The following is a 288,358-nucleotide window of genomic DNA, read 5'->3' as shown; positions in this document are numbered from 1 at the left end:
GGAGTTCACTGTGATTGTTGGATTGCTTGAGGGAAAGAAATCTTAGGAAGGGAGGACTATAATGTCCCCATTTGTTACCAGCATCAAAATTTCAAGGATTAGCCTAACATTGGATCCTTATACGTTAATGAGGATGGTTAGAGGTTCTTCTGAGGATTGATTCATCTCCAATATTCAAGGATTTATGGATTTGGCATTTATTTGATATCATTTGGACTCCATTTTCCATACTTACTATGTATAGTAAGTTAGGAGTAATAGGTATGGACCCTTTCTATTTTTAGAAAGTGTATTTGGTCACATGGGGAATTATGAGGACAAATTCCTATTTTAGACAGCATGACAATGAGACAAATATTTCAAGAGATATTATAGTTCAAGTGACTTAAGTGATTTATTTAAATATTTTAATGTTATTATAAATTTATAAAGTAACTTATAATAATAAAGTCACTTTAATATTATAAAGTGAAAATATAAAATTACTTTATGGTTTAAAGTCACTTTAGGACAAAAGTAACTTAAGTGACTAAAAGATGAAATTGGCTTTTTATCCCACATTGTCTAGTTGTTTGTGTCTTTCCTTATATAGAGGTAATAAAAGTGTGGAGCTACATTGGGATTGAGACCATGAAATATATCAATGATTAAAGATAATTTTTTTTGCTTAAATGTGACTATGCTTACTTAAGGATGAAACCCCTTAAGATAAGTTGGGAAACTAGACGTATCCCCAATGTCTTGTAGGTGGTTGTATAAAATTTAAGAATGGAGGATGCAGATCAGTATACAAGGCAACAGATCCACATTTTGAGCAGGAAGGTAGATGCTTTGATACTTATGTACAAATTCCTTGGAATGTATTAGCTAGAGAAAGCATGTGATAGAATTCCACTAAAATTTGAAGAGTTTTGAACCCGTATGACAGTTTGGGCATAGGCTACATATTTGCAAAACTAGTTCAATCATTCCTTAAAGTAAGATAGTAGAGTTATGGTAAGAGACTAGGAGAAGTTGTGGTAAGAATCCATGGGAAGTGTGAGGGAGTCTTAGCTAAGACACAAGATGATGTTACCCCATAAGGGACTTTCACAAACCATCTAGTAATCATGCCCAGATTAAAAGGTTGAATGTAGAGGTAGCAAGAGTGAATATGAGCCACAAGACTAGTTGTAGGCCATAAGTTACATCAAGAGGTACATAGTATTGGTTATTAAAGAGTTTGGGGTGGTCAACAACTAAGAATTCTCATCACCAAGGTCAGACCAAGGATATAGTGGCAGGGCTTGAGCATTTTGGAAACCATAATCAGAAAGAGAAAGTCCCAGCCAAAGATATATTAGCAACTACACATCATCATTCAAGTTCTTCTTTTTTTTGTATCTTTTCTTATAATAAATGCTTACATACAAACCTGTAGTATCGATGTATGAATTTTCTAATTGATGCATTAAATTAGGTAGTGGAAAACTATGGTTCTTTCATTTGGTTAAAAGTATACGACTAGCCAAGATTAAGAGGAGGGATCTTACAATTTGAATAACTGGTTAAATTAGGTGATTTAATATATTTATTACTTTAGCTGAGTTATTATATGAAATTGCACTTGATCATGTATTTTAGTGTGCATAATTTATACCCCTAGCAGTGGCATATGGAGTTAGTGATTCAGTTGTTCATATTTTACCATTATTGTCCCTGTATGGTTAATGTATCTTATTTAAATGTTTTAATTCAACTTTTTGATGATTTGATAAATCTAAATTCATTTTCCTTATGTGATTAGACCAATAAGCATGTTTGTACATTTAGAGTTTTGCATTATCGCAAAAGTTGTTAAGGAATTTTTTGTGATTTTGGGTTTTCAAGCTTTAAATTTTATTGAATTTAATTTCTGGTAGCTTTTCCATAAATAAATTCCTATTACTAGGAATAGCCTATTTTTGTTTTGGTTGATTTGGGGTCTAACTAGGTTGCTAGTTATTTGCTCTAATTGATTATTCACTCAAAAATGGAATAAGTATTGACTAAGGAAATTAATTGCTCACTTCTCACTTTTGAATTTAAAAGTTTGAGAGTAAAACCCAAAATCCTCTTCATGAGAATTTACTATTTTTTTTTTTGTGAGAGGTACAAAAGAGGGATTTTTTTGAGATTGGTCTTGTTGGATCCAGCTTAGGGAGACCTAGGATTGCCTTGATTTTTGGCTACTTCTATGAGATTTTTATTTTATGGTTTAGATTCTTATTTTCCCCTTTTGGCTGTGAGGTAGGGCTCTCCTGTTTTATTGTTTTTGCTTTATTTTAGCTTCTATTTTTGGTATCCATTTGTTACGAGGCTGAGAACTAGTGTACCTCTTTGTTTATCTATGCTAGCTCTACTCGGTTTGGCAGGTATGAGCATTTCTCTATTTTTCAAGATAAGGGTTTGGGATTTTGTACTGTTATGATGGCTATTTTTGCATACAAACTCCAAACCTAGATTTTATTGGATTTTTTTGGCTTTTGTGCCCTAAGACCAAATGGGTTTTAATTTCAAAGTTTTGAGGTTTTGAGGTTTTTTGCCTCAATTTGCGTGTTGCCTAGTTCTCTCGAGTTTTCTTGGCATGATATTGGTCATGGATTTGGGTTATCCATATGATGTCAATCAAACTATTGATGCACTTTTATGTTTGCATTGGGATGCATGTCACATTTGTACTCCTAACATTGTGTTCAGTTGAGTGATTTTATGCCTGGAGTTTTTTTTTTTTCTTTTGGATGTTTGTGTTTATTTCATTAACACTAGGATTTGTGTAGAATCCATACTCTGAGATTGAGGCCAATTGAGTGAGTTCATGATGTTTGTTCATGTTGCATCATTTGAATTTGTGTAGAAACCATACTCCTGAATTGAGGCTGGTTGAGTGAGTCCATGATGTATAGTTTTATTGTTCATTGGAATTCATGTAGAATCTATCCTCTTGAGCTTGTTTTTAGTTGAGTGATATCTTGCATTATGTTCTCATCTAGTCCTTGTGTTATGATCTTCGTGATGGTGGTGTACCACATATGAGTATATGTGTGTACATTGTCAGGTGACTTGTGAGTCCAGATCTTCTATTGTATTTCTAGGAGTTATGATCATTTAGGGTTGGGTTGGGAATATGCATGCCTATAGGAAATCATTGTTCGATGAGCATGGGTAGGGTAGGGTAGCACATGGAGGGGTTTCTTTCTTGCAACTTGGTGACTATTTCCTATTGGTTGGTAGAGGAATTTTAATACAAGTGATAACTAAATAAAAATGTGTGTGTTGTAATAAAACTATAAGATATTAAAAAGTGGATTGTGCACCTTCCATTGGGAGAGTCACTACTTAGGTTATGTGCCTCCCATTGGGGAGAGTAGTTGCTAATAATAGCTTGGGCTTTTCAATGCCAAGTGACTTTCCATGATGTCATCCCCTACTTAGTAGCCCATTAAGTGTTTGACCAAGACCTATAGTACTTGTATTATCTCATGATCTTGGTTTCAGTGAGTGTTAGTCATGGATGTTGTGCTTTATGTGTGTTTTTGGTTGGACCATTATCTCCTTTATCATGGTGGGAGTGGACCTATTGGTTCCATGTGGTGGGGAGGCATAGTTACCTTCACCACTACTAGGGACTAGTGTACAAAGATGGTCTATTATCCTAGTGTGACTTTTGAAGGATGTTTTCACTTGGTACTTTAGGTTCTTGAATACTTTGAAATTGGATTTGAATTTAGAATGTTTAATATTCATAATTATTTTCATTCTTTCATGGTTTTCTATTTTTTGTTTGGTAGTGGCATTTGGAGATTCATTGGTTGTTGGGATTATTGGTGAAGTCTTGTATGGTGATCTTTGTGATCCCTGTATAATATTGTCATGTGCATTCATACTTATAAGTTTTTTTTTTAATCTTGACTTTTATTGAATCCTTATTCAAAGGATCTCTATGTGGGGCATTACATGAGTGGAGAAAGTCATTATATGCTTTCTATTGGAGCAATGCACGAATGTAGCTTCCACAACTTGCTATACTCCTAGAAGATTTATTCATGGTTACTAGTGATTTGGTTTCAAACTTTATAAGGTTGTAATTGATCCTCATTAATGGAGTGATCATAGAGTTAGGAAGTAGTTGTAGTTTCCTTTAAATAATGTATGCTGTAGCTTCAAGAGTAGTATTTGAAAAAGAAGATGTTGGGTTTATTTTCATAGTAGACAAGTGTGATTCAGTTTTTAGTCAAGTGTAATTCCTTTACAATGAATGAATATAATGAGCAGTTCAAGTCTATTTCCCTTTTCTTGATTGTCTTTCCTATTCACTCATCCAAGGGGGCCCACTTGGTGAGTAAACTATTCTGTTAGAATATATTTCATTTCCTTGTTCATTTTCTTTCAAGATGGAATTGTGTTGCTTTTGCAAGCATTGATAACAAAATCAATGAATTATTCCTACAACACAAGTGAATAGATAGGTTTATTGTTTCAACATCTAGGTTTATTATTGCAACATCACTTTCAAGCTTTAAGTTAAGTTTTTTTTAGTTGCTAGCATATATTTCCTTTAGCATTTCCTTTGTATTAGTTATAATGACTTGAAGGAAAACTAGAGCATACACTTCACAACCATTCTCAAGTTTATGATCCTAGGTTAAAAAATTAAATGAAGTTAGCATACTATTCCAAGTAAATACATGATTTTTTCTAACCATGAAATCACTCTAAAAGGATGTCTAATCTAATCCTTTTTTATTAAATTAATAAGCTGACCGAACAGCGTGTACCTCAAATTCATTCATATGGTACCAATATTAAAACATACACTTAAATTTAACAAATAAAATAATTATCTTAATCTTCTAATATGTATACAAACAACATAGACATGGAAAAGCTAATAACATGAGCTATGAACTAGATACGTTAAGTGAGGGAAATAATTTTTAGCTCTTCAATATGAAAGGGAAAAGACATTTGCTTAATGATGTTGATTATCAGCATAACCCAAGTATGTAACAATAAGAACATGCAATCTCCAAGTTGATCAGTCCTATATCTATTGGGCATAAACTAAGTTAGAAGATACTTATGGATACCCAAAACATACACATATACTTAGATATCTGATCTACCCACTCACCTTGCAAACATACATCTATTTTCAAAATGAAATTCATACTTATCATATCATCCCATAATCCCTACAATTTTGTCAATGCATATCAAGAAATTTACTCGAGCCGTTGACCCAATAGTGAAACATGCAATGGCATACAACTTCAAAGCCAAGCTGTAATTGGAAAATATACACCTTATGCATATATCAATAGAAAATTACAAACCTGTGAAGATGGAGACAAATTTCAAACCAAAACTTTCAATAATGCTTTTTATTAATTTCCTTGAAATCAATACATCAAATGTATGCAAAACTTAGAGAAAACACAATGGATGACTATATAATCTATTTTCTTATAATAAATTACAACTAATTTTTATAACAGAGAAAATATGTTGAGAATGGTGGTATTACAACAATAAAATTGGAGTCATCCTTGTGATCACAGTAGTAAACATTGGAACCTTATTGATATCACAATAGTTGAAAGGATTTTCCAATAGAAATTGGAACCTTTACAAAAGAGAGAAAAAGAGAATAAATAGATAGGAAAAAATTTTTGGTTAGATTTGATACTACCATATGTCTACTTCAAAAACTTTATCATTTTGTTGTAGAAACTATCTCTTCTCTCTGTAACCAAAAATCAAATCTCATCACTATCAAATAACAAACTTGCAAAATATCTTCATAAAATGATGAGAAAACCCCTTTTGCTAGAAAATATTAGATAAGTATGAGGCTTCAAGTTAATTCCTTTTTGTCTTCTACTACCCATCTCCAACTTCTTCCTAGCAGCAAAACCTTGATATTTTTAACTGCCTTCTCAAATAGTTAATTCTTTTTTGATGGTCGTTCAGAAGAACTAATTTCATATAAAGATCTCACCAGTTTACTTTTCCCTGAAATTTGATTACCATCAAAATTGTGCATCTTGAAAAACTCATTCCTCAACTACATTTCTTTCATGTCTAGCTTTGCTAATCTGCATATTAAAATTAATATTTCTACCACCTCAAGTCAAAATCTAGCTAACTACCCAGTGAGAGCTACATTTCAACATCTAATTGGCTAGACCTACTATCTCTTTACCTTATCACAACCTCATGGCCAAGAAATCAAACTATTATGTTGTGCTTGTGATGATGTGATTCTTCTTTGTCATTGATTCACAATAGTTTACTAATCAATCTCATCTCTAGCTATGACCACGCAATGAGGGCATTCTTAACTATTTTCTTAACTGCTAGAAGGTTTTTCAACTTTTCAACCACAAAATTAACTTCCAACATAACCATGTGATGATGTAATGAAGGCCTTAAACTCTATGATTACATTTTCCTTTGTTTTGTAGTGTCATATCCTCAAAACTTAACCATAGATTTAACCTTGTGAGGATGTGACTGAGCCTTTTGGCACTTTGTAATACTAACCAAAGTTAAGTACTAAGCCAAGGCAACATTGTGATAGACAAAAAAACTTGACTACATGGTAACTTTATTGCACCTTCGCAACTTAACCTTAACTGCTTCTTCAATTTTGAGATATCAAATGAATTTATATATGCTTTATTGATCATATCATATAACTCCTTAGAAATGTGACCCCACTATTTATGTTGACTTTTCATATTTCCTAGAGCATGCCACATAGACGATTGTCACATCCTCACAACTTTATCCCATGATTACTCATTAATTATTGCGAACATGTGATTGTCTCCTTGTTTTCTTTGTTCGTTGCTTTGCAACATAAACTATGTAGTTTTCTATAATTATTGCGAAGCTGCACAAACTTGAAGATGAAAGTTTCACTCCTTTGCACCCATTAATTTAGTTAGTGGCCAAAAGTAAATGATGTGCTTGGAATAGGTTCACAAGGTCATAACTTTAAAAAGTAGTTAGAAGCGTGAAAAATAAAAGATAATAGGCTCAAAATTTAGGGATATAAACTATAAGCATTATTTTTTATGTATCCCCATACATGTCAACTTATGACTATTTCTACAAAATACATAACATGACCAGTGCTAGGGTTTTGTTCACAAGATAGACAAAAAAATTAGAAACCCTAAGCAATCTTTAACAAAATTAATCTTGATTTTTACAAGATTTCACAAGTTTTTGATGGGTAAAAAAATAGGCCAATAGGTGCATCATTCAAGAACATCCTAAATTACATGGATATTCATTTAGTATATCCAATGACCTTGATTTTGGGGGTTTTGATTTTAAAATCTAGGTGTGATTTTGATGAGTGTGATTTTATGGATTGATAAAAAATAGGTGGGATTTGATAAGAAATGTGCCAACTAGTTTTCCCATTCATTCATCCATTTAGGATTTGGGAGTGAATATATATTTTGTATCTTATTGTTCCCTTGTCATCAATGTCTCTATAGTGATCTTTTTTTAGTGGAGAAGGAAGAATAAGAAAAGGGAAAATAAGGGTATATAGCAAGCAATTCAAATAATCCTTAATTGATCTTAGCTACACCTGATCGTGTCCCTGTGAGTAACAAGTTTTGTATTCACTTAATTTCTACCATTACTACCTACACACATTTATTATTCATTGTCATTGAGCATGATTAGCAGCCAAATTAAACTTACCAGTGGTCATCTGATGCACGCAACTCAATCCCTTCCTCTTGTCTGCAATCTTTCCTAAAACAAAATGAACTAAGTTACACCTTTTTATTTTATTTTTTATGTCCCAATTTTATCAAAATTTTGATGCTAAACTTATTTGACATCAAAATTTGGACAACAAACTTAAGTGGCATCAAAATTTTCAACATTTTAGGACATAATAAAAAAGAGTGAAATTCACAAGTCAATATGGCCTAACATAAAAAATGGACATTTAAAATGAATGGCAATTATATTAGTGTAGAATATGCATCTACATGGAAAAAATGAATGTATTCATAACTAGCTATGAAGGAAACTCAATTGGACATAGGGAAAATGTAATGAATAAAATCAAAAGGAGAAAAGGTAGTGGAGAAAAGAAAATCCACGAGACAAATAGAATGATTGAAGTGAAGATGGGAAAAATATGTAAGGTATTCTTAATGTAAATTAAGGTAAGCATTAAGAATCAAATGGAAATCCTTATAGCCTTTGATAATGAGGAAATGTGAAATATAACAATCATAAATCTATGAGAGAGTAATTTTTGTATCTTTTCAGTTCAGAACTCTCTAGTAAACATCTAATAACAATTAAAATAAATAAATTATAGCAAAAATATTTTGTGCCATAAGATATTGATATCTAAACTTGATTTCAATAATGTTGTTTATAAGTTCATGATTTTGGTGTAGAAATCATAGAATGACCTCTAAATCAATTTGATGGATGTGGAATCTACTCTTGAAATAAGATCAACATTTGAAATCTTCTCTTGAAAGAGAAAAATAACATAAACCAAATTAGTTTTAAGCCAAATTTGGGGCTTTAGTAGAACATGAACCCTTAAGATACTATTTAAAAGTCTCAAGGATTAGGAGTAGGTATTTTATACACTTTGTTTGAAAAAGTGGGCTATTTGAGGCCTAAAAACTATCATTTATTCCATTTTAAGGGTTATGATCCAAAATACCATGGGGTAACCATTTGATATGTTAGAATAGAGGCAAACAGATATCTAAAAGTGAACATTTTTTAAGAATTTATTTTCAAATTTTTTGAGAAAGGAATTTAATTTAGTTGTTGGAGGCCTAATTGGGCTACTAGGCCTAATAGGTAGGGTCAATGGTGTTTTCTTAACAATTGAGTGTGTGGGAATTTGAAACCTGGTTGTTTGGATTGAATTGACTTATTTGAAACCTTAGAAATCATTGGGGGTCATATAGAAATGTAAATCCAAGTTTGGGTCATTTGGGCCTATTGAATATACTAAGGACCATTGGGGATAAGCCATATTTATCTCAAACATGTCTCAAAATTAGTGTACTGATAAGAAATTTTGATCTAGATGTGATCATAGTTTGAGAAGGTGATTGAATTTTACAAAATAGTCATGAATCTAGGAATTAGTTGACCATTAACAGGTTTAAGAATAAGAATGGTTGGATCTAATATATTATCAAGCTTTACTTCTTTTCAAGAATAGCTCGCTATTCTCTACTTAACAGGGCTAACCATGTGAAGGTGGAAGATCAACTCCACCCAACCCCCAACATAGCTCTAAATTCCTTGTTAACATCTAACATTCATTCATTCTTTCATCTATTAATAAAACATAACATTCATTCATTATCACATGAAGTAAACATCTAACATCCAAAGATAGCATCTAATATTCATTCATTCATTCATCATTAGTAAAATATAACATTCATTTATTAACACATCATGATCATTAACACATAGCACTCAATAATAATCATTAATATTAGCACAAAATATTATATTTGTTGGAATTACAATAGGAAAGGTAAACTTTTGAGGGGGGGGTGGGGGGATGAATCAGTGCTTTAAAATTTGACCCATAAAAAATTCACCACACATCCATCTCATACTTTCAATAAGTAAACTAAAATACCATATAAAGCATGTACATCTAAATCACATAAACAAGTAAGCATAAAACCCTCCAATGAGAAGGTAAAACTGGGATGGGGATGACACTCACAAATCTTTACTACTACAATAATAAAATGTATCCAATAAAGGTTACAATGTTTGATCATGAGACATGATCTAACCTATGAAAGGTCTACCATGTTAAAGGCTTATAAAGACTATTAAGTCTTACCCTGTTAAAGGATTTCAACAACTTGTTAAAAGTGTGCCTTGTTAAAGGAATTCAACTCACAATAAAGTAAGCACCTTGTTAGAGGATGTCAATACAGCTTGTTAGAACTACTTTGTTAAGATATTTAACTGCTTTACCTATTAGCATATCTCAGCATTGATCCTTTGGTTAGCACTTTGTTTCTTGATGATAAATCATCTCTAAACTGATGTATTCTTGATCCTTCTTGATTAGATGTATTCCTAGCTAGATTAGTGGGAACAAAAAAGATTTTTATATTAATTTTGAATGGCATTTGGTGATCTCCAATCTTACAATATATAGTTTATCGTAAGATCTTAGGGTAATGAATCATGTGCTTCAATGTTTCAAGTAAGCCGTGAACATAAGATCGCAAATGAAAAAGGAAAATCCCACGATGCTATAGTAGAAAAAGTCAAATGTTTCTCCTAGTATCATAGAAATTTAAAAGGTAGCTAGAGATGTCATGAAGTAACAAAAGTGACCATAATCGTGAGATCATAGGATGAAATAGGTTAAAGTAAGATTGTACACAATCTTTAGATAAGTTCTTTTCCATAAGATTATAAAGAAATAAAAAGTCAATGTTGACACCATGACAACTAAGGAGTCATAAGATCATGAAAGGGTTTTGCCATGGTTTCTAACTATTTGACAAGGGTTTTTTAAAGGGTTTCATAACATTGGAAAACTGTTTCTTTAGTTGTAAAATAATATGAGAAGTCTTTTCATTAGTCATGATCGTAGGATCATAGACCCTATTTTGACATAAAATGTGTTAAGCCACTTTTCTGAGCTGGAAACAAAAATGAGCTTCTTGACCAATAAGATTTGAGCATAGTATAAAAAGTGCATTGGTAGATAGTAATGGTGATGCTCCCCTAAGTTGATAGAATAAGTTGATATTATGTTTCAAGCATGCTAAAAATCAATGCAAAGTGAACATTGATTTGCATATATTGAGTTGTAAAGGCTTTCCTACTTCACAATTATAGTTTTCCATTTGCAAAGAAAGAGAATTTGAGTAGTTTCAGAGTTTTTAGTGTATACAGATTATTATTTCAAAGCTTTGAGAGTGGTTTCCATACCTTGTTTGCTAGCATATTTTTAGGATGTCTGATAAAGAGGTCAAAGAAATTCAAGCATCTGATATGGGAGTTGTAGAGACTTCAACTTCTAAAGCTAGGAAAACAAGACAGAAGAAACCAAATATCTTTGTAGAAGAATGGATAAAACTTTTCCCTAGTTCTTCTAATTCCAATGTTGTAGATGATCACACCTTTATCAATCCATATGCTCTTTTCAGAGATGTTGTGTGCCCTAGTGTTATTGGTTTTGAACTTTTTATGTACTTCTATTATTATAATATGGAGAAGAAAATTCTTGTGTGTAACCCATGGAAGAAGAATTTAGCCAAGTTGATATTTGTAGAAGTTTTTGTAGATGTAGACTTGATGAAGTCCCTATTTCGTTACTACAATCTAGCCACTAAATCCTTTCATAGGAAAGATGGAACCACCATTTGCATGCTTGACCATGAATCATTCATTGGGGCTTTTGGACTAGATGCAGCTATGGGTTATCATGTAGATTTAATGGATTTGCAGAGAAAATTTAAGGTGAATACCAAGGCCTATACTAGGAAATCTATGCTACAAAACATTCCCATGGATTTGAAAAATGTGGGTGATTACCCTAAAAAGGTAGGAAAAATAATGCAAGTGGACAAATTTAAAAATTATTTTGTAAAGATAGTATATGGTGTCCATAAGGTGGTTGGCAAGGATGGCACTGATGTGGTATATGGAGCTAAATTCATAATTTCTAGACATGTATAAGACTCCTAACATGGTGAGGAGTATGATTATGTTAACTACATTTTGGAGGTGATGAGAGAAAATATTGCCAGGGCTCAAAGTGGAGAACTAAAGGATTTCAAGTTCCATCATTATTCACTATTGATGCAACTGATCCTTACAAGAATGTAGGGTATATAAGTTTTGACTTCATTGACCATACTTATGATGCAAATGGAGACTTACTAGTTTAGTTGTGGACATGGGTATGGGATAGCAATCATCATTTTTCTAATTTTGTTTCATTCTTCAATAATTTTAGTACTATAATAATGAGAATGTTAGATCTAGGTTACTTTAGGGCACCTAAGATATTAAAAGGCCTTTTGAGACCAACCTTACTTCTTGAGGGGAAAATATTAGACCATAACTAGGGGGACATTTTCTCATTCCCAACCTTTTCTTTGATGAGAGTTTATGGTTGTCCTCAACCACCCCATATACTACCAAAGATTATCCCTCCTAGATTGGGTATAATTGAATTCATATGGCAATTATTTATGGTTAATAGGGAGTATCTGGGACCCAAAGTGCATAAGGGAACTTTCTTGTGTAGGTGTTTTAGGGTTTGGGATTTTACAATTGGAAAAGAAGCCCTAGATTAGATACATTCTTATCTCCATCATTACAATTTGTCAACTAGCCCCTATAGAATGTATGATGTTGACAACTGGATAAAGATCAATCTTAAGGAGATGAGAAATTATGTATTGCCTAGCACCAAGGAGTTACCCAATGAGGATGTTATTCCAAACATAATTGTAGAGGTTGAGGTAGCTAATAGGCTAAAAAAGCTAGATGATGTCTTGAGGGTGGGGAGAGAAATGAAGAGAGTAGATCCCCAATTTTTGGGATTTTACATGGATATTCCCTAACCTTAGAGGATCATGAAGATGGTCACTGACCATGTTGAGATCGTGGCTAAGATGCTAGAAAGACCAATGGGAGAGGAAGATAGAGTTTTCCTTGATAGCTATGAACCTGATGTGACCTTGGAAATAGAAGAAGATGATGTCCCTAAAGTATCATGGGTCACAAAGGGAAATAAGAGATAGAAGATTGTCCATATCCTACTGAGGTGAAACAAAGGAAACTATAGATATTACTTGGGAATAGTCAGTATTTTACTAACTTATGACAAAATTACCTCCAAGACAGGATAAATGCAACTAAGAACACACTCACTGACATGGAATTAGCAGTAGCAAGGTTGTATGATAGGATCATCCAAGCCTAACAATTTCTAGAAGATGATGAATTCATCAAATCTACTGAATTCAAGAGATTTTTATATAATATAAAATAGAGTGATCTAGTACTAAAGATAAAACTAGGGGAATTAGATGAGAAAAAGCTAGAACTAGTGGAAAAGTTGTAGGCCTATGATCCTGAGAGTGAAGTTATGACTCTAGAGGAGGCCAAAGATCTTAGTGGCATGTTTTTGGTGCCTGGATGGGACTTGAAACAAGCATTTATGCTTAGTAAAATAAGAAGGCAAGAAAATTCCATTTCATATGAGGCATTTGGTGCAAATGGATTGTAGAGAGGAACTCATTTTAACATTGATACCAAATATTTAGTAATTTGGAGTATGGCTCCTTCATCTAACAAGCCAAAATTAATGGATGTACAGAGCACTGGGAAAAGTAACATGATTGTGTGGACTCTATAGAGCACCTCTAGCATAGAGATTTCTAAAGCCATGAAGCACTTTTCATTTATGAATGAAGCCAAGGTAGAGGAGATGGAGACAAGACTTTCAAAATCCATACATTATTACATAGATGTGAGAAAGCTTTATGAAGATGAACTCAAAAAGAGCCATGTGTCCAAGGGAAGGATTGTGGACCTTGAGGCCAAGGTCCAAGAATTTGAAAATAAAGTTGCATCACTCAGGGAGTGACATGTACAGGCAGAACAGGTGGTTGTTGCAGAATAGGGAGAAGAACATGAAGACCAACAATAGCCAGCTAAGAACACAGTGAGACCCTAACACAAATAAAATTCTTGGGAGAAGAGGAAGCATTAGAACCTAAGAGGATAAGCATTGGTGCTCAATCTACTTAGTAGGGAGGTGAGATAAGGATAGTTGTCCTTAGTAGTACGATGAGCCATAGAATTGAAATTTTGAAAGTATGTCACAGTAGGCTCATAGTTTTTACATTGCTTTACAAAGTACTAAGCAATTATACAATGAGGAACTTTCATGGATATCGCCCACATTTAGTCTTTGGGGGCCATATACTCAATTCTTAGAGAGGCTTATTGTATTAATGGCTAAAAAGCCAAACTTGCCTAACAAAATAATCATAGTGAAGGAAGGCTTGGAGATAGTAAAAGAATTGATTGGTTTCTTCACTAAGAAGTTACAAATTATACAAGAAAAGTTAAAGGTTTTATCTCAAGGATTATAACCCTGTATACCATTAATTATAGATGTTGTTATCATAGTGATAGATTGGCAAGAATGGTGTAATTCTTTTAATAACATTTTAACTCAAGAGGCTATATTATCAATTTTTGAAGATATTTTCTAATATCCCATACAATAAGTTAATTGATTCCCTATTTAAGGAAGAAATAGATTTGAATAAATTTATTGTTGAATCAAAAGAAGTTATGGATGCCAGGTGGACCAAAGCTTCTTAGGATTTGCAAGAGGTCAAAACTATAGAATGGCCCACAAAAATGGAAATTTATGTTTGGGAGGTGGTAGGAGAGATTAAGGCTATACCGACAAGAGGTAGTTGAGATATTTCTCATGAAGAATAGTGAAGGATAGAGAGGAGAAAAATTAGAGGTATGATATAAATGTTCATTTACTATCTCAACTACTTTTCTTTTTCTAATCTATCTTTTGGAAGAATGTTCTACATACCTTTTTGTTCCCATCTTCCAAGTTTTTATATCCATTCTTGTTTTGACATGTGTCATCCTCTCATCTATAGCTTGTTTCAATCCTATATATAGATTTCCAAGATGAAGAGTAGAGGTCGATTGTCTATAGAATTTTCTCATGTCATGTATTATTTTGCAGTTTGTCCATTTGTTCTATAATTATATGAATGAGTTCAGTTATTGCATACTTGAATATAAAAAGTGAACATTTGGTACCCATGGCTAGTTTGTGAGTTATATTATGAGTTTCTATTAGCATTATAAAGATATTAATAAGATGGAATTTCCCTCAATTATAATCATCTTTGAGTGTTGTCTCCTTTCTCATATATCCATAATCTCATGGCTGAATGAACAAGTTTCATTTAGTTTAATGCAATTTACACAAATTGTATATCTCTTATTGATTGTTGCTAATTTAAAGAATTATGTAATTTCTTTTTGTAATAGATAAAGTTTAGAGTTTGTGAAAAGGATATGATAAGAATAAAACTTAGAGTTTAATGTTGATAATTTTAATCACAAGTTGATTGAAAAGGTCCAAATCTACTTATCTTTGACTCTATATCCCATTGGATAAAACACTGGTCCATTTAAAGGTTCAAGGATATATTAACGATTTACTTAATTAAAGAATATTCATAACAAAAAATTAATCAACCATTACATATATCAAGAACTAAAAGTGTTGGTCATTACTTATTTGCATGTAGTTAGATATTGTATTTAGAAAGTTTATCAACAAATCATAGAATAATGTTGACCATTTCTACTATAGGGAACAATATTTGAAGAAAAGAGTATCAAGTTACTATTAGGTTTACCCACCTTGGCCTTGTAGAGCCTAAAGTGAAGTGAGTCCTAATGACTCTATTAATGTTGGCCAAGAACTAAGATTTAGCCCTGCTAAATATAGGATTTAACTCATCCTTAGGCTTATCCCTATCTTATGCTTCCTGGTATTAGGTTTAAACCCACCTAATATGTTCCTTACTAGTAAAAAACTCCAACGCTATTGTTTACTATTTCCTTCCTCTGTTCTCCTTTAACTAATCTTGAAATGCAATTTCAAATCATAATACCTTGGTCAACATGAATGTCCCAGTTTGTGCATGCAAAACTCTCCTTGATCATTCATTCATTCCCTTTTATGCTCATAAGAAGTTTAGGGTTTGTCTTTCTTAAGAAGACCTAGGTGGCTTAGGTTTAGGTATGAATCAACGGTTGTGATTCATCCATTTTTCCACTTAAAAATTCCTTTTACCTAATTGGATGCATCAAATTCATAGGGATTCCAACTTAAGATTCATTCTTATCACCAAAATATCATAATTCATTCTGTAAGTTGGCTCAAAAATGGTTTACATAGTAGCTTGTGCCAATACAAAAAACTATGAGAAAACTGTGTTACTCAACATTTGAAGTCTTTGATGCTAGGCATATACTGATTTCAATATTGTGACTCAGCATCTAAATGGCTTGAAATACACTACTTGATCAACTCTTGAATCACTCAACATATATTGTCTACTTGGCACTTGAGTGACTCAACACTCACTATGGACTCGGCATGCTCTATGTTATACATGTCATGCTCAGCATATACTACTTGTTTGGCATGAACTAAGTAAATGACTTAAGTGCATAGATACTCACTTGTCAAAACCAATCTAAGATCAACAATCTCCCCTTATGACATGAGTTTCAAAAACACTTGGTCATGCATTAATACTTTTAATCTTATGAGCATAACATAACTCGTATTTGTCTTCTATACAAAATTTAAAATTATCAAAATTTTGTAACAACATATACCTTAAAATCTTATAACTCCCCCTAAGTTGTTAGATCTAGTTCTATACTCAAAATGTTACTCCTACTGAGTAGATGTGCCTCAACTGATACTCTTTTACTTGCTTGTTGTGCTTGTGATTCTTTGCTTGCTCCCCCATGCTTGCTCCCCCTTGGCCTCTTTCTATCTCTCCCCCTTTTTTGACACTGATATCAATGGGTTATACATTTATAGTGTTTTTGTCCAAGAAATATTTATAGACCTCAAGAATAATTTTAATAGTGACATCCCAATTGTCACAAGCTACCTCCAAAGACTTAATTTGGATGGCCAGCTTGGCAGCAAGGTGTACTATGCCATCTGATCTAGAAAGATTTAGGTCTTTCTTCATAAGAGTTTTTTCATAGCCTAACTCCTTGTGTGAAATCTCCATGTGAGGAGTCAACATAATCTAGATGCTTTTCAGTTTAGCCCTTATGTTGGCTTTATCTACAAATAGTGTTGCTAACTGACTATGGGTTTGCAGTAGGGTCTTGAAATGCTTCTCATTTTGAGCTAGAGTCATGGGAAGTTTTGCACCTGATGAATTCATTTGACTTTCCAAGCTTATGATGTGATTCCTTGTCTCTTGTGTGAAAAGTGTAGGATTAAATAGTTTGGTGTATAAAGAGAAAATGTTCTCAAGTACCTTCTTCACACCTTCTATCTTAGTTGCTAATGCAACTTCTGTAAGTGCTATATTACTAGATATTTTATCATTCACTTCACTTTGAAATTTCTTTTCAAACTATTCTAATAATTTTGCATTAGTATCAATTTCTGCATCACTTACCTTTTCCACTATGTTTGTTAATTATTCAGTAAGTTGCTTTGTTTCATCTAGAATAGGTAGACTGAATGCATCCAAGAAGATTTCATTAATATCAATAAAAGCTTGCTTCTACCTATGCTCCCTTCTAAGCAATTCTTGATGTTTCTTTCTAGCCAAGGCTTCTTGAAGTATAACCATATGCTTTATTGTCATTGTGGCATAATCATTTTTTGGAAAAACAATTTCTTCATCTAGGCTTACAAATCCATATGTTATTACCTCTTCTACCTTTGATGAACTTAGACTCAACAAAGAATTGCAAAATTGTTGTATCTGTGCTCGGCCTCTGAAGAGTGTGATTGGAAGGAGTGCTTGATTCTAGTGAAGTTACTAGGGCTTGAATTGTTGCTAGCTCCTTCAGCTTAGGTGTTAACTCGATCTCTTTAGGTTTTTCCTTTTCTACCACATTGCTTTGGATTGCACCTTGAACTGGTGCTAAAGGTGCAAATGAATCTATCTAACCTGTTTGACTCTATGTTTTAGTATGGCTTGAGTTTCCACTTTATCCTCTCCAATTGTATCAATCTTTTCTAGTGTACCTTCTAGTACTTTCTCTAAAGATTGTAAATTAGTGACATGAGGGGTAATTGTAGGTGGTTCTTGTGTTTTCACCTCCTCCCTTATAGTGTTAGTCACTGACTTCTGAAAGTTCATCTACAATCACCAATATAGGGTTGTCACATAATTTAGCCTATAGTGTAGATTGATCAAGTGTCTTTTTCAAGTCTTCCTCTATTAGGGGATCGATGTTTTGATTAGTGAGATCAAAAACATCATTTATTGTGATAGTTTTAGTACTTACACTTGTTATTTGTGGAGGGATGACATTTGGCATTTGTGTATCTTGTATATTTTGTTCTTGTTGTTGCTCTTTCTCAGCTATTGCCTAATCATCTACATTCATTTCAGTACCTCCCTCAAATGTTCCTTCATTATTGTCATCATCTTCATCATCTTTAACCTCAATATGGTATTGTTCTCCTACTTTGACTGTAGCTAGCCCATATGTAACTTTCCACATCTATTTAGTCTTCCTTAGAACATCTTCTATATTATTCTGTAATATACTAAAGGCTCTATATTTAGGAACAAATCTAACCACATATTTATTTATGGCTTTAGAAATTTGTGCCTTGCTAAGTTTAGGCATAACTGGAGTGAGGGTAGTTTCTCTAATTCTCCTTTCAGTCTCTAAACAATTGCTCAACTCTTTCATATGGGATTTTAGGTATGGATTTGGCAATCTCTAGAGGAGCTTTCTTGAAAGTAGCCATCATGTCATATATTGCCTCCCCCACTTGATTCTTTTTAACTTTTCCAAGATTTTCAAAATCAATGTGAGACAATCTTGATAAGCATAGGTTGTGTAGATCTAAAGATGGATTATGGCTCACCACTTATAATTGGCTATTGTCATCAAATTTAGTTCTTTCTTCATTAGACTTAGCCTGAGCAATATATTTTGTCCTTGGTCTTTTCTATGCTCCACCTTCTTACTCTGTAGGTTTGGTTTTCTCTTTAACCTTTTGTGCAGTGACATGCACACTATCCCTTGTGGTAGGTGTTGTAGGTTTGGGTTGTCTTGGTTTAGCAACCTTCTTAGGTCTTATCACTACTTATGCCTTAGCCTTTTTTTTCTTCTGATCAGTAGGAATAGGTGCTTCCTTGGCACCTTCCACAGTTTTTGTTTCTTCCACTTGCTAGTCTAAATCCTTTCCTTGTGTCAATGCAAGTGGTGTATGAATCTAAGTGTCTTCTTCCTCTTAATCCTCTTCCTCTTCATCTTCCTAATCAAAACCTTCACAAAAAATTTATTTTAGTTTCTTTACCAATTTATCCTTCCGTTTGATGATAGAGGTAGTCTTCAACTCCATAGTAATCTTAGATTTATCCATCTCATAATTACCAAATGCTTTGGTATCTTTGTCTATTTCTTCTACAATAAATTTTGTTATTGTTGTAGAGGCCTCATCTACATTAATTTCATTGCCTAATAGCCTCAGCCATATTACTTTTGGATTTGCTGCTTGAACAAATTTGTAATCAGCATCAAATAGGAAAGAAACATCATCATAATGTTTTTCCACTAATGACACTAGAATCCTTAATCTCTTCTTCATGGATTGCTTGAAGTCCTCAAAGTAACTGGTAATTACTAACTCAAAATTTTCACCTAATTGTTTGATGAACTCTCCTATTTGAAGTGTAATAGACCTATTTGTCTTCTATGCCATAGTACCAAATGTAGCAAATGTGTTTTGAACATAAAAGAAGATACATATCAAAATAGATCTAAATTTACAGTGAGCACTTTTTTTTTTCCTTATTGCTCCTAGGGTTTTAATCAATTGTTGTAGCCATAGCTCAGAAAGATCGTATGTATTATCCTTCTTCACAATCTTGTAACCCATATCCACTGCAATACATTGTTCACTACTCAATCTGCTTGATTGATAAAATTTATGTGCAATTACCCTTACTTCAAAATCTGTTAGAGGATTTGTAACGGTGTCTATGGTCATTCTCGTCTTATTCCACATAGCTCTTGTGTTCTTTTCAATAACTTCTTTGGACTCACTTATGATAGTCGTTAGCCAATCTAGGGTTGGATATCCTATTACCCTATGGATTATTATCTTTGATATTTTGATTGGCCCATTGTCTAACCACACTAAATTATCATGAATTCAACTCAAAAAAATCCTGATCCATTCAATTTTGAAAACATTAGGGAAATCTAAGGCATGAGTTAACCCTTTCTTTTCTACAATCTTAAATTCTTCCCTTAACACATAGTTTTCACATAGTTTATCATATGCTTCTCTAATTTCCATGTCACCAATACTACCAATCTTAAAATTATAACATTTTTTGATATCCTAAATCATTGAAACTTGTGTTGGTATCATAGATAACACACTGGAGGGATCTTTTTTGTATGCTATGTCTGGTATGGCTTTGAAAATAGGTTGTTTTACCTTGTTTCTAACCAATTGAATATTCAAAATCTTTTTTCCCTCTACACCTTTTTCCTTCGAAGAACTAGACACCATTTTACAAAACTAGGGTTTACAAAATTAGAAACATCGTAGCTTAGTACGTGATAAATACCTTAAAAATCTGATGAAATGATGTCCAATAGCTATTCAAATCTCCTACAAATGCTTCAGATGAAATTTCCAGATTGCTTTTAGCTCTTCTTTCTTTCTCTTGATTTTGAATGATGTTAAATGAGAAGAAATCGATCAAATACCACTTTGAAATATTGTAATTAATGCTAATTGCATACACAACTGTAAGCTTGGCATCAACTAGCATTTTTATCCATTTGGAAACCATTATGAGCCTAGCTATAACTAACTAGTCAGTTAGCTCAGCATCCTCTAGGACTTCACTCGATAATCATAGGAAAAATTTCATAGTTGGCAGTAACATGAAAAACTTAAATATTTTTCATTGATTCCTAATAACACCTTACATCTTTATTCATGCTTATGTAATCTTTCTAGAACTAAATCCTTTTGAACTAATGTATGATATAACTTTTGAATATCAATCCCAAATACCTCTTTATTTCTTTGTTTGATGAGGTGTGATCACCTAACCCATTGGGTGAAGTGATCCCTTCTTCACTTGATGTGCTGCAATCCTCCTTTTTCTTTCATGTCTTGTTCATTTCATTTCTGACATTTTCAATATCTGTCTTGCTTTTATCGTTACTGAACTCACAACTTGGTGCCTTTGACCTTATGGGATAATATCAACTGATGTGACCAATCTTCAAACAACTAAAACATGTGGTTTGTCTCAACCACTTTTTTTAGTCACTTATGAAGTGTGTTCTTATAAAATTCTCAAGAATATGTCCATACTCTTAATAGTAGTGACAACTACACCTTGTATTATAATCCCAATTATAAAAGTTTCCTTTATTCTTTACATTTGTTTTCTTGTTTGATGACCACATGGGTTTGGATTTGCACTCAAAAGCTCTATGTTCATACTTTTGACAATTATAATAATATCTTTCAAATCTTTGAGTGTGCATGGTCTTAGTTCTACATCCATGTGCTTGATGACCTTGTTTGTTGCACTTATGATAGTGGCCCATGCTCTTTTGCTTAACATTCTGATTTACTATCTTGATCCTACATACATTTGTAGTGTGTCCCTTCTTACCATAATTATGACTAGTGGGTTTGGAATTCTTACTTTGTTACTCCTTTCTTCAGCACTTTTAGATGATTCTCCTTCTTTAGTACTTGTGTATCCTAGTCTAGATGTATCATTGTTGGATCTAGTGGATCTCATCAATTTCTCAAATTATTTTATGGCTTCAATGTTGTTATCTCAATGTCCTTGGAATTCAATTCATAATTGGCATTCATAATTTGACCCAACGTTTCCAATTGCATGTTAGAAATCCTAGTTACTTTTTATGATTTTTTTTCTAGTCTACTGGTCAAAACTCTTTTGTCATCTTCAATCATGGCTTTGTCTTCTATAGCTTTCTTTCTCTATCCAATCACCTCACATAGTAGTATGGCTTGTGATTCTTACTCTAACTTAAGATTTCTAATATCTTTAGCTAGGGTTCTATTTTTCTCCATTAGACCTACAATTGTTGCATCAAATTCATTAGAGTCTCTATTTGCAAATACCTCAGTAGTGTCTATCTCTTTGTATTGTGTGTCATTCTCCTCAATAGCAATTTCCTTCCTTCTCTTTAAAGATATCTTTAGAATTTCTCTTGCTTCATTCAATTGATGTAGAATGGGATGTATTTCAATCTCCTGGTTCTCAATAATATTTCTCAACTTGTAGACTTCCATTTCCAAGATCTTTCCTCAAAGTTGCAAAGCTTCACTTTTTTTAGAGAGCTAGGCTCTAATACTAATTGTTGGAATTATAGTAGGAAAGGTAAACTTCTAGGGGTGTAGGGTGGGGATGACACCCATAAATATTCACTACTATAGTAATAAAGTGTATCTAATGAAGGTAATAATGTTTGATCATGAGACATGATCTACCTTGTGAAAGGTTTGCCCTGTTAAAGGCTTACAAATATTGTTAGGTCTTACCTTGTTAAAAGATTTCAACACCCTATTAAAAGTGTGCCTTATTAAAGGACTTCAACTCACAATAAAGTAAGCACCTTATTAAAGGATTTCAATACAACCTATTAGGACTATTTTGTTAAGAGATTTAACTGATTCACTTGTTAGAATGTCTTAACATTGATCATGTAGTTAGCACTTTCTTTCTTGATGATAGATCACCTCTAAACTAATGTATTCTTGATCCTTCTTGATCAAATGTCTCTCTACTATTTACAATTTCCTTCCTCTATTCTCCTTTAACTGATTCTACAATGCAATTTTAGATCATAATACCTTGGTCACCATGAATTTCTTAGTTTTTGCATGCAAAATTCTCCTTGATCATTCATTCATTCCCTTTCATGCTCATAAGAAGTTTAGGGTTTTTCTTCCTTAAGAAGACCTAGGTGACTTAGGGTTAGGTATGAATCAACGGCTATGATTCATCCATTTTTCCACTTAAACCTTCCCTTTACCTAATTGGATGCATGTAATTCATAGGGGTTCCAACTTATGATTCATCCTTATCACCACAATATTTTAATTCATTCTATAAGTCAACTCAAAAATGGTTTACATAGTAGGTTGTACCAATACAAACAACTATATAAAAAATAGTGTTACTAGGCATTTAAAGTGTCTGATGCTTGGCATATACTAATTCCAATACTATAAATCAACATTTGAATGACTCAGCATACACTACTTGCTCAACTCCTAAATCACTCGACATATACTATCTCCCTAACATTTGAGTGACTCAGCTCTTATTGTGGACTCGACATGCTCTATCTTATACATGTTGTGCTCAACATATACTACTTTTTTTGCATGAACTAAGTAAATAACTTAAGTTTATAGAAAAACCAATTTGAGATCAACAATATTGTCCAACATCATCTTCCATGTCATTTTGTCTATCCTCCACCTCATCTTGTTGAGCACCCCTTGGATTTGAAATGCAAAAGGTTATGTTAAAAAAAAAAACCAATTGTAATTTTTTTTTATAAATAGATTAAGTATTGATTACATACCTCTACAACTTATTTATGGCATGATCTTCTTCTTCATCTAACTCATCAAAGTGATCATCATTGTGATCATTGTTGCCATCCTCCTCATTGTTGTCATCATCACCATCACCATCACCATCACCACCACAATAATCACCATTTTCATCACCACCACCATTTTCATTATCATCATCATCATCTTCTTCTTCTCCATCAAGATCATCATTTACATCATCTTTTTCTTCTTCTTCAATGTCTTCTTCTTCTATTACATTATACTTTATCAACCTTCCTCTTGGATCATGTCTAACAAAAAAAGACAAACCTACATTATGTGGAACCTATGAGTAAAATACCTATTCACATTAGAATATAATAACATAGGTATTATCCCCAACTAGCTCAAATTACCTTGTATTAACCAATGTAATTCTATTTTCATGTTCAATAACATTTGTATCAGGATCATTTTCATTGAGTCATAGCTAGTCCATTTGACAAAAAAAAGAACCATTTTGAAGGAATTTAAGTCACACTCAAGTATATCATCCAAAATGTCATAGTATTGATTTTGAGACTCTTGCAAATGTATGTCATTTCTGGATAAAATATTAGTCACCTCAAAGACTGTAGTTATCCTAGAATCACAGGTTTTATTCATGCATCCAATTTTTTGATGAAAAAATTATAACCATTGCACCATATAGACTTTTTGTGTTTGATATGCAATAATATGTCAAATATTTAAATAAAATGCATCATGACTTGATAAACATACATGTCATCAATAAATTTATACGTAACTCATGACCTCTTAAGCCATATGCTAAATCAATTTCCTTTTGTGTAACATTAGAATATCCATTAAAATAAGTGTCTTTAACCAATTAAGACACATCTTCCCATGTTACTATGTGACCATATTTTCAACATTATTCAATCTATACCATCATCCAATTAAATATTATTAGCAAGATACAAATGCAATCCATCCCACTCTCAACCAACTATACATAAATTAAATTGACAACTTAGAAATGATTTATTTTGAAAAGTAAGAATTAATTAACTACAATAACATTTTATATTTACCATTTTCTTTCCTCAATATTCATTTCCCCATCAAGAAATCCCATTCAAATTGGTTAATGGCATCGGATCCCAAATGTGATCTATGTGGAACTTTCTTGCAAGATTAGGAAGAAATTCAATAATGTACATCATAGTCTAGTATACTATATATCCCTCCACCATAGAACCATTTGTATGATCTCTTTTTCTAAAAAAATCCTTCAAAAAATTTAAGTGCCTCTCAACCATCCACATTGACCTAGTGCATACAGGTCCACTGTCATGTCCAAAATTTACAAGGCAAAACACAACTATTTTTTTTTTGAAATAAATTTAGGATACTTACACTTCAATATTAACATGTTTCAACTTGGTTTTCGAGTAGTGATGTGATCAAGACACATCTACTCAAGGTTCTTGAGTAAACATTGTGAACATATGGTATGGTGTGCATTAATACTTACTACTATCTATACTTGAAGGTACTCTCTTTAATAAGTTAAATTAGTATTGGGTAATATACTTAACAATAGGATGATCTAATAACATTTTCCAACTAGGCCTTAGATGTCTAAGGGCCATATACTTATGATTTCATGTACATATAAGATGTGGTTAGGTTACGTGTATAATTCCAATTGGGTGATAGGTTCAAATGAATCATTCCATTTGATACCCTAGTATCACAACATAAATGATGATGATGGGGAATACTTTTTCATTTATTTAGGTTTCAGGTAATTGCTAGCTTCCAATACCATAGGTTTCTCCATGGAGTCTTTTTGTGTAAGTGATGGTATACGATATCACTTTTAATTCCAAATAGATGTTTTATTGAATGCTTCCATTTCTAAATATGCGATTCATACATCTTGGCTTGTATAGTATTTGTATGTAATGTCATTATCACAATGTAGGTGCAAGGTTTGATTACTTCTTCATTAACATTAGATATATAACCCTAAGTCACTACAAGAACATCGAATCTTGATTACGTACTACAAGGTCTATTTTATTAAATGCATCTTATCTTTTAATTGATCTCTACCCATTTAAATAACTTACTAACACATTAACTCTCCTATACTTATCAACATTAACACTAACTATCTTACTTACTAATTCATTTAACTAATACTAATTACCAAATATCTTTCTTTTTTATTGACTAACTTAATATCAATAACTACTAGCTAAATTATCAAAATTATCTACTAACTAAATTGTGAGGCCTCACCTGAGCTGCCCTAGCATAGATGACAAATCTGCATTATGATACTTCTAATTATATATTTTGATACACTTTTGATGCTATAGGGTTATTTCATTTTAATATTTTCATTTTGATGATCCACACTTATGTCTACATATTAGGACTAATTGATGTATTTAATGATTTCATTTCATGTTCTAAACTATTTTAATTCCTTTAATAGAAACTGAAATGTAGAAATATTTGAAATATCAAATTGTAATGTTCAAGTGAAAATTAGTGCCAAAGTATAGATTTAGATGTGCAACTGAACCCAACTAACATGCCTAGTATAGATTTAGCCATGAATTAAATATTTCATCACTATGGTAGAAAATAGATTATGAGGTTGTTTAGAATGTTAATATGATCATGTTACATAAGAATCAATGTTGATATGTAGGGATTGGTATTTTAATGTTTTGAATGTTTTATAAGAAAATGATTAGAAAAGGGAAAGTTAATTGGAAATGATGAAATATGCAAGTCTAATGTTGAATGTGAAAGTGACTTATTGTACTTATTTATATATTGCTTATATGATTTCTTGGACCACTGATGCTCAAGTTTAGTGTGTAGGAATTTGACTATGGGATTTAATGTGGGTCAAGGCTCAAACCCATGTGAAACATGACATGGCCGAGGTTGGATCTATGAAAGGATTTAGACCTCTTTGAAATGTGTTTTATTTTGTAATGTGAATGGTATGTGGGTGATAGTTGAACACATGTATTACTGGAGACAAGTCATTTTAAATGTAATATGTTGTGTTTGTGTCACTTGACACCTTTTTTGTCCATATGGAAATGACTTGGCATTTAGGGTTTTGGGAAAGTAACCTAACCTAAACATAATCCTAGCATAGTATCCAAGTCAACCCCACATTAGAAAGTGTTAGGATAAGTCCCTATCCATTGAATTTCTAATTCCAACTTCCTTTTAACTTTTGGGAATCAAAAAGTGGTCCTAGGGGGTTACCATGGTGAAAAATAAGTGCCCACATGATAATAGTATGGGTTGGGGGTTCAAATCTAACCTTTAGTAGGCCTAGATGACCTTGGGAACCCTCCAAACAAGTCACTTTCAAAGCAATTCGAAAATTGGAGTGTCACATGATTTCTTCCACTCTATTAGTTGGTCAAGGCTACATTTTTTTAGGAGACAAGGGTGTAAGAAAATGTAGCTCATGTTATGACCATTTTTAGATAGTGATGGTTTTGGGATCCTTTTTAGAGGATTAGGGATGAAATTAGTAGGTTGTCTACCCACTCTCTAACTTTAGAGACTCTTAGGGTTTGGAAGCTTGGAGGGAGATCTTCTACAACTTTTCATTCCATTTTTCAAAAAGGATTCAAGGTTGATGTTCTTGCCATGTAGTTAGTTTTCTTCCATTTTGAAGTTGAATCTTGGTATTGCATTCATGAGAATGTAGGTAGTGAGTATGACATTGTAAGGGAAATGTGTGACCATCTTGTATCTTGTTGTGTTGTGTTGTATGGTATTGAGCATGAAGTTTGGATTTCCCTTATTTTCTTGCTTTTGATCTTCCATGATTTTATGCATGAGTGTTGTTATAGGTGTGAGGGCTTTACTCACCCTTTGAGAAGGGAAGAGAAGTCTAGGGTGATGGGGTTAGTTGGGCTTGAAAATGTATTGAGAACCTTGAAGTATGGGCTCCATTGTATGCCATAATCATTCATCTCTTGCTGGGAGTGATAAAGGAAGTATGATGTACAAATAGAGTTTATGGAGTATGGGCTCCAAGAGAATTACAACTGATGATAGTTTGTTTAGAGTATGATTGTGAAGGCCCCGAAAGGGCATGAAATTTTTATATGGTGGAAACCCTGAAAGGGCATGAAAAGTTTGTTGTAGGTATTGTTTGATATGGCAAATCTCCATTTTTGAAGCACACCTTCTCCCTATGTTTATGGTTCCATTGGTGAACCATTGTGATTTATCCTTGGGATGAGATTGTTTAAGCTTTTAAATGTAATGTATATGTTCTTGCAAGATTATACATGAGTCCTAGTTTGAGTCTTGTTCCCCTAGCATGGGGGTAGTCTCTTTGGAGGCCTATGGTTGGGTGGAATGCACCTGTGGTCCTTGTTATATTGTGATGTATTTTTAGATTTTGAGCTCATGGGAGCAATGGAAACAAGCTTGGAATGGTCATCTTGTAGACATGCTTGAAGGAGGAAACTTGTCTTTGTTCATTGTGCATATTATGGAGAACCTCTCTCCATATTTTTCATATTGATGCAAGGAATAGATTACATTTTACCAAGGAAGGGATGTGTTAGATTATAATGCATTTGAAAGGATTGATTCTTTATCTATGTTGTAGACTATTACATTGTATAGATGAAACATTCAATTTTGGCATTTGTGTATTATATTGTAAAAGAGGAGTCTTCATTTTAGGTCCAGTTTTGTGAGAGATGTATCCATGAAAGAAATAAATAGATTTGGACAGTGTCCTATGTAATTGTATTGGAAAATTTAGTGTCCATATAAATAAATCTCATGATGCCTTAGAAATATCATTTCAAGTTTCATTACTGATAGAATAGATTTACCTATGAGTCCATATTTGATCTAGATTACAAAGAAAATTCATGTGCTAAGTCATTTTTCTTGTGTTTTCTAATAGATCCATTGCATTTGGTTTTACATCTAAGCATCAAAATAACATCAAACTAATGTCAATCCAAGACTCAAAACAACTTGGTTGCATAGAGAAAATAATTCAAATAATACTAGGACAAAAACAATCGAAGGGAAAATACTATGTCAATTAGTTTATAGGCTGAGGGAGAGAATTTCACTCTCTGGAATTTGTATGGGAGGTGAGAAAATATCTCACTCCCAATTACAGAACATTAAAATAATCATCTAGAATACCCCTTGATATTTCCACCAAACAATAAACAAACATATCATATAGTCTCCCCTCTATAGCTTTAGACTATCATGAATTGTGCCAACTCAGGATGGGTCAAATCCATGTTACATTAAAAATCTCCTTATAATCCTAGTACCAAATGACAAAAAAAATAACAAGATAATTAAATAATAATAAGAAAAATAATAATGAATATAAATTCACACTCACCAAGTGCTTACATTGGCTTAGGAAGTCTTAGGTGCATGTGATAATAATTCTGACATGAAGTCAGACCCCAATCCCCAAGTACCTCCAAATTGGCCAAGGAAATGCACAAAGCTAGGCTCCTAAGCACAACTTTTGAAGGGGGACTAAAAGGTCAATGTTAAACCAAGCAAGGGAAAAGGTTTTTAAAAAAATCTTGAAATGAAATCATTGTTTAGCTTGCAACTAAGGAAGTGGTCCCACCCTAGGCATCCAAGACCATGAAAAAGCCTTACTTAGCACATAAAAAAAAGTACTTATGTTGTCACAAATCTTTAAATAAATAAAAAATGTTTGAAAAGAGATCGGACAAAAGTCTTGTCTTGCTAATGATTCATTTCCAACCCCAAGTACCTAGGGGAAAATGTAGGAAGTTAGTTCCCTCAGCCTCCCCATGTCACGTGTACCAAGAAGAGAGGTGGGCCACATATGGGGATGGGAAGGTAAGTAGGGAGTCTTGGGAAAGGGAAGACTAGGCATTGATTTTTGGGTAGTGTAAGTTTTGGGATTTATTAATGTAATTGCTATGGTTTTTGGGTTAGTAAGAAAGCAATGTTTTTAAGTATACTATTAGAATGTTGGTAGTGAAAATTATGAAGGGTAATGTGAAGGGGGAGGTATGTTAGGTTGGTGGTTACATGAGGTAATTAGTAAGTATGTTAGGAGAAACAACTTGATTAAAATAAATATAGGGATTGCACATAGAGGTAGGATGACAATTTACTAATATGATTTTTTTTGGACATATGTACTTTATATGTAAACAAGTAAAGTGTTAGAAATAAGGGAGTGAGTAAGAGGGATATAGGTGATAAGTTATGATTAAGTTCTTAACGCAATTGAATATGGTGTTAAAAAGATTAAATGATAGGAAGTGGTCTATTAATTATTTTTTATTCTATTTGATTATTAGATTATAATTCATGGAGGTGGTGTTTTAAGATAAAGATCATATGAAGATTATTATAGTTAGAAATTCAATTTTTTTAGCAATTAAATGCAAATGAATTCAAAATGACCTTTGGTTAGTACATAGACATTCTATAATAATATGAAATTAGAATATATTAAAACATAAAATTAACACAAATTCCTCTAGATGTTATTTAAAATAATAAATTTGTGCCTTAACATGATTCCTCTTCTATATACTTCGAGGTATCCTTCCAATGGTAGCTACATGGGAAATCGATGGTGAGTCATATGTCGAGTAACATACCTAATTTGAGCTAAGTGAAAATATTGAAGACCTATTGTCAGCAAGCAAAGGATAATAGGCACATGTACGCCTAGTTAGCTTCAATGTTAAGAATTATAAAAATCAAAATTGTAATTATGATAGAAGGGTTATTTGATAGCATTACTTTATAGCATTTTGAAAACAACAAATAATTGGCAATTTGATTTAGAAATTTAGATAGCAGGTTCCCATTAAATTAGTTATACTCATATCATAATAGAATTGAACATATAATGTTCATAACAAGAATAGACCTTTACATATTATCGTTAGTTCACCTTTCAAAATTTAAAAATAATAATAATAATAATAAATTTAAAAAAAATTTAAAAAATTGTGGTTGTGTTTTTCCTTGTTAGAATTAGGGCATGACATAAATGATACTCCTTACTTACCAAATTTCATATTTCTAAATACTAACTAATAAATAAATACTTCTAATGACCCACTAATATCTATTAACAAAAAAATTCTATTAAACATGCAATTGCACAATCTTAATTTTTAACCACTAAACACTTTACTAACACTAGTCACTAACTACTTAACCCATACTAATTATTAATGATAAGCTTACTTTATTACAATACTATGTACTAACATTCACCATCAACAAAGATATTTTTACTAATCTTACTACAATTAACCTGTCTACCCCTATTGATTACTAACTACATTTAACTTAAATACTAACCAATCTTATCAAATGCCTTATTTCCTAACTAACTTCTAACTCCCTACCATTTATTTCTTATTAATAACCTTGACATAACTTCCCTCTCTATTTATTTCCTTTACTCCTATCCCCACTCCACATGGCCTATCCTAGACATTTTAGAGCTAAAGACCATGTACTATTCCTAGTGCTATGCCCCACATCATTCATGTGCCCCATTTCTTCCTTCCAATGGTTCACTATGTGGTGGCCTCATGTCATAGGCTACAAGGAGCAAGTAGAGTCTAGATGAGGAATGAGGATAGGTCTCACTGCTGCCCATGTCTAAGCATTTTTTTTTTAAATCCTAAACTCTTTTCTCCAATTACCAAGCGCTCCACCAAAGGGTCATGTACCTAATCACTTTTCCATATGTGCCCAACCTATCCAAGTTGATTTTGGGCTAACACCCCTATTCTGCTTCTAACTCCATCTAATGAGGCCAATTTCCATGTGAGGGGGGGGGGGGCATTGATTGCCTCTACCATGTGTCTGAATTTGGCAATGCTCCTAAGTGCATGAGGAGTAAGGAGTTGTTTGGGAGGTGAGAACCACTTCCTCCTCTCCCATGCACTAAATATATATACAGTTATATAAAAAAAAAAAACTTTAAGCATGTTTATTTTGTAATATGAGAACAGTCGAGATAGAGCAACACTTTGTCAAGGAGTGCGTGGCTTACAATGACATCAGATTTTTTTATACAAAAATACTGCAAAACAAGGATTTCAACTATTTATTCGAGGAAGATCAAGTGAAGAGAGCAGCAGATTTGATTACCAAACTTCAAAGAAGGAGAGAAAAGTTAACCAAAACTTTACAACTGACTAGTTCCACTCCTGACTCGAGAGGGTGATTGCATGGGTCCCATAGACTACTTTAGTCTCATGGACGTCATTAAAATCTATCATATCATATCATTGTACCATTGATGGGTGGCTAAATATAGAATTAACTCATGGGATTTTATGGCATATGTTTATTTATTTTTATTTTATTATCTTCTACAAAGAAATGTCACCTCAACTCATGTGTTGTAGGTCATCTTCATATTCTGCCCCCTTATTACATAGTAGTAATATTATATTAAAGGAAGTTAATTTATTGTTTTTCTATATAAGGGATCCCAAATTATATTCTTTCTTAATATTTTAATAGCATGTATTATACCTTGTGACAATGGAATTAATTGGGGTCCTCATACATTTTCTAGAGAGTTAAATTTGCACTTACAAGCTTATTTTCTTATGGAAGTTTATGCTATGTTATCTATTTTTATTTGTCTTCTCTATTCAACTATGATGTTAATAATCTCAGTTTGGTAGTAATATGATGTTTCTTTAATATTCAAATGTAAGTATCTAGATTGAAAATCCTTAAACAATAATCTTAATACATGAACCCTAGTTGAAACATGATCAAGCATGAGACTTCTAGATTAATCCTTTACATCAATAATGGAACTTTAATTGGCATTTCCCATTAAAGTGATGCATTATGAAATTTTCTTTTCATGAACAATCCTTTGAAATGCATTCACTTATATTTATCAATGATTCAAATGAATATGATTCTACATATGCATGCTCATTCATTGAGTGTCAAAAACAATATATTATCATTGGAGATGACTCAATTTTTACATCCAACTATGACTATTACAATGCAATAATCTTCCCATTTTAAAACATCTAAATGAATGTCATTGAAACTACAATGAAAATGCATATGATCATCTCCCAAATTCTTCATCTCTTTCATGTATTCACTCTTTACAATAATATACATAAAATGGAGATTTCCAACCTTACAAATGTAATACACAATAACATAGGTGGAGATTTCAACTTTAAAAATAAAAACACAAAGGTTTCCCTTCCCCATTACATAAATGCAATCATCGATTGCAACAACATGAATTAGATGAAGAGGGATTCTTCAATGCATATACAATGCATAATGACAATTTTCTCCTTCAAACAACATCTACAAGATGATCTTTCCAAAAAAATTCCACTACTCCCTTGAGCACAAAATATGCAAATACATCACAACAAAACAAAAAAGACCATGGGTATTCTCCTCCCAACCATAGGCCTCCATAGAGACCACCACCAAGCTAGGGGAACAAGGCTCAAACTAGGTTTCATTCCAATCTTACAAATGCAACATTACAACATTTTAAAATTCCATCCCAAGGATATTTCACAATGGTTCACCTATGGAACCATGAACATACGATGAAGGTGTTCTTTTCAAATGGAGACTTACCATATCAAATCATATCTACAATAAAAAAATTCCATGCCCTTTCAAGGCTTTCACAAATCAAAATATTTCATGCCCTTTTGGGGCTTTCACAAGTATCCTCCAAACACACTACCATCAGTTGTAGCATCCTTCGAGCCCATACTCCATAAACTTCCTTTCTACACCATAATTCCCTTATCACCCCCAACAAGATATGAATGATTATGACATACAATGGAGTCCATATTTCAAGGTTATCAAATACATTTTCAAGCCCAACTAACCCCTTCACCCTAAACTTCTCTTCCCTTCCCAAAGGGTGAGTGAAGTCCTCACACCCATAAACAACATACATAAAAAAAATGGAGAAACAAGAGAAAATCAAATGCAACAACACATTTCATCTCAATACAACAATAAATGAATCACAATTTAAAAAATTTATATGAATATTACATCATGATACAACACCTTTCAATCTACATACAATATGAATCTCACACTCCTTCATTCTCATGAATGGAACACCATTATGAAAGTTTGAAGAAAAATACTACATGGGCAAGAAGAAACAAACCTTGAATCCTTTTGCAAAATGGTAATAAATGGTTGTAGAAGAGCTCCCTCCCAAGCTTCCAAACCCTAAGAGTCTTCAAAGTTAGAGAGTGGGTAGAAAACCCACTAATTTTCCCCAAGCCCTCTAAAAATCCTCCAACTTCTCACTTAGCTAAAAATGGCCCAAACACGAAGCCTCCCTTTTCTTACATTCTTGCCTCTTTCTAAAATTGTAATCTTGACCAAGAGGGAGAAACATGTGAGCTCTTCAATTTCGAAATTATAATAAATTAACTTGTTTGGGGGGTTCCCAAGGTCATCTAGGCCTACTAAAGGTTAAATTTAGACCCCCAACCCATATTACTATCATGAGAGCACTTATTTTTCACCAAAATAACCCCCTAGGACAACTTTTTATCCTTAAAAGTTATTAGGAAGTTAGAATTTGAATTTTCCTTGATGGAGACTTCTGTTAACACTCTACCATAAGGGGTTAACTTGGGTATTGCATTGGGTTAGGTTTATGTTAGGTGACTTTTTCCCAAAACCCTAAGTGACAAGTCATCAACACATGGACAACACAAGTGTCAAGTGACACACAAAAATGACAAATTGCATTAAAAGTGACTTGTCTCCAATAATACATGAGTTAAACTATTACACAAAAATACAATTCATGTTTATGAAGAAAAACACATTATAATGAGGTTTGAATATTTTCCACTAATTCAACTTTGGCTATATCATGTTCATGTGGGCTTGAGCCTTGGTTCCCTATTAAACCCCATGGTTAAACTCTTGCACATTAAACTCAAGAATTAGTAGTCCAAGAAAATCATGTAAGCAATATGTAAATATGTGCAATGATTAATTATCACATACAACATTAGGCTTGCATATTTCGTCATTTCCAATTAAGTTTTCCTTTTCTAATCATTTTCATGTAAAATATTTGAAACATTAAAATATCAATCCTTGTATATCAATATTGATCTTTACTTAACATGATTTGAGTAACATCCTGAATAATCTTATAATCTATTTTCTATCATAGTGATGAAATATTGAATCTATGACTATTAAGTCACCCGACATGTGAATTAGGTCCTATTGCATATCACAATCTATCATTTAACACTAATTTCCATTTAAACATTATGATTTGAGATTTCAAGCATTTCTACAATTTAGTTTCTATTAAGGAAATTGAAATAATTTAGAACATGAAATGGATTCATTAAATATATCAATTAGGTCCTAATGTGCAAACATAAGTGTGGATAATCAAAATGCAAATATTAAAATGACATAACCCTATAGTCTCAAAAGTGTATCAAAACATTGAACTAGAAGTTTCATAATGCAAATATGCCATCTATGCTAGGGCAGACTAGGTGAGGCCTCACATCCACACATTTCAATCTCCTCCACTTGGTGTATGAGGTAGTGTTCTTAGGCATTGAAAAAAATTGGAGGTAGCCACTTTTGCATTTCTTGCATCAGACAAGGAATTTTTCTCTTCCAATATTTTATATCATCTTTATGGATTTATTTATAAGATAACCCTAATACTTTACAAAATAATGTACAAATATTACATAAAAATAAAAATAAATCATGAACATAATATATCAATACAAAAAATTGGTAAATATCACTACTTACCTCATGTATTTTCTAAGATGAAGTAGTCTGGGAGACATAGAGGTAGAGCATACTACAAGAAGTATAAATTGATTATTTCATTGTTTCTAACATAATAGAATTAAAAATACATGCATTTTACATGTGTGTGTGTGTGTGTGTGTGTGTCTGTAGTAAATACATAACAACATGAATTACCCTACTAGAGGTATTCCAATCATGGATTTTCAACCCTAGGCCAAATTCATTTTTATTTGATATGAAATTGCTTATGTTTGCAACAAATCTTGTGGAAAATCACATATTTTGTATGACTTCCTTTATAGAATTGCTTCTCTACTCTGTTAATAACCAAGGAAGGGAAATTATATTGATATGGTCTCCATGGGTATTTGATTGAATGAGATATTTCATTTCATGAGAAGATTCATGAATTTTAGTAAAACAATTGACAAGTTTTTCTTTGTCACACCTTCCATTCAATATTTTCCTTAATTTCTCTATGAGATTCTTTCCAATATTCATTGTATCAAACAAATGCACAACTTTTAGACCTTTGTAATAAGGAAACCTATGAAATTATCTAGAATAAATTTGTAGTCCCTTTGAAGATGATCATTGGTGTCTTGACTACCTTCACTATCATCAATTATGTCATCAGTAAACAAAAACCAATAGAAAAATAAAAATTCGAAACACAAACTATTAGGTGGAATGACATTACCTTACTGATTAATTCTATTATATTCCAACTTCCATAAGAAAGGTATCATTCTTCATGGATTTGATGTAATTTTTTCTTTCCCATTGAAAATATATGTTTTGACACATTGATACTTATGAGTCCTATGGAGGAAGAGCTTAGACTCATCAGACACCTTCTTTCCTAAAAAAATTGAATGATGAGACTTCAGCTTTGGACCACTAATTGGTCATGAAAATTTTCCCTTTGTTTGAAGTCATACAAGGTAAAGATATAACTAGATTAAATTTGTTAATTGTGATAATTATAATTACCATGCACAACTAGAATACTTTAACATACCACTCAAATGTGTTATCCCTAGGGCATTATGTATCATCCATACAAGCATCACATGAAATTATTGTCTTTGTCCTAGGGCATTATGTATCATCCATAAAAGCATCACATGAAATTATTGTCTTTGTCTTATTGGTTTGAAGATTTCATACATAGTGACACCCTTCCATAACTCTAGAAACTTTTCAACAAGAGGCTCAATATATACATTCATATCTTTAACTTGATACTTGTCTAGTTGAACAAACAACAACATTACATTATTATTGTGGTCATTTTATTGTAAAATTTATAATAACATATACATAACTATTAAATGAAAAAAATACCTAGAATAATCATTGCCAACATGATGTGATCCCACTTTATTGACATCCATGGAGGAATGTTATTGTTGATAATAAAAAAATAGGCCACATCGAGTAAATAGATCTCATCTCTCCAAATGGATTCACAATATCTGTTGCCAATGAAAGCCTAAGATTATGAGGTTTTTCTTCAAAGTGTTTCCACTTTTCCTCTATTTCCCTAAATGTCAAACCATCCACATGAATTTGATTAAAGTCATCTCAATTTATATTGTGTTCATGGTAATCCATAAATTAAACCAAGCTACTATACCTGAATAACCATTGCATATATGGAATATGAGAATATAATGAAGAACCTTGCGATGCACATTTTTTGTTATTTGATCTATATGATATCTACTCATCTCACATTTAGGGAATTACAATAAAATTAATGCTCCTTATGACATATAATATGATCATTGGGATAGACATATATTTCTTAATACTCCATTTTAATATCTTTCATAATGATAGATAATTCTCAAAATGAGCGAGGTAGAATATTTGATGGTGGCAACAAAAAATCACCTATCAATATACATCAAAAAATATAATATTCTCATATAAACAATATTAATAGACCATGATTCACTCTTTATTAACTATAATGATAAATATGGCATACCTTAACATAAATGACATTGTTATGTTGGATAAATCATTCATAACCTTCCCTTTTACCAACAACAATACAATAGCAAGAAGAGGTTTTTGGGACCCTTCCTAAAGGGCCTCCTCTACCTTCTCAACTATCAACATATCATTAACATTAATTTTTTCATCATGATCATCATCACCTGTGTTGATACCAAATGTGTTATGAATCAATGCATTTTTACTGTCATCTTCAAATGTGTTCTCTATTGCATGATTATCATATTCCATGGGAACATTATCTTCAGCTTTGATATTCACACCTCCATGTTCCTCCTCTTCCACATCCATATTCTTTGTGTCATGGTGGTCCATATTGTATGCCCTAGGGAGGTTGACCTATATAAAAAATTTCAACATCAATAAACCATGATCATGATTGCATCATCAAAAAAATTATTATCTCTATAAATTATTTAAATGATATAATGAACAACTAACTAGCATATGATAACCAAACCCCCCTTTAGCATGACCATGGAGGCTACAATATCTCTTAGTTTTTTTTATGTTAACTATTATAATCTTTAGGCCCTTGCAACTTTTTAGGGACAAAGCTACTAGTTTGTTGTCAAACTATGTGTGATTGATGTGCCCTGTTTAATCCACTCTAATGACTTTTGAATATTCAAAATTTTTCCCATTGACAAGCTTGAACTTGTAAAATCCTAAGACTAATAAATTTCTCATAGACAAGAAAACCTAATTCTATCCTTTCAACCTTCCTTGGTTATTCTGGTTTGTAATTTAAGGGAAACAAGGTGCAATAATGAAATATTAGGACTATCTAGCAAGGTTCTGATAGCACTTTGTTTGATATTGAATAGGAGAAAAATACATGTCAATTAAAGGTATGCTATTTTAAGGTGTGCTAAAATGAATCATGGATGTGAAGCATAAAGCAATGATACTAGTTTTCCTTTTGTATTCAGTTAGTATTGGCAAAAGAGAATTCCAAACAAGTCCTTCTGAAGTAAATGGAAGAAAAATAGTAGTGTGGAATTCAAATTTTTCTTTGTAAGTGACTATTTCTGCAACTATAATTTTTACACTCTTATCTCTACTAATGATCTCAATTTGGCGCAGCCATGTACTAAATCTTGAAGACAATCTAATGGTGTCACTTCTTGATAGCAAGGGTGACACCATTTTTCAAATAGGTTTATTTTTTAAGAACTTTGTGAGTTCTATCTTATGTTCAAAATATTTGGCCCATCAAGTTAAAATATGAACTCATCTGCAGAGATTGTAACCCTAGTTATTGTTGAGAAAGGCTCCTTGGAAGAACTATTTCCTCTTACAGGTGGTGGGTCTGTTCATCTAAGGTTGAGCTCCAAGAAGATGTTCAATACTTTCTCACTTTCTGTGTAAGCAAGGGACTCTTCAATAGAACCTTACATAGTTGCTTACAAAATACTTTTATCCCATTCTACTGTTGTCAATATGTATAGGCAACATTTCAAGGTCTCAACGTACTTTTTCAAATTTCTATTTTCAATAAATAGAGGTCTTGTGGATGAAGGCTAACTCAATGGAGGAAGGTACTTCCTTTGTGAGCTTTTCATGGATCAGCTAGGACTTAAATCTAAGTATAAACTTTTAGATGATCTTACAAGTTAAATTATGTTTCTTGCATGTAGGAGAAACAAAGAGGGTGCATTGGTATAACTCTCAATGCCAAGTGGTTTGAACCAATGTCATATTCAATTGAAGATCAAGATACTACTCAAAGATCATGAGATTTCAAACTTGGATGGTAAATACATTCAAAGAAAGATGACTAATGATTTATTTTTAAATGATTCTTCATATAAGTTTTTCACAATCCATAAACTACAATATGATTATTTTTACTTTTAAACATTTGCATTTTTCAATCAAACACATTTAATGATCCTTTATCAAAATGAAAAAAAGAATAATTCCAATATCAATTGAAAAACTTTGACATAAATTCCAACCCTTGAAAAAAATATGGATAATAATTTTACATAAGAAATTTTAAACATTTTCTTCTTAAGGTATCATCCATAACTCCTACAATCAAGACCATAGGATTACCAAACCTTAACATTGTATCCACCAACCAACAACATGCATGAGAACATTATTCTCACTTGTTTGAAGGATTTTGTGTTCATACATATTCCCTATCACAAGATTACTTCTCAATCTTCACTTGTATACACATAAAACATCATTAATGTATCATTTGAGAACTCTTTCATAGTTCATTATCTCTCTCCCTATTTAATTCTTTGCATTCATCATGATTGTATTTGTCTGACCTACCACAACACTATCCTATTTCAGGCCAATCATCCTTTACAACAAAACATGACAAATTTAATCAAGGTTTTCATGACTTAAGGAGGATACTAAGCCCTTCCACAAGTTCATTATGATGAAAAGCTACACTTTTGGAATACTTTACAAGGAATCATGATGTGATCAACATTTACATTGCCCATAACCCAAACTTGACAAGTTTGCACTTTCCTATTAGCATACAAATTAATGCAACCATCCAGTAACCTTAACATATAGTATCTTCCTTACTCCTACCATTAAAGACACTTTTATCATGATGTGATCAACATTTACATTGCCCATAACCCAAACTTGACAAGTTTGCACTTTCCTGTTAGCATATAGCTTAGCGCAACCATCTAGTAACCTTGACATATAATATCTTCCTTACCTCTACCATTAAAGACACTTTCAAACATCTCTATTGATTTTCCAAACTCCAACCATCTTGACACACTAAATATCTTTAATCAAATGAAATAAAAATAAGTTTTATTCCTTGCTATCGTGTCATGATAGTCTACTCCAAATCTACAATTTCTTGTATCCAATCCAAAAATCTTATTTTCTGACTTAATATAGATCTTTCACACATCAATATACTCTTATTATACTATTTCACAATATTATATCCATATTTTAACCACCCATATAATGGTAAAAACCATGTTGCAACTTCACACACTCAAAAACCTTACCCTATGAAAGTTTACAAGTCACATTCTAGTAATCAAATGCACATGCATTCCTTGTATGGGTTCCTAAAAATTACTTGGAAATTTTTTATCTACACCTCTCCACATTCAATTGAAATCATGCAAAATATTAGATTGGAATGCTCTTGGGTTACCCTAGAATAAAGATTTGCTAGTCAATTTTCAAAGAAATGCTCTCTGGTTACCCTAGTTGTTGCATTTGAGAAGAACAATTTTGTGGGGATTCTACTTTGTGAGGGTAATGCATTCTTTCTCAATATGTGTCTAAGTCTTTCTTTAGGGGATACCCCACCAAAAAATACACTTGTGGCCCTGTAAAAAAATTAGAGGGTTTTGCGCAAGGAGAAAATATATTCTATGTGTATAAAATAAGCATAATTTAGAAAATAAATCACGTAAATTAGTCAGCTATGGGGTTTCTCTATAGGGATTTTAGAGAATTCATGATTGTAAGTATATAAAAAATGGGTCTCTCAACATTTTCATGCATTGCAATGCAGAACCTCAAAAAAATTTACTACCTTTGTATGCAAACCCGCCTCTATATGCAAACCTACCTCCTCTCGCAAACAATGAATCCCATGAACAATGAAAAATGTGTTTCAAATTTCATTTTTTTCAAATATAATCCCATGTCTGTGGCTATTTTAGCATCCCATGTTCATAGCTATTTAGATGAACATAGGAGCATAAACAAAACAAAAGTAGTTCACAAGCCAATTTGGCCTCTCATCCAAAACTTTCATTGAAAATAGAGGCCAAATGTACTAGTAGACCTTCATGAGCATTAGTTACATCATTTCTAAATTAAAGACACTATCAACATATGAATTTCAAACTTTAGACCACAAACTAGACATTACCTCGGTGATTTAGTTGATTGTATTCCAACTTCCAAAGATGAGGCATCATTCTTCGTGGCCTTGATGTTATCTCTTTTTGTCCATTGAAAAGATGTTTTTCAGTAATTCAATACTTATGATTATTGTGAAGAAAGTGTCTAAACTCATCAAACACCTTCTTTCCTAAACTTCTCGAATGATGATATTTCATCTTCAGACCACAAACTGGATATGCAAATTTTTTCCTTGTCTAAAGACCTAAAAGATCATGTACAATTAGATCATGAAAAATTATCATGTGCAGCTTAAACATACAAAAATAATGTGTAAGCACTATAACAAACCAAAAATATGTGACCTTAACAATATAACATACAACAAAAATGAGTTAGCCTTGGGGCATTATGTATTATCCATACAAGCATTGCATGGAATTGAAATTATCTTTGTCCTATTAGTCTAGAGATGTCATACATAGTGACATTCCATAACCTCAACAACTCATCAATAAGGGGCGCAATATACATGTTTATATCTTTAACTTGGTACTTACCTAGTAATTGAATGAATAGAAACCTTACATAATTATTATGACAATTTTGATACATTGTTCATTAATTAATTTAGATAACTATTAAATAAAAAAATACTTGATACAACTATTGACAACATTATGTGCTCCCTCTTTATGGACATCCAAGGAGGAATGTTATTGTTAATAAAAAAAACATGCCACACTAAGTAAATAGATCTCATATCTCTAAATGGATTGACATTGTCTGTTGCCAATGAAAACTTGAGATTAGGAGGTTCTTTAAAGTGTGGCCATATTTTCTCTATATCTTTAAATTTAGAACCATCCACAAGCATTTTTATAATGTCATCTTGACTTCTATTCCATGCATCATAATCCATAAATTTTGCCAAGCTAGTGCACCTAAATAATCATTCAAGATGTGGAATAATGGGAATGTGTCGAAGAGCCTTCTTAGGCACCTTTTTTGTTATTTGATCTTATCAATATCTACTAATATGATAATCATGTAATTTTATTGTAAATTCATATTGTTTATGATATAGAATGTGATCATTGGGACATGCATGTATTTTTTTCCAATTTAATTCATAATGGTAGATAATTCTTGGTATGAATAAGGTAGAATATTTGATGGTGGTAACAAAAACTCACCTATCAAGCTACAACAACAAATATAAATTGTTAATATAAAGAATAGTAATCATATGCTAACATTGAAGATGACAAAAATGACATACCTTAGTATATGTGACATTGCTATATTGGATAAACCATTCATAACATTCAAGTTCAAAACAACACTATAGCAAAGAGAAGAGTTATTTGGGAGCCTTGGTATAGGGGCTCATAGGCCTTCTCAAGTATAGGTATATCAAGACCATCTTCATCATCATTAACAGATGCACTAGTGCCATCATCATGATCATCTTCATCAGTTGCACCAATACCTTCTTCTTCAATCATGTCTTTTGGCACACTATCATCTTCTTCCATGGGAGCATTATCCTTAGCATGGATATTTACATCTTCGTGTTCCTCCAGTTGGAAATCCACATTCACCAATCAACGAGAATTGTGTCCCCCTTCAAAGTGACCATGTTTCCTACAATGACTCTAGGCTATTGTGATTAAATTTTTTTGATTCTTTAAGCCCTTACACTTTTTTCAAGGACAATTACATTTATCAACTTTTCTTCATAACTGAGACCACAATCTAGCAATTATCTCATTATTTTGTTTTGGATTCATATTGCCAAGTCTATTCTTTCTTCACAGGAAAATATATCTGCAAAATTATTGTACATGTTGTAGTTAATGTTTATATCTACAGATATGGTTTTGAAACAAAAATTTGGTGTAATTAATGTGTATATCTGCAAAAATATTGGGCATGTTGTACTTAATGTTTATATTTGCACATATGATTTTGAAAGAAAAATTTGGTCTAATTAATATGTATATCTACAAAATTATTTGACATATTTTACTTAATGTTTATATTTGCACATGTGGTTTTGAAAGGAAAATTTGGTCACCTCACTCAAATTCACCCATATTATAATCAATGAAAAGTTGTCTACTTACAATGCTCTTTGTTAATTGTATAATATATAATTCTTATTATACAATATTTAATCACCAAGCTCATCACCTTGGTATTTAATTTTTCATCTATAGTAAGTTTACAATCAGTATGGTACACAAGATATCTCATTACAACATAGTAGTCTACTACAAATAATTTTTCCCACAAGGAGTAATTGAGGTCACTCGAGGAGAACATGTTAGCCCAACTTTATAATCAAAGTTTTTTATCTCATACCCCATCAATTACTACTGCACAATCTAAAAAAATTATTCTTACTCTAGTTCACATCTATGATAAATTCTCATGGATAGTTATTGGAACTATACCTCTCCATGTTGAAATCCAATTTCAAAGATTTGTGAATGTTGCTTCTCACTAAATCCTACATTCATATCACTCTAAGCTTTCCTTTTTGGAAAAAATTAAGAAAACAAATATATAGTAATAAATGAAACCCTATACCTTGAACTAATTAAGAATTTTAGATGAATTTATTATAAAAGTTTAAGATATAACTAAAGCTGACCCTAGAGTGCCCCTAGATTTTATGAGAAAGTTGGCTCTGCAATAGTTTTTAGTTATATTTACTTTTAGGATGATATAGTGATGAAAGCTAACCAATTATTGGTAATTTTAAAACATAAAATTTCATTATTTGTGGTTAAAGATTTTTTGTCAAGGAATTTGGTAAGGAAGCAAGGATAAAAGTACACTTCTAGTTTTAAATTTCTATTGTGAGTTGTTCAACTGAATAAGTAACAGAAGAGAGAGAATAGCAATATGCAAAAACTAGAAAGTCCTAAGTCCAAATGTTAGAAGAAGCCAGAGATTTGATTACAAGTACAACTTCCCAAAATCCAATCACAAAAACAAAAGGAAAGAATTTTTAGAAATGCAAGCTGGAAAAGTAGAAGAGTTGGACAAGGTTCCAATAAACTCAAAATTGTTAAATCTTCCAAAAGATTGGAATTCTTATATGTTGGATTTACAAAAAGCCAAAGTGGGGCAGCATATACTTGTAGACATGGGAGGTGTGGACCCAAATGAAGAAGGGAAAAAATGCTATATGTTGAAGGCAATATTCAAGGGGATAAAATAAAACTTGGCAAAAATATCTATGATGTAAAACAACATAATAGATGCTATAGTTAGAAAAGTAGCAAGGATAAAATATGGCACAAATCATATCTAAGACACATGTAGGAACCAAACTAGTGTATCAACATTTCTTGTAAACTTAGATGAAGAACAATATAATCCCTTGATAATTTTGGGTAAAAGATGCCTAGAGAATAAATGTAATCTAAGAAGAAATTTCATGAGAGATTTTAATGACCCCGTTGGTTTGATGCTAGGATGATGATTATGAGGAGGGTGAACATAAATAATCTTAAGAGGCCTATTTGTCCATATCCTCAATGTTTGGTATCAAATCTAAATTGGGTAGTATTTATCTAGTTTTAGTAGGGATTATACACCTATTTCATACTCCTTTGAGATTTGCATCCCAAAATGGCAAGAGATGTATATAAACAAGGGTGTATCCATCATTTTGGTAAGTGTCCAATTCACTTCAAGGTAATGAGCTTTAATCTAAGATCTCTCAACTATATTTTTACATCAATACTTGTGATCAAATGAAAAGAACATCACATCATCAAGGTATAAGGCATTATTTCTCTAATACAACCTTTGTTACATATTAACAGAACCTTTTTCCTATTTTTCTATGCATAGGAATAGGTAGTAGATGTGGAAGAAGAGATACAAATACATGTAGAAAAGAACTACATTTTACAACTAATTTCAACAATCGTAAACAAAAATAAATTGACTACCATCAAATCAGAATCTAGAAAATTAATATATATAAATTATAGAGTTAAAAATTTGGCATGTACTTTTAAAGAAACATAACATTTATAGAAAATTATTAAATAAAATGAATTTCAATTGGTAGAGAAGAGCTCATTTAATATCAAGTGAATACAAATAATCTAAAAAATGTCACAACAATACTTAGCCTACCAAATGAATGTCTTCCATTAAAAATTGGACTTGTTTCCTTAACATTACATAGTTTTACTATGATCGAAAGTCATCTATCTCCTTTTCAATCCAAATACATCTTGGAAGCTTTTTAATTTATCAAATTTCAAACTCTTTAACATTGGATCACATGATCTTCCCACTTTTGCAAAGATGTTTAAAAGAAGAAGATTGGTCACATAATTCTTAAGATCCAAATTTTAAAAAGATTGTTGATGAAACACTCCAAAGCCTATTTTCTTATGTAATTTATAGGTGGCAAGAAAGAAAATGCATAGACCCACTCCAGGTTTTAACTCACATCTTGGTAATAAAAATTTATGGATGTCCTCAAGATAGCTAGCATGAGAAATTATTTTAAGCCCACAAATAAAGATCAATTGTAGATGTAATGCAATGATCAATATATAAAATTCTAATTTCACAACATAATAATGTCTACATATGGTTGTCAATATCATAGCTTTCATTGGCAACTGGCTACTTGATTTGTTTGTATGATACAATATCATCATGAAAATAGCTTTTGTTTGTGGTTTATATTCCATCCGCATATTTTTTTTGTTGGCTATCATGCATATTCAGTGATCTCTTTAGAATTGGGAATTGGGGGATAGAAAATTAAATTGAAGTAAACAAAAAACTCAAAGTGTTGGGTTTCATTAAGAAAAATCTTCTCATTTAAGATCATGGAATGGGTTTTCTAGGTTGTTTCTCTAGCTTCAATTGGTTTAGGATTACTTTTCTTAAAGGTTGCAAGAGATATATGGTGGACACCACTACAATTAAAAATTACTTTGAAGCCCAAGGGATTGTAGGTCCTTCCTATAAGATACTCTATGGAAATTCCCCTAGTATTGTTAGAATGGTTGCAGAGGAGAGTTCTAAGTCATTAATGTCAGGACAAAATATAACTCCTTGACTTATTCCTGTGTATCATCAATGGGGGAAAATTCATGGTTGATATATTGTAAACTTTTTTAAAAATTGGATTTTTCAATTCTAAAGCTTCATAATCACCATTGATTTTAGTTTTTATGAATTTTGCCATCAGGTAGTGTCTCGAGTTGCAATCATAGTAGAAGGGGAAAAATACGAAAGGGTCCTGAATTTAAAATAATATTTGAAGGAAGTTTTGTTGATCATTTTTTGGGAATATTTTGCTTGAACCTATTCCAATTATGACTATAATACTGCTTGAACACATTTCAATTAGCTTTTTGAATGGCTTGTATTTCATTTTTTTAAATTACTATAATTATGATTGGAGTATTATATAAGAAGAGGAGGATGTAGTAGGAGATGATAATTTTTTGAACAATTTGAAAGTCGAGAATAATGTTTCCAAAAACTAATCAAACATAGAAACATAACTGATGAACTATGATTTATTTATGGATGGATAGAGACCACATTTAACATAGATGAAAAATATCAAACTGATAAAATAGATGCACATTTAAGTTAAATCAATGATACCAATTCTTACAGAGTTTTTCTTTTGCTAAACAACTCTTTTGTTGGGCAATCAACCAGGTGCTCCTAGACTAATGAATTTCAACTAGAAGAAATCCCTAATGAATTTCAACTGGAAGAAATCCCTAGCCAAGCCTATTATTCAGTAGGAGATCCTTTCTTGTGGCTTGATTTAGGGGGATTACATGTTGTTAATGGGGAGATATCTTTTCTTCATTAGGGGTTTATGATCCTTAATGGAGATCCCAATAAGAATAGCTTACTTCTAGAACCCTTTGTTTGGTACTTTCATGGGTGTATTCTTGTATGTACAACTTGGCCCTTTCCCTAGCATACTACCATCGAATTCACAATTGCCATAAAAGTTGTGTTTGGAAGAAAGATGTAGTTTTGATGTCAAGTGCACTACATAGGCAAGTCAAAAAATAATAAACCAAGATGTTGCATATATGGTATTTGTTAGAAGCATGGAGAAAAATTTTTAAACTAGATTCTATCCAATCGACCACTTACCTCCCCCAAGATATGCCAAAAATCCTCAACTCCAATAGCTCCGCAATCCTAAAATCTTTAGCTCCAATAGCTCCTACAATCCTTAGCTCTAATAGCTCCCATAGTGCCATGGAGATGTAATAATAAGCAAACAACCTTTTCATTATTTTGTTATTTGAACCTGAGTTGGCTAAAAATTTGACCAAATTGGAAAACCCTAATTTGATCAAAATTTTGACCAACTCGAGCATAAAAACAAAACAAAATTATTGAACAAGACAATTAAGAGCTTGGTCCAAAATTTAGGTCAAAATTTGACCTATAATGTACTAGTGTTCCAAGTTCTTTAGGGAAATTGATATTTTGATGAAATTATCAACATGATGCAAGGATTATAGTTTTCTTGGATATTCTCTAAACTTTATTGTAAATTCGGGTGAATGGTTGTAATTAGTTATTAGTTATTTTCTTTTGTAAAGATCTAAAGATTTTTGCACCCTTTCATTTTCTATAAGAAACGGTACCGAGACCTTAGAATAGATATAGGAATTTGTAGCAAAAAATCAAACATAGAAAAGAAAATATGGATAAATTATATATGTAACATAGGATAGATATTTCAACCAATCACAACCCAATTGTACTTATTTTTGGAATCAATAAAAATACCCAACTTTTTCTCCAAAGACTGGGAATTGATCATCAATTTTGTTCTCTGTGAAGTATTTTTTTGGATTCATATTGTTGTTGATAGATTGAAATTGGGGCAAGCCCTAAAAAGGTGAAACACATATGCATGTATGTGTTTTGTATAATTGGTTTTCATCCTTTGAAGTTAATTCAATTAGTTAGGGTTTCATGACTTCAAGTTCTTCATCCAACAATTAATGGTAGCACACCTATCTCAAAATAGTTTGACATTTACAATAAATATTGTAATTGACTCTATTCTCCCAATGAAAAAGGATTTTTTTTTTTGTTCCTTCTAAGGAAAAGTACATTTTTGTGGAAGTTGATATTCCTTATCTTACCCATCTGCATACATACCTTACTTCACCCCATTATTTATATTCAAAATATTCAAATTTATTTTATTCTTGAGAAGATGCTTGCCAACTTAAAGAGTATCAATTATAAAGTTTGCATTATTAATCTTTTAAGCTTTCCTTAAGGAACATTGATATAGGTACAACCACCTAGGTTTTGTAGAGCATAAAGTGTAGAGATTGAATAAGTTGTAATTTAGTCTTCTTCATTGGCCAAGACTATGTTGATATTCCTAGCATCAAGAAGGCAAGCCTCATAGGAATCCAACCAACAATTTTGAGAACAAACAAATTAGCGACTGAAGAGTTTACAAAGCTCATAATTGAAGTATGAAATCAATGAGAAATAAGTATATGCTTTAGTAAAGGTAGTTAAGGCTTTCATACCATATTTGGTGGGCATTGACATCATGGTATATGTTCATAATGTTACAGTTAAAGATATCTTTAGAAAGAAAGAGACTATAGGAAGTAGATGTTGATGGATTAATCAAATTCAGGAATTTAATATTAATATTCAAATAACTAAGCTAGTAAGAGGTCTAAGATTAGACAAAATCATGGTTGCTTCTAACTTAGAAGAAACACAAGTTAATCAAGTGGAAGAAGAAAAACATCAAGTATAGAAAGGTTCCCTTGGTATTCAGATATTGTATATTAATTAAGATGTATGAAATATCATGAGGGTTTGAATGAAAATTAGAAAAGTGCCATAAAGTTATAGGCAACAAAGTATATTCTTATTTAAGGTGATCTTTATTGGAAAAATAGAGATAGATTTTTGCATTTTTTCCTAGATATGGGTTAGGCATCTATCATTCTAAAAGAGATGCATGAGGGGGTATGTGGAGGAAATTTTTTTGCAAAGATAATTGCTCATAGAATTTACAAGAAGGATACTTTTGGTCTCATCATTTTAAGGATTGTTGTTCTTATATTAGAAAGTATGAAGCATGTTAGAAATATTTAGGAAAATTGAAATATAATGGAGCTTTTCCACTTAGGAATTTAAAAATAGAAGAGCCATTTCAAATGTGGGGAATTGATTTTATAGGTGAGATCAATAACAAATCAAGTATTGGGTGTAGTTGGATTCAAGTGACTACATATTACTTCACTAAATGGGTAGAAGTTATACCAACTACATGCTCTACAAGCATGTTTGTTACAAATTTTCTAATGAACAACATAATAACCATATTTAGAGTCCCTCAAGATATTGTTGTTAATAATGGCATATGTTTTAGATAAGAAGAATTTTTAAATTTTTTTGGCAAATATGGTATTTTTGTCTCTTATTCTTCTCCTCATCATCCACAATGAAATAGCTAGGCTGAATCTAGTAATAAATGTATACCTAATATAATCAAAAGAATGTTTGGTAACAATATAAAAGCTTGAGATTCCAAACTGCATCTTGCAGTATGAGAAGATAGGATTAGAAGGAAAAATGCCATAGGGTTTTCACCATTTGAACTTGTGTATAGGAAAGAAGCTAGTCTTCCTAAAAATAATTTATTACCAGTTTACAAGTTCATCAAGAAAGGAAAAATAGAGAAAATAGACTTTATGGATGAAAGGATGAACTCATTAGCAAAATTAAATGAGATCCAAAGAGCAGCATTAGAGGATAAAAAAGGTTAAGTATCTTCATGATAAAAAAAATCAATGGATAAAATATTTAATATTGATGATTGGGTGCTAAAATGGAAGGTTAAGGATCAAGACAAAGGAAAGCATGGTAAATTTGATGCTCTATGGCTAGGACCTTTTATAATACTTGAAAAGGCAAGGGAGCATTCATTCTTTTTACAAGATACTAATGGGAACACATAAGAGTTTCTTGTTCATGGCCAATACCTTAAACCTTTTCTCTTTTAGTATGGCATGCTATTTCTTGTATACTATTATAATAGGGTTGATTTTATTTTCCATGTTTCTTGTTTGTTGTCCCAGAGAAAACTTGATTCTCATCATATTCTAATGAAATATGCATTCCCAAAAAGAGTCACTAATGGAGCTTCAAAAAATTGTTCTTCAAAATAAGTCATTCCTATTTTCAAGGTTTTGTAGTAGGAAGAGTTAAGGATCACCAATTTTTTTCTATTTTAGATTAGAGGAATTTGCATGATATCGAAGATTCAAAATTCAAAGTATTGGATAGGTGATAAAATGAAGGTGTTGATTTCATTATTTCAAAAGTGAAGTAATCATGCTTGTCTAATTTTGTGATTTTTCTAAGCATCAAATATCTCCTTTTTGATTTCACATCGAACATAATTTTACTTGTCCAATTTTTTGACCCATGATTTTCTGACGACCCAATCTCGTGACATCTTTAATAGTGAAGCAATATTATCTCAATTCTATGAATTTGAACTAAAAAAGGATTCTTCAAAGCTGTGAATGCAAAAAAGTCAATGTTAAGAGGAAATACAAAATTATTTCTTAATCCTTATAATAGGATAAGCATATGAGATAGCTAAGTATATTTCATTTGTCTTATATTCGCACTAAATCAGATGTGATAATTTATTTATATTGGCACATGTGGATAGTTGGTCAAAATTAATGCATCTCCTAACCATTGTTAAAAGGATATTATGAGATAATTCACTAGCAACATTCTTGTAGTGCAGCTTTTGTGTTTCTTGTGTGCAAGTTTCAAAGCTACTTCACCATGGGATTATCAATTCAAGCTTACGAGGATGACCCAAAGCCAATCATGCACCTAGATTTAACTCTAGCTCAAGAAGAATAGTTGGATGTTCTTAATGGCATGTGTGCGGCTGCCCTGGGAATCATGACCTAGTTATGCAAGCTTTTCCAATGACACCCATGAGTTGGAGCTTGAGGAAGACATGGCTGAAGTCCACACCATTGTTGCAAAGTTTCAAATTCTTCAAGTCAATCAACATTTTGATGAAATTATTGACATGATGTGACAATTATAATTTTCTTAGATATTCTTTTAAACTTTATTGTAAATTTTGGTGAATGGTTGCAATCAGTTATTAGTTAGTTTATTTTGTAAAGGTCTAAATATTTTTGCACCCTTTTGTTTTCTATAAGAAAGGGTACTAGAACCTTAGAATAGATATAGGAATTTTTAGTAAAAATCCAAACATAGAAAAGAAATTATAGATAAAATTTATATGTAGCATAGGATAGATATTGCAACCAGCCACAACACAAATGTGCTTATTTTTGGAATCAATAAAAATATCTTGTTTATTCTTGTAAGACTAGGAATTGTTCATGAATATTGTTATCTATGAAGTGCCATTTTGGATTCATATTGTTGATGATAGATTGAAATTGGAGCAAGCCCTAAAAAAGTGAAACTCATATGCATGTGTGTGTTTTACATAATTGGTCTTGTAAGAATTTGGCTTAGGCCAAAATTTTGCCAAGACCAAGGAACTCAAATTCAAGCACAATTGTAGACTAATAGAGACAGTATGATCAGAATGATGATATATTCATTCAATATGCCATACAACCATATCAAGAGTACACTAGGAGTGCCTATATATAAAGGCCTCTGGAGAGCTTCTAGAATGCATAGAAGTCAACACCATGATAAGCCATACAACCAAGCACATGTCCATCAGATATGGGTTATCCTCCATTAAGCATGGAATTAAGTGCGATGATGTGAGGATAAGCCTACAATGGTGTAGCATGCAAATTAGTGGTGTAGACAACATGTGCTAAATTAGGAGTGTGGATAACTGTGTTGTCAACATGACAACTCGATGAATGATGCAAACTCTTATGTTGTAGACACCATGTGCATAATTAGAGTTGTGTACTTCTGTGAGAGTACATAAACTCCTAAGTGTCTCACCTAAATAAACAATAAAATAATGCATTAACCTAAGTAAACTTAAGTGTAATAAGTAAATACTTATTTACACCAATAGGTCTTCATCCTTTGAAGTTAAACTCAATTAGTTAGAGTTTCATGACACCAATTTATTCATCCAGCAATTAATGGTAGTGCATCCATCTCCAAATAGTTTGACATTTATAGTAAATATTATAATTGACTATTCTTCCAATGGAAAAGGATTGGCCTTTTGTTCCTTCTAAGGAAAAGTATAGTTTTTTGGAAGGTAATATTCCTTATATTACCCATCTGCATGCATACCCTACTTCACCCCATTATTTATATTCAAAACATTCAAATTTGATTTATTCTTGAAAAGATACTTGCCAACTCAAGAGTATCAGTTGTAAATGCTGTATTATTAATTTTTTAAGCTTTCCTTGAGGAACTCTGATATAGGTACAACCACCTAGGTTTTGAAGAGCTTAAAGTGTGGAGATTGACTAAGTTATAATTTTGTCTTTTATGTTGGCCAAGATTGTGCTAGTATTCCTAGCATCGAGCATGCAAGGCTCATAGGAATCTAACCAAAAAATTTGAGAAACAATAGATTGGTCACTATATTGGGGAGAGTTGCACACAATTTAGATTGTGAAGTTACACATGAATTCCAGTTTCACGGACCAGAAGAGAAGCTGGCACACTCTACAAGAGGGAGGAGCCTCAAATATCTAGTGATTGATCCTCTGAGAAGAGGTGGTGACACTATTTCTAATTTATGAATATATGTGTTCATGAATCATCATCTATTAGTGGTTGAAAAGAAGAGAACTAAAAGACATCCATCCCTAAAATTTATGTGGGGAAGATGATCAATTCATTTTAGAATATAATATCTTGAATACACTCCCAAGAAGAGGAATAGAAAAGGAAAACAAACTAATGATATGTTGTTCACAGGGCATAATAAGTTTACTGATAGAGAAAGAGAGTTCTATGATGATGATAAAAAAAATGAACAAGGGGAAGAAAATCCATTTCACAATATTGGTTCATTCCTTAATTAAGAACAACCTAAAACTCATCAAGTAGATAATGAAATTGATGAGGAAAGAGATGATAAAGATGAGAATAATGAAAACTCACAAAAATAAGGCACTCTGAATTTAGTTATGTCTAAGAAAAGTACCAAAATCTTCGAGGAATGTTTCTAATGAACTATTGGAAAGTGCGGGTCTCAAAAATGATGAAATCATTAATCCAAAATGAATGGGAGAGAAAGAAGTGAAAGAAGAAGGTGAGTCCTCTGAATATACTCCTCCTCATAAAAATAGATATTCTTCATTTACTATTATACATAATAATCCTTTGTATAATAAGCATGGAGAGACATGTCATGTTCCTAATCAAAACAAGAATCAAAGGGATAAGACTGATAGTGATTGGAGAAAAGACCATACTAATAATCAAAACAATATGATGAATAATCAAAGAAGACAAAACCACCACCACATAAATCAAGGAGATAGGACTCCAATAGTAACTAAAAAATATAAACAATTAGATTTTACTAGGATAGTATGTTATCCAAATACTATATCAAATGATTTGAGAATTGCTATATGTAAATTTTTTGGAGAAGAAAATCAATCTGCTGAAACACATGTGATTAATTTAAAGAACATTGTCGAAGAATTTGAATAACATAATGAATATTTTTTATGAAATTATTTTTCCAATAATTAATGAATGATGTTGTTGAGTGGTACAGTGGGATCCCTAATAAATCTATATTGAGTTGGTAACAATTTGTTGATTTATTTCTTGAGCAATTTGGGAATCATACTAATACTTCTTTTGACTTACATGAATTATCTAGTATCAAGAAAAATGCCAATGAATCAATATTTGAGTTTAATAAAATGTTTAATAAAGTTATAAATAGAATACCACAAGTGATTAGACATGTTGATTCATTCCTAATAAATTTTTACCTAAGTGCTTTTGAAAGTAAGACTCGCTATGAGATACGGTCACATAGACCAAGCACATTACAAGAAGATTTTAAGGTTTCAATTACAATTGAGAATGAAAGAAAGGTTGTTGGTAAATTTGGTAAAAGAGATGACCTAATATTATTTGATCCTAAAAATCTTAAGCAGAACAAAGATGAAGATAAGATTGACAAACTTTCGGGTATGATCAAGGATCTTCATGTCAAGTATATTAAGAATGAGGGAACAAGGTCTAATATGAATAAAAAATCATATTACAAATCAAATAGATATAGACTATGAGACATGCCTTATAGCACATCTTGGGAGGATGGCATACTAGTAAAGAACAATGAAACTCCTAATTCTTTGATGAAAAATAATAATCATGTTGAAACTTGCCCTTGGTGTGAAGCGTGTAAACTACCTCATATGTCATAACAATGTTTAGTAGCAAGAATCATATTAGAAGGAGAAATTCACCTAGGAAATGATCAAAAAATAGTGAATTCATTATCATATAAACTATTTTCAAGAGAAGAGGACTCATCTAAAGAAGAATACATTCCTAATGTTCACACAAATAGAATAAAGAAAAAATATATTCAACAAGTTTTTTTCGATAATGATAAAAAGCCTGTAATAAGGACAAAAAATGGAGAAGAAAGAAGGGCTCGTAGAGTTGCAATTGTGGAGCAAGTGAGGAGTAATTATAGATTAAGAAATAGAACTATGAACCTAGATATAAGCAAGAATATTGAAATGTCCATTTTACATAAGAAGGATAAAGATAAAGTGATGCCTTGGGATCAACAAGTAGTTGAACCCCACATAACTCATTCTTTGGTTGGTAAGAAATTTGTAATTAATAATTCATTCATTCCAATGCTTTATCACAATTGAAGGTTTTAGTACCATTTTAGAAATAGTTAAAATTCTTGAATATGGAAAGAAGTTTTGAATACTTTTTATGAAACTAACAAAGAGGGGTAAGCTATTGTTGGTGAGACACTGGTTGTTTATCTTGGGACAAATATCAATGAAAATTCCCCACAAGTAGACCCTTTCTACCTAACTTTATTAGTTAACAATAAATTAGTAAGAAACTCCATGGTGGATTCAGAAGCAACTATGAATATAATGCCTATTGAAGTTGTGAAGGAGTTAGGATTGATAGTAGATATTTCTTATGGAAAGTGTTATGTAATAAAAAATAGATCAATACCTATATTTGGTGTGATAAAAATATTGATTTCAGATTCCCTGCTTTCCCTCATATCTCCTATAAAACTAATATTGTTGTGGTTGAAGTTCCCGCCTATTATGGCATGCTACTTTCAAAACAATGGTAAAATTTAGTTGGAGGACATATCAAGTTGGAATTTTCCTATGCAACTATTCCTATAAATATTCAAAACATTAGAATTGATAAAGAGCCAACATTTAAATATCTTCTTGAAAACTTCCACCTTGTTAATAGAATCATTTTTTTCCAAATAGATATTGATAATTTCTAGGTAAGTGTAAGTAAAACTATTCAAGTTGTAGAATATGTGAATAAAGTTCTAGTACATGGAGATGATAATAAGATATGGAAGATGCATTTTGATGGAGCATGTAGTAAAGAAGGTAATTGAGCTAGGGTAATCCTTACATCACCATTAGGTAAAATATTCAGGTATTCCTTTAAATTGAACTTTGAATGCACAAATAATATTGTTGAATATGAAGCCCTGATTCAGGATTAAATGTAGCCAAATTTCATAAAACAAAGTTACTTTTAGTATTTGGTGACTCAATTAATATTATATCAAATTAGAGATAAATTCATGACAAACAAACTCAAGGTTAAAAAGGTACAAAACTTAGGTGTGGGATTTACTAGAGTTTTTTTAATGTATTTTCAATTAATTGGATTAATAGAACAAATAATTTTTTGGCTGATATAATGACTAATTTAGCCATTAAAATTGGCATTCCATTGCAAGAAGTGATTTAGATTGAGATGAAAAATAGACCATATGTCACTGATAATATGCATAACTAGCAAGTCTTTAGAGGTAATAAATATCTATTACAATTTTTGACATGGGAAGGAGGTTATCAAGATATTGGTATTGATTGGAATGGTCTTGTTCAGAGTCAAGATGGCAAGGAGATTATTTTTGGAGAAGAAATTGTGCAACTTAAGTCCAGTAAGATACCAAGAGGATTAGTAGCTATGGAATGCATCTTTGATGATCATGATAATCTCAAGAATCATACACATGTTGCCATGTAGGAATAGATTAAGAAAAATAATCTTGAGAATACATGTTGTCACAAAAGTTTGTACCTTGGTCCAAAGTTTTTACCTAAGGACAGCCTTTTGAAACATGGAAACAACCTCTAAGTTGTGGGACTTGAACAATGAGGCTGAGTCTCTAGAGAAGGTTGGCTTCCTTTACTATTAGGATGAACCTAGACTATACTTGGAGAGGAAAAGGGAGGAGGAATGCATAAAAGAAAACTACCTAATCTATTCTAAGTAGGTGATGCACCAAAATAGAGTATTCAGACCAATCCCTGCCCATATATGCAAAGTACAATTATCATAACAATCCAAAGATATACAGATTTAGACTTTTTTTAATCCAATAGCCACATGCAAATCAGACAACCAAACAAGTGACACAAGGAAGAACATATTCACTTTTTATCATTCATAAGCCAAAAGAGATATAGACATGTAGGTTATAGATATCCACAGTACATCCAAGAGAGGCAAATAAAGCTTGCACAATACATCAGTGGCTAAAAGAGATAAGACATGGTGTCATATAATTTAGAGGCAAAAAAGGGAATTTATATTAGTATGCTAGAGCATTGCCAGAGAAATAGAGAAGATCCAACCTTAAGAAAGATTACCAAATCTTCTTTTATAGTGTAAGCATAACTTAGATAGCTTCCACTCTAAGATAAAACTCAACAAATGCATTCAAATTTGTAGAGAATAATTACTAAAAAACTAGAAAAGATTTGATCACAATGTAAATCCAAATGCTAGAAGATCACTTATGCACCAAACAAAACTCTAAGAGGTCAAGAATAGTAGTCATTAACTTCTAACTGATTAGATGGATCAACAAGCGGCGATGGAGTGTTCTTTTGTATTTCTCAGACCTGGAGAATGATGAAAGTGGTTGTAGGAGATCCAAAAAGTTCAAATCTATCATCAAAGAGTTTCTTCCTCTGTCATAAGTATGCCAAATTAGTTGTGTAATTGGTTAACTAGAGTCAAACCATTAGGTCATGCTATGTGGACAAATCATCTTATACCATTTTGTTGCTCTGCCAATATTCAACCCTATGTCTTATGTTTGATAGTCTATGATGGAAACTTTTCCACCACCTTTCTTCATTAAAAAATATTGCTTGTGAAACTATGACCAACTGGCTGTCACTACTTTGTAGCTTACCCTTGACACTTTTTATTAATCGTCACAACCTTGCAAAGACTAAGATCTTGACTGTATTCACATCATCGCTGCTGTGACCCAAGGTTTATCCCCTAACCTTGTGACCAAGAGAAATAAAGAAGTCACTTGATCACAACTCTAACTATAGCTCCCTTCTTAAGATGCTTCAATAGTGCACTAGCCATAGATCTAAAAGATCGAATGGTGTGAAATGCATCCTTGAAACACTAAATATTTTTCCCTTACCAAATTGTTGCAACCTAAACCTCAGTCTATAAAACTAACCTTATGACCAAGCAAGCACAGTGCAATTGTGTCATTCAGACCTGAACCTTAGTTAAACTTTAACTCACTATGACCAAGAAAAAATAGTGCAATCACCTCATTTCCACTCGAACTCTGGCTAGCTCTTACCCTGCCGCGACTATGCAAACCAAAGGGTGATTCATACGGTCACAACTTAAAACATTCTAAGGCATAACATAAAAGAGTTGCATAAACTTAGGACAAAGGATATATCCAATGTTAAATTATTTCATGAGTCTTTTAAATATTTGAATTTTCAAAACCCTAGGTGACTATTGAGTGACCTATCATTTCATTTTGATTTTCTAGCGGGAGGGCATTTTTGGTTAACAATATGCATTCTCCTAGAGAGGGTGTAAGAATTTGCCTAAGGGAAAAATGAACCCAGGAACTAAGAACTTAAACACAAGCACAACTATAGACCAAAAATAGATATGATCTATTAATTAGAGTATGTCCTAATACATTGCTCTGTTCAATATGTGATCTATGTACAAAAGCACCTAGAATGTCTCTAGAAAGAACCAGGAGATAAGATAAGCATCATGACAACTAAGCACACACCTTATCCAACATTCTAGATGAGTGGATAAGAATAAGAAGGTTTTAGACACCATGTGCATAAAAGAGGTGCGAACTCTTGTGTTGTCAACATGACAACTCACAAGAGTACGCATACTTCTAGGTGGCTAATAAATAAATAATAAAAATATGCATTAACCTAAGTAAACTTAAGTAAGTGTAAATAGTAAATACTTATTTACACTAACACCCCCACTTAAGTGCAACTTAGGGGAATGCCCTTAAGCTTACAAAAACTAGGATGAAATGCATAATGGGTCCCAGCTACTAGGCCATGTTAGGTACCCATCTACATAATGATATGCAAATCTCTCATAAAGCGGGGAAAGAGGGAAAACCTCATGGGAAAAAACCTCCCCCAAAAAGAGATATGAAAAGGGATGCATGGATGGATGGAGTAATCAAGACCCCCACATTACGACATGCATCAAGTATATACAAGAGAAAAATGGAGAAGGACAAAACCCCCTAAGAGGAAAAAGTCCCCCCCAAAAAGGAGAAGAAGGAGACAAGGTAGTCCCCCTCCCCTAAAAGTAGTGTGTCGATCAGTGAGAAATTCTTTGATGTAGAAGTTGATCCATGACCTTTGAATGATGTTCCTCCGCTTTGGAAGAAACAAATGTAAGGGTAAAAAGGATATGCATCCCCTGTATGGAGAAGGAATCTCTAAGATGAACAATATCTCTAAAACTTGATCAAGTATCCCTGTGTCAATGTTGATGATGGCTTCCTCCAAAATTGCTAAAGAGAAGTAAAGATCGAATAAGTGTTGTAGAACTTACTTTAGGAAACCAACAATCTTCTCAACTGATGAAGAGATCTCCTGCAGATGCTGTAAAGAAGAATCCACAATCACACCAACCTGGAAGGATTGATCATGTAGAGCATGGACTTGAGGGTTAGAGTGGGCCCTCACAACAACTGTAGAAGAATCCTCCTCAACAAAGAGAAGCAATAAATCATCATGAAAGTCTTCAATATCCACTATGTGTGACTCCAAGAATAGTGTTGAAATGTTTGGCAAGAAGTCATTACTTAGAAGACCATGAGTACCCTATAGTGTTGAAGTACATGAATCTATCACCACAGAAAAAGATGGAATATCCACCTCAAAAATAAGATGAATGTCATCAATAATATCTCCCACATCTTCAATGTGAGACTCCATGAATAGGCCTAAAAGGGCGAGAAGGAAGTCATCGCATGAAGGTAGGGTAGGAAGACATAATGGGTCCAACTGTATTGAATCTAAAACATATGTGGTTGTAATAGGATCAGTAGGAGCAACAGGAGCTAGACATGTGATCTCATCTAGAGTTGAAGAAACTATAGCTGGAGTGACTAGATGTAGAATGTTCTCTAGAGATGGAGGAACAAAAGGATCTCCACATGCTTCCCAAATGGACATCCAAATATCATAAGGAAAATGTGCCAATCTAAGAGGAGCAAAATATTCCTTATTCATACTATTAGATGGAAAGCGAAGAAGGTTGACAACATATGTCCAATTAAAATGTGGTGGCAATGTAAAGAGATAAGGAAGCAAATCTAGATGTTCTCTTAGATGAGCAACTATCAAAGTACTCTATTTGTGATAGTTCCTTATTGTCAGCGATGGTCTAATACTAGACTGACAAATCTAACAAGACTCTATGAGATCAATCAATGAACCCCCAAAGAATCAAAGAACCCCCTGTAATGAATGATTTAGGCACTTGGTAGCCACTTGTCAATTTAGGGCCTACTTCTAAAAGTAGTATTTTTATCTATAGGACCTATAATAGAATTATAGATCTGGAAAGTAGACAAAAAAAATGCACTTTCAAAAAAAATAGAACCTAATTTGGAGTTCAGATGAGCCCGTATGGAGCATTTTAAGTGGCAGAATTTGAGATTTTTGAGTTACAAACAAATTCAGAAATAGAGATCTCAAACCACCTACACCAATGTGTAGATCACGAAATTCTACCCCAAAATAAATAAATAAAATTTCTCACAAAAAGGAGTTCGTATGAGGGAGATATCATTGTTTGAAAATCATTGCTACTGTTATTTTTCTGAATCGCCACCGCACCTCCAAAAATCAAATGGCTCTAGATTTTGCCTCAGATGTCTAATTTGGATGAAACAAAATCTAATCTGGGGGTTTTTGGACCTTCTGAATGTGATGCAAGTATCTGATTTGCACCAGCAAGCTTCAATCTTCACCTGCAAAAAATCTCTCCTATGGCCCTATGGCCAAAAAAATTATGGAAAATAATGTAGATCTAAAAAAAAATAGTAGAGATGCAAATGAAAAAAATGCAGATTTAAAAATTAAATGTACAGATCTGAAATGATCATACCAATTCTGCAAATCAATCCTTCAAGTGCTAGTTTACAAAAAAAATTGTCTCAATTTTGACTATGCCTAGGGTAGGCAAAATTATAGTCAATCTTCACCAAATCAGCATTCTGGATGCAATGGTGAGGTTAGATCTAGCTCTAGATGCTCTCAGTTTCTGTAGTACTCTAGATTCAAGCTGAGGTGCTGAAGCAATAGTGGTCTCGAACGGCTATGTGATGATAAAATCTCCAAGAGCTCTAATACCATGTTAGAATTTTCCTAAGAGCAAAATTCACCTAGGAACTAAGAACTCAAACGCAAGCACAACTGTAGACCAAAAATGGATATGATATATTAATCAAAATATGTCCTAATACATTACTCTATTCAGTATGTGATTTATGTACAAACACACTAGGAGTGCTTGTATATAAAGGCCTCTCAGGAAGCACCTAGAATGTCTCTAGAAAGAAGCAAGAAATAAGATAAGCATCATGACAACTAAGCACATACCTTATCCAACATTCTAGATGAGTGGATAAGAATAAGAAGGTTGTAGACACCATGTGCTTAATTAGTGTGCTAACTCCTATGTTGTAGACACCATGTGCATAAAAGAGGTGCAAACTCTTTTGTTTTCAACATGACAACTCACAAGAGTACGCATACTCCTAGGTGGCTAATAAATAAATAATAAAAATATGCATTAACCTAAGTAAACTTAAGTGTAAATAGTAAATATGTATTTACACCAACAAAGGGTTTTATTAGAAAGAATTTATCAAACAAAATAAGATCATATTTGGTTTCTTTATTGAAAAAATATAGACATGAATTTGTGTGATCGTATGATGACTTAAAATCATATAGAGAAGACTTTTTCCTACATGAGATACTTTTGAAACCATATCCCTAGCCTTTCAGACAAACGAAAATACCAATAAACCCCATGCTAGCTCCCAAAATGAAAGATGAATTGATTAAAATGAGAGATGTTGGTATAATCAAAGACATTAGATATTCCACACGAGTTTCTAGTTTGGTGCTTGTCATAAAGAAGAATGGAGACATAAGATTGTGTGTTGATTTTAGAAATTTGAATATATCATCATTAAAGGATAATTATGCTTTTCCAAATATGGAGGTTTTATTGCAAAAGGTTACATGAAATGTACTCTTGTCTATAAATGATGGTTTTTCTGGTTACAACCAAGTGAAATTCAAAGAGACAAAGCAATATAAAACAACATTTACAACCCCATGGAGAACATTTGTCTATGCTAGAATGTCATTTGGGTTGACAAGTGTCAAAGCACTTTTCAAAGAGCAATGAATGTTGCATTTTAGGGAGTTATTGATTGTATCTTGGTGGTCTATCACGATGACTTTATTTCATATTCAAAGAAAGTTGAGAACCACTGTAACTATTTGGAGAAAATCTTTAAGAATGCTCTTGAATATGGGATATCACTGAGCCCAAAAAAGTGTCAATTTGGAATCAAAGAAGGAAAATTATTGGGACACATTTTATCTAAAGAAGATGTAAGAACAGACCTTGAAAGATTGGTTGTCATTAATAATATAACGGTCCCTAAAACTGTTAAAGCTATTAAATCATTTTTCGGAAAAATTATTTTTGTAAGAAGATTTGTATCTTATTTTGGAGAAATTGTTAAACCCATGTCCAAAATGTTAAAAAGGGGGCAAAATTTTGATTTGAGATAATGAAGCTATGCAAACATTTGAAAATCTAAAGAAAGCAATAAAAGAGGCTCCATTCATTAAAGCACCAGATTTCAAGAAACCTTTTCAAATATTCTCTTTTGCATCATATCATATAATTTTTGTAGTCATGCTCCAGAAGAATGAAGAAGGGTATGAAAAACCAATTTCTTTCTTTAGCAAGAGTTTACAAATCTTAGAATTGAATTATGACATCAATGAGAAATAAGCATATTCTTTGGTAAAGGTAGTCAAGGCTTTCAAACCATATTTGGTAGGTGATGATATCATAGCATATGGTCCTAATATTTCAATTAAAGATATCTTTAGATAGAAAGAGACTGTGAAAAAGATGTTGATGGATTAATCAAATTCAAGAATTTAATATTAATATTTAGATAACTAAGCTAGTAAGAGGTCTAGGATTAGCCAAACTCATGGTCAATTCTAACGTAGAAGCTGTTAACTCCAAAATTTACACCCTAAAACTAAGCACTAAAACACTTAGAAATTCTAGATAACATGGGAACAATCACGAGTTTGTGGGTAAACTATAAAGATGACTGAACCTCTGGATTCTAGGTCGGTTCCTATTTGATGTTATGTAATGCCTCACTTAAACTATTGAAAACTGTAAATTTGTGAAGAAAAAGGATAGGAAGTACGGAATGAAATTTTTCTTAAACCTAAGAGGTGATGCACCCGGGCAAGATAAGAGGTTTTGATATTTCAGCAACACAATGATAGGAATACTGACAACAATAATATACGACTTTGATGAAAACCTCTGCATAATAGTGTTTCAGAAGAAGGCTCAAATGAATAACATCAAAAAGATATAAACCACAATTGATATTATTTCCATTAAGATGCACAACTTATGACCTATGCATGACAATTTTACTGACTCAAATAGATGCAGAAATGAGACATAAACTTAAAGGTTCTTTAGAAGAACACAAAAAATAAACATCAATCACCAATTTTACACACAAAGAATGAGTCCCAAAGTAGATCCAGCTCGCTATATTATTCCTTCAAAGGCCAAAAAAATTAGCTCCCAATGATACAATCCAGAAAAGATAAAATGCAGAGGACCATAAAAATGACACAATAGCCTTTTCCTTCTCCAAAACTAAACCCTTTTACAATCATAATCCCCAGACTAAATACAAACCCCTTGTTCTCGAATCCATGACAGAAAGGCTCTAAAAAGGAAGCAAAACTCATCCAAATGAATGACAACTGACTAATGAATTGCGCCAAGTCATAGAAGAATTTATGACTCACTCATGATTGCCCAAAAAAAACTCCAGTTAGTCATAAGGACTTTGAATTACCATCACAAAGTTCAATTTCGACACAACTATGAGTCCAAAAAATACTCCTTAAATGACTCAAAAACCATCAGTTAGAAATCCAACTCTAAAATGCTCACTAAAACACTTGGCAATAGATTGCCAGCACTGTCAAATCACTCAAAGAGACTCCAGCTAACAACTTGAAACTAAAAGTCTAACCCTTGACATCTAGGTAATTTAGAGTACTCACCTAGTTAAGTTAACTTCAACACGAAATTAACTTCACCCCCATTTCACATTGCATTTTAAATTTATTATTAAATAATTGACTTATAATTGGTCAATTAAAATAATAATAATCACAATATACGTGCAATAATGAATAGAAACAATAAAAGACTTAAGAATAAACCTTATATTGTTTAACAAGGCTAAAAAAGAAGAAGGAAAGATAGCAATATAAAAATGTGACCTAATCGATCACTATGCGGACCTGAAATCTCTTAAAAAGAGATTAATTTGTAATGCTAAAAAGAAAAAGGCAAAAATGAAGCCTTCATTATTCATTCTCGAGCCTTCATTTGCACATACGACTTGAAACCCTAGCCGTTGGATGCCATGTTTTTTGTTTCTCTATGCTGCTGCATTTTTGCTTGAAGCTTGCTCAGTTGGGCATCATTTTCCTTGTCTTTTCTTTGCATTTTCAATGGAGATCTGCATTTTTATCTACATTTCCATTTTTGGGTCTTCTTCTAGAAGAAATGCGGCTATACGTCTGTAATTTCCTAACTCCAATCTATAGATATTTTGGGAGTGGTAAGTTATTTTTCTTGAAAGACATATAATAGAGTCTCAAATATGTCTTTTTCACTGTAAGTGTTGATATTTCACTTCTGCTATTGTAGCCGTGACTGGAAATTGCATCCTCTACTATTTTCTGGAAAGACTCACTGTCGCTCTTTCTTGAAGAGACTACATATTTCTTCTTATCAGCTAGAGCTTGAATTGAACATGTTTTTGATATCGCAAATGGAGTATTGAAAGACAACTTGGGGTTTTTTGGGTCTTTTCTTGCACTCAAATGGAAGTAAAACAAAACATTTTTCTCTCTTGCTGATATAGGCTGAAATTGATGCTTTTCAAATGATGTCATGACTAGGTTTTCACTATTTGATTCACCATGCTTGAATCCTTGGTTGTTAAAGTCATTTTCTAGGTGATTTTATTTGCATTCATATTTGTTGTTTGCTTTAATCTCATGATCTTCGCCATGACTAGGAAATGCTCGCATCTGGGCACATTTTTTGCTTATATTGCTGATAGAGCTCAGTACCAAATATCGTCATAAAGTAAAAGATTGGCAATTCTTAAACTCTAGTACTGAACCCTGAATGCACAATTTGTGTATGCATTAACTATATAAAGTACTTTCTAAAAATAGATCTCTTCATTATTTATATCTTGAATTAGAGATAGACACATTGAATGCATGTCATACAATTACAATGAGAATTACTTGCAATTACACACAATTACTAGTAGCGACATTTTCTATGCTCACGCTAGGCAGTATGCCATTCGTCTAGAAAGTTCTGTAACAACTACTTTGATATATTTCCTTAAATGTGCCACCAGTGAATTAGGGATTCCATGATCAGAAAGACCAAAAGTTTGTAAGTCCTGAAATTGAAACTGCAAGCCATTAATTTGAATTAGGACACCACTGATATCTTTTGTAGCCAAATCACTATCAGAATTTGCAATGCTATCGATGCCTATTAAATCATCACTGCTATCTAAATTCAAGAATTCATTTAGCTCACTATCATGCAATTCCAGTCCATCTTCCTGTTAGTTACATGTCATGCTTTCTTGCAGTAAGTTATACATTTACAATGGTATCAATCATTGTTTCTTTGTTGTAATCTTTTTTATCCTATAGCATATCATCTATGAGGTCCAAGCACAGGCTCGTGACACCCACAAATGACTTTCATTTCTTTGAAAAGCTTATTGCAAAATATCTTTCAGCTTTGCATTTAATATAGCTTACTTTCTTTTGTAATGAAATGCATCAACAGATGGAATATGTATAGTAGTAGAGATATTCAGTCATTTCTTAGATCCTTTGGGATCTAATGTCACCTTTCTTTCATTTTTTGTAGTTGTCGGGGAATTCAAGCTTGGAGCTAGACAGAGCAATCATAGGACATATATAACCAGTCAAAGCAAAAGGCAATGACTGGTTATCTCTAAACTCGCTTCTTTCCTTTGAACATATTTTATCTGTTCGTGTATTCCTTTATGAAAGAAAGTTAGCTAGGAAGCTATACTCACGGCTTGTGTGAGACCCTTTACTTTTAGCATTTCAATCATTTTAATCAATTGTAAATGAAAATTGTAGATATCAGATATGATTTATACAATGAACATTGTCCTTCTTTGCTCAGAATAAAAATGATTTTAAAATTGAAATGAGCTAAGACAAATGCATGAGTGGCTTATGAATTCTTATGCAATGTTACAAATAAACTAAATTTCAGCATGTGTGAAAATTCAGTAACATTCTTGGCAACCTTTTCTGTTTGTTTGCCTGCTAGACACCTTATTCAGTAGCCTTTGATACCCATTGGGCATGGAGTCTAAAAATATGCATCCTAGGACTAAACCTAACATGACATGACCTTCTAAAGTTGTTGGTTGGGCTTGGAATGCATGAATAAACCTAATGAGACTTAGACTCTAATTGAGTTGATTGAGGCATATAACCGAACTCAAGTAGCAACTTTAGGAGCTGAAACTTTCATAGTTGGTCATCTGATATATGCATGGGTGAATGTGTGTATTGAATGAATGCATATGAATGGTAGATATGTGGGTGTACATACATGTATGGTTGGTAGCATGAACCTAGAAGGCTACAACTCTATATGGATGCATATGCATGTATGTACTTGATATGTATGCATTCAACACATACATTGATGTATGCATGTGTGAGATGGGCAGGTGTGGAAATGCACACTGAACAACCCAAACCAGCAACCTGACTAACTTGAAACTTAAGGAAAACGGGAAACTAACCTAAGAAAGGAAACAAATGACATGTGCTTGGACAACACTTAGGAAAAACTTAAACTATTATGCAAATGCATTTATTGAAAGCATGAAACCTAACCTGGCATACACAAAGTTGGGCTGATAGATCATACCTTGAAGCATGGCTTGAGGTGTATCCCATTTACAGGGATAGGTAGAATATCTCCCTCTACAGTAGCAAGCTGAAATGCATTGTGCTCTTTACATTCAGCTATCAAGAATGGACCCGCCCACATATGATCAAACTTGTTATGGTGGCTTGGCCTACTCTTCAAAACATCCCATTTCAGAACCAGATCACCCTCCTTAAATGATCTTTCTATTGCTTTTCTATCAAAAGTACGTTTAGCTTGTAGCTACTGATACTCCATTGTTTGCAATGCTTTCCTTCTGTCTTCCTCCAATTCAGTTAATTTAGCATATCTTAGATTTAGAGGATCATCTTTCTCCAACAATAGTAATTGATCAACCAACTCAAGTGAAGGAAACTCAGTGGAAATAGGTAACCTTGCTTGTTTTCCATAGACCAAGACAGAGGGAGAATTACCAAGAATCTACTTGGGGGTAATTCTATCCAGCCATAAGGCTGATCTTAGCTTTGCATGCCAATCTTGCTTATTCTCTTCCAATGTCCTTTTGATAATGTGCAGTAGATTCTTATTAGTACTTTAAGCCAAGCCATTACCCTGAGGGTAATAATTTGATGAAGTGTTCAGATAAATGCCATTTCTGAAACCCCACTCGGCTATTCTAGCCCCCACAAATGCTAAGGCATTATCAAAGATAATTGATTTTGGAACCCCAAAACGTGTGACTAATTCATCATAAAAACTTAAAACAGAACTTTCATTGGCATCCCTTAGTGCAACAGCCTCTGTCTAGTGAGTAAAGTAATTCGTGGCCATTAGGATCCATTTGTGACCAGCACTGGAATTAGGATTTATAGGCCCCACAAAATTGATACCCCACCTCATGAATGGTTGTTCAACCAAAATGGGTTGCAAAGGCATAGCAGCCAACCTATCTTTTCCTACAAACAATGCACATTGCTTGTACTTTCTTGCCTAGGAATGGGCATCTTTGAACAAGTTGGGCCAAAAATACCCAGCCCTCATGATTTTGTAGGCTGTTGTTTTAGGCGAAAAGTAGCCACCTGCTTCATGAAACTTCTCTAAAAACTTGTTGGTCTAATTATTATCAATACATCTGAGCATAACACCATTCAAATCCTTTCTGAACAATATATTGTCAATTAAAACATAGGGTATAGATTGTAACCTGAAGTATCTTCGCTTGGCTCTATCAAGCAATGGAGGACACTCTCCTGTTCGTAAGAAATGGACCATTTCCTACAACCAACTAGCTGTTTGTTCCTCTGCAACATTCTCATCACCATTAAACAACAAATTTTCATCATAAACAGCTAGAACATTATTTACTAGTGTATTTCCTCCTTCTTTTCCTGAAATTTCAGATGAGTAATCTACCATATGCTCACATAGCCCTTTACCTCTCACTATTTTAGTAATTTTGATATCAACATCATATTCTATCACCTTAGTTATCCACCCAGCACGCTTCTCATTAATATCTCTACTAAGAAAGAAATCTTTGACACTAGGATGTGAGACCATTAGGTGTACCTTGTTGTTTGACAACAAATGCCTAAACTTTTTGAGACTTTTAATGACTGCAAATGCATGTTTCTCCACAAAGCTATAATGTTGTTCATAGCCTTCAAGCCCTTTGTTATAAAAAGCAATAGGTTGTTCATACCCTTCATCATTTTTCTGTACTAGAACAGCTGAAATAGCATCAATAGATCCATATGCATATAAAATGAAGTCTTTGGAAAAATCAGGATTAACTAACGTTGGAGCTGATGATAGGGCTTCTTTTAACAACTGAAAACTTTGTTTACCTTCCCTAGTCCAAGAGAAAACTGCATTCTTTTTAAGCATTGCTATGAGAGGCTTAAGTAAGGCAGCAATGTCAGGCATGAATCTTCTTACAAAGTTAATTTTTCCAATGAAACTTTGTAAACCTTTCTTATGACTGGGTAGGGGTAAATCTAGAATTGCTTTAACTCTTTCTGCATCAATTCTGATACCATCCTTCGAAACAATATGGCCCAAAAGCTTGCCCTCATATATTGAAAAAACACACTTCTTAGGATTAAGTGAAATCCCGAACTATCTGCACCTTTCAAAGACCTGCCTTAGATGAGCAAAATGTAAATCTGTAGTCTTAGAAAAAATAGTAATATCATCTAGATATACAAGAACCATTTTATACAACAACCCTTTAAAAGACATATCCATTGCCTTTTGGAACGTGGCACTGGTGTTGGATAAGCCAAATGGAATTCTTTTGTAAGCCATGGTGCCCCATTTTGTAGTAAAGGTTGTCTTATATTGATCCTCGTTTTTAACCAATACCTGGTTATATCCTGAAAAACCATCTAGAAGTGAAAATCTCTCAGATCCAGCGACTACTTGTAGAATTTGTTCCATAGAAGGAAGTGGGTAATGATCTTTTAAAGAGGCTCTGTTAAGATCTCTAAAATCAACACATAGCCTAATCTCCCCATTCTTCTTCCTAACGAGAACAAGATTAGAAACCCAGTTGGTATGTTTGATTTCATATATAATACCCCCCTCAATAAGCTTGGTTAATTCCTTAAACATTAAAGGCTCTAGCTTTGGATTAAGAGGTCTCTGCTTCTGCTTTATAGGCTTGGCATTAGGAAGCAATTCAATTGTATGTTGGGCTAAATTTGTGTCAAAACCCTTCAAATCTGAGTACTCCCAAGAAAATACATCAGGAAACTCCTTATACAGTTCAATAAATTTAGACTTTTCTTGTTGTGTATAGACTTTACCGAGCTTGAGGAACTTGCCATCAGCCACCTCAAGGTCCTCATAATGATCCTTTTTGACTTGCATACCTATTTTTCTCCTTAATTCGTCATCCCTGCTAAAAATAGACTCCAAAGTGACTAACCCTTTTGGAATTTTATTGGATTTGAGCTGAATAATTTGATCATCGTAATGCTTTTTGAACTTGTCCTGATTTGAAACTGAAGAAACATCCTCTTCTAGCAAAAAACTAAGTATTTGCTCATCATTATCAAAAACTTGCCAATTAGTGTTATTATCAGGGATAGAGGGTCTTACTACAATCTTGACATGCTATTGGATATTCTCTTTACTGATTTTTGCAAGTATGTCAAATTGCGCACTAATTGTCGCCAGTCTATCAGCATGTTGATTCTAATTTCTTCGAATAGAGACTATATTGAAGGCAGAAAAAAACTTCTATGATATCCCAAACCCTATGCTTATATAGCTTCAAGGTGTCATTTTTTTTTGTATTCAAGCCTCTCACCTTCTTGACAATCAATTCATTGTCCCCGTATACCTTGATACATTCAATTCCTCTTTTCCTAGCCCATTCCAGCCCTTGAACTAACCCTTCATATTCTGCAACATTATTCGAGCATGCAAAAGAGAAACGAAAAGTAGAAAAATATTTTTCACCATGAGGTGATACTAACATAACACCACCACCAACACCGTTTTTACTCTTAGATCCATCAAAAAACATTTCCCAAAGCTGATTCGGCTTCTCTTCAACCAAATTTTTTGACTTGACCAAGTTTGGAATGACTACATCTTGCTCCTGAATAACATAGTTACCTAAACCAGTATGATAAAAATCTAAATGATGATCTTCAGCAGTATAACTTGCTGCCCATTCATCAAGGAGGATATCTGGAATATCATCCAGACGAGCCTTATCTTCAAAATCACCAGCATGGTCTTCTTTCTCAAAGGAAACTAAGTTTGCATTTATAGCACAAGATACATAAGGCTCTATGTGATCTTTTGCGAGTGACTCTAACTTAATTATGACCTTAGTCCCGTACCTAGTCCTAAACAACATATGTGACCAATCAGATGATAGATACCCCCCAATCTTAGCAGTAAAGTCTCTAGATAAGCACATGGCAAAGTATGGAGGTAAATCTATCACATAAATGTCCTACTAAATGGAAAAATTAGGACAAGCATGAAGGGTAAGATTTGCATCTTTGATAAAACCCACAGTATTAATAGTTGTTCCATCAAGCGGAAGAACTCCTTTCTGAAGAGGTTGATAATTAAGACCTAACTGATCTACTACCCTTTTAGGCATGACCAAACTCATAGCTCCACTATCAACTAAACAGTTATGAACTAGCTTATTGCCAATAATCAATGAAAGATAGAAAGGAGGAGGCTTAATACTCTTACTTGATTTGCTATTGACCTCCTTGGTACCATCTCCTTTTTCATCATTATGGTCAGCATTGGTCAACACAGCTTCATGAGGTTTGTTACCCGTCACCTTAGGAATCACTTCATCAGACAAAGCCTTTCTTAGAAGATTAGTCTGCCCTAGAATTGCCAAGGTATCCCACATAGACATAGTTATATTCAACTTCTTCATATTGTCCACTATGTTGAAAGGTGCAGCGGCAGGAAATTTTTGATTTATTTTAGCAGCAACAGGCTCAACTTGCTTGTGAATAGTATCCTTTGTGGCAAAAGCAGGAGTAGCAACCTTAGCATTTGTAATAAATGATGATCCAACAGCATTAGTTACTTTGTCTTTACTTGATATTTGCTCCATCTCTAGAGCCCTCTTTTTTGCTCTAGTATTAGCTGATATTGTTACATCATCATTTAGTGCACAAAACTCCTCTTTTGGCCAATTTAGGAGACCAGTTTTAGGAGCACGTGTATCATGTTGCTGCTCGGGTACATCAGTATTGACATTCTGCTATCTTGTTGTGATATTTTGTACCATCAAGGCCTGATTAATCATCCCATTTGTACAAGTGGATTGACTATGCGGTTCATTGCAGGGGTAACACCATTCAAAATCTGCTACCAGGTTATTTTTCATAGGAACGATGTCCCTTATTGGATTAGCAGCATTAAGTGGTGTTGGGTTATAAGGCCTAAAAGGTCTTTGATTAACATTTTGCCTATAATCGACTGCATTGGCTTGATATGGTTGTCTATTTGCTTGAACTTGGCCTTGGTTATGCTGCTGATAAGGCTGATCCAGACCTTGACTTTGCTGTTGATGAGGTTGTCTAGCTTGAAATTGCTGCTTTTTTAGATTTATCAGTTCATTGCTAAAGGTCTGCATCAAATTCTCAATCTTAAGCTGACTACTCGTAATTTCCTGCAGCTCTTGTGATAGGCCTAGTATAACTGTTTCTTGGCTATGAACAATAGGCAGAGCATTTAGAGGCGAGACTATCAAAGGCATATTTGACTGAATGTCTGGAAAAATAGGCATTGGGGGTCTAGGGGCTATTTTGCCTACTTGAATAAGACTGTTCTCAACTCTAACAACGATATTATATGCTTGAGGCAGTGAAACACCTCCCATAGATTGGATCATTACAGAAATATCACTGTTTAAACTTTTTAAGTAATATAGATATGCATGATCTGCTAAGGGTCTTACCGAAATAGGTATTCTTGTCCATGTCCTTTGGAATCTATTGTTGAAATCCATCATTTGTTCTTGAGGAGCGCGCTTTATGTCTGTGAGCTGCTCTACCAGAGACAAATGATTAGATTTGTCTTCAAAATGCTTTGTCAACACATCTCCAAGAACATCCCATGAGTCAATAGATCCAATGGCCAAACTTCTGAACCACTGAAGTGCTTTTCCTTTGAAAGAGGTTTCAAGCAACTTGACTGCAACATCTTCTTCTGTGACATGATGAACATTACATAATGTTTCCATGTCTCTTATGTGCTCAATGTTGTAGTTTGATTTTCACCAGTGAACTTCGGTAAACTCTTCAAGGCAGCCAAGGGAACGTCATGGTGTTGTAGAAGGTTCAAGGGACTCCCTTGATCAAATGGCACAAACGTAAAAGCTCTTTGTGTAACCATTTTTTATTTCTGTGATGAATGAATCTGTTTCTGCTGTGCTAGATTTGCACTTGTCGTTGACACAATAGAAACAGTTGAATTCCTAGATTCAAAGTGTCCAGTTCTACAAGTCGGGCTCGCTGAATGCCTGGTATTTATTTTACTTGACTAATTTCTTCTTTTGTAAACTTGAATACCAGGAACTGAAAAATGTGTCCTTTTGGCTAACTTTGTCCTGGTAAGAGTTCTACCATGCCTTTTCGGAGTCTCCAACTGTAAATATTCAAAAGAACTAGAACTCTTGGTCTGAACTTTTCTCATAAACTTTGATTATACTGGTCTTTTGATAACGGAGTCGCCAGATACACAAAAACTTTCTCTTTCAGCTGGTAATACTCTGTTGTTTGTGTATCAGAACAGCAAGCAGCTTCAAAACTGATCAAATGCATCCCATCGGGCATGCCAAAACTGTTAACTCCAGAATTTACACCCTGAAACTAAGCACTAAAACACTTAGAAATTCTGGATAACATGGGAAAAATCATGAGTTTGTGGGTAAACTATAAAGATGATTGAACCTTCGGATTCTAGGCCGGTTCCTATTTGATGTTATGTGATGCCTCACCTAAACTATTGAAAACTATAAATTTTTTGAGGAAAAGGGATAGGAAGTACGAAATGAAATTTTTCTTAAACCTAAGAGGTGATGCACCCGGACAAGATAAGAGGTTTTGATATTTTAGCAACACAATGATAGGAATACTGACAACAATAAGATATGACTTTGACGAAAACCTCTGCATAACAGTGTTTCAAAAGAAGGCTCAAATGAATAACATCAAAAAGATATAAACCACAATTGATATTATTTCCATTAGGATGCACAACTTATGACCTATGCATGACAACTTTACTAACTCAAATAGATGCAGAAATGAGACATAAACTTAAAGGTTCTTTAGAAGAACACAAAAAATAAACATCAATCACCAATTTTACACACAAAGAATGAGTCCCAAAATAGATCCAGCTTGCTATATTATTCCTTCAAAGGCCAAAAAACATCAGCTCCCAATGATACAATCCAGAAAAGATAAAATTTAGAGGACCATAAAAATGGCACAATAGCCTTTTCCTTCTCCAAAACTGAACCCTTTTAAAATCATAATCCCCAGACTAAATACAAACCCCTTTCTCTTGAATCCATGACAGAAAGGCTCTAAAAAGGAAGCAAAACTCATCCAAATGAATGACAAGTGACTAATGAATTGCGCCAAGTCATAGAAGAACTTATGACTCACTCATGATTGCCCAGAAAACACTCCAGTTAGTCATAAGGACTCTGAATTACCATCAAAAAGTTCAATTTTGACACAACTATGAGTCCAAAAAATACTCCTTAAATGACTCGAAAACCATCAGTTAGAAATCCAACTCTAAAATGCTCACTAAAACACTTCGCAATAAATTGCTAGCACTATCAAATCACTCAAAGAGACTCCAGCTAACAACTTGAAACTAAAAGTCTAACCCTTGACATCTAGGTAATTTAGAGTACTCACCTAGTTAAGTTAACTTCAACACAAAATTAACTTCACCCCCATTTCACATTGCATTTTAAATTTATTATTAAATAATTGACTTATAATTGGTCAATTAAAATAATAATAATCACAATATACATGCAATAATGAATAGAAACAATAAAAGACTTAAGAATAAACCTTATATTGTTTAACAAGGCTAAAAAAGAAGAAGGAAAGATAGAAATATAAAAATGTGACCTAACCGATCACTATGCGAACTTGAAATCTCTTAAAAAGAGATTAATTTGCAATACTAAAAAGAAAAAGGCAAAAATGAAGCCTTCATTATTCATTCTCGAGCCTTCTGCTGCACATATGACTTGAAACCCTAGCCGCTGGATGCCATGTTTGTCGTTTCTCTATGTTGCTGCATTTTTTCTTGAAGCTTGCTCAGTTGGGCATCGTTTTCCTTGTCTTTTCTCTGCATTTGCAATGGAGATCTGCATTTTTATCTACATTGTCATTTCTGGGTCTTCTTCTAGAAGAAACGCAACTATACGTCTGTAATTTCCTGACACCAATCTACAGATATTTTGGGAGTGGTAAGTTATTTTGATTGAAAGACTTATAATAGAGTCTCAAATATGTCTTTCTCGCTGTAAGTGTTGATATTTCACTTCTGCTATTGTAGCCGTGACTGGAAACTGCATCCTCTACTATTTTTTGGAAAGACTCACTGTCGCTTTTGCTTGAAGAGACTACATATTTCTTCTTGTCGGCTGGAGCTTGAATTGAACATGTTTTTGATATCGCAAATGGAGTATTGAAAGCCAACTTGGGGTTTGCTAGGTCTTTTCTTGCACTCAAATGGAAGTAAAACAAAACATTTTTCTCTCTTGCTGATATAGGCTGAAATTGCTGCTTTTCAAATGATGTCGTGACTAGGTTTTCACTATTTGATTCACCATGCTTGAATCCTTGGTTGTTAATGTCATTTTCTAGGTGATTTTGTTTGCATTCATCTTTGTTGTTTGCTTAAATCCCATGATCTTCGCCATGACTAGGAAATGCTTGCATCTGGGCACATTTTTTGCTTATAATGCTGATAGAGCTCAGTACCAAAGATCATCATAAAGTAAAAGACTAGCAATTCTTAAACTCTAGTACTGAACCCTGAATGCACAATTTGTCTATGCATTAACTGTATAAAGTACTTTCTAAAAATAGATCTTTGCATTATTTATATCTTGCATTAGAGACAGACACATTGAATGCATGTCATACAATTACAATGAGAATTACTTGCAATTACAAACAATTACTAGTAGCAACATTTTCTATGCTCACGCTAGGCAGTATGCCATTCGTCTAGAAAGTTCTATAACAACTACTTTGATATATTTCCTTAAATGTCCCACCAATGAATTAGGGATTCCATGATCAGAACGACCAAAAGTCTGTAAGTCCTGAAATTGAAACCGCAAGCCATTAATTTGAATCAGGACACCATTGATATCTTTTGTAGCCAAATCAGTATCAGAATTTGCAATGCTATCGATGCCTATTGAATCATCACTGCTATCTAAATTCAAGAATTCATTTAGCTCACTATCATGCAATTCTAGTCCATCTTCCTGTTAGTTACATTTCATGCTTTCCTGCAGTAAGTTATACATTTGCAATGGTATCAATCATTGTTTCTTTGCTATAATCCTTTTTATCCTGTAGCATATCATCTATGAGGTTCAAGCACGGGCTCATGACACCCACAAATGACTTTCATTTCTTTGAAAACCTTACTGCAAAATATCTTTCAGCTTTGCATTTAATATAGCTTACTTTCTTTTGTAATGAAATGCATCAACAGATGGAATATGTATAGTAGTAGAGATATTCAGTCATTGCTTAGATCCTTCGGGATCTAATTTCACCTTTCTTTCATTTTTTGCAGTTGTCGGGGAATTCAAGCTTGGAGCTAGACAGAGCAATCATAGGACATCTATAACCAGTCAAAGCAAAAGGCAATGACTGGTTATCTCTAAACTCGCTTCTTTCCTTTGAACATATTTTATCTGTTCGTGTATTCCTTTATGAAAGAAAGTTAGCTAGGAAGCTATACTCATGGCTTGTGTGAGACCCTTTACTTTCAGCATTTCAATCATTCTAATCAATTGTAAATGAAAATTGTACATATCAGTTATGATTTATACAATGAACATTGTCCTTCTTTGCTTAGAATAAAAATGATTTTAAAATGGAAATGAACTAAGACAAATGCATGAATGGCTTATGAATTCTTATGCAATGTTACAAATAAACTAAATTTCAGCATGTGTGAAAATTTAGTAACAGAAGCAACACAAGTTAATCAAGTGGAAGAAGAACAACATCAAGTAAGTATAGAAAGGTGCCTTGGTATTTAAACATTGCATATTAATTAAGATGTATTAAATATCATGAGGGTTTGAATGAAAATCAGAAAAGAACCATAAAGTTATAGGTAACAAAGTATATTCTTATTCAAGGTGGTCTTTATTAGAAAAATTGAGAATATATTTTACCTTTTTGTCTAGATATGAGTCAGACATTTGTCATTCTAAAAGAGATGTGAATCAAGCATGTATCATTCTGAAAGAGATTTCTGAAAGACAACTACTCATAGAATTTAATAGGTAGGATACATTTGGCCTCATCTTTTTAAGGATTGTTGTGCTTATATTTGAAAGTGTGAAGCATGTAAGAAATATTCAAGAAAATTGAAATATAATGGAGCTTTTCCACTGAGAACTTTACAAGAAAACAAACTACTTTAAATGTGGGGAATTGATTTTATAGGTGAGATCATTAATAAATAAATTAGTGAGCATAGCTAGATTTTAGTGGCCACATATTACTTCACTAAATAGGTAGAAGCTATACCAACTAGATGCTCTATAAGCATGGTTGTTATAGATTTTCTAATGAACAACATAATGACCAGATTCATAGTCCCTCGAATGTTGATAATGACATGTGTTTTAGATAAGAAGATTTTTCAAAAAAATTTGGCAAATATGGTATTCTTGTCTCTTATTCTTCTCCTCATCATCCACAAGGAAATGGTCAGGCTAAATCTAGTAATAAAAGTAAACTTAATATCATCAAAAGAATGTTCGGTAACAATAAAAAAAAGGCTTGTGATTCCAAACTACATCTTGCAATATGGGCATATAGGATTACAAGGAAAAAGGCCACAGGGTTTTCACCATTTGAACTTGTGTATGTGAAAGAAGCTAGACTTCCTAAAAAAAATTTATTATCAGTTTACAAGTTCATCAAGAAAGAAAAATAGAGGACATAGACTTCATGGTTGAAAGCATTAACTCATTAGAAAAATTAGATAAGATCCAAATAGTAGCATTGGAAAATAATGTTGAAAGGAAAAAAAGGGTTAAGTATCTTCATGATAAAAAATCAATGGATAGAATTTTAAATATTGGTGATTGTGTGCTTCTTTTTAAAAGATACTGATGGGAACACACGAGAGTTTCTTGTTCATAGCAAATACCTTAAACCTTTTCTCTTTTATATGACATGTTATTTCTTATATATTATTAGAATAGGGTTGGTTTTATTTTTTTCCTCGTTTCTTATTTGTTGTCCCAGAGACAACTTGATTTTCATCATATTTTGATGAAAAATGTGTCCCCAGAAAGAGCCACTGATGAAGCTACAAAAAAATATTCTTCAAAATAAGTCATTTTCCATTTTCATAGCCTTGGAGTAGAAAGAGTTGTGATTTAGCCATTTCGGAAGTGAAGTAATCATTCTTGTCCTATTTCACTATTTCGCTAAGTATCAAATGTTAGCTTTCCAATTTCATAATTTCGCATCAAACATAATTTCACTTGTCTGGTTCCACAATTTTGCGGCTCATGATTTTCTGAAAGCTCAATCTCACGGTTTCTTGAATAGTAGCAATATTATCTCAATTTTTTGACTTCATGTGAGGAAGAATTCTTCAAAGCCATAAATGGTAAAAATCAATGTTAAGAGGAAATACATAATTATTTCTTCAACATCACGATAGGATAAGCATGTGAGATAGCTAAGTTTATTTCATTTGTCTTAAATTCCCACTAAATTAGATGTGACAATTTCTTTATATTGGTGTGTGTAGATAGCTGGTCAAATTTAATGCATCTCATGACCATTGTTGAAAGGACATTATAAAATAATTCATCAACAACATTCTTGTAATGCATTTTTCTGTTTCTTGTGTGCAAGTTTCAAAGCTACTTCACCATGGGATTGCCAATTCAAGCTTTCAATACAGAGATTGACCCAAAGTCAATCATGCAACCAAATTTAACTTCATCTCAGGAAGACTAGTTGGATGTTCTCAATAGCGTGTATGTGGCTACCTAGGAATTACAAACTAGTTATGCAAGCTTTTCCAGTGACAACCATGAGTTGGAGCTCGAGGAAGACAGGGCTAAAGTTTGCACTATTCTTTTAGAGTTCCAAGATCTTCAAGGCAACCAACATTTTGATGAAATTCTTGACATAATGCAAGAATTATAGCTTTCTTAGATATTCTCTAAACTTTATAGTAAACTTTGTGAATAGTTGCAATTAGTTATTAGTTAGTTTCTTTCATAAAGGTTGAAGCTTTTTTCAACCTTTCGTTTTCTGTAAGAAAGGGTACCGGGACCTTAGAATAGATATAAGAATTTGTGCAAAAATCTGAACATAGAAAAGAAGATCAGATAAATTTTATATGTGGCATAGGATAGATATTGCAACCAGTCACAACACAATTGTACTTATTTTTTGAATCAATAAAAATACCCTATTTTTGCTCGAAAGACTGGGAATTGATCATCAATAATGCTATCTGTGAAGTACCTTTTTGGATTCATATTATTCTTGGTAGATTGAAATTGGTGCAAGCCCTAAAAAAATGAAACTCTTGTGCATGTGTGTGTTTTGCTAATTGATCTTCATCCTCTAAAGTTAAATTAAATTAGTTAGGGTTTCATGACTCCACGTTCTTCATGCAGCAATTGATGGCAGTGTGCATGTCTCCAAATAATTTGACATTTATAGTAAATATTGTAATTGACTATATTATTCCAATAGAAAATGACTAGTCTTTTGTTCCTTCTAAGGAAAGTATAGTTTTGTAAAAGGTGATATTTCTTATCTTACTTATCAACATACATACCCTACTTCACCCCATTATTTATATTCAAAAAATTTAAATTTTATTTCTCCTTGAGAAGATACTTGCCAACTCAAGAGTATCAGTTATAAAGATTGCATTATTAATCTTTTAAGCTTTCCTTAAGGAACATTCATATAGGTATAACCAAATAGGTTTTGTAGAGATTGAATAAGTTATAATTTAGTCTTCTTCATTGGCCAAGATTGTGTTGATATTCCCAACATCAATCAAGTAAGGCTCATAGGAATCCAACCAACAATTTTGAGAACCAACATGGAAAACTTTAAGAAGAAGAAGTTTACACTAAACAACATGAAGGTTTTCCTTTGACAAAAGATGGAGATATGATCTGCAACTTAAAGAAGCACTGTATGGTTTGAAACAAGCACCTAGCACTTAGTATACAAGGTTAGAAAAAGATTTGGCAAATTTAAGATTTGCTAAAGGTACTGCAAATAGTAACTTGTAGTTGAAAGAAATTGAGAATGATTTACTTATTATTGAAGTATTTGTGGATAATATAATCTTTGGAGGAGATGATGAAGCAAGTGAAGCATTTGGTAGTGAAATGAAGGAGTTTGAGATGAGCATGATTGGTGAGATGAAGTATTTCTTGGGTTTGCAGATTGTGCAAAATAGTGAAAGTGTTTATTGATCATAAACTAAGTACCTGGAGGATTTGTTGAAAATATTTGGTTTGAAAAATATTAAACTTGTTGGTACACCTATGGTAATTGATCATAAGTTATCTAGCAAAGATGAGACACCTAGTGTTGAGAAGAAGAAGTACAAATCCATGATTGGAGGTTTACAATATTTAACACATACAAGACCAAACATGGCTAATGTAGTTGGCATTGTTGCAAGATTTCAAGTTGATCCTAAAGAAGCACATTATGCAACATTAAAGAGGATTTTCAAATATTTAAAGGGTACACCTGATTTTGGGTTGTGGTATGACAAATCAAATGACTTTATTCTATGTGCATGTACTAATGTGGATTGGGCATGCAGTGTGGATGATAGAAAGAGTACAAGTGGTGGAGCATTTTTCTTAGGAAGAAGATTAGTTTCTTGGCTAAGCAAAAAACAAGATTGCATTTCACAAAGGAAAATAGAAGAAAAACATGTATCAATAGAAAATAATTGCAATCAGATCATGTGGATGAAGCAGATGTTGAAGGATATTGGTGTAGTATCCTCCCCTATTTTTTCCAAATAAAGAAACTTGCAAGCTACTTTATGATATCAATTAATTTGCTTAATAACTCAACATAGCATTTTTGTCAAACACTTGGCACACATACTACAATATATAGGAAAATTTGAAACTTCTTTTTTGCTAATTAAATATTAATTTTTGCCATGTAAATGTGCTCATACAATTGTTTAACATGCTGCGACAAATATCAGTCTCGTATTCAACAACTACAATGCAAAAGTATAAAAATTTGACAGAAGAAACCTGGAATTAGTTGTAGTATTTTTGCAGATGTAGTTGGTAGCCTTCCAAACCCCCAAATCAGCAAGAATAAACAATAAACTTGTTGCAAATACTGTTCACGCACTGTAGCAAATTCACTATTCATGTGCAACCACTATTCACGTGCACTGTAGCAAAACACTATTCATCCGCATTGTAGCAAAACACTATTCACACGCACTGTAGCAAAACACTATTCATCCATACTGTAGCAAAACACTAAATGAAACCCAGTGTGTTTGGAAACACCGTTAATCCTCATGACTGTGTCTTTCAACAACAAAGAGAATGCTAGCAAAGAGGGATTCCGTCCTCCAAGCCCGATAATCAGATATCCAGCAACATAACATTTATCTTCATCCAAGCATACTAAAAAGAAGCTCTTTCATTTCTTTTATAGTGTTCTCACAAGAGCTCAATCTTTCGTTTTCTTAATGTGGGATAAAACATAACTCGCTTTATGTAACTTATGTCTCCAATGTGTTATAAAATAAACGAGACTCTTTTAATTTAAATATTTCTCACAAACTATAGTCTATGCATTAATAAAGTTAAATATTTAAATTTAACTTTATAAAATAGCTTTATCAATGCATAAAATATCTTATCAATGATAAACAAGTCTTTTTGTCGATTTTAAACAATTACCATCAACATACCGCTGCCACTGGATGTCCGACCGTGTCCAAGATGACTTACTATAAATAGTAAGTATGCCCAAAGTTGCCTCAAAACCCCTCAAAAAGACCTGTAACTGAAACTATCTAGGCCAAATGGCCTCTAAGTCCCTTTAATGTCCTGGTTAGCCTACGGGACCATGGGAAAATAGGCTAATGACAACATCATGCTATGAATGCTAAAAAGGGGACATTACAATTGGAGTTAAGTTTACAAAGCTAGTTGCCATACATTGTGACAACGCAAGTACAGTGAGTATGTCTAAGAATCATGTGTTACATTCTAAGATGAATCACATATCTATTAAGTATTGTGTTTTGAGGGAGAAGGTTGTAGAGAAAAAGATAAGACTAGAGTATGTCAGTACAAAGGAGAAAATAACATATATATTTACAAAGCCTTTACTAAAGGATACATTCGAGTATTTGAGATGTATGCTTGGGGTTGTGCCCCTACCTACTTCTGAATAAATGGTGTAGAGATTGCATCATTCCAGTGGTACAAAACACTATTATTTATCTAGACTAAATGTTGATGATTCCTCTATGGGGGAGCATCTATGATTGAGCTGAGTCATGAAGGACTCTTGGTAGTTGGTATTTAACAATGTCTTTGGACACTTGAGCTTGATGAAGATATTTTTGCAGTAGATTGACATAATGATGCCTTTGTCATTGATGTCAGCGAGGGGAAAGAAATGCATGAAAAACATCTTCTGGTTATGAGGGAGAAGTTGTTTCTAGAGAAGTGTACTTAAAGATTGATGAATATTGATGGAAGTATATCAATGGAGGAGAGATGTTTTTGTGAGATTTAGTTTTGACTGATGAAGAGGATTTGAAAAGAATATGAGTACAACAGTGAAGCGATTGTAGTAGAGTAGAATGTTTGATATTCTTGGAACCTAGATATTTTTCATCTATGTTTCCATTAATGCCAAAGGGAGAGATTGTTAGCATGAAAGCTCATGATATTCCTATAGGGGAGTATCCTAGCATTGTTGGAAGCATTTGGGAGATTGATAGTATGATCATATGTTTCATTCATGGCAGTGTTTGTCATGATGTCAACATACTGAAGATTAACAAAGCAATACACATGTTTGAGGTCGTACGGTTCGAGGATTGAAGATGAGGTCAAGTGCAATTGAGGACATGTTCTATAGAGTGTCCTAATTCCATGGGTAAGAGTGCATGGAAAAAGTCAAAGACTAGTGACGATTATTCGAGATTTACAAAAGGCAGTATATAGACAAAGTTTCTGAGAAGCTATTTTTGGTAATTGGATTATATCTCCTAACATGGATATAATCTAGTTGTGTGTAGTTTCACAGAGATAGAAGACATCACGATGACGACATCAAGGAGCACGCAAAGTCTAAGGTTGCACGTGTGAAAGATTTGTTAAGACTATGAGCCAACTGTGTTATGTAATTATGAAAAGATGTAATGTAACGTGTATGATTTTATCTTAATAAGGTCCTATTATAATTGTAATTTGGGAAAGCCTCAAGGCTAACTCAATGAATTATTTTGAGGACTTGGTATAAAGGAAAGTTGTTTTCCTTGTGATTAAGTGTGAAGTATGCAAGACACATATTGAAGTGATAAAGCGAATTGAAAGTGCAAATTATATTCGAGTAAACAATCTAAGGGATTCATGTGATGCAAGTTTGTGGATCTAGTATTGAGATCTTAGAAGTATTTGGTCTAGCTAAGGCACAATGAATGAGCGAGGTGATTATATTGGCAAAGAGTGTTAGTGGACAGTTGATCTTTTGGTATTGTTCTAAAAGGAATAATATAGAGGCCAGTTGGATAATGAGTTTGGTGTTCTTTTCCTTAAAGTTGTTTGGACAGTAGGTCCTTCTGCCTTCCACAACTCCTAATAGGGTTGGAGTCTCCTCACAAGGATTCAAAGTCTCCTATCAGGGATTTATATGTATTGAATGTATTTCATTGGCTCCTAAAAGAGTCCATCCTCTTACAAGGAACTTATATATTAGTACATCATTTTGTGGGTACCAAATCCATTGGGGTTTTCCCTCTAATCAAGGGTTTCCCCAGTTAACAAATCTGGTGTTGTTGTGTATGGTTATCTTCTTGTGGTTATTGGACTTGATGATTTCATGTTTCAGGTTTAATAAGGATAACATAAGTTGTTTTGATTGCATAACAGATTCACCCCCCCTAGTTATCTTGGTGGACTTTACTTTCTAACAATTATGTGTTAGAATGTGAAATTGATGATATGCATGTTGTTGTCATTAATGTTAACATAATATTCAATGCATAGAAGAGATTTACTTATGATTTGATTATTTTTTCTATATTGGTTAGCATGTGTACTAATTTCCTTGACATATCAGTAGAAGTGTTCACTGAAGAATGTGCTTTAAATACTTATCCATGTCGATGGTAATTCTATCATATGGACAACATATGGTAAAATGTTTGTTTGGTTTGGTCCTATTTGGATTGTGCTTATTGTGATTGGTCCCAACAGTTACCATGAAATATCTTGATTATGTCTGTTACTACCGAAAGTCTGAAAGATCGTGTTGCATGTTGTCAAGTAAGGCATGTTGTATTGAGTGCGATGGTCCACATTTCATTCCTTACCACTGCAGGAATTCTTTGATGTGACTTATTTCAAATCAATTTAGGCCAACTTGGTTGTTGGCTACAAGTAGTATAATTGTGATAATCTCAATTGTTTTGCGGTGCTAGAATGTGAGTATATGCAAAGTGCATGTGAAACTGACAAGGAAGATCTGTGTGTCAATGTACATGCAGGTTGATGAAATCGCTAGCAGATTGTTATATCAATTTTGTGTTGCATAGTATTTTAATGGTGGATTCAATTCTCATTTCTTATATTATGGCAACGACCCTATTTGTATCGATAGCGAGTCTCTTTTTCAAGGTAGTTAAGCTAACCAACAATGATCCAACCTACAATGAGCCCATGCAAAACTCACCTTAACTAGTGTTTGCTTCAGAAGAATTAGCTTCTCTATGGTTTTCATAGTTTGAATTTCTATGTAAATTTTGGCGTGATAGTGTTGAAGCTTTGTGTTCTCTAAGTTTTTGGTTTGTTTAAAGTGCTTACTAGTAAAGTTTAAGTTCATGAAATTATTGATGCATATTTGGTTAGATAGTGTGTTTTATTGGTTTAGTAAAAGTATAAGAAAGTGTTTGTAAATAACTGATTCACCTCCACTCTCGATTATTCAAGCTCTTCAACACTATGATCATGGTAAAAAGTGGACAACAATTTGACAAAGTTGCAGCAGTCGATGGGAGGATCTAGAATGGTAGAATGACTTTTTCAAGTGATTGAATAGATTTAGGGTCAGTCATAATGAAGTTAGAGCCAATTGAGGGCATACATGAGCTGTTTGACGAACCTTATTTATAAGGAGGCCAACGAAGGAGATTTTTAAAGCATTTTCCCACCACATTCCAACACATTTTAAGGCTAAAAAATGGGGACAACTTAGCTAGATGCCCAAGGTGGTTTGACCCAACAAAACTGATGTAATACATACCTTCTCTTGTCTTTATTTCTTCACACACATTTTCCTTTCTTGTAAAAGGGTGATGCACTCTAAAAAAGAGCTTTAGGCTTCCTTTTTAAGTTAGGTTTTTCTATTAAGAAACAAGATTGTAATCTAAACCAGATCTTTCTAGTATTGTAATGGCAAAAGACTGAATTTTCATACTTGCGTGCAATTGTGTAAGTACCTTTGATCAATATACTAAACTCTTTTGCCTCCTCTAATCTATATTTTGTGTGCAAATATGAATGAAATATGAATGATAGGTATGGCTTTTGTGATGTTATATTTAATCCTTAGATTTCATGTCTCATTTTCAGCACTTCAATATTAAAAACAAACATATTATATGTAGATCATATGCGGTGTCATAGGTTCAAACAACATTTTTGTTGTGAAAACATGGTTTCCTTCATAATGGTGTTAAGTTCCAGCCTTCTTAAGAAATACTTACGAATAGATGCGATAAGAAAACTTGAGTTGTGTATTTTATAGTTTACTGATTTACCAGACTGCAATACAACAGTAGAGGTTTCAATTTATTTTGATGCATCCATTTCGTAGTAGTTTAGAGATGTTTTTCAAAGCACTTTTCTTTCCATTTTCCCAACAAATAGTAGATTAGGTGAAGTACTTAAGGAAACCAGCCTACTCTGGAGGTTTACCTAAACCTCCACCATTAGAACCCAAAATCTAAGAGGTCATCCCATGTTTTATTAGGTAATAACCTAGCTAGGGTGCATATTTCGTTGATTATATTATCATCAATAATGAATCCTTGTTTTCGCCGTCCACAAAGCTAGCACTCTTAAATACCCACCCACTAATACATGTAAATATTTTCCAAGCAACATCAATTTACTTCAATTTCATGACTTCTTTCTCTAAAATGGAGCTAAAATTACCATATCTGCAAAGAAAAATATTCCAAATGAAATGACATCAAAAATGGTATAACAGTTGAAAGAATTTTTGTTTTACAGAAGATGCAGAGCTAGAAGTACACCATCATGCCAAGTCGCATAAATTTAAGTTAGAAAATTATAATTTTATGTGCTACGTTTCCAAATCGTGCAACAGAGCAATAAGTACATCGACAATAATAATCCTACGATAAGTGCCAAAGAATATCAAAAAACAATTAAGATAAATTATCACGTAAGCTAGACTGATATTGGTGCAACTAGCTAGACTGAATAGAAACTATTAAGTATATATGTAAACACCCTTTATCGTAATGGATTTTGCTGAGATAGAAATGGAAGATACTCATAAAAATACAACCATTCTTCTCAACAGCAACACAGCAGCCTCTATCTTACAATCTCAACTAAATTATTGAGCTAATGACCAGAAAAGAGGCCCGTATTCTTTATATATACTAAAAGAATTAGCTTACAAAATCTTTCAGAAATAAAATATGTAGATGGACTACTTAACGTCCTTAAAACAATAAACATATATTATACTCTACACACAGCGCTTAGCTTGAATGGTGAGATCTTTACTCTTTCATAGACTGGCAGCTATCATTTACACCATTTTTGGGTTTTTCAACCAATATAGTAATCTCTGTGAAGTCAACCACCATTAGTCATGTGTTTAATGACTGTTTTAAGAAAATGACAGGGCTTTAAACTCATATATTCAAGTTTGTGTATTTTTCAGTAAAAAACTGAAGTTACAGTATGGTCATTGGTACAGTACAATTTTCTATAGTTGTTCTTTTGCTCTCATTTGCTCTTCTTTTTGTATCGTAATAGAGTTCAAGCTTAATTCTTAAATTTGAAAACTTAGATGAATTTATAATATTTGTCATTATTGCAATCAATTAGCATGCATGAAATTTGTAACCTAGAGAGCCTATTAAATTTAACATTAGATCTATTTTGGGTTCACATCAATGAGATTTGGATCGGTATTCAAATTGTTTGGTTTTCTTTTTGAGTTCTTTTATAATTGACAATTGTATATGGTACAAATTTGCCATGCCATGAATACCCAAGTTTTGGGGATCAACATCTGGGCAGTTGAGCAACTCAGATTTACAAACAGAGTGATTGGAAAGAACAAGTGGCATGCCCTTTGATAGCCAATGTGTCATAATTGTTAATTTCTACACCAATAGAGATCTTGGCTTTAGCATTTTTCCCCTTTTTGCTTGATATTATGGAACATAAACGATGAAGTTTACTTATCGTATACTCTCATGCCTTACAAATGAGAAGAAAAATAAATTGAATGTTGAGTAAAATACAACATCTAAGATCACCTACACCAGTTACCCATATATGATTATGACACCCATTCACTGTGCTATTTTAGGCTCAAACTCAAGCCAGCCCCAGTTTGCATATAATCCAGCTCCATTGTCATGTTGATCCATATCTTCTGGAGGCAATTTCCTTCTCCGAATGCCTAGTATTGAACTAAGTTTCTTCCTGTACGCCGCTGCCATCATTTCTGCTTCATCAAAAACTTTCTGCAAAAACAACCAAACAGCAATATCACAAACTTCAATATTAATAGTTTTGCATGGAGGGAGTATAACTGGATGATTATCCTCAAACTTATGCAATCTGCTAAAGCTGGTGGACAATAAATACTTCAAATTTTATAATTTCTTCACATTCCGTATGCTTCTTAACTATAATTAAGCTATGCACTTCATCGAAATGCTTTCTTGAATCTCATGAAATAAGAAACTGTATTTACCTGTTTATTTGAAAGCATCAATCCCTTCTCACTCTCAAGATCTGCAGTGCTGCCACCAGGATCCACCTCAATGTATTCAATAATATTCTTAGCAAAACAGTGAAAGCATCCAAAGTATATGTTTAAAGTTGCATATAATGATTGGAACTTCTTGTCTTGCATATTAATCTAAAATATCTAAATTTGGCTGTAATCTTACAGAAATATCTAAAAAACACATATTTCTCCAAAGATTTTTTATAATGCAATTCGGTACAGCACATGGGAAGGTAACATAAATTCTAGTTTGATCTCAAATATAGAAAATGATGCTTCTTAATTAGAACACTTTGAATCTTGTAAATCTTCAGTTTCCATGGTCCCTTCAATAAAAAATTTATTCAATACACATTCCTAGCATATATGGTTTCTCAAAAAGATTGGCAATGAAAATATTTCAATACCTTTGCTGAATAGATCAACAATATTAACGTTAAATATTGGCTATGTGCAATGGTGTATATAAAAATCCTATACAAATTCAAGAGGCTTCTAACACTATAACAACTAATCATTCTTTTGGCTATCCATAGTAAATCCATAACAAATGTCTGGGAAAACCTAATATCACATTTTTCCTATAAAAAAAAAAGTTTCTAAAAAGAAGAGATGAAGAAAATGATAAGGGTGGGGAAGTGGAGATTAAATGCAGCTCGAGATGGATAAGAGTTTACCCATGTTTCCGGAAGCCTGAGCTCTGACTCTCTAGACCTCACCAATGACATGATGTCGAAAGAGGAGAAGGTTGCTGATAGGACCTGTAAAAATGTTCAACCTGGAACCTGTGTCAATTGCAATGCGGTGACTGAGGAATTGGATAAGCTAAAGGCTACAATGGGGGACCTGGAAAGAAAGACCAAGTATCTCAAGGTTCATTTTGAAGGTTACGCACAGCTCAGCCACCTCACTGTGCCTGCTTCAGAAAAAGATGCTGGGAGCAGATAGCAACAATGAAGGGAACTACAAGGAACTGTTTAAGTTCCTTACTGACAACTGGTCTAATATTCTGCAACAAAGTGGTTGCAAGATCAAACGATCTGGGTAGAAACACATTCCCAGGTGTTTTTTGTTATCCTGCTGATAATGGCTGCAATGGCATGATGTTAGTTATCTATCTGTTTAGCTTGCTTTTGTTTAAGACTGTTAACAGCTATATTTTGCTAATAGGTATGACCCTATATATGTTGCTCATAAGACATTTGTTCTATTAGCTTAGGTGATAGGTTTGGTTACAAGACCAATATTATATCTTTTAGATTAGATGGTAAGATTATTCTGCTTGTTAGGTTGGCTGTCTATTTTGTTTGTGGTGGTTTTATATATTGTAAACAGTGTTGTCAATGTGTTGTTAGACACGCTAAATAATTTCAATCTAATAAAGGATAAAAGCACTTATAATTAATTGGATAATGTACTTATTGCTCTCACAAATAGATCTCTCCAATTTACAAATGCCTATGTTATAATGGGACATCGTACATTGATTATAAAGCCCATTCTTCTCATTATCTTGCAATGTCCATACTTGTAGATAAATGCTCTATAGTTTTTTACTGTTGTTAATGTGCTGTTAATTTAGATGTGAAATTCTCATTTAATCCTATCCTAGGATGTGTCTAAGGCTTTATTTTTTACACTTTGTAATCTATCCAATTCATTTACAGGCTAACAACAAATTCATCTTTGGATCAGTCTCTCTCAATGTTACATAGCATTAATCACAGCTTTTGTCTTCAGATGTGATAGGTGTTTTGGTTGTGGGTGATTTCTACAAGTTGTAGGGTTGCTATCAACTCTGATATGGTTTCAAAGCACCAGATTTGTGACTACCTATCAGTTTTTTGGGAGATGCATCCTTGAAGAAAAATCAGCTCATCATAGAGGAAAAATTTCTGGATTATCTTCACATCCACAAAAAACCTATTTGGTTCACTCTCAGTTTGCCAAAATTCAACCAAATTTGCAAAATTAATAAAAAACAAAAGAAAACAAGATGCAGCCATAACTCTTTTTCAGCTTAACAAAAGAGTTTTTGTTTACACCCTAATAACCCATTTGTTTCTCTCTCAGATTTTGTATGCAGTGAGTAAATTTTTCAGAAATCATATCAAAAGGGCTGTTTTGTTGGTTATCGGCTGCCCAAATTTAGCTTTTTCTTCCTTTTTGCCATAACTTTTGCATATGACGTCAAAATTGGGCAAAACAGATATCATCAGAAAGTTGTATCTAAGCACTTTTCAATGGTTTTGGTTTCATATTCAGATATATCTCCATATGTTTGGTACAATCAATCAAAGTCAGATCTTCTCTTTTTGCTTCCAAGCTCGTATTTTTTCAACAATATTTCAGATTTTTGTGATTCTTGCGAAATTAACAAGGTGATTCAATGCTTTTCAGATCTATATATGCACTTTTTCTAGATCTTGTCCCCAATCTATTTTATTCATATTGTTATGCTTTCACTATTAGAATATTGTAATGTTTCTTTAATTGTCATCTTAGTCATTAATTTATTGGGTAGTTTCTATTTTTGTCTTTTGTTCACAATTGTTTCTTTTGGAAACATTGACTTTGTAAATCTATATAAGGAGTTTAATAAAACATGATTTGTTTCCTGTGAGCTTTTCTCTATTTTTGCTGTTGCAGTGAATTATATGAGTTTTTTTGAAGTCATTTCAACCTGCACTCATTTGGGAATGAAAGTACATTGAATTAGCTTCATTTTCTTTCTTTGGCATTGAATTTCATTCAGATTTGTAGGAGTTATGGGCCTTTTTTTGACTGCTACTTGCCAGATTTTTCTGTAACAATCTGGTTGCATCATGTAGTACAGGCTTGTATGGAAGAGTTATGATCTCCAAATGGATGCATTTGGAAGAGGAGTAAATCAGCTTTGATTTGGTACTGGTTTCAAAAGTTCTTGTTAAGTTTTGTGCAAGAAACCCTCACCCAACAAGGGTTTTGACAAGAAATTAATTATTTGGGTACTTTTCACTGTTAGAAATTCCTGGAAATTGGCTTGATTGAAAGCTTGAAAAATGTAGTTTAATATTTCCATGATTGTAGGAGTGGAAAATATTGTTTGCATCTTCAGGCCCTAGTTGGGTAACTCTGTATTTTTGACCTTGTAGAAGCGTTACCAGTTGGCTTTCGGCCCTTGTGTTACAAAACAACCCTACCCAAGTTGTATATATGTTGTAAAATGTTGCAAAAGTTTGAAAATTGGTAGCTTCGGTCAGAGGCTTATGAATGAAGATCATCAATACAGTGATATTACCATCTGCATGTATATATATATCAATTTACATTCTGTGTATTGATATATATACATACAGATTTAAATTGCCCAGAAAACTATATCATTATATCGATTCTTTGGTTGAATCAAACTTTCATTCATAAATCCCGATCATACAATCATATTTGTTTCCAAGTATAATCTTGCTGTTGGCCGATCTGTGAATGATCGATTTATATATATTTACGTGTTGATCAATCCATGATTGATTATATCTGCCTGTTGATTGATCTGCAAATGATCGATTACATTACAAATAACTGATTCATAATTGTATTATCAATAACAAAATTCCATTGTTAAACTAATCGGTAATTGAGATTTGTTTTGGAAAGACATGACTATGAATAGTCATGTCCCTCAAAATCCAGTTTTGGGTAAAAATCCAATCACAAAATAGGATGACCAGCCACAGCGTGTGAGACAGAGTCTCTCCTACCTTAACGAGAAGGCTCCCCCTTCTCACCGTTCCTCGGATCAACTCAAGGTAAGCAAGAAGTTGAGAGATTTTTTTAGATCCCAATTTTTGACCTAATTTAATATATAGCCGTTGAAGTTCACATGAAGTCAGTTGATAGTTAAATTTGTTATAATCTTGCGAAATGGTAAGATGGTTAATCATTATAATTATTTATCATGAATTCATGAAATTGAATAGGCAGTTAGCCATTATGATTATTTATAACTTGTTATGATAATATGATTTGATTACGGAGAATTTCCTTGCAAGGAACACGTCGAAGGGGTAGAAGCATTGTCAAAAAAAATTAGGCACAGGAGTATCACCATCACTGGGTAGATGGGTTGAGGACCTAGCGACTTGAAATAGGATACATCTATAGGACCTGCATGAGCTATTTAAAAAAATAATTTGAGAAACATAAATAATTGAGTTAAAGTATAAAATGTACCTCAAAGGATTTTTAATGATCTTTCACCATATTATTATAATAAATATATCTATATATGTACATATAGACATAAAAATGAAATGACACCATTTTATTATATCAATTTAATAAAGTGATGTCACCCTATTAATATATTTAAATGTACATATATAATATAAAATTATAATAATATTCAGATATAATAACATTTGAATTATAATAATATTCGAATTATAATCCTTCCAACTTTATCTTCCAACCTTATAATCTTTTCTCTCTTCTTTGTTTTTAATCGGTTTAATACTTGGAATTTTGAATCGGCTATAATCTTTTGAAACTGACGGAAGCCAAAGAGTCTTGATCACTCTCCATATATGGAAGCCGTGAGGGAGAGATGGGAGGACCTTTTCCTTGGTACCCAAACTTCTCCCTACCTTGCTACGTTCCAGATTTCCCTTGTTTCATTAACCAATTCGACCCTGCATTGTTACATTTACATCTTGCCATTGATACAACTGCAAACTGCCATTGAAACGTCTGCAAATGCCCTTGATACATCTGCAATCTGCCATTAATACATTTGCAATTTCCAACCTTGTTCAAATTGTGTGTTTTCAATTCAGCCGAGCAAGTATTTTCCAGCTAGGATACTGAGGTCAAGCGCTGAAGAAATCAAGAGGGAGCCGATCAAATTGCGAGTTCCCCAAAGGATACATATCAGGTCATGAGTTTCCCTTCTATATTTTTGAGTGCACATTCTCCTACAGCCAACTAAGCTTAGGAGTCTCCTTCTTTAAGACTATGATTATATTATGCAATTTGCTGACCTAGACTATCCAATCAGATAGTATCTCTTATAGGAGAGTTTTCCAATGCAATAAAGCCTGAAATAAAAGGTACAATAACATCGAATTTCATAGCAAGAAACTACAGTATTTATCATGATGATAACTTGTTTGATATTACAGAATTGATTCTCTTTTAAGTAGATTTATTCATGGCAAATGAAAGCTAAGTAAACATAAAATGAATCCATAAATCATTATGCCAAAGGAGATTAAAATTAAACAATAAATTATGTAATCTTTAAGAATATCTTTTTCAAATCACAAATTGTGATAAGCTGGAAAATATATATATATTTTATAATTTAGTTGAGAATCAATAGGCAGAGCCGATTGCTCTGAGATCCGAGCACCTAGGATTCACCGATTGTAGAGCCATGGAAAAGGGTGAAGAGGTGAGATAGAGTCTGCAATGATTTAGAAAATAAAAGTCAGATATGATACATTAAATCTAGAATAATATCATTAAATGGCTCATGCATGATCCTGTTATTGTAATCTCTTGCTATCAAGTCAAGTGGCGTGATTAGATAACAGGGTGCTCAGTGGATGACAAGAGGATTCCTGTCTATTCCGGGTAGGAAGGGCCTCTCTCATTAGAGATTGTGTGGGGATAACTTTTGGTCCGAAGTTGGGTAGTTAAGCCCCTGACAATGTTTTACCTCTCTACAAGATGTTGGATGTGCGTCAAACTAAGATAAGCTATACATTCAATTGTTGTTAAAAAAAAAGTATTTTTACTTTTATGATGTATATGCAAGACTAAGGTAAGATTAATTGAGTTATATCATCAGTACAGTTATTTTACATTTAAATGTGAGAGATAGATTTATATGACGGATTGTTATATCAATCTTTCATTTATATGAATAATAAATATGAGCATATCTTCTAAACTTATGTTATTGCCACAACTAAGAAATCGGAAGGAAAGGAATGATACAGTGGTATTTGAAGTCCTAATTGATTCAATGGTATCTGAAGCCCTAATTGATACAGTTGTATGTCATGCCCTAATTTTATATAGTGGCATTTAATGGTAATCATCATTTGATTTTGATATAGCGGTATTGGATGGTGGTCGTTATATGATATTGTTATAGTGGTATTTGTGGACTAACTTGGGTGGTTGCAGAAGCATCCCTAGATTGATTTCGGTCTCTAATTCCATGGTATGTAGTTTTTAATTTCATTGATGGTGTTTTCAATTTTTAATTTAAAAAATTTGTTTAACTGATTTTAATCGTTAATCCCATTCAGATGAACAAAATTGATATAACTGTCTTCCTATGAAAATGAAGTAATAACTGTATTTTTTTTAGTATGTTAGTTGTTAATTAAGACCTGGGAAATCTGGTTGTTACAAATTTTGTAAGGGGTGTTACCAATATTCTTTCCTCTTACCTTTCAGAAAAGAATCCACTTACCTGCGAAGCAAGTAATAGGCAAGATGAAACCTCTAACTCTACTTCTATCTAAAGTTGTAAACGGTGATACCGTAAACTAATACTAACTCAAAGGCTAGCTGAAAGCGTACCAGTTTGGCTCCAAGTCTTGTTTTAACCTATTCTATAAGAATAACCTCTACCATTAGAGCACAAAGACTTCCAGAAGTAGGGAATTCTAACTATTTTTCATGAGTTTGAGATGGTAATACAAGCTACAATCAAAGCTCCTAGTCTATGTATTACCACAACTGCTCTCAGTCAAAGCTTCAGCTCCAATTGCTCTTAAATTACTATGTTGTATTATTGAACACACAATAATAACATGATCAAAGACAATAGGCACAAATTACAGTCAAAGCTTCTAATTTTCTCTATCACAATTGCTTCCAGTCAAAGCTTCAAATCCAATTGTTTCTTGTATTCACTTTTCTCCCAAATTCGTACTACACAATCAAAGTTATCCTTGCACAAATGTGGCAGAGCTTTCTTGTATACAACAAAAGATGATTTTTATGTTGAAACTACAGCTTTGAAAGAGATCTAAGCATCAAATATAGCATGCTTATTATAGATGAAACCCACCATATGATGATAGTGGGCATCATAATGGGCAACTAAGCCTTAGTGTTGATAGTGGGCAACTATGATGTAGTGGACAGCATTGAAGATAAACCTTAGTGCTGATAGTGGGCACTATCATAAGGGACAGCATTGAAGATAAGACTTAGTGCTGATAGTGGGCAACTATGATGACTATGAAGATGGGCAACTATCATTGTGGGCAACGATTTGAACGATCCCTGATGAATCTCTTCTGCTGATCTGCTGTAATTTTATTATTTTTAAATTTGTTTTCCCTGTTTATTAAAATTTTCTTGCAAAACTAGATGGAAGTTGCAAAAGAGTTTGATTGTTTTATGTTTTTGATGATATTTCAATAAGTAATAACATAAGTACAATAACATGAACCAATTCTGAAAATATATTCCAAATACAATCAAAGCAATTTCGCTTCAAGTAGATTTTTGAATATAAAACCTAATTTGTAACTAGATGAAGATTTACAATAATATCCAGAGAATTACAACCAAAGAAAAACCCAACCTGAAGGCGTGAAGGAGAAATACGAGCCCAGAAGGAAGCTACGGCCAGGTTCTGGCTCTCTAATGCTGCATGTGGAAAGGAATATGGTTGTCAAGTGCTGCCGTATAGCTGCAAATATGACTGCCAGGTGCTACCGTACAGCTGCAAAGTGCCCACACGTGGATAGAATGCCCAAACCCCAACTAAAATTCTGACTCAATATTGTGTTTTCCAGAAGAAACAATGCACAATCTCTAAGATGCTTCTAGCTGCAGTAAATCCAAACCACTGTTTTGGGGGCTATGTCCCAAACAGGCAAAGCAAGTGGGGTTGGCGTCCCAAGTGCTGAAAGCTCAACCAGAGCCCAAATCACAAATCCAAGATGTAATATGTCAATTATGCCTTCGAACTTTGTCTTTACCTCCTTATAACCCACCAAACATAGCTCTAACCCTAAAAGTGTCTCCATGTGGCATTGGGTTATAAAATAATATATTTCTCATTTTTTAAAGTGGTCAAGTATCCAAAAAATGACCTTTTTTCCAATAGAAAGAAATCCGTTCACCGAATTGCTCTGAGTCAAAAGAGAAATATTTAGAAAAGTTCAAGACCTTTCCAACAAGCTATTACACCAAGGGATATTCACCCAGATGAGGCCAAAAAACCCCTTATTACTCCAAAGTGGTTATAGCTTAGCCTTATTTAAATTATTAAAATGCTAACTTAGGAGAATCTTTAAATATACTAAAATATTTCCCAAATAGCGAGCTGATAGCCAAAACACCTCTACAAGGTGAAATTGAACTCGTCACCTCCTATGACTGATGCCGGATAATCTGAAATAACTGACAGTCTCATCCCTCAAAATTAGGGATGCTCCTAAAAATAGGAACATCTCCGAATCTCCCGAAATTGAAACCATAGAATGATCTAATAGAGACTCAAGACTATAACCCATCTTCGACTCCTAAAATGTAGGAAACTCCTACAATTAAGGAATTTCTCTCAACTGCCCTCCTGCTGTCTAAAACTCCAGATCCGAACACTATATACCCTGACTGAGTCTCTAAACACCACTGCCAACCTATGAGACTCCCAGATAGGCTAACTCTATTGTTTCTGATGTCCACTCTAGGAAGGGGACATGACAATCCTCCCTTTCCAGAGATTGCTTGTCCACAAGCAATGAACAAACTCCTGTTGCGCCACTCTGATATACACTCCTGAGTGTGTGAAATGAAGCAACACATCAAGGATCACCCAATCAAATGCACTACATAGGATAATACCAAGATCCCACACTGGATGAGAGATTTCTCACAACCAAGGTGGTAACATACTGGAATCCTTGTGAGACAAGGCATCAAACAAAACAACACCCGGATTCCAACACCATTTGAACCAGCACCCGTCCATCAGGTATAAATAGGGATAACTGGAAACCTCTATCATGCCATATCTCTCCACAACCACTGTGATACCATCACGAAAATAATAATCATCCAAAGCATCATGTCTGCTAATACCCACATCATCCTGTAACCATGATCCTGGATGAAGTCTCTGTGATATAGATGTGATAGCCCATGTCGGAAACTGCTTGACATAATGTTGGATCGTTTGCTGGTCCCACCAACCAATCCTCCCAAACTGCTGAGTCAGGTGTCTACAGTCAATAACTCTATCCTCTGAAGATGGGAGCGCACTATCGCAACACAGAAAGTATAAGTCTTGCTTCAATATCCCCATAGCCTTATGAAGAGCATGAAAATCTGCCATGGAAAATCCTCCACTATCCTGCTCATTAGTCATAAGAGCACTCCAACTGAGTGTAGATAACATCTATCGAGTGACATCAAAGTGCTCAATCGCTATGTCTACCCTCCTGTCATCAACTCTGAGTTGTCTAATCAAGTGATGAGGAGTCTGAAAATAATTGTTCTCAGGCATGTGTACTACATCTGAATCTACACTATGGTAAAATATTGTGTCGGAGTCATGTACATCGCTATAAGGAGTATCCAATATGCATTCACTAATGCATGTATCCTCTTTTATAGTATTGCAACTTTGTACCTCTGAGACCACCTCCTCTGTCAATGATGAAATTGTTGTCACCACACTATGCTCACTCTCATCAGCTCCCCATGTGTGTGCACATACAATCGAATCACAATCTTGGGATTCAGTGTCACTATGAGTACACACTACTCTAATTTCTAGGGTATGGTCTAAGAAATCAAACTCATCATGACATGAAGTCTCATCACCCAATGCCTCTGAAATACCTATGTCCGGATTACTCTCTTGCGCAAACTCACCAAAATAATCCTAACCCTCTGTATTACTTGTTGTTCCATCCAAATCAACACTGGCCTTTTCTTCTGTTGGAAGAAATACAATTCTAATGGATGATTCCCTTTGTTTCCTTGCATCATCTATCTGATTATGGCATTCTTTGACTCTTTGGAGATGTTGTCTTTCTTGGGCAGCATCTTTGCTTGCATAGCTCTATCTAACCAATATTTATTCAACTTTTGACAATGTTTTATATCATCTACCCCAAAGAACACAAAATTAGGCTTATTATGACTTGTACCATTCCCATCATCACGTCCCATGCTTGCACCATGTGTACCCTCAAATATAGAATACAAATCATTGTTCTCCTCTTGACCAAAGGATGCCACATCTTGAGGTAACAAAGCTTTGTCACCACTATTATGAACTTCAGAATTATTATGATGTGTTCTAATTATATTTTGGACCCCTTTAAGTGTATTATCATAGAAAGCATCATGGCCACCACTTGCATACGGGCCTTCATAACTATTCCCAAGTGAAAGAGTTACCATATTACAAGAAGGAGGGTGTAAGCTATTGCTGCCCCAAATCAGAGTTGTGGGAGCCTCTTCCATGCTTCCATTCCAATCATCAAACAACACCCCATCTTGATTCTTCACATGCTTAGATAGAAGTGGCTCAAAGAAGTCTTCAACTTGGCTTCTATGAGATTCAAAATCAGACTGCCAGCATACTAAACTTGTCATCCCATTCTTAAATTGAATACCATCATCAACGTCATTACCTCCATTTGAAATAAATGTTGCCTCATGATTTGAACTGCTATTGCAAATTTCAGAATAGGCCTCACACCTTGGTGTCACATTTCCAACATCTCTAATGGTTTGTCCCCTTATTGTAATCTCTTCCAATTTGTGACCAATGACTTCTTTATTAATATTTAATATTTCTTTCTCTTTTTGTTGTTGAAAGGAGCTTGTAGATACCCAGTTATCATCTGCTTCAGGTACACCCATAAATTTTGTAAAGGAAAGGAGGTTGCGTATCTCCTTAGGAAGAGAACAATACTGATGGTAGCTACTCATAATTGCAACATTGAATGTCTTGGCAAGAGGCATCTTACTTGTGCTTGTTAACGAAGATGAAATCTTAGAGCACCCATTTTTATTTCTAGCCATGGTATTGGCCTGTAACTAAATTGATTTCTTTTCCAATAGGCTGGCAGGTTCTAGGCTCTCATACCACTGAACGATCCCTGATGGATCTCTTCTGCTGATCTGTTGTAATTTTATTATTTTTAAATTTGTTTTCCCTGTTTATTAAGATTTTCTTGCAGAACTAAACGGAAGTTGCAGAAGAGTTTGATTGTTTTATGTTTTTGATGATTTTTCAATAAGTAATAACATAAGTACAATAACATGAACCAATTCTGAAAATATATTCCAAATACAATCAAAGCAATTTCGCTTCAAGCAGATTTTTGAATATAAAACCTAATTTGTAACCAAATGAAGATTTACAATAATACCCAAATGATTACAACCAAGGAAAAACCCAACTTAAAGGCATGAAGGAGAAATACGAGCCCAGAAGGAAGCTACGGCCAGGTTCCAACTCTCTAATGGTGCACGTGGGAAGGAATATGGCTGTCAGGTGCTATCGTATTGCTGTAAATATGGCTTCCAGGTGCTGTCGTACAACTGCAAAGTGCCCACACATGGATAGAATGCCCAAACCCTAGCTAAAATTCTGAGTCAATATTGGGTACTCCAGAAGAAACTATGCACAATCTCTAAGATGCTTCTGACTGCAACAAATCCAAACCACTGGTTTGGGGGCTAAGTCCCAAATAGGCAAAGCAAGTGGGGTTGGTGTCCCAAGTGCTGAAAGCTCAATCAAAGCCCAAATCACAAATCCAAGATGTAATATGTCAATTATGCCTTCGAACTTTATCTTTACCTCCTTATAACCCACCAAACTTAGCTCGAACCCTAAAAGTGTCTCCATGTGGTATTGGGTTATAAAATAATATATTTCTCATTTTTTAAAGTGGTCAAGTATCCAAAAAATGACCTTTTTTCCCAATAGAAAGAAATGAGTTCACTGAATTGCTCTGAGTCAAAAGAGAAATATTTAGAAAAGTTCAAGACCTTTCCAACGAGCTATTACACCAAGGGATATTCACCCAGATGAAGCTAGAAAACCCCTTATTACTCCAAAATGGCTATAGCTTAGCCTTATTTAAATTATTAAAATGCTAACTTAGGAGAATATTTAAATATATTAAAATATTTTCCAAATAGCGAACTGATAGCCAAAACACCTCTACAAGGTGAAACTGAACTCGTCACCTCTTGTGACTCATGTTGGATAATCTAAAATAACTGACAGTCTCATCCCTCAAAATTAGGGATACTCCTAAAAATAGGAACATCTCCGAATCTCCCGAAACTGAAACCATAAAATGATCTCATAGAGACTCAAGACTATAACCCATCTCCACCTCCTAAAATGTAGGAAACTCCTACAATTAAGGAATTGCTCTCAACTACCCTCCTACTGTCGGAAACTCTAGATCCGAACACTATATACCCTGACTGAGTCTCTAAACACCACTACCAGCCTGCGAGACTCCTTGATAGGCTAACTCTATCATTTCTGATGTCCACTCTAGAAAGGGGAAATGACACTATCATATATTGTACTCAAATAATTAAAGTTTCCAATCTATATATTGGAGCTTCTTGTATCATGTAAAACACGAAGTTGTAAGAATGAAGTTGTACACAAGAAGTTGTACATGTGATATTGTACTTATTTTTAGACATTAATAAATGAACTATCTTTATTGTGTGGCTAGGTTTTTCCCTTCAAGAGGAAGGGTTTTCCTAGGATAAATACATGTCTTTTCTTCATATGTTGTCTTGATTTTCCTATATACTGCTGCTATGTGGTTCTAGCTCTAAATTCAACATTTTACAATGAAGGGGGACTCCTTTATATAGGCACAAGAGTTGAAAAAAAGATGGACGAAAAAGTGGGAGCAACTCAACCAACTTTGACCTGGTCTAACTGATGAGAGAAATTATTGGGTTACATGTAATTGCACGTGCAACTCGCATTACATGTAATTGCACATGTAAGTCGTATTACATGTAATTGCACATTTTCATGTAATACATTCTCTTCAATTACAAACATGAAAGAAGAACAACAACAAAGACGGAAGAGAACTGAAACAATCCTAGGGATTGTCCTGAAAGGCCTTATACTTGGCAATGCTATCCCAGATGATCATAGGATCGAGAGTTTCTGAACTTTGTGCCACTGCATTCATCTTTATAACCATGATGTTACATCTTTCAATAGCTTGATGTGGTCAAGCTTTTCTCACTCAAGTTGTCGTGAATTCTCCTTTGTAGATTTGCACATTTTGGATTCTTTAACACTTTGAAAACCTTCTTGACGATGTCCAAATGTAAACTTGGAATAACTTTCCATTAGCACCTTTAACTACTTTTTTTTTTAAAGTGCAGTGCTTGGCGCATGGGAATGCGTGCAAATGAGAACTTTTGGATTTCAAAGTGTGACTTGGGCTTTCTAGATGTCATTGCATAGAAAATGGATTACATGTATATGCAACATGTAATGAGAAACGGAAAGTGAGATGACATGTGAATGTGGATGGAGGTTGAGCTTACATGTAAGTACAAATGACGGATGAGATTAAATGCATAATGACACAAGAAGTGGAATAACATGTATTTGCTTATGGAGGTGTAAGTGCATATGGAAAGATGGAAATGCAATGTAACTTGATGTGAAGTGAACTTTATAGTCATCTTTGTAGAAAGGTGAAGTCGAAATACACAGGAAAATATGCATATGACATTTTTTGACCTTTTAAAAGTGACTTTTAGTCAAAAACGGGTTTTCGAGATGCAATTACACGTAAGGCATTTTGTGTAATCATGTCGTGCAAGTGGATGCGAAAAGTGAGATGACTGAAAATGGAAGCGGAAAATGGGATTACATGCATATGCAGATGGTGAATGAGATGAAAAACATGTAACTGCATTTGTCGGATGAGATGTGAAGTGTTGTGACATGGAAGATGGAAGTGAAACATGATGATGCTTTCGCATGAAGTGAAACAACAAGTTCTTGGGAGAAAAACTTGTAACTTCTCCAAAGTGGAGAAAATCGGAAAGTAAGCACAAAACACAAAAACTCAAAAGAAAGACGTACCTTTGGCAAATGACTCAAACATGTCAACAAGCAAAGCACTTCAACATGAAAATTCGAATTTGGAATTTGGAAAAATTCCAAAAGTGTGAAAATGAGAGTTTTCATCATTTTTAAAGACCAAATGCACTTTTCATGGCATATATATGGACAAGTGTGCAATAACAAGCCATAATATGCACAGAAATAAAAAGATAAGCATGAATTGATGAGAAAGTTTGAAAATGTCCACTTACTTGGAGGTTAAAGAGCCAAAATAACAAGTTTTATAGACTTGAAGACCAATTCTCCTTCAAATCCAAATTTCAAACAGCGTTTTGACATTTTTCGTACTTGCATGTAATGGACATTCAATGGTCGAATTTGACATGAGAAAGCCAAAAATGTGGTCTCCAAAGACAAGAGCACATATTAAAACTCAAAAACGACCCCTCTTGATCCAAATGTATGGGCTGAAATGCCATTTTTTGAGTTTTTTGAACAAAAACATGACTTTTTAATGCAAAAATTTGGACCATTTATGCAAAAACGTGGCCAAAAAATGCATGTTTTTGAGTCATTTTTGACTTGTGAATGCGAAAATGACTTCCCCAAATGCTAATACATGGATCCAAATGTAAAAAAAAGTGGCTTTAAAACGCATAAAAATGGATTATGAATTCATTTTCAATGTTATAAAACCCATGGCTAAGAAAAAACAACCCTATTGGAGAAGATCTCATGCAAAACCATCAAGTAAATCTCTCACAATCTCCAAAATCAGGTTCTTGGAGGCCCACTACATGTGTTTTTCCAAAATCGAACTTTTTAGGAGGCATGGCATGTTTTAAAATATGCACAAGATGCAAATTGGACCTTTTGGGATGGAATGCATATTTTAAAAACTCCCCATAAGGCAAATCGCACCTTTTGAGAGGTTTGACATATTTTAAAATATGCACTTGGTTAAAATCGAACCTTTTGGGGAGGATTGCATATTTGAAGTTAAAGCTCATGTTTTTGATGCAATGACACATTTCAAGTGAAAGGTCACATTTTTGGTGTAATGACACCAAAGAGGTCCACTTTTGATACTCTTTATGTTTCTAAGTTGAACTTTATATGCAATGACATATAAAATGTCCACTTTTGATAACTTAAAGTCATTTAATAAACATATATCAATTTAATTTCATTAAAATGTTATTTTAATGGGACAAACCATATTTATATATCATATTAAAAATATAACACATAAATATCATTTAAAAAGTAACATTTAAATGAGCATTTGATTTAAATATCAAAAATTAAACTGAAACTATATAGTTTATATAGTCACTTTAAGTGAAAAATCAAAAAGTAACTCAACTTTAAATTATAACATAAAGTGCACTATAGTTACTTTAAGTAAAAATTTAAATGATAAAGTAACTTAAAAACATAACATAAAGTGAATTTAAGTTATATTTTTTAAAAATGAATGTCAAATTACAAATATAACATGATATTTTTAATTCGTGTTGTTGCATCAAAAAGGTCCACCTTTTGGGCACTAAAACGACCATATCTTTTGACTGACAACTCCGATTAAACTTTAGGCTAGATTAAATCAAAGGGGAAACCGAAAGCCATGACTTGAGCAAGACCAAAAGACTGAAAACCAACAAACACAAACTAAAAAATAAAGAAAAGGATGTTGAAGGCCTCAAAAATCAAGCATAGGCTTGACAATCAAAGAAATAAAAAAGACTTGACAAAAGCAACAAAAAAGACTTGACAAAAGCCTTCAGTAAAAAGATTAATTATATCAATTGGTGTCGTTTGACTGATCAATACAAACCAATTAAATAATGAAATAAGCTTAGAGAAATGTGAAACTAGTTTGAAAAAGTTTCGTACTATTACCTATATTTTGTGGTGACAAAATGTAGGACAACATTATCAATAAAAAAATTCCATTGCTAAATTAATCGGTAATTGATGTCCCTCAATGGGCATACATATACCAAATCCTGATCAGACCAAAAGGCAATCACAATATCAAGAGTGCAGAGCCTTCCCTTGGTTTTGATAAATATTCAGATTTGTAAGTAAATAACCAGTATTTCTTACTACTGTTTTTTGCATCATTCTTACACTTGATAAGTACAGAGATATCCATATTCTGATTGCAATCTGTAAGAAGAAAATTAAAAGGACACATACAGTTGTGATCTAACATAGATCTAAGCATATTTTCACAAAAGGGTATCCATTTATGCTTTTGTTTTAATCCCAGGAAATCTTCGAAACAAATTATCCCCAAAAAAATGATCTTCTGTACTAATTAGGTTTAGGATGAATGGTAACAGTCCAACTTTAACCATTTGTTTACTTGTATTCAATTTTTATGTGATTCGTAACCCCTTAAAGGTTATCTTAAAATCTGTATATCTTGTGGATGTCTTCCCTACATCGACTTGTGACCAGGAAGAAGGAAGGCAACAAGCAGTTGGGGCAGTTTATGTTGAAAGAGTATCAGATGGAGTGACCAGTGGTATTGGGTATTGTAAAGGGTGTTTACATGTTGATTTTGCTAGTGCTAAGTTATCTTTGATGTTGTTTGGGTTTTGTGATCCTTAAAAGCCATATTTACTGTTTGTAGCCAGTAGGACAAAGAGTAATTGTGAAGAAGAGCATAGAGTTGGGTAAGGTGTAGTGGAAATGAGGCGTTGTGAGACCAAACTATATGAAAGTCTGATTTCATTCCAAATGATGAGTTGCCAAGGGGGTGGTCTTAAAGACATGGTGTCCATGAGGATCTCTAGTTGAGTAGGACAAGGGCATTGAGCCCATTGTTGTGAAATATGCCTGATTGGCATTATAATGTTTCCAAGTTGTTGAGTAATCAACCCAAGCCTCTACATCAATATGGACCACTACCTGAACCAGCCACACGAAAGGAAGATCAGCTTGGGATATTATCACAGACCATGTCGTAAGAGTTAATTTGTCTATTGCTAATCATGATACAAAGTGAGCTATATTGGACCTTGAGTATCCCCTTAGATCTCTCCATTCCAAATAAATATTGCAGTAACTCGTCTTATTCCCCTTGCACATGTAAATTCCAAACCATTTCAAAATGACACTTTAGAGGAGCTTAAGTATATCATGGGTTTTGCATGTTACAATGGATCAAAGGTTTGTCTTCTAATTCCAACTCATCTTATTCCCCTTGAACATGTAAATTGCACACCCTTTGAAAATGATACTTTAGAGGAGCTTGAGTATATCATGGGTCTTGCATGTACAATGGATCAAAGGTTTGTCTTTTAATTCCTACTCCTCGCATTGAAACACCCTCTCCATCTACATCGTTTGTTGTTCTTGATGACCTTGGTATTGGCTCGTGCATAGCTCTCATTGATTCAATACATCCAAACATTGTTCTTCCAAACATAGCTTCTTTGGATTCATAACTTGCAAGCATATCATCCTTATTTAAGGAGTCTTAAATTAAAGATCTAGAATATTCTTAGTTACTGATTGGGGATATTCTTAGTTACAATTCGGGAAACGAATCCAATTTGAGCACGTGAATTGGATCCATGGACTTGCGATTTTTTTTCCCAATTAGGATTCGTGGAGGATTCGTGAATATATATATACGAATCCGATTTGGGCACGTGAATCAGATACATGGAAACGCAATTTTTTTTCCCAATTAGGATTCGTGAATAAATATATATATAGTTTAGAATTATGTATATTTCTCTCAGTTTTTAGTATATATAATGCATAAAAGGGTCATTTTAGGATTAAAAAGCAAAAAATATATTTTAAAAAGTCATATTAAATAACTTAGACCCACTTAAAAATGTCGATCCTTGAGGATTCATGCTTGGATTTGTGCAGATCCGGGCAGCATCCTTGTTCTACACAGTGGATTCGTCCGGATTCGTGGCAACAAAGATCCTACCCGGATTTACACGAATCCGGATCCAGGTCGGATCTGGATCCGGATCCAGCCTCTAGGGCATGAATCCGGTAACTAAGAGAATATTAGCTTGAGGACATTCATCACCTCTTTGTTGAAAACCTCATCAATGCTATCAACCCATCGCCTGTGGAGCTTGTTCCACATCATTTTTTGTGGAATTCTAGATTGTCATCTTTTACTTTATTTGGGTGTGTACTTAATTGGTTTATGGCATCATCATCCTTCATGGACACAACAACATTTGAGCAATTTCAAGAAACACACACAATTTGGATTTGGATTCATATCTCTTCTAGTTTACAAGAATGGCTTCTCATATTACCAATGTATTTATTGCTTCCTAAGGGGAGAAATGTTGTTTGCAAGTAGTCGATTGTGTTTTTTCTTCAACCCATAGGAGCTGCTCTGTCATTAGGGGGGAGGATTCCTATTCTCTTTTTCTCTCTCTTACAAAGGGACATTTATTCTACTTGTGTCAAAAGAAGTCCTTGGAGGGTCACATTGAGTTCTTTTCTTTCACTAGTGTAGCTATTTCATTTTCTATCTTTTGTGTACAAGGTTTTTCTCATAGGATTTTTCTCCTTTTCTTTGATTGTGAGAGATTGCATGTTTTCTGCATAGGTACATCATTAGGCCATTTAGTTGAGATGCATCCATGCATTCATCTTTAAGATTTTAGTTTCTCCCTAACTCAATCTTAACGAGGGTGTTAGAGCAGTAAGGGCATTATCTAATTAATTATATAACGAGATCCTATATTATTATATTTACGTAAGCTAAACTTAGGAGTGTTTTTATCTTGCATTAGATTGAGCTTTATTTAGCACATTTCTCATCCATCATGATGTGGAAAACTATCGAGATTTCTTTTAATCCTCCCCTAGAGTTCGCATCTAGGATGTTATCTTTATGTTCTTATTAGCATCTATTGTATTCAGTGTAATCTATCCAATTCATTTGTAGATTAATCTTGATATCAGCTTCCTCTTTGAATAAATCTCATCCGAGATCAGAGAGCACTAATCATAGTTTTTACCTCTTTAGATGTGATTTATGGGAGTTATTGGGTTAGCTATAAACCCCAAAACTATCAATAGTGATCAATTAAGTAAATACAAAACAAGGAAGATAGGTTTGTTAAATGGTTACAACTGCTACTATGTAACCATATGTGACTAGTTACAATTAATTTTCTATATAGGCATGCATCAATTATAGATTTTCTATCATTCTTTATTATTTATCATGTGCTATAGCTTACAATGTACAGAAGTAAGGTAGAGAAAAATTAAAAATATCAAAATTGCCATCACATCTATCTCCCCCTTAAAAAAGTGGACACCTTTGTTAACAATCAGACACCATCCAGTTGAAATGTAGATGTGGGCGTTGCAGTGAGGCTAATGGGAAACATTGTTTTTAAAAATATAGTGATTTTGGAGTGCACTGAGAGAGAAGGCAAAATTGGCATTCCAAATGTTGGTAGAAGAAAAGAAACAAGATGAGAGAAAGTGGCTTGAAATCGCTTGTGTCTCAAGGTGAGATCACAGCATTATATAGATATAAATATTAACTACTGCAGCTGTCAAATTTTAATGTTACATCCACCTCATTCAATGACAGTACAAGAAGCTCAGGAAGGACAAAAGGTTTCTCTGGGTTTTCCGAAGGCTTGACCTCATTGTCCCTAAGGAAAAAGAGGATGTTATTTGGAAATGCTCATGGCAGAAGATGAACGCAATGGGTTTGGATGGTTGCAATTCCCCGTGGTGGAAATCAGCTCATCTATAGTGGCCCATCTCTAATCTTTGTGTATGGCTGGTGAGTAGTTAAAAAATCCAAAATTGCTTGGAGACACAATTGTTTAATTCCCAGCAGTAGATACTAAATAACCAAGTTTTTGTCTACTTGGTCATGGTTATATAAAGATATTGGTAGGGTACTTGCCCATGGAGAAAAGGCATTGCCAGCACATAAAGGTCACAGCTTCAACCCTCAGGTATTTGTCTCCCTTTAGTTGGTGGTTTTCTTCAGACTGGGAAAACAAAGCTCCTAACTCAGAAAAATTCAGTTCCCCTGAATGTCTAGACTTTCAACAGATGACAGTTTTTTCAGCATCCATGCTGCCTCACTAAGGGGTAAAGTTTGATGTCCATGCCATCAGATGAATAAATAGCTTTAAAACTTAACTATTGTTGATATTCAGTTCCTTATTTTTAATCTTCTATGCTTATTTTACAATATTTAAGCATGTAAAGGCTCTTTGAGACAGTTTTTACCAATATAATGGAGACCTCCACTTAACTTTGGAGCCTAATTTAAAGGTTTTCAATTTTGCCAGCATATAAATATAAATGCCTAGTTAATGAAAATGCTGAAATATAGATTTTATTGGCAATCCATTGCAGTAAGTTGTGTAATTATCCATACATTGTAATTAGTGTTCCAAATAAAATAAATGTTTTAGCCCAAATTGATTATCTCATTATTGTCACCTTAGATAGTGTGCATCAATTACTTTTTGGTTATGTATAGTTGTGTCTTGAGCAACAATCATTTGATTGACCAGCCAATAATTGTAAATTAGGTGTCAAGGTAATGGCTTTGATGTGATATGTCCTTGTATCCAATTACTACATTGCATCATATAGGCTCCATGGTATCAATACTTGCCGAGTACTCACAAGTTGATAAGGCGGCCAAGTAACCCGCATTCAAAATAAACTACTATGTGCAAAAAAGTCTGGCAAGTACCCAGTTGATCCCCTTAGTGAGTACTCACCATAGACTTGCCTGCACATAGCAGACACGTCCAAACATAGAAAAATAGGGCATGCACAAAGTCACACCTTGTCCAATGTCTAAGTTTGTATATTTTATTGGGGGGATTAAATCATTACTTTAAACGGTGGGTGTAGGCAAGGAATTGAATCTTGCAGGGTTTTCTCAATCTTCAATCATAATTGTTTCAACTTTCACACGTGTGTGGCTATTATGTTTCAGGCCTGTACAGTTCCCTCAAACTCTAGCAACTAACCAATCTTCCTATCATCACTAGCCTTCACCAAATTGTAGCAGTGTATGGATGTGGTCTCACTCTTGTGGCAAAATGTCGTACAACGGGGATGTCTTGCTTGTAAGGTGGAGATTGTTGTACGGTTGGAATGACTTGCCTGTACGGTGGCAATGTTTCACCCATATGGTAAAAATGATCAGCTCATATGGCAAAATGATGTACACTGCAGATGTCTTGTTTGTAAGGTGGAGATTTTTGTACAGTTGGAATGACTTGCCTGTACAGTGGCAATGTTTCACCCATACAGTAGAATGATCAGCTTGTACAGTGGATTATTATAACATACAGTGGGGATATGACTATACGGTCACTCACAACCCATGTATCATATGATGTCTGTACAGTTCCAATATGCCCTTTACAGTGCATTCGCTTGCTCTTCCACATCATTCTTCCAAATGGCAATTCCATCTGGTGGTATCCGACCTCAAATGCAAATATTAAGTGGATGCACACTAAAATTATCAACACAACACTTAAGGCGAAAGATCTGGAAATAATTATTTATTCTGGAACATGAGTACAACTCCTTCAGATACAGATATTACAGATTTGGACCACGGGCATAATAGGGTGAGGAGTGACTCCCACTGAAACTACAGATGCTAGAGTAGGGAGAATATTACACCTCCAAAATGGAAGACAAGTTGAACTGCAGTTGGATTTTGCTAATACAAAGAAAACATAAGATTCACCATGCCTTCAACTATGCCAAACTTGGCCTTATAAATGGGCTCCCGAAAATTTCCCGAAGGATTACAAATGTGACGACACAATTAAAACATAACCAATAAAAAAGGGGGCCCGAAGGATATTATTATTAAGTTTTGGGGCCATACAACACATAATGTTAATTGAATGAGTTAATTTTATTGCAAATATTAAAATCCTCCCAGCCCAAGAAGCACTCATCCTCAAGCAATTGCAGACTTGGATGCTCCAAGTCCTGTTCACCTTCCCATGTGGACTCTTCAATTGGTAGGTCCTCCCAACAAACTAGGTACTCTTTGATGATATGCGACCTTAACTTTTTCTCTCTGACATCAATGATCTCTACAGCAAAATAAGTTTTCTTTCTTTGTCAATGGTGGGAGTTCCTCTAAAACCGTGACATGTTGACTAACTGCCTTTTCGAAACATGGAAAAATGAATGACTTGCCTCAAGAAGGTCCAACGTGTAAGCAACCTCACCCACTCTTCAAACCACTTTGTAGGGTCTATAGAATTATGGCTTCAACTTCTCAACACCACTTTTCTTGTTTATACAATTGTAGTTGGAGGTAAACGAAATCTCTTACCTCAAAGCTCTTCTCTACCCTAAGTCGGTCGGCACACATCTTTTGTTGATTCTGAGCCCTCTAGAGGTTTTCCTTGAGAGACCTTAGGTTATCCAAGCTTTCCTACATCCAGTCCTTGGCCCTCGATGCACAATTGTCGCCTAATGCCAAATCTACAAATGTTGAAGGTTCATAACCATAAAGTGTCATGAAAGGTGACATATCTATTGGCATGTGATAGGCAATGTTGTAACAATGCTCTCCTATATGCATCCAATGGACCCACACCTTCTACTATGTTGAAACATAGTTATTGAGTAGTCCTCCAACCACTTGTTCACAATCTTTGTCTAACCATCTCTCTGTAGGTGGTAGCCTGTACTCGGTGAAAATTCTTTTCATGCCAAGAGAAATAGTTCTATCCAAAATGTGCTAAGGAAATGAGTATCCCTGTCACTGACTATGTTCCATGGAAGGCCATGTTGAAGGGAAATGAGAGCATCCCAGAAATTCCCATCTGAGATCAGTATGCACATCCTGTATACAAAATTTTCTTGTACAACTTCTAATCAGCAAATACAAGTGCATACTACTATGCCATAAAAGCGGAAACAGACATAGTTGATTTCCCACAATTAAAACCTTAAAGGAAAGTGATTGCAATTTACCGATCTAAACAAAATTCAGCAGCATTACGACATACAGATTATTACTCTATAATCATAGAACTAGAAGAATGAGACATAATAGAGAACACAGATATACGTGGGGAAAACCTTTCCAAGTAAAAAACCCCACCCTCCAAACCTTCAAGCTAATGTATTATTCAGTAACAAGTTACAATACATTTTCAGCCTTCACATGAAGATTTACATCTTGCTCCATTCTAGAGAAAATCTGGCAGCATAACCCTGTGCAAATATCTTCTCATCTCTCACTCTCACACTACTATTGCACTACAACATGCAATGAACATCTTAAGACCCAATAAAATACCCACAAAGAAATTGGGCGTTTTTCATGGCTCAACCACCAAGAAACATGCACAATGCCACATGTACATCCCATACCAAGAAAAGGGCGTCCATCCCTTGAATAGGCAATGACAGCTTGTCATAGAATCCGCCAAAAATAGCCGTCACAAGAGAAGTGTAAGGGAATCTATCATACTGACCTATTTTTGGCATATTCTCTTACACACACCAACCACTCTTTCTCGGGTGCCCAAATAGGCCTCATGTCATAAGATGCTCTTACACCTGTCATAGCATATTCCTTAAATAGCTCTTACGCGTCATAGGAATCCGTCATAACCATTTCAGCCATGATCTCCTTCACACACTTCAAGATGCCGACACATGTAAGTGATCAACATGCCAACTAGACATGTACACTCACATTACATATTATTTGCAAAAATACATTTACAAAATAAATAATAATAAGAATAGGAATTATACAAGGTTGAGACACCTTATTCTCCCACTTGTTGAACACCTTGTAAGAGCAACAAGAACTAACCACTATAGGCCGAAAGGCCCATAGACTCCGAACACCATCTGAACTTCTCAGTGCCCACTGGTTTCGTTAATGCATTTACAACTTCTTCACAGTATCTACCTGTTCCAAATTTACCTTTCCATCTTCCACCATATCTCTCACAAAGTGAAACTGCACATCAATGTGCTTCATTCTGACATGGAAAGTTGGATTCTTCGCAAGGCAAATAGCACTCTGACTGTCACACCAAATAGTAATCTATTCTGCGTCAACACCAACATCAGAACACAATCTCTTAATCCAAATGGCTTCCTTACAAGCATGAGAACCGATGAAACTATATCATCACAGCCATCCAGGAAACAACATAAATCATAACATATGCTCTCGTGCTCCAACTAGACACCTGTCCAAATAACACAAGCATAAGATCCATGCGATAACAAAGGCTACACACACTGCCACCACTCCACTGTGCTCATGAGCTACACAGAAGCATCAAAAATATCAACTTTTTAGCCCAACAAAACTGTGAAGTCATCCTCCAAAAAACAAGATAAAACATCAGCCAGAACAACAACCAAACTGATTTGTCCAATCCAACTGATAAACCCACGAGATTGAAAATAGCATCCACAGTAAATGCTAACTCATCCAATCACCCATACCTCAAAGGTATCGAACACCACAAGACTCATGCCAGCAACATAACCAACCCATAAACTGCAACCTCAAGCTCTATGTGCAAACTAGTCGATGAAGACCAAACACATACAAGAACTCCCACTGCATGGATAATGTCGAATCTGAAAAATCAACGGCATACTGAGTCTACTGATAACAACACAAAGAAAGTGAAACCATGTAGTACCAAGGACCATCCACAAAGATATGCAAATCCTGTAGCAAAAACACTGCAAGAAACATCTCTCTCATCCAGTCTCCACAAATCTCCTATGTTCTCCACATCCAACAAAGACAAGAGATAAAGGAACCAACTTGTCATCACCAAAAATAATGAAGTACAAGTGATAACAATTTGACCACAAAAGAGTGACCACATAGCTCCAACAAATCTCAAAAACAATGTTATGTGAACCTAAACATCCAAGAAGATAACCAAAACCAAAGAGAGAAACTGCAAACCATAAGCATGTAGCATGTCCTTCTACAAACACTTCTAAATGCCAACTGTGCCATGTATGATCTCCTTCATAGCCCCAACAAAAAAGCCACAACTACATCCAAAACTGTTCAACCTCAACAGATCAAACATAGCCTGATATCATAAATCTACATGGATGTAAGCCTCTCAAAGAAGATCAAACAAACTCCATTTCCCATTTCAGGAAATCAGCCCACTACCATCTCCTATTGTCATCATAAATGAAAGTACACCTCAAGGAGATAATCATGTTATCCATCTCTCGCAATGAATCCTCCAGAACCATCTAACTGCAGCTCAAGATCCACAAATATGAAAGAAAAGATAAAGCACCTGAAAGTAACATTGGGCAATACCTCTCAAGTGATAAACTGCCAAGTAGACCAAGAGTGGGGAAAGAGAATGCTCCTCCAAGATATGCAAGTCACCCTGTGACTTATCTAAGAACAAACTCCTCATAGGTCTCTATTGAACTCACGTCCAACAAAGGTGTAGGCTCCTTGGACTTTCTGCTGAAATCTCATCAAGAGTATACATCTCAACAACATGTCTCTCTTCTCAAGAGAACTCTAGCCTCACCTAAGTCTCCAAGTATCCACAAGCACCTGTAATCAATCACTCCATGCAAAACTCCACTGCAACATAGCACTATCATGAAGTATCAAGCAAATGATGAAAGTACTCAATACCAAGAAACTAAAACAAGATCAATGTCAAAGCTCCAACCATGGAATTAGGAACATAATCATGACATCATGATCTAAAACCATCTCCTCCAAAGAGATAACATGCTTCATGTGATCATATCAAATAACTGTATCATGTCACAACTCTAAACGCGTATCAAGAGTATACCATGACATAATAATGAAACCATCCTTATACCAAGGATAACATACCAAATAAAAGCATAAACCACACCTTTTCCAAGAACCCTGTGAGTCCTCAAGATGCAACCATCTCCACACATCATAAAGATAACCATCTCCACATACCATGAAGAACCATCTCCACACAACATGAAGATAACAAGTGCACCATGCAAATGTCAAAGATGCTTCTGCAGCAACAGGATCTAAGACAAACCTCCAACATCTGCAAACACTTAATAAATAAATCAATGCCAAAAAACTCCCACTCAACCGTGGTACCAAGTCACCTATGGCATCATAAAATCCATCTCCTATATGAAGATCCGAACCAAACCAGGAACTAATCCTGCACTATCACCCCATCACTGTCACAAGCTCCCACTAAACTGTGTATCCAAGCTATCCATGACATAATGATACAGCATCCTCCAAATCTGAAAATCATCAAAGTTCACACATCACACTGGGTGAAACCAAGATCTCCACACTAAGGAAATTAACCATGCTTTAGGACTCCATAACTGACTATCCAAGTACTCAAATATCATCCATCCTCTCATCTCAAAGCAACCACACAAATGCACAAGTGACCACAAACAAGGCCAGCTAACAAGTCTGCACCAACACTGAATCAAATCTGGTGGATATAGACAGTCCACATCCAAGTTATCCCACTACAATTAAATGGGTGACCTACCCACCTGACTGCATAACTTGTAGATCCAATCATCGCAACATGCAAACCCACTATCACATTAGTGACATATACAAATGAGATCAAAGAGAATAATTATGTAGACAATATGACTCAAACACCAGATCAAGCACAAATTTGATTTGCCAATTATGTCCACATCAAGCACCATAGTCCAGGAATCCAACAAAGCATCACCATAGAAATGCTGAGTGACTGATCACATATCATCATCTCTATGCAGAGAAAGAAAAAACACCTCCTCTCACCATGCACAAAGAATGCATGCATGTAGAACTACAACCATCTCATCTGGTACCACTCTAAAGGAACAAGAGTCTAGACAATAGCTCTTCAGTAGATCCACAAAAAACCACAAGCTTTTTATTTCAACATGCAAAACTTGCAAAAACATTGTGTTTAAGAACACCCATGCACATCCACACCCACTTCTCATCTAGAAGACTCAAAGTCTGAAAAAAAGACCAGCTCTATTTTCTCTGTCTTCGCCATCCTTCAAGAAATGTTTGCTGTCTCCTGAAAGAATAAATCAACTGCAAGACTTCCACTCATCAAAGGATTAATTATCAGTCAATTTCTTCAAAACAAACTTCTTCAAGCTCTGCAAGCTAAGAAATCTTAATAGAAGAAATACCCAGAACCAAAAAATTCTGTGAATCCTCCCATGCAAACAACATGCAATTCACAAAAATGGGCTCTGATACCAAATGAATGGAAATGAGAGCATCCCAGAAATTCCCATCTGAGATCAGTATGCACATCCTGTATACAAAATTTTCTTGTACAACTTCTAATCAGCAAATACAAGTGCATACTACTATGCCATAAAAGCGGAAACAGACATAGTTGATTTCCCACAATTAAAACCTTAAAGGAAAGTGATTGCAATTTACCGATCTAAACAAAATTCAGCAGCATTACGACATACAGATTATTACTCTATAATCATAGAACTAGAAGAATGAGACATAATAGAGAACACAGATATACGTGGGGAAAACCTTTCCAAGTAAAAAACCCCACCCTCCAAACCTTCAAGCTAATGTATTATTCAGTAACAAGTTAAAATACATTTTCAGCCTTCACATGAAGATTTACATCTTGCTCCATTCTAGAGAAAATCTGGCAGCATAACCCTGTGCAAATATCTTCTCATCTCTCACTCTCACACTACTATTGCACTACAACATGCAATGAACATCTTAAGACCCAATAAAATACCCACAAAGAAATTGGGCGTTTTTCATGGCTCAACCACCAAGAAACATGCACAATGCCACATGTACATCCCATACCAAGAAAAGGGCGTCCATCCCTTGAATAGGCAATGACAGCTTGTCATAGAATCCGCAAAAAATAGCCGTCACAAGAGAAGTGTAAGGGAATCTGTCATACCGACCTATTTTTGGCATATTCTCTTACACACACCAACCACTCTTTCTCGGGTGCCCAAATAGGCCTCATGTCATAAGATGCTCTTACACCTGTCATAGCATATTCCTTAAATAGCTCTTACGCATCATAGGAATCCATCATAACCATTTCAGCCATGATCTCCTTCACACACTTCAAGATGCCGACACATGTAAGTGATCAACATGCCAACTAGACATGTACACTCACATTACATATTATTTGCAAAAATACATTTCCAAAATAAATAATAATAAGAATAGGAATTATACAAGGTTGAGACACCTTATTCCTAACACATGTAACCAAAACACTTCTCAAAAAAACAACTCGATCACCTAAGCTTCTTGACATCCTGTGGGAATGGAAAAGAAGTGAGAATATTTGGTTAAAAGGTCCACCACAACAAAAATGCAATCCTTCCCTTGCACTCTCGAAAGTCTAGTGATAAAATTCATCAAAATACTCTCCCATTTCAAATCAAGTATTCACAAGGACTATAATAACACTACAAGCAAGGTATACTCGAATTTATTCAGATGGCAATTGGAACATTCCCATACGTACTGTAGTACATCATCCTCCTGGCCCTTCCAAGTGAGCCTTTCCCAACTTTGCCTATATGTCTTGAGGTACCTAGGGTGTCCTACGAGAGGCGAGTCATGAAATTCCCTCAATCTTTTCTCCTTCATCTTCAATTTGAGTACAAAATATATTATATCCACGTAGTAGATGATGTCGTCAATCACCTTGTACCTTTCATCTTGTATTTGGCAATCTATTAATTTGCATGCAAAAGAACTTTTGGAATATTTGTAATGTCCCCTTTTTGGGACATTAGAAAAATTAAAAGTTAAAGTCATGAAATATTTGAATTGGCTTATGAGAGCTTAGTGCAGATGTATAAAAAGGTTAATTTAATATTATAAAGTGGGTTAATAAGAGACAAAATGGTTAGAAGATAAGAAAATGCGATAGGAGAAGTTGAAGAGTCATGGCATTGGACATTAAAAAGCAGGAGATCTGGTTTAATTTGGGCCATCCTGGATATTGGATATGCTTACTGATTTCTCTTGGAGAAATTAAGGAAGCTTCAGCTTCTATTCAGGTTCTTGAGGATGAAAACCTTCAGGCCCCTTTTTGGTGAATTAGACAAAAAATCAATTAAACTTAGTGGTTGATTCGAGACAGAGTTCACACTTTGCTTACAAGTTCTTAGTTTTCAATCTGACTATTGTTACTGTATTAAGATTGAATATTTGGTGACTGTTATTGTATTGCTGATCATTATAATATAAAAATCTGAAATATTTGGTGTTCTCTTTTGCTCATTTAAACATAGAACTGTGCCGGCATTTTAGTTTATAAATTTAGGAATTATTGGTGAGGAACTTGGCTAAATATCCTGGGTGGGATATTATAGTGGAATCAAAGTTGTACATCCTGCCAGCTTGAAGGGTTGAAAAATTGCAGAGTTATAGCTTTAAAGTGTTTATCAGATTTAAGAAAGTATTTTGATATTTAGTTATGAGGCCTCATATTAAGATATCTAGTTTTGGAAGTTTTATCTGATTTAGGAAAAATAATAAGTTATGTCATTTTGAATTTGGGTGCATATAAGAGTATCATATTCACAGGATTTGAGTATCTTTTAATGCCATACCGATTAAGGTCAATACTCGGTGAAGTTAATTCACTGACCGAATCTAGAGGGTGTCCTTCACAATGATACTTGGAAGCCCATTTGTTGATAGTGATTTTAATGCATATATTTCACTGGCAAAGAAGTGTCCAGTATGGCTCTACGTTTGTGGGAAGGCACAAGCAAATATTTGAAAGCTCAATAAATATACAAATAAAAGACAATCATGGTTGGGGATTTTCTTTGGTCATTATCACAAGAAGAGCTTAATAGCTAACATTACCAGCTTATTTTGAGCCGTTATATCATGTGAGCTACAAAGATGTTTTAACAGTAGACGAGTGACAAAGATTTCATCCAACAATTGAACAAACACAAGTGGTAACATATGGTCATGCTAACAAGTCATCATGGGGTAGATCGAGTTCAAAGTTAACAAACACTAAAGAGAACTTTCGTTCCAAAGGGGATCAAGATAGGGAGATTCCACCTGAACGAGAACTCCATTGACGATAGCAGTAAAACATCCGACAAAGTTGTAGATGGTGCAGGTGTTGACTTTTGACAGTTTTTCCAATTAAAGGGAAATATCAATTCGAGAGAAAAGGAGAGAAATTTCATTGGAATCATTAAAGCTCTATTGTTAGAAAGGAGTTGAAAGGAGAATAACGTTAACAAAGACTCAACATAATTCTCATCTTTGATACAATTTCTATTCTCTGCAATCACTCATGAAGCATAAGATAAGATAAGACGAGATAAGATAATAATATTAATATCCAATAAAAGACCAAAAAAAGGCCTGGGACTAAGAGATTACAACAAGACAGCTAACAACAGCAGGAGCACCAAATGGTGTTTAAGAAAAGCAAACAAGAAACAAGAAGAAGAAGAAAAGAGAAGTGCGGAGAAATGCCAAGGCAAAGACTAGGAGTCTTTCATTTGCAAAAAGAAATCAGTCACAAAAGGATAAGATTGTTGCTGAACATGAGCCCTGATCTGTCTATGTGAGCTCTTGGAGGAGTATTGTTGTCGGACTAAACTGTTGTGGAGTCTGACAGACCTAGAATGACCAGTAGAACTAGATGGCCTTTTCATACCACGTGACGGAAATACGAGTGAGAAAAAGGCAGTAATGAGCTGATCAAAGGTATGTCAGTAAGGAAGTCGTGACTGTAAAGTACTATCGTGGAGCAGGGTGGCCTCCTGAAGATAAAGTGCGAGACACCACTGGTCAATGTAACTGAAGAAAGATGAAAGAGAAAAATAGTCCCGGAACAAACAATGAAATCTCCCTCTGATCTCATAAAAGATAGGGCAACAGAAAATAAAGTGAGTCTCTGTCTCAACCTCTACTAAAGTACACAGCTAATAGATCCATTCTCCGTTGTCCATATGATGGTCGATCTAAGCCCAAAGACGGTGAGAACCAACTCTGAAGGACCCCAGAGAAATACACAAGGCATGACACCAACGTTAAGATAGGTAGCTAGGACGAACAATAATCCCATCACAGATCTTTAGAAAGTGCTCAACATAGAAGGCCATCATTGGATGTAATCCTCTAAGAGGGTTACTCAAGTGGTGATAATGTATTGCCTGTAGATATCCAGTCTAACATGCTCATTTAACTCCTAACGTGAGGGGAGGAGATGAGCAGGGGCATTCAGCGAGAAGTGATATGGAGGGAGGCGATCAATATCAATCCCAATTGAGCTTAGCAAAGAGGATGCCTAAGCATACTAACAGCTAGCTTGAAAGCTAGTATCAGAACTCGCAATCGTAATAGAAGAGAAATACATAGGTAGGAGTATCTATCACACTATCCAATTGAATCCACAAAACCACAAAGGCGATGAAGAAACCAAATCAGGCAAATATGGCTGCAAGTCTGAAGGGATGAGCACCGAACTCAGCTAGAATAATACTATGAGGAGTGAACTTGTGACACCTAATGATACGTCGTAGAAGCAATGTTTGCACCCACTCGATCGGGGCCCAATTAAATACAAGGAGAGAAGTCCCCCAAACCACTAAGCCATAAAGAACATTCGACCGAACAAGGGAGTCCAAGAGGGATAGCTTGGACGAGGTATCTTGAAAATGGTGTTTGAAACACTATCTCTCAAGCATAGCAAGACATCCCATACCCTTACTAACTCTAGACTAAATCGTTGGTCTCACACTGAAGTGGGATCCAGAAAACTTCACTCCAAGATACATATAAGAAGTAATCTCAATCTCTTGTCCCTAAAAGAAGAAGTGAAGATGAGAGGTCTTTAAGCAATTAAAGACCATAACCCAAGTCTTACTCAGATTAACCACAAGCTGTTGCTAGTTACAAAAGGAAGCCAAACCATCAAGAAGTCTCTGTAAACTCTTTGGAGAAGAATCTAGAACAGCTACATCATCCGCAAAAAGAAGAATGGAGACCAAGACCTAATTCAAGTAGCATCCATCTCCTAGGAGAGAGGAATTCAAAAGGAAATCCTCAAGCTCGTCAATATACAAACCGAACAAAGTGGTGAGAGAGGGCAGCCCTGTTTAACCCCAATGGTGCTATGGATCAGAGCTGAGAATCCCTCAAGAGTCCTAAATCTACCCACCACAGTTTCATATAATCTCATGATAGCAGTTAACAACATCTCCAAAATTCCAATCACATGAAGCCTCTGAAATAGAGCCATCCTAGGAATAGAAACAAAAGCCTTGTGAAAATCAACAAAGTAGCAGTATACTTTCGCCAATCTATGTCTAGCCTACTCAATAATAGACTGTAAAGTGAAAATGTGATCCATGGTCTAGTAATCAGCACGGAAACCAACCTGTCCTTTAGCTCTACAACCTCTCCTATCAAGCTCTCTGGATAACATAGCATTCAGGGTTGTAGCATATAGTTTGGCAAACGTGTGTTCGATCATAATGGTCCTGTAGTTACCAAGGTCAAAGACAAGACCGGTCTTGTGAATTGGGTAAATCAGATGCCTTGACCACGAAATAGGAAAACCAATACAAACCACTCCACTAAAGAGTATAGAGAGATAGTAGCCAAGAACCCGGACACCTAATTTGAAGAGTTCTACCTGAAACCCCTCCTCATCAGCCGCTCTACTGCATCTCATGGATCTGATGGCCTCATAAATGTTAGAAGGGGTGAACAAGTGACAATAAGGAGGCAAAATGGGGTGGATAGATGGCTGCCTAGGAATGTCATAAAGAGTTGTGGTGTGAGAGGTAAGGGAGCAAAAGTCAAGAGTGGAGAGTGGAGGGGGACAGCGGCGGAACAAGGTGCGCCAGAAGAGCTTTGGATTACACATAAGCGTAGAAAATAGGAATTTACACAGAGATGTGATGAAGGACCATTTCTTACAACGAAGAAAATGGAGCTAAGAAGAACGAAGGTGAGAAAAGGTGGGGGAATTGTAATATCCCTATCATAAAATAAATTATTAATCAAACTTTTGTTAATGGGCCGATTGATTTAGTATATCTCAGACCCATTTTTGTTTTAGTTTCTGTTGATAAATGTTGTCATCAACTATCTTTGAACACCTTGGGAAAGGTTTTTCCCGACAAGTATTTAAGCACAGCTTGTAGGTAGTCGTAGGTATGTGATTTTGACTATTTTCTTTGTACTACGAATTCCTATTAGAGTTCTCTGTTGATCGCCATTTCAAAAGTGAAAGATCTTCCTTACTTGGCTAATTCCGGTTTCAGTGGAATTCAACCCTCACCTTGTTCTGTCACCCGTAATACTTCGCTCGGATCTGGCAAATCAGAGCACCATCTTGTGGAAAATATTAATTGAAGGATTATCCGTGTTCAATCTCTTGTTTGGCTTTATTTCATGAATTTGGATCTGTAAGTTTTTTTGGTTGCATGACTGAGCATTTCCATTCGTACCCCACAGGACAAAGCGCATCTCTTCGTATCACAACCTTACCTATCCGTACGGCCTGTCTCTCCATCCGTACAACCTTGTGTTTCCATTTGTACAACTCAATTTTCCCTCACTGTACGACCTTGCCATTAGTACCATACGGCCCCTTCATTACCCCCACCCTATGGCCTTGTCTGCACACACCCCCATCTCCTACCATATAGTCTCCTAGAAACTACCGTACAACTTCGTAGCAACTACCGTACGGCCTCCCAAAAGCTACTGTATGGCCCACCCCAAACAATTTGTACATCATTGTTTCTCACTCCTTTAAGCTATACCGTACGACCATCACTTTGTCTTGAGTTTGTTTTTAGAAGTCTCCCAAACAATGGAACATTACAGTGGTATCAGAGCTTCAATCCTACTTGCCTATGGATAGTGAATGAGAGTTTATAATCGAAAGAGAAGAAGATTCCATTCGGTTGATAGAATGGCAGTAGAACCAGAACCCACGGCTGGCAAACTCATAGCACTGCTAAGAGAACTTGTGAGGAATCAGGCACAGATCAATGATACTCAGCAACTCATGGAAGAAATTCTCAAGAAATTGGCAGATAATAAAGTATCCAGTGAACATAATGATCACAACACAGACTCGGCATCAAGTAATGCAAACCCTTATCTAGCATGCTTACAACCTTTCATGTCGTCTTTTCCCCATAAACGAAGGCACCACACGGATGGAAGTAGCCCACCTTTGAGGAAGTTCAAGAATAGTTGAGAGAAGACTGGAAGAACGAATTTTGAGGAAGATATACCTTACAAAGACCACGCAGATTTGAGAATGAGATATTCGAGAGGCGGAAACCGAGGATATTTTAACAATGATCTCAGAAGGAAGTTGAGTAAAGTAAATTTGTCTCCATTTGACGGATCTGGATCCATATTTGCGCAAGCGTGGGTAATGAAGGTCGATACTTACTTCCAACTTAATCCTATGCTAGAAGAAGCAATTAAATTTGTGGCATTACACTTGGAGGGAGTAGCGCATGAATGGTGGCATCACGACACCATCACACTGGGGCTTGACCAAATAAATACCTACACGGAATTCACTGAAAGATTGATAGATCGATTTGATCGTAAAGATCCAAAACTTTATTTCAAAGAATTGGCACAACTAAAGCAAACTGGATTGATTGACCAGTACATTACGGAATTTCAAAAACTCTCTATTTTGGTCACAGACATTTCTGAAAGAAGATGGATAGTGCTTTTCATGGATGGGCTGACAAAACCACTAAAGGGTTGGGTAAAAGGGTTCAATGCTGCCACCCTGTTGGAGGCCATCAAGAAGGCTCTGAGTATGGCATCATCATCAACGTCGTCCTCTCAAGAGCACTCACATTCCAAATCGTCGATGTTTCTGAGGGACAAAGATAATAAACTATGTTTCAACTGCAAAGGACCGTGGGAACCTGGGGATAGATGCCTTGGGAAAGTAAAAATTCACTACATTGAAGTCGTGTCCAATGATGAAGACGAACAAGAAGATATACCCTCTAAAGACAACCAACCCCACGAGAACACCAAAATGGTTAGTTTGAACCGTACGGAAAGAATTGCAACATTGGTACTGCGCGGAGGAACTATCACCCTAGCCGAAAGCCCAAGGTGCACGGTGTTTCATGTACAAGGAACCCTTCAAGGACAAAGGGTCATGGTAATACTCGATAGCGGAGCCACTCTAAACTTCATAAACTCATCTCTGGTGAAAGGAAGAGGTCTACCTACTGAGACGCACATAGGATTTCGAGTCAAGGTCTCTGGAGGACAAACTTGAAGGTGCATCAAATTTCTTCTCTTGGACGATTTTGGAAGAACTGGAACTTGAAGAATACATTGAAAAAGATATCCCAATACCTCAAGATGAAATCGAAAAACTCGCTTGGAAAAGACGTAACAATAAAGCGAGGAAAATCATTATTGATTCAGTTAAAGATCACATCCTTCCTTCCATATCAGAGATCAAAAGTGCATATGAAGTATTCAAGACCATAAAAAATACATTTGAGATAAATAACTCAAGTAGACTAATCACCTTAAAATCCCAATTACTGAATACTAAAATGGAAAAAGGAGATTCTATTCACTCTTACTTTGAGAAAATTTCTGAAACGAAGAAACAATTATCTCCCATTGGAAACAAAATCGAAGACCAAGAACTCTCATTAATAGCTCTAAGAGGGCTTCCAATGTCTTGGGATACCTTCATACAAGTTGTAAGCAGACCTTCAATTCCTACTTTTGATCAATTGAAAAATGAATGCATGGCAAAAGAATCAAGGCTAATCTCCAGAGGGATCACTCCAAATCAAGAGGGAGAAAATCAGGCTCTTCACACTGTCTCAAACAAAAGAAAGAGGAAATTCAATAATAACAATAAAAAGAAGTTTGATAAAGATCATTCTCATGTTAAGTGTTTTAAGTGTGAGAAAATAGGACACACCTTCAAAAACTGTTCAGAAAGAGAGAAAATTCTAGCCTCCCTTGTTGAAACAAAGGAAGATGAAAATCAACTATATTATTCCACACTTTCAAGTGAAGTAAATTCAAATAAAGAAGCTTGGATTGTAGACAATTGTCATCTCTCCACTCTAGCTCAATCTAACAGAGACATGTGAGTCAGCTTATTATGGGGTCTTGTAGGATGACAGGGTTGGATAGAGACCCAGCATGGTTATTCAGTGTTGGGGACTTGGTTTTCTGGTGGGTATTGATCAGTTGGGTGACGTTCCTTGTTTTTAGGAGGCAATTCCTACATTTATGGGGTTAATTCCTACTTTTTAGGAGGTATGATCATGCCCAGGGCTGGGTTTCCATGAGATGACCCTTTGGGTTCAGTTTCAGAGGGATAGGGCTTATTTCCTAAATTTTAGGAGCATCCCTAGATTTTAGAGATGAGACTGCCAGAGGATCCTTGATTTCCGACTTCAGTCATAGACAGGTGACAGGATGATTTTATGGTTTTTGATGTCAGTTGGGCAGTTTGTGGCTATTTGGGTTATATTTTTTATATTTCCTAAGTTAGCGTTTAATATTTAAATAAGGCTAAGTTACTAGCCATTTTGGAGTAATAAGGGAATTTTGGCCTCATCTGGATGCGTATCCCATGTTATGATAGCTCGTTGGAAAGGTCTTGAAATTCTCTAAATCTTCCTCTTTGGTCTCAGGGCAATTCGGTGAACAGATTTATTACTATGGTGGAAAAGGTCATTTTCTAGTGACATGGTCACTTTAAAATAAGATTTAATTCATTTTTTATAGCCAACGCCAATTGGGGGTCACTTTAGGGTTCGAATTGCTTTGCAAGGGGTTATAAGGAGATGGGTGCCATTTCTCATGATTATGCATATTTTTCAAACACTTCTTTTCAAATTTGCTCTGCTTGAGCGATTTGCATTCTGGGACGCAAACCCCAGGGTAATTGCTGGCTGGGACGTAACCCTCAGCAGCATTGGGTATTGGTTTGTCAATAGTTTCAACAGTATTCAGGAGGAAGGTAGATGCCACTTTAGCTTGGGCCTACAGTTTGTTTTGTTGAGCATGTTCTTTGGCGTATGGGAGGTGAATTCTAGCAGCCGTACACTGCCATTTCTTGCAGCCGTACACTGCCATTTCTGTCATTTGCAGCACTTGGATACATAGAAAAATCGGTTACTCAGCAGTAGATTCTTGCATCTTATCAGCCCGTTTTCATCAGCCAGTTGTGGCGTCATTGTTAGAGGAAATGTACTGGATCTTTTATTTGGCTCTATAATTCAGAGATCTGCCTGGTACGATTTGTATCAACTCTGACTTTACTACATATTGTTATTTATTTTCAGACTCTTTTCTTGCCATTTGCTACTTCTCATTTCTATGTGGAATAATCATCAAAAACACAAAAACAAACAAACTCTTCTGCATTTCCGTCTAGTTCTACAAGAAAACATTAATAAACAGGAAAAAACAAAAATAAAATAAATCTACAGCAGATTTGCAACAGAGATCCATCAGGGATCTTTCAACAACGGTGCATCCCATCACATCTCTGGATTCAGAGATATGTTTGATACATCTGGAACTCATATTACTGAAGGAGTTACAATTGGAGACAATTCTAACTATCCTGTAAAAGGTATTGGGACATGTTCTATAAAATTAAAGGATGGAACTACACTTAATCTTAAAGATGTCTTATTTGTACCAAGCATAAAAAGGAACGTAATTTCTATCTCAAGTCTAACCAATGATGGATATCATGTCACCTTCAACAAAGACAAAGTACTATATTGGCATAATAACTCAAATATGAAAAATGCTATTATCATAGGGTCCAGATTTGGAACATTATATAGATTAAGCAATATTCAAACTCAAGCTCTTAGTCTTGAAACATCCAGTGTTAATGAATTATGGCATAGACGACTTGGGCACATTGGGTTTAGTTCACTTCCTAATTTAGATAAGATAACTTCTGGTACTCCTAAACTAGACTCATCTCATAGAGGAACTTGCAAAGGGTGTGCTCTAGGGAAAATATAAAAAAAACCTTTTCCCTTTAGTGAACATAAGTCAAAATCAGTCTTGGAACTAGTCCATTCAGACCTTTGTGGACCCATGCCCACACCTTCTCTAGGAGGTTTCCTTTATTACATATCCTTCATTGATGATTTTTCTAGGAAGACCTGGATCTACTTCTTGAAAGTCAAAGAATCAAAAGAAGTTCTATCAAAATTCAAAACCTTCAGAGGATTAGTAGAAAATCAGACAAGTAAAAGGATTGAAACATTAAGATCAGACAATGAAGGAGAATATACATCTGACATCTTCAAAAGTTTTTGTAATTCTGTTGGGATTAAGAGGGAGTATACAGTACCTTATAATCCTCAACAAAATGGAGTCGCAGAAAGGAAAAACAGAACCATCATTGAAGCTGCAAAAGCTATGCTACATGATCAAAATATACATGCATCATTTTGGGCAGAAGCTTCTAAGACTGCAGTATACATTCAAAACAGATGTCCACATTCATTTCTAAAGAATACCACACCTGAAGAAGTCTTCTCAAGGATCAAACCAGATCTAAGTCATCTTAGAATATTCAGATGTCCAATATACATTCACATACCCAAAGAAAAGAGGACTAAACTTGAACCTTTTGGGAAGAGAGGTATATCTATATTATATTGTGAAAATTCCAAGGGTTATAGAATATACATTCCTGGACAAAAATCAGTTGAAATAAGTAGAGATGTAATTTTTGAAGAGGATTCTGCTTTAAAACTTTCAACCAGCATAGAAGATGAACCAATCTTAGATGATGAGGAAATTAGACAAACTGAAAAATCAAAGGGAGCATACACTTGAAGAAAGAGAACCAGATATAACTAATGGGAAGAAAAGACCATTATGGGCAAGGAAGATGCTTGAAGAAAACAATGTGGAACTAGATGAGATCTCAAAAGAAAACAAGAGAACTCGAAATCAATCATGTTATACTGCTCTTATAATTGAGATAAACAAAATCGAACCATCTACAACTGAAGAAGCCCTAAAATCACAAGAGTGGAAAGATGCCATGGTAGAAGAATACAATTCCATAATTCAGAACAATGTTTGGGATATTGTACCTAGGCCTAAAGAAAAAACAATTGTATCTTCAAAATGGTTATACAAAATCAAATATGCCCCTGATGGAAGTATTGAAAAACACAAAGCTAGATTTGTTGCTCAAGGATTCTCCTAGAAAGCTGGCATTGACTATAAAGAAACCTTTGCACCAGTAGCTCGTTACATTTTTGTACAAACAATTATTGCAATTGAAGCATCAAAAGGATGAGAGATTCATCAAATGGATGTAAAAGTTGCTTTCCTTAATGGGGTCATTAATGAAGAAGTCTACATAGAACAACCTGAAGGGTTCACCATAAAAGATAAAAAATTATATGTATGTAAACTCAAGAAAGCGCTCTATGGTCTCAAACAGGCTCCTTGAGCTTGGCATGAAAGGATAGATAACTACCTTTCCAAACTTGGATACTCAAAAAATGAAGCTGACTCTAACATATACTTCAAAACCACAGATGATGGTATGGTAATACTTGTTCTATATGTTGACAACTTGCTAATAACAGGTGATGATAAATTAATTGAAAAATGTAAACAAGATCTGATAGCTGAATTTGAAATGAAAGATTTAGGGTTACTATGCTACTTCTTGGGATTAGAAGTTAATCAGAAGAAAGACTACATTTTCTTGCATCAAGGAAAGTACACTCAAGATATTCTGACCAAATTTGGAATGATGGATAGTAAGCCCTTATCTACTCCAATGGAAACAAATTTACACAAGCTAAAAGAAGAAGCATCCAAATCTGAGGACATTGATCCTACACTCTTCAAACAAATAATTGGATCTCTTATGTATCTTGTGAATTCCAGTCCCGACATATGCTATGCTACAAATGTCCTTAGTCATTTTATGTGTAAACCTAAGAAGATCCACCTTATGGCTGCAAAACATATATTAAGATATTTACGAGGATCTATTGGTTTTGTATTTAAGTATGAAAAGGTTGAGATAAATTTGGAAGGATATACTGATTCAGATTGGGCAGGATGTTCCTCTAACCACAAGAGCACTACAAGTTGTTGCTTCAGTCTTGGGTCAGCGATGATATCTTGATTCAGCAGAAAACAACCAGTTGTTGCCTTAAGTTCTACTGAAGCAAAGTATGTAGCCACTTCCATGGGAGCACATGAAGCAGTTTGGTTAAGAAAACTTCTATTTGGGCTATTTGGAAAACCTCTAAAACCAACCGTGATTCATTGTGATAATCAAAGTTGTATCAAGCTGTCAGAAAATCCAGTTTTCCACAATCGATCAAAGCATATTGAGACTCCCTATCACTACATAAGAGACACGGTCGGCAGAGATATCATTAAATTGAGTTATATCCATACAAATGAACAGAATGCTGATATTTTCACCAAACCTATTGCGAAGTTGAAAATTGTGTACTTTCGAGAAAAACTTGGTATGATATTATTGTAAATGCATTTATTTTTCATGAATACAAATTATTTTCTTATTTTTGCTTGCAAGCTTGTATTGTGAAAAGTGACGACTTTTCTTGAGAAAGGTGACAACCTTTCATGTGTTCTAACCCTATGATAAAGTGACGACTTTATTTTAGTTGATCTATTTTCAAACAATGGTTGAAATTGTTGTTATCTTTTGGACCGGATTTTGCCAAACACATTGATAACCTTCATGGGTCTTTTGGGCGATAGCCGGACACCATGAAAACCCATTGTTTTGAAAGTTTGGGTTATCCTTGTTCTTTGGTCCAGATTTTGCCGGACACATTGATAAACTTCATGGGTCTTTTGGGCGATAGCCGGACACCATGAAAATCCATTATGTTTTCCTTCTTCTTTCTCTCTCAGCTTAAAACATAATGATGACTACACTGATTATGTAAGTTAATCTTATTTCAAATTTCTCTTGCTAAAGAGGGAGTGTTAAGATTGTTAGCATGAGTGAAATTTAATCTATGTTCCTTAATCTGTATTCAATCTAATATTGCATGATTGATTCATATATTATACATGCATATAATATTATACATACATATATACATACATACATACATACATACATACATACATATATATATATATACATATATTGCATTATTGAATCTAATTATGAAATATTTCTTTGAATAGCCGATTGTAATAATCACATTAAATGTATTATCATTAACTGTTGATAATGCATTGTCATCGGCTGTGACAATATCATTATCGACAGCCGATTATACTTGCCATCAGTTGTGTTAGTATCCTTAACAACAGTCTATTAATTGGTAGCAGCAAACATACATGATCCTTGATCTTAGCAATCATTGTAACCTTTGATTGAATGGTCACCGTGCATGAGTCACGTCCTCTCCCGATATATATATATATATATGTTAAACTGTGGTGAAGAAAGGACCAATAACCACGGCAGTACTTCTCTATCATTGTAGTCTACAGTTCACACTTGCAATATATTAATTCACTTTTTCATTTCAGTGAATAACCTCATTCTTAAGTAACATCATATAATAAGTATATAACAGTTTCACTGAAATACAAATTCTGCATTATCTATTCATATTCAAATTGAGATTTACACTAATCAAACCTCAGCATAATAAAACTTTACATTAAATAGTTACTTTAAGTGAAAAATGAAAAAGTAACTCAACTTAAAATTATAACATAAAGTGCACTCTAGTCACTTTAAGTTAAAAATTTGAAGTTAAAGTAACTTAAAAACATAACAAAAAGTGAATATAAGTTTTATTTTTCAAAAAGTGAAAGTCAAATTGAAAATATAACATCATATTTTTAATTCGTGTTGTTGCACCTAAAATATCCACTTTTGAGGCACTAAAACGGGCATAACTCTTGACTAACAACTCCGATTGACCTCTAGGTTATACCAAATCGAAAGGAAAAATGAAAGGCATGACACAAGCGAAACCTAATGACTAAAAACAAGCAAACACAAACTCAAAAACAAAGAAAGGATGATAAAAGCTTCAAAAATCAAGCAAAGGCTTGATAAAAAGAAAAATAAAAAAGACTTGACAAAGGCCTTCAATAAAATGATTTGATATATAAATTGAAATTGATCGATCGATCAACATTAAACAATTGAATATCAAATTCAAGTTTAGAGAAACGTGAAACTAGCTTGAAAAAGTTTCGTGTTGTTACCAACATTTTGCAATGACAAAATGCAGGACAACAGGTCACCTGACTTTATAGCCCAATGGAGTAGATGAAGGAACCTAGAGGTCTGGGTTCTACATTCTTCATTGTTTCTAAGACCAAGTAAGTGTAATGACTCTGCTCAAATCTGATCCCAAAATGTTGATAAAGGTTCAAGAAAACGCTTTGCATACAAGGGTCATATGACTGATATAAAATTTCAGTTTGCTTTTATGGCTCTTTCCTTCACTTAGCATCAATAAGAATGCTTGCAAGAAGACTCTGAATTGAATAAACAATGACCTAACATGAATGTGCAACTAATTTTGGCAATATACAATGCATATATATGATCTAAACATGAGAAATGAACACCTACAACCAACTGACATTTTTACAAACAATTGATATGCAAACTCACTAGCTGATAAATAATGATATTGAATTGTTCAAATGACACCAGCAACTATTATCTCCTTAATTGCAATGAAATTTCTAATACAATGCTCATGAAATATGGCCAAGACTTTTGGCATTTACATGGATTACAAAAATGATAATGTTGGTATAATGCACACCTACAGCTGAAACTTATAACACCTAAAATGCAATGCTAACAAAGGACCCTGGCTGTAAATGGCTGTAATAATTTTTTCCAATGCTGCCTTTTCTGCTTTGCTTTTTCTGAGCTGCTTTTTTCACTTGCTTTTTTCGGATCTGCTTCTTCGCTTTGCTTTTTCAAACTGCTTTTTTCAAATCTGCTTTTTCGGACTGCTTTTTCGGATCTGCTTTTTCGAACTGCTTTTTCGGAGCTGCTTTTTCGGACTGCTTCAAAAAACTCAAACCCTCAAGTAGTCTGAGTATACAAATTAAGCTCAACTTGAAATGGTTGAATACCACTTGCAAAGTGCAACCCTTCAAAAGGTCTTTCACTTCCTCAGTTATGCAATCTCTTGAAAGGTATCGTTCTCAAGGATTATGCTGAATATTTGCAAACCTGGATGGTGCCACAAATGCTTAAAGAGAATGGTAGTAGAATCATCAATTCCCGTCTGTCCAAATGATAAAGTGATCCAACACACAAAACGATGCCAACCAAAACGGGGACATTACAATCCGCCCTTCCTAAAATTGCTTGTCCCCAAGCAATGGCCGAACAACAAACCAGTCAATCCACCTGGATCCCAAATGTAGTCATGAACCATACCATTGTCAGTCAACGTAGGCTCCAGCGACAACCTCTGAAATATAACCATGAATGGATCGTGAACCACTGCGCAACTGAACTCCAAATCCACTACTACCACAGTCAAAAACCCACAAGACACAAACTCTCAAAACATCAAAACCCAAGTAGAGTAAGCAACTCAAACTGCCAACACCATCCACACAACCCACCGTGTTATGCGGAATGCACACTCCAACTCTGCTACAATGGTGACCACTCCCACATGAAACCACACCAAATACAGAGAATCCACACACTGTACATCTACTGCAGTTAACACAACTCTGCAGATCACCGGCCACTATCTCATAACCATAACACCCATGCACTACTGATGGTGAATAGTCATTATACGGTAGATAGCAAAAACGAGAGCCCAAACCAAGCCTGTCTGCCATCAACTCCTCAACACATGGATCAAAAGCGAACCGATGAACATATCCTGCAGTATAATGCCGGTAAAAAGAACCAATCCCAGTCAAAGACTCATCTTGCAGACGTGATACGACCAACTTTGACTGATCATCAGCTAAGTCAGAGGATGATATAGCGAAGGGCGCAGAATCAACAACAACATCACTAGTCTCTGTGCCCTCCAAGTCAAACATACCACAATGCTCAGCTACAGCGCCCAACTCAGCTGAACCTGCCTCCAGTGGAAACAAACCAAATATGCCAATACTAGTGTCGTGGACAGATATACCCTCATCTCCACTGCCTCTATCAACCTCAACCACGGACATCCTCGGATCACCAGACACCACGGTCTGTGACTGTACAGAATCTGGTAAAGACTGAAGTCATTCTAACTCCATGGTCACCTCAACTAAATGAAACTGTGACTCCTCGAAAGCCAACTGTGTACTCTCAAGAAACTTAGAAGTCACCTCGAGTTGCTGAGTAAGCTCACTCACCTCATCTTCCTTGACCAATAATGTGTCATATGCTGTACTACCCCACTCCATAAGATAATCTCTGTCGGCTACCAATTGCATATAATTCCGTCTCAGAATTCGGATAGCCTCCCATAAAGAGTGGATCCCTATCAAGGAAAGATAACTGCCTCCCTGCTCATCACTAGTAGGAGAACCCCATCCATAAACTGCTAACAACTGACGAGCAGCATCGAATTGCTCGCAAGCAATAGAAATGTCTCGCTCGTCAACTCTCATCTGACTAGACACATGATTGTGCTAACTGGTCAAACTCCTATACTCTATCCCTGGTACACTGTCCAAAGGATTAACCTCAGAATAGCTATCATCTGTAATAGTGCCATCCAAATTTTGCAGACCAACTAATCTTTTTTTAAGAAGTTACTAAGAACTTCTAGAAACATCCATTATAAAATCTCATTATAATGGACTTTTATAATAAAATAACTTTATAAAATAAAAAGTGCAACTCAACTTAGAATTATAACATGTAGGCCCAATATAAGAAGTAATGATAAAATATAAATAATATCTCCAAGAGCATAATAAACCATCCAATCCCCAAATAAACACCAAAATGACTCTCTCATCACAACCACCTGTCTACGAGAGTCCGTGATGGATTGATTCGGCATGCAAAACAATGCTAGCCAAAATGGGGACATTACAGTATATTCAATGCATATATGTGACTGAAACTACTTGCAATATGCAGCTACAGCAACTAGTAATTTTGACAAACACTTGGGTTGCAAAATTATAATATTATTTATGCCAAAAAAGAGAACCTACAGCCAATTGACATTTTGTCAAACAATTGGCATGCAAACTAATAAGTTGATCATGAATGATAAATACATATTTAATTACACTATATTAGACTAGCAAATTATGTCTTATTTATTGCACATAAAATGTTAACTACAATGCTAGTATGAAATGGCCAAGACTATTGACTTACATCCGAATGAATAATGCTTAAATCTGTTACAACTTTCACCTACAGCCTTACCTCCTAATATGCATCTAAATGATAAGAACAATGTATGTAATATCCAAAGGAACCTGATTGTAGATGGCTGTAATAATTTTCTCCAATGCTGCCTTTTCTGCTTTGCTTTTTTCGATCTTCTTTTTTCACTTGCTTTTTTCGGATCTGCTTTTTCGGACTACTTCCAAAAACTCAAACCCTCAGGTAGTCTAAGTATACAAATTAAGCTCAACTTGAAATGGTTGAATACCACTTCCAAAGTGCAACTCTTCAGAAGGTCTTTCACTTCCTCAGTTATGCAATCTCTTGAGAGGTATCGTTCTCAAGGATTATGTTGAATATTTGCAGACCTGGATAGTGTCACAAATGCTCAAAGAGAATGGTAGTAGAATCATCAATTCCCATCTGTCCAAATGAGAGGCCAAGCCTTCTATTTATTTACTTTTCTAAAAAGTTACTAAGGACTTCTAGAAGCATCCTTTTCTAAGAAGTTATTAAGAACTTCTAGAAACATCCATTATAAAATCCCATTGTAATGCACTTTTATAGCATTATAATAAAATAACTTTATAAAATAAAAAGTGCAACTCAACTTAGAATTATAACATGTAGGCCCAATATAAGAAGTAATGATAAAATATAAATAATATCTCCAAGAGCATAATAAACCATCCAATCCCCAAATAAATGCCAGAATGACTCTCTCATCACAACCATTCGTCTATGAGAGTTCGTGATAGACTGATCAGCATGCAAAACGATGCCAACCAAAATGGGGACATTACAGCAAGGTACATTCCCCAGTTAGAGACAGCTATTGTACTCAATTTTGACGTCACAAAATTGTTACAACCCTACGGAATTTTCTCATGGATTCATAGGTGCATCCTCTATGTTTCAACAGATTGATAAGGTGTCGTGAAGGTAGTTCGTCATCCTTGATTTGTATTTTATGTAGCTTTATTATGCATTTTTTTGTAGGTTTCCGTCAAGTTAATCCCCTTAAACGCTTGTTAGAATGATATTTTCTTCTCTGACTAAAAATACTTGATTTTTGGCAATCTTCAACTTTATTCTCCATTTTTCCCTTTCTTGTAAGTAATTTTTTATCTTGTTTTTCCTTAAATTGATAGCCCTTGCAATTCCCCTCTTTTCGAGCTATCTTAGGCCTCAAACAAATTAAAGGTGAGGTTTTTCATACTGACACTACATATAAAATTGATGGGGACACAACCCAAGAACAAAATGGACACAACAGAAAAGGGAAATTGTATTAACTGAAAAATAAGCTAGTACATCCAGTACAGAGAAAATAAACTCCAAAACATGCCCTAAGGGCTTACAATAGCATAAATGTGGAGATAATTTCTCCTTTCAGTACCTCCTTTCAAACTCCACTCCAAACTGCCTTTACAATGCCTGAAATCTCCTTAAATAGACCCCGGAGGGTTAAGGACTAGGAGTACATTCTAGAAGGTGCTAGTAGGCATCCACCGACCAAATAGAAGGCTCCAGAAGCTACGTTAGAAGTCGGCGCAAATCTAGAAGAATCCAGAAACGGTAACCGAACTTCCGGGAGGCATAACTTTTGAACCGTAGCTCCGATTGACGAACCATTTACATTTTCGAAAAGCTCTCGAAGTGCTCTACAGCTCTATGGACAGCTTTACTCGTCCCCCATTTTTCGGCCCTTTTCGAGGTCATTTAATGCCCCTAACCTGACTTTGAAGCATTCTTAGGAGGTCTCCAAAACCCGAAAAACTGCAATAACTTTCAAATCGTGGGGCCTTTTGACCTGATTCTTTTTCTGGAATGCTTTAAATCACAATTACATTCATCTGGCCAATTCACACCTCCTAGTTCACCAAAATGATAGCCCAATTACATGCTCCTATTTTTTCGGGATTTTCTAGCACACTGATAGTGGAACTGTGAGAGTTGGAACCTTTATTTGACCCAAATGGGCCTCCAAAAATGAAAACACATGAAACAGAAACTAAGTCTAAGTACATTTTTTTTGGGTGACACAGGATTGCCCTTATACCTCTGGATGCTCCTACATCAGACACCCAGGGTAGATTGAAAAGTGGCCCTGTCACTTTATGAATGGTAGAGGAAATTCCAAATGGGAAACCTCAGCTACTGAAATCCAAGTTGAGTCCTCAATCGGTCGTCCTTTCCGTTTGACCAAATACTCTTCATACTGCCTGTTTCTGGTACTCCTACCCACACGATGATCTAGAATGTCTTCTATCTCCTTCTTAGAAGCAAGAATTGGACATGGCTCTAACACCAGCTCCTCATCTGCACCATCATCATGATACTCTGTTAAATCTGCAATGTTGAAAATGGGAGAAATGTGAATACCATCTGACAGCTCCACCTCATATGCATTTCCTGAGTCATGCTTCTTCAAAATTTTGCAGGGACCAAATTTCTTCATTTTCAGCTTGTTGTAAGTACCGGTTGGAAATCTTTCTTTTCGTAAGTGTACCATGACTAGATCCCCTACTTGGAATTTCTTATGTCTTCTCCTTTGATCAGCCCTAGCTTTATACTCTTGATTCATCTTGGTAATGTGTGCCTGAACCTCCTCATGTAGACACTTGATATGTTCAGCAAATTCTTTCGCTTCAGCACTTGTCCTCTCCCCTTGCTTTATCTTCCTCAATTTTGGTGCAGTCCTTGGGCTATTCCCATATACAATTTGGAATGGTGATTTTCCAGTACTCCTATTTATAGAGTTATTGTAAGCAAACTCTTCTTGTGGTAGAATCAAATCCCATCCCTTGGGCTTATCTCCAACTAAACATCTCAGCAAATTGCCCAGACTTCTGTTTGGCCATCAGTTTGTGGGTGATGCGTGGAACTGAATTTCAAGTCTGTTCTCAACTTTTTCCACAATGCCCTCTAGAAATATACCACAAATTTAGTATCTCTGTAAGAAACTATACTCCTTGGAAGTCCATGTAGTCTTACCACCTCTTTGAAAAACAAGTCTGCAATATGAACAGCATCATGAGTTTTGTGGCATGGAATGAAATGTGCCATTTTGGAGAACCTATCAACCACCACGAATACTGAGTCATTACCCCTTTGTGTCCTTGGCAATCCAAGAACAAAATCCATTCTTATGTCCTCCCATGGCCTTGATGGAACAGGCAATGGCTGATATAGGCCAGTATTGTGACTAAACCCCTTGGCAACTTGACAAACCTGCCAACTCTGTACAAACTTCTTCACATCCTGTGAAATTTGAGGCCAAAAATAATGTTCTCTAAGAATGGCAATGGTCTTATCTCGACCAAAATGTCCTGTCATCCCTCCACTGTGTCTCTCCTTAATCAGATTTTCCCTCATGGAACTCCTTGGAATGCACAATTGACTACCCTTGAACAACATGCCATCCTGAATCAAATAGTCTAACCACTTGGTTCTATCTACAGCAACAGGTTCTTTACAAGCTTTCCATGCTTCAACAAAATCAGGATCCTCGGGGTACAAATTCTTGAGTTCATCAAACCCAACTACTTCAACCTGCATTGCTGTAAGTAGTGACTGTCTCCTACTTAGTGCATCTGCAACCCTGTTAGATTTTCCACTTCTATGCTTCAACACAAACGTATAACTCTGCAAGAATTCTACCCACTTCATATGCCTCTGATTCAATTTACCTTGGCTATTTAGGTACTGTAATGCCTGATGATCAGTATACAAAACAAATTCCTTTGGCAATAAATAATGCCTCCATTTCTTTAAGGCCTGAACTATTGCATAGAACTCTTGATCATAAACAAAATACTTCTTCTTTGCATCATTCAATTTTTCACTAAAATATGCAATAGGCTTACCTTCTTGGCTTAATACAGCCCCAATAGCGCTGCCACTAGCATCACAATCCACCTGGAACACTTTTCTAAAATCTGGAAGTGCCAACACAGGCTGTTCTGTCACCTTCTTCTTCAGCAATTCAAAACTTCTCATAGCTGCTGCAGTCCATTTGAACTCTTTTCTATCCCCTCTTATTGTATCAGTTAGGGGTGCACATATGCCACTGAAATTCTTAATAAACTTCTTGTAAAAACTAACCAGACCATGAAATGATCTTACCTCAGCAGCAGACCTTGGAGTAGGCCATTCCAAGATGGCTTTTACCTTCTCTAGATCCATTTTGAGACCTTCAGGTGATATAACAAACTCCAAATAGACTAACTCCTTTTTTGCAAAGATACACTCCTTCAGATTAATTAACAGTTTCTCTTCCCTTAGCCTTTCAAGGACACTACGAATATGCAGTAAATGTTCTTCCAAAATCTTGCTGAAAATTAAAATATCATCCAAATAGACAATAACAAATTTTCCCAAGAACTTCTTAAGTACCTCATTCATGAGCCGCATGAAGGTGCTTGGGGCGTTCGTCAATCCAAAAGGCATTACTAACCACTCATAAAGACCCTCCTTGGTCTTGAAGGTTGTTTTCCACTCATCTCCTTCTCAAATCCATATCTGATTATAGCCACTCTTGAGATTATCTTTGTGAAGTACTGAGCTCCACTCAAGCAGTCCATAAGATCATCCATCCTTAGCAAAGGAAATCGGTACTTGATGGTTATCCTATTTATAGCTCGAGAATCTGTACACATCCTCCACTCTCCATCCTTCTTTGGTGCGAGTACTGCAGGTACTGCACATGGACTCAGGCTCTCTCGAATCAAGCCCTTCCTCAACAGCTCCTAAACCTGTCTATTTAGCTCCTCTGTTTCAATAGGAGTCATCCTGTGAGCAACCTTGTTAGGCAAACTAGCTCGTGGAATCAGATCTATCTAATGATTGATTTGCCTTACTGGTGGCAATCCATCTGGAACATTATCAGAGATAATATCTCCAAACTCCCCTAGTAAATCTAAAACTTCAAGTGGTATTTCACTACTACCTTCTTTATCTTTCCTAGGAATCAAAGCATAGCACATATGTTGATGTTTCATGCTATCTAAAAACTTCCTTCCATCAACAAGACAAATCCTAGCACTGCTACATACCTTTTCACCTTCCTTTTTCATGGGCTTCAATTTGTGGCGAACTACATCCTTTGTCAGAGAGTATGTGTTTGCATGTCCATCATGTACTGCATGTCTATCAAACTGCCATGGTCTACCCAACAATAGATGGCAAACATCCATCGAAATAACATCACAGAGAACTTCATCATGGTAACTCCCAATTTTGAATTTCACTAAACATTGTTCACTTACCAGGACCATCTTTTACCCAAGCAATCCGATAGGGCTGGGGATGTTTCTCCCTCTTGAGTTTCAGCTTAGAGACCATCTCTTCTGATACCAAGTTATCAATGCTACCACCATCAATGATCACGTCACAACATTTATCCTCACACTTGCATCTGGTACAGAACAAACTCCTCCGTTGTCCTGGTTCAATCTCACCACTTAGTAGGACTCTTTCATTTACCAAGGTCTCTCCTCTTTCTGCATCCTTTGAATGTGATGATTGCGCATCTTCATCCACATGAGCAACCCTAGCTTGGCCCTTAGCTCTCCTATCTGTCCTTCCTTGTCGTTGAGGGCATTCAAAGGCACGATGACCTTCCTCATTGCAATGGAAACAGGTACCATGGAAGCCTCCTCTTCCTTGTCCACGTCCTCTACCTCTTCCTCTCTGATTTCCAAAGTCTTGATCATGGGAGCGGTTGAAACCCTCATTCCTCTGGTTCTTGCTAGTACCCACATCTTCATTTTTCTTTTGGGTTTCACTGCGGCCTCTAGATGATCTACCGCTTCCCCTTCCTCCTTGACCGCGCCCTCTTTGTCTTCCTTCAAACCTTTTATTCAGCTTCTCTTCAACTCATAGGGCAAACTGGTATGCCTCTTCAACGCTGGTCATTCTTACCAAACTTAATTCCTCCTGGATGCTAGGTCGCAACCCACTGATATAACGAGCAACCTTCTCCTTATTTGCTTCTGCATGCCCTGCTCTAATCAAGAGTCGGTAAAACTCCTCTGTACATTCTTGGACTGATCTTCCTGCTTGCTTTAACCCATGCATATTCTTAAACAAATCAAGCTCGTAGTCCACAGGAATGAACTGCTTCTTCAATTTGTCCACCATGCGATCCCATCTTGTGATCTTCTCCTTTCCTCTTCTGTTTCTTTCCAATTGGACCTCTTGCCACCAGATTTTGGCATGGCCTTTCATTTTGGCCTTTGCAAACTTAACCCTATCTGGGTCCCTGATATCCTCATACTCAAAGTATTCTTCCAGTTCATTGATCCAATCGATCAACTCATCTGGTTTCAGATTTCCTGAAAATACACCCACTTCAATTGTAGGTCTTTTCCCAAACTTAGTAATGGCCCTAAAAAGCCTTTCTTCTGCATGATTCAGAACTTCCCCGTCAAATTCCCCTTCTGGTTCAATTTCATCTTCTTCGTTGTCATCTTCACCTTCATCACCTGCGGCCACAGTTGCCCCTCTACGGAGCTCCTCCTGCAATGCTTGTACCTGCCTTTGGAGGGCTCTAACCTCCTCAGGATTAATAGCTCTGGCCCTTCCGCCACGCTCTCTTCGTGGAGACATCTTCTTAACTCAAACCCACAACCACACAGTCCTGGTGCAAATTACCTCACAGTCGGCGCTCTGGCTACACACTCAGGAAAATCAGCTCTGATACCACTTGATGGGGACACAACCCAAGAACAGAATGTACACAACAGAAAAGAAAAATTATATTAACTGAAAAATAAGCTAGTACATTCAGTACAGAGAAAATAAACTTCAAAACATGCCCTAAGGGCTTACAATAGCATAAATGTGGAGATAATTTCTCCTTTCAGTACCTCCTCTCAAACTCCACTCCAAACTGCCTTTACAATGCCTGAAATCTCCTTAAATAGACCCCGGAGGGTTAAGGACTAGGAGTACATTCTAGAAGGTGCTAGTAGGCATCCACCGACCAAATAGAAGGCTCCAGAAGCTACGTTAGAAGTCGGCGCAAATCTAGAAGAATCCAGAAACGGTAACCGAACTTCCGGGAGGCATAACTTTTGAACCGTAGCTCCGATTGATGAACCCTTTACATTTCCAAAAAGCTCTCGAAGCGCTCTACAGCCCTATGGACAGCTTCGCTTGTCCCCCATTTTTCGGCCCTTTTCGAGGTCATTTAATGCCCCTAACCTGACTTTGAAGCATTCTTAGGAGGTCTCCAAAACCCGAAAAACTGCAATAACTTTCAAACCGTGGGGCCTTTTGACCTAATTCTTTTTCTGGAATGCTCTAAATCACAATTACATTCATCTGGCCAATTCACACCTCCTAGTTCACCAAAATGATGGCCCAATTATATGCTCCTATTTTTTCGGGATTTTCTAGCACACTGATAATGGAACTGTGAGAGTTGGAACCTTTATTTGACCCAAATGGGCATCCAAAAATGAAAACACATGAAACAGAAACTAAGTCTAAGTACATTTTTTTTGGGTGACACAGGATTGCCCTTATACCTCTAGATGCTCCTGCATCAAAAATATAATTACATGACACTTTAAATGCATAAAGGTTGGGTTTTCATTACACATTGCATATCATCCACATGCAAATCACTTTCTAAAACCCACTACCAATAAATTGTAAGCCACAAATGCATAAAGGTGGACTTTTTAAATGCAACTACAATTTTTTAATTAAAAATATGTCACTTAACATATGTAGGTGGGGTTTTCAAACGCATTTGCATATCTAAATCTCATTATTATAACCTTTTAATGACTTATAGGCATTATAGTGAGAAATTTGAACCCAATAACACATGTTATTGCATTTAAAAAGTCCACTATTATGTATTTTAACTTGAGTAATGACTTAAAAGCATAAAAGTGGGGATTTTTAACCCAATAACATATATTTTTCGTGCATTTGAGTTTTTAAAGTTAAAAACATATGGTATTACCCTTCAAAAACCTGTCTGTGAGCTTTATGATATGCATTTGAGTTTTAAAAGCAAAAACAAATGTTTTCCATGTAAATAGCCTATCATGACTTCTCCAATGAGAAGTTTTGCATCAAAAAGCATTAAGTTGTGATTGTTGGTGAGAAAGCATGTGTCATGAGGCCAAAAAAGCCCGTTATAACCTCTCCAAGGCAATGTTTAGCATAAAAGGGTGGCAATTTCCATGCCAAAAGCATATTACTTTAAATCTAAAACTCATTTTTATAAATTAAAGACCTACAGTTTGTTGCAAGCAAAAAAGTGGTGATTTTGGAAGAGGAAACAAATGTTTTTGCCCTTAAAAAGCACATTCTCCCCCTTCTTGTTGGGCATTTGAGTTGGGCATTTGAATTGGAGGTGGATGCGTGTGTTTCTGCAACCAAAAACATATTATTGATTCCTCCAATCATGTGTTTTGCCTCTTCTACCTTGGGCGGCGATTTTCCAATTGAAAGCACATTGTTTTGCATATGCTTTTGATCAAAAACAGCCCATCCTAGGGCATGATTTGGCCAAAAACAGCCGAATTAAAGAGTAGGTTCTTACTTCAAATCTCAATGTTGGATATTTTATAATGCAAAAACGTTTTATTCCAGCTTGTTTGCATCTATCCAACTTGCATTTTGATGCCCTAGATCCCGTTTTTGATTGCTTATACACATCACAATCTCTTCAAATATTTTTCAGCTTTGAATATTTCAAAACAGTTGCTACTTTTTAGCATTTTATTCCTCTATTATGCACATTTATCTACCAACGAATCTTGACTCCAAAATGTATTCATTTCAAGGGGATTGAGTCAAGATTTGAAGTCTATATATTTTTCTTTGTTGCAATCTTTTCTAAATCCGAAAATCTCTTAGATTTGTTTCAAATACTTTTCAAAGATTTGAAAAGACTTCTTTTATTTATGGTGAAGAGAGACCAGATTTCTTGTGTTTATCTTAGGGCTTTTGTTGTATATATTTTCTTCTTGTTAATAGTTGTGAATCCATCATTTCATTTTCAGATCTGCAAATGTTTTAGTTTATGTACCATCTCTTCTATCTTCTGTCTTCATTTCTCAAATTGCATTTGCAAGTACTTCATCTTGCTTGCATATGCAATAGGGATTAAAAACCTTGTTCTATGATTGACGTATGCCATGGAAAGAAAGCTCATTGAAATGCACATGCAAATGCATTTCAAAAATCCACTTTCATGCATTCCATGTTCCCTATCCATACTTATTCCATTGTTGCTGTGTGACTTAAACTTCATGTTGGCAGTTGTTTGCCTGGTGCTAGTTCACATGTAATTGAAATTCAAAACTTCATCATAAGTAGATGCCATGCCATACATCTTTCACAAATTTTTCGACAAATAAAGCCTGATGCCTGCATATGCAATCCCCTTCACAATACTTGTTTTTTCATTTTTCTCACCATATGAGTGACCATTTTGAGCTTAAACTCATTCACCTTTTTGCTGTCCTAAAGTTTTCCAGTCATTCCCCTTGTTCACAACATTCCAAAATCCGCACTTAGACATCAAAAAATGTACAATGGACCCATCCATACTTCATTTTCTCACCTAACACTTTTTGTCCATCCATATGCAATGCTCCCAAAAAACCTCATTTTTAACTTTTTCCCCCGTTTAAAGAGTTGGTTTTACCTTAATTCCGTCATCCTTGTTGCTTAAAATTCTAAGCATGCAAAGAAGAAGAAAGAGGAGCACGAACAATAATGACCACATAATGGAGCCTACAAGGAGGTGAAAGAATGACTAGACGCATAGAATGCTTTCAAGACAAATGGTCAATGAACACTCAATGAAACAATCAAGGATGTATATTCATATTCCAATTCAAGAGACTTCCACCAAACACAAATACTTCACGTCGAGCATCTTGTAGCGACAGGAAGACCAATAAAGGATCATGTAATAGAAGTCGTGTAGGCACTCAAAATATTTTCACCATGTATTTGTGATTTGCATTTGACAGATTACATGTAATGTAAAAATAAGATGCAACTACATGTGATAGTATCCCATGCAAAGCTGTAACATGTAATCCTATTGCAAGTGTTTTCAGCCTTGCAACATTGAATAAGCCAAAGTTAGCTATTGAGTTAGAAAATAAGTCAAGCTAGTTAAGGGTTTTCTTCTTCTTTCTCCACCTTTCTCTCCACTCTTTTCCTATATAAAGGAGGGAGTTCATTGTAAATAATCATCTTTGGGCAATGCAAGAACTGTCACTTTGTATTTGCACTCTAAGACATTGAGCTTAGATGTAAATTGAAATGCTTACAATAAAAAGGGGAACTTGCTTTCAAACTTTGTGTTAATTCAACGTGATATGTGTTGACATTTTCTAGATATTGGTTGTGAGTTTTGTAGTCTTATTGATTATTCCAACTAGTGAATCCTCATTTGAGACAAGGGCGGGAGACTTGGGGTTCGTTTTTTTGTTTCACAAAATATATAAGTAAATAGTTGTCTTTGGTGTTGTTCTTACATCAACACTAGAGTCACTGGTATTATCAAAGCAACAAAAACCTTTTGTAAAGTTGAAATTTGTAGTTGTGTATGAGTCGTTCCTGAAAAAAAAGAGAAGTGATTAAGAAGAACCAATCTTTTGTTAGTTAGGTGTCTGTTGAAGCCACCTATGGTAAGAAGGGAACCTCTCCTACTGCTCAGAGGAGAGAGAAATCTCATGAGACATTGCCTAAAGTCACAATTTTGTCAGTTGTAGTTTCAATCACTTAAAAAAAAATTAACCAACAAGGAGTTACCAAGAAAATATTATATTCAGACAAAGGGTGGGCCATCTCCATTAATTCGGAGGTATCAAAAAAAACAGCGGCAGATCCTTCCATATTTAAACTTCAAGGCATCGAACACTTCATTGGAAAGGGCGGGATCGCAATTGAGTTTAATTGTTAAAGTTGATACAATGATGGTGCAGGAAAATTTAGCAGAAACAAGGTAAGTCTTCAGTATATCAGATTTGGTGATAAGAAAACAAATTGAATATGATGGAAAAACTAAAACACAAGGTATTCTCCAAAGAATTTAATGAGACCTTTAATGGCAAACAGCTCACAGACCTGCTGAAAGAAAAGGAAGTTGGAAATGGGCTCTATGTAATTGGATTGCAATTGGGTTCCATGAAATCTTTGGACAATATACTTTCGAGTCTTAAAGAGTTCAATACAAATCTATCCAAAGTGGACCAGTTTGATTGGAGGTTGTTGAATTTGACTTTGCAACCTCCAATGGATGCTTTAGTCTAGCACGGGTTAATGGAGAACCAATGTGAAGATGTGAGGTCAATAGTTGCTTCTTGCTTTAGCAAAATTATTCTAGTAACAACCCCAGTTATACCCTATGCTGATAACAATTTGAGACAGGTTCTACAACTGCTAGTGGATAGCTTGTGTGGATTACAGGATAACAAAAGCCATACCTTTGGTAAGAGGGCTAACATATTAGAGATTATGACAAAAGCCAGAGTTTTCATCATCATGTTGGATCTTGAGTGTGAAAAGATGACTCAACAATTGTTTCAATGTTTCTAAGAGAATTTAGGAAACAACTATCAAACATGGTGTAGACATATGCAAACTACTACAATCGGATTTGTTATCTATATGAAGAAGGGAGAATAAAATCTCGTGTATGCCTTATGAGCCCATGGAGAAATTGATTGAACATGATCTTGACAAGTTCAAGGAATTTATGACTGAGCACAAGCAAAGATCAGCAGGCATACAAGTTGCAGGATCTTTGAATTTGAGCAAGAATAAGATGAGGAAAGAACATGCTTTTTTCTGCTTTGTCGACTTTAAAAAGGCATTTGACATAATCCCACGTTACAAACTTTGGCTTAGAATGGAAGAACTGAAAATTCCTATTGAACAAAGTTGCAGCACATAGACTATATGAGCAGGACATGGCTAAAATAAAACTATGGATGGGATGTCAAAGAGCTTTGACAGTGATATAGGTGTCAAACAAGGATGTCCCCTCTCACCAACTTTGTTTGGGTTATATATTGATAAGTTAGAAGAATGTTTAGACAAGAATAATGGTGATGGGGTTCAACTAGCTAAATATATGATTAAGCTACTTCTCTATGCGGATGATCTCATTTTAATTGCTAAAACTACCGATGATTTGAGGGAACACTTGAAGGCACTTGAGGTCGTTGGTCATGCGGTCAGAATCCAAGTGAACACTAGCAAAGCCAACGTGATGATTTTCTCTTTGAAAAGAAGCAAGAAGTAACAAAATACTTTAGTATGCATGAATGTCCAAATAACAATGATGGAATAAAAAAGTTGTGCAAGTAAAAACTCAAGAATCACATATCGTCAAAACAAAATGGGCGCAAAAAAGAGTATTATATCAAAGAATTTAACCCAACAGGAGACCATGAGGAGAAAGCATACATAGGAGCAAATATCAAATGGAGAACTAAAATACTCAACGCAACTTAGGATGAGTTCTCATAATTTGAGGTGAGAAATAGGTAAATGGATGATACCAAAGGAAGGGTGGGAGGAGAGAATATGTTAATTTTGCAACATGGGAGTGGTGGAGACAGAGCGGCATTTTATCATGGGATGCCCAGCACACAATGACATATGCTCTAGCTATGGGGATGTTCTAGAAGCAATCAACTTAAATGCTCTTTTTGAGGAAACACAACTGATAGGACAGCAAACTTAGTGATCAACATTAATTGTCGAAGAGAAGACTCAAAGAAGCAATTTTAAAAGGCCTACAACTCTTACACCCTATTTCTAGGGTGTTGACGTAGTGCAAGGTAGGAGATTACCCAAAGGAAATGTCCCGACCCCCAGCAAACAACCATACAATGGAATATAAACAGTAACACAGAGATTTAGATCCACACAATGCCAATTCTCATAATAAGATTTTCATTCAACATGCTCGGCTGTAAGGACTTCCAGGTTAAGGTCAAATACATCAACAATTATAATAAAAGTTCAGCAAGATCTCGCAAGATCCGAACCACTAGCTAGTCCAGATCCGCAACCTAGTAGAGAACTCCAAGAAGAATCTCAACTCGTGCTCGCAAGCCACCAAGCAACCTTCTTGTTTCCCAAGCCACACTTAGCTACTAGCTCTTCTCAAACTTCGCTCCTCTTAGCTACTCCATCTTCTCCATGCTAAAAATGAATAATGACTCTAGACTCCACAAGACCCTCTACTTATACTAAACCAAGCCACAGGTTGGCCTAGCATAATAGACATTAAATAAACACTCACATTAAATACACCCTCAAGCCATAAGTCGGCTTGGCTGCAAATATTAAATGCATGAACATAATTAAATACTTAGGACATGCCCAATTTTACAATGCATAACTAACTCATAAGACCACATAAGGATACGCACACTTAGACATAGGTCCATGTGCCATCCAACGATCCAAATCCAAGAGCGCACACACAAACACAATCTCCAAAGCTCTACCAATAAATAGGAACACATTACCAGCAACCACTAAAATGGCTTTAACTCCAATACGATGACTCCAAACATCATGTGCACTTAAGAAAAGGTTCCCCAATATGCCTCGAACAGATCCCCAACCGCAAGAATCATAACTCCACAAACTCAAGCACGAAGCTCACAAACACAATCTCCAAAGCTTTATTAGTAAATAGGAACACATTACCAACAACCACTAAAATGGCTCCAACTACAAGATGATGACTCCAAACATCACGCGCACTTAAGGAAAGGTTCCCCAATATGCCTCAAACCAATCCCCAACTGTGCGAATCATAACTCCACAAACTCGAGCACGAAGCCCTTGCATATAGGATTGATAACTTCCCTAGGATGCTCCTGCATCAAGTGTGCGCTTTTTTCTAGGTGATCCCATAGCCTAATCTGGCCTCACAGACGTTATTAAAATCTTTCATTCATTGCAAGCGTGCTTGGTCTCTTGGTCACTTTTTTTAGAAGAACAAGGAAAAAGAGTTAGCTCAAGAGTTACAGATCGCCATTGAGGAAGTTAATAACTCTATAGTCTAGCTTCAACATAATGAAACCCATGAGTTGGAACCAACTATGGATGATAGTAAGGATTATACTAGCATCTTCTTTGGTGAATTGGAAGTAGTCATTAACAAGTCTTTTCATGAGAATGTCCATCTACAAGATATTTTCAAAGATGAAAATGAATCTCTCCACGAGGATGAACTATTAGAAAACCATAATGCCATAGTTGACGATAAATACATTTTGAGATGGAGAACAATTCTAAAAATTATGCAGCTGAAAATGAAAAGTATTCCAACCTAGGGGATGCCCAATCTAATATTCAAGAGATAGAGAAAGACAAAGTTAAGATAGAGTCTGATCTGAAGGGCCGATCAGAAATTCTTTGTCTAGAGAAGGAATTTAGAGCATATAATCTAGAGGGTAAGCTGAAAGTATTAGATGATATCATCATTGCAAGCTTACTACATTTTGAAAGAACCTATAGAAACATTGAAGAAACCTTGTGGGTAGTTCAAATTGAGGAAAAAGATAAAGAGATTATGAGGGGAATCAATAGCACATACCTTCACACTGCTTACTTGTGATGGTTGTAACAGATAAAGATAGTGATCTTTACTGTGTATATGTGATATCTTTATCTCTGTTGTTATCTATTCTAACCTTTGCTTATGATCAGGCATAGTTAGACTGTGAAGAGTCCCAGTGCTGAACTATTTCTGTACGAAGTCACGTTCCTTGAAGACTATGAAGAGTCTTTAGCGGATGAAAGTTTATGTGAATATGTGGTGACAGGACATCAAAGAGTCAGAGGCTCGCATAACTGGGGATGATATTCGTTAAAGACAATGAAGCGTATCATCTCCAACTCATGCTTCATTAATGGTAACCACTGCCAATTCATGTCCCATGGTGATTATGGATTGGTTCATGTTACGATGGTCTACATCCACGTGTTTTCCAAAGCATTGGTCTCCACATGGAATTTGAAGCATTGGTCACTGCTATGCAACGGGCATTATCCAATCATTGAGTATTGTATGGTATCATTTGCAGAGCGTATGATCTGCTTGCTATTGTAGCAATCATTCTGAGACGTCTTTTTCATTTGGGCTGTAGCTGTAGGATTGTATGCAGACTACAATGTTGATGACATTCATTATTTTGCAAAGAAAGTACAGTGTAACTTTCTAGATTATGTTGGCTCAAATGTTTCTGAGCTCTGTTATGAAACGTTGTCATTATTATTCAATATAACAATATCTTTTGGCGTGGTTGGGTTTTTCCCTCGAGTAGGAGGGTTTTCCCAAGGTATCCTGGTGTTCATATGTTTTGATTTATCTATTCTTTATTTTTATGCATTTCTGGTTCTAAATTTGACATTTCATGAGTTTTCCTTGCAAAGTCAAGTTCAATTAGAATGAAAATGAAAATATGGTGAAAATAACCCGCCAATAACCATTGACAACACTTTACTCAATTGTGAAAAGACCATCCACTTGAAGAGCCACACAAGACAAAATGAAAAAGATAAATCGCACTCAAGACTCCAAATATTTGTGTGAACATTCAGTATGAGAACAAATCAAAGAGGAATCTCAGAGAAAAAATAACGCCTGCAGATTCCATCTGAGCCAATTTTGGAGTAAGTGAAAATTATGATTGCCTATCAGACAACTTGCCCAAGCTCCCTCTAAAAGCACTACATTCTCTTGCAAGATTTGCAGGTTGAATGAGACCACAAATTGTAACTGCAGAAGATTCTATGGTGTAAATAAAAAGCTGTTGGAAACAACACTGATCTGAAAACTGGCATATTGAGGAAGGAATTATAACCATTTAGAACCCATAAGTAGGTTGTCAATGATGATGACACATTTGAGGTAGACAAAGGAGTTAGATGGCCTAATAAAATGGTGTAAAAGATAAAAGAAAAAGGCCTTGAGAGCAGAAAATTCTAATAACTTGAGGCATGTTCAGAATTGAATTGGAGGCTGAATCCAAAGCAATGCAAGTTGAGGCCATCATGCCAATAGAAGCACCACCCAGAACTGGAACAAAGGAAGGGCTTGGCCCAGCCCAAAGAGCCTAAAAATATTTGTGAACAAGAAGTGAATATTTGTAGGACAACTGCTCCTTCCAGTAGAAGGAAGTGTAGCCCTTCTCAACCAAGTTGGATTGGAAGGTGCTGCAAAGGAATCAAAAAATGGTGCTACCTCGAAACTTATTTTTGGAAAAAGATAGCTATTTAGGAAAGGAACATTTGGTGCATCACAGACATACTAATGAACAGGTGCATGGTGTTTAGTCTCCACATACCCATCAAACCAAGGATGTACTTTTTACTCTCATAGCAATGCATGTATTGGGGCTATAGAATTGAATCAAGCTCAGCTGAAGGCATGCAACATAAGAGGGATCATGAAATGCAGAGGAATACTATTTTTTAATACCAATAGCCGTGGTCAACTTTAGATTTGGCATACAGAAAAATTGAACCAGACATTTTTAAATTCAAGATTCCTCAATTCATTTATAGATAACCATTATTTTGTTGTATGTTGTCCTGCATTTTGTCACCACAAAATGTTGGTAACAGCATGAAACATTTTCAAACTTAGTTTCGCATTTTTCTAAGTTTAGTTTGTTATTCAATTGGTTAGTATTGATCAACCAATCAATACCAATTGATATAATGAATCCTTTTACTAAAGGCCTTCATCAAGTCTTTTTCGTTTTGCTTTCTGTCAAGCCTTTGCTTGATTTTTGAAGCCTTCATCGTCCATTCTTTCTTTTTGAGTTTGCATTTGCTTGTTTTTAATCCTTTGGTTTTGCTCATGTCATGTCTTTCGTTTTTCCCTTTGATTCGGTCTAACCTAGAGGTCAATCGGAATTGGCAGTCAAGAGATATGTCCATTTTAGTACTTCAAAAGTGGACCTTTTGGGTGCAAGAGCACGAATTAAAAATATGATGTTATATTTTCAATTTGACCTTCACTTTTTGAAAAATATAGCTTATATTCACTTTTTCTTATGTTTTTAGGTTACTATAACTTTAAATTTTTAACTTAAAGTGACTATAGTGCACTTTATGTTATAATTTTAAGTTGAGTTACTTTTTAATTTTTCACTTAAAGTAACTAGATAACTATATAGTTTTAGTTTAATTTTTTGTTTTAAAAATCAAAAGTTTATTTAAATGATGTTTATATGTTATATTTCAAAATATGATAAATAAATATTGTTTATGACTCACTTTGTAACATTTTTATAATTTTAAGTGAATTAAATGACTTTAAGTCTTCATAAATGGACACTTCATATGCAATAACATGTAAAATCCATCAAAAGTAGACATTTTACATGTCATTGCACATAAAGTTTACTTTAGTGAACCTTTTTGATGTCATTACATCAAAATTTCATCATAAGTGGACCTTTTTGATGCTACTACATCAAAAGTGACATTTTCATGCTTAAGCATCTAAAAGGTGAGTTGCATTTTAAAACATGCTTCCTCCCCCAAAAGGTCCAATTTTAACCAAAAACATGTTTTAATATGTGCAATGACCTCCAAAAAGTCTGATTTTGAAGAACATGTCTTTGCCCTTCAAAAACCCGATTGTGGAGATTGTGAGAGATTTACTTGATGGTTTTGCATGAGATTGTCTCCAATAGGGTTGTTTTGGCTTGGCAATGGTTTTTCTAATATTGAAAATGGATTTATCTTGCTAAAAAACAATTTTTCAAACTCCTTCCAAGGGCATGTTTTTGGAAAAATCTTCAAATAAATCCACTTTGAGTGATTTAAATCACGTTTTTGCAAGGAAAAGAGGAGTTTTGGCATCTTCAATCATTTGCAGTACATCTTGGCTCACATTTTTGCACTTACAAGCCAAAAACAAATTCATTTCATGCCTTTTATGAATCACGTTTTTGCTAAAAACGCCCAGAAAATTGGGGTTTTTATCCACTTTTTTGTATTTTGGAGTCACGTTTTTGCATTTTGATTCATGTATATGCATTTGGGAAAGTTGTTTGTGCATTCACAAGTCAAAAATGACTCAAAAAATGCATTTTTTGGCCACGTTTTTGCAAAAACAGCTTAGATTTCTGCATATAAAGTCATGTTTTTTGTTCAAAAAACTCACAAAAATGCATTTCCAGCCCATACCTTTAATCAAGAGGGATTGTTTTTTGAGTCTTAAATGCATGATATTGTCTTTGAAGACCATGTATTTGGCACTTTCCTGTCAAATTCGACCCTTCATTGCTCATTAATTTTTGTTAAATGCAAGTACGGAAAAAGTCAAATTATTGTTTGAGAATCTGGACTTTGAGGAGAATTGGTCTTCAAACTGGCCCACAACCTCCAAGTAAGTGGACATTTTCAAACTTGCTCATCAATTCATGCTTATCTTGCTATTTTCATGCATATTATGGCTTGTTATTGCACACTTGTCCATATATATGCCATGAAAAGTGTATTTTGCCTTTAAAAATGATGAAAACTCTCATTTTTACACATTTGGAATTTTCCCAAATTCCAAATTTGAATTTGCACTTGAAAGCAATTTGCATCTAACATGTTTGAGTTTAAGACCAAAGGCATGTGTTTGTTTTGTGTTTTTTTTTTCATTGTTTGCTTGCTTGCTTTTTCATTTTTCTTCTTTTGGAAGAAATTGCAAGTTCTTTCCCAAGAATTTGAGCACGTTTGACTTCACTCCACATTCCATCTCCATCTTTCCATGTTACAACACTTCGCATCTCATCCGACAAATGTGATTACATGTTTTCAATCTCATTCACCATCCACACATGCATGTAATCCCATTTTCCATTTTCATCCCTCCATATGCATTCACGCCTCCATGAGCAAATACATGTTTTCGCTTCTTTCCATGCTTTGTGCCTCATCCTCCATTCGGACTTTCATGTAAAGTGCATCTTTCATCCGCCTTTGCATTCCATCTCATTTTTTCATCCCTTGTTACATGTTGCACTTACATGCAACAACATCTCGAAGACCCTAAGTCACATTTTGGAATCGAAAATCTCCATTTGCACGCGTTCCCATGTGCCAAGCACTTTATGTCAAAAAAAGGTAAGGGTGCTGATGGAAAGTTGTTCCGAGTTTACATTCGGAAACCATTGAGAAGGTTTTCAAAGTGTCAAAGAATCCAGAATGTGCCAATCTACAAAAGAGAATTCACGACAACTTGAGTGAGAAAAGCTAGATCACATCAAGTTTCCACATGACAATGGACAATTCATAAAAATTAGAGGTTATCAAAAGATGAAACACCATGGTTATCAAGGTGAATGCAGTGGTACAAAGTACAAGAACTCCCAATCTTGTTATCATTTGGGATAGCATCACCAAGTACAAGGCCTTTCAAGACAATCCCTAGGATTATTTCAATTCTCTTCTGTCTTCTTTCTTCTTCTTTCATGTTTGTAGTTGAAGAGGATGCATTACATGAAGATGTGTAATTATATGTAATGCAAGTTGCATGTGCAGTTGCATGTAACCCTATATTTTCTCTTTTAGTCAGACCAGGTCAGAGTTCGTTGAGTTGCTCCCACTCTTTCCTCCATCTTTTTCTCAACTCCTATGCCTATATAAAAGAGTGCCCCCTCATTGTAAACATCATCTTTTGTTGTATGCAAGAAAGCTCTACCACATTTGTGCAAGCATAACTTTGATTGTGTAGTACAAAGTTGGGAGAAAAGTAAATATGTAATGACCCTGCTCAAATCTGATTCCAAAATGTTGATAAAGGTTCAAGAGAACACTTTGCATACAAGGGCCATATGACTGATATAAAATTTCAATTTGCTTTTATTGCTCTTTCCTTCACTTAGCATCAATAAGAATGCTAAACAATGGCCTAACATGAATGTGCAACTTATTTTGACAATATTCAAAGCATATATGTAACTGAAACTACTTGCAATATGCAGTTACAGCAACTAGTAATTTTGACAAACACTTGGGATGCAAAATTATAACATTATTTATGCCAAAAAAAAGCACCTACAGCCAATTGACATTTTGTCAAACAATTGGCATGCAAACTAATAAGCTGATCATGAATGATAAATACATATTCAATTACACTATATCAGACCAGCAACTTATGTCTCCTTTATTGCACATAAAATGTCAACTACAATGCTAGCATGAAATGGCCAAGACTCTTGGCTTACTTCCGCATGAATAATGCTTAAATCTGTTACAACTTTCACCTAAAGCCTTACCTCCTAATATGCATCTAGATAATAAGAACAATGCATGTAATATCCAAAGGAACCTGATTGTAGATGGCTGTAATATTTTTCTCCAATGCTGCCTTTCTGCTTTACTTTTTTCTATTCTGCTTTTTTCACTTGCTTTTTTCGAATCTGCTTTTTCGCTTTGCTTTTTCGAATTGGTTTTCCGGATCTTTTTTTGGACTGCTTTTTCGGATCTGTTTTTTTCGGACTGCTTTTTTGGATCTGCTTTTTCGGACTGCTTCCACAAACGAAAACCCTCAGGTAGTCTGAGTATACAAATTAAGCTCAACTTGAAATGACTGAATACCACTTCCAAAGTGCAACCCTTCAGAAGGTCTTTCACTTCCTCAGTTATGCAATCTCTTGAGAGGTATCGTTCTCAAGGATTATGTTGAATATTTGCAAACTATCAAGCTCCACAAGTGCTCATAGAAAATGTAGTTGAGTTACCAAATCCCGTATGTCCAAATGAGAGGCCAAGCCCTCTATTTATTTACTTTTCTAAGAAGTTACTAAGGACTTCTAGAAGCATTCTTTTCTAAGAAGTTACTAAGAACTTCTAGAAACATCTATTATAAAATCTCATTATAATGCACTTTTATAATAAAATAACTTTATAAAATAAAAAGTGCAACTCAACTTAGAATTATAACATGTAAGCCCAATATAAGAAGTAATGATAAAATATAAATAATATCTCCAAGAGCATAATAAACCATCCAATCCCCAAATAAATGCCAGAATGACTCTCTCATCACAACTACCCGTCTACGAGAGTCCGTGATAGACTGATCTAGCACGCAAAACGATGTCAGCCAAAATAGGGACATTATAGCCCCGCCCTTCTTGAAATTGCTTGTCCCCAAGCAATGGCCAAACAACAAACCAGTCAATCCACCTAGATCCCAAATGTAGTCATGAACCATACTATTGTCAATCAACGTAAGCTCCAGCGACAACCTCTGAAATATAACCAAGACGAAATCATGAATGAATCGTGAACCATTGCGCAACTAAACTCCAAATCCACTACTGCCACAGTCAAAAACCCACAAGACAAACTCTCAAAACATCAAAACCCAAGTAGAGTGAGCAACTCAAACTGCCAACACCATCCACACAACCCACCGTGTTATGCGGAATGCACACTCCAACTCTGCTACAATGGTGACCACTCCCGCATGAAACTGCACCAAATATAGAGAATCCACACACTATACACCTACTGCAATCAGCACAACTCTGTAAATCACCGGCCACTATCTCATAACCATAACTCCCATGCATCGCCGATGGCAAATAGTCATCACATGATAAATAGCAAGAACTAGAACCCAAACCAAATCTAACGGCCATCAAGTCCTCAACACCTGGATCCAATGCAAACTGATGAACATACCCTGCAGTATAATGTTGATTAAAAGAACTAACCTCAGTCGACAGCTCTCCATGCACACGTGATGCAACCCACTGCAACTGATCACTAACCAAGTCGGAACTAACTACTACTTCTGAAGTTATTGCCAAGGGAGTAGTGTCACTAGCAGGAACCATGCCAACTGCCGGCTCACCAACATCACACATGATCTTTGTTACAACATCACTAATCTCCTTGCCATCCATAGTAGAGACCACCACCAAGTCAAACATACCACCATGCTTAGCTACAGCGCCCAACTCAACTGATCCTACCTTTAGTGGGAACGAACCAAACATGCCAATCCTGGTATGGAGGACAGATATATCCTCATCTCTACTGCCTCTATCAACCTTGACCATGGACATCCTCGGATCACCAGACACCACGGCCTATGACTGTACAGAATTTGGTAAAGATTGAAGTCGCTCTAACTCCAAGGTCACCTGAGCCAAATGAAAATGTGACTCCTCGAAAGCCACCTGTGTACTCTCAAGGAACTTAGAAGTCACCTCGAGCTGCTAAGTAAGCTCACTCACCTCATCTTCCTTGACCAATAATGCGTCATATGCTGTACTGCCCCACTCCATAAGATAATCTCTGTCGGCTACCAACTGCATTAAATTCTATCTCAAAATCCGGATAGCCTCCCATAAAGAGTGGATCTCTATCAAGGAAAGATAACTGCCTCCCTGCTCATCACTAGTAGGAATCAAAGTACAAACTGCTACCCACTCTATATCATTATGCCCGGTTAATCTCTCCATCCGCCTAAATGAGATAGTCCTCACATCACCATTACGGATAGCCTTCAGCACATGAGTCCTGCCATCCACCTCGAATCGTATCTCCATATCCTCCAGTCTCAGGGTAACCTCCTTCAAGGAATGTAGCCACTGCATCCCAAGTACTATGTCCATGTCACCCATGTTGACCACATGATAGTCAGCCTTAAACTCATAGTTGTTCAGGCGCAAAGGTAGATCTCGTACCATCCTGTCACAACGAAGAGTATATCCATCAGCTACCTTGACCCTCAGTCCCTCGAACTCCTCAGTAATGAGTCCACGCCTCTCCACAAATTGTGCATCAATGAAATTATGCGTGGCACCTTTGTCCAACAATGTAATAACCTTCTTCCTAGCCAAGACTCCCCGAAGTCTGAAAGATCCCTCTCTCTAGATACTAGACAGACGTGCCTCTTGTAAATGTAGCTCTAGTTCATTCTTTTGCTCAGCACTGTCTATCTCCTGCTCACCCTCTGCTTCATCAGGATCTTCATCATGCTTTTCTGAGCTATCTGAATCTGAACCTTCATAATAAGCCCACATTGCCTGGTTGGCCTTCCCTTTAGGTCTCATAGAACAGTCATGGCCATACTCATACGAACCTTTGCAATAGAAGCATAGCTTCTTCCTACGCAGGTCATTAAGTGTCTCATATTCCAACCTCTTACTTTCCTCCTTAGGTAGCTAAGCCTCTCTATGAAAAGGTTTCCTGTCCTTATCTTTTCTCGAAGGGAGCCTCGTTGCTTGGAATTTATTTTTAGACGCTAAAGAGGAATCCATGTCACGAGCTTTGTTAATGGCTTCCTGCAAAGTGGGAGGGTTGAGAGCTTTAATCCACCCTCTCAACGGATTCACTAACCCATCCATAAATAGAACTAGTATCCTCCATTCAAATACATCTGTTACTAACACTGCAAGTTTCTGAAACTCTGAAACATATGTTTCCAATGATCCCCACTGTTTAAGCTGAGCTAACTCCTTGAAATGGAGTTTTGGATCCTTCCTATCAAAACGCTTAATCAGTCTCTTTGTAAACTCCACATATGAGGTAATGTGTGTATGACCCATAGTGACCATACCATGATGCCACCACTTGTGTTCTAACCCATCCAGATGAATTGTTGTGTACTTAATAGCTTCTTCTTCAGGCATAGGGTTCAATTGAAAGTATGTGTCAAGCTTTTGAACCCAAGCTCTTGCTATAGACTTCCCCGAGCCATCATAATATGGTAACTGAAGTTTCTCTACTTTCTTCCGTAGCTCATAATTCTGGTTCCTATCGTGTCCACATGGCATATGTTTCATCCGCACATCCATATACTCCCTAAAGGTGATTGCAACAGTAAAGTCTGGTTCTCCAGCTTCCCAATCTCTCCTCAGCTAATCCTTTATATCAGTGATCAGGGGCTCTGGTTCCAGCTGCTCTGGAGCTCTAGGAGGAAAGGTGGGAATCGTAGGCCTTGAACTCACTGTCCTAGATTGTTGGGGCACATGACCAAAATTGTTCCGAACTTGTTCACCTCCATTTTGTGTCCCATCCTAGTTATTCCCATTCGGATTATTACCATTTTGATTATTTCCACCACCCATGTTAGTATTCAACTCCATTTGACGAGCCATCATCTGCATCATAAGCTCCAATCTCTGATTCTGTTCCTGTGCCCTTTGTTCTGCTAATCGCTGTCCCTATGCCAAGGTCTCTAATAACTGTAAAAATTTGTCCTCTCCAGGATCCCTAGTATTCCTGTCTCCCATATTGCCAATAACCTGTTCACCTGTATCAATATGATCCTCTAGATTTCCCTGTTCCTCTTGTCCTATGTTTAGACGAGCCCTGGTTCTTCTTAAATTATAGTGATGAGTTAAAGATTGAACATTCCAAACTGTCATATCACCACCTTTTCATTGTGTTTGAACCCACTAGGATGGCAGGATAATCTGGCTCTGATACCACTATAATGACCCTGCTCAAATTTGATCCCAAAATGCTGATAAAGGTTCAAGAGAACACTTTGCATACAAGGGTCATATGACTGATATAAAATTTCAGTTTGCTTTTATGGTTCTTTCCTTCACTTAGCATCAATAAGAATGCTAAACAATAACCTAACATGAATGTGCAACTTATTTTGACAATATTCAATTCATATATGTAACTGAAACTACTTGCAATATGCAGTTACAGCAACTAGTAATTTTGACAAACACTTGGGATGCAAAATTATAACATTATTTATGCCAAAAAAGAGAACCTACAGCCAATTGACATTTTGTCAAACAATTGGCATGCAAATTAATAAGTTGATCATGAATGATAAATACATATTCAATTACACTATATCAGACCAGCAACTTATGTCTCCTTTATTGCACATAAAATGTCAACTACAATGCTAGTATGAAATGGTCAAGACTCTTGGCTTACATTCGCATGAATAATGCTTAAATCTATTACAACTTTCACCTACAGCCTTACCTCCTAATATGCATCTAGATAATAAGAACAATGCATGTAATATCCATAGGAACTTGATTGTAGATGGCTGTAATATTTTTCTCCAACGCTGCCTTTCTGCTTTGCTTTTTTCTGTTCTGCTTTTTTCACTTGCTTTTTTCGGATCTACTTTTTCACTTTGCTTTTTCGAACTGGTTTTTTGGATTTTCTTTTTCGGACTGCTTTTTCGAATCTGCTTTTTTCGGACTGTTTTTCCGGATCTTCTTTTTTGAACTACTTCCACAAACGAAAACCCTCAAGTAGTCTGAGTATACAAATTAACCTCAACTTGAAATGGCTGAATACCACTTCCAAAGTGCAACCCTTCAAAAGGTCTTTCACTTCCTCAGTTATGCAATCTCTTAAGAGGTATCGTTCTCAAGGATTATGCTGAATATTTGCAAAGTATCAAGCTCCACAAATGCTCATAGAAGATGTAGTTGAGTTACCAAATCTCGTATGTCCAAATGAGAGGCCAAGCCCTCTATTTATTTAGTTTTCTAAGAAGTTACTAAGGACTTCTAGAAGCATCCTTTTCTAAGAAGTTACTAAGAACTTCTAGAAACATCTATTATAAAATCCCATTATAATACACTTTTATAATAAAATAACTTTATAAAAATAAAAAGTGCAACTCAACTTAGAATTATAACATGTAGGCCCAATATAAGTAATGATAAAATATAAATAATATCTCCAAGAGCATAATATACCATCCAATCCCCAAATAAACACCAGAATGACTCATCACAACCACCCGTCTACAAGAGTCTGTGATAGACTGATTCGGCACGCAAAACGATGCCAGCCAAAACGGGGACATTACAAAATAAAAGAAGCAATTGGATTCGAAGCTTTGACTGGAAGCAATTGTGATAGAGCAGATTAGAAGCTTTGACTATAATTTGTGCCTATTTACTTGATTCATGTTATTATTGTGTGTTCATTAAAAGAACATAGTGATTTAAGAAGCAATCGGAGCTGAAGCTTTGACTGGGAGTGGTTGTGGAAATATATAGCTAGAAGCTTTTTCTGTAGCTTATACTTCTTAATTCGGAAAATAGTTAAATATTCTTACTTTTAGGAGTCTTTGTGCCCTAATTATAAAGCTTTTTTAGAGCCAAACCAATACATTTTTAGCTAGCCTTTGAGTTAGTGAAGATTTATCGGTATCACTGTTTCCAACTCTTGATAGAATTGTAGTTAAGACATTCACCCTGCCCATTACTCGCTCCACGAATAAGTGTATTCTTTCTTAAAAGTTATGAAGAAAGGATATTGATAACGCCCATTTTATAAAATCTCTCGACTTCTTGCTTACCTTGAGTTGATCCAAGGAATGGTTAGAAGGGAGAACCTTCCCTTTAAGGTAGGAGAGGCTGTCTCACACGCTATGGCTAGTCATCCTATTTTGCGACTGGAATTTTACCCAAAACTGTAGGTTGCAAAATATCCACTCAACATTGTATACTGTTTAGTACTGCTTTGAGTGACATGTTTATAACAATATAAAAAGAAATTGTGAAAACTAAGCTGCTTTTTCGGATTCAGGTTCCAATTTGGGTTCTAGAATCTGGTTTTTTGGTATGGGAAAACTTCAAAATAAGGTTTTGGGTTTGTTTGGATTCATTAGTACAAAAACAACATCAATCTATGTATATATATGGAGTCTAGAAACATGAATTAAGATTAGAATGTCACACGGTATCATATAAACTTGGTTATTGCATAGTATCAACTTTCATTAGAACATAGTATCAACTTTTGTTATGCATCCTACCCAGACTTGCAGGTGTACCGGATCATGGTTGATACGGTGTTCGAACTGGACCAATACCGGAGGTGGCAGGGGCCAAAACCTGCAAATTAGACAAGTAAGGAACCATGTAAACAACAACGAAGACAAAACTGTTGTTGCCAAAGAGTGGTTGCATGTGGTTGTGTTTAAATAAATGAGTTTGCTTTGACCCTATGAGTCTAGGTCCAGAAAGTTTTAGCTTTCCACTCACCTACTCGCAAGTGTTGACACAAGTCAACTAATTGAATACTCTACCTAAATCATGTTACAAGATTCAAGAAGAGTTGGCAGATTAACGGATTTCCAGATGACTCATTTATAAATAGAGGAACAAATGTGTTCCTTATAAAGAATTACAAGGACGTTGTTTCTAAAAGAAACAACGTAGACTGAAGACGGAATTAGAAACAAAACTAGAGACAGGATAGGAAACATTCCTATCTGGACTGAAGAAAAAAGAGACGGGATAGGAAACATTCCTATCTAGACTGAAAGACAGACTACAAACAAGTAGTTGACTATTATAGAAAGTATAAGATATTATCTTAATACCCTCCCTTAATGGTCAACGTACGGATGTTGGAACATTCTATGATAACTAAGACCCTCCCTGGATCTACAGAATGCTGAAACCAAGAAGCTTTGCCAGAAGAGTGCTATGACTCAAAATAAGTTGCAATTACAAAACTTCGTTTTTGTGGAAAAAACGGTAAAACCCAGAATCTCACACAACCTTGCGTATTACAGACAACTTGAAATGATTTTTGAGGAGAAAATCAACAAACCCAGAATCTCACGCAACCTTGCGTATTACAGACAACTTGAAATGATTTTTGAGGAGAAAATCAACAAACCCAGAATCTCACGCAACCTTGCGTATTACAGACAACTTGAAATGATTTTTGAGGAGAAAATCAACAAACCCAGAATCTCACACAACCTTGCGTATTACAGACAACTTGAAATGATTTTTGAGGAGAAAATCAACAAACCCAGAATCTCACGCAACCTTGTGTATTACAGACAACTTGAAATGATTTTTGAGGAGAAAATCAACAAACCCATAAAAACGGAAACAGATTCAAAAGGCGAAAAATGCAGCTTCGCCTTGATCAGGACCCGGAGAAGTCGGGCGCTACGTAACACCCAGAACAAGTTGATCGGTGTTTCGATATTCGAAGATTGCGATGATGCACTGCTTCCAAGTTCCATAATTGCGACCATTGAATTTGGAATTATGTTCGAGCAGAATATTTGCCAGAGATGCCATGGCACGTTTTTCAATGAAAACTATGAAAATCTGTGAAGGCACGTTCTTCGAGGCGAAAATACGAAAGACCCAGAAGAAATCTACTGTCGTTTTCTGAATCTGCTCGCTCGAAAATTGAGGCACAAAAAGAATGACCCAGAAGAGAGCTCGAAAAACCCAGAAGGAATCAGAAGGAATCTGCTGTCGTTTTCTGGATTCGCTAGCTCGAAAATTGAGCACCCAGAAAAAACAGACGACAACCCAGTTGAGCTCTCGAAAAATCCACCAATAATTTGCAAACAAAATATTTTTTCGACCCCAAAAATTAGAGTTTCGAAAAAAACGGCCCTGGCTGAAAAAAGCTTGAAAAAACTTCAGATTTTTTGATAAAAATGGCGGATTTTTTCCAAGGATCGATGTGCATGGACGAATGGGGCTAGAGTGTGCTGAACAAACACCAAAAAACGGCGTGAGTTTGCAGAGCCGAATTCAGAAAAATCTTCCCACGATTTTCAGAAAAGAGACCTAGCTGGATTTCGAAAAATTTGAGCAAATAATTTCAAATGAAATTATAAATTTTTCAAAAAGTTCAAGAACTAGGCTCTGATACCATGTTACAAGATTCAAGAAGAGTTAGCAGATTAACGGATTTCCGGATGACTCATTTATAAACAAAGGAACACGTGTTCCTTATAAAGAATTACAAGGACATTGTTTCTAAAAAAAACAATGTAGATTGAAGACAGAATTAGAAACAAAACTAGAGACAGGATAGGAAACATTCCTATCTGGACTAAAGAAAAAAGAGACGGGATAGGAAACATTCCTATCTAGACTGAAAGACGGACTACAAACAAGTAGTTGACTATTATAGAAAGTATAAGATATTATCTTAATAAATCATCGTGACCCTCGTGAGCTGGCAGTGAGATTTGAGGGTCTCAACTGTGGACTTGCTACTTTTAGAAAGTTTTTTTGGGGTATTTTCCATATTTGGCAATGTAGTTGGTGGCACTGGCAGTTGGTCATCATCTACATTGGATTGAGCTATTTGATTGATGGGTTCATATTTATTAATTAACTAAAGGGGCTTCATAATTAAAAAGACACTTAATGTTATTTATTGTTACAAAATGGAATTGTGAAGATGAAGCTTTTTAAGTGAAAAGTGTGAAGAAGAAGTTAAGTGGGAATCTGTGTTATCAATATGGTTCTATTTGTAAGAGAAAGGAATTCTATTGTCTTTTTTTTTTATTATCTCTTGTGAGGGTTTGAGTTTGTCTATTTAATTCCACTGCTGAAGTATAGTGGTTTGATCTGAGAGTTTGAATCTGGTTCTTCCTCTTTTTGTATCTACTATGGCTGAGGAGCAATTGATTTCTGAGGAATTTGGTGATTGCGAATCTGAGTTGTGCAACTAATCTACTACTGAGGTAAAGTGGATTAAACTGAGCTTTGTCAAATCTGAATTGTAGTGTCTTCCCTCCTATATTGCTAAGACTAGGGAGACAGTGCTAGTGATTGGGGAATTGTTTGCAAAGTCATCTGCAATTGTGGAGTTCAATCTGGCATTTAGGCGATCTGAATTTGGCATTGATATGAACATTGAGCATTTACATCCCTGTTTTCTGGGCAGTTGAATTTGAGTTTGGGTCATGGGTATTAGTGCTGTTTGGACGCTCCAACTTTCCATCTAATTGGTGTGGTTTCTAGATGCATTTTGGAATGGACTTTCTCCGCATTTAAATGCCAAACCTCCTGCTTTAGGCGTTTGTTTTCCTAAGACACATGAGCAGGTCAATTGACAGCTGACAAGCTATAAATTTCAGCGCCCTAACTGGGCAACTTAAGTCTGCAATTTAGCTATTGTTTGCATCTGATTTTGAGCCGCTAACTCCCTTGTACAGGGCAGTATTATATGGTGTTCAGTGAGAAAATATACAGGGGCATTTAATCTTCCTGAGCGTCTCTGCATTTCCCACCAATTGTGGTGTCTACATCTGCTGCAGCCGAGTGCCATTGTTGGTGTCAATTCGACCTAAAGTTCTTGGACTGCGATTGATCTTAGTGAGAACCAGAACGGACTGTGTGTGGGCATCTCCAGGTTCAAGACATAGCTTGTCATACTTCTGCAATTGATAATTTGATTAGTCATGGTATTGTAATTACTCTATATCTGGCAATTTTGAGTAAATGGTAAATTTGGCCTTCTAGTTTAATTTCATACTTAATAAAAAGTTCACTCTGAAAAATAGCAATTAGTATTGCAAACCTACTCATATTGTGATAGTTGGCATTAACATATTTGGAGATAATCATTTACTCATTTCAATATTTGAGCTTGCATGTCCAAGAAGACGAAGTTGCGCTACATAAGGCATCCAGACTTCATATTCTTTAGCATTGCAGTAGAGTGGGCCAACTTGGGCTCATTAAAAAAAATCCAATTAGTATTCAACGACTTTTCCATTTGTGGATAAACTTGTCACTTGCCGATATCCTTGGACTTACAAGAACCACCATATTAGTGTTATTCGATACTATTATAGACTTGTTGGATTGTTATAATCAAATAAGTGCATACAAACACTACCTACTTTATGTCATGTCTCCTTTCCAAAAATAGTACTTACTATTTATAGAGTTTGGTTATCCAGAGTATTATTTCAGGACCTCCAGAAAAACCAAGAAATATTGTCCTAAGCAATAAAATGACCAAGATTAATAAATAAAATTTGAATTGTTTTGGAGGCAAAAGATGGAGTGGGAAATTAGAAAGCACATTTTGGAATGCTAAGTGGCAATTGGAAGCTCTTCACAAATGGGCAAGTGGCAAGTTGCAACCAAGAAAGTTGGGAGGTGAAAGACAAGTGGAAGAGTTACATTCTTGGAAATGCAAAGAATCTTCCCTCATAGTTGTGGATTTCTTATATGCTCATTGTTTAGAGGATTTTGGTAGCATACAATTTGCCAATTGCTTCGTTGTTCTTCAGAGGCTGTCAAACCTTTGGCAGAGACACAAAGATAGGAGTCTAAAATTCTTTCAAGTGCAAGCTCATACAGAGCTTGTCTACGCACAGATTGGAACCAAATTTGCTAGTTTATTTCAATGTATGAAAGGGTTTTTTTGAGGGTTTCTGTGACTAGTGTTAGAATGTGTTGGGTGGATATTTTGCAACTGACAATTTTGGGTAAAATCCAGTCGCAAAAAAGGTCAACCAGCCACAGCTTGTGAGACAGTCTCTCCTACCTTAAAGGGAAGGCTCCCCCTTCTCACCGTTCCTTGGATCAACTCATGGTAAGAAAGAAGTTGAGAGATCTGATAGGGTATTACCAATATTCTTTCCTCTTAACTTTTAGAAAAGAATCCACTTACTCACGAAGCGAGTAATAGGTAAAATGAAATCTCTAACTACACTTCTATCTAGTAGCTGGAAATGGTGATATCAATAAACCAACACCAACTCAAAGGCTGATTGAAAGTGTACCAATTTGGCTCTAAGTTTTGTTTTAACCTATTTTATAAGAATAACCTCTACCATTGGGGCACAAAGACTTCCACAAGTAAATAATTCTAACTATCTTTTGTGAATTAAGAAAGAGCTACAAGCTATAGTCAAAGCTCATAATCTATATGTCTCCACAATCGCTCCCAGTCAAACCTTCGGCTTCGATTGCTTCCTAATTCTTTATATTCAACTATCAAGAATGCAAAAACACATGAATCAAAGATAATAAATGCAAATCACAGTCAAAGCTTCCAACTTGCACAAGTCACAAATTCGTAACACACAATCAAAGTTATACTTGCACAAGTTTGACTGAGCTCTCTTGCATATAATAAAAAATGATTTTTATAATAAGAAGGCACTCCCTTATATAGGCAAAGGAGTTAAGAAAAAAATGGAGGAAAAAGTGGAAGCAACTCAACCAACTTTGACCTAGTCTAACTAATAAGAGAAAGTATTGGATTACATATCATAAAGACATGCAAATCGTATTACATGTAATTACACAATTTCATGCAATCCATCCTCTTCAATCTATAAACATGAAAGAAGAAGAAGAAGAAAGTTAAAACTATTGATTCTAAAAAAAACAATCCTGTAAATTGTTGGCAAAGGCCTTGTACTTGATGATTCAATCCCGAATTATCACAGGATCGGGAGTTCCTATATTTTGTGTCATTCCATTCATCTTGATAATTATGGTGTTGCGTCTTTTAATAGCCTCTGACTCTCTTTGATGAATTGTCCGTTGTCATTTCAAAACTTGATCTGATCAAAGCTTTGTCTTGTTGAAGTTGTAGTGAATTCTCCTTTGTAGATCCGCACAAACTGGAGTCTAACACTTCCAAAACCTCCTCGATGGTGTCCGGATGTAAACTTGAAACAACTTTCTGTCAGCAACTTCAACTCTTTCTTCTTTTTTTTTTGAAGCAAAATGTTGGGCGCATTCTCACACGAACTCAGATTCCAAAGTTGTCATTTAGAAAGTGGAGACCACATGAATAATTACTTCTTGATAATTAAAGTACGTCTTCTGACAAGATGTCACTGTTCTTTGAAGAAGTTCCGACATCTTGAAAAGTGCATCGCAACATGAAGACGAAAACATCTTCCAATGAGACTGAATCCATGAAAACTTTCAGATTTGAGTTACAATGACAAATCCATGAGTGATGAGTGCTAAAAGTATGGATTAGATACTTATGAAAAACATATGATGGCTGGAAATGAACCGGAAAGCATATGTATTTGGGCGAAAAGGGCCAAAATCAGACTCTCAAGGGTGGATTGCATGTGGGCAAAGATGGGCTTTTGTGGATATGGCCAAGAATGCAAGTTGGGATACATATGGATGTGTGTAAATGGCGACTTTGGTGTTTAAAGAGTGACCTACCAAAGTCGGATTCTCCGGATGTAATTATATGTAAATCACTTTACATGTAATCCAGACTTGATACAATCATGCAATGAGGTTCGAAGAATGCAATTACGTATAAACGCATATCAAGGATGAGATTACATGTAAATGCAAATGGAGAATAAGATTACAAGTAAATGTGGATGGAGGATGTAATTACATGTAATTGCTCTTGGAATGTAACTGCATATGAAAGGAATGGACGCAATATGTTTTGACATGTATTGGTGGAATACAAAAAGATGCAATGCATTTGCATGGAAAAGTGGAAAATGAAATGGATGCAATATGCACTTGCATTCTTGGGAAAAATTCTTCAACTTTCTTCCAAAACAACCAAACAAACAAACAAGCAAAACAAAAACATATCTTTGGTCTTAGACTCAAACATGCCAACAAGCAAGTTGCTTTCAAGTGCAAATTCGAATTTGGAGTTTCGGGAAAATCCAAAAGTGTGAAAATGAGAGCTTTCATCATATTTAATGGCAAAATGCACTTTTCATGTCATATAAACGAACAAGTGTGCAACATCAAGCTAAAATATGTAGCAAAATAGCAAGATAAGCATGAATTAATAAGCAAGATTGAAAATGTCCACTTAGATCAAAGAACCAAAATAGCAAGATTTATAGACTTGAAGACCAATTCTCCTCAAATTCTGGATTCTCAAACAACTATTTGACTTCCTCCACACTTGCAAGTAATGGATATTAATGTGAAATGAATGGAAGTTTTGCATAAGAACCCCCAAAAACATGGTCTCTTTTCTTCAATATACAAGACGTTTTTTGCAAAAATACAAAGTTTGAAGCTGTTTTTATCAAAAATAAGGTCTCTTGCTGCCATGAAACAAGTCATTTTTGCTACTGAGAGGCAAAAACATTGTAACATCCATTTTTCCCGGGTGTTAACTAACAACTAACATATCAAAAAAATATAGTTATTACTTCATTTTCATAGGAAGACAATTATATCAGTTATATTCATGTGAATGAGATTAACAATTACAATTACTTAAATGGAAAACTCATAACTAACATCTAAAATCACCATCAATAAATTTACTATAAAAATTAAAATCTACATACTATGGAATTCGAATTCGAAAATCAATGTAATGCAATCACCCAGATTAGTTCACAAATATCACTTAGGATCAATTGACGATTACCATCAAATAACACTATATCAAAATCGAATGACGATTACCATCAAATACCACTATATCATTTAGGGCATCATATACCACTATATCAATTAGGAGATCAATTACAATTGGATCATTTAGAGCATCAGATACCACTGTATCATTTGGAGCATCAATACCACTGTATCATTTAGGGCTTCAGAAACCATTGTATCATTTAGGGTTTTAAATACCACTGTATCATTTAAAGCATCAATTATCATTGGATCATTTAGGGCATCAGATATCACTGTATCATTTAGGGCGTCAGATACCACTGTATCACTTAGGGCATCAGATACTGTTATATCATTTCTTTTCTTCCCATTGCTAACTGTGGCAATGTAATGATCCCACGTTTTAGCTTTCATGTTCTCCAAAGTCTAAGTGGAGGATAAGAAGAAATTAAATTAATTTCTTATAAAGTCATTCAATTAAAATTAAAAGGTGACTTTGTATTTAATTAATTTGATTATTAATTACAAGGGAATAGCTTCTAGGGTTTGTATTAATTACTGGAAGGACGGAAGCCTCTCGTGATTTAATTAATTATTGCCAAGGAGGAATTTCTAGGGTATGCATTAATTATTGGAAGGAGGAAGCTTCTAACTCTTGCAATTAATTAATGTTTTAGTTCCTTCTAGAAGGATGAAGAAAAGGATAAATAGGGCTGTAAGTCTCATTGTTGAGCATGGGGATTATTGTAGCGGATGATTGTGAATTGCATTTGATAAGAGTTTGGATGTGTGAATCACATATCTTTCTTGGCATTAGAGGACGCTCATCCTCTCTTGTAACATTTTAGACGTCATTCCCTTAGGGTTTGGCCTTTGGAATACATCTCTTTGTACTTGATTACAGCATTTTTAGAATTAATATAATTTCAGCCTTGGTTTAGTTTTTGGGACATCCAGGGGTGCCCATTACAGTGGTATCAGAGCTATAAGTCCTGCCATCCTGTGGAGGTCTTTAGGGAATTTGGAACAGCTGGATAGAGGGAAAAAGTAAGTAAAAAACACAAGCTAAGCATTTATGTTTGAGCATGCAACAGGGGCCTTATAGCATGGACACCCCTGGATGTCCCATAAAACTAAACGAATTTGCTGAAATGAATTTTGTCAAACAGTTTGCATGCAACCTCTTAAAACCCCTTATAACTCTGGAAATCAAACGTTTATTTGTTTGTTGTGTTTCGTGCATGGAATTGGTATCATACAACATAAACAAGAGAGAAACTACAACAATATGCAAAGTGGAAATGAACTGCTGCTAATAAAATGTTATTTTCAGAATTCATAAAACCAAATACATGGCAGATTTATCAACTCACTAATTACTTCAGCAATATTGTCATAATACTCCAGCCCATACTTACGAACTTGCTGCTACAATACTTTGTCCTCCAATCAGTCCACTACCTTCATAATACCATTCCCTCCAAGCGGCATAAGCGTCGGACAAGTAGTGAAGAAGATATGAGCAAAATATCAAATCTGCCTGTAGCCGGAAATGCAACTAAACTGCCTGATACTAAAGCCAATAAGAAAGAATTCCAAAGGCCAAACCCCAAGGGAATGACGTCTAGAATGTTACAAGAGAGGATAGACGTCCTCAAATGCCAAGAACAAAGCTGCAACTCACACACTAATTTCTTCTCATATTCAACCTGCCTAATGAAGCCACAAATGCTTCCTTTTATTCTATTCCCACGGGTCCGCTCAACTCATATGAGCAATGTGGGATAAAAGATGTATAATATAAAACATATATTAAAATACCCCTTATGTCTCCTTTGGGTACACATCACCATAAAATAAATATTAAAGTAACAATTTAATATTTTACAATTAAATTAGACGTTACTTTAATAAAACTTCAGGCATTAAAATGTATTAGCAATCGGACTCCGAATAATGCGAGTGATAGCTCATCGGAAAGCTCTCACCGAGGAGTATCGAATCCAATCACCAAAATTGACCTGCACTGTGTCCTGCCGACTTACTAAAAATAGTAAGTATGCCTGAAACTGAGTAAATCAACTTCGTTTTGGCCCAAACTGGAAATGACTAGGCCAAAACACTCCAAGATCCCATTAAACCCTTCGTTAGCCCTCGGGACCATGTAGAACAAGGCTAATGCACACACACTTGGTCAACTGCTAAAAGATGGGATCATTACAAATCCGCCCTCCTTGAAATTGCTTGTCCTCAAGCAATTAAGCAACATAATGAACTCCAACCTCCACCTAGATCCCAATTGAAGTAATGTGTGATATCCATATAGACATTAAACAAACTGCAAATGAACATCATTAGGACCAACCACATGTCCTGCAAGTTAGCTCCCAAAACTTGTGCTGATGAAGTATAAGTCTGGATGTCACCAGAAGGCGGCTCCATAGAAGATCTCTGAAACCTCTTCCTCCCAACTGCTGCAACACAAAACTGAATCTTTGTAGATAGTGAAAACTGAGCCCATCTCCACTCAGGTGAATGATTAACATCAGCCTCAAACATCAGATTGTCATAAGACAATGTTGCATCCATGTTGAACATAGTACTATCCCAAGAGTGAACATTAACACTTTGTTGATCGATAGTATAATATGACTCTGTCACTATATTGCTCACCTCATTAGCAATAACAAGTGTACTATCATCAGAGCACACATCTACAACCGCATGCTTATTACCAAACTCCTCATTGGATGGTTCAACTAACATAGAAGTGGTTGTTGATATGACAGTTCCCTTGCATTCTCCTAATTCCACTATTGCTACATCATCATCTCCTGACAAGGCTTCATATGTGGTCTCCTGACTTTGCACGCATGTCTCTACTGACTCTATCGAAATGCCCACATCACCAACATCATAATTGGTTGGCTCTATACATGTCTCGATCCCACCTGAGGAATCAACTACCTTCTGCTCTGGAGCAGCATACAAATCATCAATGTTGATGCCCATCTGTCTAGCCATAAGCTGCAACATCATATCCATTTGCCTATTCTGCTCCTGTTGCATACGTTGCCCCTTTTCTAATGTACCCAATAACTCTCTGAACAGTACCTCCCCCTGATCTGGACCAGCATTCTCGCCTCCGCCTAATCCTGTATTCCTGTCATCTCGATCACCCATATTGTTGTCCTGATCAAAGAATATCTCCTCCGTGTCTGTATGGCTGGATTCAATGTCCCCCTGCACAGATGTACTAGATTGTTTGCTTTGCAAATCTGAAATCCTATTTTGTCTTGCTCTGGTATCGCGAAAATTATAAGGCCCCTGTTGCATGCTCAAACATAAATGCTTAGCCTGTGTTTTTTACTTACTTTTTCCCTCTATCCGGCTGTTCCAAATTCCCTAAAGACCTCCACAGGATGGCAGGACTTATAGCTCTGATACCACTGTAATGGGCACCCCTGGATGTCCCAAAAACTAAACCAAGGCTGAAATTATATTAATTCTAAAAATGCTGTAATCAAGTACAAAGAGATGTATTCCAAAGGCCAAACCCTAAGGGAATGACGTCTAAAATGTTACAAGAGAGGATGAGCGTCCTCTAATGCCAAGAAAGATATGTGATTCACACATCCAAACTCTTATCAAATGCAATTCACAATCATCCGCTACAATAATCCCCATGCTCAACAATGAGACTTACAGCCCTATTTATCCTTTTCTTCATCCTTCTGGAAGGAACTAAAACATTAATTAATTGCAAGAGTTAGAAGCTTCCTCCTTCCAATAATTAATGCATACCCTAGAAATTCCTCCTTGGCAATAATTAATTAAATCACGAGAGGCTTCCGTCCTTCCAGTAATTAATACAAACCCTAGAAGCTATTCCCTTGTAATTAATAATCAAATTAATTAAATACAAAGTCACCTTTTAATTTTAATTGAATGACTTTATAAGAAATTAATTTAATTTCTTCTTATCCTCCACTTAGACTTTGGAGAACATGAAAGCTAAAACGTGGGATCATTACAAATCCGCCCTCCTTGAAATTGCTTGTCCTCAAGCAATTAAGTAACATAATGAACTCTAACCTCCACCTGGATCCCAATTGAAGTAATATGTGATATCCATATGGACATTAAACAAACTACAAATCAACATCATTAAGACCAACCACATGTCTTGCAAGTTAGCTCTCAAAACTTGTGTTGATGAAGTATAAGTCTGGATGTCACTAGAAGGCAGCTCCATAGAAGATCTATGAAACCTCTTCCTTCCAACTGCTGCAAAACAAAACTGAATCTTTGTAAATGGTGAAAATTGAGCCCAAATCCACTTAGGTGAATGATCAACATCAGCCTCAAACATTAGATTGTCATAAGACAATGTTGCATCCATGTTGAACATAGTACTATCCCAAGAGTGAACATTAAAACTTTGTTGATCGATAGTATAATATGACTCTGTCACTATATTGCTCACCTCATTAGCAATAACAAGGGTACTATCATCAGAGCACACATCTACAACCGCATGCTTACTACCAAACTCCTTGTTGGTTGGTTCAACTGACATAGAAGTGGTTGTTGATATGATAGTATCCTCGCATTCTCCTAATCCCATTATTGCTGCATCGCCATCCTCTAACAAAGCTTCATATGTGGACTCCTGACTATCACCAACAACATAGCCCGGTGGTGTTTTGATCCCATCTAAAGAATCAACTACCTTCTGCTCTGGAGCAACATACAAATCGTCAATGTTGATGCCCATCTGTCTAGCCATAAGCTGCAACATCATATCCATTCGCCTATTCTGCTCCTGTAGCATCCTATTCTGCTCTTGTTGCATACGTTGCCCTTTCTCTAATGTACCCAGTAATCTAAATATTACATTTTTTTGGTTGGAACTGGTATTTCTATCATCTCGGTCACCCATGCTGATGTCTTGTTCAAAGAATGTCTCCTCTATGTCTGTATGACTGGATTAAATGCTTAAGATCTCCACAAGATGGCAGGACTTATGGCTCTGATACCACTGTAATGGACACCCCTGGATGTCCCATAAAACTAAACGAATTTGCTGAAATGAATTTTGTCAAACAGTTTGCATGCAACCTCTTAAAACCCCTTATAACTCTGGAAATCAAACGTTTATTTGTTTGTTGTGTTTCGTGCATGGAATTGGTATCATACAACATAAACAAGAGAGAAACTACAACAATATGCAAAGTGGAAATGAACTGCTGCTAATAAAATGTTATTTTCAGAATTCATAAAACCAAATACATGGCAGATTTATCAACTCACTAATTACTTCAGCAATATTGTCATAATACTCCAGCCCATGCTTACGAACTTGCTGCTACAATACTTTGTCCTCCAATCAGTCCACTACCTTCATAATACCATTCCCTCCAAGCGGCATAAGCGTCGGACAAGTAGTGAAGAAGATATGAGCAAAATATCAAATCTGCCTGTAGCCGGAAATGCAACTAAACTGCCTGATACTAAAGCCAATAAGAAAGAATTCCAAAGGCCAAACCCCAAGGGAATGACGTCTAGAATGTTACAAGAGAGGATAGACGTCCTCAAATGCCAAGAACAAAGCTGCAACTCACACACTAATTTCTTCTCATATTCAACCTGCCTAATGAAGCCACAAATGCTTCCTTTTATTCTATTCCCACGGGTCCGCTCAACTCATATGGGCAATGTGGGATAAAAGATGTATAATATAAAACATATATTAAAATACCCCTTATGTCTCCTTTGGGTACACATCACCATAAAATAAATATTAAAGTAACAATTTAATATTTTACAATTAAATTAGACGTTACTTTAATAAAACTTCAGGCATTAAAATGTATTAGCAATCGGACTCTGAATAATGCGAGTGATAGCTCATCGGAAAGCTCTCACCGAGGAGTATCAAATCCAATCACCAAAATTGACCTACACTGTGTCCTGCCGACTTACTAAAAATAGTATGCCTGAAACTGAGTAAATCAACTTCGTTTTGGCCCAAACTGGAAATGACTAGGCCAAAACACTCCAAGATCCCATTAAACCCTTCGTTAGCCCTCGGGACCATGTAGAACAAGGCTAACGCACACACACTTGGTCAACTGCTAAAAGATGGGATCATTACAGGCAATAACATAAGATTTGAAGATATGCTTATATTCATTATTCATATAAATGAAAGACTAAAATAACAATCCTATAGATAAATTTCATATTTAGTTCGAAGGTCAACCGATCTAATGGTTACCAATTACACTAATGAGAAAGGTTGCTTTCATTAAAGGAAATAATTGAATTCAACAATATAAATTAATTCATCATATCTTCTACTTGTATAAATATTATAAAAGTAAATTACTTGTTATCAATAAATGGTTAACTACTCAACTTATCTTTATCTGATGCAAATCCTGCCATCTTGTGGAGAGGGAAAACACTATCAGGGGCTTAACCACCCAACCTCAGACCATAACTTATCTCCACACAATCTCTAACGAAAAGGGCCCTCCCTACCCGAAATAGACATGGAACATCTTGTCAACCACTAAACATCCTGGTATCTAATCACACCACTCGACTTGACAGCAAGAGAATACAATAAACATGATCATGCATGAGCTAGTAAATGATTCGTTTTAAAAATAATAAGCATTATTATGTCACATCTGATCTATTCCATGTTATTGCAAATTCCTTTCTCTCACCTATTCAACCTATTCCTTGGCTATACAACCAAGTGAGTCTCGAGTGTTTGAATCTCAAAGCAAGCCGCTCTTTCTATTGATCCTCAATTGATAAAAGAATATTATATGTTTCCATTTTATCACATTTCTATGATCTGAGAAAAGTAGCTATAAGCATTGCAAAATAATATCATTTAATTCTGACTTCCAACTACATAAATTAATATGAAATCATGTCATGGATACTTGGCTTCTATTTATCATAAACAACCCTATCTTAGAAATGATCTATCTGACGATATTTAAGCAAATGATTTGTATCATGATATAAACTGTAGCCTACTGTTGTATAATTAGAATGCAACAACCACTGATAAAGAAAACATATTGTAATACTTGGGTTTTGGTTAACCACATAACCTGAGATAATCTGGAAAGAAGAAGTCTTGCTGGACGTTTAATCAATACGCCTCACTCTCTACGGGAGAGATTCTTGAATGCTAATCTCCAATACAAACACTCCTCACGATTTCAACAGAACTTAAGTATAACAAGGAAATGGTGGAAGGAAAAACAACACAATGGTTACTAGATGGTAACTACAGAGGTATCGAATGCTAAGAAAAACATGGTTGAGTAATATGAAAGATTCAGGTGAAAAACAAGGAAGTCGGACGCTTGAATAGGGAAGTCGGATGCTTGAATAGGGAAGTCGGGTGCTTGGTAAAAATATATATATCTCACTTGCCTCTCTCTTGACTTCATAATAAAAAGGTAACGTGTGTCCTTGGCTTCCAAGAAGCCGTAACATAAAAAGAATATATTGGCTCTTCGATGCGAAATAAATGTGCCAAGTGTTCAATCAGTTTCAAGCAAGAAAAAGAATAAAAAGATTGAAGAAGATTTGAAAGCTATAAATCGAAAAATATTATGGTTTATATCTATCTACATGCATGTAGATATATTTGTGAGGTGGCATCATTTTATTATAAAGAAATAATATTATGGTGTCACTTTATTTTATATCTATGTGTAAGTACATAGGTATATATTATAATAATATAGTGAAAAATCAATCAAAACTTTTGAGGTGTGCATTATATTTTAATTAAGTTAATTGATGTTTTAAATTGTTTATTTAATAGCTCATGCGATTCCATCGATTGTATCTTGATGTTCAAGTCACTAGGTCCTCAATCATGGTGATTCACGATTCATACCCATTTGCTCAGTGATAGTGATGCTCTTGTGCCCAACTCATCTGACAATGCTTCCACCCCTTCGACGTGCTTCCTACAAAGAAATGCTCCATAGTTAAATCATATTACCAATCAAGTTATTTAATCATAAATAATCATAACAGCTAACCGCCTTTTCAATTCCATGAATTTGTGATAAATAATCAACTAGCATGTTATCTTCACATGAAATTATAACGACTAACAATCTTACCATTTCGCAGGATTATAACAAATTTAACTGTCAACTGACTTTATGCGAACCTCAAAGCTATATGAACATTTTAAATTAGGTTTAAAATTGGGATGAAACAAACATGTTCATTAATAGAAAATATACAGATCAAAACCTCAAAACGACTTCTATTTGAACCAAAATGTGATCAAAATTGCCCCAAACTGGACGCTTTTCACCAAAATGTGGCTCAAAAATGCAAAAATATGGGTTATTTTTGTCTTGGACATGCAAAATCATGACATCATAATGCATGTGTATGCATTAAAACTCAAAAATGCCCCCCTTGTGATGGATTTTGTGGCTTAAAAAGAAAGAAATCTGGGCATTTTTTTACAAAAATGTGCCCTCCAAATATCATAAAATGCATTGTTTCTTGCATGGATTTCAATGCCTAATGCATGAGAATACATAAATATGCAAAAACGACCTTGATCTTCGAGTTTTGAAGCCATTACATGGGCAGATTTAAGCATTTTTTATATTAAAAAAAGTGTTCTTGGAGAGGGAAAACATGAAGTTTTTTGCCCTTGAATCTTCAAATTCGGGTAATCTCTTAGCCAATGCATGAAAAGAGATGCAAAATGCACTCTAGGAGTGAGTCTGCATATTTTAAAAAAACATCGATTGGCCTATTTATGCAAAATGCACTCTAGGAGTGCAATTGCATATTTTGAAAACATGTATTTGCCCTCAAGATGCAAAACACATTCTAGCAGGAGCAATGCATATTTTAAAAACATGTTATAATATGCCTTTTAGTGCAAAACACACGCTAGGAGGGTGATTACACATTTTAAAATATGTAAAACTCACTCTAGGATGACCATTACATATTTTTAAAAGCATGTAAAATGCCTTTTTAGTGCAAAACATGGTCTCTAGGTGCAAATGCATATTTATGTGTAATTGGGTTGAAAGTCATGTAATACACAACTTAAGTGATCAATTAAGCACATGTCTAATTGATTTTTGAGGCAATATCACTTAATTGGGTCAAAAATAAAATTTACACTATATAGTTTCATAAATATGTGCAAATATCATTCAAAATGTGATCAAAATTGCCCCAAATCTGGGCACTTCTCACCAAAATGTGGCTCAAAAATGCAAAAATCTAGATCATTTTTGTCTTGCATATGCAAAATCATGACCCCAAAATGCATGTGTATGCATTAAAACTCAAAAACACCCCCCTTGTGATGGATTCTGTGGCTTAAAAAAAAAGAAATATGGGCATTTTTGACAAAACCGTGCCCTCCAAATATCAAAAAATTCATTGTTTCTTGCATGGATTTGAACGCCTAATGCATGGGAATTCATAAATATGCAAAAAAGATCTTGATCTTAGAGTTTTCAAGCCATTACATGTGCAGATCCAACCATTTTTTTATTTGTTCTTGGAGAGGGAAAACATGAAGTTTTTTGACATTGAATCTTCAAATTCGGGTTCTCTTTGCCAATGCATGAAAAGAGATACAAAACACATTCTAGGAGTGAGTTTGCATGTTTAAAAAAAACATGGATTGACTTCTTTATGAAAAACGCATTCTAAGAGTGCAATTGCATATTTTAAAAACATGCATTTGCCCTCAAGATGCAAAACGCATTCTAGGAGGAGCAATGCATATTTAAAAAACATGTTATAATATGCCTTTTAGTGCAAAACGCACTCTTGGAGGGTGATTATACATTTCAAAATATGCAAAAATCACTCTAGGATGACCATTACATATTTTAGAAAGCATGTAAAATGCCTTTTTAGTGCAAAACACGGTCTCTAGGTGCAAATGCATATTTACATGTAATTGGGTTGAAAGTCATGTAATGCACAACTTAAGTGGTGAATTAAGCACATGTCTAATTAATTTTTGAGGAAAAATCACTTAATTGGGTCGAAAATAATATTTACACTATAATTTAATAAATATGTGCAAATATCATTCAAAAAGTAATATTTACTTAGATGTTTTAAATTAAAACATAAAGTAACTCAAAAATTAAATCAAACTATATAGTTAATAAAGTCACTTGAGTGGAAATTTTAAATAGCAACTCAACATGAAAATATAACATAAAGTGCACTAAAGTCACTTAAGTGATAGATTTAACTGATAAAGTAACTTAAAAACATAACATAAAGTGGATTTATGTTATATTTTTTCAAAAAGTGAATGTCAACTTTAAAATATAACATGATATTTTAAAATATGCGATTGCCTTTGCAGAGTCCACCTTTTTGGCACTAAAACGATCATATATTTTGATTGCCAAGTTCGATTGAGCTCTAGCATAGACCAAACCAAAGGGAAAACCGAAAGCAATGATTTGAGCAAAACTAAAAGATTAAAAACTAACAAAAACACTCAAAAACGAGAAAAAAGGCATTCAAGGGTTCAAAAATCAAGCATAGGCTCAACAAACAGAAAAACTAAAAAGACTTGAGGAAAGACTTAAGTAAAATGATTCATTCAATCAATTGGAGTTGATTGGTTGATCAATGTTAGCCAATTAAATAATGAACTAACTAAGAGAAATGTGAAACTAAATTGAAGAAGTTTCGTATTATTACCTACATTTTGTGGTGACAAAATGCAGGACAATAGGATGTTTTTCCAAACTTTGTTGTAGCTTAAACAACAGAAATGAGGGTATATGACAATGTTATTTCATATTAAAATCAGACATTATGTGTACTAGAACATCAGTCATGAGTTTGATAGAGTTTCTAAGCATTTTGTGTTAACAGAATACTTCTGCAAGTATTTGTGTGATTTGTATTTCTGAGTGAGAGTAAACCCTTGCTTGCCTTGATGTCATGGGCTTTATTGTTGCTAGAGTGTTTCTTCACGTGTTTTTCTATTAAGAATACTCATTAGGATTTTGGGGAGTCTATCTAGAAGTTGCAGTGGTTTCTCTCTATATTTGAGCTAAAAAATTGGGGTCTATATGATGTATTTTGCAACATAAGTTTATTACTGTTATAAGATGTATTTAGCAGTAAATATGATGTGAAAACCATGTCCAAATCAGCAATGTACATTCTACAGTGGTCACATTAAGTCTTGGATCTGTTTCGTAGTGTTTTACTTTTGATGAACATTCTAGTTTACCCAATTTCTCTGTTTTTCATTTTTTCTAAAATCTGAAATAAAAGATCAAGTCATCTTCATTTCTGATTTTGGACATCAGCACGGGTTATTACACTTTCATGTCATCAAAACAAAAATTGTATCTCCCTTGTGAGCCACGATCAACTGTAATTGATGGAGGATCAAAAAATATTCCCATCAAGAAATGGGTGTGCTCTCAACAAGCCAGGACAAGTAGGCTATTAGAAAAATATTCAGTATAAATAATCATGAGTTCATGAAACCAAATCATTGGTTGCTAAAACCAAACAAACCAGTCAGTGAGAGCCTTCCAGTTAACCTGATTCTCTGGGCAAATTCCGGCAATAAATAATTTTAGCTGCATTATAGTACTTCCTAAATTTTATTTTCTACATGCATTTGAAAAATTGGAAGCTTTTAAGGCAAATATAATATTTCGGCCATTCTTACTTATATATTAATGCTTACTAACTGCATTTTGTTCTTTACATTGTATTTATCATTTTTACAGTCTCCTAAGGTAATAGTTTCTTTTACCTCTTTCAGATCAAATTGTGTTATCAGATGCTGCATATTTTAGTTTCTATGGCTGTCGAAAGCAAGTCATTAGGTCATATTTATGTTGGCACCTGGTATGCTATTTCACTTTTTCTGCACTCTATTAACCTTTATGTTGATTTTCTAGGATTGCTGCATATGTACTAATAATGCCATTTTTATTTATTGTATTCCAAATGCAAATGAAGGCTTATAAATATGAGAAGAGGAGACACGTCTCATGAAGAGACATGTCTCTACGATTAAACAACACTAGTTAACATATTAATATAATAGTAATATAAATAATCATATATGTAACTCATCTTAAGCATATATGTAATATTAGTATGTTAACCATACATGGAATATATTATTATATTATTATATAATAATGTATAATGTATAATATATATAATATATATTATATTACATATATAATATATATTATATATATTAGATAATTATCTTGTTTACCGTACAGGTAAGAAGTCAACACATACAGACAATAATAGCAGAATAGAAGAATAATATTCGCAATAGTAGATTCATGATTTACAATGATCCCGGACGGAATATAAATACTACTGCCGAACCTTCCCAAAGGAGTCCGTCGGCCACAATTATTTTATCCGTTACAAACTATTTACCGTCGGACCGTCGGCTACAGAAACACCGCCGGATCGTCGGCTACAGAATACAAAATACCGCCGGAACCATCCAGTCGGCTAACACCATCCCCCCCAAAAAGAAAAGTCGTCTCCTGACGACTGACAAAAATATCTAAGACAAATTAACAAACAAAATACATTAATAGAGTGACTACAACAAGAGAAATCTGCTTCTGCCACATCACTTCCACATTCATCCCGTTACATCTGTAGCCTCTGCTAACACAATACTGTCTCCTCAAGCTGACCTTGATAGCCACCTGTGCTGCTTTCTCTGTTTTCAATTCCTCGGTACCCTAAGCCAAGTGTCGCTGCACTGCCTCCAACTGAATGATCAGCTCCTCCCGAGCTCTCTACGCATCCACCAAGACAGCCTCACAGCCAACACCTGCTCCCACTGCCTCTGGTACATAGAAAGTCCATGCCTGCAGCAACTTCAACTCTTCTCAACTGGTCAGAATCCCATGACTGATATCCGCCACGACTGGGGGTCCAAGGGGCAACGCCCCCGGCGGGGTCGAGGGGCAGCGGAACACACCATTTCTGTCATTATCAGCCAATTCTGCACTCTTTCTGGCAACCATGGATGCGTCCTCTTCCCTTTGGCATCATCTGTCACTCATTCTGAACAACTTGATTTTGTCGACGTTTTTTTTAGGTACTGAACCTCTGACTGGCGCCCGCGTCCTACCTGCGGCCTTCTGGCGTCGCCCGCAGCCTTCCTGTTCTCCCCGCGGATTCCTGCGTCACCCACGGCCTTCTTGTTCTCCCTGGCGGCCTTTCTTTTTCTACCCGCAGCCCATTCTTACGCCGGCGGCTAACTGGGCGAGGATTTGATGCGGTGGTCACAATAGTTCCGCGGGGGCTCTTACTTTTCCTGCCGGAACCTTCGTTTACTTTTCCTGCCGAACCCTTCGTTCTCCGTCGAAGCAATCATTATGCCCGAGGCTTCACACTCGGCGGGGGTCTCTTGCCCGTGGACCCGCGGAACTTTCAACTTCACTGGCCGCGGACAGCTGTTGCCCGCGGGGCCTCCAACTTCGACGCCCGCGGGGCCTTTCTTTCGGCCGCAGACAATTGTTGCCCGCTGGGTCCTCCAACCGCTGTTGCCCGCGGGACCTCCGGCAGGTGTTGCCTGCGGGGTCTAACTTGCCCGCGGGGCCTCCGGCAGGTGCTGCCCGCGGGGTCTGACTTGCCCGCGGGGCCTCCGACAGATGTTGCCCGCGGGGTCTGACTTGCCCGCGGGGCCTCCGGTAGGTGCTGCCCGCGGGGCCTTTCTACAGCTCTCTTTTTTTTTTTTTTTTTTTTTTTTTTTTTTTTTTTTTTCTTCCCTAAAAGAAATCAAATAACAAAGGTACCTCCGTTTTGTCTCCCGGTGTCGCCATTCTGCAACGACGACGGAGTCAGCTGGCCATCTTGTGACAGCGACGGAGTCTTCCCGGCCCCATATATTTTAAATTTGGATCTGTTGACTGCCGGATGTACTTTCTGCCCGTCCAAAGTTGATAATCTGATCGCTCCATTGTCGCCGATCTTCCGAATCTGATATGGTCCAACCCATCTAGCCTTAAACTTTTCCACTTTGATTTCATTCCGACCGTTGTTCGCCTTACGTTTGTTCTGTGCCACCCCCGTCGCCCATTGTGCCTGCGGTCGTCGCGCAACTGGATTATTTCCTCGCTGTCGGTGCCCTTCCCCTAATTTTATGTTGCGGTGTAACCTTTTCTTTCCACGCGGTCTATTCACCATGTACCGAACAATGGGATCTTTCGTTTTTCTGTGTTCAAACTGTAGGTTCTGCCCCTCAACTTCAACCATGGCAACTTTTCCTTCTTCCACTTCCCTACATTCCTCCGGACATTCATTTTCCTCCTTTTTCTCATCTTCGTCGGCCCTTAACATATTGCAACTCGGAAAGAGTTCGTAGTCTTCTATCTACCAGTGGTAAAGGCCATTCACCGAATCCAGGTCGTCGTCATTCGATCCTCCGTCAAGTCTCAATACTCCTTCATCCGGTTCCATTCTCCTCTGTCCTTCGTCATCACTTTCGCCTTCACTGTCAGAATCTGACAATGCTGCCTCCTCGCCAACCATTTGCGTATGTAGGTCAATTATGAATCTTTTGCCTCCGCGCTCCATTGATAGGGTATTGCGTTTCCAATCATGTTGTACTTTTGCTTGCACCAACCAATCCCGTCCCAGAATAGCATCATAGCCTTTTCTTTTTAATGGAATGACCACAAAATCCAATAAAAATGGTTGCGTACCAATTGTTACCGGTTGCGCTTTCAGAATTCCCAACGGTTTGATTCCATGTTGGTCTGCTGTGAGCAACTGAAATGCAGGTGGCCACAGCGTCGGCTTTCCCAACGTCTTCCAAGTATCCTCCGGCAAGACATTCACGCCAGACCCTCCGGCAACAATTGTCTCTGTCAAAACATTTCCCAAAATCCCCATCTCGACGACCGCTGGATGCCGTCCGGAGGTGAGTGCCAACAGCATTGGGTCTGTTGCCGTCGCTTCCCTACTGTCCCTTCCTATGTCCTCCGTTGCTTTCGGAAACGGTGTATGATTCAGAATGGCCGTTCGTATCTGGGGCATTGTGAGAAGGAGGTCACTTATCTTGACCGGTATCTCCGTTTGTAAGATCTGTCGTACAATGTTTTGTTCTGCAAAGTTCCTTGCCAAGGTGTCGGTGATATCCTTCAACTGAGATGTCCCCGCCGACGATGCCTTTGCAATGTCCGCCTGTGCTTCCCCCACTTTTCTCTTTTCCTCTGCTTGCCTCCGTGTAATTGCCAGAACCTCCTCTACATCCGTGCCAACAGTGATCAAGTTTACTAACAGTCGTTGTAGTATAGTGGTAAGTATTCTCGCCTGTCACGCGTGTGACCCGGGTTCGATCCCCGGCAACGGCGCCAAATGTTTACCGTACAGGTAAAGAAGTCAACACATACAGACAATAATAGCAGAATAGAAGAATAATATTCGCAATAGTAGATTCATGATTTACAATGATCCCGGACAAAATATAAATACTACTGCTGAACCTTCCCGAAGGAGTCCATCGGCCACAATTATTTTATCCGTTACAAACTATTTACCGCCGAACCGTCGGCTACAAGAACACCGCCGGACCGTCGGCTACAGAATACAAAATACCGCCGGAACCATCCAGTCGGCTAACATATCTTAAAGATGATTTACCATCAATAAGGCATCTCATGTCAAAATCAATCCGACAGAAGCTACAACCTTAACACTCCCTCTTAGCTAGGGAAGATTTATAGAACACATTATGCTCTCGAGACTATGAAGAGATATCATCTCAGTACGATATTCAATTTACTATGAGGCTAAATTTCTCACCTTTAATAATACACAATTAAAGCAATTTTCATAATTTTAAAACACCATCTTAAGTGTGGTCGATAGTAGTAACTATGTCATGGTGTCCGGCAAGATTCGGCCCAAAGAACCATAACAAGTTGGTTATCATGGTGTCCAGCGAAATCCGGCCCAAAGAACCATGATAACAGGTCTACCATTTATAAGATCACCACCTTACAATGGTTACCTTCTTTCTCTTCATTATCATGACTTCCAGCACCTTGGGACAACAACTTAATGAAGTTTGTCATGATAACAAGTCTACTGTTTATAAAATCGTCATTTTATAATGGTTACCTTTTGTTTATATATGTCAATGAAAGATCGTCACCTTTTATTACATGTCATATTTGAAATACTAGCCACCATGAACTAAGTTAGAGGGTGATGCAAAGGCTTTCACCTCAATTCTCTCTCATAGAGAAGAATGCATTACAAGGAATTTCACTTAGAACTTCTCCTCATAGAGAAGATATCATACACAACGATTGCACCTCAAAAATTCTCCCTCTGAACAATGATCCTAGGAAGTCAAGTCCAGTAGTTACTCCCTTAGAGGCTCTCTTCCCCGAAGGATTCTTGTCAGACTCACTATGAATCAAATATCAATTTTCTAATTTTCTAGCGATAAGTCATCACTCCCTCATGATATGAATAGGAGGAGGCCATCAACATCATGCAGTCACACATATGTATTTCTAGGTCTTCCCTCTGAGTATCAATCTTCTAAGCTCTTGTGTTGCTTTAGAAGAAGTGTCATACTCCCTCTTAATTTAGAAGGATCTCATAATCTCAATCATCAAAGTTGTTTGCTTCAAGAGCCTCACTTTATCCATCTTGATCATCAGGGTCTTTGGAGCCACTATTATTAGATTGAGTTTGCACAATATTTGGTAGCATTTGTAAAGTACCAACTTTCTTTTCCTATAAGAACATCTTCAAAAACATAAAGGAAAAGATCAAGGCAAAAAGCCCTTATAGTATGTATAGAATTACAAATAAGAGAGAGATAAATGTAAAAGATAGGAATACTTATCTGCACATGAAGATTCAAAAATTGTCTTCTTAGATTATTTGAGAATGGAACATCTCCCCTCTAAAGAAGATTCAAGCGGGAATGAAGCATTGACTATTATTCCCCCCACAATGTAAAATTCTCACTCATTCTATATTGTTGAACAGTTTTGCATCAAATCAAATATGGATTCCTTTGACATCATCTCTCGTGTTGATTTCCCCAAATATAAGGTCTACCCCTTCTGCAAGTAAAGAGATTATCCAAATATCGGATCTAAATCAATCCATATCCGTGCTCTCATGTTATGTGTAGCCCAATGATTTCTTCCTAACCGAGACACTCTTCAATTGTCGAGTTGTCCATTCAAGATGATTTTAGACAATGCTTGATCCACTTATCCAATCTGATTTGTGTTGCCCTTGCTATCCAAAAATGAGCTAAAGACCTTGATGAGCTAGTTAGATAGTGGAAAGTTGAAACATTGAATATTATTATTCCCCCTAGAATGTATAATTTCCACTCATTTCATTTTATGGAGTCAAAAAATTTCTACCAATTTTCTTTAGGAGTAAACTTGTAATCTATTTGTGATCTCACTGTAAATCCACCTTATTGACAAAACGTTTGTTCAACTGAATCGCATATTTCCTATCTCAGCTACCACTGTGATGACCCCTCTCCTTAGTAAGTTTTCTCTCAAAAGGTGAGCCCATGGTGGCTAGCACCTTTTGTATTAATTGAAATAAAGTTTTCGCTCTTGATTTGTTTAAGGTGGTTGTTAATATGAATATCTTATTTTGACAGTAAATGTACATTCTTATTCATTGAATTTACATTCTCATTTCATACTTCTTTCCTTATTGTAAAGTTTGTGCAAATTGTATGTGATCAGACTTTGATAATAACTTCTAAAATGTTTGCTGAAGATGATTTTCCTTGTAACTGAACTTGGAGAAGAGATGTCAATATCAATTGTTATTCTGCAATGTTTTTGTCTTCAGCGAGTATTTGAGTTTACGCAGAATTGCTTAAAGGAGCAAAGTTGATCTATTTGTGTGTCCTTTAAATACATTCCCATCCTATATAAATATGCAACCAAAGGGCATGTCTCTCTAAGAGACATGTCCCTATCTAGGTCGGCCCTGATTAGCATTTCCAGAATCGGTGCTCAAGGGACAATGTCATTAGTTAGTGTTTATCCTAACTAATAAAAGACAAGTTAGACTTATCTAATTAACCCAAGGGCGATGCCAATGCCTTACTAAGACTAGGCAATCATATATATAGCCTATCACAAGAAAGGCATAGAATTCTTACTCTGATCCGTACGATTTGTACTGTCAAATCAGCATGATTGAGAAGTTACAGAATTAACACTTATCACTAAAATTATGCTATCAACACTAGAAAATCCATCACGACATTGTTTACTACCTCTTAATCAATAAGACCAGTTTATTGAAGGTTAACTAAATAACATCCTCAGTCTTCTCCCTCTCTTTCAAGGTTGTCTCTAATAACATGTCAGGCTCTCTCTGAATCTCAATCTCCCTCTTCCTACAATAACATTCTCGGAAGAAAAGATCAAGGCACATATCTCATATAGTATGTATAGAAATACAAAAATAAGAGAAAGAATAGTTTAGATAAATGTCTAATTGAAATATACAAGCATATATTCCATCTTCTATATATATATAAGAAAAGTTATATAATAAACTCGTTTTAAAAACAAATTTCGTATTAATAAAACAAGTTAGCTTTACATAACATACCTCACTTGTTTGACCTCCTCTAATTTCAAGTTTCATTTTGGTGGCCCTTCATGACTTCATATTCTTTACTCTCTTATCGTGAGTGACATATTAAATACTTATAAATTCATTTCAAATGTGGTGATTATGTGAGTTGTTGCCTTTTTTATTAGCACCCTTCCTCTTAATGTCCACCTTGTATGATATAACATGGATTTCAAATTGAATTCCTCTTTTCACACAAAGTTTGTGACTTTTCAAATTCAATCACTCCTTTATATTTACACTTCACCTTTATGGTAGACTAACTTATACTGATTTTCTCTTATCTTTGTCACCTTCATATTCGACCAACCTTGATTTATTGTGTATGTCGCTCATTATTTTCTTATTAATTTATGCATGGGATGGGTCCTCTTTGCTCCCATGGCACATGAGATGGCTCAACCAGAAATTTATGTTTAAAATTCTTTTGTAATCTGCACATATAATGCCTAATCATCTAATATAGTAATCCATATCGTGCTTAGTAGGCGGTGATAATGATAGACATAAAATACAAAGGAAGTGTCTCCCGTAAATGAACAATGATGAATGCACAATTGGTCATGAACAAAACATAAGAACAATGAGTCTTCTATCAATACAACTTCTACAATGATAGTTTATAGACAAGAATCCCTCCCTCTTATCCCCTTGTCCACTCATGATCAAAATACTTTTCACTACCTCCAATTGCTTGATGGTATTATATCTCTCTTTTAAATATTGCTGGATAAGATCCTCTTACATGTTGACTACTTTAGTTTCAAGATATCAGTAATATTTTATCTTGTTTCAAAACAACTATAACTGATGTGCAATTTGCTCTCAACCAACTCTTCTCATTATCATGTCCCTTCAAAACCAATTGGTTCATTATTTAAGCATATAAAAATCAGCGATTTATCTAGTTTGTATCTGTTAGCAACTAATTGCCCTCTTTATTAAATCAGTATCTAATGTTGAGAGACATTTTAGATACGCTGATCTATGTTCCTTTACCCCCATCTGAAACCAATTCTGAACAGTTTGAATGACATGTTTAGCTCGTTGACTGTGCTTTTCCACGTGCTTACTTGGATATGCATTCGTAAGTGCTGGGATGAATGTTTTCTTCTAATACGATGATGTTTCCTATCACACAGTCATGATAACTAGGTCTGCAACACTTTTGGATGCCAACTTCCCTATCAAGATAGCAGATCATTGACCACTGGATGACCTAGACTGCTGACCAGTAAACTCCTTTCATCATTGTGTTGTATAATCGGTTTGTCTATCCAGATTCAATGACACCATCAATCACTAGTTTCATTTCCCAGTGAAGTTGACTCGAACTTGATGATGCCCTTCATCATTGCATGTATCTTCCTCATTTGTGCACTAAATATCTTCGATTTGTTCATTCTGCAACAAAATATACATGTGGGAGCCTTTGGATTGTAAGGAGTTTCAGAAATAATTAGACTCGCCGGTTTTTGTCCTATTTTCTCATTAGATTCTTATTCCTTAGCGACTACATTCAGCATCAAAATATCTGGAACTTGGATTCATCACACAGATCACCATGCTAGTAATTTGCATTTAATTATATAACTGGCAGTTCATCGTAACTCGTAGGAGAATTCTGAGATGGACTGCAGTTACCCTCATTTTAATTTATACTATTCTCTTTATTTATCACTAGTCCTAGGAAAGAACATTGCTCTACTACCATGTTGATTTTCTAGGATTGCTGCAAATGTACTAATAATGTCATTTTTATTTATTGTGTTCCAAATGCAAATGAAGGCTTATAAATATGAAAGGAGACATGTCTCATGATAAGACATGTCTCTACGATTAAACAACACCAGTTAACATATTAATATAATAGTAATATAAATAATCATATATGTAACTCATCTTAAGCATATATGTAATTTTAATGTGTTAACCATATATGGAATATATTATTATATAATAATATAATATTTATAAAATTACATATATGCTTAAGATGAATTACATATATGATTATTTATATTACTATTATATTAATATGTTAACTGGTGTTGTTTAATCGTAGAGACATGTCTTATCATGGGACATGTCTCCTCTCATATTTATAAGCCTTCATTTATATAATAATGTATAATGTATAATATATATAATTTATATTATATTAAATATATAATATATAAGATAATTATCTTAAAGATGATTTACCATCAATAAGGTATCTCATGTCAAAATCAATCTGACAGAAGATACAACCTTAACACTTTACCCCTTTGTTAATTTATAAAATTAATGTCAATATAAGGAAAGTCAGCTCAAATCCATAGGTTGCTTCTTTTAAAGCTTCCCAAACTGTTGGGTTTAACTGTGAGGCACATACAAGTAATCAGATAATTATGCCATTCAATAGTAGGAATGGCACTCAACACACACTGAACCTTGAGGAGATGGCCAATACAGGTCCATAGTTTGTTTTTCAGTTTCTAGAAAGTTTAAAAAACCTATGGAAGTGTTTGAAGGCACATATCACAAATATAGCTTTTAATATTATATTATCATGCAATTTTTATCATGATTGAGTCATTATTTTTATAACATCACAGCAAATTAAGAAAAAACATCATTACCATGTAACCTGTTCTTGAACATTTACTATTGGTGAAAAAGCCATAAAATTTATGGAACAAAGAAATAATCATAAACAGATACTTTGCTTGCAACAATACAGGTTATCAATAATCTCCACAAATGCTGTACTTTTATTAGAATTCAATTTTCATCTGTCTCGTACTATAAAAAAGAAACTAAGATTCCTCTCCACTTATAGTTTACTACTGTATTCAGAAACTTAAAAAGTTACCTGAAGGAAATTTTATTAGGAGACACAGAATGTATCACAATGACTTTGATCTTTTCACCCACTGAAAACATCTTCTTAACAGATTGAACTCGAACACTAGAAATATTTGTAATGTGAAGCAATCCACTGCAAAGTCCAGATACTAGTTAGAAGAAATATCAAAGCATATGGCAGGATATCTAAGATGAAAGAAAAGACCTTATATCAAAGACTGCATAGCAGTTCTTAGTGGCACTCATCTAAAGTGAATTAGCGTGCTGAGTCTGATGGCAATAGTTTATACTCATTTGAATAATTTGAATATAAATCCACAACATCTTTGATCAATATCTAATAAATATAATCACCAAAACGGACAAACCCATAGTGAGCCCCCAAGCATGCCCATAAAATAAAAATTAAATATTTTGATATATCATTATCTAATGCCCAATTATGGATGTAGATGGTCAGCATTAGTATTGTGCACCTTATAATAATATTTTACTAAGTTACCAGTATGGGTACAAGTACAAGGACCTGGCACATGGATACAAGCAATTCTTTTTTGCTCTTGAACACTTGGGTTTGGTATGTGTACACACACGTGCACGAGCGCACACACATATATATTTAATATGTATGTGTGTGTGTGTGTGTGTATACAAGCTTGTAAAATTAAATACATCTGATAATATGATACTTCATCATTAATCAATGCCAAATGTCAGAATGGTGATGATAAAGGTAAATACTAAATGCTAATTCACACTTACATATTTGGTATTTATCTTTATCAATTGGCATGTAATAGCAATAATTTTAGTTGTCTAAGTTCTTGATTCTTTTCTCCACTCCTAGACCCTCTCATTGTGATAATTTCTTATATGACAAGAGATTCCACTAACTAGTGGATGTTTGGGAGTGGAGATCCTAGTGGGTTTGAGGGGCAGCAATTATAAGCTGCACAAGGTATGTAGATGTGAGAAAAACCCAACATCGAAGGCGTGTGGGCCAGAAGTGAGGGTTTGGGGTGATATTCCCTTCAAAAAGCCTTTTTAGAGAAAATGAGAAAAGGGAGTGAAGAGAGCAAAGTGATCATTGTATTGGGCGGAATGACATTTTTATGAGCATTTTAGAGTTTATGAATGCAAAACATATGTTGAGTCCAAGAATGAACTAAGAAGGAAAAACTTGTGCTTGACATGCAAAGAACCTTGGACCCAGATCATAGATGCCTTGGAAGAGGCAAGATTCATATATTGAGGTGGTCACGGATGATGGAAATTAGAGTAAGAAATCTGCTTACAGCAAAGAGGAAAACAATCACAAGGAGCCCCAAGTAGAGTCAGTTGAGGGACATGTTTCAAATCAGCTTCCTACAGTTGCCACCCTCTCACAACTGCCTACCAGCAATCTTATCCACTTGAAGAGAGAAGTAAAAGAGTAGCAAATGGTTTGCTTAGTGGAAACAAGAGCTACACATAATTTCATTACTACCTCCATAGAGGCAAAAAGAAAGTTCTAAGTGAAAGTAATTCCCGATTTTGATGTTAAGGTGGTTGGTGAAGATCTACTTGACTGTGTTAGGATAGTCCCATAGCTTAATATTCAGCTAGGAAGTCACACATTGACTACAGATTTTTAAGTGATCGAGTTAGGAGGGATGGATGTTATTCTAAGTCTACAGTGGCTCCAGACTCTTGGCAAGTACACCATTGATCATGACCAGAAGTAGAATGAATTTATGAGAGGAGACCAGCAGATTATTCTTGGATCCATGACTAACAAAGTTCCCAAGGTCATCTCAACTCATAGGATGGTCTATATTGAGACATAGTGATATAGAGTGGGTAGCTCATTGCTTTGTCTCCACTAAATCCAATTCAAATGTGGGATAGTAGCATCAAGGTGATATTCTTTTAGTGCTAAATAAGCACGAAGGTTATTTTTGGCGAAATTCCCTCGGGAATACATCTTGACCATGGGTTTGAGCGTGTAATAGAATTGGAGGATGATGTGAAGCCTGTCATCACTACACCATATCAGCACCCTAGACATTATGAGCAAATTGAGTGAGCCTCAGAGAGTTTTCTTCATCCATAGTTTTGGTCAAAAAGAAAGACAAGACTCTGCAGATGGCATTAATTACAGGACTCTGAATAAGAGGACCATCAAGAATAGGTATCTCATTCCTCACATAGATGAGTTATTGGATGAGTTGCATGGGGCTATTTACTTTTTGAAGATTGATCTTTGTTCAAGATACCATCAGATTTGGGTCCGTGAGGAGGATGTGCATAAGACAATTTTAGATGTTACTATAGATACTATTAGTTTTTGATCATGTCTTTTGACTCGCCGACACACTTGCTACATTCCAGTCATGTATGAACCACATATTTAATAAATAGTTGTGTAACTTTGTGATGGTATGCTTTGATGATATTCTGATATTCAACGGAGATGGGAGGAACACTTACAACATTTGGATGAGGTTTTGAGTAGTATGGAGCAGCATTCATTATTTTCTAAAGAGTCAAGATGCGAGGTTGGTTTGACAGAGATCTTATACCTTGGGCATGTTATTGGGACCAATGGGGTCAAGGTTCATCAAGAAGATACAAGCTATGCTAGATTGGCCACCAATGAGGAATGTTTCAGATTTGAGAGGATTCTTTGGTTTGTGTTCTCACTACAGGAGATTTGTTAAGGCATTTTACCAATTTGCAACACCTCTTACTAATCTCACCAAAAAAGGTGCTTTTAGATGGTCAGAGGGTGTGGAGGTGATATTTGATAAGGTCAAGCAAGCAATGGGTACATGCCTAGTGTTATCATTACCAGATTTCACTAGACTGTTTGTTTTGGAGTGTGACGCCTTTGATGATGAGATAGGATCAGTACTTATGTAGGATAGGCATCCTATTGCTTATGAGAGAAAGAAGCTAAAGGATCATGAGAAGTTTTATTACACCTACGACAAAGATGTTAGCCATCATGCATGCTCTAGCTAAATTCAGACAATATTTAGTGGGTGGATGCTTTGTGGTGGGTGGATGCTTTGTGGTAAGGATGGATCACAATAGTTGGTGCTTTTACTTAGCACAGAAGAAACTGAATGAGAGACAACAGTAGTGGATCAGCAAGGTTCAAGCTTATAACTTTGACATTGAATATGTTAAGGGGAAGAATAATGTAGTAGCTGATGCATATTCCAAGAGACCAACTAGGGCTACTTGTTGTATTATGTCAAAGATTTCAGCTGATTGGAAATCTCAACTATTAGTTGAGTATTCCAAGAACACATTTGCATATGATGTCATGGATGGTCAAATTCAGAATGTCAGATACAGGGTGATTGTTGATATCATCTATTACAAAAACACAATTTATTTAGTTCCTGAATCCAAACTTAAGGAGCAAATTTTCCAGGGAGTGCATGATAATCTGATAGCAAGTCATCATAGGTACTCTATGCCTTATAGGAACATTAGGAGAGAATATCTTGGAAGGGTCTTAAGGATGACATTCTCAATCATGTTAGAGGGTGCTTGACTTGTCAGCAGAACAAGTTTGAGCATGTGTATATTGTTGGTTTATTGCACCTTTGTCAATTCCTGAGCATAAAAGGGAGAGTATATCCACAGACTTCATCACAAGTACAAAAGGTGCAAGGCAAGGATAGCATATTTGTGGTGGTTGATAGGTTGACAAAATATGTTCACTTTTTGGCAATAGCAACCGATTAGACAGCCTCTCTAGTAGCAACATTGTTTTTTAGAGAGGTTTTTAGATTGCATGGTCTTCCGAAGACGATTGTCAGTAATAGGGACAAGTTTCTTAGCATATTTTGGCAAGAATTATTGAGACTTGTGGGGACACAAGTGGCTCCCAATACTAGTTACAATCCTCAGACGGATGAGTAGACAAAGATAGTGAATAAGAGGGTCGAGGGGTACCTTTGAAACTATATTTCAAGACAGCAATGAGCTTGGTTCAAGTGGCTATATTTGGGTAAGTACTACTTGTTGGTTCCCAAAACCGCAGATTGGAAATCCACGAGCCTGCCACTTGTCTGATATTCTGCAATCAGTTCTGGCCAATGAACGAGAATCACCTTGATTCCCCTGCACTTCAGGCTCGGCTACACCTAGGCGGGTAGACCTTCTCCTCAAACTTGATCACTTGGTTCAGAGCTTTTCTAAAGTGAATTTAAGCTTTGGAGTTCTCCGGCTGGCAAGGTCCTTGAACTCGATGAAACTGAAACTGAATATTGAATAATGGTTGGATGTTTCGTATAATTGAATAATAATAAATTTGATGCTTGTAGGAAGGAAGTTATAGATTTTCTGACTTCAATAATAGAAAGACCAATGCCTCTGCTCATTCGGGCAATAGAGTCAACTTCAATGAATTTCCACATACAACTTTATAAAGTTCTTATGCACTTGAACTGCCAACAATTAAATAATCAAGATGTGATGGACCAAATATTATGCAATCTTAAATTAGTCCAAATTGAATTTTAACTCCTCTAGTAGGAAGACAAAGTGGACACGAATACGGAAACAATTATATATTTCACTATATCTATGATGATAGAATTTAAAATGCTAAATGACCATGTCCACTTATCCGACATTTAAATTGTATACAGAATTCCAAAAAATAATTACAAAGGACAATTCATCTGCACTTTAAATCTCCATTCTATTTAAAAATAAACAAAAGATATTTTATTTTATTATTAAAAAAAAATTGAATTCATATTACAAAGCCATATTGAGCCCTTATTCCTCCATACAAGTAGATATAAAATGCTTTTTGCTGAATGTGAATGTTTTTAGAATGTGTCTTTTTGTCTTCGACTACATCTCTTATTTATATGAGTGAGAGATACACAACTATATTTCAATTGACGTGTCTTTTCATAAAAAACTAATCCTTATGCAAACTAAGAATTTACTAGCAATAATTCAATTTGCAAAGTGAGGCATCGGGGTATAATTTGTTTGCCTTCGTAATTATGTGTTGCTTTAGAATGAGAAGACTGCCTAGAGCTCTCAACACGTCATTTAGTTTTCTTCGACTTTGACCACTATGGGCTTGATAATCATTTTGACCCTTCATTAAATTGCACTAATGAAAAACAACAGTCTATTCATGGATGTGGGCACTTTGTGGCCATTTTTTATTAGTAGAGTCTTTCTCTCGTATGGGCCCGATTGCTCTGTATCTTTCACAGCCTTTATGGTGACTGCTGGAGACTAAATTCATATCTTTAGTAGTGATTGCCAATGATGAATATGCTTAATCATACCATATGTTTGTTGTATTTAGTCTCACGATGAATATATCCTTCTGCATACACGCTTTTCCTTTAAAAACGATTTCTTTCAATACTCCTATTATTTGCATCGTTCCTTGTCATCTCTATATCTGTGTTAGGTATGTGCGTTGGGTATGAGTTCTATGAATATCTAATTGTTCTTTCGATAACAATATAGCATCAACACGGGCAAATAGTCTGGGCTGCATTTTCTTCTTGTGTTCTTTCTAAAAAAACCTTCTTTTTCCAACATTGATCCTATTTCATTCTTGTTTGTCCTACAAACTCCCAACGACCTACAAGGATTGTCCACACCACCAACCCGATAGCAAAGCTCCTCACAAGTGGGATAGTTGTCAACCTTCAAAGTCATGCAAGGAAGAAATTCCATCATCAATGAGTGTTTTCAGATAAACTACAGACTTAATGCGATGATTGAATGAGCATCGATTATGAATTATCTTCAGCGGCAATTATTGTATGAAATCATAATATACACCACAAAGCCTTGACATGGTAAAGTTATATTGTCATTCCTCAATAGACGACAAATATAATTTATTTTCCTTCATCTATGATAGGTAACCTATCTAACTGAGAACGAAGAGCTATTTTAAGATTTAGAAAAGCTATCTAAAGATTGATCCTGTTGTATATCTGATTTGATTTCCTTGGTGTCTAGGCCATTAGCGAAATAGAACTTAGTTTCATCTCTGTTATATGAATTTCTTTATTAACATCTTCTTGAATTGTTGTCAGCTCATGTGGTGCCAATAAGCTTTGCTACGTTACATCTCTTAGTGTGTTTCCTGCCTCTCAAGTTCTCCTGATCATGACTTTTATGTTTCAAACCATATTGTTTGAATATAAGTAGTGGGGAAAATCTGAAGATGTTCTCTTTGCCATGGTGCCTGGAACTCTAAAATTTGCCAAAATTTTAGAGTTCCATCAGTGGCTCTTTCTGCAAATTTTTCCCTTCCATGGCTGCCAACTAGGGTTTTGTTCAAACACCCTAATTTTTTGGCTCGAAATTTTTTCTAATTTCCAATTTTTAATGGGTTTTTTGAGAGCTCAACTGTGTTGTCGTCTAATTTTTCTGGGTGCCTCGATTTGCAAGCCTGCAAATCCAAAAATCGACAACATTCTTTCTGGGGTTTTTGAGCTCTCTTCTAGGTACCACTTCAATTTTTTTGGGTCTTCCGTTTTCTTGCCTCAAAGTACTTGCCTTCACAGATTTTCACATTTTTCATTGAAAAACATGCTATGGCATCTCTAACTAATATTCTACTCGAGGGCAATTCAAAATTCAATGGTCGAAATTATAGCACATGGAAGCAACGGATACTAGCAATTCTCAATACTAGAATATTGATCAAATTGTTCTAGGTGTTACAAAGCGTCCGACTGCAACTGGCATTGATTAGAATACACGGGATCTAATTAATCGGGAGGCGGTGATGCTTCTCAAATGATCCGTAGCTAATGATCAACTCCCACAAATTCCATCCAGTAAAACAATTGGTGAGATCTGGGAGCATCTGAAGAAACTTCATGAGACATCAGACAAAAGCAGAGCCTTCTTTCTTAAGAACATTCTGTTTTTTGTTATCATGGATGAATGAAAATCGCTCTAGGAACACCTGAATATGATTCAGGAAATCCGTGATCAATTGCCTGCCATTGGATGCAAGGCGGAGGAAGAGGACATTGTGGTCATAACCCTCAACAATTTGCCCAAGTCCTACGAGCATTTTATCAAGACTCAACATCATTTCTAATGGTGTTGATCTGAAGTTCACAAATCTCTACACACTTCTGCCTCAACAAGATCGGTGGAAACAACAGTTCGATAGCAATTCCAACTCCACCTCCACAGATTAAGCCTTTGCGGTTAAATCCTTTCAGAAGGATAAAGGCAAGTCTCAGCAGCCTTCTCAGCAGAAGTCCTCTACTCCAACTTTAGAAGGCTCCAAGAAAAAGAATATTCAATGCAACTATTGCCACAAGTATGGTCACATGAAGGTTGAATGTCGAAAATGCTTAGTTGTCAACCCAAAGAGAACAGTATAGAGCACATTGAGTTGACGGAATCTTCCTTTTAGGCCTTCATAGCTAAAAGACCTGTAGATCATGTGAAGTTGTCTGCCTAGTATATTAATTCAAGTGCCTCTCGTCATTTCACCCACCACAGAGACTAGTTCACTGACTACCGGCTTTATTCAGATTTTGTTATTTCTACTATCGGAGAAGAGTACATTAATGTCAACAAAGGCAACATTCAGATTCAGTCTGCTACGAGGAATTTCATTTTCCTCAATGTGTACTACATTCCAAGGATGGAACTAAATCTTCTCTAAGTGAGTCAATTGTTGTGACACTCTCCATAGTTGGATGTCACCTTCAGTTCACACCAGTGTACCATCATTGATAGCACGACTCAATCTATTGTTGTAGTGGGTTTGGGGGATCACGGTCTTTTCCGACTTATTGATTTTGGTGATTCTCAGGACTTAGCTATGGCTGCTCGACGGTCTTCTATTAGCACACTTCAATATTAGCAATATGGGCACTTAAATATGCAGTATCTCTCTCAGCTTGCTCAAGAAGAGCTTGTCCTCGATTTGCCAGAGATTCAAACTCAGCAGCTTGGAGTTGGTGATGCATGTTAGGCTAGGAAGCAACATCACGCACCTTTTACCAATGGTGATTCATGGTGAGCTTCTCAGGTACTTTTGCTTGTTCATGCCGATATCTACAGCCCTATGGCCACTCCTGTTCTTGGGTCCAGGTATTTTCTATTGTTTGTTGATGATTCAAGTAAAAAAATATGGGTGTATTTTGTTAAAAAGAAATCAAATGCATTTACTGTATTTCAGAAGTTTAAGCCTTTAGTTGAAATAGAGTCTAGGAAATCTATTATTACTCTCAGGTCAAACAATGGGGGGGGAATTTTGTTCTAATGAATTCTTTAGCTTCTTGGATACTTATGGCATCAAACGCTAGTTAACCACACCCCACACACCACAACAGAACAATGTAGTTGAACGTCAGAACAAAACAATCACCGAGATGACTTGCTCTATGCTCGAACACAAACATGTTCCGAAGAAGTTTTAGGCAGAAGCAATTAACACTCAGGTTATCTTTTGAACCAATCACCGATAGACACGGTCAAAGATAAGATTCTGAAAGAGGCCTGGTCAAGTCGCAAGCCCAAAATCAGTCGCCTGAAGGTTTTTGGCTCTCTTGTTTTGTTTGGATCCCTAATGTGTCACACACGAAGTTGGATGCCAAGAGTCAAGATCTCATGCTTGTTGGATACAATAGTCTTCACAAATCCTACCACTTGATCAACACTAAGACATCTTGTCTCTTGTACAGTTGTGATGTAGTCTTTGATGAGCAACAAGGACCATTCATGCCTGTTTCTCTTGTTCCTGATCTAGCAGACCAACCTCTGAAGGCTTGTCATTTGGAATTTAGGAGTCCATTAGGTCTACCTGTGGGAGGGTTCCAGCAGCTCCTACAACTCCAGTTATACCAATGATCCCTGTACATACACCTCCAGCTTCTCCTGGAAGATCATTCAGATTTGTAGATGCTTCACTTGAGTTTGATATCTATTCTTCTGATGAGGAACTTGATCATAGAGAATCTCTTAATCCTAATGTTGGTCATTCTCCTCTCTGGCCTAAGTGGTGTGCTAAGACACTTGTTGATCTTTGAGATGGTGATCTCATTGATGGGAAAATTGCTCGGAAAAAGAGAAAACCTATAGAGTCAATTAATTTTGCTCTTATGGTCAATATTTACAGTGTGTTTGTACCTCAAACATATTATGAGGCTAAAGGAATTCTAAAGTGGGAACAAGCCATGACATCTGAGCATCGAAGCCTATAGAAGAATAACACCTGAGTCCTTTTTTATCTTCCACTAGGGAAGAAACCCACAGGCTACAAATGGGTTACAAAATTAAATATGAATCTGATGGTAGTTTGGATAAGTACAAAGCTCGTTAAGTTGCAAAGGGCTTTTGTCAGCGTCAGGGCATTGATTATGAGCAAACCTTTGCTCCTACTACAAAGGTGAGCACAACCAAATTAGTCCTAGCCATGGCAGCACAGTTTGGCTAGAAGGTCCATCAGATGGATGTCAAAAGTGCTTTCTAAAATGGTAATCTCCACAAACAGGTCTACATGACACAACCTCTTGGTTTTGTGGTTACCAGTAAAGAACATCAAGTTCTCAAATTAGTGAAAGCTCTATAGCTTGAAGCAGACCCCTTAGGCATGGTACATGAAAATTGATTAGTATCTTAGTGATCAAAGCTTCCATAGGAATTCTTTAGTCTCTCTCAAATTTGTACATCAAGACTACTGACAGTGACATTATCCTTCTAATTATTTATGTGGATGATTTGATCATCGCTAACAGTTTGGCATTTTTTATTCAGGGAATCAAACAAAATTTATGCCAGATTTTTCATATGAGTCACCTTGTGCTCATGTTGCCTAGGTGTTGAGGTTTCGCAACAGTCTTCTAGTATATTCATCTCTCAATCAAAATATGCCAAGGCTTTGTTAGACAAATTTCGTATCCAGGATTGCAAACCTGCATCTACACCCATGGAGAAAGGTCTCAAGTTATCAACCAAGTCTAGTTCTCCTCCTATTGATGGTACTACATTTAGGCAACTAATAGCTACTAGGCATGATATCAACTTCGCAGTAAGCTACATCTCACACTTTATAATAGCGCCCAAGGGTGACCATTGGATGGCAGCAAAGCATGTACTTCATTATGTAAAGGGCATTATAGATTATGGACTTCTTTACTCTCGAAGTTCTAATCCTAGATTCAATGGGTTCGCAGGTTCAAATTGGGCAGGCTGTGCTGACAACAAAAAGTCAACTTTTGGATATGTGTCCAGTTTGGGATCGGGTGTCATCACATGGACTAGTAAGAAACAACAAGCAATTTCTCTCTCCTCCACAAAGGCTAAATACAAAGGAACTGTTAAGGCAGGATGTGAAGTTGTTTGGCTTCATCAGATGCTTGGGGATATGCAAGTGTCACCAGCAAGACCGATCACTTTGATTGTTGATAACGAAGGCATTATCAAATTAGCACGGAATCCAGCCTTCCATGAACGAACCAATCATGTGGATGTTCATTGTCACTGTTATCTCCAAAATCTGCAACCTAAAAATTTGCCTTAAGTCTTAAAACTCGCAGCGATTTTGGAGAAACATGGGATCAGCCAAAAGTTGTGGGTAACTTATAACTTGGCTGAACCTCCGGATTCTAGGCTAGTTCCTGTATGATATATCTTAGACCTTACTTGTACTAATGGAGAAATGAAAAATTTAGATGGAAAAGGGTAAAAAGATAACCTTAAACACGGAAAACTTAAAGAAATAAGGTGATACACCTAGATTGATAACACAAAGCACTGCTATACCTAAGACATAATGAAAGATTTGACAAGACAATCACAAGAAACCTTGTTTGAAGATCCGCTAATTCATATCAATAATTTAAGAGAAGGTTTATGAACTTGAAAATATACGAAAGGAATTTGATCACAATCGAACATATCAATAATGAAAACACAACTCAAAACCTATGAACAGATATTTAGATAAAGAAGGTACAAGATAAGACATCATTCAGAAAGGCCTATTATTAAAACACAATTTGAATAACATCAATCACCTTAACGCACACAACTAAATCTGTCAACTCCAAAATTGGTTCCAATGAAAACTTTATTTCAATCAAAGGCCCCAAAAACAGTACATCTACATCAGAATAATGGAGAAAAAGGCACTAAGGACAAAATCACACAAGCATCCTCTCCCAAAATCTGAACCCCTTCGTCACAAAATAAGAGGATTATATATCAACAATACAACTGTCTCAAAATAGGAGAATTGGGTCGAAATAATGAGTTAACTCGTTATTAAGAACCTCTGAAAACTCCAAAAACATGCTCAAAATATCCCGAACTGAAGTTCCACCAACCATGCATAAGAAAAGTCTCAAAAAGACTCCCAAACCGCCACAAATCACTCCATAATGCACTCTGAAGTCTTCAGTCTGAACTGGGCCTCTAAAAATATTAACTGAAGCTGCCCCTTGAAATTTGGCATTTAAAAATGCCAACTCCTCCTTTAACTCGTTTTGACTCTTTGACTTGTTGATTCCATTCTCTTTTAATTGCATGAAGGTTATTATTAAATAATTGATTTGAAGAATATCAATACTTAATAATAATTACAATTTAATTCTATGCAATTAAAAAATAAAAAATAAAAGTGCAAGACAAAAGTGAGTTCACCCTTTTATTTGGCATTATTATTAAATTGCATTCAAAATTTATCATTATCTATTAGTTGATTTATAAATTATCAACTAAAGACAAATAATATTACAATATTTAATGCAATGCAATTTAATAATAATTAAAATAACATATAGACATTATATTATAAGTCTATCCCACTATCTTAACTAAAAGAGAAACGACTCCATATCACACTCCATCTTACATGGACCCGAAATTTTCTAAAATGTAATTGAGGAAAGGTTACAAGGAAAGATTGCGAGTTTATTTTCTCATTTGAAACTCACGGGAATGAGCAGAACATATGTTAGGGTTAAAAGAAACCCTTATCCGCCATGAAGCATTCAGATCTTGGTATGAGAAAATGAAGTTTTTCCAAGGGTGCCGACTGGTGTTAGGTAGTCATTTTCTACAGCTGACTCCACATTCCTTTTGATGACGTCTCTCCTTTTGCTGAGTATTGAAGTTGCTTCACTTTCCTTGCTGGTGGCATGGCTGGAGATACGCATTTGGTATGAAATAAAGGGCTTTGTTGTAGCCGTGGTTGTTATGGCATGAAAAACTGAACTAGTTCCTTTCCTCCTGTGGGTTTTTCTCCGAACGCTGCTAACCTCACCTTAAGCATAAGAAAAACATGGCCAGCTGTAAGTAATCTCCTCCATGCTTATTTCTTTCGATTTTCCTTACTTTATGGGTATATGCCGAGTGTTGATTACAGTTGGTTGCTTCTTCTTTTATCTTCACTGTGGTAGCTTTCTTCCTTCTTTGAAATCGCCATAAGGGTTTTCTTATGCTATAAGCTTCTTCCATACTTCTCCTTGACAGCATGTGTATAATATACCTCAAATCTATGATCTATTATGAGTATTTTCTATTTGTTTGACATTCCATTGTCTTGGCTCCATGCTGTGTTGCTTTTATCCATACAAGTTTTAAATTAGAAGCCATTTTGTAATAACTGGGTGCCATTTTTGGATCTACTTAAATTTCTTATAAGGGTTCCTGCTGTATACACATCTTTCTTGTTCAGATCTTTGCAAAATTGTTACACATAATGCTTATTTTGCTGACAGTCACCATAACACTAGGCTCATCTGTTATTTAATTTTTTGGTGGAAGCTATGATGACATATTCTTTTCATGAGGTCTTATCTGCTGAAAGTAGTCCATGCATTTTCCTATATATAAAATTTTCGATAAGCTATTGACAACAAACCTGTAGATGACTGTGATACTCCAATTGTGTTAACTTTGTGTTGATGTTTGAACAAAATTTATGAAGGTTTCTTTTAGCAGATTTGATGTTCTCATCTCTTTGCTGTATATGAATTTTTTGTCCAAATCTTTGCAAAAGCTGTTGTAAATAATGCTTACTTTGCTGAAAGTTGACACAATACTAGATTTCTCTGTTACTGGCTCTTTGATGGAATTTGTCACACGTCATATTTTTAATGTGAGGGTTTTCTCTGCTTATTTTGCAGCTTCTATTCATTTCAGCATTCCACTTCTTTCAGCTGATCTCCTTTCTTTTGTTTGTATTCTATGTGTTGTAGCCTCTATATGAATACATAACTTTGTAGCTGTCAATATTTTTCACACCATACTTTCAGCCCTGTATTATATTCATAAAATGCTGACAACTATGCACCTATGCTGGTAGCTTGCTAAACACTGAGTTCTCAATTTCACTCTTTTATCTGTAAACCGAAAGATTAGATTCAATGGATGAAACAAAATGCAATATTGACCTTTCTCTTGTAGAAACCCTTCTTGTCAGTATCCTATAGCATCTCGCATTCTTCCCATTTCAGAATATTTTATCCCTTGTTTATCTTGTGGTCGTGCATTGTACATCCTGAACTATATGACACATTCTTTGTACTGGCTGAAAATGGTTATCTTTTGTTTGTTTTTTTTGAAGACCTCTTGTTGTAGCTTTCATTCTTGCTGTATGGGTGAAACAAAAGGTTTTAAAACTTTGAAAGTTCGTCCCTTTAATGTTTCATTTATTGTTATTTATAGGCATATCAATTCTATCTGCTACGCCTGTCTTATCTTTTTCTGTGATTGATCTCTCTATGTGCTGATGTATGTCTGTATTTTACTGAGATGAATAGCGTGTAGGATGATGAAAGTGAGATAAAGTGAGCTATCAATATTGCTTAGATCCATTGGATCTAACCCATTCTCTTTTATGGATGCAGGGATTGGAAGCATGGGAAGAGCGAGATCCGGGAAAGCAAGACGGTGGATGCACATGGAAGCCACTTCACCGGTGCCCATGACCTTTTTCTCCCTTTTCTCCTCTTTTACGTTACTGATTTCAGAATAGTATAGGTGTATATCAATACATAGGGACTACTCTCACAGTCAAATGTGTGGGAGAAATTTACTTTCAGCATTTAATTTCTGTCATGATTTGCTCCATCATGCAAATATTGAACATTATTTCAAAATGAATAAAATACTTTTCTTTGATGCATTTCTGAAAATTACTTGAAAGTAATAAGCATGTATTTTCCTTCATTTGAACATGTGTGAAAAATGAACAACAGTCACTACATATGACAATTGGTTGAAGATAGAACAATAGACTTGATGCATGTTTCTACATTAGATCAGACTTTTGATATTCTCACCAAGCCTCTTGGTCCTGATAAGTTTCTCAAATTCAGAGGACAGCTTGGTATTGTGGATAGATTAACCATTAAGGGAGGGTATTACGATAATAGATAGCTTCTATTATTAGTTAATAGCTATCTATTGTAAATATTAGAATGTTTCTAATATTTAGTTAGCATGTAGAGAACTGTTAGTTTTCTATAACCTAGAATAGAATGTTTCTATTCTTTACGATCATTTCCTAAGGAAACATCGTTTCATTTTTTCAATTATTCGGTCTTTGTTAATATCAAGCAAGTATTTTACCAATTACTTTGTAATATATTCACCCTAAAAATTACGTTTTTGCTCCTTGTTGTGTGGAGTTGAAACAACTGGGTGGCAATTTTGGGACGACATACACATTGTTTTGAATGTATTTTCCCCTCCAAATAGCCAGCCTAGGGCACATTTTTGCCCAAAAATGCCCAATTTTTTATCATTTTGCTTCATCAAATCTCCATGTTTTGCATCCAAAGTGGGTTCTAGGGTATTAAATCATGTTTTCAGCTTGTTTACCATTCATTACAAGTTGCATTTAATGCCCAAAGTGCCATTTTTGGTTGTCATTGCATATGTATTTATTTGGTCAATATGGATGCTATTCTTGTGCATTTGATACTCCATCATTCAACACTTGGCAAACAACGAATCTTGACTCCAAAATGCATTCATTTCAAGAGGATTGAATCAAGATTCAAAGTCTATAAAAGTCCTTTTGTTGCAATCTTTTCTAAACCCAAAAATCTCTTGGATTTGCTTCAGATTTTGCTCAAAGATTTGAAGAGACTTCTTCTCTTGCTTTTGTTGGAAACATGTAACAAATCTTGTGTTTTTCATAAGGCTTTGATGTATATATTTTTGTTCTTATTACTGTTGCAAATCATTTCATTTTCAGATTTGCACATGTTTTAAATAATGATATGCTCCTTTTATCTTCCGCCTCAATTTCTCTAAAGTTGCATATGCAAGTGCTTCGTCTTGCTTGCATATGCAGTCAAAATTGAAAACCCCATTCTTTGATTGAATTTGCCAAGGAAAGCAAGTCCATTGTGCAACATGCTTTTGCACCAAAAACACATTTCTCATCCTTTACACATACCTTATCCACACTTATTATACTACTGCCATATGACTTAAAATTCATGATGGTAATTGCTTGCCGGCTCACTTATGATGAAAATGTAACATTTCATTATAAGTAGATGTTGATGTTTGGTAGCTTCAGTCAAATAAACCTATGAGACTAAACTATTGAAGAGAAATTAATATAATAATGATTCATGAAAATTATATATATAACTATAATTTAAATTATCATTATATTAATTAAGTAATAATGAATAAACATGTATGTCTCTCCGTGTCTCATTCACAATGTATATATGAGAAAGATTGCTGCCTTTGGAAAGCACATACTGTACAAGCCTGCTAATACATATGCAGCGATCCTTCTCCCTCAACATGTTATCAGAGCCGCGCTTGAATATTGCATATAAAGGTGGACATCTATAATGGAATTAGTGAAGACTCTTCAGGCCCGTAGATTACAGGTGTGGTCGGCAACTACAATTTCATCTGATGTTCTACAAACGTAGTGGAGAAATTCATACAAGGCACACATAGGATTGGAAGTATGGTGCACAAGTAGTTATAATCATTTCACTGCCAACCAAAGGACAACTAGTAGTTCGTGACTCAGAAACCCAATACCAAGCTCCAAAGAAGGCAACGGCCAATAGATTGTTAGAAGTACGCCATCGTGATTGACAACTCAAACAAATGATGTAGAAGGTCAAAACCAAGCTAATGTATTGGCACTAAAACGACTAAGCAGGAGAACATTATAAAAATAAGGAAAGAGCGCACAAGAAAATTAGGTGCCCTGCGAGTACATATGGCATAAGACACATGGCACAAAAATAACATGACCAAGGAATGAATATATGTACAACGTAGTGGGTTGAAGGATAAACCCACTAAATCCCTTGCTATGTGGTACATAGTATGTAATGCCACATCGACAGTGGAAGCACCGCAAGGCCCCACCTTGGGCAAGTTAAACATGGTGATCTAGTCGGCTATATTATCATTGGTGACTTACGAGGCTCGCCAATTGAAGTGTGGATTAGATTGTTAGGTGAATTCCTTTTGAGGTTCACAAATTCAAATGGTTGCAGATGTCAAAGCTTATAAAACTCATGCTCACGCTGATACTCAAGGTTTCAAAAAATTTATTCATAGACAATGATAATAGAGGAAACATGATCTTTGGCACATCATGATTGTAGCATATACACAGAAAAGATTTGTTGAAATAGTTTCTGCAAGTGCTAGAAGTTAGGCTGATAATTGATTCACGCCAATTTACGTAGCATCCATGTAACTCTCGAGCATAAGGGACACAGGCAAAAACTTGATAGATAAAATAGGCCAACCCTTTTATTGGTCCGACCTGTTAAAATAGTAAGAAAGACAATGTAAAGCATTTAAAGCATTTGAAAGACTTTACACGTAGGAAATGACATGGGAAAGATATAGGAAGTGATGCAGACCACGAATTGTGAATAAGGGGTATTTAAAGAAAGACCCCTCATCGACGGATCGTGCATGCCATGTGGGCACAAAGGGACCCGCTACCAATTGAGCAATGATTAAATGTTGCAGATTTCATATGAGGTGATCCACCATAGAATATAAAATGGTAAAATCAAAGCATGATTATATTTTGATTAATATTTGTTACTATATATTATTTGTTTAAAGTATTACATTATCCCATTCTTATAATTGAACATATAAAATGAAGAGTTATGTTATATTCATTTATGTTGTTGTTAGTAATAGGCATGAGTTAAATTACTAACATCCTAATTAATGTTAACATTCTTATTTGTACTTCTATATGTACTATTAGAGCTTTTTGCATTCTTCTTTTCCAAGGATATTCTTGCAAGAAAAGAAAGATTGCTATCAAATTTAGAGAGATTCTAACAGAGGTAACATTGAATGAAGAGCTCGAAAGATTGATATTCAAGGGGACTCTAAGAATCCATGTGTTTCACTGCATAATTTTGATGGGCATGTCCCCGTGTACATCATGAGGAAGTGACGACTTCCAAATGAATATCACTTATATTTGTAAAAGTTTTTGGAAGGTGACGATTGTTCAATATCTTAATCTTCTACTATGAGGGGCATCTTATGATGTCTAAGAAGATCATGATAGATTATAACTTGCATGGTGGATTGAGTTCCTTAAACAAAGCATAGCCTTCTATTGTGATGGACGTCTTATGATGTCTAAGAAGATCATGATAGATGATAACTTGCATGGTGGATTAAGTTCCTTAAACAAACCATGGCTTTCTAATGTGATGCACATCTTATGATGTCTGCAACAAATCATGATAGATTATATATTGCATGGCGGATTAAATTCTTTAAACAAACCATGAATATTTCTATGGTAAGTATTATTGAGGATTCATTATCTATGGACATTTTTGAGTACTTGGTGAATATCATGTGACTTGATATTTTGAGGGCATTACTCTTGATATCATGAGATGATGTCTAAATGGTGGATATCTTTTGATGAAAGATATTTTTAAAACTTGTCATTTGTGATTTTTATGTTGAGATAATCTTGTGTTTGTCCTCCCTAGCTAAGAGAGAGTGTTGATTTTTGGTAGTTTCAGTTGAATAAACCTATGAGACTAAACTATTGAAGAGAAATTAATATAATAATGGTTCATGAAAATTATATATTTATAGAACTATGATTAAAATTATCATAATATTAATTACATAATAATGAACAAACATGTCCCATGAAGGGACACGACTCTCCATGTCTCATTCACAATATATATAAGAGGAAGATTGTTGCCTTTGAAAAACACATACCATATAGGTAGTGCTAATACAATTGCATCGATCCTTCTCCCTCAACAGTAGACACCATACCCTTCATCTTTCACTCATAAAGCTTGCTGTCCACATATGCAATCACCTTCCAAAAACCCCTTTTTGGGGTTTTCTACCATACAAGTATCCATTTTGAACTCAAACGCATACATCCTTTTGTTGTCCTAAAGTTTCCAACTATACTCTTTGTGCAAAAATCCCAAAACTCGCACTTGTGCATCAACAAACGTGCAATGAATCCATCCCTTGAAGATGCTCTCACATTTTGGAATTTTCATGTCATTGTTATGTGTGCAAAAAACATTGCTATGTCATAGGAGATTGTACCAAATAAAGGTAAAGAAAAGAAAAAGATGAAGTACCAGTATGATCAGTACCACAATTCTATACCTCCTTCACAAGTTACCTCATACTATGAGGATATCAAAGACACTCATATCTCACATGTGGATATTGATGACACATCCATCTAGTCTCCACTTTCCCCTTGGTTGCCCATGAATCAAAGTTTGTACACGCTGGCGCCAGGAATTTTGATCTTCCATCAAAAACCATTAAAGATCAAGATGGAAATACTATCATTACTCTAGATCTAGAGACTATTGATAGAATCTTTTGAGTTCATCCTGCTCTATTGGTCACTAACATTTCAAAACAAAAGGCTTTGGGTAGATGGAACAATGATATCGCTTATTGCATCAACTGTGTGAATGATAACTAGTTGATCAGTAAGATTTCAAATCTTGTCAAAAGGCCAAAGGTAGTACACCGCATGAATTTCAAAGAGGAAATTAATGATCTCATCACACTGCTTAGTTGCATCCATGGTATCAAAGTGTCCAATATCTTTGAATCAGGGATGTACAAGTACATTTCTCTCATTATCCAAAACAAGCAAAAGATCCTTTGGGGAGAAATGATCACTGATATCCTTTGTTAGCAATTGTCCTAAGTCACTACCACTGGGATATTTTACATGAATTCCTACTTGGTGTATATTGTTGCTTCCTTGGGCTCTTTCCATGGATTAACTAAAGCGAGACTAAATGTCGGCACCAATTTGGGAATATTATGATCAGCTTCCTTCTAGGGCCAGCTAGATGCATTATAGGAGGGTACAGGATGCCTTCTATGGGCATTACATGTGCCTTTTCAATAAATAACTCCCAAAGAAGCGTGTGTTTGATGAAGCATGGACCAAAGTGAATGAATGTAGCTTCCTATTTCTACAGTTCCCTAACTTCCCATACATGTGAGTTGGTATGTCAAAGGCGTACCATACACGCTCCCACAGTATCCTACTGGCAAGATCATTTTGATAGATTAGTAAGGCGGATCATGGCGATGCAATCATATCAGTCTACTTTGCATAGACTGGGGGCAAGGAATTCCTCAAAAAATCCTTTGAAAAATGGTGGTTATTCTTTGGACACTACACCCAAATAAAAGAACATGGAATTTTAACTCCAGAGGATCACCTTGAAGAAGTTCATGCCAAGGATTTTCTTTGACTGATGGGGCCTAAATGATGAAATAAGGAGGCTATTTATTCATGCTCATCGTCTAGAGGACAATTGGATTGATTTGTGCACAGAGGTGGGCATCTGAAGGATGGAACACTCTCAGTTGACCATCAAGCAAATCACTTCAACCTTGTAGAGATCCCTACTGGAGTTGAAGATGATGATGATATTCTTGATCCAACTTACACAAAACATCATGCGGAGAACTCTCACATTTTGCCTCTAACATGGTCAGCTAAAGAGAGTACTTCGATCTAGGACCGTTTCCTATCCATTCTTGCTAATACCAACATCTGGTTGAAGCGAAGGGGCCTTAAATGCATCAAAATCAAGCCAAGGAAGGACTTTGACTCTATTCGTATGATTTGAGGTCTGAAATCAAGGGCAAAGGTAAAGATGGCACAATTACCTTTGCCTCAGAGACTCAAATCCATTCCAAAGCTTACCATCAAAATAGGTAAGGTTATGAGGAGGTTACTTGGGGTAAAGATGATGGAACCTCAAAAGATTCAGATCAATTTTAGTGATGATGAGCTACCACCACAGCCAAAGAAGTCTACTCCTATAGCACCTCCTTCTACGGACACGTCAATTGTCATTGCAAGTCTTGACACTGCTCTTGTGTCAAACAAGTCACTTAATCACCATTGGATTTAGTCATGGATGCATTCACCGCAGAACAGGCACCTCCTGCTAAGGATTTAGTGTTCATAACACAAGCTATGCCGATCTCATCAACCGCTCCTACAATCCTGTCAATGGACCAATATCAAAGTTTTGAGAGTGTGTTTAACGCATACTCTATGACTATCCCCTATATGACAGTTTCATCCACGACAATGATGGATAACTCTTTAGCACAATTTGAGCAGTTAATGGCTAAGGTTACGCATAGCAATCCTGCTCCAATTGATATTCAAATGGAAACTTCACCTATTGTGACCACAGTTGCACAAGTTGACTTTGTATCCACATTGTCTATCACATTTGCATCAGGATCCTCTTCCGTTTCTCTACCTCCTTGGCTCAACACAATCACTAGGAAGATGAAGAAAGAGGCAATCCGACTTAAGGATCGTGATTTACTAGGACCAAGGCCTCAAAGAACAAAAAGGCCAAAACGGTTTTGATGGTCGTATTTGGCAACGACGAGGTCAAGCATGCAGAGGTAGTTGAACCTCTTGTTCACAAACTTGTGGATGAAATGTAATCCAATGATTACAAGTTCACCAAAGTTGAACTTGGTAAACAAATGCATCTGGCTTTTCAACAAGATGCACATGATGCAATTAGCTTGCTTACAGAAAAAGATTGCAAGTTGTGGCAGAAGAAGAACAAGCTAAAGGAGGAGAATTCACAACTACTTGATATCATAGAAAAGATGAAGGCCTCTTTTGTGTTAGCTAATCTTGTCTCTTCTAAGCATGGGGTGGAAGTGGAATAGAAAGCTAAGGTCGCGAACAAGTGGAGCAGCCACATCGAATCACAAGATGTGCAAGTGATTCAGGATGCGTACAGAGTACTAAAGAATAAAAAGAAAACTACAATTGCGTTGAATGAACTTTTCTTGTCATTCAACTATCAGCTCACTCTTTTGGATGGAGATTTAGAGGTTTGGAGAAGCGTGTCAGAGGTTGAGCTCGATGTCTTGTGTGAGTATAAGGTCATCCTTTCTGTAAAGATGTATTATGACTATTTGAATCTTACGGCCAACAAAGAACAAGTCATGCAAAGACTAGTGTCTCAAGTAAATACGGCAATAGAATATGGCAAACCCCTAGACAGCATGATCAACAAAGGTTTCCAAGAGCTGACATGCAAGATTTTTGTTGAAATTGGTGAATTGATTAATGAAGATATCCTAACTCAATTCATAGAACTATTTATCTACAACTTGAGACAAATAACTTCAATTTCAGCATGATAGATATGCTGGCAAGCTGCAAATCTTCATTGAGTTTTTTGCAGGGTAAGCTAAGAGAATATAACAATGTTATTTCAGAAGGTGTCAGCACACTTTAGAAAGTGAAACATTGTCGCATAGCATACCGGTGAACCAAGTGTTGTAGTTGTACAAGAGTTTCTGTAGAAGTTTGGAAAGCTAGTAGATACAATATAAAGATGTCATTCAAGTGTCCTAGATACTTCATTTTTAATGCTTTCTAGGAATAGGTGTAGTTTTTATGACAGATTGCATGTAGAAGCAAAACACATTATAAATATAGGAAAACATGTCCCTGTATAGTTGCTTCATGCAATCAAGTTGGAAGTGCATTAGACGGTGCAACTTTGAATAAGTCATAGGTAGTTGTTGAATAAGTCAAAGTGATTGAGGGTTTTGCTTTTTTTCTCCACTTTTCTCTCTCCTTTTTTCCTATATAAAAGAGAGAGCTCATTGTAAATATTCATCTTTTGTTTTAGGCAAGGAGGATATGCTTGCAATATTGTATTGTTAGATACTTTTTGTTTCAAAGTGCAATTTTTCAGAATTGAATAAGAGAAGCAATACTTTTCAAACTTTGTGTTGCAAGTCTTGGGATTGAATAATGTTTTCTTATGTTGCATTATTTAATCATTCATGAGCTTATTTTATATCTTTGTTGTGTGAATCATTTGAGTTTTTAGTTTACTTTTTGAAAGACTTTGAGCTTCGAAAGGGAAAAGGCTATAGTTAATAGTGGTTGTCAAATACCAAAGCTAAAGACTTTGAGCTTTAGTTCGAAGTAATGTTTTTCTAAACGACACTAGCTAAGAGACTTTGTGCCTTATTGAGTGTTTTGCTAAATCAGAAATTTGAGATAATTGTAGAAGACTTTGGGTTTTTGTTATTATTTCACCAAAGTTTATAGTTAATTGTTTCCTTAGGAGTTGCTCTTACGTCAAACACTAAGTCACCAATATTATCATAGCAATAGAACCTTTTTGTGAAGTTGCTTACACATCATTCCTAAAAAAAGAACTGATTATGAGAACCACCCTTTTTGTAAGTTTCAGTTATGTTTCTATTGAAGCCAATGACGGTAAGAAGGGAGTCTCCTCTATTGTTGAGAGAAGAGATTTATCTCACTACACCGTTGCCTAAGTCACAATTTTGAAAGTTGTAGTCTTAGCGATATAAAGACTCACTTAATAGTAAATAACCTTCTCCTTTGTATTTATACACATATGCACCTCATTTCCTTGCTCTAAGCTTGTTGTCTGCTCATATGTAGTGCCTCCAGAAAATCCCATTTTTAAAGTTCTTCCCTCATTTGAAGAGCAAGTTATGCTTAAAATCCTTCACCCTTTGTTGCCCAAAGGTCTTCCACTTATATCTTGTATGCACACTCTTCCAGAATTGCAAAGTTCAAGATTGAAAGACCATGTTATGGCTTTTTCGAGAAACTAAATAACAATAACATGATGCATTCATACAAAAAAAGGGATGAGAGATGAAATGTATTGAGACATAGAATGCTTTCAAGACAAAGATGGAAAGAAACAAAGGTACTTTCCAAGTAACAACCATTATGATACAGGACAACCAAGAATGCAAGTTCTTGCTCCAAATCAAGATGCTTCTACCAAACTAGAACACATCAACCATCGAGCATCCTATAGTAACTTGTGTACCAATAAAGGATGATTGTAATAGAAAATGTGTCTTGCCAAGCACTTGGAATATTTTCATCATGTATTTGTAATTTGTATTTGATAGTTTTCATGTAAATATAAAAATAAAATGTAATTGCGTGTGATACTATCACGTGCAAAGATGTAAGATGTAATCATGTTGCAGGTCCTTTAAGCCTTGTAGCATTAAATAAGTCAAAGTTAGTTAGTTAGTTAGTTAGTTAATTAGAGAATAAGTAAAAGCAATTAACGGTTTTCCCCTTCCTTCTCCACCTTTCTCTCCACTCTTTTCCTATATAAAGGAGGAAGCCCATTGTAAATAATCATCTTTTAGAATGAATCAGAATTTAGATGAGCAATATATTCCTTGCGTGCAAAGAGTTTGACCAAATTCTCAAGTCAAGAAATCAAAAAGTTAAATCCAGAATTGCAAGGGATATTACAATCTCAAGAAGATGCCATGAATGCGTACTCTTTCCTCGAGTATTTTTCAACCTTAAAATAGCTTCCATATGGTGTAAATCCACAACTTCTTGTTATTTTGGTGTATCATGGTCTCATTTCTTGCAATCTTTCTACACATGCCTGACATTATGGACCCTTGAACTTGTGCTTGGCAGATAAAGCAGAAGAGAAAAGTCTCTCTGTTTTGCCTTTGTACCGTGCAGAAAATGTGCTCTAAGATTAGTCAAAACTGGACACTCCCAGCTTTGCTTATCTTTGCTGTTTTTGTAACAAATATTAACACATTTTTTTATTTTTTCAAATCTTAGTGTTTGACTCCTGCCAACAAATGCGAAGACTTCACAAAAGTATCAAATGAAGGTGACTGATTGTTGATAATATTAGAGAAACCACATTATCTTCATCAAAACTCTTATTAATGGCTGAGATCTAATCTCTTATTTCTCAGACTTTCTGACAAATTGCCAACACAAAAGGCAAACGAAACTTCAGAGATCAAGTTGTAATGATCCCATCTTTTGGCCTTCACGTTCTCCAAAGTCTAAGTGGAGGATAAGAAAAAAGTAAATTAATTTCTTATAAAGTCATTAAATAAATTAAAATTAAAAGGTGGCTTTATATTTAATTAATTTAATTAATTATTGTATTACAAAGGAGATGCGTCTAGAGTGTGTATTAATTATTGGAAAGGTGGAAGCCTCTAGAAGCACAATTAATTATTGCAAGAGAGGAGTTTCTAGAGAGTGCATTAATTATTGGAAGGGGGAAGCTTCTAGCACTTGCAATTAATTAATGTTTTAGTTCTTTCTAGAAGGGTGAAGGAATAGGATAAATAGGGGTGAGAGTCTCATTGTTTAGGATGGGGATTATTGTATCGAATGATTATGACTTGCATTTGATAAGAGCTTGGATGTGTGAATCACACTCTTTTTTGGCAATAGGGGACGCTCATTCTCTGTTGTAACATTCTAGACGTCATTCCCTTAGGGTTTGGCCTTTGGAATACATCTCTTTGTACTTGATTGCAGCATTTTTAGAATTAATATAATTTCAGCAATTGATTCAGCTTTTGGGCATGAGCTTGGATGTGTGAATCACACTCTTTTTTGGCAATAGGGGACGCTCATTCTCTGTTGTAACATTCTAGACGTCATTCCCTTAGGGTTTGGCCTTTGGAATACATCTCTTTGTACTTGATTGCAGCATTTTTAGAATTAATATAATTTCAGCAGTTGATTCAGCTTTTGGGCATTCCTAGGTGTCCATTACAGTGGTATCAGAGCTTCCTTGCAAAGTCTTTCATAAAGTTATAACCGGTGGGTGCCCATTACAGTGGTATCAGAGCTATAAGTCCTGCCATCCTGTGGAGATCATATTGATAGCCGGATAAAGATGTATATTAGTCCAGATCAAGATGTGATGTTCAGACAGTTATTGGGTACATTAGAGAAGAGGCAACGTATGCAACAGGAGCAGAATAGGCGAATGGATATGATGTTGCAGCTTATGGCTAGACAGATGGGCATCAACATTGATGATTTGTACGTTGCTCCAGAGCAGAAGATAGTCGATTTCTCAGGTGGGATCGAGACACGTATAGAGCCAGCCAGCTATGATGTTGGTGATGTGGGCATTTCGGCAGAGTCAGTAGAGACATGCGTGCAAAGTCAGGAGACCACATATGAAGCCTTGTCAGGGGATGATGACGTAGCAATAGTGGAATTAGGAGAATGCGAGGATACTATCATATCAGCAGCCACTTCTATGTCAGTTGAAGCATCCAATGAGGAGTTTAATAGTATAAATGCAGTGGTTGATGTATTTTCTAATGAAGCCACACATGTTAATGATTATGAGTTTTCATCAACTACAAATTCAGTTCAGTTTTCTGTTGCAGCAGTTAATGTTGTTCCTATGTCCATATATTTCGATGCGGCAACACCTATTGTTGATACAGTTAGCATGGGTACATATGGTTCACCTACAACTACATCTTTTTCAATGCATGATGGTGATAATATGCATTCCAGTCCAATATATATTATGTGGATGGATAAAGGGAAGAAGACGTTTCATAGATCTTCTATGGAGTTGCCTTATGATGACATTCTGACTTCATCAGCACAAGTTTTGAATGCTAGGCTACAGGGGTTGGTCCTGATGATGCGGGTTTGCAGTTGGTTTAATTTCCATATGGATATCACATATTGGGATCCAGGTGGAGGTTGGAGTCCATTATGTTACTTAATTGCTTGAGGACAAGCAATTTCAAGGAGGGCGGATTTGTAATGATCCCATCTTTTGGCCTTCACGTTCTCCAAAGTCTAAGTGGAGGATAAGAAAAAAGTAAATTAATTTCTTATAAAGTCATTAAATAAATTAAAATTAAAAGGTGGCTTTATATTTAATTAATTTAATTAATTATTGTATTACAAAGGAGATGCGTCTAGAGTGTGTATTAATTATTGGAAAAGTGGAAGCCTCTAGAAGCACAATTAATTATTGCAAGAGAGGAGTTTCTAGAGAGTGCATTAATTATTGGAAGGGGGAATCTTCTAGCACTTGCAATTAATTAATGTTTTAGTTCTTTCTAGAAGGGTGAAGGAATAGGATAAATAGGGGTGAGAGTCTCATTGTTTAGGATGGGGATTATTGTATCGAATGATTATGACTTGCATTTGATAAGAGCTTGGATGTGTGAATCACACTCTTTTTTGGCAATAGGGGACGCTCATTCTCTGTTGTAACATTCTAGACGTCATTCCCTTAGGGTTTGGCCTTTGGAATACATCTCTTTGTACTTGATTGCAGCATTTTTAGAATTAATATAATTTCAGCAGTTGATTCAGCTTTTGGGCATTCCTAGGTGTCCATTACACAAGTCATCAAGACAAATAGTTTCGCTAACAAGGCTTCTTCAAGGCAATCATCAAAGTTAGCAAGATTCACAATACATCTGTTTTCTTATTTAAGATTAATTTTGTCACAATTTAATAATTTGAAATTGTAACCATTTTTTGAATCGATGGATTAAAATTTTGGCAAAATACTTATACGATTCGAGAAAATCAGATTTTGGATATTGTTCATTGCTAGATTTCAACCTAGGGTTTCCATGAAAAAGTCCAAAGCTTGACAAAATCCTGAAAAGTAGAAAATAAAAAATTGCAAAATAATACAATGGAGGGTTATTGATAGAATTTTTGTTCAGTTTGATTAATGTAACAGCAATATATTGGACTTATTTTTAATATTTAGACATTGAACTGCCAGAAAGAAAAGAAAATGCATTTCTTCTTAACATGGGGGCAATTGTTTGCTGGAAACTATCATGGTAGTTTCTTTGAATGATGAAGGTTCTAGTTCTTCTTGTGCTCTATCACAAATGTTAATGAGTCAATCTTTAGTTAAGATTTATTCCCCAGCACTAGTCTATCAAATATATCATTTTTCGGTGGCTACATTTACAAATTTACGTAATACACTACAAAGATATTGGGTAACCCAGCAACAAAAGCCCAAGTGATATTATACAAATTTTCAAGATGTGGAGGAACTTCCTCAATCAAATGTGCAACCCCAACCATGATGAAACAAAGTGCTTGTTCATCTTACTCTTTCATCTAACTTTTGAAGGTATTTGAATGAAATTGATACTTAGTGGTTAATGGACAACCTAAGTGCAATGATGTTTGCAAATCAAGACTAGTGCTTTACTGAAGAACATACTTGGGAGTTGGTTGACATTCCTCCTAGTGAATGCAAATAGTAATACAAGTGCAAAGAAAACTTTGTTGGAAAAGACTTATTGCAATCGAAGATAGGCTCTGACAAGACTTTTACTTTGATATTAAACAATGGTCATATTCAATTGCTTCTCTCTATAGATGTAATGTCCCCTTTTGAAATAGGATTTAAAAATAAACAATAGTAATAAATTTAAAATAGAAGGAATTGAATTAAAATTAAAATACAGCATGACTAAATTAGTTAAGTTAATAAAAGGTTGAGAGACAAAATGAAAAGTTGTGACTCCCTCAAACATGAAATATAAAAAGGGAGAAGACATCCTCACTCGAACATGAAATAGAAATGGGGAGAAGGAAACTTCATTTCAAAGAATATAATGAAGCAACTCCTTCAAAGGGAAAAGGTTATAAAAAGTTGTGACGCCTTCAGATAGTGACAATTAGAAGGGTCGGAACTCTTTCATAAGGTAGAAATGATGATGGGATATGATTCTTCCAAAGGGTGGTAATTAAGGGTGTCACCATTGCAAAGGGCAGCCATGATAAATAAGTGTGACTCTGTAATATCCCCATAGGATATCATCCCCACATTTTAACACAAAAAATTTAACAAACATTATGCATGCACTTGATTTTAATTTATCTAACACAATACAAAATACCCAACCAAAATGAATATTGCAATTAAATTCTCAATAAGAAATGTAATGTCCCCATTTTTAGCAGGTTCCTACAGTTGGCTTGGTTAGTTCACCATCACGACCCTCGTGAGCTCACAGTGGGATTTGAGGGTCTCAATTGGGGGGTTATAGGCTTTTCAGCAGCCTATAGTGTGTTTTGGCTCCATTTGAGAGACTTACTATTTATAGTAAGTCAAACTGTTGGCTCTAATGAGCTCAATCGAGTTAGAGAAGTTGAGTGACACTCTCAATTTTTATTTTGGGCTTCTAGTTTGGGCTCCAAGAATCTTGGAGGGATCGTCTATTTATAGTAAGTCACCTCGTCAGGTTCATTCCTTGTCTTTCATCATCAGGATCACTTCGGTGTTGTCAGATTTCAATTCTGATGCTTCTTTAGTTGTTTTCGCAAGACGGGCGTATTATTATTAATCTAAATACGCCGAGGTTGCTATTTTTGTTGGTGTTGGTTGTTGGTCACCTTAGTATCATAGCTCGTTGAAACAGGGACGAAAAGTTTTAAATCGTGGGAACAAGACACAATGGCTTTGCGTGTCACAATATTAAGTTATGTTGGAAAATGTCATTTTTTGGAGCCAAAAGCAATTAATAAATTATATTAATGGCACTTTATTATATTTTAATGTTGTGTAGAGGAAATTTCTCAGGTGGAGTTCTTTTGGGAAACTAGTGTCTTTTGGAGATTATAAATATGAGGACATTTGATGAGAAAAGCATCTGATCATTTGATTATCTTATTTTGCTTTGTCGTCTTTGTGATGTTTCCTGAAGTTTTGATTTTATGTGCCCTTGCTGAAGTATAAGGGTTTGAGATTGAGTTTGTGCATCAATCCACTATTGAGGTAAAGTAGTATTGATTTAATTTTCAATCTAAATTAAAGAGACTTCTCATACTGTGTCTACAATGGTTGAGAAATGATTGGCTCACTAAAGAATTTAGTTTTAATTTGTTTTCAATTATCTCTATTGTTGGGCGAGGGTTTAGTCTACAAATTGGAGTTTGGTAATTCTAGATATCCCAGTTTGTTCAATTTGCATCAGAATTAGTGTGTTGAATTTATAGCTTGAATGCCAAGGGTTCTTGTATTTGGTGTGATTTCTATATCAATTTGGGCAGCATTTGTAAGGGTAGACTATGAACGCCAGATTGAAATTGGACCAGCCGGCTTTCAGTTTGACTTTGCAATTTTATTCTACGGCAAAGACCAAGTTCTTGATTTGTTAAATTCAGTTTATATTACATAGTTTGAAAGTATAACAGGCTGGCTTCAAATTCTGATTTAAAGCAATCGGCCAAAAATTATATTCCCTTTTCATTATATTGTTGTATGGTTTGTCAATGAAGGAATTCAGGGTCTGGTGTGAATCATTTTAGAATTGTTTATTGGCTTTTGGTATTTATTTATGCAAAACTTATAAGGCCAAAATCAAATAAATTTGTGATCAATTTGTTGTACATCTTGATATTGTGTTTGAAAATATAAGAAATCATATATTCAGTGGTAATTGGGTTGCTTGCCAAGTGTTCGACAAAATGTCAAACCATTGAAATGTGAAAGAAATTGATGCTTGATTTAGCTATAACCAGACAAGGTTATTACAAGAAATAACAAAGATCCAATCATAGTTCCAGAACTTACAGCAAGATTGGATACTAGAAATATGAATCTGAAACACTAAGTGAGACACTTGCACGATATCTCCAACTAACAATGGGTTTCCATTCACTATCTCCAAGATCGAATGTTTCCCTCCTCAAACCTGTTGCAAGCTGAAGCTTCCAAATTCTCCAAGAAAACAATAATCAAATGATAAACCAAGCATAACCCAAATGAGCTTCTCTTTGTTCTTTTAAGAGCATCCTAGTGACCCTTCATTTCCCAACTCCTATCTATTCATCTGCTTTCTCTTTTGGCCTTTTTGAAACCCCTTTCGATATTAAAATGACTTATCAATTTGCATTAAACTCCAATAAAGTCATTTTTCATATTTTGTAAAGTTGGCATTTTATTCTCTAATGCCTCAAAAAATGGGTCATTACAGTCCTCCCTCCATAGAGATTGTTTGTCCTCAAGCAATCATGATCACCATACCAATACCAGGGTCCCATATAAATTTGTAAGCAGCTCTATGTCACATTTTGGAATAACTAAAATCATAACATGCCACAATGTGAAGCAAAATGTTCGGATGCAACTCGTTCATCAATAAACTTCTTGGTTCCCAAGGCAATCTTAAAAACACTACTTCACCAATATACTGTGTCTCTCTAAAGATAACAGCGCTATGCCTCGAGTTGTGAACTGACTCACTATGATCCATACGAAATAGAGCACTGAGTTTGTCAACACTGCGACCCCAAACCAATCTAACCATCCGACCATGGGAATAGAAATAAATGTCTATCATTATAATGTTTTCCATTAACATCCATCTAAGCAATTAGTCCATCCAAAAGATACCATAAGCAACTCTAATATGTGCATAAATTGACTCATTAGACCACCAAATAAAGCTGCTATAACCCAGGTCAGCAATAAGAATGATAACAATATTGTCATTGTGCCTTTGACTGAAAAGATAACCATTTCCTATGGGATATCTCTCAAGTAAAAATGCCTCCACAAATCTCCATGCAACTCAGTAACCATGGTAGACCATGTCAAATCTGAAAATGCAATAGAAGACTAAGCAAGACAGCCACTAATAACTCAAGTATAGATGAAGATAAAATCAACAACAAACAAATAAACAGCTGCCATGTCATAAGAATTCAGTGACAAACCTAATGGTGAGTTGTAGTTGCCTTCATTATTCATCAAAGAAAACTCAGGAATTTCTGATTCACTACAAGTGTCATCAATTAAACCAACATATCCATCAATGAAATGATTGTCATCAAGTGAAATTTCAGAACTAGTATCACTTGGCTTATCTTCATCCTCATGCGAAAAAATGATTACCTCGCGATGTAAGGCATATAACTGCTGTCGCCAAAATCAGAATTATTGCAGTACCCTTGCATCATGTCTTCAACCTTCACAAGCACTTCTTCATTGAGAATTCTATAGTCATCACTTGCACTTTGAGCACCAAAACCTGTTGATTCTGCTTCTCCACTAATTATTTCAGATGCAAAAGCTGCACATTTATAAGAATGAAAAAGTGAACTATTGCTGTCCCAAATCGAAATTTTGGGCTCTTCAACTATCACCCAATCTTGACTTTTTGCAGGGCTTTCCCTAGCATTCAAAGGTGGTGGTCTCTCAAATGATTCTTTTTCAAATGGTGTCACAAGGCTGCAGGGTACTTCATTGTGGAATTCCTCAACATATCAGATGTCCCTGCTATGTAAATCATTAAAATCATTCTCTCTCATTTCTTCCTTCAAGAGTTCATCAATCCCCTCTGCTATTTGTTTGATCTCCATCTCCCTTGTACCAACTTCCTAATCTTTGGTTGTGGATAATATAGACATTTGATTTTCAGATTGCATAAAGAGAAATGACTCATGTTAGCTGGTAACAAACATCATCAATCACATTTTCTTTGTCTTCCCCAAATTTTATGGTAAGATCCCTATCCATTAACAGCTGCAAGTAGTCTAATTTCATTCTTTCAAATGCTTCTTTGATAGTGTGCAATTGTGAACTAGTAACACCACGTGCAATTCCTCTTTGCCTCTCATCAATTTGAGTTTTCCACATAAGATCTTCAAAAAGTTTGTAAGAGTTATCTGCCCTTGTTCACACTTGAACAACCCTCTCCTTTGTGACCAAAAATCTATCCTTCAAATCTTATAATGCTAAGGGCTTTAGTTCAAATTCACCTAGGGAACATGGGTTGTCACACATGAAATTTTATGATTTGTTCTCAACTATGGGAGCAATATCACCCTCACACTTAATTTCTTATATAGTTGGTGTTATGCACTCTTCATGAAGTAATCATGGAATAGCATTAGAGAATTATGGCAGCCCATCATGTGACCCCTGTAGGCTCTTGACAATCAGTTGTAGAACTTTCATTAGTATGTCATCATTATAAAGTGTAATAGGAGCTATTATTCTTATGGTTTCACTGTGACAAGAAGCAACTACCAGTCTCACATCTTTATGCAGATGCTCCATTAACCACTGCTAGACTAAAGCAACCATTGAGGGTTGCAAATCCTAATTCAAAAGCCTCCAATCCAATAGGTATACTCTACGTAAATACGAATCCAATCCTTCCACCCTATAAAGAAGACCATCCAGAGATCTTACAGGTCCTAATTCTAATCCAATTATGTAGAGCCCATTCCCTATTTGTTTTTCATTTTGAAAGTCTCTTAACTGTTCACCATTAAAAGTGTCATTAAATTCTTCTATGAAACATTGTTTTTCATATTTTTCATTGCCTTTATTTCAATTGTACCAAACTGGTACTAATTGAAGATCATTGAATACCCTATTGTGCACTAACTTTTGCACTTTGTCTTAAGGTAATTCTATCAATATTTCAGTCTTGTTGTAATAAGCTACCCTTGGTCTAAATCTCTAAAATTTGTTCCCCAAAATGGCAATGCCAGAAGATAATGGTTTTAATCCGGTACACGATTTACAAAGTTAGTGTTGCACATTGGAACTAACTAAGCAAATATAGCTACTGAAAGAAAAACCATAAGCATGCTTATATACACAATGTTTGTTTTAATTCCAATATTTATATAACAAAGAGTTGATTGTCAACACGGTATGAAGTCACATTAATCAAGCAATGATTGTGTACCATCTAAAAATGGACGCACTTACCTTTTAAGACCTTTTCACACCCTTTCCACAATGACATCCTCGACCATGGATGAACATATGCTCGATGCCCTCTTTTCCTTGTTTCCTTCCACTTTCTTCCCTATTACTTCTAGCATCTACCTAAGCTTTATGTGGTTCTCTTGTCCTCTCCTCTTGGGACCAGGTCGACCTGGATTGGACAGGGTCAACCCAGGTCGATCCTGATCTGAGGGTTTGCAAGGCCCACAGAGCCAAGGTCTATTTAATTTAATCTCTCTTCGGTTGTCTTGTATTGTTTTCCCACTTGAAGACTCATATATAAGGAGGCTTCGAGACTTCATTTTCACATCAAGCATTCACAAGACATTCACACCTTTTGAGAACACAAGTAAGCTATACTTTGCATACAAGGAGTTCAAGCATTTCAAGCATTCAAGCAAGGGATATTTCTATTAAGCATTGAAGGATGCTTTGTGGGCATTTCCTCTTCAAATTGAAAGAATAGTGCTTTTTGGCAACCCGAAGTGAACCCAAACATGTTCAAAGAATAGCTTAGCGGTCTCCTCTGCTGAAATCATTTTTTTACAAGCCACCATGATAGCCATTTTAGAAAATCTATCTACTACCACATATATACAGTCATTTCCCCTTCTGCTACTTGGGAGCCCAAACATAAAGTCCATTGAAACAAAATGCCATGGTTTATCAGGAATAGGTAATGGTAGATAGAGGCCCAATTTACGATTTGAAGGCTTTGCAATGGCACAAGCAACACAAAATTTTATATATGCAATGATATCATGTTTCATTTTTGGCCAATAGAAATACTTTTGGAGAATTGCAGTAGTCTTACCAATACCAAAATGTCCTGCCACCTAGCTATAGTGTGCTTCCCATATCAATTTCTTTCTTTCTTCACTGGGGACACATATGTGATCAATATGACAAACTAACCCATCCTGTATATAGAAGTCAAGAACATTCTTCCCTTCTAAGGCTACATTGTAAATGTTACAAAAATCAGGATCTTTACCATATAGTTGAGCCCAAGTTTGTGTTTGATGACCACATGAATCCAACACCATTGTCAAACCCATGATTGGAGGCCTACTCAAACAATCTGCTACTTTATTTGTGCTGCCCTTTTTCTAATGAATGTTGAGATGGAATTGTTGCAAATAAGCTGACCACCGCTGATGCTTATCATTCTGCAATTTCCCTTGTGTTTGTAGGAATTGCAGAGGTTTATGATCTGTATGTATCATAGTTTCTTTTCCCAAAATATAGTGCTTCCACTGTTTACAAGCCTGAACAATTGCATATAGCTCCTTGTCATAGGTGGGGTACTTGTGAACTATTTCAAAAAATTTCTCACTATGATATGCAACGGGATGCCCGTGTTGCATGAGTACAACGCCAAGAGTGTAATCTGATGCATCTGTTTCTATTTCAAATGACTGTTGCAAATTTGGAAGAACCAATACTGGAGCTAAACATAGTCTGAGTTTTAAGTCCTCAACTGCTTTTTGTTTTTCCTCTATTAACCGAAATTTTGCTTGTGTTCCACCTTTGAGTGATTGATTAAGAGGCCATGCTAAATGTGAAAAACCAAATACAAATTTGCGATAGAAGTTGGCTAGACCCAAGAAACTGCAAAGTTTTGTGAAACTTTGAGGTGGTCAATCTCTGATAATTTGTATCTTTGTAGGGTCCACATGAACACCTTCACGATCAATGATGTACCCTAAGTACTAGATGCTTTGCATACCAAAAGAGCACTTGTCTATGTTGGCATAGAGTTTATGTTTCTGCAAAGTCAAGAGTACTTGTTCAACATGTTGCAAGTGTTTAGACCAAGTTTTACTAAATATGAGGATATCATCTAAATAAACAACTACAAAAGAATCAATGAAGGGTCTAAGCACATCGTTCATCAACCTCATAAATGTGGCTGGTGCATTTGTCAGGCCAAAAGGCATAACCAGCCATTCAAACAAACCTTCCTTAGACTTGAATGCAGTCTTCCATACATCAGTTGGGTCAATTGGTACTTGGTGATACCCAAATTTCAAATCAATTTTTGTAAAGAACTTAGCCCCCTTAAGTTGATCCAAAAGGTCATCAATTTGAGGAATTGGATATCTATTATTCACAATAATTTTGTTAAGTGCCTGTAATCAATACAAAGTCTCCATGTCCCATCTTTCTTTCTTGCCAAAACAATAGGGCTACCACAAGGTGAAGAACTTGGCCTGATATGTCCCTTTTCAATCAATTCCTGAATCTATCTCTTAATTTCATCATTTTCCAAAATTGATCTCCTATATATTGGCTCATGGGGCAATGGTGTACCTGGAATTAGATCAAAAAAATGCTTGACTTGGCAGTGTATTGGGACCCCTGCTGGTGATTTAAACATGTTGGTTATCAAAATCGTTGATTAGAAACCTATGAGCCTTGCCTGCTCAATGTTGGGTATCTAATTGATTTTGGCCAACTTAACAGGATCAATCAAATTGATTCAAATCCTCTACACTTTTGGCTCCGCTAGACCAAGGCCTGTTCACCCGAATCCTGGATAGCAAAAACTTGGATCCAAGATGATTTACAGCGGATTATAACACAAAAATAAATTCCTCAAGTAGCAAGTATTCAAGGAAACCTTCTGGATTGTGATTAATAATTTATTATTCTTTGAAACTTCAATTATTGTGCATTGCTGAAAAAAAATTTAAAACGAAATATTAAGACAAATAAAATCAAACCCTTAAAGAAAGTAGCTAAAGAAATGCCAGCATTTGAATTGAAATTTATGAGCAAATTTATGATCAATGCCAAATTTTAACTGGGTAATAGAGTCAAATATACATTTCTTACATACAACTTTATGATACTGGTGAGATTATATTTGTAAATAATTTAGTTATTACGATGCCTGGAATTGTTACACTTTTGTGTATTTAGATTAATCTGTTATGCTTTAACCCTTATGTGGACACAACAAATAAAAATAAAGAAAATGATTACATCTTGCAATATTTGTATTTATCAAATCTAAATAGCAATGAACAATTCAATGTATCTATCGAAATAATAAATTACAAACAAATAAAGAGTAAAAAGATCACAAAGGACAAGTTACATATATTCTAACTCTAAAACAAAATAAAGATCTTACGGATTATGTTGTCGAAAAATTGGTATTGAAGACACTCTGATTATCAATGCTCTATTCAACACTAGCTTGATCCCATGCAATTTTGAAAAGTTATGCTCAAAAAATTTGAATTCCTCTTGCTTAGTTCAAATCTCAAACTCTTCCCTTAAAAAAAAAACTTTAACAGTATTAATGCTAAAAAATGCAAGATTTCAATGAGAACAGTGCGAATGTTCATTTGATTTTGAATTACACATATTTATAAACGTTTTGGAAAGCATCAGTTGCTTCCTAAACATTGCAACCCTTGATAAATAATAACTAACCAAAACTCAAATAGTTCTAATCCAAACCCGAAACAAACAGAAGCTGATTTATATATCCTTAGCAACATGAGCATTTAAAAAATTCTTTTACTTCCGCTGTCACCTATGTTGTGTCAATACTATCTCCCAATATTTATTCATTTCTTATGATATTTGCCACATTATGCTTGCAATCTCCATATTCCAGATCCACGTGGACTCCTTCCACCTGCAACAAATATGCAATAACGTTAGATGCTAATTTATCAAATACCGGTTAGTAACAGGTAATTCAATATCCTTGCTTGGAAAGCTCATGTGAGTGCTGCATGAACGATGTATTTGGCGGAAAACACACTTCAAATCAATATTGCCATTGCTTCCGTTCCAAAAAATCTTTAGCATCAACTTTGTTTTTCCTATACAATATCCTCAATATTTTAACATTCCCGTCTCGTGAATGCTTTAGAAAATCTCAACGTTGGTATTCTATTGACATGGGTATACAATTGCTTTGGATTCAAATCTTGATCAATCTAGACATTTTCTTTTTGTCTTCAAATCTTAAGCAAGTTAGTTTTGTTAATATTTTTAATCATTTCTACTTATCTTCTTGCACGCTTCATAAAATAGTCGACCATATTTATTTCGGATGCATTTGCAAACGAATAATATAACTCTGACTTGGACGATCCTTGTTTGTTGCTATTATACTCATGCTGCATTTTGGAACATAGAAAACTTATTATTTTAAGACAAAATTTATCTCTCAGTTCTAACGGCATCATAGGTATGAAAGACATCTCACTTTTTGTGTGCAACCATATATCAATGTTGTAAGGTGCTAAAATCACCGAAGTCGTGTACTCATAGGATGATTGCCGGCACCAGTTTTTGAATAATCATCTCTTGCTATAGCCAATTCTTGCGACTATGTTTTCCCAGGATTGGTAATACCAGAGACAATGAAATGTATGACTGCAATCCTTAGGACAATGATCTTCAACAACAATAATATCTGCTTCTTACACGAATCTCAAACTGTATAAACTTCATAATGAAATGATGAAAATAAAATGCCCCTACTGATCGATCTTCAAGAAAAAATGTCCATCTGCCTAGACCACACATAGATCACCTATAATTCATCTTTCCTTTTAAATCTTATTGAAGAGGATATATTTCCTTGAGAAAACTCTAGTATGCAATAATATGTTTAGATATCTTTTATTCATCTTTAATAATTTGATGCATTGGTCACATTAGTTATTGCTTTTATTCATCAAGGATGCTCAAGCAATTCTTCCATCAAGCTCCGGCTTTAGATGCAATGAGATAAACTTATTCATAACTTCCAATATCATCCATTTTCTGAGATCACCAACAATACCATTGAAACCAAGGAAGTTGATGAAGACACCATTAATCTGCTGTAAATATGTAATTGGACATCCATAACACTGGTTCTAACCAGAAATCCACCCATAGTAACATATAAACAACCTGCATACTTTCTCATAAATATACTTCGTAGAAATATCCTAAACATCTCTAGATTTACATGTTGAGTGTGGCCTCCTTAACTCCAACCAAAAGGCCTCTGATTCTCCTTAAAGCACCCCTTAAAATTCTGCCTCAAGAAATCTGGAAAATCTGGAAATCTGCACCTGATTATCTGGCTCGTATATGCTATGATAGAATTCTCAAATTTCCCATATGAGTCTTATCAAAGTCCACCACCAAATTGATAAGATGAATGCCCTGTATCCAACATAACCTCTGTTATAAATTTTACAAATTATTTGTACATTTGGATGCCTTTAATCTATTATCCTTCATTCCAACACTGGATCCCATAATTTCATGATTATTATTTCCTTTCATCAACATAATTTTACACATGGAGATATAAATTTGGGCTCCATCAAAACACACTATGATATTCTTGTAAGATTTTATCCATCTCCTTTTTTTGTTCTATTGTGGTGGCCACCTTAGTATGTGTGTTAAGGATAACTGACTTTGTTTTCTCAGAACGAATCATGAGTACAGAAGTTTTGGTTTGAGCAATTAAACATTTACATTGTTTAGTAGTAATTAAAGAAGCAGCTCTAGTTGGGCATACCTCTAGTATTCGATATCTCTTTTCACCAAGCTTGATTGTGACACTACGTGGCCTGGATTCATACACCCCATGCCTTTGATACATGTATGGCTGTCCCAGCAAAACATCACATACATCTAAAGGTGCTACATCACAATTTATTTCATCCTTATATGGTTTGATTGAATATGATAGGTGACATTGCTGATTTACGTAAATATCTTTTCCTTCCCTAACCCATCCCATAGAGTATGGTTGTGGGTGTCTTGTCATTTTTAAATTTAATCTCTTGGCTGTCTCCATAGATCTACATTGAAGCATTCATCATCTTCTACATTGATGCACACTAACATCCATGGCTTCATGATGGAATTATGGTAGATCGATCGCAAATTGTGGAGATACCCTACATTCACATATTGAATTCAAGATATACAACACTATAAAACAAAATCCTTATTCAAAAGAGTTTTAAGCAAGGTGAATCCTAAAATTATCTTATTTCAATCATTTACATTTACATTTATCATTTCAAAGTTGATTCCTCAATCTAGGGCTTGACCAAGGCAAGCCCTCACCCACCAAACAACAAAAACCCTTTACTTTCTATGTGCAGGAATAGAATAGCATAACTTCGCAGGTGGATCTGGAAATTACTCCCCAAAGGCTTTCTAGAGAAGTTGGTTCAACTCAGTTATAGCTGCAATTATTTACTGCTAAAATGACCTCTGGCTAGATGTTGTTATGACTATTTGACCAGGGGTCTCTGTTGAAATGGAGTTTGAGTGCCTAGGTTCAAAATTTTGCTATTATTGTTTGGTTACTGTTTGTATGCTTCAAATTGCCATGAGAGATTGAATTGCCAAGTAATAAAAATGCATTCAAAGGTGGCACCCTAAGAATTTAAGATCACTTTATGACTTGAATATATAGACAAATATTGCAGCATGTATCTTAACAGAGATATCATATTTGCTCTAATTTGTCAATATATTCAAAAACCATTTGTCCTACAACACTTAGATGCTTAAGATGATCCGCCCCAAATTCAGTACTCTAACCCAAAATCACAGGAAGTCTTTGAATGAAGATAGTTGCAGATGACAGGAATCATAGATGGTGACGCCAAGGAATCATGTGTTAACACATCCCACAGATTTGATTATTTGATTTTGCCAATACTTGTCCCGTACTTGCTTAATGGATACAATCTTGTGTAGCATAAAGTCTCTGCTTTCAATTTTTAACTTCAGAGCTTCTCTAAAATGCCAGAATAAGTATTCATATATTCAATCAAGATTTTGTTTCTTCCTTTCCCGCTATGTGCTTACTCTTAGGCCGCATACAACTTTTCCCTTAAATATACACACTCTAGTGTAAAAAGCATTCCAAGCCTGCTTGTCCTACAACTAATATTAATATAACACTAAAGATATAGTTTCCTCCATGCCCACCTCCATCATGAAAGTTACACGTTGTATGCAGCATTTCTCTTAAATATCCATCCCCACACAAAACATCAATTAATGACTGCTAATGCTTGTCCTTCAATTCCCAAGCACATGACAGGAATCATAGATGGCGACACCAAGGAATCATGTGCTAACACATCCCACAAATCTGAGTATTTGATTTTGCCAATACTTGTCCTGTACTTGCTTAATGGATACAATCTTGTGTAGCATAAAGTCTTTGCTTTCAATTTTTAACTTCAGAGCTTCTCTAACATGCCAGAATAAGTATTCATATATTTAAATTAAGATTTTGTTTCTTCCTTTCCCGCTATGTCCTTACTCTTAGGCCGCATACAACATTTCCCTTAAATATACACACTCTAGTGTAAAAAGCATTCCAAGCCTGCTTGTCCTACAACTAATATTAATATAAAACTAAAGATATAGTTTCCTCCATCCCCACCTCCATCATGAAAGTTACACGTTGTATGCAGCATTTCTCTTAAATATCCATCCCCACGCAAAACATCAATTAATGACTGCTAATGCTTGTCCTTCAATTCCCAAGCACTGTGGCTCACATTCCATATGTAGCTTGCCCCACTATTTTTCCACAATTCTCTATATGACAGTTCTGCTTGCATCTTTTTAAATGTTTAAGGCCATCAAATAATTCCATGTAACAGGATTTTTCTGTCGTTGTCGTTTCTCCTTCTTGTGCTTTGCTTCAGACATCTAGGATTATCAAAGAGTTTGTTTCCAGCTGCCCTACTTGCAGCACAACTCCAAGAATGTTCTGTGGCAATCACCTATAAGTGCAGAATTTTTTATAATTCATTAATTAATAATAGTTAATGTCCCATACCAACAAACTTCATATGAATGGCTTCGCAGATATTGTTCAGAGTCGCATAGTTAGACATGTCAACATTGAAACGCGCTGCACTATAAACTTGTGGAGCAAGAAAAACATCTGCCAAAGTGACTTCATCTCCTATGCAATACTTCCCAGAAACATTCTTCAATAATTTCTCCAGAACATTAAACCTTTCTCTATGAAATATTTAGGCCACACCAACCGCTCCTCCTTTTCTATCCTCAACCGCTATCAATTCAATTCGAATTGGTAATCGAAATTGATGAATAACGTCTTTTGACAGAGCCAACGTTTTCCTTGGTGTCTGTGATAAATTTTGTTTAAACTGCCACGTATTTTTCCAAGTGTAGAGGACCGCCTATGCCGAACAGCAAATAAAGATTCTTCTTAATGTTATCTGCCTTGGCCGTTATACACTTGTCACAAAACTCTACCAGATATAAACTCCTTCCTTCAACAATCCTTTTTACGATGGGAGTTACCGCACGGGTTGGATAAGATAGTTCCACCATCAGTCATTACGGGAAAACAAGAGCCCGTCAGTTCCCTTCCCGAAATGTAACGGCACCAAAAATCATGACCTCCAAATTCGACGCTTCATCTTCCACCAAAACTTGGCATTATTATCTGAAAAGGAAAAAAAGCATCTGTATTTTTTTCAACTCTTTTATGAAACTGACTGGGATATGTCAACTGGTTTGTACCAATAGTCAATGCCCAAATTGTGCTTCCCTTGCAACCCGACCACCATACAATCTACGGCAACTCTTCTACTAGTAAAGAATGCAATCAGTTTAAGTGTAAGAACTACTGCGTTACCCAGGTCTGCGAAGATGTGAAAACCCTACGGATTATTCCTGCGAACATCGGGATGCGAATACACTCTTTACTTCCCCTTGTGAAGTTCGACTTGGTGTTTGAAATACGCCTATGCTATCATCCAGCCCAACATCCCTTTTGTACCTCTATGGTGAATGACGTCGGTGTCAATGTCTACTCGTGGCAGACGTGATTTAGCCAAGAACGACTGCAGCCCGACTAAGGATGGTCGTGAATACTCCAACTACCTTCTACCTCGAACCACCTGGACGTGACCTTCTACCTCGAACCACCTAGACGTGACCTACTGTGCTTTACACGGGTTGCCAATCACACCCAAATTTCACACTCAATACCTCTCGATACCTCCCATATTTAATACACAACCTGTAGCCGCAAGTTTCAGTGATCTTCCTCTGTCTTATCTTACTGATAAATGCCCATTAATTAACTCCCATACAGCTGATAACATTTCCTTTCTAGAAGTCCATTAAAATCATTTGGTAGATTTCAGGAACTTTTATTTAAAGACATGCATAGCACACTTGGTTTTTGCATCAGTCCAAGCCTTTCAAACTTGCATCCATTAGTTTTCAAATAAACATTATTCTGGTATAAAGCAAGGCTTGATAAAAAAAACTTACACTCTTTTAAGAACTTACAACCTCCAAAATGAAATTCCCCCCATAGACATTATTAAAGACTGCTCTCTCTTGAGTAAGGCTCCAAATTTACGATAAATCACTCCTTGAAATATATATCAATTGTCCATTACTCTATCTAGATATTTGCAACTAAGCTCTAATTCAAAACTCTGAATATAACCACTAGGATGGCAAGTTCAATAGCTCTGATAACACTGTGATGACTTGTACCAGTACTGTAATAAACCCAACAAGTACTGTACTGCCCTGAACTTGATTTTTTTCCATTTCCCCTTTAAATGTAAATCTTAGAGTACAAACCCACTTAACAAATAACCATCAATATGAATAACAGATGATATTCCAGACAGATATTTGTTCAAACCCATTCTCAAATAACACATTCAGAAATACATCCCTAGGCAGATGAAAATACGAACAACAAGTAAAACCAGAACTCTCCAATAAATCTGTCTTTTCAAAATGATATTAAAGACTCAAGTATATGAACAATGCAATACAAATCAAACACACTAAACCAACATCCTTTCAACAATCCAGAAGCGTGTTGTTGTCTTATACATCAGCAGTATGATAACCAGCAACTTCCAAATAACTTCTAAAACATTATTGTACTATACAACAGCAATACAATAACCATCGAACCACAAATCCAATCTTATTGACAGATTTTACAATCAGATTGGAAAACAAGAGAAGAACTTGTAAGCTCAATGAGACACCTGTGATGATATCTCCACGGACAATGGGTTTGCGTCCACTGCCCGCCTGCACGAGGGGCTACATCCTCACATGGGTTCTGAATGACTCTCACAAGAGAGATCTGAAAATCAGAATAATAAATCAAGCATACCAAAGGAAAGAGCCTCTTCTCCTTTTATTCTCACAACGATGACCCTTTGATTTCCTTTCTAGGTTTCATCTTATCTTTCCTCGACCTCTTGTGACCACAAAGAATATTAATTTGACTTCTAATAATAACAACCTCCAGCTTACATAGTCAAATTTAATATTGTAAATTCAGTTCTTCTTAATAATTCTAATGTCCCCAAAGAAGCGACATTACATATTCCTTCTCGTGGTGTTTTGATTGATCCTTCTTCCATTGTGAATGTTATCACTAAAAAGCACCTTTTTAATAAAGGGTTGCATAAAGATACTTATGATACAACTCCTATATGGATTCAAACTTGTAATGGTTTTCCTTATTGTCCTCAAGGTTCTATCACTCTTCCTATTACTCTTTCAGGAAAGGTTGTTTGTACTACCTTTTTTGTTATTCGTACTTCTAATCAATTTCAAGTTAAGCTTGGTATTCCATGGCTTTCTTCTATGCAAGTTGTAGCTTCTCCTATACATAAGTGCCTTAAATTTCCCCATAATGGAGAAATTATCACCATTAATCATTCCCTTTATAAGTCGTCGTGTCCTCGACATTGTACTGAGATTGATTTCTATTGGCCATCTCTTCCTGAACAACCACCTACTCATCCTGATCATCTTTATAGAAACTATCAAAAATATAAGGTAGCCAAGATTGTTGAGCTTAGTCTTCTTAAGGATCACTCTCGTGCACCTATCTTGCCTATTTCGTCTGTCACTTCCACTTCTAGACCTGTTTTACCTTCTACATCTACTCCTTCCGCCACCATACTTGATCATGTTGTCATTCCTTCTTCAGAACCTATGATGATTGATCCTAATCCTTCTTTATCTCGTAAAACCAAAGTAACAAGAATCGGAATCGGATTGGAATCGGCAAGGCCGAATCAAATCGTGAATCGGCCATGAATCGGAATCGAATCGGCCATGAATCGGAAAATTTAAAAAACCCTTGAAATTTAGTGAGTAACTTATTTCATAAACCCTTTATCGCTGATTCGATTCACCGATTCACAAAAAATCGTTTGGCTTGAATCGAATCGCCGAATCGCGTGAATCACATGAATCGCCGTGATTCTTGGAACTATGCGTAAAACCATTCGTAACCAACATGCCCGTCAACATCACAAGAACCGTCAAGCTAAAGCTATGGCCAAAGCTCATTTTCTTGCTTCTCAATCAGCATCTTCATCTCAATCCTTACCTTCCTTCTATCAAACCATGCGTGAGTCTTTGGAGGAAGTTAAACAAGGTAATACTATACAAACGGATAAACATGATGATTCTATTCGTATTTTAGATTCTATTAATCTTGATGGAAGATACTTTAGATCAAAGTCACAAGGTTCAAGTGCGAGGTCGACAACTATGAGGTTTGGATGAAATTCGATAAGGTCAAAAAATTCGACATTAAATTCGCTTTATATAATTTTTATAGTATCTTAAATAATATAAATATATCCAATAAATTATCAAGATAATTCAACATTACAACATGGATTTGAAATCTTTATAAAAGAATATCACATTTTGAAAATAAATACAAATAAAAATAATTTATAATTTTAAAAATATTAAAATTTATAGAACAAAATATAGTAATTTAACTTTATTAGTTTAAAACATAATATCAAAATATATTGGTATTTTATTTTAATTTTACAAAACAAAATAAAAATAATTAAAAATAAAAATACTTGAGTTTATTACATTCAAGATTACACATAAATTTTAATAACATAAAAAAGCTATAGTAAATATTAATATTTAAATAAAAAATTAATCTACTTTAAACTTAAAAATTAATTGACTTTCTTGAACTAAAAATATCATAACACAAAACAAAAATAAAAATAAAACGAAATTAAAAACCATAAAATTAAACATTAAAGAAACTCTGAATGTCAAATGTATTCGGCGGCAATTAGCAAAGATTCATCGTTTGCTAATGGTATTCAACAACAATTAGCAAAGTCCATGTTTTATTCCTGCGTGCAATTTAGCCTTTAGGTTTGATTTGTTGTCGAGACTGATGAACACGTAAGGTGAGATAGTTACCATCTGTAATGCGTTCCTTTTCTCGAGACTTTTTAGTAGGGAAATATTTTTCAACCACTTTTTGCATGGAAAAAGATGCGGCCATTCATGATGATGACGATATTTGCAAGCTGTGATGGAAGCACAATAATCCTAGCTGCTCTTTGAACTATGCAACAATTAAAATGAAAAACCCATCAATGGTTCCATACAAATTAAAGAGCGAATTTAAACATTTTTTTTAGATTGGAGTGATATTCAGAAAATTTTGAACTTCATTCATGAAGTTCGCCGAATCCTATGACACAACTTTAGATGATGAACATGTTAGTAGTGTTGAAGAATTAATTGATATGGAAAATGATATACCTAACATTTTTTCTACGCAGCTCAATCACTTCTAGTGATGAGCATAGTGACTCCCATCAAAGTCCTTGCTTGGAACTGGTTGTGATTCCTACTGTGTTGGATGTCGTTCCTCTTGCAAATTGCCATCCTTCCCCCAGCTTTAGGACTGAGATGGTGGGGCACATGGAACACTTGATGTGGACATCATTTAGCATGGTTTCTTGTGTTGTGTTTTCTCCTGTACTTTTTTTTTGTTATATGTTCTAATTAGGTTGCTTCAAACGATCCTTGTTGCTTTGTGGAGCACAAGAGGATAAAGTAATCGACCCTGTCGTACATATCCTTCTATTTGTATCTCTTTTCTTCTATATGTTGTTACATGTTATATTGTACCCGTGCTATTGTTTGTACCAGTGATCTTGTATGGTCTTCTTGGTTGTTTATGATACAATAGTACCGATTCATTTTGGTCTCCATGTTATTGGCCCAAAAAGACTCTCCTTCGTAACTCTTACGTGTCTTTTCCTTCATTGTGTTGTAGTTCTACTTCCTTTGGGGAATGATGCTATTTCATACTTGATATACTATTACATATTATAATATGATCATACTAACCCTAAAGTTAGTAGATCCCTTCATGCTCTCTCTTTTTATCATGTGATTATTTCCCTTGATATGTTTCTCTTCTTCGGGGCATCTCATAGTGGAACCATTCTTTAGTGGATGTACATACACTTTTGTTAAGGCCATTGCTCCCGTTAAGGTGTTTGCAACCACTTTAACATGAGGGCATACACTTCGCTCATCCTTTTGATCATGGAGTTCCAAATACGGATTCTGTGTATAGCTTGGAATACTTCATTCTTAAGCGCTTGGTATGATTTCTGAGTTATCCCCAAATCTATGCATTGTCACTTCATGTTTGTTTCCTTTTCTCTCTCTCTTTCCTTTTATGCATTATTAGTTTCTTGGAACTATTGATAGTTCCTATGGGCTTGGTCTCTTTGGATCTCTCCCTAAACTATGGACAATTTGGAAGGCTCGATCCTTCTTTTGACTATTGACAGTCTGGGAAGCCTGGTCTTGTTTTGATCCCATAAGGATGCACACATCCTATGCCTGGGTCGCTTTTCGATTCTTCTATTTGGGACATGGAGTCCCCTTGAAGTTGGATCTTTTGATGTGTTGACTAGCATGCCACACACACTTTCTAGACCATTCAACGCCATCCCCTTTTGCAGATACCTCTCTGCCTCTCTTTTCTTTCCCTTGTGTAGTTCACAATAAGGCACACAAACCTATTGGGCAAGTAATTGCACCTCTTAGTAGTGTTTATCTTTCTTATTGTGATTTTGGGTGAACAAAGACTCAAGTCTCTTAGCAGCTTGATGATTTCTTTGTCTCCTAGATCATGAAAAGATCATCTCTTTGCTTTTGATCTACTATACTGTGAGTTTGAGAAAACTCATACTCTCGCTAATGTGGGGGCTAAATGTACTATCTTAAAATGGACACGTGTGTCTTTTAAGACCTTTTAGGACCCTTTCCCAAATGACTTCTTGTGGACCATGGATGGATCGATGTTCGGTGCCCCCTTTTCCTTGTTTCCTTCTACTTTCTTCCTTATTCCTTCTAGCATCTACCTAATCTTTATGTGGCTCTCCTATCCTCTCCTTTGCGACCAGCTCGACTTGGATTGGTCAGGGTCGACCCAAGTCGACCCTGACCCCAAGGTTTGTAGGGCTCGAAGCCTAAAGAGCCACGAGGGTTTATTTAATTTAATCTCTCTCTCTGGTCGGCTTGTATTGCTTTCCCGACGGAAAACTCATATATAAGGAGTTTGGAGGCTTCATTTTCATATCAAGCATTCACAAGACATCCACACTTTTTGAGAAGACGAGTAAGCTATACTTTGCATTCAAAGAGTTAAAGCATTTCCAACATTCAAGAAAGGAAGATTTCTATTAAGCATTGAAGGATCCTTTGTGGGCATTTCCTCTTCAAGATCTAGTGTATTGTTGGCTATCAAGAGAGGAGATCTACATTGAACCATTCATCATCTTCTACATTGATGCACGCTTACATCCATGGCACCATGATGAGATTATGGTAGATCCATTGCAAACTGTGGAGATACCCTACATTCACATATTGGATTCAAGCTCTACAATACTCTACAAAACAAAATTCTTATTGACAAGGGATTTAAGCAAGGTGAGTCCTAACATTTATCTTGTTTCAGTCATTTACATTTATTGTTTCAAGGTTTATTCCTCAATCTAAGGCTTGACCAAGGCAAGCCCTCACCCACCAAACAACAAAGCCCTTCACTTTCAGTGTGTAGGAATAGGATAATAGAACTTTGCATGTGGCCCTGGAAATTACTCCTCAAAAGCTTTTTGGAGAAGTTGGTTAAACTCTGTTACAATGCCCCTAGTACACATCAACCCCACGAGAATATCACCAGCCAGGTCGACCTTGACCTTTTTGCTTTTTTGGAAGAACAATTTGTGGGTTATGTTTGTTTCGTTGTTTTATCATAAATTCACAGTCAGATATTCAGAAACAAGCTCGATTCCATAATTTTTAGAGCTAAAATACATCTACTACATATTTCAAGGTGAGTCTTTTATATTTTATTTCCTTTTATTTCTTTATCCTAGATCCATATCTTAATTGGGTTGACTGTGTACACTTAGCATCTAGATCTATATTATTTAATCAAAAAATTCAATTTTGCATATACATTATCCTATAAGGGCCAAAGAGTGTATTTCCTTGTATTGCACTCTCCTTTACAATTCAAATTTAGAATTGGCACCCTTTCTCTTTTGGGTTCTTGCTAATCTAATTTGGGTTATAAAGAGGAATCATATGTGGGAATTATCTTTCTCTTTATCCTATCCTTTTTGAATGTTATAGTGGCTTGGGAAGCAATGATCTACATCCTATTAAAGCATCTCCCCTTTCCCCCTAAACTGATTGTTCATGAAATAGAGACCAAGTATGATATGTGCACCTTTGGTCAGCTCACTTCGACTCTACCACCAACATAGTCAGTCACCCTTGATCCTTCTCAAACAAAACAACAATACTTAAATTCCAATTGGTACTAGCAAAGGACTGTTCACTAATCAAGGAAAATACACAGAAGTCTCAGTGATATGATTTACTATCCAATGCGATGCTTTCTTGTTGCTATTAGGTTTTCAAAGAAAATCCATTCCAGGATTGTTGTCTTCTCACAAACTGCCATTGGTTATGGTTCAGTAGACCCCCTGTCTGACAACAAACTTCCAATTTTGAATTAATGGTCCCTTGGTGCCTTGTGCATGTATCCTTTTCTCTATAGCGAGTCTCCGCAAAAGTTTTAGAAGATATTTAGTATTTAACAATAGCGTATGGAAATGGTAGTGACGTGGTTTTGGTGTTCACTTGGCTAAGAACTTGGTGTAGCCCAAACAGATTGCTCCATGTTATGCAACGTTGAACACAACTAATAAACTTCTTCAAGCAAAATAATCATTACTTCTAGGATTGTGTCAATGTGTTTTAAATCAAACATAAGCCCAATCTTCCTACTATAATCACGCCTCTCTACAAGTCATTGTTGCGGTCTTAGTTTGTTTGTTCTAATGGTATTGACGCCCTTCCGTGTAACTAGTAGCGTAACACCTCTATCACATTCGACCAAAATATTTATTCGTAACAGCTTTCCTAAATGTATCATCTTCCCTTCGGCATAAAAGACTTCTCAACAAGGGTTCACAAAAGATGTATGTGTCTCTCTTGGTGACCATGCACAATACTATTGACACCTAAGTTCCCAAATCTTCAAATTTTGACTATGAGTTGTATTACGTTCAGCACTCTTATTAATTGATTTCATAATGAGACCACTCCAAACACCATCAATTTCCTTTGTTAGTAGTTATTTTTTGTGACTAAGAATTATCTAGAGCAATGTAATAGTCTAAACACCTTTAACTGCAAATTCATGGATAACATTTATGAAGATTTACAAAATTATCTAAATACTCTCATCATTCAATACCACGATAAGATTACTACCTGCAAGTCAAGTCCCAATGTGATACCCTATTCTTCAACTATATTGCCGGCTCTGCATTATAACCATGTTGGCCCAAATCGCGAAACTCATTTCAATGATTCCAATGTCAAAATATGCCACCTAAAGATCAAATATTCTCAATTTTAACTGTTTTTTATTAACCTTTCCAAAAAGAAATGATTTATTTCCCTCATCTTCTATAAATAATTCTCATGATGTTCAGTCGCCCAAAGTAACACCTGACTCAGAATATTACACTTCAGCATTTTTAATATATGGCCATGTTAATTAATGAGTGCCATCAACATTTTCGATTGCGAATTAAACCAAGTCAAACCATTGTTTACTAGTATATTATTAAACAGCAATGCTCAAATGCCAACCCCATAGTTTACTTAAAATATATCTCCACGCCAATTATATTACTTCTTCAAATAAACAATAAGTTTTTCCTTTTTTCTTATCCTCTCATCAATACAACCTTACTTATGATACAACTTAACCTAGACTATTTCATGACTTCCTCACAAGAACATTTGTGACCTTTTTGTTGGCTTCGAGATCCTCAATCAACAGCAATAATTGTTACAAGTTTTAGACTACCATACGCGGCAATAATACCCTTAGAAAGTGCTTGAGTCACTCCAACCCAATATTTTCACAATTTTCTCCAGTTTTCAAAATGGGAGTTCGATTCACCATAATGTTAAGCCATTCCCAAACTTCATAATGTCATAAAATATTTCATATGCCAAACTTAAAAATTAAATTGAACCCTATGTACATAATTTTCAAATTGACATTGAATATGAGAAATATAAACATTTGGATCGGCTTTTTTACTAAAACTTCAAATAAATAAAAATTGGCAGAAGCCCAGTTCGGCACATAGTCATCAATATAAAATATTCTTTGTTCTCCAAATCAAATTTAAAAAAATCTCCAGAACTATAAACAATTTAGTTTTTGTTTCTCGTGAAACTTCACAGGGAGGCAAGAAACCCCGCTCTGATACCACTACAATATCCTCATAGGATATTATCCCCAAACTTCAATACACAAATCAAACAAATTTTTGCATGCAGTTGATTTCAATTTATCCAGCCAAATACAAAATACATAGCTGAAATAAAAAATAAAAAAATGAATATTGCAATTAAATCTTCAATAAGAAATAACAAAGATCCAATTGTAGTAACAGAACTTAAAACAAGATTGGATACTAGAAATATGAATTTGAAACACAATGTAAGACACTTCCATGATATCTCCAACGGACAATGGGTTTTCGTCCACTGCCTCCAAGCTCGAGCGTTTCCATCCTCAAACTTGTTGAAAGATGAAGCTTCTAAATTCTCAAGAGAACAATAATCACATTATAAAAGCATAATCCAAATGAGCTTCTCTTTCCTCTTTTAAGAACATCCCTATGACCCTTGGTATTCCAACTCTTCTATTTTCGTCTTCTTTCTTTTTTGTCCCTTTTTTAACCTCTTTTTAGCATTAAAGTAACTTTTTATCAATTTGCATTAAGCTTCAATAAAGTCATTTTTAATATTTTGTGAAGTTGGCATTTAATTTTCTTATGTCCCCATAAAGGGGCATTTCAAACTCTCCCACCCATTGAAAGATATAAGGGGAAAAAGTTTTATTTAAGAACAACATCCAAGGGAGAGCAATTTGGGGAATAATATATTATTTCCAATGGCAACAATGAAAAGTAGCGACCCAATTTTTATGGAAGGTTCTAACCCTTTCGCCAACAAAGTATAAAGGAGATTTCATCCCGAGCATCAAAGGACTTGTTAATCATCACACATCCATCAATCATTAATCGCTCAAGAAATCAAGCAAATAATCAATCAGAAAGACCAAACAAACAATCATCAAACCCACATCAATCATCACTTCATCTTTGGATCAAACGAACATACAATTCAGCAATCAAGTATCCTTCTATCTAGTCAGCATTATTCCAATCACTATCCACCAATATATCAAGCTAAAATTCATTATATCACCACCTTTCAATCATAGCTCACCAATAACTTGAATCATCAATTCAAAGGAATTCATTCAATCAAGCAATCATTCAAGAACACAATCGAATGAACACAAAATGCAATCATGTCTACAACAAGGCAATCTGTTATAATCTCTTCGATTAATGTCATATGAAGAAGTAGCTATACATATATATCTATGCGGGTTATACATAAACATGAAAAAAACTGTTTACATCAGATTTATTTACAGTAAATCAATGCTTGAATCTCATTATCTATGCCTTTATCAAACATGAATTTTTCATGCCCCTGTCCTAGACTGTTATGCCCCCGTCATAGATCCTAATTGCAGCTCGCTTTTCATTTTTTATCACTGATTTCAGGATTTATTTTAATTGTTTTTTCATAGGCCCTGCTCACAACTTCAATATAGGTGATTAAATGAAATCAAAAGGCTGACCCAAATAAAAGAAATTAACAATGGCAATGAGTAATTAAAAGAATCTTTGTATTAAGATTTGTTTCTAGATTATTCCTTAAGGGAATTAAGAGACATAATAAATACTAGGCTATACTATGGCTTATGACATAGGGCATTTATGGCTTATGCTAATGATGTAATAACACCACCTTAGTTGTGTCTAAAAGGTAATTTACACAATGCAAGTTAAAACAACTGAAGTAACTTCCCCATACAAATAATAAATACACGCTAACCTACATTGGTGTATAACATAAAATTCTCAATATTCGTGTATCAATTCTTTTAATACTGTTTTGACGTCAGATACCGATTTGTCACAAAACATCTGAATGCTTATGCAGATGCATTCTGGTGCTCCAGTGCTTTTGGATGCTGCCCGGATGCACCTAGGAAGCAAATTTCAGGCCTATGGAGGTGTTCAGCGCATCCAGGCAGCATACAGATCCTTAAGGCAATAAGAATTTAGTCTAAGCCACTAACTCATCAAACAAAATTCTGCAATGAACAGAAGATAAAAGAAAACATGATAAACCATTTCACACTTATCAATCACCGAATAGACAAATAAAGACAAACCAAATCGGTGAATTTACTAACTTTAACCTCAAAATAATAAATTCTCCTGAAAAAACTTAAAACCCACATTGAATACTTATCTAATAGACTGGAAGGCTACTGAATATGGCCATTTTTTTATCAGTACACTTACCACATGCTTTTTATCACGAGACACTTACCACATGCTCATATATGAACAAGCCCTTGAGGTCCTATTGTGTGATTTTCACAACATTACCTTATTGCAAATGGGGACCTCCTTTTTTCATTTTAGCAAGTAGGGGTTGTTGCCTTAGGCAATTTTGGTTTGCAAAATATTTTTCAAGTCTCCAAGTTCAAGGTGAGTTTGAGCAATTTTACCCCATTAGGAAGTAAATATGTCTAAGGTTTGTACACGCACTTTGGTGCCAGCTTGAGGAATTTTCGTGGCCTAAGTCCAACTGGAGAGTGGGATTTTAGTCCGAGAGAAAAGGGTTTGCATGTTTGAGAAATGGGAGAAAGTTTGTGAGAGAACCAAGTCCTCGCAAAATTTCCCATCTTCGAAAATCTCCCTCTTAAGTAAATTTCCCATCTTCAGAAATCTCTCTCCTGGAGGGTAAAATGAAGTGCAAATGCATAAGGAGGCCTCTATTCGGTGGCACCTTAAGCATTGCAATATTGGAACAATAAGGGGAAGAAATGGATAATTGTCATGTCCCCTTTTTGGTGACATGTTATTTTTTAGTGAATTTGCTTATCATGGACTCTCGTAGGCAAATGTTTTTGGTGAGAGAATCATTCTGATGATTATTTGGAGATTGGACGGTCTTATTTGCTCTTGGAGAGATGGGGTTTATCATATTTTTATTTTATGTGTTATGCAAGGCCAAAATATTATAATTTTGAGTTCAGTTGCACTTTTTATTTTATAAAGTCACTTTTTATATGAAAGTGCATTATTAAGGGATTTCATAAGAATATTTTATGGATACTTCTAAAAGTTCTTAGAGGCTTCTTAGGAAAGTGCATAAATAGAATGCTTGGCCTCTCATTTGGACATCCCATCACTTGAGTTTACGCTACTTTTCTCTTTGAGCATTTGTGGCGCCATCTTGGTCTGCAGATTGTCATTTGATCGTTAGGAATGGAGTCTCCTAAGGATTTGCATAACTGAGGAGGTGAAATATCCTTTGAAGGATTGCACTTTGAAAGTGGTATTCAACTACTTCAAGTTGGGCTTATTTTGGCATTTCTAGCAAGGTTCGATTTTCAACCTAGACATACATTTTTGTTCATATCTCACTGTTGGCCGAGAGTTTGATTTTTATTCTCTGGGAGAATTTTCCTTGGAGCCTGGTGATTATTCCTATATCATTTTCGGTTATTATTCCTATATCATTTTCGGCACCTTTCAGCCTAGCATTTATTTTTGCCAAGTGTCATACCAATCCGTACATGTACGGTTGTACCTATAGGCTGTACGGTCAGCAATTTGGAGGGCAGTTTGGAGTTGCATTTTCATCACTTCATCTTCAGCATTCAGTCTCCAGCATTTGCTCAATCCAGGTTCTTTCATTTCAGTTTATAGTTGTAAGAATTTCTCAATTGCATTCAGCCAGTAAGGGTTTGTTTGTAATGTGCCATGTTGTAATGCCTTGAGATGAAATTCGCATATCATATGTAAAAGCATTTGGTTATCATTGAATGAATATATTGGCACTATTTTACATCAATTATTTGAATAGATTTGTTGCACAACAATTTCCTTTATTCAGCATTTTACTTTCAGCAGTGTATTTAGTTTGCATGTCAAGTGTTTGACGAAATTTCACAGTTCAATATTAGTGGTTATTAGTGGCCTATTAGCAGGGGCCATTACAATAATTTTTCAAAGGATTTTCCTCCTGGGGAAATTTCCCATTTTAGAAATTCCCCACATTGAGTCTCCCAAGTTTTGTCATCGTCTAAGACATTAGAAGATCGATTTATGGTATGAAGGAAACACCATGAACAAGAATAGAGAAAAGAATCAGCAATGAACATTCAAATGAGGAAATTTTAAGAACACCATGTCCTGGGAAAATTTCCATCTTCGTAAATTTCCCTCCTAGGGAAATTTCACATCTTTCAAGAATTCCCCCAACCATCATCCTTTGTTAATCACTAAAACCATCCTACCTCTCCTCAAAAAAGAAATTTGAGAAGGGAGAAAGTGACGAAAATTAGAAATTAAAATTTTTTTAAAAATAATAATAATAAACGGTTTTGGACTGAGATGAGATTAAAATTTGCCTCGACTTTGCAAACTGGTTGGTCTTAAATTGGGATGAATTTTGTTTATTATTGATGTGATTTTATTTCCAAATTTTTTCACAGCTTTAATGCTTTTCTCTTTTGTTTTGCAAGGTGAATTCAAGAAGGAGAAGGTGTTGGTATGTTTGTCACTGCACCAAAAACTCAAGCTATCAACGAACGTCACAAACACCAAACTTACCCAGATCCATGAGAGGCGGTTAAGCCATGTCATGAACCGCGAAGGAGGTGCTGACCACCTAGTCAACAATCTCCCCCTCAGCACTAACTGAGGGTTCCACACCAACGGAATTAAGGAGACCTCCCGAAATTCGAACTTGTGACCCAAGGCTCTGATACCAATTGTTAGTATGTTTGTCGTTGCACCAAAAGCTCAAGCTATCAACAAACGTCACAAACACTAGACTTACCTAGATCCACAAGAGGCGGTTAAGCCATGTCACAAACCGCGAAGGAGGTGCTAAACACCAAGTCAACAGAAGCTAGAGGGCAAGGTGATGATCAAGGCCTCAAAAATTCAAGTGGACACTACAAGGAGATGGCTCAAGCATGAGGGCTCAAGTGAGAAGGAAGGATTCGTGGTCAAGCTATCAACCCACAAACTCAAGTCGGAATCAAGGGGAAATCCAAGAAAGCATAGAGGATCCAACTACATGAGGACATATTCAAGGAGAATCAAGAAAGATCAAGTTCGCGGGATCACGAAGATGTAGGTGTTCAAATCAATTCCATGAGGAAATTCCAAAGGATGATGAGGTGGCAATTGTTTGTCTCCAATTCAAAAATTTCAGTTTCAAGCACAGTCAATCAAATCGTGCCAAGTGTCTCATTTTGTCATTGGCTATCAAAATCATTTTAATTTTCTGATTGGCCAATGAATTGGTGCCTCCATGTAATTGGTTGTAAATTGGGCAACCCAATTAGGGTTTGTGGGAAGAAATCTCGGCCCTTGATCTTGAAACGATCTTGGCCCTTTGTTGTAATTGAACTACTGTAAAAAGCCAAGGCATTCTCATTTGTAATTCATTAGCATTAGTTTAGAGATTAGAGGAGATTAGATTAGAGCTAGCAAGAAATATTAGAGAGCTATAGTAGAGTAGGATAGATAAGGGAAAGACCTATTGTTGCTATAATGCTTGTCAAGGTAATTGATAATTCACTATTGGTTCTTCATGGTGGATTATTTAATATTGCTTTTAGTATTGCATGGTTTCCTCAATCTTTCAATTGGAATAGATTTGTTTTCATGTTAAAGTGGTTTAGTTGGATGGAAGTTATTGTGGATGTTTTCTTGTTTGACTCAAACAAACCCGGACCACTAGCCTCTTGCCGATGGTAAGGGTGCCTCGAGTGGTAAGCTAATTCAAACACTTAACTTCAATTGATGTTCAATAATGGTTTGCATCCAAATGATGGGATTGGAGAAAGGATATTGATGTGAAAATCATTTGTGTATTCTTTAGAAGCTTGCATTAGGTGGGTGGAGCCAATGGTGAGATTACATCTAATAGAGTCCAAGTCATCCATGATTCCTTGTATTTCTAGTTAGAGATAGAAGTAGTAGTAGAAGTTAAGTTTAATTTGAAGTGAATGTTTGAAGATCAAAATCATATTTTCATTGCACATTGGAAGCAAAATCTTTAGAAGTGCAAGAGTTGATATCCATTGAATGAATAGCGTAAGTCCCTTCGTGATAACCAGTATATCACATCATAAAACCGAGTGAAGTCCACGATTAAGAAGGAACCTTGAAGTCATTTCATATTCTTACTTTGCAAACTTAGCGTGAGAGATGACCTTATTTCAAGAGAGGATTGGGTGTTCGGTGTTTCTCCTTGAAGCATTAAGTATTTGATTCTGCATGTTGTAGTGGAACAAAACTCACATCAATAGGTCCAATATCAGATTGACCCATCTAAATCAAGAAAACATTGGATCAGACAAATTAAATGTAGCAAACAGTTATGTTCCATACCCCTAAGAAAGATAAAACATAGCAAACAATTATCTTCAATTTGTATATTTGTGTTTGTGAAGTTCGAAGTTGAACCATCAATGGTGAAGTATCACTAGGTTTTTTTGCTAGCAATTAGCAATTGGAATCAATATCCTATTTATTATTTATGAGAACCAATCCTTTTTTGGAGGGCGTTTCCACACTTGTTGAAAAGAAGGCAAGACGTATTGCTTAGATCATCGACCCAGTACTAGATGTATCTTTCCCTCCTGGTAATATACCTAGAATTTACAATTCTTTGATAGTTAAAGATAACGATACAACTAGTCAACCAATAAGTGTGACTTGTGAGGTACAACAATTATTAGGAAATAATATAGTTAGAGCTGTCGCTATGAGTGCTACAAGCATACTATGAAATGGTTTATTTTTGTATATTTCTTGCATTTCTTTGCACATACATACATACATATAATTGCGCATCCAATTCTTGCATCCGCATAAGCGACAACTTACGTTTTGACTATTAGAGACAATATGTTGGAGTGGAATGAAAGGAGTGAGGATATTTTAGCTTTGCTAAAGGGAGAAGTCTCTCTATTATCTTTGACAGTCCTGCACTGCGAGTAAGAGTACAGCATATTCATGGAGGAAAGTGGCAAGGAAGTCGTGCTAGAAAGCTCAGAGTCACTAGTGAACCTTGTGGCCATGTTGGAAGGATTTTAACAAACCCACATTTAAAGCTGCTGCAATCAGATTCAGTTGATGGTCCTTCTGCACTGATGATGGGGACAGTAATGAAACTATCTACTGATCCAGGTTTAAGTCCATAGGGCTAATCCCCTTGTTTTTTATCTGTACCATGTCAAAAAAAAAGTTGAAGACACAAATTTTATATTAAGGCAATCAGATTTCCACAGTCCATTAGAAATGCATGTATTTTTTTCTGGAATTTGATTGTGTAAGAATTTTTAACATCAACGTTTCAGATCACATACAGTGATCCATCATCAGGATGAAGAAGTGCACGAGAATAGAAAAATCTAGCTTGTCATTTATATTATGTAAATATCAAATAATCATAAATGACAGCTAGGTGATAGTATCTAGCTTGTCAAATTATTATTGATACTTAATTCAACCTAGTTTAAACTTTATAATACGATGAGTTTTTTATAAATAGAACCAAAAAGGCTAAGTTAAAAGGTATGTTACGATGAATTTTTATAAAGAAAACCAAAAAGGCTAGGTTGAAAGGTATGTAGTAAAGGCTATCAGTTTATTAAGTTTATCACATGTTTAGGCCTATTGACGCATAGAGACATTTTGATGAGAAAGGATCCCAATAAATCTCTCATTAATTTAGCTATGAAAAAATTGTAACATTTTAATAAATGAACTAATATAAAATAAAATTTCAATGACCAGCAAAATAAGTTGTGCTTCATACATGTTTTCCGAATTTATTCAATAACTTAATATTTTCCAACAGTCTACAAATACATCTCAAACAGGCACCTGCAGCTGATGCTAATGCATAGCTCCTTATAGGCAATACAATAATTAGCTCCTTGAGAGCAACAACTTACAAATTACAATTAAAAGGCAGAAACCACGTTTGGGAAGGCCGAGAATCACCACTAAGAATTAGACCTTAGATGTCAGAATGGGATCAGAATTTGGAACTCCACAATGAGAACCCAACACATTAACAGCTTGATCTCAAACCCTTCAACATTTATTCAATAACTTGTATTTCATTCACATTGTTTTCAATTGAAAGTTGTGTTTTCCATTTTGATTTCAACATGAATTTCACTAAGACTTGTTGAAATTCAACGGAGTGCTAAATGATGTGTCAGGACAGCCTTGGAAATGAGCTATGTCAGTTTATTTTAAATTTGTTCTAAAGCTTTGTATGTTTCTATTGCCAAAAAAATACAAGACTTGATCTTATTACACAAGTTGATTCGGTCAAAATGTTCCAATGTAATTAATAGTAGTTACTTGCAGTGCATTAAGTGTGTAAGCTATATAAGACATGCCAGTGGCAACTGGCATAGAAAACCAAGAAAATGCAACATAAGGTCAAAAAATAGAACATATTCAAAGACAAAATTCAGCAGTTTTATTCTTATCATTTGAGCTCATTTCATCACATGGTCATAATGAAAGTTGACAGTGACACGGAAGCTAGTGTGGAAAACGAATTTCAACAAGAGAGTGGTAAAATGCCAACCTTTGGCCCTTGGAGCTGAGTAAGCTGGAAAAAAGATGGAAAATATATATGCTACTAAAGCATCACCAGGAATGATAGGAAACAGACACAAAAGACACAGGATAATTAATAATTGCAATATTTTGACAACATTATGCTTCACCTTATGCTTGTTCCATCAACCCTCACTTGTGCTCCATATGAAAATATTTTCGTTATAGACCCTTCAAGTAGTGTTCCTTCACGAAGATGTTTCATAACCTATCAAATATCAACAGAAATATTGAATTTCATTAAAATGTCAATATAAACATAAATATAACTCGCTAAAAAAGTTGTAAAAATGACACTCAGTTCAACCTGAGAAATGGTAACATAGTTATTAAATAAGAGGACTAGCTAATAGTTCAAAGAAGTGGTGGTTTCATTACTTGGCCCTGAGGAAAGAATGAGCTTTATTTGTCTAAGGTCCTATAAAAGGGTTATTGTGGAGCAGTCCCAGCATTGAAACATCAAACTAAGTTCAAAAATAAGATGGAAGGTCACTTGTTTTAAGAGCCTCTAAAGGACAATTTTACAATAAGAATTCTTACAAAACAAGAAAGAAAGGATACAAACTTGCGAACAGCCCAAGAATGAATGTCTATGGCATGATACTGTAGGCAACAATTGAGAACATTGCCACAATTAGAATATGAACAAAGAGAACAGTTTGCAAACACTGAAAAGATAGCACTAATCAACTGAATTTGGGAGAAAATAAAAATAAAAGCACATAATTATGAAATTGAATATTCAGGATTTCAATCCTCATAATATATTTGAGTTGCAAGATTTCTAAAATAAAAGCCAGGACAGCATTGAGTAGATAGCTGGAGCCCTGACCATATGTACATGAAGAAATAATATTCTCTAAAACAAGTCCGCATATATAACCTCCGGATATGGGTGCCATCATTACAATGATTTGGCAGTGTTGTGTTACTCCTGCAGAACTTTTCAGAATCCAGTTGTAAGGCGTTGCCAAAGGGTACAAGAATTGGATATAGACAGCAGAGTCTGACAGGAAATATTACCCGCATATAAAGAATACACACTGATAATTGAAAATGTCGATGTGATGGATTGAAAAATTGCATAGACAATTTGTATAAGCACAGTGGATAGTAAAATCCAATGCAAACACTTTGACAGATGAAGTTTTGTTACTGCCCTTCACAGCACCAAATGATTGAAACAGATCTTTAATTAGTTCAATGTAATGTTCCCGCTATTGTGATGCTCCTACGTACTGGAATCTAGCTGCAAGCAATGGCCGTACAAGTTCTTAGAATGAGGGCCATACGGGTAGGAGTAGTGGCTGTATGGAGTCATAGCCGTACTATGTGAGGATAGATGCCGTATGGATTTACAGCCATACGGTGAGAGGATAGAGGCTGTACAGACTCTAGCCGTAGGGTGATTGCTAAGTCTACAGATGGGACCGTATGGATTGTGAATGATGTCTCTAGAGGGTGGAGTGCAGTGACTTAAGAAGTCCGTACGGAGGGTGCAGGGGTAAAATGTGTGGCCGTACATGCAGTTCGGGAACTCAAGCCATACAGTAATGGATGGATAACACAAAGTGATAGATGAAGGTCGTACGGAATATGAAGAGGAGTCCTTACCAATTGCGGTGCCAGGCAATGGTCGTATGATAAGGAAGATGCAGTATGGAATAGTCGTACGGATGGGTGGTGTAGAGGAGATGTTGCCCAAGTAATGCCAGTACAAATATGGAAGAACATTCATAAATTGATATAGATATAGTTTTTGCAAATAATGATGGCACTTTGATTTCCCAGATTTGAGCCGAGCAATACACAGACGGAATAGGGTGAGGGTTGAATCCCACCGAAACCACAATAAGCCAAATTGGGAAGATCTTTCACTTCCGAAATGGCCAACAATAGAGAACCCTAAACAGGAGTTCGCAATATAGAGAAATATATTCCAAAGCATACCTAAAACTTCCTACAAGCCGTGCTTAAATACTTGTCGGGAAACTATTTTGAGGGTGTACAAATATAGCCGACAGCGACACAAACTTCGAACACACAAAAATAAAAATGGGACCGAGATAAATTAAATCAATCAGCCCATTACAAAGTTTAATTTATTTTATAACGGAGACATTACAGTCCTCTCGTCCCAAAGTTTGCTTGTCCTCAAGCAAATGCAGTGTTGGATGCTAGAGAATGTGCTCACCCTCCCACGTTGTGTCATCCAATGGTAGGTGTCGCCAATGTACCAAGTATTCCTTCACAGTGCGGTTCCATAAGGTCTTCTCACGTACTTTGAGGATCTCGGCAAGTTCCAAAATGAGCTTTCCTTCTTCGTTGAGTGGCGGAAGGTTAGTAGCAACTGTGACGTTTTGCCCTATGGCTTTCTTCAGACAGGAAACATGGAAGACGTTATGAATGCGGCTTCCCTCCGGGAGTTCCAATTCATATGCTACTTCACCAATGCGGCGAACCACGCGATAGGGGCCATAAAATTGTGACTTCAATTTTTCCTTTCCTGTTCCCTTTAATGAAGATTGTCGATACGGCTAGAGCCAAAGATAGACCAGATCCCCCACTTCGAAACTCCTCTCTATTTGGTGCTTGTTGGCGTACATCTTCTGTTGATTTTGTGCACGCTGTAGGTTTTCTTTCAAACCCCTCAATATGTCCTATCCTTCTTGAAGCCATTCCCTTGCCCTTGGTGCGCGACTGTCACCCAAAACTGTGTCGATGAAGGAGAGGGTTCATACCTGTATAGAGCTTTGAATGGTGTCATCCCGATAGACATGTGATATGTGGTATTGTAGCAATATTCCCCCAGATGGATCCATTTTACCCACGCTCGCTGTTGTGCCGAGGCGTAGTTCCGAAGGTAGTCTTCGAGCCATTTGTTCACAATCTCGGTTTGACTGTCCATTTGTGAGTGGTAACTTGTGCTTGGCAATAATCCTGTCCCTACCATCCAAAACAATTTTGTCCAGAATATACTGACAAATCGTCCATCCTGATCACTAACAATGTTTCGAGGTAATTTGTGCAGATGAAAGACTTCTCTAAAAAATAGATCGGCAACTTGTGCAGCCTGTAGGTCTGAGGGGATGGCGAAGAAATGTGCATACTTTGTTAATCTGTCAACCACCACGAAGATACAATCCCTTCCATTCACCTTGGGAAGACCTGTTATGAAGTCCATTGATATACTTTCCCACTTATGCTCTGGAATTGGCAAAGGTTGTAGCAACCCGACAAGAAGAGTGTGCTCGGACTTGTTCTGTTGGCAGACCGTACATTCTCTTATATACTGCAACACGTCCCCTTTAAGTCCTTTCCATGAAAACCTCTCCCGAAGACTTCTGTAAATTTTGAGGAAACTTGGGTGCCCAACCAGAGGTGAGTCGTGCATTTCCTTCAAGATCTTCTGCTTCAATTTGGATTCTGGTATAGGTATATCCGGTCTTTATAGTAGATGATGTCATCCACCACACTGTACCGATCATCTTGGGTGTGGCCATCCATTATTTCACAAGCAAATGTATTTTTTGAATATTCCACTAACAGATGCATCTTCCAGTCAACGGAAATCTAGTCTAGTGAGCAGATGGTGGGTTTCTACGACAAGGCATCTGCAACCACATTGTTTTTCCCTTTCACATATTCAATATCAAAATCAAAAGCTTGAACTTTGCTTACCCATTTCTGTTGCCATTCATTCAAGTCCCATTGCTCCAAAAAATATCTCAAGCTATTGTGATCCATACAAACGACAAATTTGGCACCTACCAAATACTATCAGAACTTGGTTAGTGCATGTACGATGGCCAACATTTCTTTGTCGTAGATGGAATATAGGCGTTCTGTTGGCATAAGCTTCCTTCTCTCATAAGCGATGGGATGTCTATCTTGCATCAGTACCGATCCAATGCCTTCCCTGGATGCGTCGCACTCCAATATGAGCAATCGAGTGAAGTCAAGTAGTGCCAGCACGAGACAAGTGCTCATAGCCTCTTTCAACTTATCAAAGGTGAGTTGTGCCTTTTTGTTCCACTGGAATGACCCCTTCTTCGTTAGATCTGTTAAAGGTGCGCTGAGCTTGGAGAATCCTTTAAGGAACCTCCTGTAGTAACTGCACAGTCCGAAGAATCCTCGTAAATCCGTGAGTGATTTTGGCAGAGGCCAGTCGAGGATAGCCTGAATCTTCTCCTTGTGCACTTGAACTCCGTATTTACTGAAGACATGCCCCAAGTACAATATTTTTGTCATACTAAATTCACATTTGGACTGCTTGGCGAACAAGGACTATTCTTCCATGATACTTAGAACTTCATTCAAATGCTTCAGGTGCTCCTCCCATGACTTGCTATAAATAAGAAAATCATCAAAGAATACCAATAAATACATACGCAATTGTTTGTTGAAGATGCGGTTCATGCACAATTGAAATGTAGCAGGTGCATTGGTCAATCTAAACGGCATGACCAAAAACTCATAATGTTCATAGTGACAATGGAAAGCCGTTTTCTCCACATCTTCTTCCCTCATGCGGATCTGATGGTATCCAAAATGGAGATCTATTTTTGAAAAATAGACCGCGCCACGCAATTCATCCAGCAACGCATCTATCCTTGGAATTGGATATCTGTTCTTCTTCTTTTTTTGTTCAACGCACACTAGTTCACACACATGCGCATCATCCCGTCCTTTTTGACCAAGACCACAGATGACGCGAATGGGCTAGAACTAGGACGGATCCATCCTTTCTATAGCAATTCCTGAATCGTCCTTTCGATCTCATCTCTGAATTTCTTGGGATGGCAGTACGGTGTGGTTATGACCGGCTTTGTCCCTGATTCCAACTCGATAGTGTGTTCAAACCCTCGATGAGGTGGTATGCCAAGAGGAATATCCATGAAAACCTTTTCATGTCTACTTAAAATATCTTGAAGCTCATCATCCTGTGAAAGTGTTATTTGCCCTTTTATAGGTTCCGCCGAGATAAAACAATGTGTAGCCCACACAATGTCATCGTGCCGAAAGATTGCCTTCATCCAATGCATAGAAACTTCCTTCGAACCTTCATTTGCCATTCCTCAGAGGACAACCTTCTTCCCGTCAACTACAAAAGTGAAGTCCATCCGTTTGAAACTCTGAGTGTATTCATCAAGGGTCTCCATCCACTGTATGCCAAGAATAACTTCCATGTCAGCCAGGTCCACTATGAAGAAGTCCTCAGTCACTATGTGATTCGCTATTATGATGCTTAGTTGAGGAACAAGGTGTGTGCAGGGCAGGAAAGTCCCTCTGGCTACCTTGACCTGAAGCCTGCGTGTGCCTCTGTAGGAAGACTTCTCTGTCTTACCGAGGATGAGTTGATGCAATTTAGAGTAGCGTCACTATCCAACATCATCGTAACCCTTTGTCCTTGAAGGGTACCCCGTACACAAAAAACTGTGCACCTCGGGCTGCCAGCCAATGCAATGGCTCCTCCACACTATACCAAAGCAGCAATTCTCTCTGTACAATTCAAACTGATGTTGGTATCATGGTGGGGTTGGTTATCTTCAGCCGGCATTTCTTCCTGTTCGTCCTCATCATCGGACACGACCTCAATGTAATGGATCTTCCCTTTTCCAAGGCATCGATGACCCAGCTCCCAAGGTCCCTTGCAATTGAAACATAATTTCTTCCTTCGGAGTTCCTGTCTGGTAGCTTCATCCAATGACGGCTTCTTGGGCGGAGGTTTGTCCCTCAGAAACGTCGGCGATTTAGGATGTGAGTAACTTTGAGAGGATGAGGATGATGCTGACGACGATGCCATACTTCGTGCTTTACTGATTACTTCCGACAAGGTGGCCAAATTGAATCCCTTCACCCAACCTTTCAAAGATTTAGTCAGTCCATCCATGAAGAGCACTATCAGCCTTCTTTCGGAAATGTCCGTGACCAAAACAGAGAGTTTCTGAAATTCTGCAATGAACTGATCTACCGATCCAGTTTGTCTTAGTTGCGCCAAATCTTTGAAATTGAGCTCTGGATCTTTACCATCAAATCATTCTATCAATCTCTCCATGAATTCCGCATAAGTCTTTATTTGATCATGCCCTAATGTGATGGTGTCGTGGTGCCACCATTCGTGCGCAACTCCCTCCAAGTGTAACACAACAAATTTGATTGCTTCTTCTTCTAGCATAGGATTCAACTGGAAGTAGGTATCAGGTTTCATAACCCACGCTTGCGCTGATAGGGAACCCAATCCATCAAATGGAGATAGATTTATCTTACTCAACTTTCCCTTAACATCATCGTTAAAGTATCCTCTGTTTCCGCCTCCCGAATATCTCATTCTCAGATCTATGTAATCTTTGTAGGATATATCTTCTTCAAGGTTTGCATTCTTCCAATCTTCTCTTATCTCTTCGAAAGTTGGTTGTCTCCCTCCGTGTTGTGCCTCCGTTCGTGGTGGAAAAGTCGGCATGGAAGGTCGGCAGCATACTGGCTGAGGGATTGATTTCCCAGACACTGAGTCCGCACTGTGACCATTTTGTTCTCCAGATATTTTGTTCTCCACCAACTTCTTGAGAGTTTCTTCCATAAGTCGCTGCATGTCAGTGATTTGTGCCTGATTCCTGGCAAGTTCCCTCAGAAGAGCTACAAGTTCAGCAGCCTTCAATTCCCGTTCGTCAACCATTTGATCAACGAAATGTGTCCTTCTTCTCTTCTAGCTATAAACTCTCATTCACTGTCGACAAGCTAGCAGGATTGAAGAGCTCTGATACCACTGTAATGTTCCTGCTATTGTGATGCTCCTACGTACTGGAATCTAGCTGCAAGCAATGGTCGTACAAGTTCTTAGAATGAGGGTTGTACGGGTAGGAGCAATGGCCGTACAGAGTTATAGCCGTACTCTGTCAGGATAATTGTCGTACAGATTTACAGTCGTACAATGAGAGGATAAAGGTTGTACAAACTCTAGCCGTACGGTGATTGCTAAGTCTACAGATGGGACCGTATGGATTGTGAATGATGTCTCTGGAGGGTGGTGTAATGGACACCCTTGGATGTCCCATAAAACTAAACCAAATTGCTGAAAGGAATTATGTCAAACAGTTTGCATTCAACTTTTTAAAACCCCTTATAACTTTGGAAATCAAACGTTTATTTGTTTGTTGTGTTTCGTGCATGGAATTGGTATCATACAACATAAACAAGAAAGAAACTACAACAATATGCAAAGTGGAAATGAACTGCTGCTAATAAAATGTTATTTTCAGAATTCATAAAACCAAATACATGGCAGATTTATCAACTCACTAATTACTTCAGCAATATTGTCATAATACTCTAGCCCATGCTTACGAACTTGCTGCTACAATACTTTGTCCTCCAATCAGTCCACTACCTTCATAATACCATTCCCTCCAAGCGGCATAAGCGTCGGACAAGTAGTGAAGAAGATATGAGCAAAATATCAAATCTGCCTGTAGCCGGAAATGCAACTAAACTACCTAATAATGAAGCCAATAAGAAAGAATTCCAAAGGCCAAACCCCAAGGGAATGACGTCTAGAATGTTACAAGAGAGGATAGACGTCCTCAAATGCCAAGAACAAAGCTGCAACTCACACACCAATTTCTTCTCATATTCAACCTGTCTAATGAAGCCACAAATGCTTCCTTTTATTCTATTCCCACGGGTCCCCTCAACTCATATGGGCAATGTGGGATAAAAGATGTGTAATATAAAACATATATTAAAATACCCCTTATGTCTCCCTTGGGTACACATCACCATAAAATAAATATTAAAGTAACACTTTAATATTTTACAATTAAATTAGACGTTACTTTAATAAAACTTCAGGCATTAAAATGTATTAGCAATCGGACTCCGAATAATGCGAGTGATAGCTCATCGGAAAGCTCTCACCGAGGAGTATCGAATCCAATCACCAAAATTGACCTGCACTGTGTCCTGCCAACTTACTAAAAATAGTAAGTATGCCTGAAACTGAGTAAATCAACTTCGTTTTGGCCCAAACTGGAAATGACTAGGCCAAAACACTCCAAGATCCCATTAAACCCTTCGTTAGCCCTCGGGACCATGTAGAACAAGGCTAACGCGCACACACTTGGTCAACTGCTAAAAGATGGGATCATTACAAATCCGCCCTCCTTGAAATTGCTTGTCCTCAAGCAATTAAGTAACATAATGAACTCCAACCTCCACCTGGATCCCAATTGAAGTAATGTGTGATATCCATATAGACATTAAACAAATTACAAATGAACATCATTAGGACCAACTACATGTTCTGCAAGTTAGCTCCCAAAACTTGTGTTGATGAAGTATAAGTCTGGATGTCACTAGAAGGTGGCTCCATAGAAGATCTATGAAACCTCTTCCTCCCAACTGCTGCAACACAAAACTGAATCTTTGTAGATAGTGAAAACTGAGCCCAACTCCACTCAGGTGAATGATCAACATCAGCCTCAAACATCAGATTGTCATAAGACAATGTTGCATCCATGTTGAACATAATATTATCCCAAGAGTGAACATTAACACTTTGTTGATCGCTAGTATAATATGACTCTGTCACTATATTGCTCACCTCATTAGCAATAACAAGTGTACTATCATCAGAGCACACATCTACAACCGAATGCTTATTACCAAACTCCTCATTGGATGGTTCAACTGACATAGAAGTGGTTGTTGATATGACAGTTCCCTTGCATTCTCCTAATTCCACTATTGCTACATCATCATCCCCTGACAAGGCTTCATATGTGGTCTCCTGACTTTGCACGCATGTCTCTATAGACTCTGTCGAAATACCCACATCACCAACATCATAACTGGCTGGCTCTATACGTGTCTCGATCCCACCTGAGGAATCAACTACCTTCTGCTCTGGAGCAGCATACAAATCATCAATGTTGATGCCCATTTGTCTAGCCATAAGCTGCAACATCATATCCATTTGCCTATTCTGCTCCTGTTGCATACGTTGCCCCTTCTCTAATGTACCCAATAACTGTCTGAACAGTACCTCCCCCTGATCTGGACCAGCATTTCTGCCTCCGCCTAATCCTGTATTCCTGTCATCTCGATCACCCATATTATTGTCCTGATCACAGAATATCTCCTCTGTGTCTGTATGGTTGGATTCAATGTCCCCCTGCACGGATGTACTAGACTGTTTGCTTTGCAAGTCTAAAATCCTATTTTGTCTTGCTCTGGTATCGCGGAAATTATAAGACCCCTGTCGCATGCTCAAACATAAATGCTTAGCCTGTGTTTTTTATTTATTTCTGATTTTAGTGTTTTGACATTTCGTCAAACACTTTTTCCCTCTATCCGGCTATTCCAAATTCCCTATAAGACCTCCACAGGATGGCAGGACTTATAGCTCTGATACCACTGTAATGGACACCCCTGGATGTCCCATAAAACTAAACCAAATTGCTGAAAGGAATTATGTCAAACAGTTTGCATTCAACTTTTTAAAACCCCTTATAACTTTGGAAATCAAACGTTTATTTGTTTGTTGTGTTTCGTGCATGGAATTGGTATCATACAACATAAACAAGAAAGAAACTACAACAATATGCAAAGTGGAAATGAACTGCTGCTAATAAAATGTTATTTTCAGAATTCATAAAACCAAATACATGGCAGATTTATCAACTCACTAATTACTTCAGCAATATTGTCATAATACTCTAGCCCATGCTTACGAACTTGCTGCTACAATACTTTGTCCTCCAATCAGTCCACTACCTTCATAATACCATTCCCTCCAAGCGGCATAAGCGTCGGACAAGTAGTGAAGAAGATATGAGCAAAATATCAAATCTGCCTGTAGCCGGAAATGCAACTAAACTACCTGATAATGAAGCCAATAAGAAAGAATTCCAAAGGCCAAACCCCAAGGGAATGACGTCTAGAATGTTACAAGAGAGGATAGACGTCCTCAAATGCCAAGAACAAAGCTGCAACTCACACACCAATTTCTTCTCATATTCAACCTGTCTAATGAAGCCACAAATGCTTCCTTTTATTCTATTCCCACGGGTCCCCTCAACTCATATGGGCAATGTGGGATAAAAGATGTGTAATATAAAACATATATTAAAATACCCCTTATGTCTCCCTTGGGTACACATCACCATAAAATAAATATTAAAGTAACACTTTAATATTTTACAATTAAATTAGACGTTACTTTAATAAAACTTCAGGCATTAAAATGTATTAGCAATCGGACTCCGAATAATGCGAGTGATAGCTCATCGGAAAGCTCTCACCGAGGAGTATCGAATCCAATCACCAAAATTGACCTGCACTGTGTCCTGCCGACTTACTAAAAATAGTAAGTATGCCTGAAACTGAGTAAATCAACTTCGTTTTGGCCCAAACTAGAAATGACTAGGCCAAAACACTCCAAGATCCCATTAAACCCTTCGTTAGCCCTCGGGACCATGTAGAACAAGGCTAACGCGCACACACTTGGTCAACTGCTAAAAGATGGGATCATTACAGGTGGAGTACGGTGACTTAAGAAATCCATACGGAGGGTGCAGGGGTAAAATGTGTGGTCGTACGTTGCATTTCAGGAACTCAAGTCGTACAGTAATGGATGGATAACACAAAGTGATAGATGAAGGTTGTACGGAATATGAAGAGGAGTCTGTACCAACTATGGTGCCAGGCAATGGCCGTATGGTAAGGAAGATGCAGTATGGAATAGTCGTACGAATGGGTGGTGTACAAGAGATGTTGCCCAAGTAATGCTAGTACAAATATGGAAGAACATTCACAAATTGATATAGATATAGTATTTGCAAATGATGATGGCACTTTGATTTGCCAGATCTGAGCCGAGCAATACACAGACGGAATAGGGTAAGGGTTGAACCCACCAAAACCGCAATAAGCCAAGTAGGGAAGATCTTTCACTTCTGAAATGGCGAACAACAGAGAACCCTAAATAGGAGTTCACAGTACAGAGAAATATATTCCAAAGCATACCTAAAACTTCCTACAAGCCGTGCTTAAATACCTGTCGGGAAACCATTTTGAGGGTGTACAAAGATAGCCGACGGCGACACAAACTTCGAACACACAAAAATAAAAATGGGATTGAGATAAATTAAATCAATCAGCCCATTACAAAGTTTAATTTATTTTTATAACGGAGACATTACATTCAAATATATAGCACAGAAGGCTTAGTTCTCAGGTACTTGTAGCAAATGTAAATGGTTGTTAACTTCTACTGATTTCAAAGTACAAGCTGCTATAACCCTCTCTGCGATAGGCCTTTTCCATCCTGCCTGATTCTGCAACTTTTGAATTAATTAGTTACCAAGATTTAATGATGTCCCCTAGAATCTTAACCCTTCACTCTTGGCCTATACAAAACCCTTTTACCTTGGTTTTCAAAAATCATAATTATATCAAAACCAATTCCCTTGTTTGTTACAATAACTAATGTTACTTGACATAAAAATGTAAAAACAAGGTCAGAATCATATCATAATATTTGCCAATTCAATCTTGCAAATGTATCGTGCATTTAGAAGATGTTTTGTACTGCCTAATTATGGCAACTCAGCACCCAGGTATGTTGCCAAACATGAAAGTTAAGAACATCCTTGACTGGCTCTGAATTTTGATGGAGTTGAATGGAATTATGAGAAAGGAAAAAATCATCCTAATATCATGTAATATCCCATTCTTGGATTGCCTTGTAATCTGCCCTAAATTCACAAAATCCAAATTAAACGAGAAATACAATATTGTTAGAGATTTAGCCCTAACCTAGGAATAAGATGAGACAAGCCTGCCTTGGAACCTACAACCAAATTCGATAATAATATAATTAGAATACATGTAATACATCTTATATTAGGCTCAAGAGAGATAGACACTTATAGCACATAATTCTCATGGGCTGTTACCATAATGAGGGTTGAGATAGTAAGGACATGAAGAGGTGCCATAATTATCCCCAGCCCTAGGCCCAAGAGCATAAACTCTATCCCCCTTGGGATAGAGTTTTACAACTAATGAAACTGTGAAGTCTTACGTGTGTAAGACAATTTCATATCACAGGTTTTCTATTCATCTGATGTCAAATCAGGGGCATGTCACAATTGTTGTTGAATGATTGATAACTGTATGAAGTTATGAACGATCCATTGACTGAATGAATTCATCTGACAGTATGATTTGAGGTATTGATAATTGATGATTAAGAGATTGTTGATTAGATGATTGATAAGTGATGATGTGATGAGTGTTGGTTTGATATATTGGTGAATTGAATGAATGCTGATTTAATAGAGTGGTTTGTTGATTAGTTGTTTGTTTGATTTCATAATCAATGATTACTTTTGCGGATTCATGAGTGATGATTGATGAGTAGTCCTTAAATGATTGGAATGATCTCTTTTATACTGCATTGGTAAAAGGGTCACAACCTTTATAAGGCTCGAGTCACCACCCTCCATCACTACCCTTTAAGAGTAATAAATTATCTCCCAAATTGATCTCTCTTGGATGTCTTATTCAAATGAACCACCATATTATATATTCCAATGTGAGGAGTAATACCATTTCATCATTTCTGTCCCTTTTGCAATGGTCACACCCTTTTACAATTACAACCTTTTGAAAGAGTCATAGCCCTACATCATTTCTACCCTTTGTGAGTGTCACAACCTTTCATAATTAAAACCCTCTGAAAGAATTACAACCTTATCTTCTTCCCATTCCTTTCTTCTTCCATTAATGCTTCTGGCATTCCTTCCGTTCATTTCTTCCCTCCTCCATGTCCCCTTTCAAATGAAATCTACTCACTTTTATATCTTATGTTGTCTTATGTTGTGGGAGTGACAACTCTTCATTGCATATCTCTTGACCTTTCATTAAACTTAATTAACATGCAATTATATTCTATTAAATTTTATTTTTATTTATTTATTTTATATTTTAATTTTATTATTATTATGTATTATTAATCCTATTTTAGAAAGGAGACATTACATACCATATGATTTGTGTCGAGAATTTATGACATTTGTGATTTCAGGAAAGCAGCATCAGAATTTCCAGCATTCATTAAGTGTAAATGAATCAGTTCTCATCTTCCTTTCTTAGAATAGAACTAGGCTAAATTGCAGAGCTGCTAAAGTTTCAAATGCTTTCGTCTAACATGAACAGATATTAATAATTCCAAATAAAATAGAATAGAGATTTCAAAGATTAAATTACTAACCCAAGCATCCTTTTCACTGATTATTATATTGCCATTTTCTTCATCCACCCTAGTAATCAATACAGTTATCTGCCTCCCCACCTACAAAGAAAACAGGGAAAAAATGAATAATAGTGAATCAAAGACATGCTCAATCTCCTAGGAATGGTACTATCTTCAAATTCTAGGTTGCTTATCAAATTAAATGACTAAAAGGATCAGCGAGTACTAAAAAGTATACCATGTTACTTTTTCAGTATAGTGATTTGAAGTTTCAATAAATGAAATCTTTATGAGAATAGGCTTACATTGGCTCTCAAGGCTGCAAAACTCTCATAAGGTTTGTTCACCAACTCTATTTTGGGAAGATATGCTCTTAAGCCCTGCAAGATATTCGCAGGATAATCAATTCAAAATACATGGAAAAAAAAAGAATTACTGAAGAATGAGTTGTACCTCAATCCTTGTAACAAGCCCTCCAGTATTCCATTCTGAAATACAAACATCTATGGGCTCATTCAGCTGCTTAATCTGTGAAACACCAAATGGTTTACAATCAAAAGTTACAACTCTAGATTCGAAACCATATTTTCTTTCTACTTTACCCGTAAGCCAGTGTTCTGAGATACCTACTTGTTTGACAAAAAGCACTGACATGCTATGTAAAAGCAGGCAGCTAATTAAGATTTCAATGAACCATTTAATTTTACAGCATCACTTAAAGTAAGGCGGCAACCATTATTTTAGTAGGTTGGGTTTAAGGATTGCAGAAAAAATGTCTTTGTAAACAGGCAAAAGCATTTAAGATAATACAATACAATAAAGCCACAGTTCAAGAAATGTTTACTAAAAGCTTTTAGGCCAAGCATATATTATATGTTAAATAGAGGGAGAACAAATATTTGTCCCCTAGATGTAAATGATGTAGATATTAAGTAAGAATCAGAAACCTTAGCTGAAAGATCAGTGAGTTCTCGGCGAATCACCAAGCTTTTTGACACGGTGAGTAACTTGCCAGAGACTCACGAACCGAGTGTTTTAGAGTAACTTGCAAGTTTCTCAGCAAGACAGTGAATTTTGGAGAGAAAACTCATACACTGATAAAAAAAACATGCCAGCAGTTATTAAATCTCCTTTTTTGTTTTTTTTGTCTTCGACAGATGCGATCGAAAATTAAGTCTTCAACAATTGCAATCAGAAAAATCAAATAGATTGTTGACTGATTGGTAATACAATTTGAAGGATTTATCAAAGCTTCGAGTGCATTAGGAAAAGGTGCTTATTTTGTTTTGTACTATTTTTTCCTTTTTTTTAAGATTTCCAAACCTGTTGGTGTAAATACGTATTTACTATTTACACTTACTTAAGTTTACTTAGGTTAATGTATTATTTTATTATTTTGCATTATTTTATTATTTATTTTGTGAGACACTTAGGAGTTTGCGCACCTTTTTGAGTTATCATGTTGACAACACAGAAGTAAGCAACTCTATTTTAGCACATGTTGTCTACAACACTGATTTGCATGTTATACCCTTGTAGGCTTATCCTCTCATCATCGCACTTACTTCCATGCTTAATGGGGGATAACCCATATCTGGTGGACATGTGCTTGGTTGTATAACTTATCATATAGCTGATTCCAAGAAATTCTAAATGTATCTCAAATGCCTTCATATAAAGGCACTCCTAGTGTACTCATAATGCATATTGAATGAATATATCGTCATTCTGATCATACTCTCTCTTTCTGGTCTACAGTTGTGCTTGTGTTTGAGTTCTTAGTTCCTGGGTGAATTTTGCCCTAAGGCAAATTCTTACAAAACCCTAAAGAACAAAAAACCCGGTTCTATACTACCATAATTTCCTGTTCTTTCTAACCCTGCCATATTTGTTTTGTTCTAATTTTTTTCTCTTTTCTTTAATAATTTCAAATTCAAATGAATGAAGACCCTTCAATTATGATTGCATAAAATTTATTTTTATTTTGATGACCAACATCCAATGTCCAATGCAAGGTACCAATAGAATCTAATGTCCCCCAGTAAATTGAGCTCAATCTAAATGCGAAATTCAACGATAGAAAAATGCATTGATTTTCATAAATAGATGATGCAAGTAGGGACAATCATCCCTTATATTAAGCAATTTAACTTATTGCCAAGCTTGATCCGATATTACTTTGTTATAAGGAGAAAGGAGGTATGAATACAATCCAAGGAGCTTAGAGACCACGTGATAGATTCCATCAAAGTTTACAAATCCAAGCCCTCCCTTGGGACTTTTTCCCTTAAGGATTGGAGGGTCATAGATCCCCACCCTTTCTTGGGAATTATCCTTTCGGGATTTAGACTACCATTCCTTGAATTGCTTCAGCCTTCCTTCTTTATCACCAAGGTAATAACAAAGATCTCATCCATACTTCTATTATATAAATATATAGATGTTTATCATTGTCTATTAATATATATCACTGTAACCATCCTCAGAATCAAATATAACAGATTCACACATAAATAGGACCTTATGTATTACATGCTGGTATCCCCATCTTACAAAATAGTGACAAGAATACATACCTATTTACAGAATGAATTCTGAAATTTACAATTTAATCATTTCTTGGTTTCAGACTTACCATCCGATCCCCTTTAGTCCTTCTATTTCCTTCCAGATTGATCAATTCTATCTCTCTTCCATATTGAAGTCCTCCTTCCCTCCAAACCTCTTTCTATTCTTCTATTATCAATGGTTTTGAAGGGGTAGCATAAGATTGTGGCTTTTGGTCACCAGGTTTGAGTGATAGTGATATTTCATGATGTGGATGTTTAATTAATTATTGATTAGTCAAGTTCGACACCTAAATCACCACCCGACTCATTTGCTGACTAGGATGATGATTGTATTTCATAACCGATGCTATCACAGATGCTTCCATCAAGGAAGGAAGACCACAAATATACTTCTGTAGACAACCAACGATATTAAGATTGCTTCATAACCTCTAGCTCATGCTTCCTGACTATGATTGTTCTTCATTGCGGCTAACTTTGTATTTGCATCAACCCAGCTTATTAAATATTTATTGTGTTTCATATTGGTCATTGTATTTGTCGATATCAAGTATATGAATATGACACTTTCCTCTAGGGATCACCAGTAGAGTTTTAGTTCCCTTGTATATTCTTTTACTATCAAAATGTCGATTGCTCCCACAATGGTTACAATTTATTATGTGCCTTCGACTATTGAACCATGGTTATTGACAATTAATATATGATATTCATATTATATTATTAATAGATATATATTGATTCAAATATTGTATTGCTTCATTTCATCACTTATCATTGAAAGTGTTCTCATAATTGTATTATAATTTAAGATTATTTATTTATTGTATATATTTTAATATTATAATTATTTCTTAATATATATACTTCATATATTTAAATAACTACTCAATTATTTATTTGATGTTTGATCCATTTACTCCTTAAAATAAATTATTTATTTATTTATTTATTAAATACTTATTACAGATAGGAGCTATTATCCACCCCTCCTAAATTTGCTTGTCCTCAAGCAATTTAAGGTTTAGTTGAAAAATTTCTCCTTTTCAAGTTGTCTTCTTTCGTCAACCCTTTCCACTTAAGCATGGTCTTATTGTGCATTATTCTTAGCCTTCTTTTTGGGATTTTCTTCATTCCCTTATCAGAAGTTGCTTCTAATTGGTGAGCTTAGCTTTAACATTTATCGACAGGTTCCCCATCTTTCCTTGCATCTATAACATGATTTTTCCTTAGGGAAGCCATGTCCTTATCCCATGGCTCTTGACATGTGAAGCATAAACCTTTCCTTTTTAGTTTGTCCTTGCGGTCTAGGCAATCCTTGCGGTGGTTCTCCTTCAATATGATGATTAGGCATTTGTTATAAGGGGATGATGTTTCTATATTTAGGTTTGTTTCTATTGCATCATTTCAAGCAATTGGTTGTAAAGAAGCCACCAATCTCTTTATTGATTCATTTAACCCATCTACCAAAATATAGGTTAGTTTTTCCTCATCTAACCCAATGACTCCTATTGAAATTCTTTGAAATCTACGGATGTATTCGTCCACTGTCCTTGTTTGTTTTTGCTGAGTCGCTTCTTTGAAATCCTTTTGGGAATGTTTAAAATTGAATCTTTAATCAATTTTTGTGAGAATTATTCATAAGAGGTTATGTTTGTGTACCCTTTGGTAAGGATACCATAGTGTCACCATCGTGGGCTGGGCCTTCCAAGTGTAGGATGGCAAATTGAATTGCCTCTCTTCTATCATGGGATTGAGGGTCAAGTAGGTGTTTAATTTTTGCAACCATCCATGGGCTGTGACTTTGTCAGATCCGTGAAAATTTGGGCTGGTGACCTTATTTGCCTTGTGTTTCGAGTCCTTATTAGGCTGTTCCCTTTCTCTCCTAGGAAATTCTGATTTCTTTGCTTCACAGTAATCCCTAAAAGATATATCTCTCCTTGTTTCAGCACTTAAATTTGTGTAAGCCTCTGCTAGTTCTTTTGTGCTGCTGGGGAGGTGATTGTTTCCCTCTTCCTCCCTTGGTGTATCACTTCGTGATAGGAGGGATGATTTTATAGATGTTGGGTTGTTATTTTCCAATTGATTTGTACTAATGTCCTTCCTACTAGGGTTTCTAAACTCATTTATTGAATTGTTCCTACTTTGCAAGGCTTTCATAAGGGCTTGGGCTCTTTCATTCTGTTCAATTGATGTTTTGGTTGTTATCTCTGTGAATGTCCTCGGCTCATTGCTTACTGGCTCGCCCATTATATTGTTTGTTGCATGTTTCCTTTTCTCCCTTTTTAAAGGCTCCTTGCGCCTTTTGGCTTTGTTGCATTAACAGGATGGCAGGATGAAAGCTCTGATACCAATTGTAATGTCCCCTAGTAATTTGAGTTCAATTATTATTTAAGTTAACCTCAATTCTTAAATCCTAAATTCAATGACAAGAAAATGCATTGATTTTCATAAAAATATGATACAAGTAGGGACAATGATTCTTCATATTAAGTAGTTTAACTTATTGCTAAGTTTGATCCAATATTACTTTGTTATAAGGTGAGAGGAGGCTTGAGTACAATCCAAGGCGCATAGAGACCAGTTGATAGATTCTCTCAAAGTTTCCAGACCCAAGCCCTCCCTTGGGACTTTTGCCCTCAAGGATTGGAAGGTGATTTATCCTCACCCTATCTTGGGGACTATCTTTTTGGGATTTAAAGCACCATTCCTTGAATTGTTTCAGCCTTCCTTCTTTATTAGCAAAGTAATAATGAAGAGCTTAGCTATACTTTTATTATATATATACACATACATATATATACATACACATAGATATACATATGTGTGTGTGTGTATGTATGTAAGTGTATCTCTTTGTATATGTTTATCATTGTATATTTATATCACTGTAACTATCCTCAGCAGCTAATATAACAGATTCACACATAAACAGGATCTTATGTATTACATGATGGTATCCCCACCTTACAGAATAGTGATAAGAATACCTGTCAACAGAATGGATTCTGAAATTTACAATTTAATCATTTCTTGGCTTTAGACTTACCGTTTGATCCCCTTCAATCCTTCTATTTCCTATTTTCCATATTGATCTATTATATTTCTCTCTTCCTCATCAATGTCCTCCTTCCCTCCAAACCTCTTTTTATACCTCTATTATCAACAGTTTTGAAGGGGTAAAATAAGGTTGTGGCTTTTGGTCACCAAGTTTGAGTGATAGTGGCGGGTTCATGACATGAATGTTTAACTAATTATTGATTAATCATTTTTAATGCCTAAAACATTGCCCTCATCAGCTAACTAGGATGATGATTGTATTTCATAACCGATGCTATCATCGATGCTTCTGTCATGGGAGGAAGACCACAAATGAGCTTATGTAGGAAGCCAATGATATTAAGATTGCTTCAGAACCTTTGACTCATGCTTCTCGATTATGATTGTTCTTCATTATGGTTAACTCTATTATTTGTGTCAACCCAGCTGACTAAATATATACCGTGCTTCATATTGGTCACTGCATTTTGTCAATATCGGTTATATGAATATGACACTTCCCTATAAGGATGTTCGTGGGAGAAATAGCAGTCTTAAGATAAGAAAGGGATATTTCTGGGGAAGTTCCGGACAGCTAAGTGGGAATTAGCAAAGTGGAAATTATCAGAACCTTTGCCGCGGAAGACAACAAAGAAAAGGAGAAAGACAAATTATCACGATGCCCCCTAGACCCCGGTTCAGTTATCAGTCGTGGGAAGTGTGACTAGTTGATGAGACCTGCAGTTGCTGCAGACATAGTGTGCCAGAGGTGGAGAAAGCACTAGAGCAAGCATTTCAAGAGGGATTTCACATTTTGAGGCACTTGGAGTAGGTGTTGGACGTGAAGCTGTCTTGGTGGATGCATAGAGAGCTCGAGAGGAGCTGATCATCCAGTTGAGGGCAGTAGAGCGACACTTGGCTAAGTGTACCCAAGAGTTGGAAGAGAAAGCAACACGAGTGGCTATCAAGGTCAGCTTGATTAAGGAGACAGTGTTAGCAAAGGCTACAGATGCATCGTGGGTTGGAGACCAATGCAGGCACGGGACGAATGTGAAAGTGATGTGATAGAAACAGATCTATCTTGTTGTAGTTAGTCAGTTAATGTATTTTGTTTGTTAATTTGTCTCAAATATTTTTTAATTGTCGTTCGGAGACGACTTTTTCTTTTGAGGGGGATGATGTTGGTAAATATTGTGTAGCTGATGGGTTGATGTCGTTGGTAGATATTGTGTAGTCGACGGGTAGATTAGCATGTAGATGATAATTATTTATTATGTAGCCAACAGACCCCTTCGGGAAGGTTATTTGGAATGGTATATGTACACCATGGGAAATCATTGTAATCATCATTGGAAGCATAATGTAATGTCTTTTGGCATGTGCAAATAATAAAAGGAATACTACTGTTGCATATTTGTGTTTCATTGTTTGTATGCATTAATCTATTTACCCATACGGTAAACAAAGGATTGCCAATAGAGTTTCCATTTCCTTGTAGATACTTTTATCATTAGAGTGTCGACTATTCTCACAACGGTTAGTGTTTATCATGTGCCTTTGACTATTTAACAATGACTATTGACTATTAATATATAATATTCATATTAGATTATTAATATATGATATTCATATAATTGATTCAAATATTATTTTATTTTATTCATTACTTATCATTAAAAGTGTTCTCTTATGTATTATAGTTTAAGATTATTTATTTGTTTTATACATTTAATAATATGATTATTTATCAAATATATAATTTATATATTTAAATAACCATTTGACCTATATATTCCTTAAATTCAATTATTTAGCTATTAAATATTTATTACAAATAGGGGCTATTACATAGAAAGGACCCACCATGTAAGCATGGCACATTGAGCATGATCAAGTGTAATGTCCCCTTTTTAGCATTCATAGCATGATGTTGTCGTTAGCCTATTTCCCCACGGTCCCGTAGGCTAACCAGGACATTAAAGGGACTTAGAGGCCAATTGGCCTAGATAGTTTCAGTTGCAGGTCTTTCTGAGGGGTTTTGAGGCAACTTTGGGCATACTTACTATTTATAGTAAGTCATCTTGGATATGGTCGGACATCCAGTGGCAACGGGATGTCGATGGTAATTGTTTAAAATCGACAACAAAACTTGTTTATCATTAATAAGATTTGTTATGCATTGATAAAGCTACTTTATAAAGTTAAATTTAAATATTTAACTTTATTAATGCATAGACTATAGTTTGTGGGAAATATTTAAATTAAAAGAGTCCCCTTTATTTTATAACACATTGGAGACATAAGTTACATAAAGGGAGTTATCTTTTATCCCACATTGAGAAAACGAAAGATGGAGCTCTTGTGAGAACACTATAAAAGAAATGGAAGAGCTTTTTTTTAGCATGCTTGGAAATATCAAAGAAATTGGGTATTATTCTGGAGATTATATCTCAATAGTTTGAAGGACGAAATCCCTTCACGCTGGAAATCTTGACGCCATTGAAAGATATGGTCTTGAGATTCAACATGGTAACAACAAGCTCCTGTCGCGCAGTACTGTAGCAGCGAGTTACTGTAGCAGTCGGAATCATTGTAGCAGCAAGTTACTGTAGCAGTCAGAATCACTATAGCAGCGAGTTACTGTAGCAGTCGGAATCACTGTAGCAGCGAGTTACTGTAGCAGTCGGAATCACTGTAGCAGCGAGTTACTGTAGCAGCTCGAATCATTGTAGCGCGGTACTGTAGCAGCAAGTTACTGTAGCAATTTTAGAACTATTGACACTACTGTAACCGCAATGGGTATGGACCATCATTGAACTTTATAGTCGATATAATGCATTGAGTTTAATGAGAAGATATTATTGTTATGGTAGTTGTAATTTCCTGATAATCTGAAACAAGAAATAAATGAATGGTCATTGTTATTAGTTGCATATGGTTCTATGTTGCCTCCTATTTGCATCTCATATGAAACACAAACAATCTTGAGAAACCATTGATCAACATCAAGCTGAAAACTATAAGAAATTTGGTTGCAAGACAATTGTTTGACAAAATTATAGGAAGAAATAAACATTAAAAAATAACAGAACAAGGCAGGTTGTTATAGTGGTATCAGAGCTTGTTTATCCTGCCATCCTAGTGGGTACAAACACAATGAACAGGTGGTGATAAGACAAATTGGAGTGTTCAACCTTTAACTCATCACCATAATTTAAGAAGAACCAAGGCTCGTCTAAACATAGGACAAGAGGAACAGGGAAATCTAGAGGATCATATTGATACAGGTGAACAGGTTATTGGCAATATGAGAGACAGGAATGCTCGGGATCCTGGAGAGGAAAGATTCTTACAGTTATTAGAGACCTTGGCACAGGGACAGCAATTAGCAAAACAGAGGGCACAGGAACAAAATCAGAGAATGGAGCTTATGATGCAAATGATGGCTCGTCAAATGGGGTTGAATGCTAACATGGGTGGAGGAAATAATCAGAATGGTAATAATCAAAATGGTAACAATCAGAATGGGAATAATCAGGATGGGACACATAATGGAGGTGAACAAGTTGGGAACAATTTCGGTCATGCACCCCAGCAAGCTAGGACAGTGAGTTCAAGGCCCATGATTCCCACATTTCCTCCTAGAGCCCTAGAGCAGCCCGTACCAGAGCCCCAAATCACTGATATCCAGGACCAGTTGAGGAGAGATTGGGAAGCCGGAGGTCCAGATTTTACTGGTGCAATTAACTTTAGGGAGTATATGGATGTACGGATGAAACATATGCCATGTGGACATGACAGGAACCAGAGCTATGAGCTACGGAAGAAAGTAGGAAAACTTCAGTTACCATATTATGATGGCTCGGGGAAGTCTACAGCAAGAGCTTGGGTTCAAAAGCTTGACACATACTTTCAATTGAACCTTATGCCTGAGGAAGAAGCTATTAAGTATGCAGCAATTCATCTAGATGGGTTAGCACACGAGTGGTGGCATCATGGTATGGTCACTATGGGTCATGCACACATTACCTCATATGTGGAGTTTACGGAGAGACTGATTGAATGTTTTGATAGGAAAGATCTAGAACTCCATTTGAAGGAGTTAGCTCAGCTTAAACAATGGGGATCATTGGAAATATACATTTCAGAATTTCATAAATTTGCAGTGTTAGTAACAGATGTATCTGAATGGAGGATACTGGTTCTATTTATGGATGGGTTAGCTGATCCGTTGAGAGGGTGGATTAAAGGTCTCAACCCTCCCATTTTGCAGGAAGCCATTAAGAAAGCTCGTGACATGGATTCCTCTTCAGCTTCTAAAAATAAATTCCAAGAAAAGAGTTACCCTTCGAGGAAAGATAAGGACAGTAAACCTTTTCATAGAGAGGCTCAGCCACCTAAGGAGGAAAGCAAGAGGTTGGACAATGAGACACTTAATGATCTCAGGAAGAAGAAGCTTTGTTTTCATTGCAGGGAGCCTTGGGATTTGTCACATAAGTGTCCATTGAAAGCAAAAGCTAAGTAGATGGAGTACTTTTCAGCCGAAGAGTCAGTGGATGGAGATTCAGAGCAATCATTAGAATCAGATGGAGATGATAATTCTTAACATGAGGAAGCACACAGTGATAGCACAATAGCTCAGTTGTCCAGTATATAGGAGGCCGTCACTTTCAGAGTTAGGGGAACTTTGAATGGACAAAGATTTGTGGCACTCATTGATACAGGGGCAACACATAACTTCATTGATGAAAAGTTTGTGTCACGCAGAGAGCTACATATAGAAGAGCATAAGGGATTTAAGGTGATGGTTGCCAATGGCTTCAAAATCGACTGTACCAAGAAAATCTCCAACTTGCAGCTTCGTTTGGGAGATTATAACATGGTGGAAAATTTCTTTGTTGTCAACATTGGTGATCAGGATATGGTGCTTGGGATGAATTGGATGAAATCTCTAGAAGAGTTTACATTTAACCTCCAGAAAATGGAAATGAGGTTTGAGGCAAATGGTAAGAAGATAGTGCTCAGAGGTCTGTCAGATGGGAGACTTCGGGTGGTGTCACTCAAGCGGATGCAGAGTTTCTTCAGACACGACTAGGTGCAGTGGACAGCAGAGTTTAGAGTAATGCCTGAGGTGACAGAGCAGCATAAACAGGAGTATCCACCTGATGTACAAAAAATAATAACCAAACATACTAAGGTGCTTGGTGAGATAACTCCAGGGAGATCCTCGAATAGGGGAATCAAGCATGTTATTGAGTTAGAGGAAGGGGCTAAGCCGGTCATCATCACACCCTACCGCCATCCAAAGAGATATAGGGATGAAATAGAGAAGGCAATCAAGGAGTTGATTAACATGGGGCACATACGGCCAAGCAAGAGTCCTTTCGCTTCTTCAGTAGTATTGGTGAAGAAGGATGGTACAATGAGGATGTGCATTGATTATAGGGAGCTAAACAAGAAGACAATAAAAAACCGATACCCTATTCCGCGCATCGATGAGCTTATTGATGAATTGTACGGTGCATGCTACTTCTCTAAGATTGATTTGAGATCTGGCTACCACCAGATATGGGTTAGAGAGGTGGATGTGGAGAAGACAGCTTTTAGATGCCACTACGGACATTTTGAGTTCTTAGTCATGCCCTTTGGGTTGACTAATGCCCCCGCCACTTTCCAGTCCTCTATGAATAGAGTATTCAGAGATCAGTTGAGGAAGTTTGTGTTGATTTTTTTTGATGATATACTGATATACAGCCGTACTTGGGAGGAACATTTGAAGCATATTGATGTAGTGCTCAGCATTCTAGAGAGGGAGTCATTATATGCCAAGATGAGTAAATGCGAGTTCGGGATGACAGAGTTGCCCTATCTAGGGCATATTATTAGTGCAGGAAGTGTTCGAGTTGACCCAAACAAGATCAAGGCCATTCTGGATTGGCCACCGCCGAGAAACACTTCACAACTCAAGGGATTTCTTGGGCTTTGTGGGTTCTACCGCAGATTTGTGAAGTGATTTTCACAGATAGCAGCACCACTTACAGATTTGACATGGAGAGACAGTTTCAAGTGGTCAGAGAAGGCTCAGGATTGTTTTGACAGGTTCAAGGAGTTGATGAGTACATGCCCTGTTTTAGCCATTCCAAATTTCACCAGGCCTTTTGAGTTGCAGTGTGATGCCTTGGGAGAGGGCGTAGGAGTTGTCCTCATGCAGGACAAACATCCCATCGCATATGAGAGCAGGAAATTATGAGGTGTTGAGAGAACTTATAGCATCTATGACAAAGAAATGCTAGCAATCATGCACGCGCTAGCTAAGTTCAAGCAATACTTAGCAGGTAGCTGATTCACAGTAAAAACAGATCATAACAACTTGAAACACTTCCTTGGACAGAAGGATCTTAATGACAGGCAACAGAAATGGGTGAGTAAGTTACAGGCTTATGATTTTGACATAGTCTATGTCAAAGGGAAGAAAAATATTGTCGCAGATGCTTTATCCAGAAGGCCTTATTTGCTTGTTGTTGGGATAGTCATGGATGATTGGAGAGAGTTGATCTTGGCAAAGTATGCCAAGGATAATTGGGCATCTAGTGTTATTGAAGGAACTATTCAGGATAGTCGATACACTGTTGTAAATGATCTGATCATCTACAAGGAAAGGATTTATTTAGTACCTGGGTCTGCTATGAAGCAGAAGATTTTGAGGGCATTTCATGATTCACCATTGGCAGGACATCCTAGATTCTTTAAAACATATCGGCAGGTGAGAGAGCGCTTCACTTGGAAAGGACTCAAAACAGAGGCGCTTCAGTTTGTTAGGGAGTGCCTAGTATGTCAGCAGAACAAACAGGAACATTCCTTTCCAGGTGGTTTACTACAGCCCCTACCCATACCAGAGAAGAAGTGGGATAGCATTTCCATGGATTTGATCACAGGCCTCCCCAAGGCACAGGGTCGAGATTGTATTTTTGTTGTGGTAGACAGATTGACGAAATTTGCACATTTCTTTGCAATTTCGTCTACGTATTCAGTAGCACAAACAGCAGAACTATTTTTTCGAGAGGTATTCAAACTACATGGGATACCACGAAGCATAGTCAGTGACAGAGACAGCAGATTTATAAGCCACTTTTGGCAGGAGTTGTTCAGGTTATGTGGAACAGAGCTCACTCCGAGTACCAGTTACCACCCCCAAACCGATGGGCAAACAAAAATAGTGAACAAGTGGGTTGAGGGATATCTCTGAAACTACATTGCAGGGCAACAGAGGGCTTGGGTGAAGTGGCTACATCTAGGGGAGTACTGCTATAATACCTCTTTCCATATGTCTATTCAAATGTCCCCTTTCATGGCACTGTACAGGTATGATGCTCCTAATTTTCTGGATTTGTTATTTGGGGACAATAGGGTGCTTAAGGCCAAGGATATTTTGCAGGAGTGTCAGGACATTATGCGATCCTTGAAGGAAAATTTGCAAAAGGCACAAAATCAGCAGAAGCAATATGCTGATCAGCACAGGATTGAGAGGTCTTTCGAGGTAGGAGACATGGTGTACCTCATGTTACAACCGTATAGACAGTCCTCTCTCAAGAAGAGTGGAGCAGAGAAATTGAAACCACGCTACTATGGACCATTCAAAGTAATCAGGAGAGTGGGCAAAGTAGCTTATGAGTTGGAGTTTCCTGTAGACAGTAAAGTGCATAATGTGTTCCATGTGTCACGCCTTAAGAAGGCATTGGGCCACAATGTGGTGTCTTCAATAGTATTGCCACCTCTTGATGATGAGGGAAAGCTTATCTTGGTTCCCGAGGCTATACTAGACTCTAGGGAGAGGGTGCTTCGCAGGCGGATCATCAAAGAGTACTTGGTCAAGTGGAGGAATCTATCAGTGGAGGATGCTACTTGGGAAAGTGAGCAAATATTACAACATCCAGAGTTGAAATTGCTTGAGGACAAGCAATTTTGGGAAGGGCGGACTGTAATGTCCCCTTTTTAACATTCATAGCATGATGTTGTCGTTAGCCTATTTCCCCACGGTCTCGTAGGCTAACCAGGACATATAAGGAACTTAGAGGCCAATTGGCCTAGATAGTTTCAGTTGCAGGTCTTTCTGAGGGGTTTTGAGGCAACTTTGGGCATACTTACTATTTATAGTAAGTCATCTTGGCTATGGTTATGTCGATGATAATTGTTTAAAATCAACAAGAAGACTTGTTTATCGTTAATAAGATTTGTTATGCATCGATAAAGCTATTTTATAAAGTTAAATTTAAATATTTAACTTTATTAATGCATAGACTATAGTTTGTGGGAAATATTTAAATTAAAAGAGTCCCCTTTATTTTATAACACATTGGAGACATAAGTTACATAAAGGGAGTTATCTTTTATTCCACATTGAGAAAACGAAAGATGGAGCTCTTGTGAGAACACTATAAAAGAAATGGAAGAGCTTCTTTTTAGCATGCTTGGAAATATCAAAGAAATTGGGTATTACTCTGGAGATTATATCTCAATAGTTTGAAGAACGAAATCCCTTCAAGCTGGAAATCTTGACGCCATTGAAAGATATGATCTTGAGATTCAACATGGTAACAGCAAGCTCCTGTCGCGCGGTATTGTACCAGCGAGTTACTGTAGCAGTCAGAATCACTGTAGCACCGAGTTACTGTAGCAGTCAGAATCACTATAGCAGCGAGTTACTGTAGCAGTCGGAATCACTGTAGCAGCGAGTTACAGTAGCAGTCGAAATCACTATAGCAACGAGTTACTGTAGCAACTCGAATCATTGTAGCGCGGTACTGTAGCAGCAACTTACTATAGCAGTCCGGATCACTGTAGCTGCAAGTTACTGTAGCAATTTCAGAACTATTGACACTGCTGTAACTGCAATGGTTATGGACCATCATTGAACTTTATAGTTGATATAATGCGTTGAGTTTAATGAGAAGATATTATTGTTATGGTAGTTGTAATTTCCTGATAATCTGAAACAAGAAATCAATGAATGGTCATTGTTATTAGTTGCATATGGTTCTATGTTGCCTCCTATTTGCATCTCATATGAAACACAAACAATCTTGAGAAACCATTGATCAACATCAAGCTGAAAACTATAAGAAATTTGGTTGCAAGACAATTGTTTGACAAAATTACAAGAAGAAATAAACATTAAAAAATAACAGAACAAGGCAGGTTGTTACATCAAGGGCATAATGACTTGCATTATCAAGGGTTTAATAGGAGAGAAGGCATCATTTGATTGAAAAACGTCATTGCTTTAAAAACTCGCCAGGATATCCAATTTTGTAGCCAGGTGTAGTAAGAAGTGAAGAGAAATGAATGCCCTATTTTTTAATTATGAGGAGAAAAAATTAAAAGGATGAGGACCCAGGAAGTACTTATATTGGTGAAAAATTCCACAACTACCCCTAAATAATCTAGAGATTATCTTATTGGCCCACAGATTCAATAGTCTTCCATGCAATGTTTCAAGCATGTGTAATTTTGTTGACTCATTGTTAGAGGAGAGCCATCAAACTCTAGAGCTAGTGGTAGAAGACCAAAGAAGAATATGGCAGAAAAAGGACTCCAGCGTTTTATCGAAATGGTTGGATAGATGGTAGGAATAAAACACTGACAAACTTTTTAGTGGCTTTCACTACCGCATTAGTGAAGAAGGCTGAGACTTTGCACAAACAGTTGCAAAGGGTGATATAAGAGTTGATGGCAGAGAATGTTGCCCAAATTGCCACAAACAATGCAATTGCACTAGTGGCCTTATGGGGACTGTGATTATGGGCGACAAGACTTTCTACAAACTTTATCACTTTGCAAAGAATTGTAGGACTGAGGTCATGTCTTCTCTCAAGCAAATTTTTGTGAGCCACAAATAGTTGGACTCTCCATATTCTAAAAGATCAAAAGAGCAAAAGGTCGTGAGGACAGTTTTCGATGATGTGTTCACCAAGAATGCAAAGAAGATACTCAAGGTTGTTGGTGTAAAAAAGGATATTACCCAACTAACTTCACTATTAGGTCCTCTTCACACCTTATCATTAAGGTTTACACACTATGTCCCATACCATAAGATTAAAAATCTTGTTATAATCTTGTGATATCCGAAGTCTCAACTTGGCCTATATAACCAAGGTAATCCTTTTGTAATCTTAATTCATTGTAGATTCATTTGCATTTGTATCTTTGCATACATTGATAGAAATGCAGTTTATGCTTGTTATTGATCTTCTTGTTTCATTGTGTTTTCCATTAGGCCTTTGGATCTTGGGTGCCTACCTCCATAGCCAAATCTTACAAAGGTAAGTAAAAAACTTGACTTTTAGAGAGGATTTGGGTTTTTTTATTGTTTTTGTTATTATTGTTTCTAGTTTCCTATTTAACTTAGTTTTAGATTTCAATGTGTAAGGGGACAAAGCTTTTGATCAAGGTTCTAAGTTTGTTTGATGGGGGTTATTACCCATGTATGGTCCACACCATATCTAATTGTCACATGTCGAACCGAAACCTCCATTCCATCAATAAGTTTCAAGCATGAATCAAGAAGTTTGGAAGTTCACTAGTTCAAAGCTTCCAAGGCCCTTTCTCTTAAGCATTACCATCCTTGCTGAACTTAGGATTGAACTTGAACTCTGAACATAATGTATTCAATGTTCAAGGTTCATAAGTTCGCGAGTTCAAAGTGCCAGGTTGATCTAAGCTTAGAATAGTTGTCAACCTATCAGACCTTGCTGCTCATTATTGAAGTTGAACCTTGAACACTTTATGTTCAAGCTCAACAATTCAATCGGTAGATTTCTGTCTTGCCATCCTATGAGCATCAATTCAAATATTTTACGACCAACGAACTTGAACATTGAACTGTTACTAGTAATTCAATAGTTCATAGTTCATAGGCCTAAAAGTTCACCTTGGCAAAGACACGTGTCCAAGTGAGCAGCAGTACAAAGGATGATTTTTCTTTCTCGAAACCTGTGGGAAAGATACATATTAATTAATGATTAATGGTAATGATGACAAAACATGCTTCAGTATGTGCGAAATTGAAGGAAACATTTAATGATGGAAAGTACCTTGTCTTTGTCTCCCATTTGTTCTTCCATTGCTCCTATTCTACTCAGATACGGCACCTTTGGTGGAGCGCTTGGGGTTGCTCTTGTCGGCATGCTTCCTCTTTGCCTAAGTTCTGGGCCCGCTTGGGTAGTGCTCCCTCCAAGTCTTCTTCTCTCCATGCTGCTTGGATTGCTGGCCCATCTTTCATGCTTTGGTATATCTGGTTGGAGAGGAATCGTCGCATATTCCAAGATGTTCGGCTTGGTGTTTTGCATCTTTGGTGGAAAATATCACATTCTCTTCAGGAAACTATTCATGTGAAGTGTGAGCTTGATGGGGGTATGGATCTGGTTGATCTTGCTATCTGTAATCGCCTCAATTTTCATCTTCAAGATGGGGCTGCATCTCATAGGTTTCCTTCTATGTCCAGGCAGCTTCACCATCAGAGGAAGGGTCGGGTTAACCGGGATGGGCATTGGACTCCTCCTCCCTGTGGAGTTCTAAAAATTAACACTGATGGTTCTTCCCATGGGAATCCTGGCCCTGCTGGTATTGGCGGAGTGGCTCGTTGTAGTTCTGGGGATGTTAAATTTTTCTTCTCAGTTCATAAGGGTGATTATACTAACAATCTCATGGAAGCTCAAGCTATTTTATATGCTGTGGAACAGTGTTGCTTGCGGGGATGGAGTAAGCTTATCTGTGAGTCTAATTCCCAGGTGGTGGTGAACATGCTTTCTTCGCAGGAGCTTGAGGATGTTAGTTGGCAACTGGCCACTGTTGTTAAGCAAATTATTCTCTTCTCTACCTCTTTTCAGTTCATTAGGTTCACGTATATTCCTCGTGAATGGAACAGAATTGCTGATTGTTTAGCCAAATGGGCTTCTAGTCATGATCCAGGTTGGAATATTAGGGATAGGAGGCAACTGTCCTTTGAGATGGTGCAAGAATTTGATGATCTTGTTGCTCAGGGTCGAGCTCCTTGTTGAGCTCTCCTTGTTGTATTCCTTTCTGTCTTAATAAATTTTTACCCCTCTTTTCCGGAAAGTACCTTGTCTTTTCAATTATACTCTCTTCCATCTATATGTATTTCTCTCCAGGCCACATACATTAAAAAGGTTGCTTTCTTTTCATTCCTATTGCCTTTGTTGTGCAGCCAACATGTTGAGTCCTTCATTTCTTTTCTGTTGGTTGTTGTTTCTTTTCCTGCAGATTAAATTCTTCTTTGTGTATTTTCTTTTGGTCTTTTTCTCTGCTTGTGCCTAGTCAACCCCAATTGTTCATGGACGCATTTTGCCCCAAATTGTCTAAGAAAGACAAACAGTCGGCCACAAGTAGTTTCTTACCCGAGATTGAGGATACATTCCTTGCCAATGAGGACATTGATAAGTTAGTAGCTAGATTCTCTAATGCAAAGCCTGGGTCAATATTCGAAAAGGTCTCAAAGAATGGGTTGTTGCAAGCCTCTAGTTTTCCCGATGCTATCCCTTGCCCAAAACTTGTTCTAGCATGCCAAGATAGGTATGATGGTACTGAGATGTGTATCCACACCTACAGTGGAGAAATCCTAGTATATGTGAATAGAGTTGTTGTAATGGGTGCATTGAAAATCCCTCCACGCGAGGTTTATGAGGACCACACTATCAATTCATCCTATGCCCAATTCACCACCAACACTAATGAGTACAATAATGCAATTGCTAAGGGTTGGTTGCTCAAACCAAAAAGAGGTGGTTCCCGTCTCCCACGCCCTTTAACCAGAGAACGCATGATTTTGGAGATTAAGGATATCATAACCCTATTGAACAAAGTGAAAGGAAACTCACATGCTTTCCACTGGGAAAACTGAGTACTTTTTCATCCAAACTATTTTAGGGAAAGATAAATTTATTGATTGGGTTGATATTATGGCAACAATATTACAAGAGGCGCTTTCCAAAGTGTCTGCAACCTCTAGCTTTTATATGTCATCATATTTGTTTTATATTCTGGCTTGTGGAAGAGAATGGAAGGGCCTTCCTCATCAGGTGTGGAATCAAAACATGCCCATTTATGAATACTACCCCTATTGCAGAAGAATAAAAACCTAAAAGGTTTTAATAGAGTTCAAGATACTTTTCTTGCCAAACTAGTGTGTGAGCTTCAAGGGAAGGAGAATGGGAGGTTATCTAAGGAGGCAACTCAGCTAGTCAACATCTTTTCACCTATTTGAGGATAGGGAGATATGAAGGAAAACCCTTGAGATTATCTTGGCACTGCCTAGACCGTTATGTGTTGATCGAAGTATGCAAACAGTTGGCAAAAGTGGAGAAAGTCTTTCTCACATGTCCCTCAGATTGAAGATTATTGGGCAGATTGCCAAGACCACTACAAGGTTAGGAAAAGATGGTGGTCGAGGTTTACCTTGAAGCAAGTCAAAGATTTTAATCTTCAACTCAACATCTCAAGGGTTATTGAGGAGATAAATGAGGAAGTGGTTGATCCAGTGTATGTTAAGCAGATTGAAGCTTATCCCCTACCTGCTATTGACTGGTCGACACTAGAAGAAGATGATTTGCAAACCAGAATCTTGCCTGTAATAATCAGAACCGAACAATGGCCTGCAAGCAAGGGACGGCCAGCACCGAGTGTCCTTAGTGTTCAGAAGGGTTTGCTAGCCCCAGTTCAACTCATCTTATTTGTGACACTAATGAAATTGTCCCCTCTCACACTACACGTGTTCCAAAGCAGAGAGTTGAACCTGAACTAACTGTTCAAAGTTCAATTCAATTCTCTCTCTCAATCAAGTGGACTCACTCGCGCAACAGGAAGAAGCTAAGTCAATAGAACTTTGTTGAGGAAACTGTACAAAGCCGATTGAGTTAGACCTAAGGGAAGGATCTATGGCTGAGATCTCGAGTGGTGAAATGGACCAGGGAAGTAAGCAGGCTGTAGAAGGGGCAAATACCTTGAGTTCAATGGCTGTCAGTGCATCCCCTGCTTTTCAAACTCCTCCCAAGGATAGTTCGTTTGTTCCTAATTGGTTCGACTTGTTAGTAAGAAGAGAAGCCTAGTTCCTGCAACCCTCCCAGTCGAAGATTTGGTGAGCAAGTGCCTTGGAAAAACTCCTAAAGCCAAGAAGCTGAAGATCAAAATTGTATTAGATATTGACAAGAAGACAGGGCATTGGGTAGCAAGATGTTCTAAAGTTGACAACCGACAGCCAACAAAAGTTTATATGATGTGCTTCCACAGGATTATATCATAGAAAAGACCATCCTTGGCCTCACCTCTAGAGTCACGGACATGAAGATATGTACTGTTGCTAACTCCAGGATTTCTCATCGTATCCGGAAAGATCAAAGGGATAAGCAAGAGCTTAAACAGTCCCTATGTAAAATGGCAGAGTATATACATGAACTTCAACATCCAAATACAGAAACCCTACCAAGTGCAATATCTGTAATAGATGTTACTTCCCCCCTCAACAAAGGCTTCATTGAACAGGTCAAAAGGGACAGGTCAATCGCCCATGCTTACGATGAATGGTTTTATGCAGTGAATTCTCAAGTAGTCAGCTATTTCTCTCACTTCACCAACACCAATGCAAGAGCAGAGAAATTAATGATTGCTCTGAAATCTGAGATGAACGCTTGGGAGTCTGAGAAGGTAATATGGGATGAGTATATCATCAATATTTCTAAAGTCCAGGAATATGGGGTGAATAAGTTCTTTGCTGAAAAACTTGGAGTCAGCATTAGTGTTGATTTCCTATTCATAGCTCGAGCCAATCTTGAATGGAGAAACATCGTAATCGAACAAATCCCTGGACGAGTGCATTGAATTGCAAAAGGAGATGAATTGTTTGAAGGAAATCTTAACTACTGATATCAAGTGCATTGATGTAAAGATTATGGAGAACGTTGACCAAGAGGGAAAAACCTCCAAAGAGGTAGAATCAGCTTTCCTTTCAAAAACAGAGGCATTGAAGCAGGCAAAGGAGGTTTCTGTTAAAGATCTCACCATAGTTGCCAGGGCCGATTCGATGATGATGCTGACCACCTGGAAGCACAACATAAAAAGTTGGAGCATGTCAATCAGATTATGATGATGTGGAAGCTGCGCCTAGAACAACTTGGAGTCCCTCAACAAAATGAACTGATGAACTTTCTAGCAATTCACAAAGCTTGGAAAGAAGTCGGTGGTGGTTTCTCTATGACCCAAGAACTGGATGTTCATGCCAGCAACATAGCTGGTAATTAGTTAGGGATCTAGGGGCCACAAGCCATAGTTGTTTTATTTTCTTTGGCCAGTATTTTCTAAAGACTTCATTTTATTTGATAGTTGGTACCTCCTAGTGGATTTAGTTTTCAAGACTGATTCAGAAGCCTTGTGTGGCTATTAATTTTGTTTAGTTAGATCTTTGAAGGGTCGACTCTCTGAACATAGAACACATATAGTTATTTTGATACAGTTGATAAGCATCCTTTTGGTGATTTGTGACAGTAAATTAATGATGAATGGTGATTAATCGTGTGGTTATTCTCTTGTCATCTCTCATTTGATTGTATGGTTATTTGGATAGATTGCATTTTGTGTGGAATTCAATCTCACTGTGATGATGCATTTTTCATTGATTTGCTGAAGTAATGTGTACATCCATCTTTATTGTTCAGTAAGTTTGATCAGAAATCAGAACAGCACATTAATGTATGTCGTGTGGCATAGATTGTGAAGTTATCTTCTTTTGAATCTGCAGCATTATTTTATGTTTATGAGAGAATGTTTTAATTACCTTACGTTCTTTCAAGTTAAAAGGGCAATTAATTCAAATTCTTTTATAATAAAGGCTATCATGATTAATATTTTAAAAAAGGAGTTGTGCCTTTAAACACAGAGAGTCTTTGAAAAGAGGAGATTGTAAGACTCGTTTGTGGTGAATTAGTTTTTCTTGTTATTAAAAACACTAACTGAGAAGGGGGAAAACTGTTTGATAACAGTGGTAAAATACTAAAATGCCAATAAGTTATCTCTATGATGTTACTAATAGGGCCAAAGTGACCATTTTGCATTCTTAAGGTGGGAACAAGAAAATATAAAATTATTTGATGAATAATTTATCCTAGATAAACAAATCAATGTGACCAACCAATAAATGCCATGCGGTACTACCTAAACCCCATTGTTTCTTCTTTGATAGGTTTAAGGCTGATGAGGAGGTCATGGCAGTTTTACTATATAAATAGAGGATAACACCAAACAATGCTTTAGAGACATAATACTAGATGAGTTGAAGTTCTACAAGGATACTGATATGAGGTTTAATTCTTCACCTTTATGAGATTTTTTGAGGTGAATAGCCACTCTAAATTGGGTTCTCAACAATAGATTCAAAATTGGAAGTATACCATCTCAGGATGAGGTGGTTATTAAAGATGTATGTCGGACCTCTCTGCAGAAGATGGGAGACCGCAACTTGTTCCTGGAAACATGGATTGTTGTGTAGAAGCTGTTTTTGATCATTTGTCCTGAGTAAAAGGAAAGGCCGTCATAACAAGTGACATGACATTCCCTTGTCCCCATCTTAAAGTGGCATACAAATAGTTCCATATTAACAAAAGTCTTGTACACTAGGCCCAAACATTACTAAAAACCCTGAAGGACATAGATATGCTCTGGATATTAAATCACTACCAAAAACACAAGGTTTGTCAAAGACTCAAAACAAACTTCCCAGTAATCAACACCATAACCATAAACATACAAAAAATGGTGTGTCCCTTTTTGTGATGGAGCAGCAATGAAGAAACAACCCTGGTATAGTCCTTGTTGCAACAAAATATGAGACAGAACTGTCTAATTACAAATAAACCAGCAGGGTTATATATCTTGCTCATTTTTCCCAGGCTGATTAATTAAGAGGTAGATGCCATTGAGAGTTGCCCCACACACACGCATACAGAGAGAGAATGTTGAGAATGTGCAATTGAGACCTCCCTACCCCCTACTATAGTGGGAGAGAGGGAAATAGATAGGGGTGGGAACCCTTAACTGAACTAAACCGAGTGCCAGATTCCAAACAACTGTGGAGCAGAGGTGGATGGGCGGCAATAGTGTGGCCTCCCACTCACCCCTGAGATCGAGTATCCAGAGCTACTTTATAGTGCAACAGCAGTGGGCAACTATGATTCTTCTCCTGTAGTTGGTGGAGTTTGATACTTCCCATTTGGGATATATTACAAAAGTTCATGTTTTATGAGTATCTTTGTTGATGCATTTGGGTAAATCAGTTGCGAAATCAAGAGATCCTTACACCCCTGTCATTGAAGTAAAAGTTTCATGAAATTGCATGAGAAATGAAGTAAATAACTGAAAACAATATCTACGAAAACAAATGGATAAATAGATCCTAATCATAATAATTGGCAACATAACCAAAACAGAGTGAGAAAAAAACCTGCCTCACTCGTTGCCAAGCAATGCGCCTTGTAACTCGTCTTGAAGAAAGCAGGGGTTTGCCACCCAATGTCCTTCCCAAAACCTCAGCACAAAGTACTGTTCCAAAATCAACAACTGGACGGCCAGGTGCTGGGCCTGGGCTCAATGCCTCCTCGTTTTTCACAATGCCCACTTTACCTAAATCCAACAAAATACAATCACAAACTATCTGAATTCATATAAACCGACCCTGAGAGTTGGGATCTGAAGGGTACTAGTTGTATCACAAATGAAGTTCAAAATTACATAATTCATGTTCATTTCTATTCTGAAGTTGTGCATTCATAAATCAGCACTTAAAAACAAAACTCATAAAAATATGAGTGATCTTGATTGAAACTTATGTTTAGTGATTTGCGATTTCCACAGAACATCATCCTAGTTTCAGTAGGAAACAATTACAAACCATTTTAATCCATGTTAGCCGACTTACCATGAGGTGTGCGATCTAAAGGATACCGGTTTAAATTCACAGTAATGAAGTTCAAAATCACAAGATCACTTTTCATTCTGAAGTCATGAAATGCAAAGTATGAGATTATAAGCTATCTTGAGTGATCCAAGATTTCCACATAACATCTTGGCTTCAACAGGATACTATTTTAATTCATAAAGCCAATTTATGTGGAGCTGTGGGATCTACAGAGCATTGATTAACCCACCAGTGAAGTTCAAGATTACATTATTCAGGTCCATTTTTAGTTACCGAAAAGTATAGAATTATCAGCAGTCTCGATTGACAAAAATGAAATATCTTTAGTATTCCGGGATCTCCGCAGAGTATCCTGTTCATGTCGATGAATTGAATTTTCCTGTGTTAGAGTTTATATTACACACGAATTTTGGTTCATTCTTCCCAGCCCATCACCAGAGCTATAAATTCAACTTTAGAGTTACTTGTGTAAGAACTACTGTTAAACAGTTGTTTTGGCTTGTTCTTCTCAACACATGATCTAGAGTAATGAATTTCAATTTAAGGGTATTCAAACTAGTAATTAGAGACTCAAATGCTAAATGCCCAAGTGAAGCCATTGTGAACACATTCATACCAGGTGCAAAAAAATCCCCTGCATCTGCATTATCTTTTTGGGCCACTTCACACAGGATTCGTTTCATCTCCTGATCATGAAGAGGGAGAACTTCTTTTTCGAGCATGGTAGCAAGAGCATCAGCGCCAATATTGACATCAATTCTATGTGCAGTGCCAGACACCACAACACCCAACACCAAATCTCCCACTTTAGGATCATAAAATTCCACGTCTTCTTCTGTACTTGGCGCCCATCCATCCATCGTCTTCTCCTCCAAATATGTGTCTGCAGAAAAAACATTCATGAAGGACGCTATCATTTCATTATCTTCATCCTCTGAGCTTTCTTCCACCGTAACTTCCTCTTGTTCCTTGGCCACCACAGCTGTTGGCTTTTCAAGCAACTCCAATTCTGCACTGCTATCGTTAGCAATTATCAAGTCATTTGAAGAGGGGTAGGAACAAAGTTTATGAGAAAAGGTAATAGATTTATGCCGAGTGTAAAATGATGTTGGGCATCTGGTTCTTGGATTAAGGGGAAAGTGGAAGACAGCAAGCTTACCCTTCAGGGTCAATGGGGGCTGCCACAGCATATTTTCTTTCCTCCACCTAATGCTGTGCTTCTGCGGGCTTTTTTAATTTAGATAAGGTCTTTGAACCATAGCTTTAGCTGTTCAAACTCCCGAATTAATTTTATTTTTTAAAGTCAGGATACAAACGATAATTTCAAATGAGAAATGCAGAATGATGTTATAGGTGAAGAATTAACCTCGTAAGAGCCTCGAGTCCCTTAGCCCGTGGTTCCATGGAAGGGGCTATATTTTTCAAAAAAGGCGGGGGCATAAGAAAATTTGTGTTGTTTTTTATTAATATTAAGGTAGTTTTGTAATTTACAATAATAGAAAATGTTAAGAAAAATTACTCCACTATTTTCTTTTTCTTTTTTCAAATGGGTAAAACATTTTTTTATTGAAATAAAACTATAATTCTTGTTGAAAAAGGTGATTGGGAAATAATATTTTATCTTTTTATTTAATTTAATTTATAATTCAATAATTACTTAAATTTTGAGAGATCATTTATAAGTCCTTTGTATTTTTTAATTTATTTTATTTTTAAAAAAATTAAAAGAGAAAAATGATACATCTAATATATGTCATACTAAGTTTTGTAGATTTTATTTAAACTAATGGTTTTCTAAAAATTTTAAGTAGTCAATCATGTTAAAAATTGTAGAATTCTTTAGCAAGATTATAGAGCAAAATAATATTTGATTGAAAAAGAAATACAAATCCTTTTTTTTAAATAGTGTTATAAATTGAAAATTAAAAGCAGGTATTTTGATCGATATTGAGTTGAAGGAAAAAATGCGCTCTGTTGGGGATTGTATGGCGTCCATCTGAATCCTTGTTTGTTCGCCGCCTATCATACTACATTTACTGTGGGATTTATTTTTGGTTATAATGGCCTCGGCCTTCTCCGACCCAGCAATTGATGTTGGTGTTGGAGTTGTTGTTGTTGGAGAGAATGGTTCTTTCTAACAAACACCTGCGCAAGTTCGTTCCCAAGGTGTTTCACGAGGTAACTCCTCTCCTGATATTATTTTGAATGTAAAGGAATTTGATAGTGCATGTAATTGGCTAGAGCAGCAAACCCTAATTAGGTATTTTGTGGGTCGCACTCCTTCTGAAAGCATTCTACAAGAATGGTTTTCCAAGGTCTGGACACCTCAAGGTGTCCTCCTTAAAGGTGTTCAAAGCCTTACTAAAGGTTTTTTCTTTTTTGCTTTGGCAATCCTAGCCAAGTTAAGCATGTGTTTGTTCGAGGCCTCGAGTCTGTCAAATCCTTGCTTTTGGTTTTTTAGTGTTGGTCTCGCTATTTTGTTGTCTTTGATGACCGCAAACTTAAGGTTCCCAAGGTGGAGTTCCCTGGGCTTCCTATCCCATGCAATCCTTCCTGCAAGTCATTCCACAAATTGTCGGCAAGGTCATTTGCCTTGAACCAAACAAGTTTTTCGATGCTCGGCCCCAATATAGGGTTTGTGTTGAGGTTGACCTTTCTAGGGATCTCAAAGAATCAGTGGAAACTCAAATAGGT

The 288,358-nt window shown here is 35.7% G+C and overlaps 1 protein-coding gene and 1 non-coding gene across 5 annotated transcripts; one reads left to right on the top strand and one right to left on the bottom strand.

Annotated features, from left to right (window-relative positions):
• Window positions 1–87,355: 87,355 nt before the first annotated feature.
• On the bottom strand, window positions 87,356–286,983 carry LOC149572937 (protein PIGMENT DEFECTIVE 338, chloroplastic-like). 4 transcript variants are annotated; one of them, XM_089814055.1, is made up of 10 exons: window positions 286,281–286,975; window positions 285,191–285,369; window positions 262,532–262,606; window positions 262,384–262,458; window positions 262,097–262,177; window positions 248,934–249,031; window positions 189,469–189,594; window positions 175,831–175,903; window positions 88,156–88,204; window positions 87,788–87,922 (listed from the first exon to the last, which is right to left on the bottom strand). In XM_089814055.1, exons 1-9 carry the CDS (start codon window positions 286,852–286,854, stop codon window positions 88,190–88,192), a joined length of 1,296 nt encoding a protein of 431 aa, XP_089670181.1. In that variant the 5' UTR covers window positions 286,855–286,975; the 3' UTR covers window positions 87,788–87,922; window positions 88,156–88,189. The 4 variants fall into 4 exon arrangements, with proteins under 4 accessions (XP_089670182.1, XP_089670179.1, XP_089670180.1 ...); XM_089814056.1 differs by lacking the exon at window positions 175,831–175,903 and having other exon boundaries at window positions 87,356–87,922; window positions 88,156–88,221; window positions 286,281–286,983; XM_089814053.1 differs by lacking the exon at window positions 175,831–175,903 and having other exon boundaries at window positions 87,356–87,922; window positions 286,281–286,983.
• On the top strand, window positions 183,251–183,322 carry TRNAD-GUC (transfer RNA aspartic acid (anticodon GUC)). Its single transcript has one exon. It is a non-coding gene; the product is annotated as a tRNA-Asp (tRNA).
• Window positions 286,984–288,358: the final 1,375 nt, after the last annotated feature.

This window comes from Cupressus sempervirens, chromosome 2, assembly GCF_028749045.1.
Source record: "Cupressus sempervirens isolate cs-2001-9-10 chromosome 2, ASM2874904v1, whole genome shotgun sequence".
Classification (NCBI taxonomy): Eukaryota; Viridiplantae; Streptophyta; class Pinopsida; order Cupressales; family Cupressaceae; genus Cupressus; species Cupressus sempervirens.
The sequence above is the reverse complement of the archived record's forward strand: the minus strand, read 5'-3'. Positions and strand labels throughout refer to the sequence as shown.

Bases quoted from the DNA above. Each gene is read 5' to 3' on its own strand.
- LOC149572937 (XM_089814053.1), bottom strand. From the start codon at position 286,854: ATGCTGTGGCAGCCCCCATTGACCCTGAAGGGTAAGCTTGCTGTCTTC. The intron at 285,370-286,280 runs GTATGAATGTGT...TGTTGGATTTAG, and splicing joins AGGGGATTTTTTTGCACCTG to GTAAAGTGGGCATTGTGAAA. The intron at 262,459-262,531 runs GTACAACTCATT...AATATCTTGCAG, and splicing joins GGCTTGTTACAAGGATTGAG to GGCTTAAGAGCATATCTTCC.